The sequence below is a fragment of the Agelaius tricolor genome, unplaced genomic scaffold, assembly GCF_023055355.1.
Source record: "Agelaius tricolor isolate 1412-34295 unplaced genomic scaffold, bAgeTri1.0.p SCAF_27, whole genome shotgun sequence".
Lineage (NCBI taxonomy): Eukaryota > Metazoa > Chordata > Aves > Passeriformes > Icteridae > Agelaius > Agelaius tricolor.
Window position 1 is genome coordinate 3,737,205 of NW_027269287.1, and position 265,404 is coordinate 4,002,608.

General features: G+C 36.8%; 3 protein-coding genes and 2 long non-coding RNA genes across 38 annotated transcripts; 3 read left to right on the top strand and 2 right to left on the bottom strand.

Annotated features, from left to right (window-relative positions):
• Positions 1 to 3,093: 3,093 nt before the first annotated feature.
• On the bottom strand, positions 3,094 to 53,289 carry PPIP5K2 (diphosphoinositol pentakisphosphate kinase 2). 23 transcript variants are annotated; one of them, XM_071448616.1, is made up of 32 exons: positions 53,159 to 53,289; positions 40,971 to 41,336; positions 39,234 to 39,429; positions 38,804 to 38,894; positions 37,762 to 37,847; positions 36,302 to 36,456; positions 35,842 to 35,943; positions 33,877 to 34,038; positions 32,620 to 32,741; positions 30,880 to 30,981; positions 30,238 to 30,324; positions 29,184 to 29,259; positions 28,989 to 29,098; positions 27,844 to 27,929; positions 27,094 to 27,219; positions 26,858 to 26,979; positions 25,250 to 25,432; positions 23,214 to 23,355; positions 22,437 to 22,660; positions 20,768 to 20,895; positions 20,469 to 20,583; positions 19,101 to 19,208; positions 18,902 to 19,018; positions 18,161 to 18,334; positions 15,601 to 15,774; positions 14,680 to 14,703; positions 14,314 to 14,383; positions 12,159 to 12,278; positions 11,231 to 11,293; positions 7,304 to 7,435; positions 5,644 to 5,772; positions 3,094 to 5,028 (listed from the first exon to the last, which is right to left on the bottom strand). In XM_071448616.1, the coding sequence occupies exons 2-32, from the start codon at positions 41,112 to 41,114 to the stop codon at positions 4,925 to 4,927; spliced, it is 3,774 nt and encodes a 1,257-aa protein (XP_071304717.1). In that variant the 5' UTR covers positions 41,115 to 41,336; positions 53,159 to 53,289; the 3' UTR covers positions 3,094 to 4,924. The 23 variants fall into 23 exon arrangements, 22 of the variants coding, with proteins under 22 accessions (XP_071304717.1, XP_071304718.1, XP_071304714.1 ...); XM_071448617.1 differs by having other exon boundaries at positions 40,971 to 41,331; positions 53,159 to 53,280; XM_071448613.1 differs by lacking the exon at positions 53,159 to 53,289 and adding an exon at positions 52,984 to 53,120 and having other exon boundaries at positions 40,971 to 41,331.
• Positions 53,046 to 63,672, top strand: GIN1 (gypsy retrotransposon integrase 1). 6 transcript variants are annotated; one of them, XM_071448632.1, is made up of 9 exons: positions 53,046 to 53,172; positions 55,205 to 55,249; positions 56,613 to 56,758; positions 57,665 to 57,858; positions 58,935 to 59,240; positions 59,899 to 60,087; positions 60,183 to 60,350; positions 60,772 to 61,060; positions 62,852 to 63,672. In XM_071448632.1, exons 3-9 carry the CDS (start codon positions 56,620 to 56,622, stop codon positions 63,148 to 63,150), a joined length of 1,584 nt encoding a protein of 527 aa, XP_071304733.1. In that variant the 5' UTR covers positions 53,046 to 53,172; positions 55,205 to 55,249; positions 56,613 to 56,619; the 3' UTR covers positions 63,151 to 63,672. The 6 variants fall into 6 exon arrangements, with proteins under 6 accessions (XP_071304733.1, XP_071304736.1, XP_071304739.1 ...); XM_071448635.1 differs by having other exon boundaries at positions 59,959 to 60,087; XM_071448638.1 differs by having other exon boundaries at positions 60,772 to 61,038; positions 62,852 to 63,026.
• Positions 63,673 to 71,062: 7,390 nt separating this feature from the next.
• PAM (peptidylglycine alpha-amidating monooxygenase) lies at positions 71,063 to 179,201 on the bottom strand. 7 transcript variants are annotated; one of them, XM_071448679.1, is made up of 27 exons: positions 179,057 to 179,201; positions 131,355 to 131,867; positions 130,105 to 130,225; positions 127,790 to 127,847; positions 120,268 to 120,355; positions 113,686 to 113,771; positions 111,922 to 112,005; positions 105,798 to 105,846; positions 105,297 to 105,364; positions 103,610 to 103,690; positions 103,427 to 103,503; positions 103,042 to 103,145; positions 100,054 to 100,241; positions 99,335 to 99,400; positions 99,026 to 99,097; positions 92,402 to 92,707; positions 87,523 to 87,652; positions 84,261 to 84,377; positions 83,685 to 83,757; positions 82,151 to 82,358; positions 81,306 to 81,506; positions 78,518 to 78,636; positions 77,442 to 77,541; positions 76,029 to 76,082; positions 73,508 to 73,714; positions 72,399 to 72,455; positions 71,063 to 71,872 (listed from the first exon to the last, which is right to left on the bottom strand). In XM_071448679.1, exons 2-27 carry the CDS (start codon positions 131,444 to 131,446, stop codon positions 71,691 to 71,693), a joined length of 2,988 nt encoding a protein of 995 aa, XP_071304780.1. In that variant the 5' UTR covers positions 131,447 to 131,867; positions 179,057 to 179,201; the 3' UTR covers positions 71,063 to 71,690. The 7 variants fall into 7 exon arrangements, with proteins under 7 accessions (XP_071304780.1, XP_071304778.1, XP_071304779.1 ...); XM_071448677.1 differs by having other exon boundaries at positions 73,502 to 73,714; XM_071448678.1 differs by lacking the exon at positions 179,057 to 179,201 and adding an exon at positions 158,632 to 158,647 and having other exon boundaries at positions 73,502 to 73,714.
• A 29-nt stretch (positions 179,202 to 179,230) lies between these two features.
• Positions 179,231 to 195,323, top strand: LOC139600485 (uncharacterized). The gene is made up of 2 exons (XR_011682565.1): positions 179,231 to 179,305; positions 194,257 to 195,323. It is a non-coding gene; the product is annotated as an uncharacterized lncRNA (long non-coding RNA).
• Positions 195,324 to 223,675: 28,352 nt separating this feature from the next.
• On the top strand, positions 223,676 to 240,692 carry LOC139600437 (uncharacterized). Its single transcript, XR_011682536.1, has 3 exons — positions 223,676 to 223,770; positions 228,376 to 228,455; positions 236,791 to 240,692. It is a non-coding gene; the product is annotated as an uncharacterized lncRNA (long non-coding RNA).
• Positions 240,693 to 265,404: the final 24,712 nt, after the last annotated feature.

The following is a 265,404-nucleotide window of genomic DNA, read 5'->3' on the forward strand; positions in this document are numbered from 1 at the left end:
TCCTTGCTTCCCCTCCTCTGGCAGCTGAACACAGCAGTGATGTTGCCCCTCAGCCTCCTTCTCTCCAAACCCCACCACTCCTTGCAGGACAGGCCTTCCAACCCTTCTACCTGCTTGGGTGTCTTCTTCTGGATGTATTCAGGTGCCTTAGCATTGTTCTTAATTTTTGTGACCTAAAACAGCACATAGTTTTAGTCCATGTTTACTTACTCATAACTATGTGAGAAATGCATGTATTTTATTATTGGCTTTTCACAAATATTAAAATGGATATTATATGTGTTGTCTTAGAAAGTAATGCTGTATTAATTCTCTTAAGTAGTGTGTTAAATATAGTTTTAGGTTATAAAAAGTGTTGAAATAGAAACCATGCTATGTAGGATACTTTTTTTAAAGAAAGGACTTGCAGCAAGATGGCAGTCACAGGATGCCTGAATCTTTCAGAGCAAAAGAATTTATGGCCCTCTTATCAGAAGAAACGAACTTCTTCCCGCCTCAAAGGTGCTGTTCGGAATCAGAGGAAGAAGTTGACGATGACCAGACAGAATCCTGTGTTTGAATGGAATTTATGCATCATGTATGAAGTGTATGAATATGCAACAGGCTATTGTTTGTAAGGGTTAATCCTTTGTTAACGGGTGTCCTTTTTCGGGCTCGTGCTGCCCAGAAAAAGGTAGCCAGACGTCCATAACTCTTTGTCACTATTGTCTCATATTGTTCTAATTCAAATTGTCCAAATTATTACTACTCTAATTGTACTAGTATTTTTATAACAATTTTATTACTATTAAACTTTTAAAAATTTACAAACAAGTGATTGGCGTTTTTCACAACTAATATCGAAGCTAGAAAAGACAGGAACTTCCAGGGTTTTTTTTCATTCTATTCTGTTTCAAATCCAATGTCACTTTAGTCTTTTGAATTCTCTTGGTTGGATTTTCTAATTTATTTTCATTTCTCCTTTTCAGGATTTGTAACTCTATATGTTCCGTGTGAGTGCCCTTTAAAAACGTCTACAGATGTAGTTTAAATTCATAGAGTTCAAAATGCTTTCCAGAGTAGCCTTTTAAAATAATTTATGGAAGTTTTACATATAAAAGTGTAAGTCTAAGCATATTCCCAGCCTTCACCCAAAAGAAAAATAAAAAAGCTATCTAGAGTCTGAAAACAAATAAGACAGTAAGTCTGAATGGACTTATACTCAGATTTTAAAAGATTCACAAATTTTCAGTACTTATATTAGTAAACAAATAACAATTTTATTAAATAAAGGAACATTTATTCGTCTTCTGGAGAGATGAAATAGGAGATCTGGTAAGACAGGTGCACTCAGACCAAACAAGCTTTGTTGGAAGCAAAGATACCGCCATTATATTAGAAGTATTCTGGATCTGTTGCAAAATGTATGTCACCCAATTATCTTGTTTTCTCTTGTCAGTGACTTACCTCTTTGACTGAACAGGATGGAGATCTGTGAATTCAAATTTTCAGAACTTGCGATTAGAAGTCTATTTCTATATACTATATTCATCCATTGTGTGGTACAGCGACAATTATTCAGTCAAGTCTGGTTTTATTTTTTTTAAAGCAAGTCCACTTTAGAACTGGTTTTGTATCAATGCAGAATTTAAGCTTCCTTTGTAAAGTCTTTTCTACACTAGCTTCTACCTTTTATGCTGCGGATGTTCTCTGTATTTAGTGCATTCTCCTCCTCCTAGGCCCACATTTGATGCCATTTACACACACATTCTCTTTTTTATAGATAAAATATTTGCCCTATTTTTTATTCAACATTTGTTTTTCACAATAATACACTCTGGACTGCTTTGGTGTTAATCAGTTTCTGTATTTCAGAGCACAAGACAGTTGTTTTTAAGGCTAAGTGAGGGAATAAAAAATTAGCATTTAAAAATACTCAATGAAATTTGTCCTCACAAAAGCAAGTACAATGAAAACCATTATTTAGAAAGAAAAATAAAAGAAATCTGAACTACTACTAGAAAGTACACTTCTTTTCTTATACTGCTTCTTGCAGAATTGACTTTCTGGAAAAGTTTTTGCTATTTTTTCTTCAAGTTACATATGGAACTGTCAAAAATACATTTGCTGTAAATTGATTAGGAAAAAATGCAAGAAAAATAAAGGAGCATTATGCTTCTCTCTGTGTTAGATGACAGAAAGTAGTCTTAAATCCCTACATTCTGCCACTTATCTATTGCATTGAACTGGCTTTTAAAAATCTTTGTTACATGTCTTCTGCCATTATCCTTTGAACTGTTTTTGATGCTGTTGTTCCAGGTATGATCATTATTTTTGAAATATGATAATATGTATAATTATTTCTTGTATGCATACTTCCCTAGGCTTGTTTATATGGATTTCTCCAAAACTGAACTTTGGAAGCACATCTGCTTTCCCTTAACAGCCTCTGTGTGCTTGGATAATTACATAACTGAAATTTATTGATTATAATAAAGAAACATAAAACAGGATTTAAATTAATTTTAGGAGTTTTCACACATATTTTTGTGGTTTGGTCTGTTTTGCAATGATGCTTCATTTTTGAAGAAATGCTAAGCTAAATAATTACTTAAACTACATTGCAGGGTGATAATATTTTAGGAGTCACAGTCATATTTTGACCACTGATTTTCTGTAAACATATTTTTTGACCTCTCCAAATCTGGTTGGAATAGGATGTATAGTTCAAAAAAGTTTAATGTGAGAGAGAGTGATATTGCATAAAAAAAAGGAATTAAAAATAGGTTCAAACCTGTACAGTCCACATTGTGTCCTATTGTCAGTCTCAACAGCAAGTAGAAGAGCACTCACAGTGGTCCTGTATTTGATATTATCATTCTGGAGAATGACAAAGCACTGCAGAATGTGTGACTGCTGCTTACCTTTTTGAGGAGTGATTTCAGTATAAAATGATACCAGCATTTCTTTTATGCCACATCCTTACCACCAAGAGTAATTCTGGCTTATTTGTAAATTATTGGCATATATGTAGATTGTTTTCCACTGAGATGACTTTGTCAGCTACTCACTATACTTCACGGTGCTTTTAAAAGAAAATACAATAGAGAGAAGTTGCCAGTGACCTTGATTTTATTTAGAAGCACATAAAAAAAGTTATGCCACAGCTTTGGTTGACTGGAATGATACATATACTTAAATTTTTAGGTTTTCCTTTTAAATGGTAAACAAGGGTACATTCAGTTGTATGCAAGACCAACATTGTAAATAACAAAATTACACTATGGAAAATGAAATGTTTGAAGTATATAGCTGTGAAATCCTTAATATTTTTGGTATTGAATTAGCATTATTAGAAATCATCTGCTGAAGCCATTTCATATATGGTAAACACTGAAAAAAGACCCTGTGATGAAGTGAATGTAAATAGTAAATAGTGAATGTAACTAGTGCAGCTTGCACTGGCTCTGGAGACAAGTAAGAGCCCTACTTAAACATTTTACTCATAAGCTGTCTTCTGCAGCTTAAACATGAAAGGAATTACCTAACTTGTAGTTATGAAGTCCATTCTTACTACTCAGCCACTTGAACTTAAAGAAGTGGTCTATATTTTCATACATGTGGGGTACTGATAACCCAGTAATTTTTCATGCCTCAGAAAAAAACTACAAAAATTGTTTAGATTGGATAATTATTCTAAATAACACCATAACTCCATGTTCCACCAATTTAGAAATTGCTTCTTACATCTCATAAAATGTTTATTTTTTTCTTATTTTTGTTTTGTGGGTTTTTTCTGGGTTTTTTTTTTTTTGTTTGTTTGGTTTTTGGTGTTTTTTGTTTGGTTGGTTGGTTTTTTGTTTGTTTGTTGGTGGTTTTTTGCTTTGTTTGTTTGGTTTTTTTGTTTGTGGGGGGTTTTTTTGAGAGTTGCTGTCAACCAGTACCTTAGAAGGAGGGAGGTATGAAAATTCCCAGGCCATGACGAATCCTGAGTATTTTGCAACAGTATGCACCGAGTTCTGGTAGTCCACAGTCTCTCTCTGTGCTGAAAGGATGACAATAAATCATAGGAGGAATATTTACAATTTTCAGAATAAACCTAGTAGCAGACCAGCTGTAACATTTCTCATTCTACAAAACCTGCTTTTCAGTATCACCTTTTTCTAGAAACACATGGCAAGGAAAATAAAACTGTCTTTTTTTAGTAAGCAAAAGAAGATTTTGATAAAAGATAGTTTATAGATATAAAAGACAGTTTTATGTCTGGATGATATACAGATATCTGTATACAAGCATGTGTACTAAACAATAAACAAGAAGGTAGATTTGAATGTTACAGGTCTGATGTAAAAGGAAAAAGAAAAAGAGTAGTCAAAAGTGCTGATACGCAAACTCACTCCATCATGCCTAATTATTGCAGCATATATAATATAATATAATTAAAATGCAGAAAATATCTGCTTATCTCCAAACCAGGGAAAAGACATCTCTTTGGAAATGTAGTTAAATTAAAAAAAAAAAAAAGCCAAGATGCGTGTTCTGTTTCAGCACACAGAAGAAATTCACAGGGAGATTATAAACTCCTGAAAATAGAAGTTTCTAATGACAACAGACAATGCTTTCATTACAGTGACAACAACAAAGCCACTGTACTATATACCATCTTGTTTTTGTACATGTTTACAGTAGATACTTGAAGACACAGAAAAGGTTCATGTGCAGCTTTTCCATTAAAAGCTGTGACATTCATCAAACTGATAAGTATGTTTAGAAAATGAGAAAAGATGCTTGATGTAAATACTGTGCACATTAGTTAACCATGTATAAAGATTTTTAAGTGCACTATGAATTGGAGATGCAAACATGAATGGCTTTTGACAGCTCCATAACTTGCTTGAATGCACACTAAAGAACCGTTTAAGAAGTTGTTTCCAGTTTTGTCTGATCATTTCTTCTCAGAAGGAGTTTCACCACAAAGTTCTGCATCTACTGAGGCCTCTTCAAGAGATGGTTTAATAGTAGATACATTAACAGGACATCCAAGGGTAGCTGTACAGATAGAGAGAAAAGATGTATTAGATTTTACACTTAATATCCATGCTAAAAAGCAGAAAGGCAAGAAAAATGCATGTTATCTAGCACAGAAACAAATAAGCTACACTATCTAATGAAATCAGAAATCCAAGTGAAATTTGGTCTCTAAACAGCACAACCATCCAAGGGCAGACAGTGTAGTGGGCCAACAGTTCAGACTGAACATACTAATGATTGAATGCATCATCATGTTATCGGCAGCTTTAGTCAGAACAGAGTCACAGAGCTCTACATTAGGTGTTCAGAAAACATCTTAGAAATTTAGCCATTTAAATAAATAAATTTGTCTTACTTGGAGATAGCTGTCATACTTCAAAACCAAAGCTCATGAACTTCAGGCCATAGAAAATGAAACAATTCAGAGGATAAGAGAAAGTAACTATTAACACAGTTTTACTGTTGAAGTTATTTGTGCAATGCTACTGAGTTCTCAATGACTGACAAAATAATTCTACTAATGTAGGGAATGTTAAGAAAATCTGTCCTATGAAATTGTGTAATATGTAAGGAAGAATTATACTGCTGGAAATAATCAAGTTAGTCACTCTGCCTTTGACAGAATTTACTTACATAAGGTTAGTTTCTCCACCACTAGCCTTTCAGGCAAAGTTTCAAGTGGAGTTGGTTGAATTTTTGCAGGGGTAAATGTATTTAAAGAAATTTTCCTTCCTGAAAGGGGCATCATGTAAGTTGGAGTAGCTGAAATGATGGGGGGAAAAAGAAATCATTAATAATAAAAATATTCTGACCTAAACCAGATGTCAAAAACTGTAGCCACAGGACTGTGTATCCATCCAGCAAAATAGATACCACATTTATACAACCAGCTACCAATTTTTTATTCAAGTATCAAACCCTTACAATATGAAAGACAAATCTTAAAATCTCTTTTTTACAACAGAAAGGAACACAAAAAGTTCATGCTGTTAAGGCAGAATTTCAGTAATAGGTGCCTTGCCAGAAGAAGGCAAAAAGCCTTCATGCTATTTCTCATAAGTTAGGAAGGTTGCACCTGAATAAGTTTAAGTCCAATATGTCTATAAAAAGTGCACACAATGCTTTAATCTCTAGACAACCTCCAAACAGTACAGGAAAGCAGGAGAACTAAACATCTATGACTTTAATTGTCTCAGGTCTATTTTCCAATCACTCCTTGGTAGAAAGGTGACAACCATATGCTAGAAGTATGACACATTTTGTTTTTCAATATTTCTTCATATTGAAGACACACAAAATTCCTAACCAGTATAAAAAGACATTTTAAGTAGCTGAGAATTTTCATATACTTACAAACCTCTCTGAGCTCTTTTTCAGTTACATCAATTTTCTTAAAATTGCTTATACTCCTTCTCAAATATAGGAGGCCTACCCTATCAAATAAGCTGCTGATTAAAATCTAAACTGTATAAAATAATGGGGGAAAATTGAAAAATCCTGTAGTAGAAAAAAGGGTTAAGTCCAAACAGGTAGAATACTGTTGTATCAGTACTTTGATAGGAAACAGTACAAGTTTCTTTTTAATCAAAGCATAAGTCTTTAGACACTTCCTTAGGAAGAATGATTTTCAATCACCTGACACATCCTATTATGTGGTAAATCTGACCTAACTTAAACCATTTCCAAAGACACAGCACTAGAATCACAATGGGAAATCATTTCCCAGACACATGCACGTGGATAGAATTCAGCTGTATTTCCTTTCAAGATCACCTAAACTTTAAACATGCAGCACAAACTGCTAAAAAGCTAAGTAACTGTAAAGCACTCTACAGGTGAAACCCCAAGTAATACTGAAAGAAACAGGAAATAATGAAGTTTTAAGTGTTAATGCAACACTATTCTGCTGAGGTTACTGATAGTGCAACATTACAGTATAAAGCTGGGAATGCTGCATGCTCCCTGAAAAGCATTACCTGTAATCCAGCTGACTGTGGACAGTACAGAGAAGTCAATATAATAATAAAGGAAATAAACTAACTATGATTTCATTAAATCCTTAATTTACTACCTCAGCCAACAGAGATGCTACTTCAATGAATTATATATGTCCATACCCACAAAAGGATACTGCAAAATGTAAAATTATGGTTTATGTACATTTTCATTTTCTTCAAAAGCAGTATCCTTTTTTTTTTAAACAAATTTACTTGCTAGCTGCAAACACTGCAAAGATTAACTAAACAACAGTTAAGAATTTAAAATTAACATAATTACAAATTATAACCAGTACATGTCTCCTGTAGATTTTCCCTTGATGGTGCAGCAACAGAAGCAAGAAATTCATCCACCTGCTTCAGAGACAAGGAATTGTGTAGAGTTTCCAAAGGACAAATAGAAGGCACCATCGAATACAGTTCAAAACCTAAAATAAAAAAATAATAAAAAAAGAGATTTCCAAACATAAGACAGGATTTAACGTACTGCATTAATGCATGATAAAAAATGCTTAGTTTACATGAGCACGTGCAAGCATAAGCTTCTTGAAATCTTGGAAATTAAATATTACAGGAGTTGGAACAAGATGAGCCAGTTTCCAGCTAAAGATACAATACATGGGATACAAGTCCCGTGTACACGTGAAGTACCCATGTACACATAAATTATTCCAACATGAGAACTGTGCCCTACTCCCAAATCAGTTCATGAAAGATAATCTCCCTTTAAGACAAATTTAGCAGATCACTAAAAAAAAAAAAGGCAGGAAAAGATAGTTATTTATCCTAATCATTCTAGTACCTGGCACAAGACTAAATAGGTAATTCATTCATGCAAGAAAGGAGGATAGCTATTTTGTTAGCAGACAAGAGCTAAAAATGCTGTATCTTCCAAGAAATAAATTTGCAGAACTCATGTTCTGTCATCTTCAGTATTCTGTGAAAATAAACTGTTGCCTTTAATATCAAAGGAAAACCACTGTTAGCATTTTTATATCTTGAGGTTACACACTTTCCCTTTCTGAGACAGATGTACACCTACCTTTATGCATTTAAAAGCAGTATTGAAAGACTAGAAGTTTCATATATTGGAACAGGTAAGTAAAGCAACCCAAAAATCTAAAAATTTATTGGACTTTGCTTTTCTATGTTAGTCTTGATCATACACTAACCATGCATATCCATATTACTAACAGACTAAAAAGTGTTTAAACACTTTGGCTAAAAAAAATTTGCAGTCCTCTAAAGTGATTCAAGTTTGGTAACTCAATAAACAGCGTTTCATCCAGTTGAATTTCAGAAGAGGAAAACATGTCCATTAGTGTTTTCAACATACAGCTGTGTAACATTACAACTTTGCAATTCAATACTGTAAATTTCTTCGAAGACAATTAAATGAAGAAGCAATAGTGAATGAAATAATGTTTAGAATTTCAGTTCAAGGTACATTTATTAGAGATAACATGACTGGGAACTGTTCTTTCCCATAAAATAATAAGCAACAATGTTCCTGTGATATCCAGTGTTGTCCATTCACTCTCCATCAGTACTATGCATAAAGAAGAAAGATTTCAACCCCCAAATGTCTATACTTATATTTAGACCCACCTTGGCCATATTCAAATTTTTGGGGCCATTGCTACAGATATTCAACCAACTGAGGTAGACTTATGTCAGCTTCACTTAAATTATAAACAAAATATTCCATTTCATGAAAATAGGAGTTTTGTGTACAAAAGAAACACCACCATACAATTAATTTCAATTCTCTTATAAAGTCATTAGCTAGCCTTCAGTGTAAGCACTAAGATGCTTACCATACATATTAATATCCTAAATAGCTATATGCATGCATGTAAAGCGCAAACCCTTTCGTTGCCTTACAGTAAAATGTAAGATTTCTCTTTTCCCTGACAGAAAAGTTCCTATCACTTGAATGAAAATTATTTCTTTCTAATTTTGCAATTAATGAAGTGCGACAATGTCAGGTTAACTTTTTAATAACTATTATTGTTATACTGCATGTTATAGAGAACCAGAGAGGAATTCCAAAATGCACTTTAAAAGAAAAAAGAAATAAAATTTTCTTGTTTTAGAAATTTCCCCTCCAAATTTTTTTGTTAAGTTTTGACAATTCTGCTGTCACTTAGTCATATCCCAGAATGTCACTGTAGTATCTTTATTTCTAAGGGATATGGCTTAAAACATAATCAGGAATTCTACGTGTCGTGTTTTATTTGAATGTTTTCTGACAAATATTATCTGATGGTATAAGAAAAAAGTTTTAAATTTCATGATGAAAAAGCCCAACAGTATCCCTTTAAGAAGGCAATTTCCTGTACACTAACAGCCTTTGATTTTTGCCTGTATTTATTCTTAAAACATCAAAAGGCAAGCCAATGAAAGGGTTAACGCAGCATCTCAAAAAGCCATCCCTGCTGTCTTAAGATTCAAAAACTGTAGAGACATACCACTGGAGCCTAGAAATTCCACAGAGGAAATGGACCAGCACCTAAAGAGGTGTCGGTGTTCTGCAGAGGCCCAGAAAATAAGGTATAGCACTTTCAGAAGATACTTGTTTCACCATGTTCCTTGAACTAAAGATGGGGTGGGGGGAGTGGGGGTAGTCTGAAATGAGTTAAGAGGGTGTGATAACAACATAAAAGTAAGAAAAAAACAGAGTGAAAGGGACAAGGATAATTAAAATGATAGTCCAAAGGACAGACGAAACAACATCAATAGGGCGTTATGTTAGTAGAGAACCCCTGGAAACTGCAATATACTTAGGGTTCATAGGAGCTCGTACTGCATGCATTAATCTTGTCAAAGATGTGTAGCAAAACTGCTGCATTACATGAATCAGAACAGTAAGTGTGATCGATAAAAGCTATTTAGATCCTTTTTTTTAAAAGAATAGAATCACAAAAAGTGACTTAATGGAACAAAAGGTAATTCTATTATTAGCCACAGATTCTGAAATGCAGTTCTTACTCTCTGATCTTGTATGTTTTGGGAGTATTGTTTGGTTTGAGTTCTAACATAAAAAATGGACTTCTGACTTTTCTATTTGAGATAAAACATTAGATTTGTCATTTTAGATCAAACACAGTCTTAAAAAGAAATTTAGCCTTACTACAGTTTTCCTTTATAAAGCACTGCAGTGCAAAAAAGCCACTATAGATTTAAAATGAATGTAACAAAATACAAGTCTGCTTCTAAGCAAGGCTAAACAAAAACTCAAGTCTTTTTTTTTTTAACTTTTTTCCTAAGCAAATATATTTTGAATCTAACATGAAAATACTGATGATTTCCACTGCAATTTCAATATCACTATCACTGAACTTAGCCAGCAGTCATGCACATTTTAAAACTGCAGTGAAGAAATTTGGAAAAGCTACATTCAGGTCCAGTTGGTCCTGAATATATCTGGGGCCTATTCAGTCATGTAGAAAGGGAGGCGCAAAATATTTTGCTGAGGAAGAAAAAGACATACCTCTGTCCTGTGTGTTAAACGAGAAATTTTGCAAACTGAAGACAGTTAACTCTCACTCTTGAAGCTCAAGAGGTCAGTGCTGCTCAAGAAGTCACAGCTCTCTTGCTGTGATTTTTAGTGCAATATTTAAGTAATTTGCACATCTGATGAACAGAGAAGTACGATAAGGTAAAATAAATTTTTGTCCCATAAAAAATATAGCAATTTAGCAGGAACAGAACCAAAGCTTCTGCTTTAGTTTTTGTAATTTAGCATCACTTCAAGAAGATAGTCATAAACTCCAGCTGTCAATTCAGTGACTTATTTTAGAATGGGCAGGCTCAGAGAATCAGCTCAGCAGGAGAAAGACAAAGAAGAAACAGCAGCTATCAAGAAGTGTATGTTTAATAAGATCAGATTTCATTGTCTGTATCTTGTACCATACAGTCTGATCACACAAGAACTTCAGGAGAATAATTTATTAGAGAGATCATGATTAACAGTAGTACCTAATTTTTTTTTGCAGATTTTTCTAAGTAATGAATTTTGATGTTGTATTTATACTAATGAATGGTAAAGAAAGTATTTAGGATATCTAATGATTACAAATATATTTGGAATTGTGCTTGAAGTTAGGAACAACAGACGGCTGGATGATACTGTACACCCCGTATTTGAAATAAAAATAAAAGGGATGAAGCAAGAAACCTTTTGTTTTTGATTTTGTTTTTAAAATAAAAGCAAAACGTACCATTGGTTGGGTGTCGAGCAAATGAGATAGAAAACCTTTTAACAGCAGAACCGCGTGTGGTGTCTGAGAAAGAGAAAAACAGGTACCTGAAATTTGTAACAGCTACCAAAAGTGAGAGATTTTAAAATAGAAAAGGAAGAAGAAAGGAAAATAGAAAAGATGAGACGGTATTAGAAGTGAGTGGCATGCAGAAGGGACCCAAGAAAAGGGCTAAAATCTAAGTAGATGTTAAAAAGAAGAAAATTTGGATTGTTGGTAACTACCAGATGTGTAATGATGTATATGAAAACAAGCAGAATGAGCTCGTGATTCTGGCATACAAGGTTATGCAGGTTAGAGTTGAATACTGAGAAGTGAAGTGGGGGGGAAAACAGCATGAATACTGTTTCACCTCAGAGTTATGAAGGTGTGCTTTGGTATCTTTACATTGTGAAATCTAGTGAGTGAGTTTCTTCTCTATGCCAGATTATCCAAAACTGAGAATCTCCTGCTCCTTTGTAATCCAAACCCCACGAAAAAAAAGTCAGGAATCCTAAAATTTTCACCATCAGTATTTAACTTATTAGTTTATAATTTCATTCCTTGTATATGCTCCAAATAATTTAAATTCAAGATCAATTAGCAGTGATAAAAAACAGAGTTTAAAATTATTAAAGAATTTAAAAACAAAACTTTCAGTTTACTTAAAAAATGCACTTCCTGGAATCTCCTGGCGCACATTACAAGTCTATGATCTGGTGTTCAATTCAAGACAAACAAGAATTAACTATGCTATTAAGTTAAACATAAGCAAGCTATGGGCAATAAAGAAGCAATAGAAACTCATAAAATTAATACTAAGGCCAAAGATTCTAGGATTCCATTAAAATCTTTAGAAGTTCAATGTGGCACATGGGTAGTGCGTGCATGTGCTAGAGTGTGCACATACCATCTATGAAGCCAGAAGAAGTCAGCTTTTTACGATGCGTACGAGCATAATCCTGTAGGTTAGGTGCACTTGAAGAACCCCCGAGCACTGAGGTGCTAAACAGGCCCGCACAGTGAGACCCTGATGGGAGTTAGAGAAAATACATACAACAACCAGGTGTTCGTCCATTCACATTGGGGATGCATGCAGCATGCAAGCACATGGCTCTTACCACACAAAAGGCAGCTTTTGGCAGTGCCTTGGACAGGTTCACAATATGCTTGTAATGTCAGAGTGGGACTTGTAGGCTGAAACTATCATAATTTATTGTGCTTCTACTCATGAAACAGCACACTCTGATATATGAGCAAAGAGAGGACTGGCTTTAACAAAATGAGTTCTTGTCCTGTTTTCACTTTTGGTAAAAAAAAGTTACCAGTTAGCATCAATGTAAACATAAACAAAACAACAAAACAAAATGAAGATGATGATGATAATGATTGATGATGATGATGATGATGTGAAAGTTGTGTATTTGAATACCTGTATTCCTGAAACAAATATAAACTGGAAAAATGCTGCTCATTGCTTTCATCCAAATCAACCTTTGAGATGACAGGCTGCTATGAAGTACTCATGCAGTTCCACAGACTTAGTATGTGGAAATAATTCTAACCTCAACAAAATCCTAAATTGGAAATACTCTATTCATATTTCAGCTACCATTATTAACAATGCTAAAAACTGAAAAAACCTGAAAGTTTCATCAAGTTTAACTTGACTTTCTTTCCCGAGAAGACTTTTGCACAGCTCCATGCAAGTGACAGTACTTCGTTACAATCATGCATTCCTGCCACTAGAATGGGAATTTAAACAAATCACTGACAGCCACAGATAAAAATATAAAAATAACTTTTGTAATCATCAACCATTAATGAAACTTACATACAACAATGAACAAAATGGGAAAAAAAGTTGCAAGTTTTTTCCTTTATATTTTACTACTAGTTGAAAGGAGAAACATTTTTTCACTCAGAACTTATCTTTTACATTTTAGATAAGTAATGACAGGTTTTTTTTTTTTGTTCCTTTCATTACTTTTAACAGTCCAATGAGGGGAAACATTACTAGCACATGTGACCAATCAGCCAAAATACACTGGTGCCTGGTCTGTGGCAAAAGCCTTTCACAACAAATATAATACCTTAATCTACATGGAAATCCATCAACTTCCACAAGCCATATTGTGTCACACAAAAGAATATTCATTTAACTTAAACAAGCACATAATAAAGTCCAGGACTTCAATAAACAAAAGCACCTGATTGTATGCATTTTGCTATGGGAAAATATAATGGGAAGAAAAGTACCACAGAAAGATTAGACATACAAAAACCCCATATCTTTGCAAATAAAGGAAAAGCTACTTCTAAGTTTATGCATCTAGGTGATGCAGTTATTTATACTTATTATTTCCCATGAAAAGACACAGAAAAAAAAGCAATATTGATTTACAGCAGTGCATGATTTCATTTTTTTGGCATGTGGATCATGTGTACACCTATTTTAATAAAGCAATAGAAAAGCACCACTTGAATTAAGAGAATTTTAAAGAAGCCTTTGAATTAAAGCATGATTCATACCAATGCTGAAAAGAAGAAATTAATTTTAGGAGAGGAGTATGTGCAAAACCCCTGATATTATCAAGAAACTTTATGTTTGTTCCCTATGACCCTCCCCTCAGAAAAGTATCTTCACTTTCATCAATTGCCAACAATAGGAAACAGAAATTTTAAAGAAAAGTGTTTTAATGGTTTCCAGAGCAGGACGTTTTAATCTATAATATTCTTGCAAAATCCAAAAGCTCAATCAGAAACATTATCCTAAAATTCTGCTTTATGTTAAAAACAATCCTGTGTAACTGTTGTGAGCAGTACAAAATCAGTAGTATGAAGGGTGTCAAACAATTTGTTCTTTTCAGTTACAACTTATTTTAAAATTTCATTGCAAAAAATATTGTCCAGTCTGTAGGCCGACACTCAGCATATGTTATTAATAACAAGTACTATTGGGTCCTGTTAACAAAAAAGCTATTCAAAGAATATACAACTATAGAGAACAGCAGGCAGATGAAAAGCTGATAACATCAAAGAAAGTTTCAACTGTAGGCACATACCTAAACCACTCTGCTTTTGTTCCAGAATAGTTCTTGGTGTTCGTAAGTTAGTATTGCTTTCTGATAGGACCTGGATGTAAGAAAAAGAAAAATAAGGAAAAGTAGAACAGCAGCATGAAACATCCATTTAACTTGATACAGCAGCCTGTTTCAGACAGACAGGTGTTAATAAGCTGTATGATAAGTGTTAGTAAAAATATGTAAAGGAAACATGAGAGATCATGCAATATCCCCTTCTGAAGGGAGTCCATTTCACATATGAGTTCCTTGCAATGAAGTGGTGCAAAGCAAGCATTCAGAATGAGAAAGGACACAGACCAAGACTAATATGAGAACAAACATTTGTGACATTTTATTTCATTTTACCAAATGCACTTTCCTAAACTGCGCCTGTATTGAAAAAAGGAGGGGAGGGAAGGAAAGACAGACAAGCTATTGAGGACACCATACGATCACTGACCATGCACAGGCTCAATCAGTATAATCTTCAGATGCTCACAGCCTTTGCTGATATAAACTTTTCCAGTGTATATAATTTCAGAATTTTCTACAATAAATCATGAAAATTTTCAAACTAATAGAATATGGTTACAGAACACCATCCATTGTCCTACATGTAAACAATATCTTGACATTCTGAATATCTTTAGATCTTCACGGGTACTTCCAAAACATTTACTGTTTCTTTTTTTCCCTGCTTTTCCCTCACCCCCCATTACAATGAGCAATCTTCAAAATATTGTATGAGTCAATGGATGATGTACTGTGTTGGGAGTTTCAGATACCTTCAGATATAGATGGCAAGAATTATTAGTGCTAGAGATTTTTCCCCGCAATAGTTAATACCAGGCCACTGAAAATATGATATATGCAAAACAAGTCTTGAATAGCAACATGAAGTACCAAATAAATTATTTTAAATTGAATCGGTTGCAATTATTATATTTTTTTAATTTACCTACCACCAAATTAAGCAATGCTGGTTTTAAAGTCTTAAAGGACAACTAAACCAAAGCATAATTCTCTTTCATTAGGAAGTACACTAAGTCTTTTTTACTGTGGTAACATTTGCAATTCCTATAAAGAAACCAAATGTTTATGAAAGCGTGTAACACATTCAGTGGAAAAACATGCACTTGGTCTTTTCCCCCCAAACATTCTTGGCACGTAATTTTAAAAAGTGTAAGGTATTGCTTGAAACATAATCCGTAACAAGGGATTAGATGTCCTTAAAGACAGTTGTTGCTTGGAATGCATAAAATGTTTAATGAAGTAAAGTTTAAAAACCTGTTGCCATGAGCCAAAAATACTGGATGTGAAAGCCAGTGATTTAGGGGAGACAGGGGAAGAAGTGATTTGTTCCCCTGATCTGCGTCTTCGACGCCCAGTACCCACACCACTGGTGTAATGCAGCCAGGTACCAATACACTCTGGGCTAGACACACTCAGGGGGCTCTCTTCCTGGAAGTGAGAAAGGGGGCAAAAAACAGCAAAGCATGCAAAGTTAGATTCAACAGAGCCAAATGAACAGAAAAGAAAAAAAACCCAATCTGCTTGCACCCTTTTACATACTACCTTTAAAACTACCAAACAGCGAAGAGCAAAGAGTAATAATCCTATATTAGAAAATTATCAGTTTCACTCTTGTATCTTCGTAACTTTACCCTTTACTACAACACTTCAATCAAATTTCTAATAGACTAATATTAGATATGAGAGAAAACATTTGTTATCAATAATTGATTCATAATTTTAAGAATTTTTCATATGTTGGAAGCAGAACTTCTGTTACCCTTGACATACTGTTTAATAATTTTTCCCCTCCTAAGTACATTAAACTTTCCTATTTATTACTTAATAGTTTCCATTTCTAGTCTAAAAGCTTATCTGAATGCTTAAATTTAAATTTAAGAATTTCTTTTGAGACTTTACAGCTGACTTACTGATAGTAGCACCAAATTGACTGGTAGTAGTTTTCCAAACTTAAAAATGTCTTAAAAGTTATCTGATGCTGGACACCTTATCAGGACTTCAAGGGAGTGTCAGGCTAAGCACCCCCCCCTCCCCCCCATATCTACATCATTACGTCTCATTAGCAATAACATTCTTTGTAATACAGTTTGCTTCCCAATGTCAATGAGTTTTACATTCCTGTTTTACCACTATAACTCATCTTTTTTTCTTTTCATGACTCAGTCACAGTTGCATTCCTTCTGTAAATATTGCTGACTATAACCCAGATTAAAATTTACATATAATCTCACACCTGACAGTGTCCTTTCAAATTAACGGACATAGGTGAAAACAGAATTGCCTTACAGGAGGAAAAAAAAAAGGGGGGAGAGGGGGCAGGGGAAAAGAAAAAAAAGGAAAAAAAAAAGAAAAAAGTTCAAGGCAGTTGCAGTTTAAGTTGCAGTGACTTTTTAAAATAGCTCCAAAATACTGTTTAGTTTAAATATTCCAAATACTAGTTTTGCAGATTTCAGTAGGCCAGATGGAACTTTCTATATTACTTATAAGAAGTATAAGGTCTACACTGTATGTTTTCTCTAAATTGGCTATTTCCTTCCAGGAAATAAGCAAGCTCTGAATGCTGAAACACATCCCATTTTAACATATATTATTTGCACAGTCAAAATTTGGCAGTTTGTGCTTCTGATATCTTGCGAAAGTTAACTTACATATAGTTTATGAAAATGGTTGAAAGTCTGAAGCTATAGACTTTTAAGCTATAAGTGCATAAGTGAACTCATAGCTAGGAGGGGAGTTTGCATGATCATTGCAAAAAACAGCTTTTAAAAATCAAAAATATTGATGTTGTGAGCATTTGTTTATGAAAAAACTTGGAAATAGAAAATGTAAGACATTAACATTTATTATGTCTGTTAATTTATGGAAGCCACGTGAAGTTATACAGATATCCTTAGAGAAGGGAATCATGCAACTTTTTCTCTCCATACTGTCAATAACCAAGTGATTTCCAAATCTGTAATACTTTTACTGCATACAGACAATTCATTCCCACCACAAACATGAAAGAAAAAGCTTTTGGTATGAATCTTCATTTCTGATGGTTTTAAGCAACTGAAAATGAGGCAATAAGATGCTGTTAGTCTGCTTCTAGCATTAATATCACAGAAGTGCTTCTATGTACCATCTGAATTTCCACTCAACCATCCCAATGGTATCAGTGATACAGCTGTGCATACCCCCCACCTCTGTGACATTAAGCCATATCTGTGAAGCACACCTAGATGTCATAGCTTACAGCACAGCAAACTATATTGTTCAAGATGTTACCTACAGAATTCATGAACAAATGCCAGCCACTTAAAAAGAAAGTTTCCACTTTATCCTTCTTACCTTCAAAAGCTTGACAAGTGGAGTCACTTTCACTCCACATGACAGCAAATACAGCAGAAGAGGTCTCATGTTCTGCACCTCCCCATCCACCCTAATACCTCTGCTGCCTTTCAGCACAATCACCCTGAAAGTTTGCTCAATTCCCAGTAGTAGCTCTCTTGTAAGGATGAATAGAAAAGCAACGTTTGTTAGTTTGTAGATGTAGGTTTAGACTGAAAGACTCTTCATTTCAAATATCAACTTTTCTAAAATAGCTTAAAAAAAAAGGAAGTAAGTCTTATCACAATAATAATTAAAAAAAAGCATCCCTTCAGAGGAATTATTGCCATGGAGGATTTCCCACTGAGTAAGGGCAAACCTTCTGTGAGATGTATCATGCTGGTTCTGTATAATCAAAAGCAGAATGACATTTGGTTTTGTTTTTTTAAAAAGCAAACAAAAGTTATTATCTTTGACAGAAATTATCTGGAACACAAACACTTACTTCAACAGAACCAATCTTCCTGGATCTTGGAAGGGGTGACTTTCTGTGTATGTGAATTGGGTCTGATACCATTGGCTTGAACATCACCACTGATCGATCCGTTTCATCTCGTTTAGGAGCATGTACTTCCTCATCACTATCATTTCTAAGAGATGTTTTCTTTGAGCCTTCATTCTACAGAAAATACATAATTCATTCTTAATTTTTCTGCATACCTTCAAACATGTAGACAGAAGTGGCTCTTAAATAAATGTGCCACATAAAGGTAAAACAGGCTGATTTTAAAAATACAAGATGTAAATCACATATTTTGCTTTGCTCACATTCCTTTCTCGAAAAGCAGTTATAACTCCACTTCCCTGACCATGTATCTTGGAAAATATCAATCCTTCCTCAACAATATGTATTCATAAACATGCCAAACTACTTTCTTAAATATATCTTCCAGTTCCCAGAATATTATTCATGTGACACTCTGATGTTGATATCACTTAGAGTATTTTGTATTTATAGTAAAAATTCTGGCAAAACTTTATAACATTCAAATTGTCTGTGTCCTTCACCTCAGTGCCCATTCAAAATAGAAAATATTGGGACTACTTATCTTTTACTGTATGTTTTTCTACCAAAAGAAAAACCCACACTTGTATTTTTTACATAACAATTTTAAAGTGTTTATTTTAGGTATGTCCATATCCAAAAAAATCTAAGTTTTGCTTTGTAGAAAAGCATAATTATTACCTCTCTGGAGGCAGGTCTGTATCCATATCCAGATGGTAAATTTTTATCTTCCTCACAGCCTTTTGCTCCTGGACTGAAATGCAGCTCTACATGAAAACGTTCTTCCGAAGAAAGTTCCTGAAGTAAAATAATAGGCTTATACTTTAATAAATAGCTCAGCACTACTACTTTCTGAAGATATTTATCCATTTTTAAATACCTTGTTTGGATCCTCATAGAGCATGATAACAATCTGTGTCATGTAATTGAGTTCATTGACCACATTTAAGTAATCCATAGCTCGTTTCCATTGTTCATCTTTTGATTCCTTATTGAGAAAAAAAAATCAAGAAGTAAAACTCAGCTATTTTCTTTAAAAATGATTTTTTTTAAAACTGATGATTTCACTTTTCCCCCATTTACACAGATTTTCATAGCAGAAGTGCAAATCTCATCATAGTTAAGGAAAATGCAGAGGTACAACGAAAAAAACTAATTATGAACCTCCATGAGTGACTTAAAATTGCTGATCAAATGACTGAAAAGTGAAGAGCAAACTTTTCATGCTATTTCAGTGTGTTTTTCATGCTTTTTCGCCAATTATGATATGTAGACAGAGGCACTGTTTTCAATTCTTCTGATGAGAACTGCTAATATTGCAATAAATTCATTTCAGCTAATATATTGTGAAAAATGTTTTTAGATATTACACTAACAGAGATATCAGCCAAACAGAGTAAACGAAGCTTTCTAGTATATAGAAGAGGTGCAACTGTCACATCACAAACTACTTAGATGAACAGTCACCTTTCTCATGCTGTAGCAAAGAAACCATTTAGTAACCCCACCTTAAGAGTTCATCAGACTTAAAATTGGAGTCCACCTGTTGTAGCATGTCACAGAGATTTATAAATGCTTTTGCCATCACTGAGTTTAGTCATCTATTACCAGAAGCAAGTATGTCAATATGACAATTTGAAAAGCAGTGTATAAGTCAAAAGATATCTTACAAGCAGATGTGGTGCTGTATGTATCTACTCCAAGAGCTTAGTTTAAGTAATTTCTGAATCTGGAAACCTTGTCTTTTTCAGTGTGAAAGACTATCAGATGGAGATAATGCACCACCTTTGTAGTACTCTATAACAGTACAGGAAAGTAAGAAAATTCACTGTACACGAGAAACTTTGTACTCTGTGAGCAGTCTTGAAATTAGGTAGGGATGTTTTGACAATACGTCAATGGACAAAAACAGTAAGCTAGTGCAAAAGTAAATTCAAGAGAACCCTTAATCATAACTTGAGAATAAAAGTTGAAAGAATTATTGGTGACAACAGACGACAAAAAAGAAGTATCTGGCCTTTCCACATCTATTTCTGATTCTAACACCTACAGCCAACGGAACACAGCATTACTTTGATGGAAATTAACATGCTAATTAATGTGCAATTTGCAGTATGTTTCTGCATAAGTAATAGAAAATAAAGTGTTTAAAAACATGATAAATTTCAAAGACACTTAACGTTTCAAAACAATCAGAGGAAGATTCAGGTTCCTCTCAAAATATCAGGGCTTCAACAGAGAAACTTACATCACATAAGGCACCATAACGAAGGGTGGATAACAGAGAGTGGACGTGACTCTCACTGGTGAAATACAGCCGGGTACGAACATGGCGTTCTGGGGACATAACACCCCTGGAGTAGCTTAAAAAGAAGAAAATGTTATTAGACTATGATAAGATGTGCCCTTATTTTTAAAATAGCTGTTAAAAAAATATATATTTTCTAATTTCTGTGAGCTAAGAAGATTCTTCAAATTTGAAACCTACAGAATAGCTCTAATTTTTATGGTAATTAATGTAACCACGTAAAGAAGTAACTGGCTTACAGAGGGTGAAGCTTATTTACAGTGTCATCATCTTGAGTTCTCTGAAGGTCAGAACGAATTTTCCTGACTAGAGGAGTGCAGTAACCTTTGGCAATCTCCAATTTCTCAGCTTTAGAAATACCATATTCCTGTGTAAAAACAAACTGACTTTTAAAATTCAGTTAAAGATTAATATGACTTCTAATTCAAAGCTTCTATATTAAAGCAAATTAGTCATCTATTAGTTTGCTCTGGCTACAAACCATTTTTTAAACATTTTTACTACTTATGATTAGTGATGTAGCTTCAACTAACAAGCACTTTGCCTTTTTGCTGTTTGACTTGATATAGACAAAAAGTTTTCCTTCATTAGTTAAATCAAAGAAGTGGATTTACCTTCTGGTATGATAAAGCTCTTCTTCTTAACCATAATATCTATGGAAGCATTCTGCCTTCTTGTCACCATCTCCATCTCCTATCCTGTCCCCAAAATGTTGTGTTTTGTAATTTCTTTTTTTTTTCCTTTCTTTTTAACAGTCACTAAAGAGACATATTTCGTATGTCTACCTTAGTTTGGAGTAAGCCACCCCAGAGACTTCCATTCATGTCAAATAATCACAGAAATGATATTTATGTACAACTGAGAAATTACTGGTGATATTAAATGTTGTTATATCATCAATATTTAAAAGTATGTTCATCCAGGAGCTTCATACTCTGTGCTGCCCATGGTATGAAAGTTAGAATGGATCTTCTTGTTACACTAGAGAGTAACACAAGCACTGTTCCTTTGCATTATGTAGGCTATAAAGTTTTCTTTGTTTTTCTTCCTTCAGTATGTGTCCTCATTTTTACCTGCTCTTCTCTAATTTTCTATTCAAAATTTCAGCTTAATAGACCACACACAACAATGCATTCTAAGCATCACTACTATTTTTGTCTTTCATGTCAAGGAGTTTGAGAGATGGGGGAGGAAGAACTTCCTTCAAATGCTGCATACAATATGGGTAAGCACCTCTGTTACAACACTGTTCTGTAACTGCAGGGACACTTGGGGAAAGCTTTAGTCTGTTCTGTCCTGTTATCACAAATCAATTTCATGACCTGCCACCTCCAAGATTTTAGAGCTAAACAAAGTTTAACAGCTTACAGAGCATGTAAGTTTAACATGTCTATTTCTGGCCTGAAAGTCTATGAAATTTAATGTGTACATTCACATCATGGACTCTTACAATTATGAAAAAGCAGAAAGATCTTTTTAAATTAAAATTGTTTGAAATTAGTTAAATTGCATAGATTAGGATTAACATCGCCATTTGGAAAGAGCCCAAAAATGAAATGAAATTAAAAGCAATTTAAGAAAACATAGTTATTCACAAAGGCAACTGTTAAATCTATGATGAATGGTGAAGATGAACCCTTTTAATTTAATACACTGCTGTAAGGAAGGAGGCATGTTCACACCCTAAATTTCTAGAAAAATTCACCCTGAACACAGATTAATTATGAATCAAAATTTTCCAAAAAATCCCAGTCAGCTTGCTGCTGAAAAATACAAGATAATGTTAAAGGCTTCTATTATTGCAAAATGTGGGAGTTTCAAAAGAAAATACGAAGTAGACATTTTCACGAAAATTTAAAAAAGCATTTATTCTACACTTTCTTCTAATTAATAACTGAAAATGCTTACCTGAGGAATCACAATGTCAGCTAAAGCCTTTGAAAGTCTATATAATTCCATTGTGTTTTCTAATTTTAAGGATCCATTGTGTTGTACATCATATTTTATACAGTCATAAATATCAGGAATTTTGCTAATATCATATCTTCCATTTTTTGTTTTGAAGTCTTTTTCCAGCTTGGCCCACCTGCGCAGCATCAGTTCTAGAGTTTCACTGTGGTACAGCTGAATATCTGGATAGATGTATATCTTTTATAAGTAATTAAGGCCATCCAAGTAACAAAAGGACATTTTAATTACATAGTAGTAACAACTGAATTACAGAGGGATCAAAATTAAGTTACTATTAAGAAGAAAGGACAGCAGGGCATAAAATCAATTTTAGTGCTGAAAGCATCACAATTACATAGCTCCACTATGATAGTAAAACACATTGCTGCAGAAATGCACCACTGGCCCTTAAATATAAGATGTACCTATATAAATTAGCTTTAGTACCATCAATTTTTCTTATTACTTTTGCGGAATGCTGAGTTTCAAATAACTAAAATTTCTGCAAACTTTGGAATTTCTGAACACCAAAGAGCCCTTACCTGCAATACAACCACATGTTCCTCATGCTTTTTATTTCACAACTAAGCATATGAAATCAGACAGTGAAAAAACTTAATCATTGGTTGACTGATGTTCTGCTAAAAGTAAGTTTAGTGTAGAAATTACATTACAATTCTCCTTCATGTATGTTAACTAGAGAAACTAAATACAAGCACAAAAATGTTTCAGTACCTGCAGACTTTGGGTCTTCCATTCTCTGCCTGATCTGAGAAGTCAAACTCTGTATTAAATAATAGACCTTGTCACATGTCTTTACAGGATTTTTAATAACCTGCATTGATTTTATCAGTGAGATGCTTCCAGATGGAGTGAGCTGCAATTTGAGATAAACACAAAATTAAATGAACAGACTAGATTTGATGGTGAGATAAGATGAAACATGTCAAAGATAGCAAATACTGCAGAAAAAGAACTCAAGCAATGAGTTCATAGCAACTCAATGTTGCTATGAACATTTTTAATAATTTATCAACTATCTATTATCTTTGAGGTATTAAGAAGATTCACCAAAACATTGTACCATTTACTAGAGATTCAAAGGTAATAAGAAATTCACAGAGCAACTAATTCTATGCAGTAAATGTGAGTAACTGCAAGAATTTGTAAAACCATTTCTTTTATTCCACGACAGGAAAATTGGGAAGATGTTTAAAACTTCGTATATACTTAGCAAGCTTCCATATCTTCCTTTCAAGTAACTTCTGTATTCAAAAGCTTACAAAAGTAAATTCTGTTAGAAATGTTGTCATTAAGCTACATGCCTCAAAAAATATTTTTTTGCTCTATAGGAACCAGATTCACAATACTAACTGGTAACTTAAAAAAAAGTTTGGCTGTTCCTGTCATAGGTTTTTGTTTCTACAGGACTGCAGGACCCAAACACAAAAAGAAAGCCTTTAAATGCACATATAGCAACAACATATGAGATATTCTTCAGAACTGAATGAATTATAGAAATGGTAAAAGCTACAAACTATCACCAATGAGGTGTCACTAAAACAATACAATCAATGTACATGTGAGGCTTAGCCTCATTTATTCAGAAAAGTCTGAAGAATTCAAAGTGACCAATGATATGAAACAGTAATTTATACACAAAACACACACTTATCTGAACTTTCCTCAATTTCCTGAAATGGATAGAGTAATTTGGATGTGGAAAACTTCTGCTCTCTACCTAACACTAAGCAGTTCCTATCTCCCTATTATGAAGCAAATAAAAAAATTGATTACTTATACATAATAGGGAGGAAGGCACAGGAATAAACCCCATACAATTTTCCCAAATCACAAGTAAATTAAAAAACCTCCCCCAAGTGAATGAACCCCCCCCCAAGTTTTTATTGCCTTAAAATCCCAAAAGTTAGTAACTCAGTGACCGAAAAGGCACTCTATTAGTTCTAGCCAATTTTAAACCTTTTATCTATATAACAGACACCAATAAATCCTTGCATTTTCCAATTACTGTTGAATCCACTGCTAGGAGTGGTTTGCATGATACTTCATGTATTTAAATGAATCCACAGGGTATATACATGCAGGGTATATTATTCTTAATTAATTTGCTCTCAATAATTTTTCAAAAATAGCAGTTTAAACTTAAACCTCATTTGAGGACTTGTATTTATGTGTTATATGAGACAGAGTATAGACATGAGCAATTGAAAGATAAAGAAGTTCTTTACTATAACAAACAATACATTTAAAACCAGAAACAATGACATGGTCTGTACTAAGTCAACATAAACTATATTACTACGTGCTAATTTAGCATGTTAATGAGATATTTCATTTCACTGAAAGTATTCTACTGGTTTTCAGTATCTTAATATTCTAAGTAAAAAAAAAGACCTTGCCATGGATCAATGATTGAAACAACTGCAGCAGTGTTACACCACACACTGTCAAAGTAAAGATTAGAAAAAACACAAACAATATAATGTCATTCCTTCAATAATTAAAATATTTTAATGGAAAAGTGAAAAAGGTTTACAAGCGAGATCCCTGTTCACTTCTACTTCAAAGTTTGTAGCTATTCTGATTACCAAAATTGCAGGATGAAATATCTACAGCCACCTTTGCACTTCAAACTATTTGCAAGCATGCAAAAAATTTTGCAAAACAGATACATAAAATCACTGCCTAGTACTTTTGCACAGGAATTTTCATAGTTATTTTATTTAATGGGAAACTAATAATACACTAACCTTATCATAGTCATCAGCAGTAAATTCTCTGTCTCTCTGGAGAATTTCATGGAGCCTTGCTTTAACACGATGTTGACAGCTGCTTAAAGAATCACTGTCACTGTCCAACAGACCATTCATATTAGCACTTTTTACCATCTGGACAAGAATAGGAGTCAGCTCTCCTTCTAAGGCCAGTAATCCCTGAAACAAACAATACCATTATTCAGGCAAATAGATGAAAAAATAAATATCTTTAAAAGAATGCCCAAAACAAATTTAAATTCAAGATGGTCTCACCTGGCTATAGGTTAGATAAACAAGGGCACAATGCCTATACTTACAGAGAAATGGGTCCCTATATACTGCTAGTCTGCATGATTGATACAGATGGTGCAACAGTGATGGTGACACGCCACAGACAATGTTCCCCAACACCAGCTGTTCAGGTCTTGGATTGTAGGGAGTGCCCTCTCCCTGACACTGGAAACAAGAGCTACCTGACTAGTGGGTGACATCCTTTGCTCAAGGACTTGTGTTACCAGAGAGGAGCTACGGGAAGGGTTTGCAAACCAAATAGCATCTGGCAGGATAAACAGCAGATAGGTAGGGTCTTACAGAGACGCTACAGAGGCAAATCCCCAAGCCATGTGAGTCACAGGACAATCAAAGGCCTTGAACAAGAGGGGAATGGAGAATTCCAAAATGAAGAAGGCTGGAAACTTTTGTGACTTTTCTGGCAATGGAAGGGCTCTGGAATAAAGAAGGGAAATGGTGTGGTGTCTCTTCAAGCCTGCTGACCAAGGGAAAGCAGGTCAGATGGTTGAAATATTTCTGTACAAACACATGCAGCATAGAAACAAATAGAAGACAAGCTCTACAAGTCTTCAGACTTCCTTTTAAGTTAATTCACATTAGAGAGATACTGTAGAATAGGTGACATGAATGGACTTTTGCTGTAACTCTAGGACCTTTTGGAAGCTTTTAGGTATCACAGTATCATGGTAGGCCTCTATTACAGATCCCCCAATTTAAAAGGGGAAATGGATGAAACCTTCTTAACACAAGTGGAGAAAGCCACCTAATTGCAGGCCTTTTTTCCAAGAATACTCTCAGCACTGGTACCTCTGTGGCAATATTGCAGGGGACAAGCAAGCAAGATTTCTAGAAAACGCCTAGGACAATTCTTTCACAGAGGTCACTGATGAGCTATTAAGCACAGGCATTGCCCTGGACCTGATACTCACAAGTGTCAGGAAAGTAAAGGTAGATGGTAGTCTTGGTAATTGAAATCTGATGTTATAACAGATCCATGGAGAAATAAAGAAGACAAATACTTGCATTAGAGCCCAGGATTTCAAGTGAGCAGACAGTTCACTTGTGAGAGCAGCTTGTTCACAGAATCTTATGGAGAAGAGGACAAAAGTGCCTCAGACAGGGCTTTTTAATTAAAAACTGTCTTCATCTGCTCAAAGAACTTCAAATGTTTGGCATATTATTTGACACTTTTTCACACTATTTGAAAATACCTTTTTCTAATAAACTGTAAATCTCTCCCAGACTTCAAAAGAAAACACAAACCTGAGAATATCAGAATTTTAGAAATTAAAATACCACTTCACATTGTACCTTTGCAAAAGCTGCTGCAGTCATCTGAACTCGTCCCTCATCAGAAGCATAGATTTTGAGATCATGTCGGTAAGTGCTATGTAATCTAAGTAATCCACATCCAGGAAATCCAGCATAATCTCCTACCAAATAAACATTTTGCTCAAACTCTCATCTTGCACTTGATTATCTTCAAAAGTGATTTACGTCACTCAATTGATTTTTTTTGAAAATTATGATGATAATTTTCTTTTTACCTTGTCCGCCTGGATACATACACCTGAAAGCTCTTCCAAGCTCCTCTGCTTGAACCCTGCCTGCAGGGGTCAACTCTCCTCCCCATTTTAGAACCAGAAGCAGGGATGGCTCATTTCTTCTATTATCTAATTTTACACAGGGAGAAAAGCTTAGTATTTAAGTATATTGTTAATTTTTTTTTTCCTAATTAACAAAAAGTTTTTGGTCTAAGAGAAGCGTCATCAAAGGACCTCTTCAACATTATGAATCTCTAGTAGTATTCTAACATTAAGGACATATTGACCTGGTGAACTAAATGGGCACTTCAAATAGAGAAAACTGAAATAATAAAACTATAAAGAGAATATATGTGAAAAATATTTATCATGAATCTGAAGCAAAAAGTAAATCAAGACAGAAAAATTAAAACAAATTGGATGCTAAACACCCTACAATTTGTAAATGTTTTACAGATAGTAATTGTTGAGTGAGATTTTCTTATACTGGCTCAAAAACCATTTTGGTGAATCACTGAAGTTTCTTTTCATGTTATTCTTCTGCTGCACAAGAGCAGGGTTAGAAGAGAAGTTTACTACAGAGTTTTAGGTGCACAATTCAGCAGATTAAAATACTGTGAATATCTGCTAACTATACATTCTTTCAAAACACAATATTCCCTCTTTTTCACATCAAGACATGTTATACCAGTAGTCCATGACTATTTATATACACATAATATTAAGTGGTTAGGTACAAAAGTAATACAATACCTTCCTCTTCACTGGAAGTCTTAGGGCAGCCATGAGGAAGATATGTTAACTGAACTTTGCGATTTATGCCTGAAAAATGCCCATACCTTAAGCAGGAACAGGGAAAAATGAGAAGGGAAGAGGAAGAGAAACATTTTAATTATCTTCCTCCAAAACTGCTAAAATCCTATAAGAGGATATAATAATTCTCTGTTGGTCAATGATTTGTGCATTTGACCAACATTTATTGAAGCAGTCCTTAGAATAAACATTAATTCAACAAGCACAGGATTAGCAGAAGTAACAACTATGCTATCTTAAAATACCATTTAATTCTACCTTTTACAACACTGAACATAAAACTGGAACCCCCCTCCCCCCTCCCGCCAACAACAAGCAGTATTGGACATGGCACAAGTAATTTATCTATTCAGATCCAAAACTACAGTGGCTATCAGTATCTAGAAACTGGTCTCACAGTGTAGATGGCTACTGGTTTTATAGTCCCATTAAGTTCTCAAGCAAAATTCAGTATTTAAAACAATTATTATAAATTTCAATAATTATTGTCTGTTCCCTGATATTTTTTAAATTAAAAATTCCTATTACCATTTCACAGTCTAATATGCCAGATCTTTAATAAACCTTGAAGCCTTTTGTTTCTGTTGTTTTCTTTATTTTGTTGGGGTTTTAAAGGTTTTTTGTTGTTGTTGTTACTAAGTATTTCAGACTTAGTATACAAAGACTTATTTATCTTCAATCCTCAGAGTTTGCTGTAAATAGACAAGTAAGCATGGTGACAGTTCTTACTGGCTTTATCAGATGTCATTATGACATACTACAAGATGCAGACCCTGCTTACAAGTATTTTCAGTTTAAAAACAGGCAAGACAAAATCAACATCAACAAAAATAACCTTGTCTTTTTGAATGTACACTGAGACGCTAGATACAGCAATAAGGTAAATAAAGTCAAGAAGAAAAAAGCCAGAGTGATGAAAAAACATGTTTGAAAAACATGACATCCCTTCTCTTCAAAAACATTGTGCTTGAATTATTATATTATTATGTGTTTGATAGCACTGCAATCCACACAGTAACTGGTGGAACAAGTCAAAACAGCAGATATAACTTCATTGCTATGAAGCCTGAAAATTAGATACTTACATTTCTAACACAGTCTTTAGCTGTTCAAGTTTTGCTTTACTTTCTTCAATTTCAGAATCATTGTTTTGCCCAAGTTCTACTAGGAGCTGCCTTGCTATATCAAGTACTTCCTAAAGGAAGGAAACTTAAGATTTAATTAAATAAATAGATTTCTACTTACAAAATATTACAGTAAAAAAAAAAAAAGAAACTTGCCTGCAACTGTTTTGGTTTTTTCAGTTTCAGTTTTCCAGATTTATATCCATCACATTTTTCAAAGAGATCAAAAAATCTTTAAGATAAAGAAAAATAACTTAAAAATTCCATTAATAAAATAAATTACTACTGCTTGAACAAGAGACTCTTGAAGTGATCTAAAATTAGTACCTTTACAGTATTTGAAAATTAGGTTAAAACCTGTAGTACAGAGGTCTAACCAAGTTTTATTCAAATGCCATCTTCCCAGAAAGTTTTCAATGTATTAGGGAAACAAGAGCACCAGAAGTGACTTAGTCAAAAGCTGACTCACTGACTTGCTAAGTATTAAAAAAAAAAAAAAAAAAATTATATTCTATATATTTGAATGATATATTATTTGAATATGTAGCTATATCAATTCCAATCTTCAAGAATGATCCTGAACAGAAGTAGGGACCAAAACCAGCAAATGAGCAGTCCTACTCTTCTTCAGCATGCTCTGAATGCAAGAATCTAGTCCCAAAAGAAATAATTCCTTTTTACTGAAACTCCACCTAGTTCCAGGTCAATTATGTAAGTTGTCTTATGAATGCCACATAAAGATGGTATCTACCAGAAATTTAGAGTCATTAAACTTTGCCAAAAATGACTAGAAAAAGTAATATCACATTGCATACCAGAATAGTTATGATAAAAAGCAGAAGGCAGAAACCATAGTCTAATGCAGAACCAGAAATATTCTCTTCTGCATTATTTTTAATAAAATAATGCAGCAGAGAATATTTAATGAAGACATTTATAGACACAAATGCATTTTCCATAAAATCAAACAGGACACAAGGCACAGCATGTGTTGAAGGAAATCTGCACAAGTAAGTTGACAGCCCCGTCAGAAAGAGAGGTGCATACTTGCAATTATTTGTAGTATCTAAAACTGTTAGATTTAGAGGATAACAAAAACAAAAAACAACTTGCAATTGTGCAATTCCTGGTCAATTCACTGCTTCCTTAGCCCCAAAATCCTATACTCTAAAATATGGGAAATAACTTTTTTAACCAAGATTCTCTTTACCTCTGATGTTTTACTTCCATTTTCATTTTTTGCTTTGGTGTTCGATCCCCATGGCGTATTACAGCTATAACACATCTAAGCTCCATCCTGAAATTTCAAGGGTTGTATTTCACAAGTCTGTACACAAGGGTCTTTTATTTAATATTAAACCAACTACAATCAAGACAATTGAAAAAGTTGTAGTCATTTGACATTAACTACAGAAGTGATGGAAATATATGCAAAAAATATAAGGTTAACTGAAAATGATGTCAGGTATAAAATATAAAAACTGATTTTAAGACTTTAGTAACTATAGAATATCTATTTGAAGTAGTTTTTAAAACAAAAATTTTGAGGATCATTAAATGAGAGAGTATGTTTATTAGAAGCACATATTAAGTTGGTGCTGGAACAATGATTAGCAGTGGAAGCTATGTATAAAAGACACTAAACTATAAAATCTGCTGTTCTGTACTCAGCTTGACTAAGGGTGAGAAACTCTGACTGCTGATATAGCAGTTGTGATTCCTTCCTTGTTTTCAGCACACAAAACAAGCATTCACAGACCAACGTGGGCACACCTTGCAAAGAGAAAAAAAGATTCACACAAAAGTTACATAGGGAGTTTGCACAATTTAGGTGTAGCTACTATTTTCTTACATTGTTCCAGAGGTGGTTGGCACAATAGGAATGTCTTCAGCTTCCAAAGGAATTGACCATGGTATTTGAAATTGGGGAGCAAGTTCTCTCATTATGATATTTCTAAAATAGGAAGTTAAAAATAATAAAAAAAAACCAAGTAAGTTTAAAGCACAGCTTATACAACGCATACAAACTCCAAACAGATTATATATATGCATTTTTATTCATGTAGTTTTAGAATACTAGCAGCCATGAATGTATAACTGTACATATTTTTCTTTTAATTGCATAACAAACACCACTTAATTTTGAGCTATTACAACTGCTACAGGAGCATTAGACTACTGGCCCTGTATTTGTAACAAACTTCAGCTTTTGAGCTCCAGTTCCTAAAAGAGTTCCTCGGATAGGAATTACTCTTGTCTATTTATATATGCAGACAATTGGCTTTGCTGCCTAACTAAAAGTGCCTAATAATCACCAAACCATTCTCATCGAAGAGTTAACTGCTATTTTCTACCAGTAGTTTCTGTGACAAAACTGGAAAAATAGGTACAGTCTCTCATTGTAACTATAAAATGACAATGCAGTCTCCACCTCAAGAAGGATGGTACATATAATGTTCTGTTTCATAAATGTTTCATCAAGCTACACTGAACTTCAGACTAATAGCTACGTAAGAAGCAGTAACACATACAGGAAAAAAAAGTCTTAAAGTAGAATAAGCCAAAATGTAATTGCTAAAAACCTTGAAAAAATTTGCAAATTCCTTAACATAACAAAATTCCAGACCATTAGATCATGCAAAATTCATGCCGTATCTCATCAGTGCAATCTTACTATAAAGCCAGTCACAATGTGCTTAGCCTACTTTGAAGACAACATTTCCTTGGCATAGAGTTCCATATCCAATTCTATATGATCCCTCATTATACTTTTTTTTGCCTTCAGTGGGAGAGACAAGATGGTATGATAGAAGACGCCATGATTCTATTTTAGTCTGGTTTTACAACATTTCCTTGGCATAGAGTTCCATATCCAATTCTATATGATCCCTCATTATACTTTTTTTTGCCTTCAGTGGGAGAGACAAGATGGTATGATAGAAGACGCCATGATTCTATTTTAGTCTGGTTTTACAACATTTCCTTGGCATAGAGTTCCATATCCAATTCTATATGATCCCTCATTATACTTTTTTTTGCCTTCAGTGGGAGAGACAAGATGGTATGATAGAAGACGCCATGATTCTATTTTAGTCTGGTTTTACAAGTATGAAATCCACAAACATACAAGTACACACCAGCTTCAGATTAAGGACAATGTACAGCAATTTGGACACATTAAATACCAGCAGTCACAACCATCCAGCAGCACTTCACTACTTGAAAAGATCTCAGCTACCTTTAAGAACTTAATCTTGATTTCAAAATACTTATTCAGTTAGTTGTAAGCACTTTTAAAAACTCAGGTGTTTGGAATAATTTTAGGAATAAGGAATTTAGTTAGTATTTTTTTATTGACTTAGGATTCTCTTTAAGGATTTTTTAATTGTTTAAGTTAGTGACTTTTAATGTGATATTTAATTTTAAATAAATAATTCATAATTAATAGTAATGAGAAATAATATTAATAGTAATAAGAAATAATTCATAGTAATAAGTAAACAAAAATAATAAGAAATTTGACAGTACGTAAACTACAATAATATGCAAGGAGGTTAATAAGCAAATCTGAAATAAATCAGGAAACTCTTACCCCAGTATTTTAGCACAATCATCATAGTATTTCATGGAGTTTTTCACAAAACTGAAGCCATTCACATCACAGACATAGGACTGTCCATTAGCACGTAGCAAATCAAAACCACAAACTGTTTGCTGTTTTAAAGAATAAAAGTTCAAGTGATTTAGGATTGCTTATTCTACACAAATTTTATATTTTAACCAGGTATTCATCTGAAAACATGACCAAAACATGTCGTCACACTTTACACTTACTACCTTATGTGAGTTCCATGTTAGGTTCACCCACATCATGCAAACATCTTCCTGTTTTTAACTTTTTATCTCCAACTTGATTTTATCCTTCCTGCATATTCCTAGTAGTATTAGTATTGAAGGTCAAGTATACAGGAGCACAAACTTCAAGACTCACAGCAACCATGGGCCCACAAGTCCCCCTTTCTGACAGTGGTTTCCCACTACATATGGTTTTTAAGGAGGGTAGGCAAGAAATTATAAAAAAAAATTGAAAAACCATTTTTGTTAAAATTTCACAAGATAGTTTTGACATTAACAACATTAACATACGATTGACATCATTAGTAGAGAATACTAGAAGCTATTTCAACAGATTACTTTTTAAGATCTCAAAGCCCACTTCGCTGATAGAGGTCCACACCCTACAGAATGCCATCACAGGCACATTCAGCTAAAGGAGACAGACTGAAAGCCTTCTTATAAAACAGGTGAAAGAAGGCTAAGACACTAAATGATGTTTTGAATGAAAGAATCCTTGTAACTATACAGCAACCTTAAAGTGATATAAAAATCAAAACTATCAAATTAATACCAATTTATTCAAGTAAGCTTACTTACTTAACCATGTAAGTACCAAATTAACAATGAATCTGTACCCGATGAAAATACTATGCAACAGAAGTTACAAAAACATTATTGGAAGTGTGTTTTGCTAACTTAGAAACTAGTATCAAAACATGTGAAAATATTATACACAAACACTGTGGGCTAGCAAAACACAATAGCAACATGTAAATTCAGGGAACTAATGCAACACGAGCAACTTATCCAGAACTTTTCAATACATTCATTAAAGGAAAAATCCTTCTTGATTAAAAAAAGATGTCATATAGAAGTTTAACTTTCCACCTTCCTAGGAGTTCTGCACTAATTACCACTGCTGGCTCACGCACTAAACCCCTACAGAAGTTTCATGTAACAAGCAATTAATTAACACTAAATGTTTGATCAGATAGGAAAGCAATCAGCTTACTTTAAAGGCAAGGCATACTTTCCAAGCAATTAACTTCTCTCTTGCATTCAGGATGACTGGGTATCTCACTTCTTTTCCTTCGCTATCTCGTTCTACTTTGCCATCCAGAGCTGGAGACTTCCGGGCCTCAGCATGAGCATAGTCTGGACCTACTGTGTACACCTGTATTGAAAAACAGGAGCTCTTGATCCAGTGTATTGAAATGATGTTGCATAAATTTGCAAAATGTATGCAAATAACTCAAACGTGACAACAACATCAAAAGATACTAGCTGCTTCCATCATTGAAAAGGTCACACTAAAGTATCTTCCTCAGTGGCATTCTCTGCCTTCAGAGAGCACACATCATTTACTGACAGCCTGGGATAAAACAAGAAAAAGAGTAATTATAAAAACTCAATTAATAAAAATTAATTTCTCAGTTATGTTGGTACAAAGATGTAAATGGTTTCTTCTCCAAAACATCTGCAGAACCTGGAGAACAGGTTAATTTGAAAATTATTTCAGTTTACTTTCAGAAATCTGGCCGCAGGATTAAGTTATTATCTTAATTTAAAAAGTATATTTACATTTTAGATAGGACAAAACAAAGCAAGGATCTGCCCAGCTTTAAGATGACAGTCTTAAGATGACAATCTTAAAAGCTGGGCAGATCCTTGCTTTGTTCCATCCTGTCTAAAATGTAAACATACTTTTTAAATTAAGAGAATAACTCCAGCCAAGAGCTTGACAGAAAAATTGTATTATCTTTCTACTGCAGTTTTGATGCTCACTGAAGGGTTTGGGGCATATGTTGGAAGAGATTTGTCAGCAGCTCTCAAAAATAGGCTACAGTTTTTTTAATTAAAAAACAAACTCCAAGCATTGATTAAAAAAGTATTCAGCTAAAGCAGATGAGTGCCAATACTGCTAATTCAGTGAATTCAGGCAAGAGGGTAAATTAAGTGAAACTGCCTAATATAATATTGATAGTCTTGTTAAAAAATCCATTACTTATTTGGAGTATTAAAAGAGCACTGCTGCTTGATGACTACACTTCAACTAGCCAAAATAGTCCCTAATCCTCAAGCCATTTGCATCACTTCTTGTTGCAAGAATCTTTGTGGAAAGTTTGTAAAGCTCTTACACAAACATCTGTAAACACATATAAACTTCTGTGCAAAGTGTTGCACAGAATAACCTTCAGAAGAGTACACCAGGGCATTTTTCTGAGAACATGGAAAGAGTATTCCCCTCATGCACCACCAAGTGATACCAAGAAGCTGACTGCAGTTAATAAAAGGACTTTTTGGATTAGACCTCCCACTCTCTACACTTGCAATTTTTTGTTTAAATATGGAGATCTCTTATGTATATTGTAAAACATTGGTTTCACATGTTTTGAAATGGGCTTAAAATAGCCAAAATTAACACAAAGGGAAAGGAAGTAATCTTCACAGATGGCTGGTTTAACACCTACTTTGTTATTGCTCGGTTTTAGCATTCTCTCATGGTACCTAATACCTCTGTTAAGAACCTAAATGAAAGAGTGAAAATTATTATAGATAAGATCCACAAAGGTTATTTTCTTTGACTCCATAAAATTTTAGCATGTAACTTTTGCTTATTAATTAGCATTCTAAGATCTACTTCAGTCAGATTTCTTTGTAACCTTAAAACTTCAGATAAATTATCTAGGCAGAACCTGTTAGCATGGGAAAGAAGATGCTGCTCTGGCACTAATACAACACAAAAAAAGAAAGACAATATATCGGGTAGCAAGCCTCCAGCACTTGATTCTAACAATGCAAACATAGCTACTCTACATTACAAGTACCATGTTTAGCTAGAATCAGAATTGCGTTTTTTACTTATGAACTGTAGTAAAACTCAATTAAAATTAATCTTTGACCAAGATTTAAAACTGACAAGCTCTTTGAGCACTTGATTGTTCCAAATATAAATAAGAATGCACCGTTGTCATACCTTCACATCAGTTCCATCTGTAGGCATGAATTCCTCATAAATATAGGAGCCTGTTTTCCTCACACTGCTTTCAGGAGAATAAACACTGCTTCTGCTGCCAATCTGAAAGGTGTATTTTTCCATTAAAAAACTCAAAGAATACTGCTTGAGAAACTTTGAAACCACCTAAAATAACACACTTGTACTAAGAAAACACTTCATGTACCAAATGAAGCAAACTTTTGACCATTGCCAAAAGATTTTTATAAGAGTCTAGAAGTACATTATTAATGGTGTGTGCTAAGAATCTGCAGTAGTTAACCATCTACTGCAAGAAACATATGTCTTCATTCAATCTATATGTTCTCCTGAAATTTCTCTGATCCGCCACCATTCCTAAGCAAGTAGGACATGACAGAATTACTCTGCAATCCTGTTAGACACTTAAAACTTTTCAATAGCTTTAGTACCATAATTTCACCTTTCGAAAGAGCCTCTGGCTTCCACCCCCAGCAGATGTTGGATAATAAATGTAAACATTGTGGTCCTCAGCACTAACTGGCTTTTCTACAAAGGGCTTCTGGAAAATTTCTCCATTCACTTCCACATGATCTTCTCCTTCAATCAAGTTGCATTCTGAAGAACAGTGCAAAGAATAGAGCTGTAACAGTATACTAATGGCATACAATTATTAAGAGATCTACATTAATTTGCAGTTTGAAAAAATAATATTCTATTATATCTTTGTTTCTCTGATTTTTACTGACTGCACAATGAGTGATGATCACATGCAGTATATTTTTGCTGTACCATGTCTATATTATGTTATTTAAATACTATGTTCCGGAATTACTGTTGATTTCCTCAGTGTCAGATAGGAACTTGTCTCCTGCAGGTGCATAAGGTGCATAAGATGGTATATTTGAAGTGTTTTGAAGAGAGGGAAGTGCTATTTGTCTTCTTTTTTCCAGTGCCCTTTCCTGAAATATCAGGGAGCTGGCAGGTGAATTATATACACAGCGTGGTGTCAGATGCCACAGCCATCTTCCATAGAGTTAGAACTGTCTCACACTGTGTGATAAATGCACCCTGAACATAAAATTAGGTCCACTGGTATCAGCAATCAGGAATCGGTATTCAATATTGGTTCACTGCAAGCAGCAGCTTTAATTTCCCTTTTGAAGCATAAATGCATCCTTTTTTCCATAGATCACACGGAAAAATAACATTTTAATGCAAAATTCTCTTGACCTGTCATTGCAATCTCTTACTGTTGCTTAAAGTTTTCATTTTAGTAGAAAATGTTCAGTTTTTTTTGCAGGTACACAAAAAATAGATTCCAATTTATATTCATAGTACAGCATCTGCAGATATATGTAGAACAGATTTCAAATACATGGCTGCTTATACTCAGAAGGGGAAGAATTCAATAGACTGACTTGTTTCTGTCAATATTACTTTCCAAAGGAAAATTAATAATAATTGTGGTTAATATAATATCCTGAATGCTGCTCTGTTCAGGGACATATTAGAAGCTCAGTTTGAATAAGGAGGCCCTATATTCTAGTTATTCTATGATGTCTGTAAGATGTATGGTGTCAGAATCATACTTCTCAGTTGCATATTTGTAATGCCTTTGGCTGGGATGGAGTTAATTTTCTTGACAGCAGCTGGTATGGTGCTATGTCTTGAACTTGTGACAAAAGTCTTGATGTTTTTGTTAATGCTGAGCAGTGCTGACACAGTCTCAACCTCTTTTTTTTTTTCACATACTGCACCCCACAGCCAGTAAGGTCAGTCCACAACAACACTTTAAATGCTGGTGTGGAAATCAAACCACAAAAATGAATTGTCTAGGCAGTAGAGATTTAGCTTTCCACTATGTCCATACTGTTCTTCAGTGGAAACAGTGAGATGCTAATTTTTCTCTGCTCTTTTTACCTTGAGGATTGTTTGGATCACGGTTCAGGACTGCATAGCGAGGAAGTAAAATTCCTTCAGCTTTAAGAATACCATAGACTTCTCTTCTAAAGAAAAGAACATGAAGAAATGAGCCAGCAAATCCTGCAAATATTTGCATTTTACAATCAAGGAGGAGAAAAAAAAACCCACTTTTTTTTTTTTTTCAAATCACACAGGGTAAGGTTACATATATAATACTCTATTTACCAATATAATGCTTTAAAGGTCACTGACACAGCTGTACCTTTGCAGTGATCTCTTCAACATCAATAAAAATGCACTTTGCAATGCCATTCCTTTTCTATCTGGCAGTGCAACAGACATTTGCACAAAACAATTTTCTTGTTAAAGGAAATTTTCAACTGTTCAACTTTATACAGAACAGTAACTGAAGGCATCCGAAATAGCATGTCTGCTCACTGTTCAGAAGGTTTCAGTGTTCATGTATTTTGCTTACTATTTTTTTATTAATGTTTGCTAGGCATGACATTAGCTCCAAAAGAAAATTTGTTTTCAATAACCACATGACCTTTGAGTACCAACAACTTCTATTAAGTATCATCTTTACAGAAAAAAAAAATACTGTAAATCACATGAATTCTACAATTATCTGAGCTTGTACAGCTGCTATATATATCTATCCCTATATGTATTTTAAGAGTTTAAACTTTTTTTATTTGCTAAGCTTTAGAAAATTGTACCAGCAAATTTCTAACTTGGTAAATCTTCAGATACATCAATGTAAAAACAGCAAAAGAAAGAAACACACCTGAAGACACATTCCAGGAAACTATGCATACGTTAATAAAGTGTAACATTAGCTGTAATTTTATTTAAACTACTATACAATCATGGAATCATGGGATGGTTTGAATTAGAAGAGATGTTAAAAATCACCTGATTCCAAACCCTCCACCATGGGCAGGGACAATACATTGGAACTGTTGCTATGCAATAACGATAAATTGTTATAGTCTCTGACAAAAATGACTTGCTTTAAAAGGTGATTAGTAATATTTACCTGTCTTGTATGTGATACTGCATATTCAAGTCATTGATTATGAACGGATTCCTGAGTTTTGCATAAGCTACTGCTTTGTCCAGTGGAAACCCTAAAATGTTTATTAAGAAAACAAATTAAAATTACAAGACACAGTAATTTAGTTTACTAGTAAAGAGTTTGAGCCTTTGCATTACATCACTGTTTCCACTGGCTTCAAATATATTTACCAGTGGGACAGCTATTCTTATATTGTGTCAGACAAGCAATGTAAACAGTATCATTTAATAAACTCAGACTTTAGAAGTCAGTTGTATTATAGTAAAGAAGAAAAAAGAATCACTTCCTAGGAAATCCAATAAAACTGCCAGACAAAAAACCTAAAAGGACTTTCAAAGAGCTTAAATAATTTAGATGGCACAAGTATTTATGGTATTATTACAAGATTTACCTTTAGAGTGAAAAGAAATGAGACAGTCGCATAAAGGCCAATTTTCTACTGGCTCATTCAAAATAACATCCTCTTCAAATATCACCACAGTTATATACTTAAACATGGAGAGGCGTTCAAGAATTTCTTTCATTGGTTTGGACTTTGATTTCTTAGCCATTGAACAAATCCCAACTGCAATTTGTCTTTCTGGTGGCTGGAAAGGAGGCAGGGGCAAGGGAAAAGTAATTTTTATGGGTTCTAAATTTTAGAAACACAACAGGGTTTTAGTAGCACAATACTAGAGCAGGTATTTTCTCTTAAAATTCATATGCTATCATTAATTTAGTTTTTAATCAGGTAAATTGCTAGCAAATAACAAAATGCAGCGTAACAGCATATCACAGTAAATCCTAAAAAAATGCCTCAAGAGTGAAACTGTTTAACAGCTCTATATTCCTTTTTTTGAGTATTGTTACCAGGAACAAACATGATCAAAGGCTAAGTCTAGAGTGTCGGATCTGAACAAAATCATATTTATGGCTTACTCTGAAATTAACTAGTAATTGATTTTTCAATTTTGTCATTTTTTAATGTCTAATTAACAGTCACAAAGCCTCTCATTACCTAATATTACAAGTGAATTATGAAAAGGAATATTAGAAAACAAGAAACTACTTTTCTAGATTTCTGAACTATTTAGTGTGTAAACAGTTTCACTTTTTTTGCATACTCTATAGTTACTTTCACATTAAACTTTCAATAATTTTTTTCTGTCAGTGATATTTCTAAGGGCAACCTACAGCCAACCTATTCTGCTCTATAAAGGAAACAAACAAAAAAACCCACAGAGCAATCCTTTAAATCAACTTACTGCTTTTTGTAAAACTAGCCAGCTACCTTCCCTTGCCAAAATAGGCTCACTGAATTGAGATACCTGAGCTGCTAATTTTGCATTGCTACTCTGCATTTCCAAGTTACTTTTAATAATGGGAAGTGCTTTAGCAATGCTGTCTTGCGTTTAAACCTTTTAGACAAATTCACAATTAGTGAAAATGTCATCTATTCCATAAAATGCAATGTTGCAAAAGGAACAAACAACAAAGAGTTAAAAAATGACATGATGACTAATGCGTAATACCATTAAGAGTTTGTCTTAAGCAAGCTAAAAATCGGTGAGCACAGTGCTCAAAATACAATTCAGAACACTTTATAGATAAAATAAACTAAGTATAATTAAGATGAACTTAGCATGCACTTTCAATATAGCAAGACAAGGAAAGAAAAACAAAAACAAAACAAAACTTAACTCTGAAGCAGTTGACAGCACACAGAAAAATTCCCAATAATTCTTTTGCTTCCAGCTATCCAAATAAATACAACAGAGGCTTATGCCATCATGAAGTTCATTCCCAGAATCCAAATCAAGTTTCCAAATGATGCACATCAACCTCAGTTGCCCTGAAATTCTCTAAAATTAAGCACATCTACTACACAGTTCAAGGTATACATAATTTTCTGATATTCTTCTTTTCCAAACATTATGGACATATCATTATCTGAATATGAACAATTTCTCAATTTAGAACACCATTTTAGTACTAGATTTATGTGAGCTAATGCCATTTTTGAAAAATAATTAAATATTGAAAAATATTTTGAAAAAAAATTTTAGAAACCCTTTTTGAAAAAAAATTGGAAATCAAAAATAATGCTTGAGAACAAAGAATAGTGAACAAGTGCTCCTACAGTACTTACAGAGTCATACTCTTCCTCCTCTTCTTCCCCATGGTCATAGAAGTGTTCATAATCTGTAGATCTGGCTGAATCCAATAATCCTTCTCCATCTTCTCCACCCACAAAGAATCTGGGAGGATCATTCTCTGTTGCATTAACAGACATGGTTACAAGACCTATAGAAAAATCTATGTAAAAATTGCAGGCACTCTGGCAGCTGAGATCCTGGGCATGTTTCCTACTGACACGGGGACACCAAAGTCCCCTGCTCTTTGATGTTGCTTGTGCACTGTTGCCACTGTGATTGCGTTGTTTACCAGGCACTGTTTAACTTGTTATCATCTGCTCATTACTGATCAGAGTTGCTGCTCCAAGAAACCTACTGTGCTAGATAAAAAAAAAAAAAAAAAAAAAAAAAAAAAGACACTTGATAAAGGGATCTAAAACAAAATCTTTTTACTTAGAAAAAATGTTTAGACAATTATGTACCTCTGAGAAAAGCATCAGAAATAAAACAGGTGCACCACACAGTCTACACTTTTAGATGTATGTTTAGCGCATTGGAAACAGTTTCAAAATTACTCTCAAACTACTGATGCATAAATTTTAGAAACAGAAAATATAACTCACAGAAGTAAAAGCTATGCAAATGCATTTTTTTTCCTAACTTCAGAAGGCTTAAATGGAGAGTATTTTTACACCAAATGTACAACAAAAATATTCTCCAATATTTACAATATTTAACTCACTATCCATGGCATTGGCTGTTTATTCCACAGAAATTTCTGATCAAATGACAATTGCAAACAGACTACTGTCTGTTTGTTACTGTCTCTGCTAGTGAAAAACATAAAGCCACCATTAGGGCTATTAAAAAAACCCTAGTCTTAAAACTCAAGTGAATCTTTTCTATGAAAACAGAATGTGACAGCTTACAACAAAATGTTGCCTTATTTTCACTGAGAAAAAATAAAAATTACAGAGATGGACGCTACCACTGCCTTCTGACAAAAGGACTTCTAACCACTAATGTAGCAGTGAAGTGAACACATATTATACCCTTTTAACCTGTCATGTGAAAATAAAATATTGGCAAAATAACTTGTATACAGAAACAAACCCACAGATTAGGCATCTGTTATTTTAACAAGGTAACTGATGCTGTGAGATGTATATGGCTTTATAAGATTATAAATAATGTATCACTACTGCTTACAAAATTAATAAGCAGTTACTTTACAAGCAGTTTAGAAGTTCATCTGATCCAAAGGGTTGGGTTGTTCACTTGTATGTCATTACGCAAGTGCCATTCAACAGTGATGGCTCAGCAGAACTGAATTTGTTTTTAAATATCAGTGAAAATTACTTTGGCTGTCCTATGAACTAAGTGAAGCAATAGTAAATTCCCACTAGTGGTCAACCATGAAGGGGGATGGCAAGAAAAGCAAAAGTTGCCCAGAAAGAATCTGTCCTAATTCAGAGGCTAGGTGTGGATAAACAATGCTGTCTCTGTTTTGGATAATCAGTTTCAGGAGAAAATGCCCTGGAATGAGCACTTCCTCTAAAGAGAAAAGGCCCTTCAATAACGTCTTTTTCTTCTGCCAATGAGAGAAATTGATACCAGCAAGTGAAAGTGAAAAAACCTCAAAAGATCTGCTTATTAATAACAACAACAACAAACCAAAATAAAAAACAAACAAACAAACAAAAATGCATTGGGGTGCCCTAAGGCATAGAAAAGGATTGAATAAATGCTAGATATGAATTCCCAGAAACCTACCCTCCACACACCCAGACACCCACCAAACAGCTTAGCAAAAAAAGCTCAAAAAAATGCCCAGGGAAAAAAATACAGAGGCTGATGGCATGCCCCAGAGTAAAATGGCAGTTGGTCCCTTTTGTCTCTGGAAAGGAGAAGAGGAGATCACACAGCAGCCCAGAACAGAGCAGATGGGAAAGCTGCTGAATTTCTGGCATGGGTCTCCTCCTTGCAGCGGCCAAAGTTGGTGGATTTTAATGTCCTTTCTCATTTTGGTTCAGCTCCCCCAAGCTTTTGTGTTCAGGGTGGTCCTGCTGGCTTCCCAGACAGGCCAAAAGGAAAAATAAGACAAGCCAAAAACAGTCCAAGGAAACAAAAAACCAAAAAGCCGCTGAGAGGATTCGTGGTACAGCCTCCAGGCTATGGGAAGGGAAGTTCCAGGAAGGGAAGGGAAGTTCTGGGAAGTTCCGGGAAGGGAAGGACCTTCTTGCTTCAAGTTAGCAAAAAAACCTGAAAACCTAATCCAACAAAAGAACAATCAGAAAAGCAACATCCCTGTCCACACTGTCCAGAACACACTGGACAGAGAGACTGAACTGAGCCCATGCCCAGTGTTTCCAGGCTCTGGTCCTGCCCACTGCCTCATCTTAAAGATAGTGCAGACATTTCTGGGCATAAAGCAGATGATCAGGGAATAAAGTATTATTGTAAAATCACCCCAAGAGAATTACAAAACCTTCAGACCCAGAAGTTGAAACTGAGCATAAGAAACCTGGGCTCACAGAAGAGGATTAAAAGATTTATTTCTTAAATGCATTTTCTATGTATCTGTTATTCATCAATTCTGCTAACAAAAAAATTTCTTCCCCTTAGAATGTGGAACTGTAGCTGTTTGCCTTTCAAGCAATAAGAACAAGAAGAATTTCAAACCCCTAATTCATCTGACTGTCACAAGAGTTAAAAATTGGGTGTTCAGGTAAATTAATCCTGTTTATGAGATGGTGAAGAAAGAGAGATTTCCAAATCCTAATTCTGGCAAGCTTCAGAAAGGTAGAGGTAAATGCCAACATGTACTGGCAACTAACACAGAATTTTATAAAGGTATTTGTCACAGACATATTTTCTGAAAAATCCTTTCCTTAGGATTTTTTCTCCTGAGAAGCTGAGAGGCCTCAGGAACAAAATGTAAACAATGATTATCTGCTGCTGTGGAATGCAACAGGTGGATCTGTGATTGGTCTCATGTGGTTGTTGCTAATTAATAGCCAATCACAGTCAGCTGGCTCGGACAGAGAGTCCGAGCCACGAGCCTTTGTTATCATTCTTTCTTTTTCTTTTCTTAGCTAGCCTTCTGATGAAATCCTTTCTTCTATTCTTTTAGTGTAGTTTTAATATAATATATATAATAATAAATCAGCCTTCTGAAACACGGAGTCAACATTCTCATCTCTTCCCTCATCATAAGACCCCTGCAAACTTCATCACAGGTATTAAACCAAAAAAGACACCCCCAAAAAAACACTGATGAAGCCAAAAAATGAAGTTCCTCTTGTATCACCTTCCATCCTACTACCCAAAATCTGTAGACTGGTTATCAGTTTCTTAACAGCTTTCTAAAACATAGGAAAAAGACGAAAGAACAATGACTTGAAACAAATAAGTTGAAAGTCTTAAGATTTTTACGCCTTCTTTCCCCTACCTATTCCTATAGTACACTTTGTGAGAGCAGCAGAAGTTAAGAAGTTCGCATACAATTGGTGACTGGTTATTTCACGGGACTATCTGACACTAACCAAGTCTTTCTAGCCCAAAAGGATTACTTTTCAAAGCAAGTAAAACCGACACAAATAGACTGAAGGGAGAGCAACATATTTGTCTACAAAGATACCACCTGAAACACTTCCCCAACAGTCCTATCTCAAAACTCATTGTTCTGTTACCTTCCTCATTCAAGAATCTGGAGACTGTCGGTTTTATGACTGGAAAGTACATTGTAGTAGGGCTTCATGTGCAGAAAACAGACTTTGAACAGCCACTTAGTTCGCTTGGAATTAACAGATTATTTTCTCCAACATTAACATTGTTCACCCATTTGAAGGCAAATGAATAACTAGATTGCCACTCCATGCTACTGTCACTAGGCCCCAGAGTTTTCATGCTGTTTGTAAAAGTAACACTGAAGGCTACGGATCAGAAAAGGATACTGACATTTTTCAGGCTTATAAACTATTGCATGAACTCACTGAATTGCATATAAACTGGCATTCTGACTGCTGATAGTTGCCAGTTTAGCTCCCTGACAGCAGATGCTGTAAGCTACTGTCATTACCATAAATTTGTGTCAGGATATATTTAATAAATTATCTATTTTTTAAAATTAATGCTTTCAGAGATGGGGATTAAAATTCTTTCCCCTCATATCCTACAATAAAAATTGGACAAGCAAAGAGAACTACTAAGTGACTGCAACTACAGTGAACAACTTATACAAGTCTCCCAAACACCATCTACAGTTATGTGACATCAAAAATGCAGTAAGATTACGCTTGAATGGTTCTCTAGCTGTATGCCAAAAGAAATAATAAATGGCAAAGCAAGAAGATGGAGCTCTCTTCCTGCTTCAGAAATACTATTAGTGCTGACCAAAGAAGCTTCAAGTACATGGTGCCCTATGCAGAATTCCATCTTGCTGCCCCTTGAGCATGTAAGAGTCTCCCCAGCACCATTTTTCTGTATTAAGTGAGCAGCAGCAGAAATATAAGGGGCAGATTTACTTTATGTTAGATTTTCATTAGCCTCATTAGACAGTGAATATTATGTACTTATCTTAGCCATTTACAATTGCACTGTAAGCAAGACAAAACCCAAAGATTTGTGTTGGAACATACACTGATCTATTTCCAAAGAGATAGCATCAATACATCCAGGCAACCATCTCCCACTGTGCTATGATATCTCCAGGTAAAATTAACTACACTGTGTTCTGTTTAAACCTCACCTGTTACATAAGGTTTCTCTTTCACAGCTTATAGATTAAAAAAAGTTCTTTTTTTTGCAAAATGTACTGGTGTTCTTAAAAAGACTTTCAACCAAATGTGTGGCCTGTCTGCAACATGATGTGTCTTGGCCAAAAGCACAAAAAAAACCCCAAAAAAATAAAATCTCAAAAAGGGATAAAATTCAGAGATAAATAAAATCAGAGATTTTGACAGTCTGTGCCCTACATTCCAAGTTCTGTGTTTACTCCAGTGGTGCTCTACAAATTTTTCTTCTAATGGAACATCTCTCAATTTCCATAAGAATATTATTGTTGAAGGAATTCCACAGAATATTCTGAAGGAATAAGCCAAAACCTAGTCCTCACTGGGTTAAAAGATACATCCACAATTTTCCTGACCCCATTCCACATGTTTCAGGAGCTCAGGAATTGAGCCCTGATGTTTCTCATATTTACTTAGACCATAATAAATATTACTATTGCAATAACTTGCAGCAACAAATCAGCTCAATGCAGCAGCAGTGGTCTGAGCAGTCATGAAAAAGGGGCTCAAAGTTTTAACACTCACATTTTGAATACTAATAAGAACATATAAAAATCCTGTACAAACAGAAGCATTTCACCAGATTGTCTTCTGTGTCTCTGCAGCCATCAGAAGAGCAAACATACACTTTCTATACTTCACACTAATTGAACAGTACTATAGTAAAAGTGCTTCTTATCTGTTATCTCAAGAAAAAAAGACAACACATCATGCAATAGCTACAAAATATCTTTAAATTACCAACCACTTGGGAAGATAACTTTTAAAAATGCCATTATATCAAAACAGTTTACATTGTGGAATTTACAAACAAGTAACAAAGAATCATAAGTAGTGCTCATCTGTTACATGACTCTGCACATATATATTCATAATAGCAACAAAACAGACCACTGCCCTGTCTTCTACTGCCATACTGCTCCTTTTTGTCCTGGTTTGGGGCAAATTTGGCAGAAAACCTCCAAAGGGGTTCCTCTAGAAAACAAACTCAAGTGGCCCTTCGCTGAACTGGTTCAGGAAAAGATTTCTTTGGAGAAAAGTAGAAAAAAATGTTTATTTAACAGGCAAAGCATTCACCAGCACAAAAAAAGAGATAACAATATTAAACAATAAAACCTCTCACCGCTCTGAAGAGAAGACAAACTCAGAAAGTTCCCTTGGTGGGCTGTAGCTCAGCTCACTCAGTTTCTTATCAGCCCCTCCAGTGCTGGAAATGCCACAGACCAGGCCCATCCTGTTGGCCACAGGTGGGAGTTCCTGGTGCTCTTCTGGGTTTTCAGTCCAGAGCAGGTTTAAACAGGTCCAAAAAAAGAAAAACCACAGTCCAGGGAACTTCCCCCTAAGCTTCTTTTAGCTAGCTAAAAACTAAAAAGCAAAAGAGAGCTCTGTCCCGCTGTCTGTCCATCCACAAACAACAACAGCCCAGGAGCAGGAATGTGGAGGAGTGAGTGCAGTGTCTGAAAACAAACTGCACACTTCTACTCTCCCCCACTTCGCTCTTAGAACCAATCTTAAAGGTGCAAAACTTATTTCTGGGCTAAACAGACAAATGGGGATCCAAGCATCATAAAGTCATCCCAGGACACTTTTAAATAAATTTCACTTTTTTCATGCTGTAGTCATATTCCAACTGCATCCCTTTTCAGCTTCCAGCAATTTAAATACATCATTAAAACACAAATAATGTTAATAGCAATTTTTCAGATAGTCTCAAGTTGACAAAAGGTTTTCAATATCTTCCTACTAGAACCACTATAGCTAATATTTTCATTAACAGTACATTTAACAGTGAAAATGTTTGCCTGACTCCTGCCAAGGCATTTTACGATTTATGGTGCAAGAAACGACCGCAGACAAACAGTTTGTTGGGTTGCTGGTGATGCAAGAAAGAAAGCATGAGGAAGAAAAAAGGTGAAAGCAGAGGACAGACAGGAAGAAGACAGGACCAGTGGAGTCTGACAGCTGAAAGCACTGAGCACTGCAAGCCCAAGAGCTCTCCATGCATGTGTGATACCTTTCTACAGAGGATTCAAAAAAAGCCGATAATACTTCAAACTTAAATGTGAGACTTTAGAACTACTAACAAGAACCCATACTCAACAACACCATTTTTCAGGTCTAACAAACAACCAGGAAGAGAGAAGAGACAGGAGAGTCAAAAAGCAGAAAAAGAGGGAAAGGATGCCAAACACAGAAGCTGCTGAAGACAATGCTGGCAGTAAATATATGACTGGTTTATTGCTGTACCTTACAGAGCAAGAGATACATATTCTCTCCAATTTAAAACTGGACAGAATTCAAACACAAAATTTCTCCTGTGTTATGTAATCAATAATAAAAAAATTAATATTTACATACAGATGTTGCTCTGTTCCCCACACGTATCCTCTGTTCCCCACACGCATCCTCTGAGGTGCTGAGCAGGAGCTGTCAGCACATTACTGAGATGGACTAAATTTGAAAAAGACTTATTGAGCAGCTCTATCCCAGTATCTCTTAAACACAAAGAATGTTATAGTTACTGCCTGATAATTTTTACACAAGAATAAAACCACAAACCTAAACAACCTAAACAAATCAACAACCAAACCCCAACAAAGAAAAAAAACCACAAAGAAACAAATCAAACAATAAATGATCAAACAATAATCACGAAAATTCAAGGGGATATAAGGGTTTTAAATGAGTACTGGAATTTATAAGGTCCAAGTATAGTATATGAAGCTGAGAAAAACCTCTGTCTCCCTTCAGCAAATACTAACTTCAATAGCCTTATGAAGTTTATCATCATCTTCAGTAACTCAGCTCTGCGTCTCAGTAACATTAGGCAAGAAACTCCATTGATGTGTAAAATAACAGACAAGAAACAAGCTAAAAAGAGGTAACAAAGAAGAGTATTATAAAGACTACATCACACCATCGCACAGCTTTACAAAAACTAAGTCACCTGCTCCAATCTTGAATCAAACAAACATTGAGCTCTAGATTTCACAATATGTTAACATATTCCCTAATCACGACAAGAATCTTGAGAAAAGATGAAAAGTAGCCTTCATGTGTTGCTTTTAGCCAGATGCTGATACTGCCTACAAGCCAAGCACAGCTCTCAGACTGTCACATGAAAAGATCTATGCAATGACAAGATAAAAAGATAGATCTATGCAAATGATGACTGTAAACATGTTAAATTCTTTCTGTCTGTGGGAGCACTGCAGATATTTTTTACAATGTTCCAGAAGCATTATTACCATATAGCAGTTTATGCATTACTCCACCAGAAAAACTACAGCAGTTCCCATACCAAAAGAGACTACCCACCTTCCAGTTTCACTATACTGAAACCTGAAAAAACCTTCTCAAGAATAAAAGGAGTCTTCCTTGCCAGGTAAGTGCCTGCATTGGGATTTCCTGGTAAGGTTCTGGTGGTGAGTGGGCTGCAGGGGTGAAAGACACCAGAAGCTGTCCCCATGTCAGGCAGAGCCAGTTCCAGTCAGCTCCAAGATGGACCTGCTGCTGCCCAAAGCTGAGCCCCTTGGCCATGCTGGTGATGCCTCTGCTACAAGGTATTTAGGAAAACACTGCACAACAGCTGAGAGGGGTGACAATAACTGAGAGAAACAACTCTGCAGACCCCAAAGTCATTCAGAAAGGACATGTAGGAAGTACTCCAGGCACTTAGAGATTTCCCGACAGCCCACTGTAAAGCAGGCTGTGCCCCTGTAGGCCCACAGAGGTCCACAGTGAAGCAGAGATCCACCTGCAGCCCATAGGGAACCCCACACTGGAGGTAGTGGATACACCCTGAAAGAAGATGTAGCCCACAGAGAGTCTATGCACCTTGCAGGAGCTGTAGCCCATGGAGCAGACACATGGGCAGGAATGCTATTCCAGGATGGAGCCCTCTTTTACTTTGGAGATCATATTAAGTGCTCAAGTGGTTCTTTATGGATGAATAAATTAATATATTAGAAAATATATGTAAAAAATGCGTCATTGTACATTAAAGAATCAGAGAATGGTTTTGGTTCAAAGGGTTCCAAACCCCTACCATGGGCAGGGAACATTCCACTAGACCAAATTGCTCCAAGCTTGATCCAACCTGGCCTTGAAGATATCCAGGGATGGGGCATCCACTTCTCTGGATAACCTGTGCCAGTACCTCACCATTCCCTCAGCAAAGAATTTCTAAATATTTTACCTACATCTCTCATTCCTCATCCTGAAAGTCATTTTCCCTGGTCCTATCACTATAGACCTTTGTAAATAGTCCCTCTCCAGCTTTCTTGTAGTCAGTCTCCTTTTACTTCCTGGAAGGTGCTCATAGAAGGCCACTAAATTTGTCAAATTTGCCTTAGTGAAGTCACATTGGCTGTCATCCATCACCTTCTTATCTTCCAAGTGCACCAGAGGATCTGCTCCATGATTCTGCTTAGTAAGCACCTGGTGGCCAATGAATGTGTCTTCTGGGGGAAAAAAACTATGCACTGTTACTCATACTCCATCTTCAGCAGTAATGTATACATGTAGATGTTTTTACCCACACACTTTTCAGCTTGGTGGTTAGGACACACTTCTGATTAACAGAAAACAGGGAGCTGAAACCTCTGATACAGGAGAGAACAGAGACAGTATTTGTCCTGTTTCATTAAACTGTTCTAACCACTAGGCTATTATAATCCTTTCACTTTCTCTCTTCACCACTAAGTGGGATTTTGTGTTTTGTGCCATTGGTTTTGGTTTTTTTCTTCTTTTTTTTAAGGTGGCCTCCGGATTGCTTTTTACAGGAGACAGGATCAGTATTGCTGATTCAGTAATCCAAGCAGAAGACAGGTCCTTAGTCTGCCAAATCTTACCAATGAAACCCTTCCAAGCACCCACTCTCAAGCATCAGGAATCTAGAAATACCCACCTTACTGACATTTCCTACTGGAACTCTGCTCAGGAGTACCTAACATTTCTCAAAACTCCGTATAGATAGGCTAGCTAATAGTCTTCAGTTGGCTAAGTCTTTTTCTGGGGATCGTTATTATTTTCCAAGAGTATTTGTACCAAAAAATATTTGTACCCAAAGTAATATTCAGTCTGATCCTCTGTATTACAGTATCTTAGCAATAGAAAACCGAGAAGAGCCATGTAAGCCCGGAGTCTGTTAAGAGGCCAGCTTTGCAGCAAGGAAATACATGCCTTCTAGGTTGTTCAAAAATAAGATTTCCAATCTTAAAGCACAACTGTTCCAGTTTCCAAACTACTTGGCTGATTTCCCCATGTCTACCTTTTCTTCCAATTATATAGTTAGTTAGGCAAAGTATTTTCAGTAATTTTGAATTACCAAACCTAAAGTGAAATAACTTTTCAATGGGTCTTTTCCTGACCAAGTTCTTTGCTTGCAGAACTTATTTTTCCCTAGCAGTTCACCAGCAGAAGAGCAACTTTTCAGCACAAGTAAAACTGAGTTTTATCTTCAAGTATTGCAGTATCACAGGCATATTTCAACTCTCTGGTTGAAACTCCAAAATAAACAATGACTATCCCTTAACAGAAGTGTTAAAACAGCCTTAGAAGTCTAGAAAAACCCATCTAGTAAATATCTCTTATCTTCCACACAGGAAGGTAGTGTTATTTTAAACTGGCAAACTACACAAACTGGTATCTGGCATGTGTTTTAAGCGTCTCATGCATAGCCACAGAACAGATAATCTTCACATTCATTAAACTCCAAGTTCTTTTCTAAATCCTTTCTATGATACTCTGTCAAACATATCACATAAAGTCATTTATATTTGAGACAAGTTTGAATATTTCAGGAAGGCCGGCTTCCAAAATTTTTAAAATCCTACTCACAGACGTCAAAACAGCTTCTCCAGATTCTCACAAAGAACTTTAATTCAGCTTTGTAGAGATGACAGGTAAAATCTGTACCCAAGTTCATTTGCCTCAGCCTTTGGAGGCCTCGATCTGTTTTAATCATAACTGCCAGAAGGGTGAAACTTTTTTCCATAGAGAGAATTAGACAACCAAGCCAGTAAGTATAAAAATTGTAATTTCTCACATATTGAACCACAACAGACAAGAAATAGGCTAAAAAAGGTAACAAAGGCCACCATATACCATAAAAAAGTGTTTCATATCAAGAATAGTTTTGTTACTGATTGAATCAAACCTTGTTCACCAAGACAAAGATGGATTCCACAAGAATTTTGATACTCCAAGGAAAAAAACAGCCTAGGCTTGCTACTTTGAGTACAAAGAAGATTCAGAAGGGATGCAGAAAAGTTGGAAAGATACAGACTAAACAGATCAGACGGAAACACCACTTAAAAAGACCAATACAACAATCCAAAAACACTGTAACAAACAGCTGTAAAGGTACACCAGTACCAGAAGAAGTTTGTGTGAGAAAGAAAACTACTCATTTCCTTGTGGTTATGATACAGATATCCCCCAATCTTCCCGTTCGTGACTGACTACAGGGAAACAATCGCAGTGCCAACCCCCCAGCATTTTCAAAGCTTACCAATACTCTATAAAGTTCCCACGTTCTGGAAAACACCACGAAAACAAAGATAAATTTAACACAGGACATACAGTCTTTACATCTCTCTCATCTCTGCTCTTGATATGTAATCTATTCTCACTTTCGGGGCTCCTGCTGGTCCTTCCCCCCCCCCCATTTTGATTACAGATAGCCATCTCCCTTGCTACAACTTATTTTATACTGAATTTATCACCAGTTTTTGGATGTTAACAGAGTGCTCCAAACGCAGAGCTCCAAGAGGTGGTCTCTCACTTCCCTCCCCATCCCCGTTTAGGCATACACCACCTTTCACCCCGTTGTCATCTGTACCAAAACGCTTCACCTGATAATGACAGCACCGCACACTGCAACCCCACAGACCCGGCGCGCGGCACCACCGCGCTGACGAAACCCCGTCCGAGAGCAGAACGACCCAGAGACAAAGCGCTGAGCGCACACATGGGCCGTGCCCGCCGCAGCAGCCTTGGGCGTGCCCGAGGAACAGGCGGAGGAGCCCGCGGGGCTCTGCCCACCGCACGCTCCGGTGCGGGGCCGCCGCCCGCCGCACCGCCTGCACTGCCCGCCCACTGCGACACCGCTTCTCAGGGGAACTCCCGCTCGCCTCAGCCACTGCGCTGCCTACCTGCGTCCCGGTCGGGCCAGGAATGGGAAGAAAGAAAAGGCGGGAAAGGCAGGAAACGAAGGGAACAGCCGCCTCACCTGTCCGCGGCAGCCCCGCGGTTCCCCCAGGAGGCGGCACCGCCGCTGCCCCGCCCCCTCCTCTCCCTCCCGCCACTTCCGGGGGCGCCACAAAAGTCTCGGGGCGCCGCTGGGGCTGTGGCTGTGGTTGGTCTGGCCAGGAAACTGTGGCCCCCGCAACGGGCCTTGCCGGTACCTCTGCCGGAGCAGGTGCGTGCCCGCGGCAAGGCGGATGTTCACGGGTGTGCCCGCCGGGCGGAGAGGGCGACGGGGGGCGGTGGCGGGAAGCAAAGAGTTCGCGTTGGCGTCGCTCCGTGCATGCGCGGGGTGCGAGGCCCAGGGGATGATCACTCCCTACCGCCGCTCCCGGCATGCCCTGCGCGGGCGCGATGCACGCTAGGATGTGTAGTGCTGTGGGCAGGAGGGATGCAGAGGCGCCTTCCCGAGAGGAGTCTGTGGAATTCTAGATGGCGGCTGACGCTACCGCGGGCGGCAAGACACGACTTCGCGTGCCTACCCACTCATCCTCATAGGCGCCCTTCCCAGCCCTCTGTCGCACCTTGCAAAACCAGGGAGGAATGTAAGCGAGTCTGTCAGTCTGGTTTACACATTTTTTGAAGCACCTGGGTTAGAAAAGCGGTGTTTTGAAGCTGTGTACTGGTGACAGACTTTAGGGGAACAGGAGGGGGACTTCTTACATGAGCATAATACTGATACAACTAGCGAGGATGCATTTAAAGAAAGAGAACAAGTTTAGAGCAGATATTAGGAAAAAAATCTTTACTGAGAGGATGGTGAGGCACTAGAACTGGTTGCCCAGAAAAGCTATGCCTGTCCCATTCCTGGAAGTGTTCAAACCCAAGTGGGTTCGGGGCTCTGAGGGATCTCATCTAGTGTAAGGTGTCCCTGAACCTGGCAACAGTTTGGAAGTTGATCTTTAAAGTCCATCTCAACCCAAATCATTCTGTGACTGTGATTCAGTGCTCCACAGGCAATTCCTGTTTCTTATAAGAACAGCAGTCAGAAGTAGGGGAATTGGTCAACATCTGGACTGCAAGAGTAGTTTTGCAGTTAGGATTGTGTTTGTCTGTAGGAGAAAATGGGCATTAAAGCATGAAATAGCTTAGTTTTAGCAGGTGTGACTATTTTGGCTAAGCCGCTAAAGCTAAAAGACCACTGGTTATATGGAAGTTTCATTCTCTTTGCTAAAATACTTTCTAGTGTATACTTTTTGAGCTTCTAAGGTACTAAAAATGGATAGCTGATTTTATGTCTTTGATTTTTAGACTACCAGATGCATTATGAGTATTGAAATTTAGCATATTAATTATATGAATAAACAAGAAAACCAGACGATTTTATAAATTGTTCTTTTCAGGGCTGTTTTATTTGGCATTTTTTAGGAGTAGCCAAACAAAGTAAATTAGGTAGTGGGGGAAAAGTTTAGCAGGGGCACAAGAAATTAAATATTCAGGAAGGAAGCTCATATTAGGCAACAGTCCAGCAGACTTAAGTGCTTAAGAGTTTGCTGGATCAGGATCCTACTAAATTAATGTATGTGGGTGCTACATAGCACATTCTTCTGTCATTTGCTTACCTAAGCTCTTCAAAATGCTTATAAGAAAAACTGCCATTGCAGAAATGTGGATAGCATGTCTGCTTAGCAGAAGTGTATGCTGTGGTCCTGGTTAGAAGTATGTTGTTCCTGTGCAACTTCATTTTATTAAAATGGGCAATTTTGGGATCCATGGAGAATATTTGCTACTTCAGGCAAGTTTCAAAAGTATTTGAAAAGTAAAGATTGTGCTGTAAGATCTTTTCTTCCCATGTGTGAAAGTCTGTGTCAAGCCAAAAGAATCCATCATCCCTGTGGTTGAGTAACAGGTCATACTGGGCTAGTTTTGACTTCAGGGAACTTAAGTGCAGGACTGGCCTTGAGGAAGCCCCTGAGTAAAACTTGAATGTGTGCCCCTGGCAGGTAGGATATTTTAATTGCCCTTCACCAATATTCTTTTACTGTCAGAAATACTAGTTAATTGACTTCTTTTAAACAACAGAAACATGAATTTACTTCATGGCAGCCTCACCTCCTTTGCTGCTGTTAGTTATCCAATTTACCGGTTTGGTGGGTTGGTTTAGCATGTGTTGTCAGATACAAATTTACAGGAAACTGCAGTGTCGGAACAGTCCTGTGTTCTGGCTCCTCTCCTTCCCTGTTCTTAAACACTGTCTTTTTTCACAGGTGAGATTGTGGTGTTGGGAAGTACATCTGTGTTAGTTCTGTCAGGTATGAAAATTTTACTTCAAAGCACTAATGCTGTATGACAAGAGACTTGGCTTGTTTTGGTAAACCAGCTCTTGCTTGTATAAAATGAAGTGTTCAGTGAGGCAAAAGCCTTGTCACATTTTGAATGGGAAGTTCCTGTCATGCATTTGCCATTGCTAACAGCAGTGCTTAGCTCGGGGTGCAGGTTCCAAAAATGACATATAGCATTTTCTTTTCTGGGAGGAAAGGATGAAATGAAAGGCATAATCACTCTTAAGAGGTCTTTACCTCCTTTCCACCACCAGCATAGTAAAGGTAGGTCAGAATCTGTAAATTGAAAAATAGACATCTTGTCCTGCACGTTTTGTTTTCAAATACATCACCACATAATGAGATGGTGTTCATTCCAGAGTGACGGGATACTGTCACTTCCCCATAATTATAAGCGACTTATCACATATGGCAGACAAACTAATTACTCTTTTTAGCAGGCTACATAATGTCACAGTCTGGCATTGGAACAGTGGCAGGATAAGAAATGAATTTACTTAATGCTGTGGATAACCAGTATTCACTATGAAATTATGACATGGCTGACCCCAAGTTTGGTCCTGCTCCTGTAGACATTGATGAAAGACAGATTAAACTGCTGCCTTGTCTATGCTGCTGGAAAAGATTTGGGGAAAAAAGCAAACCACAAATGATGTAGAGGCTGCATCAATTGTCCTATCTGTGAATATTTCAATTTTCATCATTACATACTTATTTTGATGTTATTCTTGCTAAACCCACACAGGTTCTGTATCAGTGGCCCAGCTTGCTAATGACATTATTGCTTATTAATGTTATCAGGGAAGTCAGCTTGTGTCAAGGCACAAATTGTTACCTCACATGCAGAGTCTGGTTTGAAATTTCAAAATCTAATTGTCTGATTAATTAGTAAAAAAATAAATTTCCATTCATTTTTCTCTGGGAAGTTGTTTTTTTTCCTATTTGACTATGTACATTTTTCTCAGCTAAGATGAATCTTTGGACTATCTCAAGCACAACCAAATTTGAGACGTATCCAAGAATGAGAAGAACAGTTTCTTTCTCTCTGATACCATTTCCTTTGCCTGTCCAATGAATGTAGTAGAAGCCTCCATTGTGTAGAAATTTTAAAATATAGTTTGACAAAATCAGCTCTGCTTAGAACAAAATTAGTGTTTCAAGCAGTGCTCCTTGTTGCTAAAGTTAACAGTGGATGTGTATAGTGGATGGTGTAATCTCTTCTTAGAGGCTACATAACCAGGATATGTAGCTCTGAGCTACAAAGAAGTAAGTAAAAGCTTGACAATGTCCTTCTCTGACAATTTATCTAATAAATTCTGTCCATTTGGTTCAGATTGGCAATGGTTCGTAGTGGAAAAAGTGGTGGGCTTCACTTGAAGCAGATTGCATACTACAAGCGAACAGGGGAATATCATCCCACAACATTATCAAGTGAAAGAAGTGGAATCAGGAGAGCTGCCAAAAAATTTGTTTTCAATGGTAAAACTTTTCTCTCAAATTATGCTAAAAATAGACATTAAGGTGAAGATTTGCTAATATTAAAAAAAAAGTGAGATCTTGCTTTGTGTGATTTTTGTGTGATTCTGTGATTTTAATAAGCATTCTTTATGAGACAAATGCTCTGCAAATCCCTGGTTAATATGTAACAGGATGTTTGTAGAAATGGAAGCTCAATCTGCTTTAGTCCATTCCAGGACAGGTTTATTTATCTATATAAAAGCCAAACCTCATGTTTTATCTTTTTTATACTGTAGAAATATGTAGTCACTGCAATCCATAATGGAAAGGATTACAGAAGAGGAAATAGATCTGCAGCTAGAGGCAAGGAATGCTCCATCCAGTGTGGGGGATGACTGGCAGAAGTACAAGGACAATTTTGCCATCAGTCACCTGAGAGCCTGCAGGCCCTTCCTGACTTTATTTCAGCCCTGGGAGATACATGAGCCTCTATGAGCAATTGTAGTCTGCTGTACTGTCTCAAGCCCATCAAAACTGCTAGTGTTGTGTAGAGAGAAGGCAGGGAGGAGTTAAATCTTTGACTATCAATGCCAGGTTGCTGGCAGGCACTCAACAGCTTCACAAACAACAGTTTCAACACTCCTACCTCCCCTTTCCAGCCCCAGTGTTAGTTTGTGTTTCAGTCAGATTTCATGTGGGAATGCTGTTTGCATTCTGACTTGCACTTGTAACTCCTTGTGTCCAGATAATAAACATGGCTGAACTAATGGGTGTTTGGAGGACATAATTGAAATGTTTATAAACAAAAAGCTTTGTTTACAAAAGTGAACTTATTGTAATAAATGCTATTCTGAGTCATGCTCAGTAGTTTAGTAAACCAAACAGAAGACAAAGCACTTGCTTATAATTTGCTGGTACTTCTTTCAGAAAACAAGTTGTTCTATGTTGGAAAAGACAGAAAACAAATGCGCCTGGTAATTGTTTCAGATGAAGAGAAGAAAAAAGTCCTCGAGAAATGCCACAAAAATGCTGCTGGCACTCATCATGGTATATCAAGAACACTGACTTTAGTGGAGTCTAATTACTACTGGACCTCTGTAACAAATGATGTCAAGCAGTGGGTATGGCTTCATAGCTACAGGATACTTTCAGTAGTCTGTTACAAATGTTTGGTAATCCTATGAATTTGGGTACAGCAAGTGCCCAGCCTGTTTCACAAGAAGGAAATGTAAGCTTGCAATCACACTGCAGCTGGTCATCTTGGCAATGCATGGTGTTTCTTTTTGCTCTTTTACTACTGGCTTGCGCACTACTATGGTGTGGTGGGGAGCCATAATCTCTTTTGGCAGGCAGGGCACATCCAGTCCCTGAGAGAGATTTCTTGTGCAAGGACTCTCATGTATTTTTGTTAGGATGCAATGGCCATCACAAGGATGTGTAACCAGGGTAGCTACTAGCAGATAAGAATGTGAAAATGGTGTCTCTGCTTTACAATGAGTTGTGTTCAGGAAATAGTTAAATGTGTCAAAGCTTGGGAAAGTTTCTTCTCCTCCACCCAAAGATACCGGCACAAGAACCCCTAGCACAATTTGACTGTTCAGGAAACTATGTAAATAGTTTAAGGCCAAATTACTGTTGCTATCGGCTTGCTGCAACATGTGAATACTTTGAGTTCATGTGTAACTGTTACATGACATGAAAATAAGTCTTTCCTTTCAATTTAGATTGGACAAGGGTTCTCTTTCCCATAGATTAAGTTGTTGTGCATGGGAGATAATGTATACTTCCAGTGTTTTTCAGTCACAGCATACATAGATGAGCCAAAAGGGGAATGACTGGGACTTCCTTTCACTCCCAGTTGCTTCCTACTGCCTTTACTATTTACAGATAATAATGGATTTTAAAATTTGTAGTGTGGACTTGAAAGAGCACAGTGCTTTCAGAATGGAGAGAATTCAGCTATGAGTTCTTTTACATGTCCCTTTCCTGGACTTCAGTATTGTTTGGTTTTATTTTGGTTTTTTGCTGTTTCTGAAAAATCTAAGGGTAAAAAATTGTAAGAAAAGTGATAAATTTGTTTTGCATTGCCTACTCTGACCTGATTTACAGAGATATAGTGGAGATCTATGATTCTGATGGTTGTCATCACCTCAACATCACTTTTCATTGATAATACCTTCCCTGATGTCTTCTCTAGGTGCATGCTTGCCAGCATTGCCAGGTGGCAAAGAACATAGCCACCAGAGTACCCAAAATACACCCTATCAAAGCAGAGGACCCATGGACAGCAGTCACTATAGAACTAATGGGACCTTTCAGTGTTACCAACAGAAGTAACAAATACATCACAATTATGACAGATTTGTTTACAAGATGGACTGTTATCTTACCACTGCATGACACTTCAGCAGCTGAAATTGCTAAGGCAATCATAAATGTGTTTTTCTTATATGGGCCACCTCAAAAGATGCCTATTGATCAGGGGAAGGAGCTTGTTTATCAGGTAATTATTTACATGGCTAGTTAATCAGTTTTTTGTTGTTGTTTTTTTCCCCTCAAGAAAAATACATTTTCCCTTATATTAGATTTGAATTTTAGAATTTTTTTCAGAAATACTTTAGTATAAAAATGTCAAACCAATTATTTGCAATTGTAATGCTATGCAATGTTTTCTAGGACTTTATTCTTTGTAAAAAGACCACAGTAAAATTATCTTCTGGCAGTCATAGTGCAGGTTTTGTCACTTACTTGAATTGGCATAAATTTGTACACTATATTCTGATGTATGTCTTTCATCCATTTTGCCCAGGATAGCAATAGCTAAGGGTATTTTTGAAGTTGGCTTATAGTGATTATGAAGGATTTACCACACTTTGTTCCTCTAAGAGATGAAGTCATCAGATTGTGACATGGAGGTAATGACAGTTCAAGTTAAGTGGCAAAAATGTGGTTAGGAACCATCAATCACTGGCTCCTAAGCCCTACTTAATGCTTTAGCTCTCATTCACAGTCCTGGTGTGTTCTGTGCCAATATGTATGCAAGATTTTTCCCCGTCACCATCATATCAACCAAAAAGGTGGAAATCTGAGGGTTATTTTTACTTGAAATGGGATACAAAACAGGAGAAATGTTCACTAATTGTGTTCTTCTTATTTTGAAGATAAATGAAGAACTGTTTGCACTGTTTGGAATGAAGCAAATTGTATTGTCTTATCCTCAGACACATGATGTAAATGAAAAAATTTCCAAGACAATCAAAACTTTCCTTAACAAGTATTGCATAGACCATCCAAATGATTGGGATGAACATTTATCTGCTATAGCCTATGCTTTCAATTTGACAAATTTGGTATGTGAAGATTCTTCTTCTTTTGACTGAAGTCCTCCAAAATGTTGGCAAAGCTGTATGCTAAATTTCCTTGCTTTTGGTTCCCATACAAATAGGAGCCAGATCAAAACACTCCATATTTCCAAATGTTCAACCGCAATCCACGTGTTGTTGAGCCCATGAATATGTGTGTGGAAGGAGAATACAGTAGTTTTGCCAAAATATTTGAAGCAGCTAAAAAATTCAGTCAAGCACTGGAAGAAGACAAAACCTCAGGTTGCCAGGTAAATGTTATATATTTGAATTTTACTAGTAAGAATATTGAAGATAAAGATGAAAAGTTCTGAGGTATAAAGTATAACTAACCTTTTAAAATAATGTGGGGGGTTGAGTGGTGGTTTTTAGTTTGTTTTCCTTCCCCTGTGATCCCTTCATTTCGGTGTAACATGTATGTATTTGGAGGGAGTAACCTTAAAAGAGACCTATTGACTTGGAGGGTGGAATAGAGAAGTAGAAAACTGTTGCCTATGGAGTAGTGATTTATGAAGATAAAAGCAATTTCTTCATCACTTGTCAGTCCCACATAATTACAAACTACACACATCTAAAACCACTCAATGTCATACTTAAGTGCTGTTAACCAATGCTACAAAATTGCATTATTACTTTTAGAAAAAAAAGTAACTCACATTTATCTTTCTGTAGGCAGATAAAAAAACTCCAGATGAACAAAAAATCAGAACCAAAATCACAGTCAAGAGGAAGTCAAAACAATTAAATACTCTTCAACTTAAAGTTGGTCATGAAGTCCTCAGGCAAAGAAAAAACTGGTGGAAAGATGGTCGTTTCCAGTCAGAATGGATTGGTCCTTGTATCATAGATTACATCACAGAAAATGGCTGTGCAATATTAAGAGATTCTGCAGGATCCAGGCTGAAAAGACCCATCAAGATGTCTCACCTCAAGCCATATGTAAGAGGGTCCAGTGAAAAAGGTGTATATAATAAATTTTAAGTTTGTATTTTTATATATGTAAAAAGGGTTGAGTTTTTTGTTTTGTGTTTTTTAACTGCTCTCTTGTGGTGTTAGGTTATTAGAATGAAAAAGTATCATTCAGTAACCAGTGAGAGTTATATTTGCAGACACAGTTGTGTAATAGGTAAGTAAGCTAGTGAGTGTGTGTGACGTCAAACTACGCAGAGCATGGAACAGAGCTCATGAATAATATTCAAAGTCTTATTAAAAATAGCCTCTATTAAAGTTGCTTCTACTCATTGGCTTGGATCTATTTGTGCTGGCTGACAAAAGTATAAGAATATGCTAGACGTAGAAGCAGGCTGACCTGTTTTCAAGGAGCATTTTCTTACTCTATTTTGGTGTAGGCAGGAGTCACATTAATTTTGCTTATGCAATGGAAACTTTTTTTTTTTTTTACAACATTGGAGTGTCTTCTAAAGCCTTAAAACAGAAAGACTACATCAGGGAACTGATTTTGGAATAGTTTATTTTAAATTGTCCTATTAAAGAAGTCAGCATTCCTCTTACAAGAGTAAATAGAATTGTCATGCTCTGTGGTAGGATGGCTAGAAATTTCCAAAGATTTTGATAATCAACTTCTGCTCTTGGTCTTAAATTTTCAGCGTGCTGCTTTGCAAATCAAACAGTGGCAGCTGTTTCTTTTCTGCTCATGCTGTCTTTGAGTCACCAGAGGCATTTTCAAAAAAATTAAATACTTGGTATACTGAAGTCTGTCACAGACTTCTGTCACAGAACAAGCTGCTTTGTACTTCAGAGTTCTTGAAGAGCAAAATAATTCCCACACTATTGGCACATGTGGTCAAACTTTGGTTCTAGTAAATAGATAAACTACATTGAGATGGTAATTTCTTCCATCACCTCTTAAAGCTGAGAGATTCGCAGTGCTGAAACTAATTCTGGAATTTCATGTAACAAGCTGAAATATTTTTGTCAGTCATGAGTTATAGATTTAGTAACTAAGATACAGATTTCATGTCATGTCACGAGGTCTCTACTTTTTTTGAATGATCACTCTGTGCCTTCTGGTTCCTCATTAAATTGCTGATGCATGAGGAGGAAGTCACATGCATATCAATCATATAGATAATGAACAGCTATTACAATAATTTTTGGTAAATTGTGTCACTGTATGAAAAGCTGAAAGTAGTGGTCTTTGTAGTATTAGAGCCTAATATGTTTACTGCTGAGTACTGCAGAAGCAGTGTGTAAACGTAGAATTCCTTTTTTCAGGAAGTGACTATATTGTTCTTGGCTGGGATAGATTTTAGGGTTTTTTGCTTTGTTTTTTTTTTTTTTTTTTACTTACCTACTTTATTTACTTTTTAAACTTTTTATGGTTTAAGGAAGCCTGTTGTGTGTTGAACTAAGATTTTCCAGTGAGAGCATGAAGAAACCACATTTATCCATGTGCATGCACAAAATGAAAGAATCTACATGTCCATTTATTCAAGTTAGTAGTTGTATTAAAGCATTAGTTCAGTAGGCGACTAAGATAGACATCAAGCTAATCATTGACTTAGCTAAGAAAAGCTCTAAATGTGGATCATCCCAGGGATTATTTTGTGGATGTAATGAGATGCCAAACATTTGATCCTCAGTGAAATTGGGAAATTCACATAATCAGTTTACTGTCACTCAAACATTCTTGTCCTCTTTTGGAAATTGTTCTGAAAAGTAAGTTAGCACCTCACTAACATTTCAGGTATGGCTTCAGAGATCTGAACTAATGGCTACTTTCCTTTTACAGGCAACCATTACATTCTACAAGGTGCAGTAGTTTTTGACCATGACTATATTGGCTTATCTGAAAGATCTAATAATTCAAGCCAAGCAGACTCTTTTGCTGAAAAAGAAATAAATGCCTTCAAAAGAGATATCGTGTCTGCTGTACAGATTCCACCTGCAGCCTGCAAAGACCAAGAATCAGCAGATGGTAAACTTGAGTCTGAGCTGAGAGAAGATCATTGCATTGAAGCAAACATTACAAAGCCAGAGCAATGGCCATCACCTTGTTGGACACTTCAGACAAAGACAGAGGATACTTAAGCGTAGTCTTCTATCACATTTCATTGCTGAGCAGTTTGGAACTACTGTGGCAAACTGAAAAAAAAAATTAATAGCTCCAACCTCCTTAGCCCAGTCCACTTTACTCCTTTATGAATCTCAGAGTGCTTTAGGTATCTAATTTGTCCGGGTGTTAAGAAAAAGCACTAGTAAAAGCACATATTCTGATCATGCATTTCAATTCCAGATTTTGTTGGTAGAATGGCAATATGGCCATGCCTTACTGTTATCCTCTCAGAACACAATACATCATTTCACTGTAACGACCTTTTCCATTTAATCCTTGGATGACTTATTCCTAATGTCCACTGTGAGATGAATTAAAACCTAAGCAAGTTGGTGTAAATTTTTCCTCCACTACAGAGAAGCTCATGTCTTCCTTTTCCTGTTATATCACAGTTTTCTATACATTTTGAGAAGCTGCAGCATCTGACTTGTACAACTTTTAATTTCTAATCTAATCCATTTAAGATCTCCCAAAACAATAAAACTGCCAAAATCAAATACATGTAGTGTTCTATGCATGAAACAATGAGGGCTTCAGCTGTTCCCTGCTCATCAAAAGTCTACTAGTGTAGGCAGTTTTAATATTTCAGGCATGTGAAAAACCCTTAAGAGCATTTAATATTAATATATGGTTTTTCCACAAACATTTGGTTTCTCCATTACAGTTACGTCTTCACTGAACCTGTGCATGTTGGGAGATTTTCCATGGACAGTGGGCTATGAAACATGAAGCAGTGGTATTAACTTATTCTCTGATTTCCTTGAGTAAGTTGTTGCTGGTCTGGACTTCCTGCTGAGATGACTGTTTCTCAAAGTCAGCAGCACAGCAATTTTTTCACATGGAAAACTGATGAGTGGAAGTCAATTTTTGGTGTTGTTTTGGTTTTGATGTTTTTTTGGGGGGGGTTGTTTGTTTTGTTTTGGTTTTTTTTGGTAGGGAATTGACATGAAGAAAATTAGCAGAAAACTGAATGAAAAATTCAACAACTTATGGATGATGCTGTGGAAGATTTAACTTATCTTGCTCTCTGAATTTTTATGATCCCTCTCATTTCTGCTCTGGAATGTCATTTGACTTAACACAAGTGGAGGAAAGTACTATTTATTAGGAGTTTTCAGTTAATTTTTGGGGAATTCGATGTGGTCATCAAGGCTGAGTAGGTACCTACCTCCTACAGAAACTTAAATGTACACTACAGTATGTCTTTAATATGGGCAGCATCTATGTGAGAAAAGAGGTCAGCACCATGTCAGAATCCTATCTTAAACTTCAAATGAAAAATAATTAATACTCTAACTATTTTGTGTCTTCTGAAAATGCAGTCCTACAGATACAGTTTTTCTCCACCAAGACTTCAGAAAGAGTCTTTTTGAGTACATTGTGTGTATGCACACATGGAATAAATATTTATTTTTATATATCATCCTTTTGAAGAAAATATTACTGTCAGGGATAAAACTGGAGAGTAAGGCATTGTTTGTAAGATTCATTTCTGCTTTAGTAGCTGCAAAAGAGAACCAGCCTCACTTTTTTTTTTTCTTACTCCAAGTGATCAGTTGCTGAACTGTGTGCAGTACAGCAGAGCTGTTTTCTGCAGTAGCCCTGGGCTAACCCAAGTGCTGTAGAGTTGTTAGAGCTACACTGAAAAGAAAGAAAATGCTGCAGTGAGAGAGTAATGGGGAAAACACAGAAACAATTAACATACTGTGTACACTCAACATATTGCTGATTGCTCAGCCTTCCTGGTAATTTTGATCTACTGTATTAAGAAGCAGGCATTAGTGACTTACCAGTGCACTGAAATGTGGCCTCCTGTGGATGGGGGAGGTTCATTGAAATAAAATACGGGGTTTTCAAACTATTGACATGAAAAACATCACTGGAAAATGGAAAAGAAACAGTTTGGCCAAAACTGACACAAGGAAGCAAGATTTAGCAGTGTCTTCAAGAAATGGGTACTATATTCTTCTGCACCTATTAGAAGACCTGCCGGCTTGCTGTCTATATCTTGGTAACAAAACTTTGTAGAAATTTTGAATGAAAAGCAGCACACCAAAAGCTTTAGTTTGAAGGAGAAGGCTCTTCCAGATAAAAGTAACCAGACAGTAAACTGAATCCTAAAGCATTTGATTCTGGAGCGGCTAATCCTGAGAGATGCATTCACTGGTCAGTTCTTGCAGCTTGTGTGTAGATGAAGGGATCTGCAGCAAACTTGCTGCACTGGTAAAACAAGCAGGGGTGCCAGTGAACAATAACTGTTGTAGGAAATACAGCATGTCCCCACTGCCAGGCAGTGCTGCCCTGTTAAAGATTACTAGTGCTGTAATGAGCAGATCACTTGGATACAAGTTTCTATAATTCTGTATTACCACATACTAATCGTTACTCACAAAGGTGAGCCCTTTTTTGGGTGCTTGAGAAGCATTTCAAAACTCATCCACAGAACTGGAGCATTCAGAGATGCAACTGGTGGCAAGAAGTGGTGCCTTGAATATGTAAAGTGATATCTGAGTAAGTGGGTAAAAAGGGAATCAATCAGATTTCATGAATTCAGTACCTAAAATTAGTTGATTATTCTTGGCAATTGATGCCTTTAATTTCCTTATGCCTCACTTCCCCCTTCTGTACAGAATGAGTAACACCATATCAGATTCCTGACAAACTGCAAAAAATACTCATTACTCTTCACAAAGCTGGCAGACATAGTGATAAAAGCCCACAGAAAAGCCCTTAAGCAAATGAATCCTGTTTAGTGCAGCGTTTCAGTGATATGCAGTAAATAATACTTGTGCTTCCCCACCAGATTGATTCTGAGTCTTTACCTAGTCAGAAACATCATCCACTCTCCCATAGAATAAAGACCAAGAAGAAGGAAAGCAGAGCGCATAGTTAGGCTGCATACCGCAAACAATTTGTTTAGAGTCTTAGCTTTCGTGTGTTTGCCTCCAGCGGGAGACGTTCCGGATTTCTGTTGGAGTTCCGGTCGCATGGTGGCAGCCTGGATCCGCGGGAGCCGCAGGCCACGGGGTGCGCCGGGCTCGCAGGAAATGCTGCCCGCCTTGCTCTTCCGAGGACTTCTTTCCGAAACGACGTTCGCAGCAGAATTTTCGGTAATTTTCACATCGAATTGTCGATAATCACGGGAGCATGAATACATTTCTGAGAGCAACATGATCCGCACTGAGTGAAGGCTGCGTGACTGACCTGTAATGTGAACCAGAGTACAAAAATACTCTACTTGTGTTTTAGGTGGTTTTATACCACAACTACCAACTGTGGTAAACTTTCAGTACAGCTTTACAGCTTCCAAGCACCTTTCAGTACTCATTACACCTTGTTTGCTGTGGGCAGGATCTCCCAGGCAAGTGTCTGGAATAACGCCATGCCTCCACTTCGTTATGTGCGGCACAGCGTGTGTGACCCGAGAGCAGACCTGAGGAAACATGCCAGAATTGTGGAATTCAGTCCTTTTTACTGAAAGTAATTTTCTCTTGAGCAGCTGTTTTAGGATGTGTCATGGTTGAAGGAACAATAACAGAGGGGACAGGGTACTCAGAGTACTGAGTGGCCAGGGCAGGGTTCTGCCCTGAAACCCTAAATAACATGTAGCACCAACTTTAGCCACTTTGGTAGTTGCCTAATCTCCATTCTGAAAAAAATTCTTCAATTCTAATTAAAAAAGAGTAGAAAATATAGGTTTCTCATATGTCTCAGAAGAATAACTATAGTCTGTAATTAATAATTTCCCTAGTTTGCTGAACTGTTACCACTGACTATTTTCTAGGGAAAAAATTACTGCATCTTTAAACCAGTACTTTGGCACAGTGCCCTACAAGAATACTGCCCATACATCATCTGTATATTTTCTAAAAGCTATACAGTGAAATCAGACAGTGCTTCACTCACAGGATGTCATGCTTCACATTCAACCTATTAATAAGAAATATGAGTGGAATGGAGATGACGAAACAGTAAAATAAAGTGCCTTCATGACCTGTAGTATTTAGAAAAAAATATAGTGCAGCTTCCAGACTGACTACCACACAGTATCTCTCCAAAACATGTGTCTAACAATGCCAGCTGAATATTCTTTTAGGTTTTTTAGCCACCATGTCCAGAAACAGCAAGAAGTTTGCAGGTTTTGCTTGGATAAGCAGCTATCACTATAGATCTTAAATTCTCTACACTGTCAGCTCCCCTCTTTTCTTCTGCCAGTAATGCTTAGCTATACAGACAAATCTATTTTTTCCCCCATTACTGGAGAAGAGCCTAAAGAGCAGTTACAGTGTAAATTTTACTATCAAGTTTTGATAATTCACATAAAAATATTTTCACATTTAAGAATTAAAAAATCCCAACAGGTAAAGGCAAATCAGGGTGCTAAAACTGTGGTGTACTAGCATCTGTTTTACACAGAAAATACAGTGGCTTAATTTCAGCTCTTATTTTTAATTTACTTGAATATTTGATTCTGGTTTTGCATTTTTTTTACTGGACAATACAGGAATCCACACAAACTGTAAAGTATACAATGACATAGTCTTTAAAATTTTTAAAGGATGTCCTCATGAGAAATTAAGTAATTAAAGTTGCTCTTGAATTGCTCAGCAGTGATAGTCCCCACAACTTTTACTGCTAATACATATGAAGTCTTTCAAACAAGTTTTCACATATGCATTGAATGGCAACCTAAAAATCACCAAGCCCCCTCTCTGTAGCATGACACTTGCTTATTCCTAATCTATTGTAGCGTGACAGCTATTACTGACCTAAAAATTCTAATAAAACTTAAATTTAGTTTTGGCAAGGAAGAAGCTTTTGCAATTCACCACAATGATCTATAAATCCTCATTAACTCTACAGTGCACTCCTTGATTAGAAATCAACTTAATCAAGATGCTTCCCAAGGAATCAATTTATACCTAATGATACTTGGTGGCAAGGATAGCTGTTTAATTGGGATTGTAATTTCAGTTCACTGGGACACCTTCAGGTGACGTGGGTGGCACCCTGTGTGTTACAAGTGCATCCTCCTCATGGCACCTTGCAGTTGCCTCAGTCTGCCCTCACTTACCTCAGGTTCACAAAAAGGTACCAAAAATTACCTGACGCCACTTGCCAGTGGATCACAACCACCTTCCCATAACTCTGTAAGACTTCCCATGGGTCAGACTATTTAAAACAGGGAGATACTTAATACAGTACAGAAAGGTGCTGAGCTACTTGGTCAGCCTAATTTTAACGAAAATATTTAGCCCCTACAATAGCCAAGATTCTTCCTTCTTAAAAAGGCTTAAGAAAAGATTAATAGACAATGTATGGAAGGTAGCACCACATCTTTTTAAATCTTAAACTGTGCAATTACATGGTGTTCATTAAAGCATAGTCTTATCTGGAGCAACTACTGAAAACTAATTTAAACATGCTCTCTAAAGTTCAGACTGAATAACCAGAATTCAACATTTAATACAATAAATAATATTAGCACACAGAACCTCTTAGGATGGAGGATGGACTGCTGGCTTACTAAAATAGGAACTGATTCAGAAAGCTTGTAGCTTCTTTTTTACATTAATTTTTCTATTGCAGTATGGAATATCTGGTACATTGTTTTCAAAAGATGCAGCTTTAATAAGAGACTAAGAACATTCAGTGCCTTCAAGCAGGTTCAGATGTTCCAATTCTGCATTGCACCTGACCAAAATTAGGAGCATGAAACCTGAGGTGCTGAAATTTGATTGGTGCTGGAAAGTAGCTGGTGGCCTGTCCGTGCAGTTATTAAAAATGACAGAATGGCTTGGGTTGAAAGTGACCTTAACCACCTAATCCAACCCCTTTGCTATGGGCATGGACACTTCCTGCTGGACCAGGATCCTGTGAGCCCCATCTAACCTGGCACTGAACACTTCCAGGGATGAGGCATCTACAGCTTCTCTGGGCAATTTGTGCCAATGCCTCACCATGCTCAGAATAAAGAATTTCTTTCTAATATCCAATCTAAATCTCCATCTTTCAGTTTAAAACCACTGCCCCCTTGTCCTATCACTATAGTCCTTGGTAAAACAGTTCTTTCTTATAAACCCACTTTAAACACTCAAAGGCCAAAATGAGATCTACGGGGAGCCTTCTCTTGTCCAGACCGAAAAACTCCAAGAGAGGTACTTCAGCCCTCTGACTATGCTTGTGGCCCTCTCTCAACCCAACTCCAACAGGTCCTCATCCTCCTTATTTTGGGGATCCCAGGGCTGGATGCAGCACTGCAGGTGGGGTCTCACCAGATCAGAGTAGAATCTCCTCCCTCATGCTGCTTCTCTTTAGGCAGCCCAGGATTATTGTGGAGACCAATGTCTGAATTTCAGAGAGCTGAGATTATGATTAAAGCTCAAATCATCTATTTTAGCCTGTACTTGCAATTAACTCTTTGGCTGATTCCTCCTCAACAAAGCATTATCGAGAATTGGAGATACAGCTCAAATAAAGGAAAGGACAAAGAGGGAAGCTGCATATTACTTCCACTGAGCTCTGCTAATGGAAGCAGAGAACACCCAACATCACTTGGACATAAAGTGAGCTAACCAAATGTTAGAAAAATATACCCTTATTGACTGCTTTGGAGAAAATCTGTGATCTTTTACAACTGATAGCTTATATGCCACCTATGACAGCAGTATCACCACAGCTTTCTTAACAGCTGTCACTGGAAACTTCCTATAAACTAGTGACTGAGCATTTTTGCAGACAGCTTCTGATGATTCTTCCGAACTGATTTATTTTTATTCATATATATGAGGATCAAGGCCACTGCCAAAAATAATACTGCCTTGCTTTCAAAGGTGAGAAGGAAACACGCTGTTTTCTTTGTAACATTAGGAAAACAAAAATTTGCAGGAGAGGAAGCAACTTAAGAGTATGCACTAAATACATTTCACATGAAACTGTGCCTGTACTCCAGCATTTCAGATGGCTATCCTGGAGATTTTGCTGTATGTGAGAAAAGAAACCAGCTTATAATGCATTTTAAGTTTGGGGGTTTTTGTTTTTTTGGGTTTTTTTCCCCAGAAAAAGGGGATTTATAAAATCTTCCTGGGAGAAGAAACCTTACCTTTTTCTCCACTATCATTACCCTTATTCCCCCACAGACCTTGCAAAACCACCACAAGGAACTTAAAGCCTATTTTCCAATCTCAATGCCAGCAGTAGCCTATTACAACACCTGCAATGATGATGATGAAAATTGTTCCATAAAACCCTGTGGCAATTACAGCTGTGTACACTGCTCATAATAGCAGTTTTAAAAGAACATTAATTATGCTCTGATCCTCAAACTGGACTGATTAGTCATAATGATGTTACACAATGATTCACACTCTAGATGACTCATACAGAGAGGGTAATTATCCAGCAGGATTTCTGTAAGTCTGCTGTTAAATGAGAGAGCTCATTACAGGACTGAGGGTTCCTGTTGAATGAATGAAAAAGAAAATGTGGAGGAAAAAAGAAAATCAGTGCTTCTAATGAGGTAGTATTAGATGCCTACCCTGACTAATTTGCATATTTAATTTGAGACACAGGCCTCCTCTTAGCTGTGACCATGTGTTTTATTAAGGAAATACCTTGGAGCTTTATTATATAAGTAAAATCCCTCTTTAGATGTTTAAGTTTGACTTTGTACATGAGATGAAGATTATTAGTCTTAAAAAAAAACAACAAACAAACAACCCTGTGACATAACAAAATATTTTCCAGCTTCCATATAAAATAGCATTTTTTTATCAGCTGGTAGAACACATTAAATTTTTTACTGTGTTAAGTGCCCCCTGTAACTTTTACAAAAGTTGTATACAAAAAAGTGCAAGCAAAAAATCCAAAGTACACTCTGACAGCCAATGCTCTGCGAATACTTTATTACACAAATTACATTCAGCTTCTGAAAATAGTGTTCTAACAGTGATACCATCTAAAAATAAGACATTCCCGAAACACATCAAGTTAGGAAGAAGAAAAAAATTAAATAGAGACTTTTTTCTTTCCTTCAATGCAATATCATGTTACTGATTTAAAAAAATAGAAGACTTAGCAGCTTCATTTTCTTGTGGCACTGTATATTCTCTCTAATGCAACAGGTTAAGGACATTGAAGAGGAAAGGCACAAAACAGAAATTGGCAACTCAATAATTATGGAAAAAATATTCTGATGAAGCAGATAGTAAGACTTATTTACAAGATCCCCATATTTGATGATAAAATACTACTGCTTTAAATCAGTCCTGCAATTAAAAGACTTTGCTTTATTAAGATGTTCACATAAAAACCAACGGCACCGATATGGAATTTCCATATACTTCTTCACTTAAAAACATAACTAAAACCAAACAAAAATTAAAGGAACTAGTGTACAGCCCCACACAGACTAGAACAGTTTACAATTAAATATACAAGATCTTAAACGTGCTTAAGGGAAAAGAAATCTGACATTCTGGGTTGAACCATATCATGGAGAACTCAAAGGTTAGTTTCAAGATGATGAAGGTGCTGGTGGCAGGGGAGACGCTGAACACTCTTCCTCGGAATCAGTGCCATCTTCTTCATCTTTTTCTTGGTCACTTCCTTCAGTACTCAGCCGGTCAAACCCTTTTCGGCTGTAGCCTTTGTGACTTGCAAAGAAGTTCCCAAGGTTAATTCCACCACCACCTTTCCCTATGGAAAGGAAAGGATTTTCATAAGGTTTGCTTTAACTGTAAGGGGAGAATAAAAATCTTTCTACTAATTAATCAGTACAGTGGTGATTCTTTTAAGTGTCCTTCCAGAAACTGTTTTTAAAGGTTCAGCATAGGAGCCACAAAAGCTAGGTGTATATAATAGGAAAGAAGAAGGAAATTAATCTTACAAGTAGAAGTTCCAGACAATGCTTTTTTAGCATCCATTTTTTCATTAATTCTACACAGATTATTGGCATTCCTACCCATTTGCCCTTAGTTTCAAAGTGCTTCATTTCATTCACCAGATCTACAATAACTCATTATAGCTCCTGCTCTCACTGGTAGTGACTCATCCTCTTTAGTGAGCAGATAATGACAAAGTTGTAAAATAAATTTTCAAAACCCCCTGATCATTGACCCCAATCCTTCCTTTAAGAAAGTTCCATCAAATCTGTTAGTCAACATGAATACAGAAAAAAAGCCTCCAGTTACTGCATTTGAAAATATAATCAGTGACTACTTACCTCTAAGTCTGCCTAAAATTCTGCCTGAACTAGAATCAAGTTTGCGTTCCCCATCAGCTGAAAAATAAATTTCAAAAATAAGCTAAACCCTGAGTGCTCTGTGATCAAATAAGTATCTGTATTTTCTGATAAATATCACAGACATTCAACAAACTAATCAGCAGCTCTAAGAAGCCATTTATGCCAGTACTGCAATAGACTAGAGTGTTAGCATATTTGATATGCTATCTAGCATATTTGGTATGCTAACACATTTGAATACAAAAGTCAGGAAGCTGTAGGCTGAAATCTTCAAATACAATACATCCAATTCAGTCCTGCAGCCATATTAGACTGCTGAATGGCCAACTCTGTCAGAGTAGGTCCTGACCAGTGGCAGAACTATGTTGTGTAGTCCATGTACATTTTCTTCTCTGGATGAAGGTATCTTGATAAAACAATTTTGTGATATAAAATAACAAGTCTAGTGATCAAATGCCTATCACAGTCTGCCAATTTATGAAAAATAATGTTATTATACAATACAAATTTAGAATTGTTTACATAACTTCTAAGTACCAATTAAAGCTTTCAGAACTATGGATTAAGGTGCACCATGGAAGCATGTCTGACTCACAGAATTGACTAGGTGGGAGAGAGCAATAATACAAAATCTCTTGTAATGGTATCTGCTTTCATTTTGCCTGTATCTCTGTAATACCCATATGGAGTCTTTTGTTTTAGCAGCTTAAAGATCCCCTACTTAAAAAATCAAACTAAAAAATCAACCTTCTTTCTTTGCTTGCAGTATTAAATTTTCTGAATTCTAGACAATACAACATGAATTTATTCTAGTAATTTCCGAGATACCAGTTTTTGCCTTGACACCAAATAAAATTTTTGATACATGTTCTGAAGAGGTGCTAGCTTGAGGGTAGTTTAAAGGCTCAGGGGGCTGCAGGTGCTGTGTCCCTGCCAAGCTGTAAGTTTGCGTGCAGCACCACTGCAACTGTTCCAGAGGGCAAAGGCACAGAGAGCTGCTTTCTTCATACCCTCACCCCCCTGTTTTCAGTGATATTTGGAACTGGAATAATAAGAGCCTGTTTTCTAGGGCAGTTACTCACAGTTACCTCCATAGACAGTTGGCTTCTTCCACCGAATAAATACTAAAATTACCAGCAGGATAACAACAGGGATAATAAGAAGAGTTGTAATAAGAACAAAGGAAACTCCAGTGCTGCTGGCCTGTTGGACCAAGTGTTGCTTATCCATATTCTTTAGAGGGTCTCTTGATTCTGGCTTGTTTTTCAATCTGGCTTCAGCAATTGTTTCTGATTCTTTAAAAAGAAAACAATTTCCATATGTAATCCATATACATCAAGCTGTTGCTTGAACAGCTGTTGCAGAACATGGTGTTTCAGGAAACAACAAGCTAGGATACCTTAAGTGCTTTGTAACAAGAAAACAAAGGCAAACTCTTACGGAGACATTTTTGGCTTTTGCTGATGTTATCCCAAATAAAAGGAAGAGCAAGTCTGAATGATACCACTCATTAGCAAAGATTCCCTCCCCTTTTCTCAAATAAGGAAACGAGATGTGTCAAACAATTTTGTCCTAAAAAGTATCAACTATTTAAAATATAGGAAATTACCCCAATGGTAATTACATCACATGGTTCTTTTTGTAAATAACCATGTGGTGTAACATCAATTAAACATCTCGTTTTGACAAAAACATTTCCACAAAAAATACAGAAAGCCAGTATACATCACATTGTCATAAACACAAAGAAAAAGTTTAAAGATCTTTATAACAAAACTGTGGCAAAGGGTTAAATTTTCAGAACTGTTACATTCCATGAAGGAATTTTGGTTCTACAAATCTGGAGAGCTTTTGAAAACTGCATTCAGTCTTGCTGAGTAATTTGTTAACTCTATACCCACAAGGAGAAAAACTATTTCAGAAAAACCTTTATGATGCTGCAAATGCTTTGTGATAACTTTTAGTAAGTAAAACTGTCTAGCTATGTACTTTGAATTCAGGCTGAACAGCATGTCTTTACAAGTAGCTGCATCACAAATACTTTCAACCAGCACTGTTTTGACTCTGTATCAAAATTAAAATGATGTTCTACTCTGACGAAGTAGCAAAAGGTTCAGTTGATAAATGATAAATATTATGATATAAAGATAAATAATATGATAACAATGATAAATAATATCATTGTTATCACAAGCACAAGGATAACAATGACACAATGAAAACATCCTGTCTATTAAGTAGTTACTGCTAAGGAAGATTTTCCTCCCCCGTCTTTCCCACCACCTCTGGGCAAAGTTACAGTTCTCTATATATTTTCCCCCATGTCACAGTAGTACAAGCACTAGTAACAGTCACCAGGAGCATGAGAATGCAAGCTACTCCTCTCCATTTAGTAAGCATTATGACACAAAGTCCATTGGCTCTTTTCTCCCAGGGGGGCTGAAAGATGTTAATTTCAGCCTACCTACTCTAAACAGTTTTAGACATTGTTACTTAAAACCTTTTTCTTACCCTGGTGTTACTATTGCATTTTTTCTCTATGACATTAGAAGTGTCAGCTAAAGAAAGCCAAAAGGCATTTACAATTTACATATCCCTAGATATACAGCATGCTGTAATGTCAACACTTCCCTTTTGAGTGCTTCAGGCAGGCTGGTGTACCAATGAAGATAAAGTAAAATGATAACAGTGATGGCAATAAGCATTTCATTGTTTCATTAGCCTTCCTTATTCTACTTTATTCTATATGCTTTCAATTGGCAGTTGGGATTTTTTTGACTTTTCTCTGTCTGCGTATATATGGCTAAAGAAAACTACATAAGCTCTGAATTTAAGCAAAAAAAAACCAGTTAAGAACATTTGAACATTTTTAATACCTTTATAAATAGTACCATAATGTGGTACTGGTTTTCTGAAAGGGAAATGAGCTACATAATGGAATACAAATGGTTAAAATTACTTTTCATCTACCTTAATTGGTATTTTACTCCTTTGAATCTCCTCTGTGTACTGTCTCCTTAAATTGTTCCTACATGCTTTCATTTTCTTTTTCCTTTATTTTTCCATTTTCATGCAGATTAAATAAACAAAAAATCTAGTAAATCTATAGGAGGAAATGTAAATAGAAAAAAATAGTATTTCTTCCCATATGGTGTGACTGACAAGGCTGTGTACTAAAAGACTACACAGGAATATAAACCAACTGTCATTTCAAATAACCCTTTTTTGGTGGTGGACGGATGTAGAGTGGGGGAGGGTGCTGGGGAGTAACTGTTGCTGTTGTATTTTAGAGCTATTTCTGCATCTAAGGGAGCTGCCACAGATACCAATCTGGAACATACGAGATGGTAGAATGGAATTAACCTACTAGTGAATTTTTTATTCTGTGACAGTGGAGCACTTGTCATCACTGGAAATGAAATGTTTAGATTGGCTGTGAAATAGCATCTACCAGGTAACGGTGTTACAAGCTTCCTTCCAGTGCTTCCAATAGGAATGCACAAAAACCAGGTCAAACTAGTCAGCATTTTGTCTCTTCAGCTTGGTAGAAGCAGCCCTAGTCTACGTGAACATACTGATCCCTTCATTTTCATTATGAATCAGACTAACCTTTTGTCTCCTGTACCTCAATACCAGCCTTTTTAACTGACCGATGTTCCATTTCTGTAAAACAAAATCATTCTTCAGGACAACTGATATTTCAGAAAGGCACTCAGTGACATCTTCCTGCTAGCTTTCTCAAATGTACAGTACAATCCTACAGTAAACATTCCCATCAACATCTGAATTTCACCACGGAGAGTCAATATAAACTATTCAGTAGCTCACAAAGCCAGAGGAAAAAAAGGAAGAGCTCAGTTCATGTAAGTTGCTTGCAATAATCACCTTTTATATGAAACAGAAAGATTTTATGTGTGTGCCTAAAGGTTCATAGATTCCTGCAAAAATAAAACTGTTTATTTTTTTATTATCAAAATCATAGTGAATTAAAGGCTGGTTGAATCAGGGTTTCTTAGCTACTGCTCTTTTATACTTCAGCAAAAACTAAAAATAAAATTTTATACAAGGACGTCCCTCGTCTAACCTGTATAAATTCCATTACTTTTTTATTCTCATATTTCTTTGAATAACAGATGAGAATTGTTTATGTTCAGTTCATTAGATGCAGATAAAAACATATCCAATCAGAATTACAATTTATTTGGTCCAGCCTCCTGTTATTAAGAGCAGCTGATACCAAATGCTCCAAAGGAAAATCCATTAATTATAAACAAGACAAATAAGGAATAACTAGCTTAGTCATTTATAGCAGTGGACTCTTACTGGATGACTAACATCCTGAAGCCTAAGACATCATGTCTGTCATACATTTTTTTATCCTATATAAAGGAGCAGTGAATTATATTTTTATTCCTGTAAAACATGTAACCTCTCTCTGAATCCTACTAAATTGAAGTCTGACTAAGCAGGTTTCTCTCCCTGAACTGAAGCTGCTTGCCTTGGGGCTTACTAGATTAGAACAGGCAAGTGTTTCCTCTGTATGAAAAGAGGACTTCAAATTATACTAGATTAATTTTCTAGTGATGAAAGCTCCCAATAAAATGAATATAATTTTTACGTTGACCAAAGTTTTTATTTTATACCTTGGGAGTTTTCTGCATGATAACCTCACAGGAAGCAGTTGAGTTCTCAGCAAATGATACACTAAAATTACTAAAATACTAGAGTAACACTTTTGTTTAAGCAAGTACTAACAATGGATATGTAAGGCAAATGCATGTTGATTCCTTCTGTGATAAACTCATGTGCCAGGACTCTTCTTTGATAGAGCACACAACAATGCTGAAGAACAGTCTTCTAATGAAAACTGAGCAGCAGCACACAACTGCTGCAGGTGAAGCTTGTAGTGCACTTAAAACCTTCATTATGCCACTAGGCTCTTGGCCAAGGGCACCAGATATGTGATACTGACCTGAAAGTACAAAATATGAAATTAGGACATTAAGAACAAAAAGAACATACTTTCTACAGATGCAAACTTCCACACTGCTTTGGCATGAACATCTCCAACAAATACTGTTCTGTCTTCTGAAGCAACAATATCATGTGGCATCTCAAAGCTCTGTGAAGATAAGCAGTAACATATTACCCCTAAGTGTCTATGCTTTCATAAGGCCTCCTTAACACCTAACTTGAGCCTGGTCATATTCAATCCTGCTTTAGACTGGAAAATGTAGCAGGTGCTGGTGTGAAACCCAAATGTGTGAAAGGAAAGGAATTCCATTTCTCTTAATTTGCCTTCTCCAGGGGTAATGACATAGAGATTACTGCATATATTAATGCTAAAAAAAGTTATATTAATATTATTTCTATTCATATTATTACATTCCACTTTACCCACTGAAATACATATTTTCAAAAATAATCTTGGTTTGAAACCCACACATTTAATTTTCGTTAAAGTTCATATGCAAAACAGCTATTTGCTATACTCAGAAAAAATAACTCTCAATATAATTTAAAGTTGGACTGCAAATAAAGAGTGTATGTGTACCAAGAAGTGGGAATATTAACATTTATTCTTTAATCTAAGACAATATATAGAGACTGTTAAAAACTCCACAATTTCAATGTACAATACTGCAAGAAGAACATTTGGCCTTAACTTATCACTAGTATTCTATAAAGAGGGATATAACCATACAGTTATTATATACCATATTATTTCTGCTTAGGAATAAGGTCTATTTTTTGTCAAATTACTAGCATCTAAATATATAAATCTTTCAATTCCTTCATTATTCTCTTAAATGAACTTTTAAGAACTGTAATGGTAGTAGTAAAGTAGGCTTATCCTGCCTGAAGGTATTATCTGTAGGAATCATCTAGAAGTTAGTATAATTTCCAAATGTGTACCACATGTAGAAGCTAATACCCAAAATTCTAGTTTTTTTATTTACTATTATAAATAATTCCTTTTGAATACCTTACATTATAATAAAAAATTTTCCACTTCTTACGAAGTTGGAAAAGTAGAATGCTAGCAATGTTCTCATATATATGATTATACGTAACAGGTACTTTGTGCAGTACTCTACCTTTCTAAGTGGAATGAAAGTTTCAATTATTTCTCCAGTAGAGAAGTTCATCACAAATCCTTTCACTGGTTCTGCCTCTCCAGGATAGGGCATTCCATTAACTGCAAAGAGGAGACCACCTGCAACAACATTAGACTTGCCTTAAGAACCCACACATAGCAAACTGCAGTGAAGATGGAACTGTAATAGTTTAGATAAAAAAAGGCTGTCTGAGAAACAGAAAGACAGAAAGATAACTCAACAAGAAGCTAAACTACAAGAGGAAAGTTAAGTGAGGTATAACTCACTGAAACTTTGTCATTTAAGATATGCATACTTAGTTCAAATAAGAAGAACCAGCAACATTTTACATATAGTTTAAATGTAAAAGGAATGTGAAGGTGTTAAAAAATAACCTCAAGAATGCTGTGCTATGGTGGTTGACCTGACAGCAGAAAGTTCTTTCAATGCATCAAAAGCAGAAAGTCAGCTGCGGAGTAAGTGGGACCACAAAAGGAAAAGATGTGAAGGGGGACTCAGGGGTCAGAGGCCTATGGCAAAGAAATGGGTTTTGTCAGTTTTTTCTGTTTAATATGCTGGGAAGTTTCTAACACTCAATTTTTTTTCTTGGTAAAGAGATCAGAGGAGACAACTCAACAGGAAGCACAAGGTATAAGACAAGTTGGAGGTTATTAATTTATGAGGTTTAGATGGCATTCACTCAAATTCAGAAGGAAACCAAATGTGAAATGAGACTTCAGGCCAAATTAAGTAACCCAGCACTGCAAACAGCCACTTGTCCACCAGGATGCTGAAGTAGTGCCCACCTACAAAATGGTGCCTGTGAACACACATTACCAATTCTGGTATCCATCTCCAGTAAGATGGTAGAATCCATAATGAAGACTGACACATGGGTAAGTGTGAACTCTCAGAACATGTTGGTGTGGCTTCTCTAAGTGTTGTGCCTCAGCTCTGAACAGGGAGAAAAAGCACACAGGCAAGCAGATTCTATAGACAAATTGGTGCTTTCAGAAAACCCTTGACAAGGAAGTGCATCAGAGGTTATTGAACCTGAGTTTTCAAAGGGGTGAACGAAATATCCATTAATGAACAGGAAGCAAAGAGCTTAGCTTATGGGCAGAGCTAAAAATTCTTCAGGACAGAGAAGTCTGAATAGTGTGATATTGAAGTCATCAGAGTCAGAAATTTTATTGAATAGTTTTCATCAATGACTGAAAAATGGGGCAAACAATAACACCTAGCAGTCTGAGGAAAGTAACTGAGTTCTGTGGAGAAGTGAAAAGCTTCATGATACTAAGGAAGTCCAGAAAGACTTTTCATACAAGTAAGTTGTTAAACAGATGACAAAACAGCTTCTGCAAAGACAAATGTAAAGTGACATTTCTTCCAAAAAAATAATCTGGATCATGCCTATATGATGTTTGAACTTGGAGCTGGTACCTTCAGCTCAGGAAAGACATCTCTAAGCCATCCCTAAAAGATTCCTGAAATCTCCACTTCCATGTACGGTGTCAAACAAAATTTCAGTAGAATGTCTGACATCATGAGGAGGAGAATTAGGAAAGAGGAGGGGACGGTTCTATACTATGCAAAAACAGCATGCACACATATTGTGTACTGAGTGCTCTTTTACTCTCTGCATCTCAAAAAGGTTCCAGTGAAACTAAAGATGTTGGAAAAGAAAGGCAAATACACTACTCAAGGGGCTGAAGCAATTAAATATCTTATGGGGAGAGGCTAAGGTAGCTGGGGTTCTTTGGTTTGAAGAGGATAAGGCAAGATGAAGGGGCACCAGATTGGGGGGAGTGTGGAACTGTTATTCAGCTCCCAAAATTCTGAGATTGAGTAGCACTCAATAAAACTACGTCACTTTTTATATTAAAAAAAATAAATAAAGTGGATAATGAACTTCTGGACCCTGCAATGGTGGAAGGCCAATGAACCAGACAACACAAGTCAATTTGAAATGGGATTAGAACTTGTGGGCAACATGTTTGTAAAAAGACACTGTGAAGATCAGACCATAGGTTACCTCCTAAAACTGCTAAATAAAGAGTTTGTGGATGCATAGTGAATAGGAGAGGAATTACTACAAAATGCATCCAAGCTTATACACACTCTCAGAATGCCTCTTTCCACTGTCAGAGACACATAGATACCAAGCCTCTCATCTAGCACAGCATTTTTTTACATTCTTGCAGATGCAAAAGAGAGAAACATGATATTAAATTTGGTATTAAGGAGTCAGGAGCCCAACATGCCAAAGATCCTCATCCAGTTCTTAACATTTACCTTATCTTCAGTATCGGTATTTAAAATCGAATCCCAAAACTTAATATAGTAATTGTTAACCAGACTGTGATATTGAAAACCGCAATGTTTTCTGCTTGTTTTCAGTTCTCTGGTTTCATGAAACCAAAAACTCTTCATTTGGTCTTAATTTTGCTCTCTTCAATGGAGTCCAAAATGCATATTTAGAAACATTATTATTAATAATGTCATTATTTACTGATTAACTTTGCAGTCACCAGAAAGCAGCAGGATTGTCTACTTGTTGATATCACATTTAGGCAGTAATCAGTCATTTTCTAGAAACAGAGATTAGATGCAAGCTTCCTTCACCTGCAAGCAGGAAAACAGGTAGTTCTCAAATTTTCCATTGCATCAGGACTACTCTCGAAGATAAGTAATATTCATCCCAAGATAACACAATAGCACTTCAGGAAATGTGACATCCTGGCACAAAGCAACTACTTGAAATATGAAGAACAAGAAAAAAGATTACCTGGAACGTAGGAAACTGCAAATAACTGTCTTCCAAATGCTTTGTGTTTGATCTCTCTTGTGAACTCCCCAGTCTCCAGCCTAAAGCACTGAATTCGACCATTTTCTCTGTCTGCAACACACAGCTGACTTAAGTCAGGGATCAGGGCTAAGCTGTGAGGGATACAAAACTGTCCAGGCCCGGATCTGCCTAGAGAAGTCTCTGCAATAAAAAAACCCCAAATTTGTGTTAAAGTACACACTGAAACTATCAGTTTTACTTAGAAACAGCAGTATACCACATAATGCAATGTAACCCTGGGAAAAGATTAAGGTTAGCTTGCTTTCTTCCTAGCATTTAGGTAGGTAACTCAAAGTAGCCTATTTTATTTTCTTTATAAATCCCAAATTTAGAATTTGCAATTTCCTGAGAATATTCAGCACAGTTACAGCAACACATAAATCTGAGTCAGCCAGAAATATAATTATTCAGAAAACTTAAAATAGATGAATTCACAGCATAAATCTGGCAAAAAATTATTCCTTTCTTGTATGTTTAAGAAAAAAATTTGCTTTATGAAAGTCAGAATATCTTCTTGACAAAATAGGGCATGACAATATTTATTCTGAAAGCAAGATGACAAACCCCCATTTTTTATTTTTAGTAAATATATAACCAGTACACGTAGCCGTAAAAAAAGCCAAGAGAAAATTTGGATGCAAGGCCAAGGCTGAAATTTATATAGGGAAGGTATTTCAGTTATAGAAATTAATAAAAAAATTAATAGCAACATCAGCAATTTTGTGGTTCATGATGAGCTCATGGTAACAGCAGTATGAGTAAAGTACCAAGAGCCCTGACTGTACCTTCTCCCCACTGCATCACATATAGTCCATTTGGAGAGAACTGAATAATCCGACTGTTGCAGTAGCCATCAGAGACGTAAATGCTGCCAGTAATTGGGTCCACGGCCACATCAGTTGGTTGACAGAAATGATTTTTGTCACTGCCTGGTTGCAAAGGTACTCCTAAGGTCAGTAATGGCTCTTTGTCTTTGGCTCCTAGTTTGAAAACCTTTTTTTCAGTCAAAATGAAAAGAAAAGAGGTTTTAGTTTTATGGAAGGTGAAACCAAAGACCCGGCCTAGGGAAGAACTCCTATCACTGTGTATAAAATAAATTTACATACCAAATATAATCTTAATATATTGACCATAATATTTATTATTAGCTTTTCAATATTCCTGATTCTAGGAAACTTCTGCTTAAAATACAAATTCCCTGTCATTACAAAGCAAACAATTTAGTTTCACTTTCCAGACTTAACTTCATCGATAAGCAAAAGACATAGCAGAAAATTACAGAAGTATCTTGAAAGGCTGGAGAGAGGCTCCACGAGAACCTTGTGAAATTCAACAAGGCCAAGTGCAAGGTCTTGGGATTGCCCCTGGGTTGGGGCAATCCTAAGCACAAACACAGGCTGGGAGGAAAAGGGATTGAGAGCAGCCATGAGAAGAAGGTGTTGGTTAATGAGAAGTTCAACATAAGCTGGTTATGTGTGCTCACAGCCAGAGGTTAACCATGTCCTGGGCTGCATCCAAAGCCCTGTGGGCAGCAGGGCAGGGAGGGGATTCTGCCCCTCTGCCCCACTCTGGTGAGACCCCACTTGCAGAGCTGCCTCCAGCTCTGGGGTCCCAGCACAGGAAGGACATGGAGCTGTTGGAGAGAGTCCAGAGGAGGCACCAAGGTGATCAGAGGGATGAAGAACCTCTGCTGTGAGGAAAGGCTGAGAGAACGGTTCAGCCTGGAGAATAAAAGGCTTCTGGGTGACCTAATTGTGGCCTCCCAGCTCCTGAAGGGAGCCCACAAGAAAGTCAAAAATGAACTTTTTACAGATCTACGTAGTGATAGAATTCCCCATTCAAGTGGGAATGACTTCAAACAGGGAGTAGGTTTAGATTAGATATTAGGAGGAAGTTCTTTACCACAAGGTTGGTGATGCCACTGGTGAGGCTGCCCAGAGAAGCTGTGGCTGTCTCACCTCTGAAAGTGTTCCAGGCCATGTTGGATAGGGCTCTGAGCAACCTGGCCTAGTGGAAGGTGTCCCTGCCCATGGCAGGGCAGCTGGAACGAGATAATCTTTAAGGTCCCTTCCAACTCAGACCATGATTCTATGGTCTGAGTCTATGATACAATTATTTCTACTTCTATGCTATGTCCTTGTAGCAAATTATTCAACACAGCTATATTCCATGAAGTGCACAGGGTTGAATTTCTGTAGGCACATTCTTAATGTTATTCTAAACAGGCCTATATAAACAATATATGTCAAATCTCTAGGAAAATAAAAATACTTTTTAGCAAAATGTTATGGTCCTCATACTAAAGCTTCAGAAACGTACCTGATGAAGAGCTACATCAGTGACCCAATAGTTACCATTTTTATCTACACTCAAGCCATGTGGCAAATAAAATCTGCAAGCACAAATGTAGAAGAATGAAGTTAAAATAATTTTCCTGGAAGAATGATATAGATGTGAAGATTTCATTTTTTATCTACAGATCAAAAACAAATGCTGTACATACTAACTACATGTAGCATTTAATGAAAAATACAGCTTTACAGCTTAGAATTTTCTTGACAATAGTGTCTCAGGTGTGAAATTCAGTTGATCTCAGATATCTCACTCAGGCTGCCTTAGCATTTTTAAGTACAATGTACAATATTCACTTCTATTAATCTCGCTGGTAGAAGCAATTATATGAAATGTTAGAAAATAGACGTAATAGAGATAGCAAATTAATTTTATTATCTGTTGACTTTGTTTATTTATTTACCTGAAAATAGGCTACAATTACACAATTGAATATAAATGCACAAACATAATATAAACAAAAAAAAATAGTTTAGGGACTCTTTGGCATAAAATATATGGAAATATTAGTTCAATTAGTAAGAGAAAAAAACCCCAACTTACAGACTTTTGCCTGTGGAATGAAGCAGTTTTGCATTACTTGGATTCAAGACAATAATTGTGTTCTGTTCAATTGGTCCAAGGCCTCTTTGCTGATAGACAAATTTGCTGTCAAAAGAACTGTACAAAAAGAGTGGAATAGAAAGCCAGTATTACAAGGTTCTACCGATGAACAATATACACACAACTTAAAGCCAAGTTTTGTAGTTCAGTTCCAGTGTGGGGTTATTGGCTTTTTCTTTCTTTAAATATAAACCTTATAACATCACTGTACAGTTGTAAGAGTTAATAGTGTTGTATGTCTGCATTTCCTACTGAGGTTATGACTTCTAAACTAAAGGAGCACTAAATCAACACAGCAACAATTAAAGATAGTCCTAAAGCAAGTAAGTAAAAACCCCTTTTCAAATTATTTTGTTTAATAATTTCATTGTCATGGCAACACAGAAATTAGAAATTCAACAATATAGCCTAAGAAAAAAATATAGGCAATCACCAGGGCATACCTGCCAGTAAGACCAGGTATACTTTGTACCATCTAAGGCAGTTTATGCATGTTTGTGGCTTCTGCTTTTTCTTTTTTCATATGCATTTCAGTATTTTGCTAGAGCTTACTACGATAAGATTCAGTTCTTACGGTTCTTATTCTTTTCACAGTGTGCTTACACAAGACTATAGGATATTATGTGCATTCCTCCTCATCCCACAAAATTGCACTCAATTTTCAAGGTACATGGAATATATTCATAAAAAACATTTGTACATGTCACTATTTCATACATTAAGAATCAGGATAAACTTTCTAGAGGACATTTACTAGGCATGAAATTATCATAAACTTCCAAAAAATAAAAATATAGTTGTCTAACCTGTTAAAATATATGTTCAGTTTTTAGTGAAGGTAAACAGAGTGTAAAATATTTTGAACAACATTTCAGGCTAAATGTTAGAGCATAGTGTTTGATGTGAATGAAAAATGCTTGAATACAAGACCCATTCCCTGCTGCCACTTTGTATTTTTAAATCCATTTGTTGATCCCAAGAGAAATCCAGCCATGATTGATGCTACTTGGTAAACAAGAATATACTTTGTAGTCACAGAGAAGGCTTTGAATAAAGCCATTAAAACTATGTATCGTACAGCTCCAACAGTCTCACATCTCCATTATATTAAATATTTATATGTCTAGAATTTTTAATGTGGAAAAGCAGTATTGGCTTTATACATAACTAGAAAAATCAATACAGAATGTGTCTAGGTTTCTGCATATGCTATGATTAGAAAATAGTATTTAGATACTGTCATTGCATATAGTAACTATCTATAACTATTGAATTTCTGGTAGAAATATTATCTAATGCCAAAATAATCCTTTTGGCTATGAATGGTTAAACCAAAGGTGAAAGGTACTAAAACTCTCCCCAGAGTTCTGCCATCATGTAGAGGAAGACAATGGATAAATAGTAATGACACACAAAGGCCTATACTGGTGTTGTACCTTCTTGTTTGAGTATGCGACAAGATGTGAAACAAGAGCTTAACAACAGGCATGTTTTCAAAATACATTTTAAAATCATCATACTCTATATGAAAGGCCTATAGAGTTCTAGTTCAACTGACTTAAGGGTCCCTATCAACACTAGATTTCCTATACATTGATTAACTATGCTCCACAAAAAGAAGAAGAAAAAAAGTAAGACTTAGGAATAAAACCCCTCAAGAACTAGGATTTAATGATTAGTTATGTTTATGGAAGGCCATGTGTTACTGAGCACTGGTGGTACATACATGGATTTCTAGACTACATATCACAACTCCTATCTTCTTCTGCAGCCACAGCATGATGAAGCTGAAGTTCTATCTGTCTCTCAACATGGTTGATTCATCATGCACACCTGTTGTTTTAGGGAATTTGTTTTGTTTTGTTTAAAACCTGTAGGCTTTCCCAACACTGCTGGATCTTGAATTCAAGTTTTGTGCTCTGGATTGTTGGTATACTTCAATTGCCAGACACTCAAAAATATGTATGTTACAAGGACCAGCCTATTTTCAAATATTTTTACAATTCGTTATTCAACAACACAAAGAACAGCACTTATGTTCCTGAGTAGGAGGATAAAAAAACAGCTTTTACACAATACTTGAAGTCTGAGTAATACAAGTTGTATAATGCATCATTTAGTCTGTATTTATATACACTTGTGCTGGAGATATCACTGACGCATATGAGAAACAAATGATCGCTTTATCTGCTGCATTATGTTATTTACCTTAAAACCGCAATAACTTATTTTCTTCTATGAAACACTAGTCTAAGCATAATTTGTTATCATAATGTTCAGAATACTGTCCTATTTTTCAGACATGATGTTATCTTTAAATGAATTATTCAGGATTTGAAAACAGCCATACCCTTTAGTGTTATAGCTATATATATATACACACATATATATATATATGGAGAACAGGTGCTTAAAAAGAGGACAAAATAAAAGGAAGACATTTTTTAAAGGATATATTTGAAATGGTACCACACAACATGTTACAGGCTTGTACTACTTTCTCCCAGTATTTCTTGCAATTTCAAAAGTATCCATATAAACACATATACAATTTAAAAAATCAAATACATAAGAACACCGTAAAAATAAAGATAGTACTCTTTATTGGAATGTTCTGTCCTTAAAATAATATACCTCTGACTATATAATTTTACAAACACTAGAAGGACCACCATTCTAGAGTTCAGACATTTTTTTGTTTGAGTGATGCTAAGCAAATTTTATCAAATGAGTAGAATGAAGTTTGTTTTGAGAGAGTACTTTGTAACAATCCCTTTTTTTAGTATATAAACACAAAGAAGAATGGACATAGCTTTGCATGCCTTAAACCCAAGTACTAATTGTAGAATACCATACTAAAACATTATTCACCCAGGCTAATTATTCCTGCTAAGAGACATGGAAAAGTAAGGATAATTAATCTCAGTGAATATCATACTAACGTGGTCATACAGTTTAAGGACCTAATGTACTATGCTCTTTTCCCTGGAGACACATTCTTACTCTCTAAAGACTTAATAACTCATCATCTTGAATTGTCAGTCACCATTTCTATTCTGAGTCTCTGAAAGGCACTTTCAGCCAAAGAACTGAATTTTTAAATGGAAAAAGAACTTCAAGCTGTCTTTTCTTGAGAAGGTATATAAATAGCACACAGGAATTCAACTTTCTAACTCACCATTCGGGAAGGGCCTCTACTTACTTTTCATCCCAAACGTGATCACCTCTGTGGAAGACAACTAGGTTATTTTCAGGGTCCAGTGCCAACCCAGAAACTTGGCCTAGTTTGAGGTCTAACCCAGTCCACTCCACAACCTCTTCTATGTGGAAATCTGACCAAATAAATAAATAAATAAATATGAAAAACCAAAAAATATAATAATGTAGCAAATTTATTTTAAAAATCCAAATATGGTTAACTGGCATTTGGTGCAGACTATTGGGAATTACATGGACATTTTCTTACATGCAGTATTTCCATTCAATGCATTGCAATTCAATTCCAAGCATAGTTTTAACATAATAAAGCATGCACAAGCACTGGCAACCTGCTATGTATAGATGACAGAAATGTCAAAACTGCTTTTGATTCCATTCTTTTCTCCAACTTATAAGGATACATGGATACATACTCTAGAAGTTTTAGAAGCTCTGTAAATACTTTCTACACTGAAAGATTACAAAAATATACAATTGAAATCAGCAGGAAAATTTAAATATTAACTATCAGTGTTTGATTAAAAAATGCATATATAAATATAAATACCATTAATCATATACATAAATACCATGAATCACTAAATGAAATGTGGAAGGTGAATCATGCCTTTTTTTCCTATTAAAGCTTTTAACACTAAGAAAAGAAGACTTCTTGTACTTGTCTTAAACTGTAAAACTCAACTAAGGGAGAGAAATTTAGTTTTAGAGATTAACATTAAAAAGATAAAAGTATGGTCTCTTCAATCCCTCTTACATAAAAGCAGACTGAGAAGGATAAAAGGTGCAAACTGTTAAATATTTAAAAAGTGGTGGAAAGTTGACTGCAAAGATTAATTTTTCACAGATCACCTACTTAAATACTATTTGCAAGAGATTGCTCTTGTGTGGCTCTGGCAGTGTATTAAGAGACAAATGAACTAGATTATCAAAAAATAAAAAATGTAACAGTGAAAGAGATCTCACTAATTCTGATAAAATAGAAAGAAATAAAAACCAAAAAATTCTAAGATTTTTTCTACATGTTAGGAAATCTACCACTGCTTCCTTTCAGAAATTGATTTGTTGAGCATAATTCAGGTATTTCTACAATGCATAATTAGCATGTAGGCTTATAGAGCCAAACTGATGGCAAATAAGAAGCAATTTCTTTGAAGTTATGTGAAACTGGAGCCACTTCACTAACAGTCAGTGTTTGAAGGTAACCACACTTTACTTTGTAATTTTCAGTTCATGTAAAGTTTGTGAGTTCTGCTCTGATCCTAAACACCAGTCACTGGGAGTACCATCTAGGCAGGTAAAAAAGATTTCCAAATTCACAAAGTGTCAGGGCATCCTGCTTTGAAAGAAGGCAGATCACAGACCTTAGAACACAGCAACCAAGGAGTCTGAGAGGGTTCACCTTCACCTGGAAGTGATTTTCCAATGAAAGGCAAAATTAATGGGAAACCATTTATAAAATCTTTAAGCCACCTGTGCAGCCCATCTGTCCTGATAATACCCTCCCCTTGCATTTCACTTGGAAGAGCTGTCGTCTGAGGAGGAACAACAGGAATGAAGTGGAGGGAAAATCATTCTCTACAACCTATCCAAGAGAAATATGAAAGCAGTGCTGAAAAGCTACTGCAAACTAGGAGATGTTTTACCTGTTTAGACTGCGATATCATAAGTTAGAGTAGGTTTCCTAAAAGAATCCTACAAGCTATCAGCAACTGCAGTGTATCCAGGACAGTAATCAGAAACTTCCAAAACAAGAAATCCTGCCCTGTAGAAATTTTAGCTGAACAAAAGCTGCAAGCTAAAGAAAAAGCTGTTACAAAAAATTATACATATTCATACTTCTGTAGAGTTGAGTTGATCACAGCAGGTGTAGTGCCAGGTATATTCACAGAAGTTTGGATTTTGGAAGGAGTAAGAGAATGGAAATTGAGTGTTTGCTTCCTCACTTGCTCATCCAACATCCCTTTATGGTAAACTCCAAAAAGCTTGTCTATGTTTCATGTTACAGAGGCCTCTGAGCCTTTTTTTAAAAAAGCTATAAAAAATAAAAGGCAAAACATAGGACCTCTATTTTGGCCTCTATTTAGTCTCTCTGAAGACACATACTCTAAAATAGAAAATGTTTCTACTTAAAGGAATAAAAGATTTCTGATAGGTCGAAACAATAAAATGAATGTACAGTGACATACAGTCTAATCACAAGAGCTCTAGCCTCAATACAATCTTTAGATTTTATCACATTTTTCCAAAATTTGTTTATTAGTATTGTATTTTCTTTTTCCTTTCAGTCCATTCTGAAAGTCCTTTATACAAGTTTATCTCAAGGCAACTAGCTTTTTACAAAAACTCACTAAATTTAGACTTCCTTATCTAAGACTTATAACTTATTTCCCTACAAGAATAAGTGGTCCATGGAAGAGTTTCATATGAGGCTAATGAAAATTACTTTCCCCATTGAAGTAATTTATGATTACTTAGAAAAAACAAGATCACTAGTTTTCTTGTGAATGAGATCTCTAAACTAGGTACTAGATCTTCTAGTTTTCAACTTGGAGTAGTTCCTTTCTTTAAAAAAAAAGAAAACAAGGAAGAATTACCTAGATTTAGAACATGCAATTAAGTCTCTAAAGAAGTTAAAGATTAAAGCCGTATTTACTGACATAATTGTAATTTAATATCTAGAATTTTGTGGAAGATCATTCTAGCTTTTAACTTTGCAAACTTTAAGTCATGTAGCACTCCCTGCCATCAGAACACTCATTTAAGTCTGGACAAATTTAATTACGCGATGCACAAAGGAGTTTTGAAAATTGGAGAATTACACTCTTTGACATATTTAGAAGGTATTTAATATCACTGTACTAGTTGCAGTGATATTAAATAACGTGACAGGTTATTGACTGGTCTAGGTTAACAAGCTCATCACAGTGCAGGAAGAGCAGTAGTATAAAGTTTGAACATTTATAACAACTTTACTTACTGTATTAGCCACTTGGTATTTCAGGTACTTGGTACTTCAGGGCAATTACACGTTAAAAACTGGAGTATTTGCAAGACTAAAAATATTAAACTATTTTAATACTGGTGATTTTTAAACAGTTAAATGAAATTAATTTAATAGCAGAGTCTTGCCCTAAGACAATTGAGAATTTTTTCAATTCAATTCAATTCAGTAAATGTTTTACAAAGGGGATAAATTTTTCATTAAATCAAGACAACTTTACTTCTTCCCCTGAGGAGGAAAATTTTCTTACAGAAGATTTTGTTTTAAGTATGTAAATAGTTATCTAAAGAGAAACAAAATATATGCTTAAATACTTTATTGCTACAAAGTTCTTTTACCAAAAGATGGTATTGACAGCTTCTGCAGGTCAGGAATTCTGCAATTAAAAGTATTACAATCATAAAAAAAACACCCCAAAAATGCTTATTAGGAAAATGTCAGTTTCCTTTTTTCCTATACCTCAAAATTGCATAATTTGAAAGTTCATTTATTAATTAGTCCCCCACCAACAAATTACCCCTAAATGAATATATGGCTACTGACATATCCAAGAAAATACTTTCTGTAGTTAGAATTCATGCTATAAAAGCTATGTCAAACTGAGCCATGTATTCAGCTCACTGACATTCCCTCTTCTGGATCAGTGAAAATAGAAAGGAATTTTCTTCTTTGTTTGTATGCACCACATGTTATTAGTCTAAACTGAACTATCCACATGAAGGAAATGCTATCCAAATTACTTTTCCAAATATTAATTCCAGTCGGGTTTATGGAATTATTTATGATTTATACATATGTCAGGCATAAAGTAACATTCCACCTGTTTTTTTCTTCCTCTGCCAATAATTTGATAGGCTCTTATTTAACTGGATCGCACAATGTAACATTGACAAGTCCTCATCTTTGGTTTTCTTTTAAATACAAACACAGGACTTATAAGCAGAGACAATACATGTTAACATTATGAACTGAAATAAAAATCACAGGGTTGATGGATGATACATATATGTATACAAAAGTACTTGGAATCATCAATCAAGGTGGTTACAACATAAAAGCTGGAATGTTTGGCTACAGCTTATGGATACAGATGGCTTTCATGCACACATATCAGCTTATTTTATGAGATACTTATCACATGCGCATTATCTGGCTTTCCACATTAGCAAGTAAGGTTAAGAACAGTCAATATCACAGAGACCAAAATGCAAGTAAAACAAACACAGTAATTCCATGGTTTCTGCTGTCATAGAAACCTGAAGGGAATAAATTATATTTCTAGCACAATAAAACTGCCTGTGCAAGAATATTTGGAGAGTCAAGCCCAATTTGAAATCAATATGCAGAAAATGTTACTTCTGAAGAATTTTTCAGGATTACCTACCACTCTTTCTGAATGAGAGAAAAATATCTAATAGAATTACAGCAATAAATTTTATAAAATTGTGTATCTGACAGATCAAGGTAGTCAGCAAACCCATAAAATGTATTGATTATTCCAGTGACCATTTTACAGTAGTTACTTGCATTAAATTCTTCACTTCCTGCGACTACTATATCCTATGTGTACCTTGTTTTAGCATAAACAATATAAAATCATTAAGTAAAAGTCGTCAGAGTAGAAAATAATACTGTACTGAAGTACTAGTGTTATGCCATCAGCACACATTATTTCTTCACACATGGAGGGGGAAAGGAAGCCAGTGGAATACCTTTAAATTAGAGGGAGAACATTTCAGTAATTAGGAAGAACGTCATGTAAAATACTTCCAAGCCTCCACTGAAATTCCCTTCAGATTTTGCTAATGTGGATCACAGCTCTTGCATTGCATTTTATTGTATAAAATTAACCCAAACCCACCTCCTTTATGTTCTTTATCCCAGCCTCCCTCACCATGTTTAGACTGTTGTAAAGAGAAATGTCTGTTCTCTGGTGGCCTCAAGGTAGACTCTAGTCTGTGGAATTTCTGAGTTCTGTCTCTCACAAGAACAGTATTGTCCCTTTCATCATGATTTGTGATCTCTCTGGCAAGATCCTTCTTTTGGACTACATTAGCAATCTCTGCTACAAGATCTGATTCTGCTTTTTCTGTAGGGTTATGCTTATGCACATGTACAACCTCTTTCCTTCCTCCTAGCAGCTTAGAAAGGAGTGAATAGAAATCACCTGTACAGAAAAGAGAAAAGATAAGAGTAAAAGAGAAAATAAACCAATTATAACAGATCGAGTAGTTTTAGAAGGCTTCAGCAAGGTATAATGTAACAAAGTTATTCAAACAGTTGTTGACAAAAGCAGCAAAGAGGAACTGTTTTAGCCTTAGGAACTGAACGAGCCAGGTTTCTAGTATGAAAAGATACAGTCAAATCCTTACTGACTTTAAATTACATGCAGATGCTCACTTTTACCTGACACTCTAGCAAGGAATCATCACCTCTGGAGATATGTTCTTGGGAACAAGGAACAAGAGAAAAAGAGGAAGGGAAAATGAAAGCAAAAGGGAAAGGAAAAAGTGTGCACATCTCAGTAAAAGAATACTTATGATGGAATTATGTGGATTTGCCAGGCTACTGCAGAGTTATAAATCAAAGAGGGAAAAATTCTACAGTTTTATCAAATTTTTCACTTACAAAGACAGTAATAGACAATCATGAAACTTTTAAAAACATATTTCTTTGAAGTCTGTCATTGTATAAGAAGCTTAAGCTGTAAGAATACTGAATTTCCCATTTACAAGCAGATTCCGTAACACCCACAGTAAAAAAAAAGACATGATCCATTAAATTTGCTTTTATTTATTCAGTCTGGGTTATACTCCTTCTTTTTCTCCAAATAGTAACACTCCTTATTAATGATATCATCTGGCAGTGGAGGAAAAACTGTCTTCTCGATGTGCTTGTTAGCAATAAAGTTATGACTGTAACTTAGGTATTCAAGAAACATTTCAGTACATTCCAGACCAATAGCTCACAGCAAAATACCATGAAAACAGAACTTAAAAAAATGTTGGGGAATACTTAATACTTAACCAAGTATCTTGGCTGCCTGAAACTATTATCAGTTCTATTAAATACCACTACATCATTTGAGTGGAAAGAGACATTCAATGTACTTTAAGAATTACTGAAAGTAGATATCCTTTTATTTCAAACACAAATCACTTGTAATTTTAAAATTGTATTATTTTATGACAGGCTATCTAGAACATTTTTAGAAAGGTGAAACTATAAATAATGAAGCTTCCACACAAACCAAAGAAATAAACAAGGAAACAAACACTACCCCACCGCCGCAACAAACAAAAATCAAAACCCAAAAAAGCCCATTCAGAACCAGAAATCATCATTTACAGCCTGGGACAGAGAAAATTAAGTCTTTGAAAATGATCCTTAGAGGATCTGTCATGTTGTTAAATAGTCCCTGTTCAATGATTTTGAGTAGAATTGCCTTCCTTGCCCTTGGAAATTAAATATCCCAGATGACACAGTCCGTCAGAAAATAATTACTGAAGTAACAGGGCCAATTTCAATGATATTAACAAAGCAAATTAGAGAAGAGACAAAATCATCAAGATATACAACAAATAGGAGTTACTTGCTTCCAATGCAATTCTTAAAGCTAGAGCATTCCATTATCTTAATACTGTCATTTAACAAGTCCAAGTACTGATTCAAAACAAATCCAAACATTTCAAAAGTATATCACAGGAATTTTGGATACAAACCATATCTGAGAAAGATTTTTAATTACTAAAGCAACCATCAACTGATGCTGAAGCAGAAACCTAGCTGAAATTTCCTTTACTAAGGAAACATTTAGTATTAAAATACTCTACACTGGCTTTTTCTTCCCCAACATTTTAAAAATTAAATGAATGCCATACAAAACAAATGTTTTGGTTTTGTCTGTGGCTGGAGACCTATAGGTGACCTATAAGCAATCATTTCCAACGAGAGGTCTGAGTGGTAAAAGCACTGCTCTCCCTAATGTAACTATGAGAAGTCTTCTTAAACAAACAAGCCTGATGCTATTTTGAACTGCAGACCTTTTAAAAGCAAGTTTAATGATCCTTGCACAGTTTACCTTCTCCTAGTTCAACTGTCTAATCAACTGCCTTGTAATTATTGGCTGCAAAAGGACAACAACATACTACAGTTGTTACAAAGGTTTCAGAACTCTTAACAGTTTATATGTTCACTTTACTTGAGTGAAGAAGTTTGACAGCTTCATGCTCCAGCCAAAAGTGCTGCATTTTATCTCTGGTGTTGTCGAGTGTTGTCACAGAATAATTAACTCAGTTTCTAAAATATATATTGCTTGTTGATTGAAAAAATAAAAAGAAGACAAAACAGTTCTTTTGTTTACCTGTCTGATATTAGCTGCTTCAAAAGAAGCTGTTAAAAGATAGAGCTCAATAGAGGACAAGAAGAAAAGAGAGCAGGAGAATTCAACTTAAAAACACTAAATGCCCAGGGAATAATTTTTTAAGACAGGATGCTTTAATGAAAAGTTAGTGGTCTTTATGGAAGCTATTAATCGGGGATTCAAGTTGGTGATCTGTTTTGGTTTTCTCCAAGAGCTGAGCCATTGACAATAAAATATATGATAAACCTTTGAACACTGGTGTATAGAGTAGGGCAGTTTGAGTACTATAGCCACTATCCATGGGCATACATGAGGGATGAGCTTGTCCTGTTAGAGCTTTCATTAAGCAGGGGTTTTGTAACCACAGCAGTTAAAATATTTAGGAACTATCTGAATGAATGGAAAAGGGTGTGCATCAGACACAGAAGTGGTCAGAAGTGCAGGTGCCCTGAAACTGTGATCCTTTCCTTAAATGAATGTGTTTGAGAAAATCAATATGGAATCTCGACATACACTAAAAGATCAAAAAAACATCCAGGAAGTCTACATATGTGACCAGTATCTCTAAACTTCTGGCACAAACATTAGGCTGAAGTGTCCTGTCCATGTCCTGGCATTTTGACAGAACTCAAGAGTATTCAGAAGGCACAAAATATGAAGAATTTAATTTTGCTGATTACCCAGTGTCTGCAACCCTACCCTAAATTCTACACTCCAAATGCGCATCTAACTTTTTTTTCAGCTTTGCTTGTGATGTCCAGGCACATTCCATTAATTGTAAGCAGTGTAATTTTAAGAAATAGTTCATAATTTACTAGACATAACTAGCAAAGAGCAGACTTATTGATTCTGAATAAAAGCTCCTCTGTGTAAAGCAATATCCAGCCAACATCAAAGCATGATCTTGTGCTACTACTTTGCAGTGGTCTTGTACCAGCTGGAACAGTTGGAGGTGTTGTTTGCTTATAAAGAAGATACTCAGTAGGAAAGGAACATTGGTCAATGCTTGGTCTTGTTTGTGATGAGACAGCCTGGCCTTTAGAATGCCTGAATATAACTAGACAAAGACATGGGTGAATCAACAATTTGATCTTACTGAAGAAACTGAAATCTAGCAGTGCAATCTCTGGGAAGCTGCCTGATTAGGTCACTTTCAGAGAAGATACTTGTATTTCTTAGGTGCAAGCTATCAGCAGTTTCCTCGATGGGAAAGATAATTGGCTACAAACACCTGCAGCTTATTCTTTCTGGAAGAAGTGATAGCTGTCAAGACCAACATCTCAAGAGTAAAACAATCCACAAGCATATTCCAGTAAATTTAAACTTCCTGTGGTGGCTCTACACTATCAAAACTCTGTGACAGAACAATGTTTTGGTTTACAGTCAAACAAACAAAATCGTAACACTGGCAGAGAACATAAATCAAGAGTCAGACAGTGAAGACCAAAACATTCAATTTAAAATGGCTTCTTTCCATGCTTGTTGTACACTTTTCCTGCTTAGATATGCAATTTATACCAATTGCCTTTTTTTTTTTTTGTTTAGATCTGATGGTCCTTTTTTACTACTGTATTGTGCTGAAGATGCTTTTGTAACGATAATGAATAACCTTATCCTAACCAAATCAAAGGCTCATCTTTTATTTTTGAAAGGATCATTCAGTGTTGAGAGAGCAAGCAAATCCTCTGCTATTCTCAATCTCCCTAATTATAATTTCCTAGCAGTATATATCTAGTATAGATACTCCTAGTATCTAATACTAGGAGTACTAAAAGATACTCCTAGCATCTTTTAGTAGTGTTTTCCTCCAAAGTTTGATTCAGTCACTTTTATCTCACTTTTGTACTCTCTTTAAGAGATCTCATACAATCTGAGCCCTCAACATGTTGTCAAAGCCTGAAAACATGTGAAGATTTTGTTGTATGTCTGGCCTTAATCTAAAAATGTCTCAAACACTTCATTCTACACATCCCACATCAAAACTGGAAAACAAATTTGTCTTTTGTTTCAAGCTTCTCCTAAGGATTTTCAATCACCTACCAAATCAAATTCCTCTCTTTTCTCACAGTCATATACAAACTAGCAAAGGTAGATTATATAAAACATTTATTTTAGAAAGAAATGTAACCCATGCTGAAATAAAAGTACATCACCTTCTTGGTTGATGCTGCTTCCATGGTTTTGCCATGTAACATTATCACAAAAACACACTATTGAAAAACTAAGGACCTGCCTGCATGCTGATTCTCCTTTCCTCTTCCTTTCAACACCTGCCCCACAAGATATTGCAAGCCTCCTTTCATATTTCCCCTCCCCTTTTTTTTTCCCCAAACAAAAGAGAGATGGGCAGAGAGCAGAGAAGCTGTATCTCCTTCTTTCACTTAAACCAGAGATTTTTATCCCAGATGCAAAAAGACGTCATTCAATGCATTTTTATTGTAACCAGCTTTTCTAAGAAATGCAGAACTTTACAGAAAATATGCAACTCAACACAGACATTTCAGTTTCCCAACTCACAGATTCAGCTACAACTGAGCAAAATATTCCCAGCTGTCTACCAAATACCATGTGCAAAATACTTCTCTGTATGCGTCTGCAGTCATATGCAAGTATACCATACAAAATAAATAAAATTATGAAAAATAATTAAATAATAATTAATATAATTTTAAAATATAAAAATAATTAAAAGATGGGATAGGCATCCAACAGGTAATAAATAGGAGATTTATGTGTAACCTTTATTCAGATCCCATTTTGTACAGACAATGGGCCATCAAAATATATGTATATTTAACTTTATTCAAAGACTCTCTTTCCAAAAACTCCTGAAAAAATATTTTAACTGAACAGGAAGATTTCTCCTAACATTTTTATTCCATCATGTCTGTTTATGAAACACATGCTTGGATTAAAGTACTTCAGACTGCACTCCAAAATTAAGGTGCATGATTACTGTTACTTTGCTAGACAAACAGAACGGTGATTTATTTTGCATGTCCACCTAGAAACATCTCAGAGTATGAATTTACTTTGTATCATATTTAAAACCTCAGATTCAAGCCACACTTCCAGTCAGTTTCAGCAGCATCTCTGTATATGCAGACTTAGCTTCAGTTCTTTGCTTTGTACATCCTAAAAGACTGGGAAAACAGATCTCAACATCAGACTACCCAGCTACCTAGAACCACTCTGCAACTCTTTTAAGCGTCTAGAGAAAAACACACTGTAATCAGAGAGCATCAAATTGCCTTAGACTACAGAGCCATATTATTTTCTTTCTGTTGTGCACTACTTCTCTCACTATATATCGCCAGCTGGGGGCTATGTACAAATCACAAATGGGACAGGGCTGCTGTGGAACGTGCCTTGAGCTGTTTTATTTCTCAGCGTCAGTCTCATTACATGGTTATGTCAATGGGAAGATGCCAGCAGCTCAGATCTCAGGCAGCAGACCAAGAACTTCATGTTACAACTTACTTTATAAGTTTCTTTACCAATCACACTAAGCAAAAGCATATTGACAGTAGTTCTATCCAACCACTATAAGCACACGTACCTTTGGTTAAAACAATGTTTGCTTATTTCAAATACAATACCTAATTGTAAGCCTTAAAACACAATGCACAAAGCTCCATTATTAAGCTTTAACCTTCCTAATATCTTGCTAGATAAACTTTCCTGTAGCTTAGGGAGTTATTCTAGACAAGCGTTAATACACAGACCATTGTTCTATTTGTCCTTGCTTTTCTACACTCTAAATAATTTTTCTGCTGACCTATCTCAAGGCTACTGCCTAGCTCTAATCACAGTTCTGCTGTCTCTGAGGCCTGCTTTTTGCAGCTTTCCCAAAACCCTCTGATTTTGTGGATTCCAACAATTCCCCCTCTCTGTTCACCTAAAAAGAAACCTTCATGATCATGTAGTTTATTACTTGCGTTTCATAGCCTTACTCTAATATTTCTGCTTATTACCTACTTAAAGCATTTTCTTGCTTGCACTAAGCATTGCTATATCACAACACAGCAATTTAATGCTGTCAAAGTCTAGTCAGTTCAAAGTGCACAAGTTATGACTGACAATAGTTACAAGTCACTGGCATAGAAATAAATAAGTACATACCCTGATCCAAAATCTCTGCCTCTTCTTTTTTGGCCTGCTGCAGCAAATAACTTGCATCACTATCCTTGGTTTCTAAAAAATGGATTTAGGATATGATGTTAGCCTTTGCATGTGCATGAAATTGAGTACCCCCCTACTGTGGAAAAACACCCTTTGGAAATGAACATTTGACATTTTTATATATAAACAGTAGTAATATCGAACAACACAGCACTAAAACAATCAGAAAAAAAAAGATTTATATTAGAAGATAGAAGTAGAAATAAATATAGAAATAAAAAATGTACATAGGAATAAGCAAGTGCATACCCTGATCCAAAATCTCTTCTTTTTTGTCCTGCTGCAGCAAAGAACTTGTATCACTATCCTTGGTTTCTGAAAAATGGGTTTAGAGTATGATGTTAACTTCTGCATGTGAAGGGAATTACGATCCTACTGAGTAAAAATCACCCTTCTGAGACAAATACGTGGTATTTTCATCATAGTAGTCATACCACACATTACAACAGTAAAAACGTGAAATAAAAAACTACTACTTGTACTTGATACACAGACACATCAGTCAGACTACCTCTGGATAATACTGTTGCTGCAATTTATATGCCTATAACTGTTCAATGTAAAAATTTGATTCCTCCCATAACACGGCAGTGGGATCTAGAAAACTAGGGCAATGTTATGATTCAATTTTGCAGGAAATAGACAGAAGATATGACAAACATTAAGAAACTATTAATATAAAGTTTGGCATAGAAAAAGAAGCCAGTCTTTAGAGCACACAGACCACACAACTGTAAAAATATGTTAGAAACTGGGACAACATGAGAAAGAGACAGACAAAAGACTATAGCAGACATTTCCACCAAAACCAACAGCAGAATCCCATGATGCTTTATTATTTAGCAATTTGAATTTCATGCAGACCTGCATTACCTCTTCATGAAAATTTTGCATACCAACACAACACAGAGAAATACATCGGTGAGCATAAGATGGCATGAATAAAAAGGATTACAAGTGTTTTTCACCTTCATGATGTCCATGCATCATCTTCATCACATCAGACTTGACTGGAAGAGGAATATTTGCCTCCTGTGGAATATTTCTGAACATTTCAGGGTTTGTGTTCTGTGTGCACGTCATATATGAGACAGCATGCTTGGCTTCCATGTAGTACATAATGTAAAAGTTGCACATTTCATCATTGGCAGTACCCCTGCACAGTACAGAAAAGATGTGGCACTTAGAAAATAATGAGCTGAATAGCTATTATTAAATTCATCCAACTTGTTTAACAGGATACTAAAATATTGCAATCAAATATTTAGATGTCCCAAACTAAAGCATGCAATACCTGCATTGCAGTGAATATCAGAAATTTATATTGGAGAAAAGTAGTGTCGACAAATGCAGCAGGATAATCACAACCACATCTGCTTCAGATAAAAGCTCCACATATCTCAGAACTTCCTAGCAATTTGCTTTTGATTTCACAGAAAATTGCATCGCCTATTTAAACTGCTCTTCCTTCTAATTTGTCCAGCATACTCCACACAGTTCCCATTGTTTTATCAACTGGGCACATGTTCTGATTAAATATGACACAGCTGTGCCATTACATTACTAATCACTTACTTTTCTACAAATCTTCGATGAATGTAATTTGAAATTGTTGCAAATAACATACATGCTTCGTTTCAGCAACTGTTTGACAAATCTTCCCCCTTTCCTCATCAGGTGCATTCATTTACAGTCCAATCACACTGGTTCTAATACTGAAAAATTTATTTTTGTTTCATATTAAGCTACCATAAGTATCTCCTAAAGAGAAAAGAGCACTGTCACCTTGAGAATAACTTGTTTGTAAGCTTCTGTAACAAAAACATGAGTGCAAGGGGAATGATAAAACATTAGCAAAATTCAGCTCTTTGACAAATGTTGTGAAAGTACTTGAAACAGAAGTGGCCCTTCTCTACTGCTACATAACCCTGTCTTCAATAGAAAAAAACAGCTGGCACGAGTAAGGGTTTTTTTTTCTGAAAAATATTACTTTGTGAAGCAGAGTATATATGGCCTCTTTATAACTGTGGTATTATTCTTCCTCTTTCATATAGCTTCATACCTTTTGTTTAGAGCTACAATCCTGAAAATTAGTAAGCTAGGACTTAATAGAAGTTCATGTAATATAGGGGTTTACATCAAGATTTTCAATTAGCTTTCATAATTAAACAGTGAGCCTACACTCATTAAAAAAATACAGACGTGTTCTATTAGCTGTTTGCAAAAGACATCAGTGCTGACTTTTCCACCAGCATTCTGCAGTGTTCATTTATTCACTATAGCAACAATAATAACACAAGCCAAAGGCGAGAAAAGGAAACATGGGAGAAGAGACTGTTTCAAAAGGAGAACTGGTTATTTTTCCATGCACTGGAAGTTTGGTATCCCTTGGAGACTACAAAACTGGGCAAGCTCTGCTTAAGCTTTTAGAAAGCATTAACTTCACTGTTGGACCTCCAATATCCTTTACTGTGATTGTTTCCTCTTTAAAACTCCAGTAGAAAATGGGATGTGGAATTACACAAACTGTGGCTCACCTGACATGCTACTGTGTCTAAGCATTTGTAGTAGTTTAATTTCAGGTGGCAGTTAAGTATGGCCGCTCACTGCCCCCACTTCTGCCCTCCCCAGAATGGGACAAAGCAAAACTTGTGGTAAAATATAATAATAATAAATATTAATTATTAATAAATAAATAATAGTAATACTAAAAATAATAATGATAATACTAATAAGCAATATGGCATGATTCATACCATATACATTCATATATTATAGTGCAAACAAATAATAGTAAATATAGTAAAATAATAATTATAATAATAACAATTACTGTAATGTAAAGGACAGAGAGAGAGTTTCCCCACTGAAAGCATACTAGTACATTGAAAGAAAATACCATAATTTTCCTAAGACTGTTTCTTAAACTGTAAGGATTATTCAACAAATAAGAACTGCTCTCAGGAAAGTTACAGAAACATGACAGAAACGTTTTGAACTTGTGACAAAAGGTCAGCAGTTAAATTAAGGTTTTATGTTTTTAGTGTCATGATATCTGTAAAAACCTCTTCTCAACTCATTTTTTCCAACTGCTACACATCACTATCTTAACTGCTCACTGGAAGGTGAAAAATCCATGTTGAATCCTTAACCCTCCACTGAGATGCCACCTTAGGGTGCTCAATGCACAAAAATCTCTTTTCCTTGGAACGCCGCAGCGCACACTCCCAGAATGGAGAGATTTCCACAGGTTATTTTTGTTTCTCGACAATTATAGTTCAAAGAACCACAGCCAACCAAGAGAGTATTAATATTATATTACAGCTGGATTTGTCCACTTGATCTTACAGGGCAGTGTCTGTCACCTGCAGCTGAGTTGCGTCAGTGACTAACAAGCAGATCAGATTTTCCTATTTTTTATTATAAGTGATTTCTGGTTTGAGTGTTTTTCATAAAAGCCTTTACATTTTTATACTGAAAAAAGGTAATTTCAGTATTGGTCCAGATTTTTTAAGGCTAGATTTTTCAATAGGTCAAAATATCAAAATTTTACAAGCTTATATACATTTTCATTTTGAAATAGTGTAGCGAATTGTTAAGTTTTATTATTTCACCATAAACTGTTAATATTGTCAGCTGATTAAAAAAAATATTTTCTAGAATTGATATTCTGAATCCTTCTCTAAGAACAGATCAGCCCAACATCTGACTAAGTTGTCTGGCAGTATAGCTTCACTTCAGAAGTGTTCTGAACACTTCAGCAAAGCGAATATTCACATAAGTAACGTCAGTGAACATTGTGTGGAGTTAAATAGATCAAACAGCATAACAAACATTCTGGCAGAAGTTGTTTCTTAGAATTACCGTGGAAGAAGACATGAAACAAATACTTTTCTACATATAACCAACACTCTGGTAAAACAGGTTCTGAAATGAAGCAAATAGATAAAATTTACCCTATATGTGTTTCTGTAGTTCTCCCTTCCCCACTGAACACACATCTGGCTGCTAGGATATCATCATAGCTAATGTCTACCGGATACTTCACAGGGTAGAATGCCTGAAAAAGAGGATGATTCACCACAATCAGTAAAAGTACTTCATATTCTCTCTGTTAATAGACACTGATGAGAAGGATGGTGCTAATATCTGAAATGACTTTTGCATCATAATCTAATTGTAATAATACTTGGCGATATTCACTTCCAGGAGCAGAACAGCACATAACCACTGGAAACACCATAATGCAAATCTGTGGACACATGATTTCCACTTCAGTTTCTCAGTTTGAAACAAAGATAATTAAAATTTACATTCAGAACTAAAAAGAACCCTACCAACCTGTGGTAGTTGTGGACTCTGCCTACCAATCAATGTCCATTGACCATTTCTCACTCTGTATCCACTCACTACTTTACCTGTAAGATATCAATATACATGAGAAGTGAGATATACTTAAAAAAAAATATGTTGCAAAGTCAACAATTTTTTGTTCGGCATTTGATATTCCTATGTTACTCTTACCTAGTCTGTGTGTGTGAACTCTGTAGGCAAAAAGGTGCATTGGAGACCTTTTGTAATGGCAGGCAATGTCTGCATCAACCACTGTGAAAATATGACAGCAATAAACAATGACAAACAGATCATTTATCAAACAGAGAAAAGTTGCATTACTGTATTTCATTCAGCATGGTTTACAAAAAGCATGTGTACAATGGACAACAGATAATTTCAAAAGATAATAGATAGTATCTTATATTTCTGCAGTGCCCATCTCAAGATATCTACAAAGAAAAACTAATAAAATATAGTCCAGGTTACTTGAAAATTACTTAATCTGATGACATATATATAAAATAAAAACTTCTTTCAGTCTACCCTAACCACTATTTTACAAAATTAAGTAATACATTTACTTACAGACTATGTTGAGGGTTGCTTAAAATAAATATAGCTATGGTAAATAATCTAATCAGGGGAAAATTAAAATAAACTGATGTAATTCTAAACTGACACAATTTACAATGAAGTCTTGATTATAAAGGCCCAGACCTAATTTAGATTTAGACAAGAGATTTTGTCACCAAAGTGGTCTACAATGTTTACAGGGTAGTACTTGTGTTAGGTGCAGTAACAGTAATTAAGGAAGAGCCTACAGAAAAATCGTGATGCCTTTCTGAGAGATAGCACCACACTTCCTGTTTTAACAAATTTCATGCTCCACTTAAGAGCTGTAAATTTGATTGAACATGAGAAGGAAGTTACCAGCAACTACAGAACTGTTTGTTTGTCCTTTTCCCTCACCTTTCCAGTTGAAAAATTAAATTCCTACACTGATCAAATATTCTTGGTGATAGTGGAGGATTAATTTCGTGGGTCTTCATATTGGAGAGCAAAGTATTTTTAATTTCAGTTCAAATGTAAAAATGTTTCAAGTTGCTGAATTCACTAAACAGTTGGAGTCAGCTGAGCATTTGAACACCTCATAGTATTTAGGCAGCTAACTGTGAATGGAACAAATGGCGCTCTTGGTGAGTGCTCTTGCTCTCCCTAAAAATTTGGTAGAGCAGAGTACAGTCAGCATCCAACTTCCTTAAAACAGTACATCCCATGCTAGCCAAAGAAAGGATCTGGGGAGCTTCCAAGCTGAGGTTTAGATAAAATTCAGGATTCTGAACAGAAACAGTTTGGAAACCTTTTATTACAGTTTTGGTTTGGGTTTTTTGTAGCATTTTGAGCTTTTAACCAACCAGGACCTTTACTCCCAACAAGGGAACAAAATTCTTAAATAGCAGCTCCTTACTGGTAGAAATTAATTTTTAAAAACTGAATTCTTAGTAGAAACACAAAAGTCATGAATGACACATGAAGAAGAGTACAAAGCAGTTTATGGCTTTTTAGAGGGGAGAGGAGGAATTAAAAAAGAGGTAGGGCATTTTTTATAAAATATAAGATGAAAATAAATTGAAGAAATACTCATTATTACTTGCACACATTGTGTTCATACAGTATTGACTGTCTTTACTGATGTAGTCATAGGCAAACAGAATATAATCTAAAACATAACTATTCTTTTCTTCATTTGTTCAAACAGTCAAATAAATAATTTGTCCACCTACATATCATCAAGCCTCTGTCAAATTTTCTTCCACAATAAGCAACAATAATAGATCAGATGTTGAAATCATCACTTTGTAAAATGATAACTCACCTTTCTTGCCTGGTGGTATGACCGTGTTCACAGACATCATAAGATACATTCCTGCAATCAAGGGTTGTCTGCAATGGAAAATCCAAGCTCTGATTGGATTTATGTTTTACAGAGGACTGATACACAAGTCCTCTGTAAAACATAACTGCAAATGACTTGATATCCAATACCATTTGATACCACTAATTTCTAAACATTGGATTACATCTGAAACAGGTCTCTTAAAAATGAAGCTGTTTCAAAGCAGTTTCCCTCTCTTTCTCTTGTTTGCTACCATTTCTAAAGCATTTTCTGCAAAGTATGTGAAATAGGACAAAGCTATCATCTGCATAATTTCTGTTCTCATCCCAGATTTCTAAATATGAAACTCTTAAACTGTATTAAGCCAGTACTCACAGCACAGCTGTGTCAAGTTCCTTAGCAGAAATGAATTTTTTTGCCAACGGATGACATGACTTCTACTGCAATAAAAAATAGGTAAGCATTTTTAAAAATACTCACTTTTGATGTGTCAGATGTAAAGTTACACCAGAGCAGTCCTTGTGTTTATCTGTACAAATTGTGAAAGTTTCATCATTAGCAATTGAATCCCTGCAAATTACTACATATTGATAAGATTTTTCTGCTACGTAAAAAAATAACAGAAAACTTAGAAGTTCTAATCTTACTGTGTAAAATTGTTATACTGTGGAAATACTACTGAAATTTGCACAAACCTGATCATCTCACTTGTAGAAATCCTAATACAAGGAAAAACTTCGGTGGATGAAAGTTACTGTACTAGAAAATTTAGATCTTTATGAAGTAGCATCTGGGAAATGAAACAGTATCATGTTTACACTAGTAGAAAAAGTTGTTTTATTTCAAACAAATTATATTTTGATCAAAATTAGAAAAATGAAAGGTTAGTGAAAAGCAGTAATTTCAGACATTAATAATGCAGCTGCCAGAAATCCTTGTAATGAAAGTCAGCTGGTGAACCTGATATACCAATACAGACAGCAATTCTATTTAAATTGGATATCCTGGAAGGTGAGAAAAAATAGCTAATTCATTTGTCAGTGCACTGTATCATCATAAGCTGATATATTTGCAGGCATTTTAATTTATAGACCCAGTCATCTTGACAGTTACTAAATTATAGTTGGCCATCTGGGTGTTCAATCTTTGCTTCTTTTTAAGCAAGTTTCTTTTTCTAATGTTTATACAATACTACCTATAGTTAAAAGATGGATTTAACCCCAAAGTAAGTAATCAGAGCATTCTGAAAAAATATTATCCAACAGTATATGTTTCAGATAAGAAAGAGATCAGAGTACCTATAGTAACAAGCAGTAATTTCTGAGAGTTTTTCTTCCCATAAATAGTCAGATTACAAACTGAAAAAGTAGTGCATTTCAACAGAAAAAAGGATAATGGCCAATGTGGGACAACACATGGAAACTTGACAGAAAATTTGAAACTTGACTTAAAAACTGTCAGTTCAGTTTTTCACACATTAGCTCTTTCAGTCACCCCCCATGTCACTAATAAAGGACAATTAATACTCAGTTTGCTTTTCACCATCACTGATAGTAGAATTTACAAGAATTTGTTTTCACTATGTTCACAAAGTAGATCTGTAAATTAATGTATGTGCTATTCAATTGAAATAGCTCCTAACACAATTTCACCATGTTCTCATAATGCTCATTATCACGGCTTCTACAAATTCTTAGTTACTCCAGCTCTGTGCATCCCAAAAAACACTTTTGGATTTAAAAATCTGAATCACTATACCACAGTTGCACCTTTTCAAATAGCAACAAAAAATCTAAGTCTTCATTGTACAGAGAAAAGAAAAATAAGAACAGTAGCTCTTTCATCAAAATTACTTGCAAGAATCAAGACTACCAAATCAAGAATCCAGAAGTGCCAAAAGGACTAAGTTATTAGGACAAAAGAAGGGGGATGGTAAGAAAACAGTCAAGAGAAAGAGAAACTAAACTCCTTTTCAATGATTTTAGAAAAAGTTCAATATATGTATATACTGTTCATCCTCTTCCGTGCAGGCAGCTTCACTTAGAATCACAATACCTCAGTGTTTGCTACAAAGGTCTTTGCAAAGTCTCTTCTGCCCCACTCTCCTCATTTTATACTAATTTTTTCTTATTTATGTAGCACAGGTGATGCTCCAGAACTCAATTTAATATTGTTAGAACTCTGCACTACATGAATTTCAATGGAAATTGGAAAATGCTTGCTTCCTCTCTGAACATTATTACTTAAAGTAATAATATTTAAAATTTTAAAATGCAATCAGTCATTTTGTGTCTCTCAGTTTTGGAACTTTAATTGAAAACACCACCATTCTATCTTTTGAAAACAGCTCAAAATTATTCCCAACCGACCAAACTAATTTCATATTTGAAAAATTTAGCACTTACTAGGTCATAGTCATAAAAGTAGCACATAGGAGGAGGGGGAAAAACCTTCAAATATTATTTCTGTTTGGCAATATTAAAGTATTTTGATACAATTTTAATTTTCAGAATATGGAAATAATGCTGACTGCATTTTCATCTAAAAAGAGCAATTTCAAAATGAACTGAAGATAGCTGGAAAGTTGCTACTAATAATTACAATTGTTATATATAAGGCAATCATCTAAATCAGTATCAGGAGAAGCACAAATGAACTTCAAGATCATTTGTAAAGTATTTGATCTGCAGTGCTGTGTTAAGAATAAAATAATGGATGGATACATTAGTCTAAAACTTTCAGGAATTCCTACAGTGCTTTATAATTCTGTTTCAGTTATATTTGGCCATAACTGAACTAAACGTCTTTCTAACAAGTACAGAGGGATGCTGGAACTGACGTTTCCCTGCTTCTTCTTCCTTCAGTTCACCTCTTTGAAACACTCAGAGCTTTGAACACTTCACCGAATAATGCTGACAAGTTGTGCTCTGCCTTTTGTGTTCCATGCAAGTATTAACACAATCATATTAAATATTCCCTGCCTTTATTTACCTGTGTCAAACAAAGCCAATGATGCATGTTACTTAAAATTCTATGGGTTTTTCACTCATAAAAACAAACATTCTTCAAAACCTACTTTCTTTGCACTCTGTGTATGGGGACTATAAATTACTGAGCACTCTGATCAAACTATTTATTCAACTTCACTGCTCTGTTTCTAGTATTTCATAGGAATAGTATAGCACTCAATCATGGTGACTAGAATACTTACAAGCTCCCACTGCAACAGAGTGGCACTTTTTATGAAGCTCCAAACCCCTTGTTATTTCAAAGTCAGCCCTTGATTTGTACCAGAATCTCCAAAGCTGTCTCAGAATTAGCTTTGCTTCATTAAAGGTAAGAAGTAGCCTCAAAGGTGAGCACAACTCCTGAGCAACGCAATTCCAAAGCTAATGCCCATGGGGAAGTAACTTTGTACAAGTTATATTTATTGAGCAAAGACATGCAGCACAAGACATGAACTTGAGGTACTAGTAAAGAATGAAACAAATAATACTGCATTTAATATTGGTATCTAATATTGGATACATAAAACTACCTTAATTTTTTTTATGTAAGTCAAGGTGCTTGTACTTGCCGATCTGTTCACTCATCCAGTATCAATTCAATAAAATTTATTTTTAAAAGTCTAGTATGAAATCTGGAATGAAACTGTACCTTTACTCAACTTGTGAAAACCAAAATTCAAACACATACTCCCTAGTGACATTTTCACAACTTACTTTCCAGACAGAAAGGAGACAATTGTTGATTCTGGTTCAATATAATTTTTTTAACAGATGAAGACCTCATAAAGGTCACAGATGACTGATTTGCTAAAGGATATTAAAATATACCATAGCCATGAATCTCTGTGAATATGAAAAGCTAATTCTATTCAAGACACTGGCTTATTCAAGAGAATGTCAAAGAGAAATCTAATGTTCAGAATAATATTCAGAGTAATGTTCAAATGACAATATACAACTCACATTCTCATGAGGAAACAGATCTTTTTAAGACATCTACTGGCTTGGTGACCAAAAGTAATTACTCTCCCAGCCAAAAAAACCAAACCCTAAAACAACACTAAGAACTCTACACCCCACTGAGAAATTATATGTTATTATATGCAATATGGGTAACATAACTCTTGCAGATCGTGATAGCAGGGAGAAATAAGTCTACTCTCAGTGAAAAGCTGGGGGTTAAAAGAAAAAGCTGAGAATGCAAGAATGCATTGTTCATTGTGCAAAAAAAGAGAGAGAACAAGAATGGAAATGAAAAAACAGCCAAAGCTGAACAAAGGTGAAAGACTTCCTCATAAATTTGCTCCAAACATATTGACAAAAACTTATAAATTGCTTCAAACAATGCAACAGACGCGCACATACAAAATGACAGAATGTGAAAACCTTCCATTTCAGAATAGCTAAAAGACCTTATAATTGATAACTTCAAAACACTTTGATTCTTGGGGTAACAATTATATTCTTACATGTGCTGGAAAGGACTAAGATAATAATATGGCAGATTAGAAACAACATTAGTCTTTGTTACGCAAAGGGAAGGGGAAAAAAACCCGACATTCTAGGCATTAGAAAAATACAGTATTTTTTAAAATTCAGATTCAAAGGTGCTTACATAGACTAATAAAATAAAACCAGGATTACAACTGCACTGTATATCCCTACAGCCCAATTTCAAAGCTGACTGGGTCCCTTTACAGACCTAAAAATGGGTAGATTTACTTTAATTTGAATCTGAACTCGAAACACTTATGACTATATAAAAAGGCAGATAAATTTCTGACAATTTTTTACTTGTTTACTTGTATCTACTATAAGGCATAACTCCACAATAATTTTTGCTTTTACAGTAGAAAAGGTAAAAAAATGAAATAGACAAATCAATATTTTTCTAAGATGGCTCTTCACACATTTTTTGTAGAATATAATTTTGGTTCTCCAGAATAAATTTTAATCTGTTGCCTTTAGACAAGGTATAATACATTTTATTTTGGCATCTGAGAGTAAAGCACATACCTAAATACGAATTCTTAGCTCAGGATTATAGGTAAGAAGGGATGGAAAGCAGAATTATTCTAATCTAATAAAATGTCCTAAACCTTCATAGTAGTGTTCAAAGATATTTAATGCATAATTTTCAATAGTTTCACAAGTGTTTTTAAATTTCAGGAATAGCCTAAAGGGATTTTTCTTACCTTATTGAATTACCTTTCTAATTTTACCTTACCTTAATTAATTACCTTTCTAATTTTTCTTACCTTATTTAATTACTTTTCTAATTACCCAGAGGGTAATTGGATGTCTGTTGATAATGACAGGCATAAGAATAGAGTCAAGGCATAAGAATACAGTCACTGAAGATTGTATGTAAGCCCATGCAGTTGTTGCAATTCAGAAGAGAGGATAAATGATGAAAGATGCTCAGTTAACTTGTTATGCTTTCAGTAGTATGTCAAGGATTCCAAAGCATTGTTCAGAGTTTACTGTTCTGACTTACAAGTAATTACAAATATAAAATATTTGACTTTATGTAGTAGTTATTTATGTATTAGCATCCAATTTTACTTCCTATCAGTTTTGGAGGGAAAAAATGCTGTAGATAAAATCATCAACTCCCATGTTCAACTCTTCTAAAAAGAGAATTTTTCATTTCATTAACCAGGTATTAAATTAATTCTGTCCAGCAAAGGGCCACAAAGATTATGAAGGAATTGGAGCATCTCTCCTGTGAGGAAAGGCTGAGAGAGCCTGTTCAGAGAGAGATGGATCTGAAGGGAGGGTGCAAAGAAGAAGGAGCCAGACTCTTCGCAGTGCTCAGCGACAGGATCAGAGGTGATGGGCACACACTGAAAGACAGGGTCTTCCGCTGAACATAAGTAAACTCTTTCACTGTATGGGTGACTAAGCACTGGGAGAGGTTGCCCTCGAGTGCTTCTACCCCTGAATGTACCTGGACACAGGCCTGGACAAGATGCTGTAGGTGGCCCTACTTGAGCAGGGAGGGCATGGGTCAGATGACTTCTAAAGGTTTGTTTCAATCTCAACCATTATGTGATTCTGTGAAACACTCAATGACAAGAATAACCATATTGCTATGCTTGAAATGAGCATTTCATCTTAAAAAAGAAAATCAAAACCCAAGCCAAACAAACAAAAAAAAGGACACTGTCTCCACAAGTTACATTTTTTCCAAACACAAATACTGTGACTGATTGGCTAGTGAATATTATCTACTAGCAATCTACTCAAGTGAGATGACAGGTTAACTGTGTTCATACCTGTTACAACTTCATCAAACAAAACACTGAATTATATATGGAAACCCCAAGTTTCTCCCTAAACATAAAATTAATAATCTGCTTTTTGATTACTTTAAGTCATTTGCTCCACAGTTTTTAAAGAAAAAAATAGTGTTCACTGTTCAAATATTTATACAGTTAAATTAAGTTTATGAAGTCAAGTTAATACAAAAACTATATTCCAAATATGCCCATTGATCTTTGCAAATGGCACTAACAGAAAAATTATTTTCTACAGGTAAATATTTTGATGATGTAGATGATACAACTTACAGAGCAAGTTTCCAAAATGCATACCTCGAAATGCACTAACATCTCCATAATGTACCTGGAGAACAAAGTATCTGCTACCCGTTTCTCCTCCAACTCTGAATCCAACACCTAAGAGAAGGAAAATGTATTGTTTTCAGAAAAAATAAAATGTAAGATGATTCACCACCACTAACAATATAAAAAAATACAAATCACTTCAGTGGCTAAGAGTGAAAGGGGTAGAAAATTTCAGACACCACTGAAGAAAACTTTGTCCTGAAACCCAGGAAAACCATCACCACACTGATTCCAAACAGACTGTGAAGCTAGGACCACAACTTAATTATGAATAAGTAGCTGCTTTATGCAGAGAACTCTCTGAATCAAAGAACATTAATACAGATCTTTTCAAAATCCAAAATAAAAATGAAGTCTTATTATGAAGTCATATCATTATTATGTAGGATTTGGTGGACCTCCATTTATTTCTCATACAACCTCTGCATGATATAAACTAATTAACACTAACTTACTAAGAAGACATTGAGAATGAGAAGAGAAAAAGGTCTACAGTAAAATATTTTTAGATTTAAATTAATATTATATGCAGAAAAAAATCTTGAGGAAATTATGCACCTATGTTACTTGATGAGAGAATCAAGTACAGGCACAAAACACAACAGAGAAGCTTGAAATAATCTGAAATAATGAAATTGCAAATCATCACCATCACGAAAAGGGATTTCTCTACATCAATTCTACAATGAACATTTTTCAGAAGAGCAGAAAAACAATTTCTTCGTATTTGGTCACAGTAAAATGCAAAGCCACCTTATAAATGGGACTACAGCCTCTCTGTGCAGAAATGAGGAATCTTTATGAATACTCCCCACAAACCTTGTATTTTTGCACAGCTTATCAACAAGAAAAGTATCAATAGCTGGGGTTTAAAAGCAAAACTTCTACATAATCTTTTAAGTACAAAACATCTATAGAATCCTCCATGTGACAATGTTTTTTAAACTTGACATTCTGATAACCAAATCAAATAACATTCATGTTGGTAAGCGTGTAAATGAATTATTTAAAAAAAGCATTTTCATGATATTGCCCCTGGCTATGAAAATGGGAAGTAAACTATGAAAGAAAAAAATACTTAGAATTCAAGATACTTTCAGATCAAGGCTATAAGATGGTAGGTATTTCTAAGACTCTCAGTGGTTATTACAAAGAAGTACTTCACCCTTTTTCCAGACATACCCCTCCAAGTAGCTTAAAATTCAGTAGGGTTGTCTATTATAGAAGAAAATGGGTATGCAAGCATGCTGCCCAACTGCAGCAAAGCATTAAAAATGAAAAACACATTAAATTGTCAACATATACTTTAAACAGGAAAAATCCAATGTTTCAATTGAATTTGTTTGTGCTTTCCCAAACAAACAAAAATATTTCAATGTACTTTGTGTGCTACTGAAAGATACATAAATGGTAACTTTCTAGTAAGATATAGTAGGAAATGCAAGACTAATGCTATATAAAAATAATCAGTACATTATGATACTTATCTCTGTCTTTTTTACCCCTGTAGAAATCCATAATGGTATAGCAAACAGAATGACAAAAACCCACAAATATATTAGCTAGCATAACATATTTCATAGTTAATTAGGCTGATATTTATACAGTTTCTATCAATTAGTCACAATAAAAATATTACAGGATGTTCTCAGATATGCCAGGTTCTTACTTCCATGTCCTCCTTCTTCCCCTGCACCTGCACACAAGAACTGCATATTAAACGGCCAATACCTTTGGGCAGCCTGGTGGGTGGAGCATTTCTTGCCCAAGCATACAAAATGTTAGATTTATCTTTGCATGTTCCTTCATCACAGTCCCTAAAAATATGAGGAAAGAAAAGGGAATATAGTTTTTAAAGTTTTGAAATCAGAAAACAGCAGGTGAGTTACAGGCAAAATTACTAATTTTAAGATCTATCAGGATGTTTTTTTGAATGTATGCTGATTAAACACAGTTATTGGTATATGTTCCACTTTCTTTTATTTCCCTCCCTGTCCATTAAGGCAGTGTTAGACAGTTCTGATGGGCCCTGTCAGCCTATTCATCAGTGATGGAAAAAGTGAAGGAACATTTTATGGTGATGAACTGTATGAAAATCTCTAGCATTATTAACTCAAGTGATGCAAAATGACAATGGCTGCTCCATTTACACAGAGGAATAGGACTCATGCACAAAGCAGAAAAGAACCCCCACAAAACATAAAACTGATTATTTAAAATTAATTTAAAAATCATTGTCAAAAAAAGTGACAGAAAACTGTATATGAACCCAAAGATTGAAGGCACTCATGCCCTGTACTTAATGTGAGCTCATTGCTTTAAGTTAATTCTCATTCCACTGCACAATTTGTTTTTCAAAATAGAAAAATCACACACATACACACACACAAAAGAAACAATCACCAAAAAAATCCCAAACAAACAATCACCAAAAAAATGCAAAACAAAAAGAAAAGGGAAACCAAAAAGAAAAAAGAAGGGTTTGCCAAGTTAACAGGCCACAAACAGGTCACAAATATTTACAGTAACAGAGAGCTTGAGTTGTTCCTAGCCTCTGCAGCTAGCACCATGCAGGTGACACTGAAGGTAAAGAATGAAAGACTCTCAAAACCCAGTAATTCTAGATACCTTAAATCTGCAAGAACTGGTAAACCTGAGGCGGAGACATCACCAAGGCTCAATTGACAGACACAGTCGTACAGACAGCACAATGTACCTGGACCACATCCAAGAAGGCACTAACTGCTATGTGTGGTTGTAGGCTGCACGATGATACACACAGATAATCAAACAAGGGACCCTAAGGAACTTTCCGAACACCCACCTAGAATAGACTTCTCCCTCTATCCTGAATTAGGGAAAAGGTTTATTTACAGGGTATATTTGTACCTTCTTCAAATGGCAAAGCATCCATGGCCCTGAGCACAGAGTGTAGAAGGTGTGCAGCACACACAGGTATGACTTTAAGAAAGCTTAACCCTGAAACTATTCAGATTACATCAACAGACTCAAGCCAGATGCAATGAAGGCTGGCATCTATGCCAGTGTTTCATTCCAAACCAAAATGGTACAGGCTCTGCTCTGTTTATCACCGCCTGTAAAATGATACTTGGGAAAACATTTGCATATGCAAGACATGGTTTCAATCACCTGAAATTGTGGGGAAAAAAGAGTGCCACATAGTGTGAGGAAGAGTATAAACACAAAAAAGACCAGGACATCTAGCAGATGCAGCTCATTTATGTTTCTGCTGAGAATGGCTAAGCCATTTGTGCAAATGATGATGATGCTTTCCAAGTATCTCTCAGAGATAACCAGCCCTTCCGGCATGTGTTTTAAACCACATCAGCAGGATATCATGCATTTCTTTCATCCCAGCAAGCTTTATTGCAGCCCAGCTACTGTATTTAATTCTGACTGAAAGCTCTGCCATAATCATGAGAGTCTCAAGAGAAAAGGGAACACACCACTTCTTTTTTAGTAGTTATACTCACAACATGTATTGCTAGACCTTCCTAACTAACAGTTTGGTCACGTTCCCCTTCAAACATGCCCATGTCCCAAAGGACAATCAAAACTTACTTCAATATAAGTGAAATGTTTTGATGTGTGAATTAAGTTTCAGCTTCTTCATAACATTTCATAAGTGAAATGTTTCAGCTGCAACTGAAAATTAGGCAGCTTCCCGCTGCTATAATTTGTTACTATACAAAAAACCCAAAAGACTTCATGGATCTAACCTAGTATTGAGCTGCACAACTTGGGAATGTGTTGAAGAGATTGTTTAGGAGGAATGCCAGAAGGAACTACAAGCACAGTCACAGCTTTAACACCACACTTTGGGCAAAACTGTCTTTAATTTATACCACAGTATTTCTAAGAACACATTAATTAGGAAAAAGCCCGTGCATGATGCTTCAAACTTTCTTCCAAGAGGCTACTAGAATGGAGGCACAAGACTGCAGGGGATGAAGATAAACTACAGGTACTGGTATTTCATTTCATTTAAAAAATGGTTAACCATCTCATTTTGCCATCAATGACAATCTTGAAACATTAAGTTTTCAGAAAACATAAACCTAGAGGAGATTGCAAAGAAGAGGTAATAAGATAAACAGATTGAAAAAAAGGGAGCTAGTAAAAAGTATAAATTTAACAAACAAAAAAATCACTGAAATTCATAGTAGCTTTGCATAAAATGAGATTAAAACTGAATGAGTGACACAGAATACTTTAAAAATGGACTATAGCTGCATTTTATACACTACTGTTCTAAAAATTGATTTTGACTTAAAATTTGGAAATGAGTGGGGTAGGAGAGAGCTTAGTGACTGCTTCTTGGATCTTTGTTTTCTTGCAAACTCTCCTGGGCTTCCCAAAGGCATTCTCCCCAGTCTTGGGTAAGCTCAAGAGCTGTTTTCATTAATGGCACTGGGGTTTTGACTGATTACCTAGACTGAAACTAAAATATTTCACTATGTCAGCAAGACCAGTATTTGGCTATCCCTTTAGCACATTTGCATTGGTTATGGTAACAAATAACTTCTTTTATTTCTTTCTTTATTACACTGCACTCCTGAATACTAATCAATACTTTAAAAAAGGGTAATTGAGGTGATTGAGTAAGACAAATAACCATTTTTAGCTCTTGAATGTTGCAGAACATTCTGGGGCAGTGTCAATGGTAAGAAACTACACCTAAAAATACAATTCTTTCTACTGTTGTAGAAAGAACTCTCCCTCATGCAGTGAAATAAAAGTCCTTCACTGAACTAGTCATGACATCTTTTGCAACCTCTACTGAACACCTCTATTGAACTATTGATGTCAAGGACATTTAAACCCATTCTTTCCTGCCAACAGAAACAACTGTCTGATAGAGGAATCACCAGGTGGCCATCTATGACCCGCACTTATACATTTGTTTACATAAGTAATTAAAGCTGCCCTGCCTGATCTCAAAATAATGGCTTTATCTGTGAATCAGCTCATTCACAAGAGATTATTTCAGTGTTAGGTTTGATGCAGCACAAGACTTGTCTTGCCAGGAGACTCACAAGTTCTGAATAATTCAACACTTTCTTTTAAAGCATTCAAGTGCTTTCCTAATTATCTACAGAGAATCTGAACTTTTATCAATCAGTTCAGGCATGTTACATCAATTTCAACACAGTTTGCCAGCTCAGGCAAAACTTATCATTGTGGCTGAACTGTTTTTAGATCAATTATGATCCAGGAATAGATGCAGCTATGCCATTTTTTTAATGCACTGAGCAACACCTGAGGCAATGAGCCCTGGGAAACGATTTTTTTTTCCCGTGGAAAGGCCTGTGTATTTCAAGAAGGCAGAACAACCTTTAGCATTTGTTCAGATAAAGATTCTACCACACTGCAGTGAATGTTGAAACCAGCACAGGTTCCGTACAACTTGAAAGCCTTTTGAAAGGCCAGGGACATTTGCAAGAATAGTGTCAAATCACCAGAAAAGGCAGCAGGCCCGATGGGCGTCACAAATTTTGGCTTAGTACTGCTATGGGCAGCTAGTACTGCCATAGATGGGCGTCACAAATTTTGGCTTAGTACTGGCCATAGGGCAGCTAATCCCAACAGAGTCATCTGGATGCTTCTCATTCCTCTCCACTCAAAGTTGGCCTGAATGAAACTTCACATCTCAAGAAAACCAATTTGGTCTTCCATTCTGAATATTTCTAACAGCCTATTTTTCCATAATACAACTAATCCACATCCTTATGGTAGATAAAATTTTGACTTGAAAAACCATATGTAACTAATATTGCCAGAACTTTGAAAAAGAAACTAGAAGAAAAAAATCTATGTGGCATGCTTAATTGAATCAAAGCTGGCTCTGTAAAAATGTTGAGCATGTAACAAGTAAGGAAGATCCCTGCTAAACAAGTCTTACAGTGATCTGCTCAGACTATACAATACTCCTTCCCTACTAGATGGAAGAGCAAGGGAAGTCATCATTTACTAGCCTTCTGGTAATTAAAGGAATAGCAAATAACCATACAAAATAAACAACAATGAAGACCAGTAACACACAGTCACCAGAATTACTTTAATAAAATTAGGTTAGAAATTTCTAGCACTCTTTAGTCTATTTTATGTAGAAAACACATGATCATCTTTTTAGCCTAGCAAATAACTGCGGGTAGAGCAAGATAAAAAGCTGCAAAAACAGGGATATGAAATTATGAGAGAGTGAATGAAGGGCTTTCATTTTGAAAATGCAAAGCAAACACCAACCCTCAGAAAATACACATAAAGAATAGAAAAATCTAATCAAAACTTGCATATGAAAAATTGAAAATAGCAGATTTAAACACAACACTAACATATTTGGCCTGGCTACGATGGAGTTAATTTTCCCCACAGCAACCCTCATGGTGCTGCGATTTGAGTGAGGAGCTAGAGAGGTGTTGATAACACATCAGTGTTTGGGAAAGATCTTAGGAGAGGTCACAGCCAGGCTGGCTCACCCAAACTGACCAAAGAAATGTTCCATACCGTATTATACCCATTCAACAATCAAAGCTAATAGAAAGGAAGACAAGGAGGGTAGGGAGACACAGACACTAACACACATTAGTTATTTATGACATTTGTCTTTCAGAGCAACCATTACTTGTGCTTGGAAGTGGCTTGGTGATGAAAAGAAGAGAATAAAATATTTTGTTTTCCTCCACTTCTGCACAACATTTGCTTTTGCTTTATTAAACTGCCTTTGCTTTGATTCATGAGTTTTTTTCCATCCTGAGGAGTGGAGGGATAGAGCAGCTTGGTGGGAATCTGATGTCCAGCAAAGCTCAATCCATCCTAACTAAATAAGTATCTTGTCATTTGACAGGTAAATCAATCAAGAACAAAAACATTAGCTGCCACACCACAAAGGCTGTCATTGGTGAGTCTTCTGCTGGGAGAGTGAAAGTACAACTAGGGAGCTCAAACTACCTGAACTCTAGACTCAAAACAGGGATTTCAGTCGGATTCAGTTTTGAAAAACTTTGGGTTTTGGCTTTGGATCTCTTCTACAACCTCAGAACATCAGTTAGTTGCAAATAGGCATTGTCTCATAACTTCATCTCAACACAAGCTCCTGATCAATCTGTAACAACATAATTCTATCATTTACAAATTATTCCAAATCTCTATTAAAACTACTTCCAGAAATATGAAAACAGCACTAGCTCCAAGTACAATCTACACAGTTTTAAATAGGATACTTACCTGTTTTTAAAAGGTCAGAATGTAAAAGTTTTATGTTGGCATATTGCTCACATTAAAGTATTCAAGTATATTCTATCATTTGAGATACAATAAAAAAGAGCATAGAAAAGCTGTGGGGTAAAGAAATTTCAAGCATTTTCTGCAGGGAACAGAAAATAATAGAAATTCTATGCTTTAATTTCGTTTTGGTCTAAACTTCTTAAGCATCTGGTCTTCTTGCACAACTGTGCAAGATTACATTTTCAATATTACAACTATTGGTTGCTAAGTAAACAGAGATAAGACTTTTGAGGAAAATTTGTTGTGTATGTTTAAAATACTAATCAAATCATCTCCCCAAAAACAGGCATTCAGAATGTTTTGGGGTATTTTTCCTGAAATTTTATTATACTATACTGTTAGTTCTAAATTCCGGGTCTAGTTACCTTTTTGGTAAATACTTAAAAGATAAATTACGATTACACAACTCTATCAGAACATCTATATTAAAATTGCTCTACAGTTCAGAATAATCAGCAAAAATCCTCATTTGCTCTCTCATGAAAACTTACAGAAACTTTGCAAAATTACTGGATAGATGATTAATTTCCACCCACCTTCATGTTCTCTTCACATTACCTCCACACACCTATTTTACTGGCATTGGGTGTTTCCCTCTGCTCTCATTCCTTAGGCATTTTGAAGTGCAAGTCAACTACCAAATCACTTGATAATCAATTTCAGTTTATCCTTCACTCAGTTTCATTCTCATCAACCTGCTAAATGACTTCATACAGAGAAAAGCAGCCAATTATAGTTTAGAGATTAGATTTCTTGGTATTCAATGACACTCTCTTTACTATAGCTTCTGCCCTCCTCCTTGAAGACAGTCAATTAGTCATGAAGAATATGGAGGAGTTATTTAAAAAAAACAAACACTTTAAGTGTGGAAAGCGTAGATTGTTATTAATTTCTTCTTAATTTCAAATTTTCTTACTTTCCAAGAGATTCTGACACTGGAAGAGGTTTAAGCAATTAACACTGAAAAAGAATTGGTTAATAACAAAAGCGAGATGCAGCTCTTACCAGTAATTTTCAGTAGAGGAAGGTTCATTACATCCAAAGAGTAACATGTGATGCACTGTGTCCATGCTGGCATGAGGCTTAAAGTCAACTGAAAAAACAATAAAGCAAAACAAGTAAGCTGCCACCATAAGTTACATAACCAAGAGAATCTTGTGCCATTTTTCCCTGTAATAATACATATAAGGCAGGTACACCCCCACCCATTTATTTGCCTTCTGCATTCCACTTACACACATCCCTTAAATTTTCATTCAATAGCCTTCCTTCTAAGCTAAAATACTGTATGTACCTCATTTATTTATTAAGAAAAAGAAACAAAGTTCCTAATGAAAACCACTGTATTTCCCACAGAAGTTAAATATGATATTAAGTTAATATATCACTGTATCTCAAACCACAAAATTTTACTGTCACCAGTCCAATTGCAATCTACCTTTGAAATCTGCACTTGTGACTTAATAATACTCTTCTAATTCTTTTGTACTTCATAAAAAATACAAACAAGCGGTAAGTTACAGTTAAGAGCAACTAAATCTTATGCATTACTAATATCTTCTTCCAGTATTCTACCTCGCTTACATTTTCCCTGCATCTTTCTTGGGACAACAGTTCCAAGAAGGGATTGAGTCTCACTAATATGTCAAATCCTTTGGAATGAAAACCAAAATTTGTTTAAAGTCAGCATGATCTCACTGCCCAAATATTTCTCATTATTAGAAACTTAGATGTGAAAGTTCACCTCTTGTTCACCTCTAAAATGTCTCTTCTTTAAACTATGCCACAGATAAAACACTGGTTTGGTTTCTCAAGTACCTGTGATCCTGTTTAGCAAAGTAAAAATTTTATCAACATCATGGGAGTAATATTGACCATGAATGTATAATGATGGCATTTCTAAAAGCATTCTACATTCTTTTATTACTACAGAAAAAGTATGCCATTGCAGGGAATGCAATGGTTTTTAACCTTGGAGTACAGCAGAAATTCAGAAGACAAGTTACTCCAGCCCCTACATGCACACAGACAGTGAGAAGTCTCTAATTAACTGTCTTTTAGCTATTAACAGGGAACATAGTGAAACTGTAAACCAGTTAAACAATATTCTGCTCCTGAGGTTTCTGGCACTACCTGCACTCAGAAACCAGTATTTTAACACAGAGCTGTGGCAGAGTTCCTGAAATGAGTGATGATGTGGGTTATCGTCCCAGTTTCACAGGGGAAAAATATCAAATAGCTTCTAACCCAATTTCTAGAGCTGAGCTCTGTCCTGGAAAGTAAGGGAAACCAGCCAACAGTTAAAGCACGTAAGTCAAGTTTTAGCTTGAAGAGAGGTGGTCAGACTGTAAGGAAATGAGCATGCCACAGCTGAGGGCTTGGTTTGGGAAATAAGAGAGGAAATATACCCTGAGAAGGTACTTTGAGTGACATATGAATTAAGAACTACTAAAGTAGCCAGCATGAAGAAAGTCCAGAGACAACCCAACATCTTTATTTTTCTACAAGAAAATTCTACTTGTTTCATAGATAAAAATCTAATCTGTGTTATGGAGACAATTCTTGTTTTGACGTTTTTATCAGTAATGATTAGTAGTGAAATTATGGTTTATGCTTGCATGACAGAGGCAACGTGTCATTCTGTGGAATTCCTACCTTTTCAGATGTTTTGGATGTTTTAAGCTGCTGTTATCAATCGAGAGATTAAATTTCTGAAGGGGTTTATGAGCAGTTCGCACATGTGAAATTTCATTAACTTTATTGTCAAAGTTAATACCTGTAAAAATGTGCTGTAAGAACTACTTATAAAGGCAGTCTTCAATAAAGGTAAAATTGAAGGTTAGGCCTGCTAGCTGCTAAAACCACCACCTGTCCTGCTGCTTAATACTGTCTCTGTTTCTTTTTATTTTTCTGCCACTCTCTTATTGCAAGCATTTATTCTAATGAGTCAGAAGTCTTTTATTCAGGAAGTCTTTTATTTGCTCCACATAGTGCCTATTACAATGATGTCCTAGAGCACAGACAGAACCTTCAAGCCCTTTAGAAAACTTACTACAAATACCTGACTAAATACTATTCCTACCAAGAGAAAATGATGCACCAGAGCTAACAAAGCAAAATCAGACTTCTGGCTTACACTATTTTAGCTGATATACCGCATCATTGCTTAAGGAAGCATTGAAAAACCTCACAGTCAGTCAATGAGCTTAAGACAGCTTTGTATGGGTGGTTACAGTATGGTTCCTGTACAGCTATTTTCTTAGCAGCACACCCAGGAATATAACTTTCCAAAGAGAAGGTTAAAAGAAACAAACAAAAAATCCAACTAAAAAATCCTGTGTTGCAAAAGTCATACAAATTAATGTGTTAACCTGTCACAGAATGAGAAAGTGGCCAGGATTTGAAAGGACCTTAAAGATCATCTCGTTTCAACCACCCTGCCATGAGACGCACACCTTCCACTATGCCAGGTTTCTAAGATCTCCATCCAACATGGCCTCCATCCCCGTCCCCCCAGTGATGGGGCAACAAAAGCTTCTCTGGGCAACCTCTGCCTGGGTCTCACCACTCTCACAGTAAACAATTTTCTTCTAATAGCTAATTGGAACGTACTTTCTTTGCTTTCCTCTTTGTCTTGTCACTCCATGTTCTTTTAAAAAGTCTCTCCTCATCTTTCTTGTGGGCTGAAGGCCACAATTAGGTCACCCAGAAGTCTTCTCCTGAACAACTTCAATTGTCTCAGCCTTTCCCCATTGCAGAGGTGCTCCATCTTTCTGATCATCTTTGTGTCCCTGCTCTGGACTTGCTGCAATGTTCCAGCGCTCCCTGTGCTGGGAACTGTCACTACCAAAGGCTTAAGAAATATTGGCCAGCAGTCCTATTTTCCTAGTTGACAGCCTCCACGTTTTACAGAAATGAACAGAATATTACTCAATAGTAATTTTTTTAATGCATGGAGAAGTGATATATATGATTACTAAAATAACAGCAGCAGCTTTCATATACATACTAAATTGAAGTCTGACCTAATGTCTTGATCAAGTACTACTTCGAACTACAAACTCAAAGAGAAACAGGAATGAACAGAACATGACATCAGTTTAATCTTAACAGTGTGTACTTAAGCTATGTGTTAAAAAAACTAACTTCTAATAAGTTAATCTTTACAAACAACAATTCCATTAAATAAAGGTGATAGTTTTTTTTTAATATTAGTGTCTTCTCTATCATAGAATTAACTTGAAAGTAATTTATCAAGAATTCAGTGTCTGGAGTTTGGCAAATTAGAGAGACATCAGAGGCCTCCAATACAGTGACAACATCATTGCTTGGCAATAGAGAAGTTTATACATCCCATAACAGAGTAACAAACCTAGAGCTTCTCAGAGTCCTTTGTGGATGAAAGTAACAAATCCTCTAATTACTCAATGTGTGTTGCTGAATATAGAAGGCTCAATTTCATTTCTACAGCCCAATTTGATAAGGACCTATCATGAGTCAGTAAGAAAAAGACATTTATTTACTGGTCACTCATGTAAATAAATATAAGCAGGCGAAGGTGACAGTCAAGTTTTTTGGTTGAGAGGTCAGACTAAACTTTTGTGAGTGTCTGTAGAGCATTTAGCTCTCTCTACAGTTTAGTTATGAAAAACTGATTTTTACCAATGTCCACACCAATAAAGATTCACCTGAGTTTCTGGTTTAGCTATTTATTAGTAAACATTATTCAAACAGGATGCAGAAGAAGAAAACAACAATGATATGTTTTAAAAATAAAACTGGAGTAATACTATCTTGGAAAATCACATATTAATCTCACTCACTAATAACAACATATTTATCTCACAGCCATTTCACTTCCCAGGAGCAAAGGGCATGTTCCTAACATAAACCTAAATGTACACCAACCCACCTCACAAAAAAATATTCTCCTTAATCAAATTTGTCAGTATTTATGGCCATTTGGGACAGAGAAACAACTGGTTCAAACAGAAATTTCAGCCTTGATAGTCCGATCCTTCACTAAAGAACCTAATATAGAAAACAGCATCAGCAAAATTATACAGATGCATGCCTGAAAAAGATCCATAGGGCAAAACGTGCTCTAATTCTCCTTCCAGCTGGCAACATTTCATTAAGTAAGTGCGATCAATTTCTTCCTCTGATAATGTCTGAGAAGTGACTCTGAAAAAGTTTCTGAATTCTGGTACAGCATCCCTCCAGTTTTGAAGTACAAAATTATACCCACTGTCCCCGTGCAAGCATGAATGTTTACTGGTTTCCTTTAGGGAAATAGCAAAGTTGAAGTCTGAATTCAAAGTCCTTATATAAAAATTTAATAAAAATACTGAAAAAACATGTTACAAAAAATTTTTCAACTTAATAACAAAATTAGTACTGCCCACATACAACAGTAAAAAAAAGGCTCTCTATGCCAGGTGTCTTATATTTCACCAATATGCAACAAAAATATCTTGCCACAGGTTCCATTATAGAACCTTCTCTTCCAAAATGTCTTGGAGGAAGGACGAAACAAGAGTAAAAATAGGAAGGCAAAGGTAAAAAAATAAATGAATTAACAAGTGCTGATGAAACTGTAAAGACAATTGGTCTTAAAAATGTCACTTTAAAACATAAAATGAAACAAAGCACAAGGCATTTACTCAGCAAATAAATTTAACTGCAGGCAGAATATATAGCTTTGCCATCAAAATGTCTTAGGAATCCAGTTTATTGTTTCAGTTATGTGTATTCACGCATCCTCATGTTGAAGCTCTACAGAATGCAATCTTCTCAAAATCACTAAACAGCAACGCAGTTACAGCTCATATGCTAGTTTTCCATTGTTTTTGTATGCTTTAAGGAAAGTTAATTACACCATTTATTGGCAATGCAATGAAGGCAGATCCAACTTAAACCATAAAAATATAGATTCTGTCCTTTAAAAAAGATTAAACATTGTCTCTGTGTCAATCTTCTGTGCTTATTTAAGCAACACAAAATACATGTATGCAAGTTAACAGTTTTCTACGTAAATATTTTATAAGGTAGGTCATTCTACATTCTTTCTACTCTCTACAGCTTGATATGATTGAGTCTACTCTTTCTAATGATCATGTAACTTCCATGGATTATGAAGACACCAATCTGAGCCTTCTCCATGAGGAACACCTTCCAGTGAAGCAAAATGGAATGATCACATACTTCAGACTGACCATATGTCTATTCATTTCCACCACATGTGAAGTGACAAAAGTGGGAAAAACGAAAAATTTTCTTTTAATTTTAAAGCATACAAAAATCAATCATATATATATATATATACATACATACATGTATATACATAATTGTTTGTTTGTAAGGAATGCTATCATGGGAATACTTTAAATTCACACAAGTTTTTTTTTACAGATTGCTCATCAAGTTCCTCCTGCTCTTCAAAGCTCTACAAGACAACCAGAATGGTTTCTCTGTCCAGAGACCTTATTCTACTTTGTAATGAAGGGTACTCAGGAACAGTGATCACTGGAAAGGTGACCAAATCCTGTAAAAATCAGATGAAGAATATATAAAATTTTAGATCTGCAGAAAAAAATAAATTGGGTTGCATTGCATGATTGCACTGAGACTTTGCATAACTTTTAAGCAAATCCTTTCAGTAGGTCCTTTTAAGCATCAAAAGAAGTTTATGTTCCTTTAACACAAGCAAGAGAACTAGATGTGCAGCAACCTAACAATGAATTAAACTATGGAATTTTTCAACTCAGTAACACACTAAATAAAAGCTGCTTAAGGAGGAAGTTAGTAGTATTGCCTTTCTATGGATCAACAAAAGCAGAAGAGTCTATTGCCCACAGCACAGCAAGCAAAATTTGAGAGTGAACACTCACTCCCTTCCTTCTATGTTCATTTCTCCTTCTGGGGTCATACTCACAAAAAAAATGTGAAGTCAGATTCCTACCTCTTTAGAAAACAGATATATAGAGAAAGCACTGAAAAAATATTAATCATTTTTCTTAGTTACTGTAATACAACATGAAAATCAAAACACAGTATTCTATCTTCTGAGGCATTTCCACAAGAAAATCCACATGGAACAATAATCTCATCATATCGTACATCAAAAACTACATGGGATTCCCATCATGCTTTTATTAAGCACAGGTATCCTAAAATGCAACAGAAGTGTTGTATTGTGTTCGGTTAAAGTTGGATTGTTCTGTTCCCCCTTTGTTCGACAATGGTTCTGTCCCGGTTCTCCCTCCCATTTCTGTAATGTCTGTCACCCTGACTCCACCCCAGTTAGTAATGTATCCCTTTCTCAACCCCTCCCCAGTGCCCTGCCAGTCACTCTCCATCCCCACCTTTATTGCTAGAAGTTTCTAGCTGGAGGGTTGGATGATTGGTCCAGGGATCGGGGGCCCCTCCTCTGTATTGTCCCCATTGGTGTTCTCCCTGTGTCAGTCCTTCGGATCTACTGTGTTCCTATTGGTCCTAGGTCTGGCCTTACATTCTCCACCCCTTAAAAACCGATGTAATCCCCTCCTCCATGTCTTCTCCTGCTGATTCCCCTGGAGTCATTAAACCCTGGATAAAACCACAGTCGGAGTCTGCCCTCTCATTCCGCTGGCCGCAGCTTCTATCTGATCTCGTCCTGCACAAGGCAACGCTTACAAACGTAAGCTGGGCGTTGGCCTTAGGCGCTGTCCTGAAGCCTGCTATTGGGACAAGTGCCCCCTGTGCTGCTAGCGGTGCTGGTCGGCTAGCTGGATGTCTCACTTTCAACCGCATTGCTGCACAGAAGTGTAAAGAAAGACAAATATTGTTTCCTTTTCAATAGTTTATAGCATGTTCCGAAAGCACAACTATCTTCAGCCAAACCAATAAGCTTTCTCTCTATCTGAACAACTGTATGTTCATGGCAAAGCACAATAAAATTTTAACTACCGCAAAGATTTTCTGAACAGATGGTGTTCATCTGCTGATTTATATGATGACAGCATTTGTAACACATTACAGTATTTCCTTCTACTTGTCAGCCATCTTATTCATGCCATGCCATTTAAAAAAAAAAAAAAAAAAAAAAAAAAAAAAAAAAAAAAAAAAAAAAAAGAGGGAGATATTTTACTTTCTCCTCCAAGTAAAATCTTTCCGCAGCCAACACTGACTCTAAGTACATAGGATTTAGAGCCTAAAGGAGGTAAACAAACTGTCTGCTCAGCAGTGCAGAATCAAGTGTCCAGACAGAGACATAAAGCCAATACTTTGCAGATGGACTGTTTGGTCCTGACTGCCAGAGGCATCCGCATGCAGCTCCTTAACTGCTATTACTCCTGAATCTCCTCAGGTACAGTTTTATCTTGACTCTAAGTAACTCCCTCTAGTTTGTTTCTGCATTAAAAATGGCAAATGCATTTTGGAAACTCTGACATCCAAAGATTAAGTTAATATGGGTCAAAGAAAAAAAAGAAATATTGAGGTTCTTCAAAATGGCTTGCTTAAGTTCTTTCAATCAACCAATACTCACCTACATAGGCTTCATCATCCACTGGCAGGGGTACTGACATGCAGAGGTAGGTATCAGACTGTTAAAAGAAAAGAGAACAGAAATTACCTTTAAATTGGGAAAATTTAGAATTTAAAGAATAGAAACAAAGCATTAAAGTTCCCTCCACTTTCTGAAAATGAATGTGGGAATACTGAACAAATGAATATATATAATAGGACCATCTAGAAAAAATATCATGTACTTTACTGAGATACTTGGGCAAATACAATGTATGTTATCTGGTTTACTATTGTAAGAAATAAATTCATTGCCACAATTTATTTACATGTAACAAATATCAGTTTATAAGCTTATCAAAGCGGCTATTACATTGGTAGGTACACTATTAGCTATTTTAAACCTCTTTTTTCTAAATTTTTTTTCCAACTTCTAAGGCTGTTTAGGAAAGGAAATGTATCATCTACTGGAATTTCACTACACCCATGAATTCGAAATCTGACAGGCCTTCACTTTCATAAGGACATCTAAACAGATAAAGATAAAATTCCTGCTATGAATAACTTCAAACTTAATTTAAAAGAAGACTGTGTGGACAGGTGTAAACAATTAAATGCAACTGAGAAGGAAGGTAAAATGGTGATAACAGTATGTGATTACACAGAGCAGTGATTTGCATAGATAAGAAACCATTTTTGGTGTTTTTGCTAGAAAATGGGAAGGATGAACAGAGGTTAACTGATACGATTGATATGAATGCCTTTGTGTACCGTGTTACATGCATTTACACTGTTGAAATACTAAAGCCTTCTAGAACTAGACAAGGAAATATTCTGTGTTTTTTATTTAACTTGGGCTAATAAGATTTTTCTTTAAAAAAACCACAACCTAATTTAGGACCTTATATTCAAACTTTGAAAGCCAACGGCAGCAATGCTTCACAGTGCAGTAGAAATTAAGCAGTTTTCAATTAATGTTCATGTGCAGTACCCGTGCCAAAAAAATGCACAACTCATATGGTATACACAGAACACTCCTAAGTCATATAAGGGCTTGGTTGACATTCATGCACCCATAGAACAACTGCAGTTATGAACTGTAAGACAAATCCTGGCCCTCCCACCCCTTCAACATGCCTAGTAACTCATTTCAAAAAATGCAGAGTTTTTGGCAACCTTTCCCCTAGACTTGACATTACAACACACAAAGAGAAGTTTTTTTTAATAGGAATCTGAACTCACTGATCTCTTTGTATGTGCTTCCTAGCTGTTCAACTGATGGCTCCTTAGGTAAAATCAATAACTCATAATTTTAAATGCGCACCTGGATGAACTAAGAGTACTTTTCACTCTTTTTGATGGAGAAGTTTACTTTACTGCAATAATACAGAATATTTTACTGCAAAGAAGATCCAATAGAAACCATATTTTTGTTTTGCACAGCAGAAATAACATCTCTTGCTTTAAATTACATGTTCCAGAGGGGTTTTCCCCAATAACTTGAAAACCTCATTTTCTCTTCACTCCTTTAAAAACCGCTATCTGCAACAATGAGTCATCAACTACTGCACCGCAACATACTTCTCTTTTCAAGCATCTGCAGCCCTTTAAAAGAGATGTAGACCTCCTAATGATATATATATATATATATATATATAATCCTCTGCAATGGCTTACTACAAAAAGAAAAAAAAATCATTCTTTAATGATTCTCGCTTAATGAAATTAGATATGAACATGACAGTGGAATCTCAATATTTTATGTGTATCTTAATGTTAAGTTTAAAAATCTTAACTGTCTTCACTTTTACTCACTTGGTTCAGCAGAATATAATATACTTCATACCTTAAAGAGTATAAAATTGTAACTTTTTTGTAATAGCTTTCATGCAGTATTTTGAGAGTAAAAAATACTGGGTCAGAAGTACTACCCCTTTTAAAATGCTTTTTGGTTGTTTTCTCTCAGCTTGCTAAACTGCAGCAACATACAGTTTAATGTAATTAGATTCACTAATGCATCATCTGAGATTTGGTGTAAACTGCAACTGCATATCTTACTAGCACAGCTAGAAATATTTCACATTATAAAACTTCAAAAATTCAGTTTATGAAACAAAATTTCATTTTACAATTAAAATTAATTCAATGAAGAGATTTTTCTCTCGTTTGAAGCTACTTGTTTGTTGCCTACTTTTCTCTGAGAAGCACATATGGATATGTATTCATAAAAGCTACCCTGATTTTTTTGTTCATTTTACTGAGTGATATTATTGGGAAGGCTTTGTTGTCCTAGCTTATTGAAAGAAGAGAAAGAGGCAAAACCTGCAATTCTCTCACCTGCTTAGGTGTCACTGCAGGCATGCGAATGTCCAGTGCAAAATCTGACAGACCAAAGGAAATCACTGGCTGGTCACTTCCAAGACATTCATTGGGAAGAGATGTGCTAATATCTTTGTATCTGAAAAAGAAGGAAGAAGGATTTTTTTTTCAAGTACTGATTTCTGTTATGTCTTTCTTAAAAGAAGGGTCTTTACATAACTAGTAAAGAAGTTAGACAATGCTGAGCAGTTCCAGGAGTGATCTGAAAATTTCACTCCATCACAGACTGAGGAAAACATCTTAGTTATGCAGTACTTACTGAAGTAGTTACTGATCTGAGTAATAAGATAATTAGTTTGGAAAATGTTAGATGAAAACGTAACCTATTATCTCATCCTAAAATTGTCAGAGGCACATGGATGTGCAGAAAATTAGTTCACTACATTATGTTGAGTACTATTCATAATTCACAACAGTTTTGGGGGGAGATTTTTGAGACTATGATTTATAATTCTATACAGATTAAACTTAAATTACATGCAAAGGGGCAACTTTTAATTCAAACACTATGGCATTAATAACAATTTCTGTGCTACTACAAAGAGCAAAGTAAAACAGAAAACTTGGCAACAATCAAGCAAATAGCAAATTCTGTACTGAACGCAACGTATAAATTAATTGTAAAAAAAATGTAGATCACTATAAAGAACTGAATGGTAAGACAAGAGAAACATTGATGCAACCCTGGCGCAAGTTTTGGCTAAGTATATACATCTATACAGTGACATGGTACCCAACCTCAATAACAGTAAAATTTTTTTCAGTAGCTAAGAGGCTACTTCTCTTGTCCACACTACATTAAAGTTTACCTATGCAATTTTGAATTCATACCACCCCTAAATTTCTCAGGACTGTTCAACTCATTTAATGTTTTCTTGTTAAAACATGGTCTTATCCTGCAAGCTAATCCAGCATCTGAAATACATTTATTCTCTGTGTAGCCTCAAATATAGCTGTAGAGTTAACTAAAAAAGTTGTATTAATTGCCATTGTATCCTTCTATCTAATGAGCAACCCTATAGATAAAACATGAATCCTGTTTTCAGTATGACAACAGTGCCATTTCAAATTGCAGAAAGAAAATTCTGTGCAATGATCAACACTGAACAAATACCAGAACACATTTTTAACTAAGACATGCTTTTTCACACTTCTGTAATATTTTGACTGCATGCATTTAACACATAGTATTTTCTTGCATAACCCACCTCTTGAAGACTGAAAGTGGGCTTCTGAAACCCAAACAGATGTTTTGAAACAGAAGAAGCAGTATTAGCAGGTTGCTAACAAAGCCAGCCATGTCTAGCCTATTTCTGGCTTGATTAGGCAAGCAGAAAAAGGGCAGTGCAGTTTTATCAGCTGTGATCTCGACAATCAGGTAGCAGCAGCAGAAGTATCATTTCACTACTTCATTATTATGTTCTCTGCAGGCATCCTCCAGCTTCTGACAGACCATCTGTCTTGGAAGGCAATGCACTGAAAATCAGGAAGGTGGATGCTACTATGTTGTCTGTTTTATTAGTTATAAAATGTTGTTGCAGAATCTTCCCTTGCAGATAGATGACACTGAACTTCTGTCCACTTAAGGAGCTGAAAAGGACTAGCACTCCTGTTGCTTTCTGCTCAGGTTGTGCAGTTAAATCTGCATGTTACTTATCAATCCACAGCACTGGAGACTTCAAGTGGCATCACAGAATCCAGCATCAGTCATCCTTCAGAATCTGTAAAAATAGAAGGAGCTTAAGCATGACTAACACATTAGAGCATTAGTTCTCAGCAAATCACTGTTGAGGCATTTTAATACATTAATAGGTTTTTTCATGAGCTTTAGCCCAACCCAGTAAAGATTGCATTGGTTCTGTTCAGTCCTTCTTTTCCTACCCTTCCCTGCATAAAGGATCAGAAAGAGACACATTTCATTTTGATATACAAAATGTACTTTCAAACATATTTTACATGATGGGAAGAAATATAAAAACCTCCTCAACATATAAAATGCAAACTGTGGAGTATTTTACATATGCAAACACTAGTATAATGTGTTCTAAAAGCAGGGGAAAAAAAAGCATCAACTTGACATAGCAAGAATCCATGCTGGTAAATTTTATTAACTATCACCAAATGTTTCTCCACATATTGCAGACTGGGAGAATATTTTACTTTTAATTCAACCTGTAAGAAACCATTATGTCATTAATAAGTAACTGTTTCTTATGTACTTCAGCTGCTTTTATACCCACTTCAGGAAAAAGATACTTAAAAATTATTTTTGGAAATACAGTAACCAGAACTGTTGACATCAGACTGCTTTATATTAGTTGAGTAGTTTTCTATCCTTTCATACACTGAGGGTATGTCAGCATAAACCATTAGTCTCCCCCCTGTTTAATTTCAACTGTTCTTATTTCCCCATTTTAATATACATGGTATTTAATTTCAAAATTTTTGTACTCTTTAATAATTATGCTAAAAAATTACACCATGTTTTACTGAAGCCATATATATTAGCATTCTTTTATTTTTTGAGAATTCAAGTTTTGGTAGAAGGAAAGTTTCCAGTCATAATCATATACAACTATGTACTAATTCTTCTAAATTAGTATAAATATAGACTATACTAAATAGTGTATTCTAGATTAGTATAAATACTAATAAGAAAAAAACCACCCAAATTAAAATACCTTCCAGCCTCTGGAAGACAGTCAAAATACTTTCATAAGGATGAAATAGAAAATAAGGATTCTGACATGAAATCAATGAAAATCCATGTATTAAAAAAAAAACCCAAACACTCCCATTTCAGGGTACATGTACCAAAAAGGCTTCTTATACATCAAAAGTGCTTAAGCATAAATTAAGAAGCCATACTGGCTAAACAGTTAATGCCTGTTGGTAGACAGCTACACTAGATTTGCATTGGACTATTAGCAAAATTTAAAAATCTGATAATGGTAATCAACATTAAACTTGCTAATTTTATTCACTGACGGATGGCAAAAAAGATTTAGTCACAAACAACTGAAAATAAACACATATAGTTTTCAGCTTGCTGAAAATATGCCAAGACTGTCCAAAACCATTCATGCAAGTAATGATACAATCTTGATTCCTTTTTTTATGTAAATTTTCATGTCCCACTTCTTTATTTGAAGAAGTTATCTTAATTGTTTTCATTGGTGAACTACACAAATCTGCAACACATTTAAAGGACTGTGCTGTGATGAAGACCAAAAATCATTTAAAAACAAACAAAAAAGACAAGCGTGACATGCTGATATGCTTCACATAAGTTAACTCAATAATATAAGGCTTCACTACGTTCACTCTTAAAGGAATAACTACACAACAGTAACTGTTCAGTATCTTTGTAAACTACCTGACCAGAAGGTCTACTACCTTTCTTTAGTTCTATTACCCAAGAAATTCTTTTTTTTCCCCATACCATTATGGAAATGCACCTGACAAGCATGAAGTCTGAAGAACAGGGACAGGAAGCATACAATGAGTTGTAACATACACAGAATTACAATATTCTATTTTTTTTAATATATGAAAATATATTTTCCAATAACTAGAAATAAGAACAAATGCTTAGCTTATGTCAGCTTCACTAAGTCTGAGATCTATTAAATCAAATCTGTTACAAACATCTACATGGTATAGAATTTAATAAAGTAGATTTATTTAATTGAAAAGAAATAAAAGAAAGGAACAAAGAAACCAGACTCATAGTCCCTCCCCATCTGAAATACAAGAGCTTCTTTATAGCAGTTTTCAATTCTCACTAGAAGTTAACTATAGTAATAGCAAAAATCACCAGAACACATGTTAATGTTAACAGAATATGCAACAATTTGTGGCTGACCACAGGAGGTGGGCATAAACCAATGATTTGGAATAGTCTAAAAAAACCAAAGAAATTAAGCTGTAGTAAGATAAATACACATCTGTATATTCTCCTTAAGAATGGTCCAATTTCATCTCCAAGTGCTTTTTTAGGTTTATCAGCTGGATGAATATGAAATATGAGGTTTAATGTATGCATATGAAATATGAGGTTTAATGTGCCAAATAATTCATATTACATCCCTGCCCAATGAAATTTTATATTTGGAAGGAAATGAGAGGGGAAAATTTAAGAAGGCAGCACTATCCTGAAGTTATTCCAATGTAATTTTAGGTATGATGCAATACAGAAAAATATTAGATGAGGGAAAAAAGCAAGGCTGAGAGATTCAGTAATAAGATTAAAAAATTAAGGTTCATTATGTGGACATCTAGATACCACTGTTATGCTTTCAATTTGGGGTAAGAGATCCCAAGGGAACAGAAGTAATAAAGTAAAAGGCATAATTAATGACAAAGACTACAGTGAAAGCAGAAAAAGGGAGATGAAAATTAGATTGGGCAATGTAAACATGCTATTTTATCCAACATGCTCCACCCAAACAAAGAAAAAAACAAGGGAGTAAAGAAGAAGAAAACAGCCTAAAGCAACTAGCACAAAGACTGAATGGGGGCGGGGAGGGGAAAGGCAGGCAAGAAGCTGGAATTCAAAACAGAATGCAAAGCAGAGTAACAATATATCAACGTGACATTATACAAATTCCTTTTAAAAGAATAGCAATTCATTTCCAAAAATCAGCTACATAAAGAAGTTCTGTATTAATCACAAGTTTATAAAGCATATTATAGTATTTCCTTATTTTCTGTTTAGTCACTGGAACATTTTATATACAGTAGCAATAGAACAAACTAGAAGCAGAAACCACACCCTCCACCACCACCACCTCCACAAAAAAGAGAAATTAGAAGATTATCGTAATTCATGGGGATTAATATCTAAGTCTATCACAGATGGCAATTTATCATAAAGTGAATCTCTGGTTTTGTTTCTTAGGCAATGAAGTAATGGAAATGAGCAAGGATTCCTTGTGTTCTGTCTTCAGCTAGAGCCAAGTTCACATTTTGTCTTAGGCAAAATTTTAAGCTTAGACAATAACTGGATATACAAAAATAACCAGTTCAACAAATGAACTGCAGCTAGGCCTCTAGGTTAGAACACTTTGCTTCTAATTACACTGGATAATATGTTGTGGAATCTGCTTAGGGATTAAGTAATGTACTAAATGCAGCCACCTGGGACACAGATTCATAGGAAAAAACATTTCATAAGAAGCCATCAAATCATACAACCTTTTGATACTCAACATCAATAAAAAATATCTCACAAAACATATCTAGGGGTTAGGAGATGTATAATGCAGATAACACTGGATTGGGACAAGTGACATCAGAGCTTGGTACATCAGAGCTTTGTGCTGCTATGCAGAAGGATCTTGACAGGCGGGAGAAATATCCTTATCTTGACCCATGAGCCTCTCATTGTATTTTGTCTTCCTTGCCCACTCAGCGAGGGAGTGACTGAGCAGTTTGGGATGGGCACCTGGTGCTTAGCCAAGGCTAACCCACCACTGTGTCCTGTGCTGGGCTCCCTCGTGTGAGAAAGACATGGACATACTGGAGAGAGTCCAATCAAGTACCATGAAGATGCTGAAGACACTAGAGTATCTCTCCTACCATGGCTGAGAGAGCGGGGACTGTTCAACCCCAAGAGAGAAGGCTCAAGGAGATCTCATCAAGATATAGAAATGTATGAAGGAAGGGTACAAAGAGGATGAAGACAGGTGCAAACTTATTCAACATCTTTATCAGTGATCTGGGCCAGGGGATCAAGTGCCACTAAGACAGTTCATACATGACACTAAGCTGGGTGGGAGTGTTGATCTGGAGAGCAGGAAGATTCTGGGCAGGTTTAATCAATGGGGTGAAGCCAGGTGGATGAGGTTCAACTAGGCCAAGTGCTGGGTCCTGCCCTTGGGTCACAACAGCCCTCTGTAGTACAAGATTGCCCCATGGAAAAGCACCTCCAATCACCCATTTTAATTGTTGGTTGCCTTGTATTTTTCTCTTCTTGCTCTGTGTTTATTCAGGAAGAAGATGCCCTCCCTCCCTGCCCACCCCAGCAGTATATTAATTTTCTATCAGATGAATTGGTCAGTGTGCCAGCAGGCAACTGCTGGCCTTAAATCACAACAAAAAAACTGTGAGCGTACAGCTGGGACTGCCCCCTGCTTGGGAAGCAACTTATACTGGATTGGATTTGGTGTAGTATTAAACATATTTTTAAAAAATGAAAATGGTAACTTTTCAAATACAGCTTGCCTTTTGCTTTAATTTATATTGTGCAAATTCCTATCTTCTGGTACCTTCAGATATGAATACCAAAGGGATAATAAAAAAAGAGAAACATGATTGCTCCTAATGTTTAAATTAACCTTCTCCAAAATCCGTTCTGCTGAGAATAAGTATGATGCCTATTTTTAAAAGAAATATTATATAGAAACATATTGCCTAGTCCATCACAGGAAGAACAATATTAATACATTAAATAAACGACTGTGATTTGAATTTTCTTTTATGCATTACAGCAGTGAAACTGGATTCATTCTAACAGGATTTATTCTTTGAATGATTTCCAAATACGTTGAAATTAGAAAATATGCATTTCTTTCCTGTTTAACTAGAAGAATAAAATGGTAATTAATATTAAGCTCTCCTTAAAAGGATTGTTTATAAGGGCAACACAACATATGAAACAAGTTCAATTAAATATCTGAATCTAAGCTTATTTTGAGATATTCTGATGATACATAAAGCATTTTAATGGGTTTCCTACTGGGAAACTAAGTTCTACTTACTATCTTAAGATAGACTATGTGTACCAAGAAAAATAGAGTAAAATCCTTTAAATACTCTGTCAATTCAGTAAGTATGGTAAGTTTTACCCACTAGACAGATTTTTTTGTTGTTTTTAAAATCAACTGAAGTTTTATACATCAAAGAAATGGAGGATGAAGAACTCTAAATACTCTTCCGTTTTGGAGACCAACATGTTCACAACACAACTTGCAGTTTCCTAACTGCTGTAACAAGAGAAAATCATAAACCCTATGGCCCCAAACCCTAAGCAAACCCTATTAATAAAGAAATCATTCAGTTGTATTTAGTAGGCAAGTCATACAGCAATAGTAGTTATGGAAATCACAAACAGAAGGATGCAAAGAAACAGATTATTTTATAGATATATGTTTATTCAAAGAAAAAGCAAGGATATTATTCCATGGGTGACTGGGCAAAAATTTATAGAATATATAGAAACTAAAATGAGCCTCAGATTTTTTTTTTTGTGAGCATCGGGATATACATGAGAAAACGCAGAAAAACCGAGGGAAGCAAACAAACCACAACTCAAGGTGTCAGAATTGCTGTCACCAACCTCTGCACCCAGTGTCATTCTCAGCATCTCCCAGATTTGGGACAGAAGGGACAAACTTAAAAGATTAAGAATCTAGTCTAGAATTGTTAATTTTTTAATACTGTGTGATGACTCTGTGGAAACAGAAGAAAATGTGTAAGAAAAAAAAGATGCAGAAAAGATTTAACTACTACTTTATAATGTGATCTTATTGAACAGCCTCTTCTTAGGACTTGGTTATTTGCCAACAAGTAAAGCTGTCCTAGGACTACCTTCCCAGTCACATTTTCCTCCCATTTCTAAAGTAAATACAACAAATGCCTCTCCTCAACACAATGCACATTCAGGTGCGAGACAAAGAAATACCTGAAAAATAATTTTAATATTGTACAATCTAGAGACACTTGCCAGTGTGTTTCAAATCAAAATAAAATTATTGTTCTTGGAAATTATGGAAACTTACATCAATTTCTGAATCCTAAGCTAAGATTTTTCTTAGCTTTGTCTTAAAATTTACATAAAACATGATAGAGAGTTCAAGGTAAGATTTTTTACTCATTCTCTCCATCACCATACTGTAAACTATTTGGCATAAACTTGTTTAAGAACAAGGAATTGTACTTTGGTTGACAGAACAGAAATATATAAGCAAACCAGCAAAATAAATTTCTTCCTCTTTATATAATACAGTTGAGCCTGCATTAGTAAAACAGGAGACTTCAAGCAGAAATTCACTTTTACAGCCTCAAACTGCTTTAAACACTCCTGGTCTTCTCTTGGGAATCACAGATATGTTTCAGAAGTCTGAAGACAAGACAGCACGTGTTGGTTCTCCTACTCTGCATTTTAATAGCATTTGAAAAGCATTTTATTCCCAATAAATCACCTTCTAATGCTTCTACTTTGACCAGGTATCAAAATTCTCTTGTCAAGAAAGATCAACAATTTTTATAGAAAGACAACATAGCAAACTGCTAATTTCATATAATTAAAAAGTGAACAAGCTGGATGATACTAAGTGCTTGCTTAAAAGGGAAAACACATAAGATGCCTCTGCTTTCATTTAATATCCAGATCACTATCAGTAGCACAATGTAAGATTAAAAGTTTACTGAAATGCCCTTTGTTTTCCCTTTGTTACGTAAAAATAGAAAATATTAAAGGGAGAACGTTTTATAGAGTTAGGATTAGCCTCCAAGAATAAAGCAGATGAGAGATCATTTCAAGTGCTTAAGTTCAATTATGCATTACATGTGAAGTATGAATTCAATTCACTGCACGTTCCTTCGCTAAGAAGGACATTGAATTAGGTTGGGCTCACCTGCAGGGATCTTTGAGAGACAACAGAAGCTTGCCCCCATGACAGACAGAGCCAGTTCCAGTCAGCTCCAAGATGGACCTGCTGCTGCCCAAAGCTGAGCCCCTTGGCCATGCTTGGTGATGCCTCTGCTATAAGGTAGTTAGGAAAGGGTAAAGAACACTGCACAACAGCTGAGAGGGGTGACAATAACTGAGAGAAACAACTCTGCAGACCCCAAAGTCATTGAAGAAGGAGGAGAAGGAGATGCCAGAAGGAGATGCCAGGAGATGCCAGGCACTAGAGATCCACCTGCAGCCCACAGAGCCCACGCCAGAGAAGGTGGATATACCCTGAAGGAAGCTGAAGTTGCTGAAAAGCCCATGCTGGAGAAGGCTCCTGGCAGGAGCTGCAGGCGATGGGGGATCTACACTAGAGGAGTCAGTTCTCACCAACTGAACCTATGAAGACAAACCATGCTGGAAAAGTTCAAGGAGGACTGTCTCACACAGGAGAGATCCCATTCTGGAGCAGGAAGAAAGCATTATAAACTAACTGCAACTCCCATTCCCTATTCCCCTGCACAGCTCAGGAAATGAGAGGAATAGAGAGTGAAGTTGAGGCTGAGGGAAGCTGGTTATAAATGTGTTCTTATTTCTCAGTATCCCACTCTGTTTAATTGGTAATAAATAAAAAAAATAGAATATCCTGAGCTGGAAAGGGGCCCACAAGGATCACCTAGTCCAATTCCTAGCCCTGCACAGTACAAGAGCCAAGAGTCACACCATGGGCCTGAGAGCATTGTCCAAAGGTTTCTTGAACTTCCCACTGCAGGGACAGTTTTTTGTCATATTACTTGAGTTGGAGCAGTTGTCAAAGGTACTACATGAAACTAAGCACTGGAAAAAAAATAAGAAACAGCAGCGTGTAGCTAGGAGTCAGGACAGCAGCAGGGACAGGAATACTGCTAATGCTAGCAAGCTTCTTGCTCTCCTTGGACATGCCATTGTAATGCACCTTTATGCCTCTTGTTCGGCAAATGGTGATTCCTAGTTCAGTACAACATTCTTAGAAGAATGCTGGAGTGATTACTTCCACAGATTCTATTTGCTCAGAAGGATGCTAGAATGACCTGTTGATCCAAATACTATTCATGACAACACCCCCCAACTCCAGACACATCCCCTGCAAAAACATGCCTCAATAAGCCTTCTTTAGATTACAAATATATGGCTACTAGAAATAAAATTAAAAAAAAAAAAAAGAAAAATTAAGAACTTTTTCCTGACCCCTTAAATTGTATGCCTCTTTTAAGTAATTCCAGATAAAAATATGGAACATATTCCTATATATCCAGTCTAGGTCATGCAGTTAAACTGAAGCATTGTAGCTTCATAGAAGTTACGAGCAATTTCATTTAATGAAAATAAATCAACAGAAATTTCTTAGAGTTCATTACAAAAGTAATGTAGTCTTTCCTTGCCTCACATGGCACAGATAACAACACCTCTCAATTAAGGAAAAAGATAATGAGGAAAGTGGAAGATGAAAATCAAGTCAATGAATCCAATTCCATTTAATATTCACTAACATTGAGCAACATAAGATCCACGCTAAGAGCAGATAAATGAATCCTCAACTATTATAGGCCTTTTTATGACACAGTTTTTAATAGTTAAATGCATTGTCTTCAAAACTAGTATCCATAAAAGAAAGAATTCTGTAAACATCAAAATAATGCTAGAAATCTAGCACCTTTAGAGATACAGATTTTTAGTATCACAAAATATAAAAATGCTAATACTAAGGTAACTGAACACAATGAAATAGAACAGTATTTCATTAACATTAACATTATGTGGAATTTTTTAAAAGTGTAAGGGTAAGTGCAACACAATTGCCTGTGATTATACTAGCACTCGGTGTTCTATGCAGTGCCTAAATATAGCTACAGTAATAGTATATACTAGGACATAAATGGATAATCAAGAAGGAGCCCAAGTTTCTTTGCTAGAAGGCACCATTACACATGGGAAGACAAGAGTTCACAAGAAACTGGAAGAAAAACTAAGCACATCAGAAGGGAAGAGTAAGGGAAAGAAAACCAGAAATGAAAATCAGTGCAAGAAAGAAGTGCTGAGAACATACTATGCTCCATTGCTATGTACAAAACATCCAACACCGTAGCAGAAGTCAGGAAAAGGGACTCCACACTAGTGAATGTGCTCTAAAGGAAGCTTCAGCCTATGGAAACCCCATACCAGAGCCAGCTCTTGGCAGGTGCTGTGGCCTGTGGACAGGTACCCATTGTGACAGATGCACGTGTCCCCTTAGCCAAACAGTACAGGTTCGAGGGAAGATAAAGATCTGAGCCATTAATGGGCCAAGAACTCCAGTCTTATCTGTTCTCTGAAAACCCACAAAGGAGCAGACTGACCCAGTGAGCATCCATGCTCACGAGCTTGGAACATTGATCATGCGATTAAAAAATGAATAGCAAGTTGCTTTTCCAAGGATCATTTGTCACAGAACAAAGGAAGTTAAGGGCACAAGGAGTCTCATGCATACTTGTCCCAGTGTACACAATTTGACTATGAGAAAACCACATTATTCCATAAACATGACAGCCTAAGTGAGCCTTCTTTGAGTTCTGCTTGCCAGGCAGCCTGGAAGTGATCTCCCTTGGGTGGCCTCTCAAGGTTGCTCCTTGAAGTAAAGAGGCCATTTTCCCAAAGATAGGTCTTTTTTAAGTGATTGATATTGCATATAGCCTTGGAAGAATGGTAACTTTGATTTGTGCCTGGTAATTTTGAATCGTTGTTCAAATGATTGGGCCACACAGTAATAGAGTGAACTCTGGCACCAAGCTGTACTTCACAGTTTTACAACATCTTATTAATAACGCTTTTGCTAAAACCCTTTGACAGTGGTTCATTAAACGATCTAAATCACCAATTCATGACACCCATTAGGAGCAGTGCCCCTACAGGGGGCTCACACTAGAGAAGTTTCATCTGGAAAGACTGTAGCTAAGGAGAGGACTCACATTTTACCAATTCTTGAAGAATTATATCCCATACCCTACAGGAGGGACCTCACATGGGAGCAGTGGTAAGGGGAGGATGTTAGATTGTATGGCCTGCTCCAAAGGGGCAAGGGTTGGAGACTTAATGGAAAGACCTTTAATTTGTTGTAATCCATGATTTGCATTTTATGTTACAGGAATTCCTATAAAAGGACCTACCTCAACGAGCAGCAAGACGTGCCCCACACAAGGCAGCAGAAGCGCAGCTGTGACCTGACCTGACTTCTGTGCCCAGTAACTCCCCACAACACACGACCTCTCTGTCCTGAGCAATCACCAAAACAGATGAAGCTCCTAGACATGGACTGAATGAACTCAGTGAACATCTGTGGCATTTTACAAGGGCGGTCCATACATGAAAAGACAGGAAGTGGTGTGTAGGTGGTGAGGATAATAAGGATGTATTGGATAACATGGGACCTGAGCACAATATGAACAGTATGGAATTGGGGATGGAGTGTGGGTTTGTGGGCATAATTTGTACTGATTTTGTCTTGGACTATTTCTTTCAAGGAGCTTATATGGACTTATGCCTTGGATTTGTAAGCAAATCAGCACTGAAAACAGATGGATGTTTTGTTGCTGAGCGGTGCTTACACAGAGCCAAGGCCCTCCCTGCTTGTAATACTACTGTATCAGTGAGAAGGTTGGGAAGGGACAGAGTCAGGACAGCTGACCCTAACTGGCCAAAGAGATATTCCAAACCACATAAAGTAGGACTGCAGGCACATTTGGAGTGATGGCATTTGTCTTCCCAAGAAACCACTACAGGTGAAGGAGCCCTACTTCTTGCAGGCGATGAACACCTGCTAATGGCAAGGAGGATATGAATTCCTTATTCTCCTTTGCTTGTGCATGCAGCTTTTGCTCTTTTCATCTGTCTTCATCCTGCCTTCATCTCAACCCATTGAGCTTTCTCATTTTCTTGCGACTGTCTTACCCAGCTCACTGGGGGCCAGGGAGAGAGGATCTATGTGGTGCTGACATGCTCACCAGCCTTAAATCACAACTGGTTTTGTTTATTTGCTATCTCCATAACACAAAACGAGCCAAAAAAAAATAACCATGAAGGGGGAAACAAATAATCAGCATGAGTGTCTAAACTCCCGTGAATATGTTCCCTGCTCTCTACAACCACTTGTTAAAATTTCCTTGTAGTAACGTGTTTTAGTCTGGTTCTTGGAGCATGAAGGAGGATTGTCAAGCTTGCTCATCTCCAGAGTAAAGTCAACCAAGTGTCCTTCCCTGGAAAATGCTATTCAGCTATACATCACTAGGACTGAAAAGATGATGCAAAGAAAAATAGTAGGATACCCCTCCCAACATCTAAATTTTAGACTCAATCACCAAATAAATGGTTTTAGTGTGACAAATACAATACTTGTAGAAAAAAGGTATATGAAATTGAAACTAGGCAAAATTGGGCAGGACAGCTTATTCCTTCTGGACACTGGAATTAAGAAAAAAAGTATTTACAGAAATACTTGTTTTCAAAACATAGGTGATTCAAATTATGTTTCATCCCCTGTTCAACAAATGGCAGGGGCAGAAAAATCTTTAAATCTAAGACCTTCCAGTAACTCTGTCTGCTTTGTCGCATGCAACATCAGGATTTGACTTATGAGGAAGAACATCCTCCCATTTCTTTTACCTCCTTTAATTGTTCAGTCAAAAGTATGTATGAGAGACAAGAAAATGTATGTAAAATTTACAGTACCTTCTCCCTCATAACAAAAACTATTAAAATGATAAAACTATTTATGCAATTAATTTCCACATGTGAGAGCAATGGAAAGTGCAATTTTAAAAGCTTACTGACATACTGGTAATTCCTGTTTCTCAGTAACACTGGACTTAACTCACTCTGAAAATCTTGCCTGTTTAAAAAAACAAAAATTGTCAACAGCCATGAGTCATATATGTATTTTCTCTCTCCCAGGGCGTGTTCAGTAATTTCAGAAATTTCAAGTTTCAAATTTTAATTTTCCTTAGCTAAAGGAAATACATTACTGCCAGTGTTACTCACAGCACAGTTTAAAAGCAGACCTATCCTTGAATGAAAGGAAATCAGATACCTTTGAACACAAAAGGAAGAAAGGACACTACTGAAGGAAATCTTTCATACTACATGAGGAGGTTCTCACAATTGCCAAAAATTAAAGATATACTTTACATTTTAAAGATCCAACACCTATTAGACAGAAAAACTGTAGAAGATTTCTGCAAGTAAGTACTCCAAACTTTAAAATAGTACTAGTTTCCTTATAGCAAAAATAAAGAAAAAATTTTTATGACAAATCTGTTGATAGATACACATTCATTCACTTGAACTATGAACCACAAAAAATTATTAATTATTTCAAATCAATGCATAAATGTTTAGAAACAAGATCTTTTTCTGTGACAGACAACTGCACAGAGACAGCTGCACTTTGAGAGTGAAGAACTGCACAAAGAACAAAACCACATCACACACACAGAGGAATGCAATTCTCATTCAACAATGTTAAAAACTAACTAGATTTCACATGCCTACAATTTAGTTTCTATATATATACACACACACACAAGTTCAGTCTATCAATAAAAGCAATGAAACAGGAAGAAAGTTTTTAGAAGTTTTGCTGTAGACAAAAGTTCCTCAGAACCAGGTAGAGCTAGATTTCATGTCAGCATGACTTGGTTTTGATGTTTATAATGTAATTTAAAGCTACGTAAAAATCATGCAACTTGTATGAGGCTGCCAGCTCAGATCAGAAAGATTTGCAAGATCATCTGTTCTCATTCTTAGAAGATCAGTACGCTTCACCCACTTTTTCCAATGATTTGTGACCAGTAAGCCTCTTTTTAGTTTTTAAATAGAATCTTGCACAGAACTGGTTAAAATCAGAATACATGAAGCAATGTCTTTGCTTGATACTGATTTATTACTGTTTTCCACAAAGCCCTGACAGATGTGGGTATAAGATTAATCATCATACTGCCCTTCCTACACCACTCTGCAAAACCCTCAAGCTTTATGTTTTCTGACTCCTGCATAATGACCATGATTTCAGGTTAAAGAAGAATGTTAAGACTTAGCTTGTACTTAGCTAATTTGTTGAAATTAATTCCGATGAAAAGCATTTCTGCAACACACAGTTTGAACAGACCCTAAGAAGACTGGTTTATTGATTTCTGGACTTCAGAAAGCAAAAACCTTAAGCTCTACATTTTACTACAGAGATTGCCTTGCTGATATTGGCAAGAAAAACTGGAACATGCTAGAACCCAATCTGGATTTTTTTGCTTTCATTGCATAACCACTGTTCACTGAAAATTAAAATTAATTTTAAGATGTAGCAGAAACGTCCAATAGCAAACAGAAAAAAAAAAGTTTCTTTTTCCTAACCTGAGTACCTGTGACTGGACTCTTGAATTCCACTGTAGGTAAAGAAATGGAAGATAATTCAACAGCTATAATGAAATTTCTTCATATTGTTATGGTTTAATCCTGACTGGCAAAAGACTCAGTTCTTTGAATCAGTATTTGTCCTACTGCTTATGACCACTATTACAGACTCTATATTGGTGCTGCAAGTGAGTTACCCCTCACATACAACAATGGTAAATATGTAGGGAGATATATTAAGTTTCTTTTTTTTGTTTTTTATTTTAATTTGGAAAATTAAAAAAAATTAGGTAATTATTTTATGTATTTTGCCTTTTGGTTCAGAATGCAGTCTCTTTCCTGTGCTATTCCATCTGTCAAGTGATTATTTTGATTAGTTGAAAAAACAGCAACTAAAACCACTGTTTTCCTTGGTGATTTGTCTGTCATTAAGCACCTTGTGCATGCCAGCATGGCAGTATACTTCTCTAGGAAGTGTTTGTTAAGTAACACTTCCTATGAAAGAGTGAGCCAGAAAGTATTTGAAAATACAGAATTTATTGGGAATCGATCTGCTATTGGAGGAGGGAATGGGGCAGTTTCATAGACAACAGCAAAAAACTGAACATCACAGGAAGAAATCTTTCAAAGATAATTTTAACCACAGGCCAGGTCAGAACCCCTACCACTTTACTCCTAATACTATTTTTTCTATTTATAGATTACATATTATGGAACAGAGCTAAAAACCACCTAAACAAAGCAGCTTAGAAGGTGCAGTTAACTTTTGTGATGCACCTTCATATGTCTATTTCACCTTCCTCCAGAATAGCCCACTCTTCTAACTGGACATAAATGACTGTCCCTTATCACTAGGAATATAGAATACAAGTAGCAAAGAGAGAAACCTATACTTACAGGATCTTTTACTAATTTTTCTGCTAGCTTGCTTAACAATATTCAACTACTTATTTAACAATAACAATACAGACAAACCATAAACCAACATCCCACAGAGAAAGAGAAAAAGGTGCTTTTTCAAAGATTGGCCTTTGCTGGAACTGGACAAAGGGAAACACTCAGAACACGTGGCACAATGCTCACCCAGCAGGGCGGGGCAGGCAGGGGGCCGGGGAAGTGCAGGACTGTCTGCGGGGATTAAAACAGCCCTGGAAAGCAACCACGAGGACCAGGGCTGGCAAACAGGGATCAAGCTTGTTCAGCCTTGAAAAAAGAATGTTTCCAGGAATTCTTATTACTGGGGCCTACAAAGAAGAAGACTCCCCTTTCACAAGGAAAAGACAATCAGTAGTGGATATAAATTACTCCTGGGAAGATTCTGTTGGACAGCAAAAGAACATTTATCATAATGAGAACATTCAGCCCTTGAAATATCACCCCTCAGACGTGGTGTGTTATGAGTAGAAAAGCTGCCCATTATTTTAAAAGGTTGCAGAGTTAACAGGTTGGGCCAGTTGCTGCCAGGGTGGAGTTCTGTTTGTTATTGTAATCACCTGTCGTTTTCATTAACTACCTGTGGTTGATGGTTAAGAATTCCACCTTTTGTCGAGTGACACCCTGCTGCTTCCGGGAGGATGGCACCCGGACGGTGAAGAGGAGACCTCGGAGTTATCACGCAAATGACCTCGGAACCAGCATGCAACGGGAAGGACCCCTCACCAAACCTAGCCAAAAACCGCTAAAAACAACGAGCCAATACAAAATTGACGAATCAAAGTCAATTTTGACTAGACGTGAGGAACAGAATCTGCTAAGACCCTTTTTACCCCTCACCCTAAACAAAAGATGTCGGCTAGACAGAGGACCTCTAATGTTGAACCAAAATGCAGGGAATTTTACGAATCCCTTGTGAGGACGGAATCCCCAGCTCTGCCCACAGACCAGTGGACAAAGCTGCACGCTTCCTCCTCCTCTGAGTCACTCCTGGGAGCAGCGGCGGTGTGAGTGTGGACCCATCGGTTCTCCCCGCCAGAGCTGATCACTTTTAATAAAGGCATTAAAAAGGAGAAAGGTCTCCTGCCCGTGTTTATTTCAGGGTGGATTTTCCATGTTGGGCTCTTATAATATGCCTCTGGAGAAGGTGCTGGTGGTCTTGACTGGACCATGCTTTTGTCAGGAAGGCTGGATCAGATGATCCTTAAGGTCCCCTTCCAACCTGATATTCTGTAACTCTTGCAAGAATAGCAATGATGAAAACTAAAACACAAAATACCCACCTTGAGTCCCAGATTTTAAAATTTAAAAAAAAATTTATTGTACCCCGTGTCACAATATTTTGCTACTCCAACAAATTCTGTAAGTAGTAACATAAAACTTGTTAGTACTCAGCCAGTACATGAATTCCTAGCCAAAACAGGGAACAAAACAAACACTTCTACAGAAGAACAAATGAGATCCACCATGTTTCTGGGCTTGTCAAAAGATGACAGGAACATATCTTATAAAGACAACAGCATGATTAATGGTTTTAAAACAATGAAAGTAAAATCATTATGACAAACTATGAAAGGATATCATAGTTACTGCAAGCCCATGGACAAATCCCTTTGACATACCAAAAAATATGATGCATGACATAAATATTTCTTATTCATAGATAAAATGAAGTTTTGGAGCAAGATTTTAATTTATCTGAGAAAGGAGATGTGTAAAATCAACAGTCAGCTATCCAAACTAAATAGCATGTGGAAGGAAATCCAAGCCCCCTGCAAAATACCAGCAAGCCACGCTTCAGAAATGGTTGCAATTCTTTTATGTCAGATTCACCAAAGCAACCATAACACTGAATAATGAATAGTCTTAAAAATATAGCCTATCAGAAGACATGGGATTTGTTCACATGAGTGCAAGTCAAATCTCATGAACTCAGTTGCAACATATGTGAAAAGACTCATCCATGAACATATGAATTGGAAACCTGGTTGTGAGCCAAATTACATAACCACCAACTCATAAGCACACAGGTATGTTTGTAAGAAAATGTGGCAATGACTTCTATTTGTAGTATAACATACACTTTTTTGCTTGTTTTTATTTTAATAAGCAAGTTCCCATACAGAAAAACTATTGTGACATTAGTCCAGTTACAAGCTAAGAAAACTACTTGGCTATCAAAAATTTGTACAAAATTGTCATTCTTAATTAATATTAAGAATACATTTTAATATTGCTCCTTAATGCAGTAGCATGAAACATCTACAAACTAGAGATGAGACTGTCCTTCCAGAATCAGATTTGTGAAGAAACTCTTTTATACGAGTTCATATTTTGTCAAGTTCAACTACAAACATCTCACATTAGTGAACTTTATAAACCTGCAGAAAAATGAAGCTTTAGACTAGTACAAGGATATATTTTTAAATTAACACACTAATAGCAACAAATTTTTGATAATGTACAAACAGTAGATTTAAAGATTTCTTATGCATTACAGTGGTTATTAGAAATTTTTCCAAATACAACACCCACTCACCTACTTGCATGCAATAACTTGTCAGAGTAGCATTTTAGCTCCTCCTAGATCACATCATCAGTTTCTTTAGCAAGAAGGCCCAAATCCCCCATTCCCAGTTCCCCATTCAACAGGACTGATTTTTCTGACATAAGGTGAAAGCTATCAGGAGGTGAGAGGTGTGGGTTGAGGAGAGAAAATACAAAAGTCACACTATATAGAAATAGCAGACAACATTTTGAATAGGACTTTTGGATGCAATACTTTGGACACAATTTTTTAATATGTCTATTACTCTGTAAATTATAAATACACTATTTTGTTTTCCTAAATTTTCTTCTTTCTGGATCAAAAATATGCTTTTTTGCAAGAAAAGAAGAAAGATCAGCAGAGAATTCTCCAAAACGCTCAATTTGAAGTGGTATATAAAATATTACATAGACTTAGCTTACATTACTTTTTGTTTCAGACACATTTTTACTCACAAGTAAATTATTCAACTTGAGGCCCAAACACTGAATCTCAACCAATTCCAGAGATGCAGCAGTTAAAGTATTCAGGAAGACATCTGAGACTAAAGTAAAAAAAACTCCAAAGATAAATATTTTTTTCAGGTCAGCACTAAAAATTGTTCACAAAAATGTTTATCACATTATAAGTCCTCCTTAGCCATTGATGAAATACAGAAAGAAAGCAGACTTTTAAATGCGTTTTGGTGTAAAATACAAGAAGAAATTGGTACAAAAAATTTTCCCAGTTTATGATAATGAAGAAGCAGGTCAGCTATCAGCAGACTAAACACACTATCACAAAGTCAGTACCATCTTCTGTTGTTGAGAACAGTTGGAAGTTTTTAACTCTATTATGATCTCAAGTGGGGAAATGCTTGAGATCAATGGATTACATTGACAGTTTAGTATAAGACAGGTTATTTCACTAGCCAACAATACAAATCAATGTAAAATAAAAATAAGGTAGTACTACAATAAAGGGGATCTAAAAAATCCAACCATGATGGAAATGGGAGAAAGAGTTTATAGTGTTACACATCAGTTCCAATTCTGATACTCTTTTAAGTGTGTATGAAAGCATTAGGGTATGATCCCTTGGCAGGAAACATAATACATACTCCAAACTCACCTTGGAGATTACCTGCATTAACTCTCAAATTAAGTGTGTAAGTTCCAAAAACACACCATAAATCCATTGTTTTTACCCAAGCTGCCTTCCAGGAATTCAAGCTTGAAATCAATCTACTAAAGAACATGGCACAGGGAAGTGGAGATCAAGGCTAAAGTCAAAGATGGAAGCCAGGTGACCAAATGATAAAGAATGACAGTAATTCTGCATGAAACAGTATAATTGTCACAGCATTTTTCAGCTACAATCAAGACATTTTAAGTGTTAGTGTAAGTAGTTGATACTACTTACATAACAGAACCTCCACACCAGCAAGAAGAAATTAGTCTTTTTCTTAGGTCCAAATCACAACCCATGCTTCCCTTCCCCTTTTCTATTAAAGGGGTACCCTCAAACCCTTCCACAAGATAGGGCTGCATGTCTGGTGACATGCAGCTCTTTTCCAAACATAGCTGTTTGCTCTTACCAAAGGTGGCAGCCTCACTGACTCAGCTTACTTAGATTTCTTCTTTTATCCTCCAGAAGTAGACATCCAACTTTTGAATCAGACTTTAGCAGCAGGAGGGGATAGTATCAATACGTGTGTTACCCAACCTCACTTTTGGTGGGGTTTGGGTAGCCTCTGTAAAGCTCTCACGTTTTATAAATTGCATCAAGAGCAGAATAATTTCTGCTAGTTTTTAAGCAAAACCCATAAAATCCTACTGTCGTAAAAATCCAGATGAGAAACCTGGCTTTGATATCTCCTTTCAAATTATCTGCTCAGCAAAATTTTTTGTACTGACATCTTTACACGAAGACACAATCTGGTACAGCAATCCATAGACGTGCCAGTGCTTGCTGGCAGCATGCCTGCTGAAGAGAGTGGCAGGTACAGCAATATAGGAATTGAGGGTCAGCATTCTTGTCTTCTGAATAAAGGACTCACTAATGCCCCAGCAAATTTAAATTTGGATCTTTTAAGGCAAGAAAAAGAAAGTTGGAATTGCTCTGTGATGATGAAATACAAACTCAAGGGGTTACTAGAGAGGAAGCTGGAAACTGGGATATGGTGGGGGAAAACTTCAGGGCTGAAACTCCATGGTATAAACTCTACTTTGTATCCAATGATTAGGACACTGCAAAGTGTTAGCCAACAGTTTGCTTATTTTAGAGTATAGATTTTAGGTATATGTGTTCTTCTGAAAATAAGGCTTGAAAACTTATTGCCAATTTTCTCTCCTCAAAGCTGGATTATTCATACAACAGCTACTCATATCAGTCTAGTAAGCACTTCCAGGTTCTTTTGATAACACATTTTTACAATCACCTTTGTGACTATGACTATGTAATGATTTACTTTAAGTCACAGTGTTTGTGAGGAAAACAAAGACCAGGAATACAGTTAATAAATGCCATCTCTAGCTAAAGCCTTCAAGGAAGAAATGGTGTCGTGTATCATGGGTAAAGATTCCACATCTACCACGTGATATAGAAATTAACCACACCTTTCATTAGCTCATTTCCTCTTGTCCTATCACTTGTTACTTGGGAGAAAAGCCTGACAGGCACCTGACTATAACCTGTCTTCAGGTAGTCGTAGAGAGCCATCAAAGCACACCTAGCAGTTTAACTCCCACCTTAGGGCTGTATGCACCACTTGCCTCCTCTACATAAGCAACCTGAAGCAACAGGATTGAATTTTTTTGTGTTACTGCAAGGCAGCAGGCACAGAAATTCCCCAAGCACTGCAAGACAAGCTGGGCCAGGATGCCAGGAGCCAGAGCTGCACACTTGCACTGTAGTTGCATGGGATTTCAATCATAAAGGCTCTATCTATTAGCACTGTAACTGTACAAAATACATCAACAAAAACCCCCATGTGTCACATGGCTTTTGTTTCCTATAGGGAGCCTGATGAAGGATAGCAAACTACATGGAACAAGTAGAAAGAAGCAATTTTGAAGCAGCAGGCATCAGTGTCACTATTACGAGATGGCTCAGAAACACCACAGACTCTTTTATTCCTCATTCTGACTCTATGATCCTTTTAAAGGCGCTCAAGTAGGGAGACAGCTCCATACATAGGTCTAGTTTACAGAAGCAAAGGAGAATGGCTGTGCGAGGAAGCATAAAATTAGTAGAGAAAAAAACCCTAATGCTGTTTAATTGCATGAACTCTTCACATGTTTTTAACATAGATAGATGGAAGGTGATCTTCATTTCCTTGTCACATGCTCACCACACAAGAACTTTACCCAAAACCTCACGGCTAGTTACTGTGCCATCTCAAATTTGTTGCTAAACAAATTTGTCAAAACAAACATTTGTCAAAACAAAGTTTTGACAGATGTTAATACTTTATATGAAATTACCATTAAGGTTTTTAAAGGGGAAGACAGGAACAGAGGATGCAACAAGCATTTTCTAGTAAATTTAGAATTTATTCTACAATCTGTTGCTTTCCCCCATGTTCAAATTTTCCTATTCATCCCTTTCTCAAAACAGACAATTCTATATAATCTCTCATTACTTATACTGTACTTTCACAAGTGTTTTGTATCAGATGACAAAACTCCTCTATCATTTATCAGTCTTGGCACTGTACTTCAGCTAAAGAGAATTAAGTCTGATTTGGCATTAAACTGCAAAGAAAAACTCTTTCACTTTCTTTAAGTTATTTAGAAATCAGAGAGGGCTGATAGAACTTGATGATAATTGTGCTGCTTTTGGAGAATGACAAAAAAGTGACGAACACCACCAAAAAATAGATCTGTGTTAAAATAAGCTCTACTTAGCACTACATGACCAAAAACCAGTACTTCTCTCCTTCATCATGACACTGACAAGTATGAAACAGAATGCCTGACAGCTTTCCAGGGGGCTTTAGCAGCTACTGCTGATGCATTGCAGAAAACAGATTTACCAAAAGGCCTATTTGCACTATGCGCTTTCCTACCCACCCAGTTAAAGACATTTAAGCAAACAGACATCAGTCACAACTGCTCTTTTGAGATGCTGTTTGAAAATACATGCAGCATGTATCTGAAGTTTGCTTTCCTGATAAGCACTGGTTGACTTTAAACAACAAAGTAATACTAAAGATCCATTTGCAAATACAGTGGGGAACCAAGTATTCGGTGGCAGCCCTATCTTCAGTTTTGTCAGTCAAAATGTTGTACAAACTAATAATTAGAACATAAATAATAGTGCCCATAAAAGAAATCAACAAGTTAAAATCTGACAACTTGCTTTTGAAAAAAAGGTTTTATAATGCAAATCTGCCAGCAGAACACAAACATTTATCTATTTATATATGAGATGCAAAACCAACTTTTAAATACAGAAAGAAAAGGTTGTTTTCTTGTTCAAAACAATCTTACTAGAATATTCCCAAAAATGCATTTCATTGATAGCTATAACTAATCATACTAAAAGTGAGAAATCACTTATTTTTTTCCCATGCCCTCTTCTGCATCCCACACAAAAATTGTAATGCTTATCTGTGTATGGTACCTCTGAGATAACAGACATATCTTCATCTTTCTGGCAGCTACCTGACTTCACTGAAGAGTTGGAGTACTTCACAGAGGTTCAGATTTAGTCCAGATTTTCTAGGAAAACCTCAAGGAAATTCGTACTGTGACATTCCTTCTGGTGGACTGTACAGACTTCTTTAAACTGCAGAATGTGGCAACACTGCAGTTCTACAGTCCTTTTCTGAAAAACTTGCTCCTTTTTTCCCTTAAAATACACATACCACTTCTTCAAAGATTTCTCTAAGAAAGCACTATGGAATAAACTACAACCTTCAAATTGTGTTAATTTTTTAGTTAAAGAAAAAACAAGCAAACAAACAAACAAAGAAAACACCCTAGAAATAGTACAGTGGTTGTAACAGTTCTGTTTTCTTGTAGGAGTCTTACCTTTCTTCACAAGTGATGGATCCATGTTGCTTCTCACACACTAAAGGTTCTTTCAGTTGTATTGTATGGAGAAAAGTTGGTAAGACTCCTTACACCAAATAACAGGATTCACCAGCCAACTTCTACCACTCGGCTCTAAAGTAAGACAAACACTTCTAGACTGTCTCAGCAAGTAATGGAAGTCATACATTGAAACCTTGCAGGAAGGTCCAAGACTTTCAGTCCTGTAGAAAACCAGATGGACTGGCTTAGTTCTAGACTTAAAGCTCCCTTTTGACTCCTAGCCTCTCCCACCACAAAGAGCTTACAGATCTATGTGCAGAAAACTGAAAATAAGATTCAGGTCCAGTGTAATGTGCAGCTTTCACTGAAGTAGGTATGTTGTTTTCAGCCAAGACTCCAGCAACACCTCCAACTGATGTAATTTACTTCAATACTAATTCTAGTGCATATAAATTAATATAAAAATAGCACTGTTAAAAAAACCCAAACCAACCAGACAAACCCTCACCTACAGCCTGAGGTAAAACATGAAGTAACTTAGGAACAAAACTTAAAAAGTACATATTACATGACAGGCTCTTCGCAGATACTATATGTGCTATGTTGTATTAATTAGTATTACTGTATTTTTAAAGTAGTGTGGTAAATATAGTTTTAGGTTATAACATAATGTTAAAATAGAAACTATGTGATATAAGATACTTTTTTAACTAGCTCAAGAAAGGGATGAGATAATCAAGAAATTCTTCGCACAGAAAGAACAGCAACACACCTAAATCCCCACGAGAAGAATTATTGCATCCTTATCAGAAGAGACCAACTCCTTCCTGCCTTTGAGGAGCCAACAAGGGGGAAAAGTTGACAATAACCAGAGAATACCCTTTGTTTGAAAAGAATTTATGCATCATGTATGAGCTATATGAATATGCAACAGGCTATTGCTTTTAAGGGTTAATCTTTTGTTAGCATGTGTGCTTTTCAGGGCATAATTGCCCTAGGAAAGCACCCAGAAATCCGTATTCCTTTGCTTTTTATTGTCCTCTCTTGTCCTAACACTGATTGTCCAAATTCTTATTGCTCTAATTTTTATTACTATTTTTATAACCATTTTATTATTATTAAACTTCGAAAATTTTAAAACAAGTGACTGGCATTTTTCACAAACACTATTTTATTGAACCATAAATTAATGCTCTTCTAGATGCACAACACTGCTCCTATTCTTGAGATAAATACTCTAGAGATTGAAAATAAGAAGGCAAAACAATCATAAAGCTCCAAAATTTTGACATTTAATCAGGGAAAAAACCCAATATAACGTTAAAAAATCCTAAAACTTGGAGGGCATGGAATAGGGGGATTGAAAAACACAACAGAAACTATACATTTCTGCATGTACAAATGAAGATGCTCTAAATTAAATTCTAAGGAAAAAAGTACCAGTGAAACCCCATTTTCCCCACATGTAGAACACACTAAATACTATCAAGGGATTCTCTTGGTTTTTAAAAAATTCTCCAGAATTAGATGTTGTACAGAGACAGAGACAGACCAGCCAATTCAGACTAACAAGCTCTAGAGAATGCTAAAAAGTTTTTCTTAGAACGCTATTATTTTTGTTGTATATTTAGCTTTATAGTATTTTTCTCTTAAAGATCATCTAAGCCACTTGTCACTACAAAATATTCATATCACAGCATATGACAATATTCCCACCACCAGAAGGCAATATTTTCAGAACAGGAGAATATATTTTTGGAAATCAATATGCTAGTTACCAGTCAATATGGAATGGAAGTATTTATAAAAGCCTTGAACTTTGGAAATCCATTCAGAAGAATGTCAGCTCTTCCTATCTAACACTTCCACCTGATTTATAATTATTATTATTACAAAGATTTAAACAAACATGTGTATTTGGTTCCAGACAAAAAAAAAAAAAGCACTTAGAAAAAAACAGATACAAAATATTATGGAGATTTTTCTTCATTTTCATACAGCTACAGAGGAGGATCCCTGTATCTCTGGGGCACAGCTGAAGCATGATTTTTGGAATAATGTGGAGGGGAAAAAAAGACAAAAAGGACACAGCTGTTACACAGTTACTTATGGATTTTTCTATATTTTTAACACTCCTGATTAAATTATCCAATCTTACAGAAATACATGAATGCTTATCTACCAGTAATTACATTTTATCAGAACAAAAATATTAGGTACTTTTTTGTAAGCAAATTCTAGCAAGATTATGGCACATTTTTTCTCCTATTGACTGAAATACCAGGCTAAACACAGAGCCTTCATTGCCCCATTCCACATGCATGTGTACAAATAATGTCAGAAGAGATAGGATGCAATTGAGTAAATTTTATTGATTCTGAAAGACTATGCATTTCCTCCATTATTATTAACTTCTGTGCAAACAAAGATGAGCTGCATGCTTTAAATATTTAACTATGCAAAAATGATTAAAGCTTTGTGCTGGAAGCAAATCTGGCCAGATCATGCAGACCAAGAAAGGTAAGGTGGTCTCAGTTCCCACCTCCAACCACGGTAAGATTAAGCATAAAGCCCCACCATGCACACAAAACACATGTATCATTGTACACATGACCAGCCATGGGGCAAGGAGGGAGGTAGAGGGGGAGTACTTCACAGAGGTACTAATTTAAAACCAGCACATCACTAGTGTCAGGTCTTGAACTCAATTTCCTTGTTCAAACAAGTCAGAAATTTGTCTAGGATGTCTATCTGAATAGTAACTTCCGTAAATATCAGGGAAAATATTCAGAAACCGACCACAAAATCTCATGTGCCAACCAGCTATTTTTTCTCACAGTTGTATTTGAACAGGGAGATTTTAAACTCCATAAAAACCCACCACAATTTTAAGTACAGATTTTCAGCTGTACTTATGGCTAAGTTGATAAAGCAGAATGTGCTCAAGCTAAAGCTCTGCAGAGCAACTAAACCAGTCTTGTCTACTGTGACAGACTTTGTGAGTCCACAGATTCCAGTGGAATGGGCTTATCTTGCCATTGGAAAATCTCTCTGCTTTGCTACAGACTAGGTTTGTGTTGCATCAACCCACTAAACAAATGCATCCCATGCCTGCTGTAGAGAGAAAAGAGCACCAGGAGAGCAAGACTACTCTTTTCAGCACTGAATTAACTTAGCATCCTCAAAAACTGTTAGCTTTACCTTAGATAATGTTCTAATCTGTTCTCTTGTTAAATAAGAGAAACTGAAAGAATTCCCAATTAACCCTGTTCAAGTCTTTTTTTTCCTTCAAGAACTTCTCCTTCAGCCCATGTTTAAGGTAACTATCTCTCTCTTCATATTCATCTTTTTAATACTCTTTTTGCTCTAATTCTGTCATATCTTTCTATAGGTCAGTACCACAATATTATTTGAAAAAAACATGTTTCTTTCTTTAAAGTAATTCTTATCCTTTCCTGTCAGTCCTCCTGTAATCCTGCTTGTTTTCTGCTCAGAACAGAGAAAGCAGCAATGATTAATGATACCACTACAATGGAAGATCTTCAGAGTGCACCCAAACATGCACCCCTACAAATGACCTAACAGGATTATAGTGAAAAAACAAACAGAAACCCTGTTTCTGTAATGAACTCTTTGAATGTGAAACCCAAACATGGAGTCAAAAGACTTGGTGGGAGGAAGAAAAAATCAAACCCATTATTACACATGAAAAGAAGCACCCAACTCCAAACTACTACCACGTAGTAGTAGACATTTATTGAAGAAATATGGATAACATACTGGTTGATTGTGTCTAACATGCCAAACTGAAAACCAATCAAACAAAAAAACAGTGAACAAAAAAACAACAAAAGAATGAACAAAACTCCCCTAGTCTAACCTCTTAAGCTAAAACAGAAAAGCACAATTCCTAAAGCCATAAAGGAAGACACTGCGAACAATCAAAAATTGTATTAAATACATAAACAGACTTTATTTTTTTAAGCGTCAAATATTCAAAGTTAATAGGCATCAGAATCGGAAGGGGAGTTATCAGTTTATCTAAAGTATTATTATTTTTCTATTATTATCCAAACTAATAGCTAGACAGTCAAGAGAGAGAAAAAAAGATCACATATATCTCTATACTAGAAAGCAAGAAAAAAAATCCTCAGTCCAGAAGGAATTAAGGCTACTCAAAAGGCACAGTATTGTCACTAGACTGTCTTTCCTATTCTTCTAATGCATCACATCTGTTGCAATTAATAGCATTAAAACTGTCAAATGAATCGGTGCATATTAAGCATTTTCCTTAAGAGACGTCAATAGAGGCCCCCTTTCCCCAAAACAGACTTAAGTGTCTAAATAAGCCAAGGAATGTTATGATCAAAAGAGAGAAAACACGTACAGGTTAAGAAAAGTTACTTGCATACTGTATATGCAGGGGAGAAAGAGAGGTACAATGATGGACTTGTGCAATACATACCACCTTAATGTAGAATTTCCTGCAACATCAAAGCCCTTTTTTAATATGAGATGGGTGTTAATTGCTGAGTTCTTGTTATAATAATAAATTTTTTTAAGTGAACATTTTTCTCTAAGGTAATACTCCCCATGACATAATTTCAATCATCCTCTTAAGATTAAAAATAATTCTCTGCAAATTTTAATTTGTAAAAACCTTCTAACTATATAATAAATCAATTTGGTTTACTTCAGGGATTTTTTACCTTTTTTTTATATTTATGAAAGTTACCTTGACTTTGTCATTACATTTAAATTACACTAAGCTATGCAATTGGTTCATCTAAAACATACTTATGCATTTAGTGAACAATGGAATAAAGAAAAAAGCAACACAAACTTCAGTGTGAGGATACATAAAAACTATTCAATGTGAAGCAACAGTCACTTACCTTCCAGTCTCATTAATTACTAAAATAACACTGGATAACAGAATGTATGGAGAGATGCTTATGATCTTTAGTGAAGGCCAAATAATCATGTAGATGCTGTGAACAGCCCCTGTATGCATACTGACATCATCAGTAAAGGCTTTGAGGCAAAGGATACTATGGTAACCATGCGATGTGCTGAAAGAGAAGCCTTTAATTGCTTTAACAACTTCCTGAGGCTTGTGATACTAGGTTTCCATTTGCTCAGAAAGAAATGAAGGTTGTCACAGAGGCAGTGAGTGTGCTACTGCGCAGAAAAAAACCCTGCACTGAATCCTGATTCTATTAATTGTGATACAACTTTTTAAATTACAAGTATCATAGCTTGAATTCATTATTGAAATCTAACATCTGGAAGATCTGTCAGGAGTCAGATGTCAAGAAGCAATACTGTCAGGGGCAGCAATTTCATAAGCACTTCTGTTTTCTCTATTTGCATGCATTGACACCATCACATTGAGATATTATCTTCCACAAGTCACGGAAAAGCTTTAAGTGTAGAACGTTCTTTTGCACTAGAGGGTAAAACACTGTTCACAATGAAATCTAAAGTCCAGCTAATACTAAAGCTCAGGCGTAATATAAACTGACATGCTGTGAAAAAAAGTGTTTATCCTGGTATCATGTCTCTTTCAACTTCAATGACTATTAGTCAGTAGATTAGCTAGGAAGGACAAAACTCTGGGAAATATTACTAGCAGTGCCACGATATGGGCCAAAGACAGCTGAATAAGATTATTTTGGCTGTTTTCCAGAAAACTGAACTACCATCTCTTCATTTTGCACACAAATAGCTCAGCAGATATTTGTTTTCTCAAAACTCAAGAATAACCACGTGACTAACAATCAAATCAAAATTACAGAGCTAGCTGGGATTCCTTCAGTTTAGAGTATCTAGAAGGGCCACCATAAACAGATTTTTTTAATCAATGTCATTGTTTCAATTTTCACCCTTAGGTTGAAAGCTCTGATCATCAGATGCGTAGGTTAAGAACAGTACTGGGCCAACCACTTTTACAACTAGACATCATTTGGTCTTGTCAACCAAATTTTGCACTCTTATTTTAAAAAAGCACATTTCATGGCTCCCTTTTCAAGCTCAAGTGCAAATTTCCTCAGATCCTTCACACACCTGCTTTTCATAGGAAATTTTCTGTACACACATGGTTTCAAAACCATTGATCTAAGGAGCAATAGTGCATTGCCCTCCACCCCAGTATCTTCTTATATATAATGCTACATAAACTTCAGAGAAAGAACAGAAGTAAAAAACAGCTGGAGACTTGCCTTTATCACAAAAGCAACTCAAGTTTCTGCTATCTGCAGGAATGCAGAAAGCCATAATAATGTTGATCCTCTGTTGAGACCAGTATTATGTGTCCAATGGACACTAACAGCACTCACCCATGCATAAATACAGAGAAAGAGCAGCTGAAAACCATCTTTCAACAAAAGCAGAAGACTGTACCCTCCAACTCCCCCTTAGAAACTGATGTTACAATCAAGGTAGCTCCTGTTAAGAAACCTAAGTCAAAAGAGTTGACAGCAGTATGAACAGTTGAAACTTCTTCTAAAACCAAGATATACAAGATCTAAAGGTGCTTACCTTACCTCAAATTAATTTCCAAGTTAATAGCTTAAAAAAAAAGGAAAAAAACCCTACATCAGCCTGAAGCTGAATATAAAACTTGCTTTAAATTCAAAGCAATAAACTTCTGACTATTGAGTAGAAAATATAATTACAAAAAATAAAAATGAAAACACACACAATTTTAAATTGCTAGATGACACACTCAGCCTTTTTAAAGTGACATTTTTCCAAAACACAGTTCCTACAATCTCCGTCCTGTTTTGGGAAGGGGAGGATCAGACAGTAGCTGCAGATCTAGTAAATTACATCCAACCTCTCATAGGATGTAATAATAAATAAATCAAATAAATCCAACACCTCAGTTATTTGCATTTAGCAGCTAAATGACTGTCTCAGTTTTTTCCAACTAGAATCTCAGGTAGAAGTATTTCTCCGGGCCAATTCCACTACTTTCTGTTCATCTCTAGTTAACTCACTTGACTGCTTTAAAAACAAAATAAAATGAAAAGTTTCATCGTCCAGTTCTTGAAGAGTAACTTAATTTAGTATGGAATGCTAATACTGTCAGGATCTGGATATATACAACATCCCTCCTGCAACTGCTACAGAAAAAGAACCAATTTAGGTTAGATATCAAGTAGGGAACAGGTATTGGAGGCAGATTAAACATACCAGATGACAGTTTTTCATTCTTCCTAATATTTCTTTGAGCTGATTAGAGTCTGGTTTTAAGAGCACAAAAAAAAAAAAACCCACAATGAGCAGTAATTTTATTTTTGTATGTCTGTGAACAGGCACAAGCTTAGGATGTCAGCACAGAATAAGGCTGCAAATAATGATGCAATGGCATGCAGAAGAACCATCCTGACATAATTTTTGAGGCCACATGTAATGCTTTCCTCTTATACCTAAACTTCTAGGACCATTATACTAACACTTCAGAGTCATTCCAGATTCTCATTTCTACAGCAATATAAAGAATCAAAGAGTAGCTCAACCACAGCATATTATGAAGTCCTGCTTTTAGTAAGAGAGATTTCAATCTATTTACTGGCACTCTTCCACAAATTTCTTCCTTTACCCCAGAAGGCAATATAAGGGCTGGAGCATCTGTCCTCTGAAGCCAGGCTGAGAGAGTTTAGTATAAGCTGTTCAGTCTGGAGCAGGGAAGGTTACAGGGAGACCTTATAGCAGCATCCTCCTGTAACTAAAAGGGGTTTACAAAAAAGGTGGAAAGGGACATTTTTAGAAGGACATGTACCGTTAGTAACAAGGGGAAATTGTTTTGAACTGAAACAGAGTATATTCAGGTATCATATGGCAATGTTTAGATATGATATGAGGTTGGTGAGGCACTGGCACAGCTTGTCCAGACAGCGTGGATGCTCAATCCCTGGAAGTGTTTCAGACCAGGATGAGGCTCTCAGCAACCTGGCCTATTGCATGTGTCCCGGTCACAGGATTTCAAATAAGATGATCCTTAAGGTCCTTCCAACCCAAACAATCCTATGAGTTTCTATAAAATCTCCCCTCCACATGGAAATCTGGGCATATGCCCTTTAACTAAGGGCAGAGGTACCAGCTTACACAGTAATGAACATTTACCACATGGTTAAAAATTGCTGAAAATAATAATAATAATAAAATAATTAGATTATTATTTGTCAAAACAGGAAACACTAAATTGGTATTACACCTAAAAACCCATACTATTAGTATTATGGAATGTAAGGGATAACAAACACCAAGTTAAATTAGAAAATATTTTGAATTAGGAGACTTATTGTGTTTTTTTTCATATATGTACAGCTGCAACTAAATGAGGGAGATTTCTCTAATTTTCTATAGTGACATGTTCCCAAAACAGAGCCACAGTTCTTATCACAACCAACATCAGTGGCAAAAAGGAGGCAAAGAACTCTCCAGCAGCAAGTCCTTACTCTCTATCATTGCTCCCTGAACTTGGTCATATCATGGAGAAAAACACACTCACATAAATAATACAGAATTGTTTATTATAAATATAGAGAAATATACAATATTATACAGAAATTGTATACAGAAAAGTATTTTAATTACTTCATGTATTTCTACTATAAAATCTCTGCAAATCTCTTACTTAGCACCAGTTCCACTTCAAACATTTGGACTGGGCAATCTTAGAAGGCTTTCACAGAAAGAGCATTAATAGCAGAATGCTACCACAATTTTCTTTTTAGAGAAACTGTTTATTCCTGCACATATCTTCACAATAAATACATGTTTTCTGATACTGCAATGCTGGAGGAGGAGACCACTGCGCACAAACTTCTGGAACGGCCACGACCATCATCAATATCTTCAAGGAAAGGCAGAAGGGGGGAGCAAAGCAGCAGCACAATTGTGTTCTCAACAAGCCACCTTGTTTGTCTCAGCCACACAAACCTTCTCCCCTTACAGGCCTGGAATATATCCTATTTCTCTAAGTCTATGCATCCCTTTAATTAGCCTTCTTAAAAGAACATCTACTGCCTGGGTAAATTTGCTGTATGTAAAACAGAGGGATAAGCTACAAAAATGAACACCAGAAAGAGACAGGACTATACTCCTGAAATAGATACAATAAAGTAAAGTATTAACAAGTTGTACCTAGGCACTTTTATTGATATGTTCACATTTGGAAAAATCTAATTGCTTGAAGTGAAAAGAAGTAGGTTTTCTTTTCACTTCAAGTACAGCTGTGGAGATTGAGGTCTACAGACAACACTGAACCCCAACACCCACATGCAGTAAGTCCTTGTCACATGGATCCCTGAAATACACAAACAGGTTTTTTGTAGAAAACAAGACTTCTTGCAACTCTGATACATTTCTTCAAAAGGACTCTCAGTGTACACAAGAGGCATTTTTAAGTGCAAATATAAGAGGTCCTCTTAGATTAGTAGGGGTGGAACAGTACACATCACCATTTTTTGAGAGCAAAAAATGAGGCACTTGCTAAGACTGTAGTCTTTATTGTTCAAACCTCATTTCATTTTACATTTCTGCATTTCAAGCAAAAATTTCAAAGTAAATCCCAACTTTGCATAATCTAAAATTTTATTCATGCTCTGTCCAACTGTACCTCACAGAGACACTGAAAAATAATCAGATATTAACCTTCTTCCACCACCTTAACTTTATGCATGCTCAATGACCAAATGCCTTCTGCAGCTCTGCCAACAGAATGATAACAGAGGTTTTTATAAAAATCTAACAGGAAAATTTCCCAATTTGCCCTAAAATAGTGTTGGCCCTCAATCATTAAATGCCACCATTTCTTTATTGCTTTGCTGGTTTGAAGGCTGACTAAAAGTGCACCAAAGGTCAGCTAAATGCTTCAGAGAACCAAATAAAATATCCATGCTTCAAAATTCCTCATTCCACTCCACAGTCCTGCAGTAACTTCAACACTTTCATTCCAAGGAGCATGCTCAATTTACGCTGCCTCCAAATCTCAAAGACGTCTCAGTGACATGTCCATACCAAACTAATTCTGAAATCAGAAACTTATCTGAAGAAGAGCTTTTTCACAATAACCTCCTTTTCAGATGCCTGTAGCTTTTTTTTTAATAGCAAAATGAGTTATGAAAATACCTCAGCCTGCTTGTGGCACAAGAATTACTTCCCACTAATGTTCCCAACCTCAAACTCTACCGCTCCAAATTGAAGTTTGGGAGAGTGGACTTTTGTGAGTTACCTTTCCAGACAAACAACCCCTAAATGAAAAGAAAATGAGAGAATTTGACATGTGGCTACAGTCTCTCTCCTGTAACCACAAAATGTCTGACAGAGGGGTAGGTTAAAAGGATTAGAATGTTGGACCTAGTTTTCATTCTGAAGTGATTCATAACTAGGAAATTTCCATGCTAGGTGTTTTACAGATGAAGCATGTTATTTCTGTCTTCCAGCAGCTTCTCTCTAGTCACTACACAGAAATATAAAAGGTCAATTTTAATCAAGGAACTCTTAATATTTAATTAAAACACGTGAATGCCTTGCAGAACAACTGGAAGGCAAGCTCAGTAAGGCAAGACACATTCACTAATTTAGCTCATCTGCGACAGACTTCACAGCAAAATGAGCAACTTACTCTCTTTTTTTGATTCTGGTCCTGTAGGTGAGCAAATACAGTTTATGGTGGAAACTCTATTTTTATTTGAAGATGACTCATAATGGCCAAATTCATTACAAGACAACAGACATGCCTGATTTAGTCAATCAAAACAAAGGATTTGTACTGTGGATTGTGAAATAAAAGTTCTGGTAATGATCTCTGCAACAAAGAGCAATACATAAAGCTGTAGTATTTTCTCAAATCAGGTTTCACATATAAACAAGAAAGCACAGACATAAAAACCAGAACCAATGCCACTGCATCATGTCTTTGTTAATGATTTCTTTGTCCTACGCATAATAAACCTATGTAGGTCTAAAGAATGAAAATCAATATATCCTTGATGGAGTAAAAAACATACAGAAAATTGCTTTTGATGGGGATTTATTATTTAAATGGAGCTTGCTTTGTCAGTGTGCACAAAACAAAAAAAGGAAACAGAAGCAGAAAAAATATTTTCTTTATAGTATATTGGAAAGAAAGAGGTAGATGCTAAGAGAAGCAGAACTTGACCTGATTCAAACAAATCACCTTTGTGCTTATCTGCATGTAAATCTATTAAAAGATCCCTCTAGTATATTAGCTGTCTTTTAAATACAGCAACACAACCTACATACAGTTATAATCCTTGGCTGAAATACCACAATTTCATTAAAAGCATATTCTTTGCTTATATATAAACACTAAACTGACACAGAAAACAGTGCTTCAAGGCAGATAGATGACTGCAGCTGCTCTCTCATATATTAGAAACTAACCAGAGCAGGACATGAAACTGCCAACATCAGCAGCCATGACCACTGAAATAAACCAACTCCATAGAATTACTGCATAAAATACTTTACATGCATGTAAAGGCACACAAGGAACCTTATTTGAACCAATCTCTTGGTCTCCTTATATGCTAGAAAGTTAGAGGAAATGTCATACTAAACATCATGACCTTATCAAATCCCAGGGGAAGTCTACAGCAAGGAAGACGTACCCTTGATCATGGTCAGGGATACTTAAACCAGCTGAACAGATATAAGGTCACGGGTCCTGATGGGATGCACCCATGATTGCTACTCTTCATAATCTTTGATCAAACATGGCAATTAGGAAAGGTGCACAAGGACTGAGGGAATCATCTGTGAGGGTGAGTAGGACCCCAGTGAGGTTGTGGAGAGCATAACTTTGAAGATTTTCAAAATCCATCTGGACATGGTCTTGGGTAACCTGCTTTAGGTGGTCCTGCTTGAGCAAGGTGGGTGTCCACAGTGAGCTCCAGAGGTCCCTGCCAACCTTGACTGTTCTGTGATTCTGTAAGGAAAACTAATAGTTATTTTATCTGTCACTAGGTATTTTGAACTGGAAGAGACGTATGTGCAAACACAATGAGAAAACATTAACTAGTTCTATGTAATTTGTCCCGTATAACTATACATACATAACAAGAGTCCCCAGAATTATTCATATTATCTTAAACATCAAGTTTTGATTTTTCATTGATAGTTTTATTTGTTTTATATGCCCAAGTACTAGCAGTAAGGTGCCTGCAGGGGGGCTTCTGTGAGGAGAGAATGTGCCAAAAACACGTGGTACCAAATGACCAGAGCAGGGGACTAAGCCCTTCAGGCAGGAGGGTGGTACCTCTGCTGAAGTTACAAAAATGTTGCATAGTAGAGTGTGAAAACCACAAGTGAGGGACAACCCTGCAGACACCAGGGACAGTGAAGACAGGAGGAGGTACTCTGAGCAGCAAGACGTGCAGCCCCTGTAAAGCCTCACACCGAAGCAGATACCAAGCTTGCAACCCATGAAAGACCTCACTGCAAAGCAGCTGGAGATGCCCTGAAGGAAGCTGCAGCCCACTGGGAGTCCATTCTTTTGTATTTTCAATTGGCAATAAATCAAGTTCCTTTTCCTCAAGGTTAACCTCTTTGCTCATGATGGTAACTGATGAGTGATCTCCCAGTCTTTTTAGCTTGGGCTGTTCCACTTATACTTTCTAAGCTCATCCTGTTGAGGAGGGAGAGTGAAAGAGCAGCTGAGTGGGCATCTGGCGAGGCCAGCCAAGGCCAACCCATACCATATCCCATGAAGATTTTAAAATAAACAGGCCATACTCAGTAAGTGATTGACACAGCTGTTCAGGCTCTGATTTCACCAAAGTAGTAACGCAGCTGTGAAACAAGGCAATTCACTTTTATATGTGACTATGCCAATCTAACATCAACTGAAATTTCAACTTGCAGTGCAGAACACAGTCAGCAAGTGATAATTGCAACCCCTGACAACTACTATCCATTCATTAAAAAACAAACACAAAAAAAACCCCAAAAAATCCACAACTTCAAATAGAAGTAATAACCAGATATAACACTTGAAAAAGATCTTACCTCAAATAGCACCTCGTCTAAGCATCGGTTCCTTACTAATAAGTGAATATACGCTATTATAAATTGAAAAGAGATCTTATATTCAAATAATGTATACACACATACAATAACTCAGAAACTCTTCCTAAGCAAACGCCTGCAGGTTGTATGTAGGTCAAGTTGTCTTGACAGGGATGAGAAGATGAAATAAGACAAAATGTTGATCTACATGATTTGAATATCAACCAAAGAAAAGATTTAATGCTTGATGACAACTACAATAACTGTAAGACTGAGCCCTGTTGTGAATGTACAGGTACATTGACCAACAGAATGAACATCATGACGATACTATTAGTAAATACTATTAGAAAATAAATTCCATTCTTTGGAAACATTTGCTCCTCAAAAAATCTAGTAACGCAAATACAAAAGTTCAGGTGCAGTTTTCAACAGTGGCCTTCTGAATTCAATGTAACAATAACTCCATATTAATTTCCCCAATTCACTTCTCAAAAAAAAATACCACATGACAGAAGTAAATAAAATTTAGAGGAAGCAACAAAACTAATGAACTACAAAAAATTAGAAATACAAACCCCCATAATCTAGAGAAAACCTGACCAATTCAGAAAATCAAAAAATAGATAGAAAAATATTTTTAACACATATTTTGAAGACATAACTGAGGAAGCTGAGAGCTACTTTTAAAATCACCAAAAAATGAAAAGTAGAAATAAAAAAAAAGAAGGAAAACCAAAACACTCTCAGAAATGTGGGAAACAGATAAAATTACCTTTCAGTAATATTATTTTTTAATAAGCAACTATTATAAATGTGACTGACAGAAAAAATAAAAGGAACCAAGAAGACCACAAGCACCAAAAGGAACAGTGCTAACATTCTGATACATGTGAGGAGTATTGTCAAAATAACACTCCTTCTCCTCACAGACATAAAAGGTTTTGACAAGACAAGATCAGGTGATAGATACAGTTATCTGAAATAAAAGCAATAATGAATAAAGCTATCATTCCTTTAGTTTCTTCCCTCTCCCAGCTTCTTTGATATTCTAGAGAAGAAATGCACAAATTTCAAGTTGGAGACTGCCTGTCTAGAGCAAGGGAGAGAGAAATTAATGAGAACAACTTTGAGAAAAATTTAGTCTGCACTGAAAGTCTTTTTTCTTTTAAAAAGCTGGTTTAAGAAATAAAAAAATTGATACTGATAGTACAATAATAATAGAATAGTACAATAATAATCGAATAAAAGCCCAAGTAAGAACGAACAGAGAGGATGGAGACCTGGACTCCACCTTACTGGTGGAATAAATAACAGTGACAAAGGTGGCTTTAAGCCAAGGCTACTCCTTTTACTGTCTCATGTATTTGTCAAGATTACCAACAAACCTGAGTAAACTAACACTGTATCCTATACTTCACTGCCAACATAACAAGAAACATGAACCCTGAAAAAATTTCTTAGCATATTTCAGTGAACACAAATTCTTCAAAAAGCACTCACAACTAACAAGATTATAATTTACAGTCTATTTTTAAATTATATTGTGAACAAATATCCACTAAATGGATAGACAAAAGAGAATCTCAGGAGAAGAAATTATAGAGAATAGGGTAACTAATACTGAGATTATTTGTAGCAGCAAGACATTCAAATTACCCAAAGAAGACAGGAAACTGTACTTATACAAACAAATACAGCTGGGTTTGACATTAATTAAATCATTAAATCCTTTCTGTTTGCAAGTTAAGGCCTCAGGTGCTATGTCTTCCAAAACTGGTCAAATCAAGGGAACATGCTTGGCCAAGGTCAGGTCCTCTTGATTCACTGTTAGGCTCTAATAGAAGATACTACAGAACACTGGAAGTTCACACTGAGGTGCCATCATCATGCAATCACTCCTCTCTCTGGAGGAGTGATGTGGCAACTGGAAAACCCCCGGTGCAGACTTTCAAAGTTACCTAAGCAACAATATTGTCTTGAGAGCACTTTGTTACTATTGCTATACTAAGCTCAGGTTTTATTTTACTTTATCTAAGAGCTCTAAGACCAGTGCTGCTCACACTGGTAATGTATTTTTTTCCAAGTTTCACGTTATGCAATTTAAGTATCAGAGATGGCAATAAAGGAAGTACCTCAATGAAAATTGATTTCTCTAAACAGAGAGAGATACTATTCCACGCCTGTTAGATCCATTTCCTACCTAGCCAGAGTTCTGGATCTACAGCAAGACCATTTGAAAAGCAAATCAAACCAAGTATGAAGGAGACAGGAAAACATGTGACAAAGACAACAGCAAAACTAGTGAGACAACAATTCTGAAATATGAAAAAAGCAGCAAAGAAAAACCTAAATCTTTGAGTAGGATATGAAGGTTTAACTACTGTAATAAAATACATTTTAAACAGAACTCAGAGAATGACTGACACAGTTCTCTCCACCAATGGACTGCAGTGGAACGTTGGAACACTGTGCCAGTGGTCTTCTGTCAGCAGGCAGATCATGGGAGGAGACAGGGGGCATAAAAATAACTGAGGCACAAGCTCTGGGGCTTTTTTGACGCAGGGCTTTCTATGTTGGGGCATTTGCTCTCGTCTTTTTGCCCAGGCTTAAGGTCTGCATATTACTCTGGCCCTAGCCTGTTTCTGTCCTTTTTGCCCTGGCTCCAGCCTGCCTTTTGGCTCTTTCGCCCTTGCTGGCCCTTACTCTCCCGCAAGTACTCGCCCTCCCTCTCGCTGGGCATTTGGCTGCACTCTGGCTGACCTCCGAGCCTTGTGTGTAGCCTGTGTCCCGCCCCACCCCTCGCCTGTCCCAGCCGCCGCCTGTCCCGCCTCCCTGTGTTCTGACCGACGCCCTGCTTGCTTCGTTCCTGCGTTCCTGCCTGCCTCTAGCCCTGCTTCGCCGGTCCAGCCCGCCACCACGATCCCCACCGCCATCCTGTCCAGCGTTCCGGACGTCCCGCCCGAGCGCCCCCTCCCTCACTCCCCTGGTGTCCGGCTGCCCGTGGCCGGGGGAGCTGTGCCTATGGAGCCGTGCCTCTCCGAGGGCTGCGCAGGCTCCCCAGCAGCCAGCGGGCACACGCTCCCTGACACTGGACCGTCGGCGGCACTCCCTGACTTCGGGTGGTAATGCCCAATTTTTCTGTCTCCCCCCTCTTTCCCCTCATTATTTTTCATCTTCCTTCCTCCTTTTTCTGTCTTTTCTAGTTCTCTTTAGCAAGTCAACTCCCTCTTTTTTTGTTACCAATAAACAGTTCTCAGATACAATACTGTCTCGTTTGACTGATTTTCATCTTAGACCATCTGTTTTTCTAAGAACTCCCCAGTTCCCCACAGTGGAACATGACACACTACCAAGCTGTGAAACTTGTGACTTAAGGAAAATATGAGAGATAATTATTCTTCCTGAGAAAATGATATAGGAAATTCCTTATGGGAATTATAAGGTAATTTCACATAAATTAGTACATTTTACTTTAGCTTATTAACAATTTAAGCCTACTTTAGATTTTGAGATCACATCCTAAAGAAACACATTTTCAGGTGTGCAATGCCATCAGTAAAAACAGACTCAAGCCATTTCCAGAGGTGGACCCTTACCATGTAGCAGCAGGTAGACACAGCACACAGGTGGAGTCCAACTGTGTAAGAGACAGGGACATACAGCACAAGACTGTGGTGGTGTTCACAGGGGTCCCAGGATGAGGGAAGAGATGAGAATCTTGACTCCACATTTCAGAAGGCTGATTTATTATTTCATGGTATATATTATTTTAAAAGAAAATTATATATTAAAACTTACTAAAAGAATAGAAGAAAGGATTTCATCAGAAGACTTGAAAGGAAAGGAATGGAATGAATAATAAAATCCTGTGACTGACCAGAGAGTCTGAGACAGCTGACTGTGATTGGCCATTAATTAAAAACAACCACATGAGACCAATCAAAGATGCACCTGTTGCATTCCACAGCAGCATATAATTATTGTTTACATTTCGTTTCTGAGGCCTCTCAGCTTCTCAGGAGAAAAAGTCCTAACAAAAGGATTTTCATAAAATATGTCTATGACACAAGACCAAACACAGGATGCAAAGATGATTGAGGGACTACAGCATCTGTCATATGAGGAGAGGTGGGACTGTTTACAGCCTGAAGAGAAGGCCTGCTTAAGGTGGGCTAAAACCTTATCAATACACATAAACAAAAGATTGTTCAACATGGGATGAAAGCATGTCAGACTTTCCACAGCAGTGTACACTGACTAGAAAAGAGTCAACAGGGATAAATTGAAACAGAAGAAATTCTACATGCAAAAACAAATACACTTGTTCATTGTAAGAGTGGTCAAGCATGGGAAAAGGCTGCCAAGAGGAGTTGTGGAGTCACAGAACTACTCAAAACCTGAGTGAACACAGTCATATGAAACCTGATAGAGCTGGTCCTATTTAACTGAGGATGGAGTTACGCTACATCATCTCCAAAAGCTCCCTGGCACCTCAACCAGTCTGCGATCCTATATTAATCTCACATGCAGAAAGCTGAGTGAGACAGTCAAAGAAAAGACAAAAATACCTTTTTTTTGGTTGAAAATAAACAAAACTGGAAATCACTGTTTAATTAACATTCTAGTAACTGTCACGTGTAATAAAAACTATGTTATATATTAACAGCTTTTATAAGAACAGCTAGGTTCTCCAAAGTAGATACTACAGCATATTAACTTATGAAAGGACTACAGTAAATTAACGTTCATAAAATAGTGATTAAAATAAATTGACATTGTCTCAATACAAACAACAGTAAACAAGCAGAAAGCAGTAAGTATTTCAAGTCAGGATAAAATGGATGCTTTCAAATCCAGCATAAATCCTTAATCTCTTCCATAATGAGACTGGAATGCTTATTACCATAAAATCCATCTCCTTAATTTGAGGTCAGGGTACAACATGCTCACAAAAGGAATTAAAACCAACTGAATTTAACCAATCTGAATATAAATAATTAATGGAAAACTAAAGAATATAGCATAGAAGTCTGCAACAGAGCTAAGAATTAAAACAAACATTAGCTTTCCCACCTCCCTTTAAGTGGACTGCTGTAAGCAGGCAAGGCTGACTTTATCTGTTTTCAAATTCCTTTTCTTCACTCCTGCTTTAGGGCACATGAGTGAGGTTCAGGGAGAACTCTACTAAAGCAAGCTGACTTGTAAAGCAAAATAATCACTGACACCCTGGAACAGTCACAAAGCAATCAGCATTGTTGTTATTCTTGATAAAACACTCAACTACAACCACCTAGAGTACCTGAAAAGATGTAAAGGTGCAGTTTCACGAAGTGTTAACTCAGCTGGGAAGCGGTAGAGGGAGGAACCACAAATGACAGATGGGTATGTGCTTCTAAAAGAAAAGGCTATGGCTTCCTGAAAAGATGAGGATTAAGAAGGTAAGCATAATTGCATAGCAGTTATGCTGATGCATGTTAATGAATCTTACAGAACAAAGCATTTGAATATTCTCAATAATTACTAATGTAATCCTTTAAATATGTTAGACATGAGAAGTAATACATTTGCTGTGACATGGGCTAGTTGCATGACCCATTCCAGTCTTTGATTTTCTCCTCCACTTCACTTCACATTAGCCTGATTTTCAACCTTAGTCTTTCACTTCAGTTTTTCAGTCACTAGCTCATATAAGCTGATCTTCTATTCCAGTTTTCTTCCCTTGATCCAGATTCTTGTCAGCCCAGCCCAAGAGTTCATAGAGTTTCTCCCTCTCCTACCAGGTCATAGTCCCAATGGTATCTGCAGACATTTCTTTGCAGAGACTGAGCCCCATTTGCTCCCACAAACTGACCTTCAATGAAACTCTTCCCCTCCTTCCCAGTTCACCTACTTCTCTTTACATTCCCTTCTAGTCTCTGTTTGCACTCCTCTTGTTGTCTTCATAGCAAAACAACACCTTAACTTTCAACTCGAAGACTTGAAAACCAATATTCAGTAACTTGTCAATGTTACAGTCTGTAGACCACAGAAACTTACTGTGGGAACTATCAGACAGCCTTCTAAGATGTCAAGGCTGACCAGCATCCCATGGTTTAGAAACGTACCATAGACCTACTGTTACTTACAAGTACATTAATTCACCCTAGTTTCAATAAAGGTGCTTTATTTAAACTGAATCAAAGAGAAAAGAAAATTGAATAGATTCTGAGGTAAAAAATAATTAGAAACAGAGAGGAATTAGAGTGGCAGAAAAATATATACATACATTATCTTAGCAAATTACAATATCTTTCTTCAATTAAACAAAAGATCATTCCCCAAGACAAAAGAAAATGCAGTGGAGCTGATCAGAGGTGGGGAGATTAACTATTTTTTATCCATACTACCACATGGGGGATTATTAAATGTGAGAAAAGTGGATTAGAAGATGTAAAAAAACCACCAAAACAATTCAAAATGAATGGTTAAACAAAGACAATTGAAACAAGGTTTCAAATGCTAATTTCATTAACTGTTTCATAAATATAGCCCTATCTGAACTTGTATATCTGAACTTCCTCTGATTCAGCTTCATTCCTCTTCCTTGCATCTTATCACTGTTCCCCAGAGAGAGCAGATCTGTATCATCTGCTTCACTTTCTCCTTTGAGGAAGCTGCAGTCTGCAGTGAGGTCACATTCAGCCTTCTCTTTTCCAAGCTGAACCCAATAAGCTCTTAGTTTTCCCACTATGTAATGAAACAAAGACAATCCGGACTTTTCAGCCCAACAACATGAAGTCTAAAAGTAAACATGACTATTCTCTACACAGAAGTATATACAGAGAACAAAGTATGAATTAAGCTACTGAATGATACTAAACAAGAACAATAAATATATACAAAGACTGTGAATAATTTAGATTGAAAATTAGATTGACATTTTTGAAACAAGCCAGAAAGGGTATGCTGTAGGCCCTAATTTTTAAGATGAGTAATTGTATTATCAAATGGGTTGAAGGACATTACTTAGAGGTCTGCAACAGAAAGCAAACACAGCTAACACCCCCCGCCCCACACCCATTTTTATATGTGGGTGGAAGGAATAAGAGCAAAACAAATCTTCTGTAGTTTTGTAGTGGCCCTCTAGTGTTAACCTGGTCCTGTGCTCTGAAAAAAAAAAAAAAAAAACAAAAAAAAAAACCACAAACCTTAAGTTCAATATAAATTCATTTCCTCATAATCCCTTTTTGTTGCCAAGTATGAAAGACTAATCCCTTTTTTGTTGAAGTATGAAAACCTGAGGCATATACAACACGGAAGACTGAAAGCAAGTCACTTGCAACATATGACCATCAGAAGAAAACTTTTTTTTTTGCTTATTTAAGTCTGGATTAACCCTACACACTAGGGACTCTGACACAGAGATAGACAATTTTACAGAGAAAAACCTTTGAGATACCATTGTTTTGTAGGGATTTCTACAGAAAAGTACTTGTATTAGTACACTAGGACCACAAATGTATAACAGCACAGACTAAAATACTAGAATAGGACTGAGACAACCAAGTGGAACCATATGATCCAAAAAAGAATACTGGTAACTGTGGAGTGGAACTGGGAGGCAGTGATGGAGTATGTGACCATACCACATTCATGGATCAGCAAATAGGATATGATTCAACATCACCCTCAGCATTCTTTGTCCAAAGGGAAGATAAATGCAGCAAAGATCATGCAACATCATTATCAGGCAAGAATAAACCAAAATACACAGTGGGGATTTTGTAAACAGCATCCCTTTCTCCCTTGTCACTGCAAGTAATCATACTGATAAGATAGCCATCTGTCCTGGCCCTCAGAAATGTAGGGCTGCAAAAGCAAGAGTATGAAAGGATGCCAAAAATCTCATAGATTTCAAATACAAGTTGATGAAAATAATTTGTTCAAAAGTAGAGTCATGTTTCCACCTATGCAGTGATCCATTGAGAGTTGCTGCACTTAAACTCTCTTCTCATATGATGACACACTCTGTTTGGCTATTGCAGAACCTTGGTATCTTAAACCAGAGCACTTGCTAAGTTACATCTGTTGCCTAAAATGCAGGAACTTGATCATTGCACTATGAACAGCTGAGGTTATTATTTATTGCTTTTCATTGCAAAACACACTTTGTTTTTTGGATAAAATGGTGGGTTCTGCTAAGTATTTTCATTGTCAATAAAACATTGATGGGTGGTGGGAAAGCAAGAAAACCCCTTCCTCTACAACGCATAGAAAGTGCTCAGAGGGCTTGGAGTAGTGCTGCAACAGAGATCTTCCAACTAATGACTGCTAAGTGTCTTCTTTAGAAACAAACTGCCTGATCTTCACCTATTAAACAAATTGGAAAAGTATGCATTCTCCTAGCATCTCTTCATATATAATCTATATGTATCCGTTCAGAGGCTAGTATTAAATTTCATTCACATGGATTTGAAAGAGAATCTCTACCCAGCTTATGTTTCTCAACACTAGTAATAATAAACCCCAACATTTTAGATGTATACCTGAAAAACAGTGCTTCAAAAAACCACACTAATTAATTTTGCTCCCCATATATCCTACATGATTATTGTGAGTACTTGTTCTTTGCTCACATGGTCCCAAGTTATATCTCAAAATCCTACTTCAGTTTACTTTACGCTTCCAGAATATTGTCATAACAAAAGCGCTCCATACTTGCATTCCCACATACCTTTAATACAAATTCACCTTTAAATATTTGTTTCATATAAGTTATAAAGTAACCCATAAAATTTGAGATCTATTGAATAAAGTTTTTCAGATAAAACTTTTACATCTTTCTGCAGGAAAATGCTTTTAGTTGATTCAACATGCCTGAACAATTTATAAATAACACCCTCTCCTCCTTACCTTGGCCCACTGGAAGACACTGAATTTGAGTACAGGCAAGACTGGGAGAAAATGAAAGAGAGTCCTTCACTTATCACAGAGAAATTAAGGGGGTTATTCAATAAGGATTATGTTGTAAATTCTCACTGTCTTTCTGCTGCCCTATGCATTTCAATTTTTTATGTCCTGACTGCCTTAGAAAGGAGAAAAAACCAAAAAGGAGGAGAAAAAGAAGGGGGGTGAAAGTGTGGAAGGGGGAGAAAAAGGTGAAAAGTGGTGAGGAAAAGCAAAACAGAGGGGGGAAAGTTGAAAAGGGGAGAGGTGACAGAAGAGGGGGAAGGCAATGAAAAAGGTATTGGGGAAAGAAAGAGTAAACGAGAGGTAAAAGAAAAAAGAATACGGTAAAGAGGATAGAGGAAGAAGAGAACAAAAAAAATGAAGGGGAAGGAGAAAAAAGAGGGGAGTGGGACAGGAAAAAAGAGAGAAAAAAGGGAGGAAGAAGAGAGAAAAAAGCAGTAAAACACTTAGTTGTACCTTGAAAAACACCTTGCATTCATTTGATTGGCTCTGAAGCATTTTCTTCCTGCTCTGAAGCATGAAGAAAACGTTTCTCAGTAGTTAGAGAATGTCCAGTGTTTCTTTTGGCAACTTTAACATTAGATTGAACTTGAGGCCTTACATAGAGACATTTTTTTAATTATTCAGGATATTTTGACTATACAGATTGTCATACTAGACCAGGCTGGTAAACCAGTCTAACAACAATTTGCTCAGATCAGCCATCACTATATCTTGTTCGCAAGATGCAAGACAACTAACATGGTATAGCCTATTAGTACTGAACAGAATACGGTAGATATGGTACAATCTAATCTTTTAGATATTTAATCCTAATAGTTAGCAATTGTTTTAAAAGTATACACTACAATTACTTTCTCTAGCTTGTCTGGCTTCATTTGTGATACATTTCAAAACTCTGTCTGCAGTAGTTCTAACTTTGGATAGTAATACTATAAACATCCCGGGAGATGTATTAATCTTAAATATCACAAGCAATGGTAGATCCAATTAAATAGATTAAATGGAAACCTGGCAAGTTATGAAATTCCTTTAAAGTATAGTCTAAATTGCATTGTGCATTCCATCATTTTTGAGTGGGCAACATGAATACTTCTGTCAGGCTATAAAATGAGAACTTCAGAACAAATCCCAGCCTCTGGGCACCTTTTGAGCCATTACTACATGTAAAACAGAAGCAATGCAATAAGAATTGTCTTCAATAAGTATGCATTTTACAACAGAGTTCCTCTGGATTAACCTCTTGAGGAATCAAGAAAAAACATCCTGACCATTTTGTGGTATCAGCCACATGCAGGGAAATAACCTCCACAACAAGCAGATTCAATCCTATCTTGTATTATTTGACACTTGGGAGCCCTGAGACTCTCTCACTTGACAAGAAAGCAGATAAAGCATCAAAATAGTGAGTTTCTATGTTGAATTGGATCTTTGAGATTACTTTAAGCTTGTTTGCACATACACTTGTGCAGACCTCTGCCTCCATATGTCAAAGGAAGTATCTTCTTTTGTCTACTTGCTAGCCCTTACAGCCTAGATCTCTTCATTTTCACCTGTCCCAACAGTGAGATCACCACATCAAGGAAACTAACTGAGTGCCTAAGGTCTAAATTCAACCCACTTTCCATTTTTTCTGCATGCACTAGTCAGCAAATTAGTCAGCCTCAGTCTTCCAGCAAAGTTATTTCTGAAAACTAGCTCCTGAATTCAGATTTACAGTACAAGACAGACTCATGATTTCAGATCTACAGCACAGAACAGAAATATAAATAAGAATCCAACACATCTGTACTCAAAAAAATAAGTTCAGTAAAAATTCTGGAATTAAACTGCTATTTTCTGAAAGCTATGTATTTCTTTCCAATGTTTTTAATGTGAGAATCCCTGCAGAGACTGAAAAGGAGTGCCCCAAATCAAAAAGGAAACAAAACACCTGATTCCTATTAAGTGACAGATCACAGACATTTGTGATATTAAAAACACCTGTGGTGTTGTAAGAAGACTCAATTCCATGCCAAATATTTTTTCTTTAATAAGTAGCTTAAAAATTCTAATCAATGCTAGTGATATATATATTTTTTTACTCCAATGTATAAGAACACTCATCGCAATCATACAGCAGGCAATGTGACAACAGTCTACAGTAAAACCTACCAACCTGTCAATGACAGCACCTCTGTGTTTGCAATCCATAAGTCAACAGCAGAACTGCCCATGGCTTTACCATTGCTGAAGAACCCTGGGACCCCCCCCTTCACATAGCAGTTCCCACAGCAGAACCATGCTCTGGCATGGTTAAAAATATTTAAAAATATGTACGAAGTAATTTGTAAGAGACTGATATACAAAGCATATATATTTTGATAGTAATGCCTGGAATTAATACATGAGTTTTAAAGGAACAGAATGAGGAGTGAAGGCTTACCAAAAAAAAAAAAAAAAAATCAAACAAAAACACCGAAAAAAAAAACCCGGACAAAAATACAAACAAAAAAAGCCACTCCCAGGGACTACTGGGAACCATACGCTACTCTAAGCAGCTGGAAGTCGAAACTAACAAAACGGCAGCACTTGAATGCTTCCATGCCTCCCACGGTTGAACACCCAGAGGCGAAGAAATGACAGCGCCAGCGGGCCAGCGCCAAAGTCCGGAGGGGCTCTGCCTCTCCGCATTCAGCCATGTTCCTACCACCGGCATGCCGCCAGGCCCTTTAAGCCAGACCCGGTGACGGGCGGGAGGCACCGGCCCCGGGACGGCCCCGTTCGCTGCCCGCAGGGGCTCGTGCTGGCGGCGCCGGGCGTCGCGGGAAACTTTGGCGGCGGGGAGCGCGCCCGTGCCTCAGCCGCCCCGGGGAAGCTCGCACAGGACACGAAGTCCCGGCGGGGAGAGCGGAGGCTCCGCCCCATCAACCCCCTCAGGCGGCGGCAGCAGTGCTCAGCAGGGGACAGGGAGGACGGGATAGGGCAACCCCCGCCTCCTAGCGCCGCAGCCGCCGCAGTCTGCAGCCAACAAGGAAAGAGCTGCTCCTGGCACCCGCACGGCCGCGGCCCTCGGCGGTGCGAAGCGGCCCCCGGGCGTCCGGGAACCCGCCCCGAGGCATCCGCGGGAGGCGCCGCGGCTCTTGCAGCGCGTAGGGGAGCGGCGCCGCCGCCGCATGTGTGCCCAGGCAGAGGCAGCGCCGAGCGCGGCAGGGCGAGCGTCCGGCCAAGGCGCGGCACCGGCACTGCCGCGAGGCTCGGGAGAATCACTGCAACTCAAAGTACCCCCTGCTTCTCCCCTCCCCGCAGCCCTCGTGCCCGAGCAAACGCGGCACAGGTGGAACTCACGGGAGGAAGGCACGCCACACCGCTAACTCCCAGCCGCTGCCAGCAGCGATACCGACACCGGGGTCGGCCACCGCGATCCCCCTTCCTGCCCCGCCCCGGGACCGCCCTCCTTCGCGCCCCGCCCCGGCGCGGGGGACGCGGCGGCGCTCACGTCGGCCCAGTAGCTGCGCTGGGCTGCGCCGCTAGGAGGCGCTGTCCGAGCCCCGCTGGGCACTGATCCGCGCCAGGTCGGACTGGGAGCGGGTTCCGGTGGGTCTGCGGTCACAGGAGAGAGGCTGGGGTTTGCAGGGGAAGGCCCGAAGTCCTCAGGGGAGGGTTCGGTGTTCCCAGTAATGGGGCTGGGGTCCACAGGGGAGGGTCTGGAGTCCGCACGAAACGGGTTCAGTGTCCGCTTGGAGGGGTCCGAGCCTCGAGAGCCCGCAGGGAGGGAACAAAGCGCCCCGTGCCCTTTTGACTGCCCTCGGGCAGGAACGGGCTGATGTGCGATCAGTCCCGGCGGATGAGGGCTTTTAGTGCTGGGAGAGGAAAGGCTGTGGTTGCGGGGTCGCAAGCGGTGGTCAGCGAATTGAGGGGAAGGCTCTGCAGACTTCTCTGCGGGGTGTAGGGGTGGGTGGCAACACCAGCTCAGGACAGCGGGGAGCCACGGCATGTTATCCTCCGAGGGATGGGTGCTGGGCACGGCACAAGGCAGATCCTGGTAACAAAGGATCCAAGGCGAGGGTGCTGATTGTGGTTGTAAGCTTGTCGAGAGCTTCAGTGTACTTTAATGAAACCATGTTTTCAGTGAAATTCGTAACATAACGTAGCGAGCTGAAGCTTGGGCATGTGTTACAATGAGCTGTATCTCAACCACACATAGCCACCGCATGAGAGCCCTGTTCAACATCCCTTGCTGAGCAGATTTGTGCAGGAGACCTTCGAGAGGTTTATCTGCATAGGTAAAAGGGAAGAATTAGGGCCCAAATCTGTACTGTTTTTCAGGGGCATGTGATGAAGTATTCGTTTATCAAACAGGACTGTCCTAATGCTCCTTAAAAATATAAAAAAATATTTATGGTAAAACATAATTCTGCCACCCTCAGAATAAAATAATAGCTTTTTTTTCTGAGTAGATCTACCAACTTTGTTATGACAACAAATCTGGGTAACTGGATTTGTGATGGATGTTTCAGTATTTCTAAAAAGGCTAGATCTGTTATTAAGATGGAGCATTTGCCTCATTCATATAAAATGGAAAATGCAACACATTAATTCTTTGAAAGCTTATTAATATTTTTAAAGTGCATCTTTTAAAGTTAAAGTGCAAGAGTTCTGGCTTGGTCTTAATTGCCTGGTCCTTTTACTTCAGAAGGTGAAAATCTGCTTTTGTGGGTCTATAGGACATAGCAAGCAATTAGTGATTAATGTGTCCCAAAGATGCTTTCAGTATTTGATGACAAGAAATATTAAGCTCTTTGAACAGAAATGGTGACTTACTGGCTTCAACTGATTTGCAGAGTCACACCAGCATTTTTTTGTAGAGCTCTTTGTCACATCAAGCCATCATCAAAGTTTGTGCCTTACATTATTGACTGGTTCATGGAAATGCACACTGTAGGTGCAAAGGCCTGGTCTAAGGATTCCAAGACTTGCCCTGAGCAAAGCACATGGTGCTTTGTGAAATAACAAATCAATAAACACCTGTTGCTGAGGCAGGAGCAACCCAAAGGCTTACCCCCACCTTAAGCTCTATATGGCATTAATGAAGGGTGCAGCTTTGCAGTCTCTAACAAGAGGCTACATTCTGTTCTAGAAGTGTTTCCCATGCTAGCTGCTCTTATGTAAATTATTTAATTGGTGTAGATTAATATATTCTCAAAGTAATCTTTGCAAAGGAAAGCATGGACAAGAATTTGGAGGACCTCAAAATAGTCTTTAGCATGGGAATGTTCCATGAATTCGAGGGTCTTATTTTATGACAAAGCTAGGGGCCTATGTGTGGAATATTTTCTAAGTGTGGAATATTTGGCTTTGGTAGTAATAAAAGGAATCAAAGTATTTGGGAGGAAAAAAAGAAAAAGAGAAAAGCATTGAAAAGATATTTTAGCAACTCTTTGAAAAGAGACTGTGAAAGAGACCGACCTTGGGGCCTACTAAGAGGCTTTAAAGTTTTCTTTCTGAATTTTAAAAGTTTTTTCTTCAAAATTAGAAAAAATTAATTAAAATTTCAGCTTTTTATGACTACCTTTGTATCAAAGTCGTTAACTTGAATAGAACCTGTCAAATCTACTAGTTTTATTTATGGTTAACATAAGGCAGTCTACCTTAGACTTCATTTTTAATGGCTCTCTATATCATTCTACTGAATTTTCCTCAATCTGCTCATACTGCTTTCATTAGTTCAAGAGCTGTTTTCATATCGCTTCACAAAGGCAATAAAAATGAATACAATAAAGTGTGATGCTTAATTTTTGTCTCTTGATGAAATCTGAGACTTGGCTTACAGTGTCCTGTCCTTTGAATTTGAAAATTTCTGACGTAGAAATACAAAATAACTCTTAAACTTCATTCTGTGACTTATGCTGTTACCTCCTAGTGTGAAGCACTGAAAAATAAACAAAGCAAGCCTCACATCCTGTAAAGTAGTAGATTTCCTGTAAGACTGACTTCACTGAATTGAAAAACTATTTCTCATCTTGCATGACAGGATATCTACTTATTATAATAGCTTTGCGTGGGGAATAAAACTGTGGGGTTTTCTTTAGCTTGCCAGTCTTTTCATCTGCATTAGGTACAAATTCAGCAAGGACTTGAATTTTAAGATCAGGTACATGCTAAAGCAATTAATTTTAGACCTTTGACATAAATGTTACGTAAAAAGATAAGATTGGTCTGTGGTTGTAATCTCATGATAAAGTACTTGGGCTTTCTTGTATACAGGAATAGACTTAATATCCTAAGGTTTTGCATTGTGGCAAACTTATCTTGAAATTTTTCATTATCCATGCCTGAACCATGCTACTGAACCATCACTACTACTGCCATTTATATATCTGGGAGAAAATGTTCTTTCAGTTTGTGCAAAACCCTTTTGAGTCATACAGTCTTCCTGCTTATACTTCCATAACACAATGATATTGTTCCTGGCAAGCAACAATAGTAAATATTAAATTATAAAGGTCACTATCATATATCTTGATGAAGTATTTTAGACAGGTAAATTGATTCCAGGCTCTGAGCTCTTAGCTTTGAGCACAATTTACTCTATTTTTGCCACAGATACTTAATTTTCTTTTACCATGGTTTTTTGGATTTTGTTTTGGTTTGTTTTGGTTTTGTTTTGTTTTTAGGAAAAAGATACAAACTTTCTCTTTATTCTCTTGCATATGTGAAAGTACAGATTGCATCATACACTAGAGAGCTGCGTGGCGATTTTACTTTGTAAATGGAGCCACATGCTGGCAGCAAAAAGGATGAAAGCCTTTGAACAGCTCCTTTGATGATAGAAATCTGCCCATGATCTCCTTCAGGCTGCAATTTTACTCATCGCTATTTCCTAGGTTTTTTCTAGCACCAAGATAAATTTCAATGTAAAAAAAGAGTCCCAGTGAAAGAGAATATATTATAAAGATATGTAACACAGTTGTCATTAAAGTACTTTACATACCTTTGTATAAAGCAAAAATACACAAAACAAATACCTTTATATTGGAGGATTATTTTTTTCCAGGTGAATGGAAAAGTGCAATAAATCCAGTTATGCAAGCTTGCATCCTTAGCAAAACTTCAATTCTCGTGCAGTAAATGGTGTCTGCAGACTGCAGATGAGATAAGCTTTTGGGTCACTGATGTTTATTTGATGCCTTTCCCATGTGTAAAGGATGTTCATCTCTACCTCTGGTAGGACAGTGCTTAGTTAATAAAACAATAATGAATGTCAGTGTTTCGAAGACAAATTATTCATAACAACATCTTACCTAAAGTGGTGCCATATTTTGCCCACCACTGAAAATGGTTTCTAGTTGTTTCAGAACAGAAAATGTTTATTGTTGTATCTCTGTCTTCTATTTGTGTGCTGCTATCCTATGTACACGCTATCCTTTGAATCTCCATACAAGTGATCACTGGTGCCTCAATGCACGTAATCCAGTTGTCATTAATTTGAATGTGATACCTCAACTGTCCTGGGAAATTGTCTATATTTCTCTTATGGCTTTTTGTGTGTGTTTAAATAATCTTACTCTTGCCCTTTTGCCTCTGGGATATCTGCATAGGTATCACTGAAGGGTTGGGATTTGTCCTCTGCGTACCTTTTATTTGTTTGCTTGTTTGTTGTGAGAAAAAAAATGTCAGATGTCTGTGGTAATAACAAAAGACTTGCAAAAATGTTGAGTTGAACTAGAACTTGCATTCCATCTTTAGATTGTCTCCTAAGAATTTGGAGTAGAAAAACAGTGGATTTGCATTCTTTGTTCATACCTAATTGTATTAAGCAGAGACTGAGAGTAGGGTCCTACTAAATTAGAATGGTGCAAGTTGATCAGTAGAACAAATTGTTTGTGCTTAGGCAGGCCTTTTGGATCTTATGGAAGCAAGTAGTGGGGGGGAAAAACGCATATGGATGAATACTGCTACTATGCTATTTTTCTTACATTCAGAAGCTGATAGTGAAGTAGAGGTTCAGTAAAACACTTATGTAGTATCTGTCTTCTGATCAAAGTATGGTATATCTGAACTTTCTATTGATCTTCTATATCTGAAGTTTTCTAGTGATTTTATCCAGGTAGGAGGTCACTTGGAAAGTTGTTTAACACAGAATATGGCAACCTATAGCACATGGTTTTGATACAGACACTTTTGTCATGATCCCTTAATTAAAGAAAAGAAGGAAAGGAAGGAAATAAAAAGAAAAGGAAAGAAAGGAAGAAAAGGGGACAGAAGGAAGGGAAGTTCTGGGAAGGGAAGGGAATGGAAGTTCTGGGACGGGAAGGGAAGGGAAGGGAAGGGAAGGGAAGGGAAGGGAAGGGAAGGGAAGGGAAGGGAAGGGAAGGGAAGGGAAGGGAAGGGAAGGGAAGGGAAGGGAAGGGAAGGGAAGGGAAGGGAAGGGAAGGGAAGGGAAGGGAAGGGAAGGGAAAAAAGAGCACCATCCTTTTAAGAAGATACCACCTGTCTCTTTTTCACTACGTGTATGTATCGGTCTTTCACCTTTATTCTAGTACATCAGCCTTGGAAAGGTTCAAGATGCCTGTCTTCCTTTCCTCCTTTCCTTAAGCTCTAGTATTTCCTATGACTCAAATTTAGAGAATTTCGTGTTCAACATGAACATGCTCCAGCTCACTCTTTCACTTAAGGATTTTTAGGACATCCAGCTCTTTTCCCACATGGAGCCCAGGAGGCTAACCCTAAACCTCAGTTTGTAAATCCTCTAAAAGTAGTGCTGCACTTAACTGATAGATATGTGAAAAATAAGTATGTGAAATATTGCCTTTGTACAAGTTATAGTCAGCCAATCTTCCTTTACTTGAACCTTCCTTCACACCTCAAATACAATCACCATTTCAGGAAAGAAGGCATTAGTTCTATTAAACCACAATTTCTAGTAGTAGGCCTTTTGTTTGAGGTATTAGAAGAATAGAACACTAACACAGTCTGTCTCTTCTTGAACTTTATACTATAGATCATAAAACAGAGTAGCTACATTTCCATTAAAATCTATTAACAGTAGGGATGGGGTTGCATAATTCAGACAACCTCCCATTAAATTCTTCATTTAAACCATAGTGGAGAGGTCAGTGGGAAATAACAGTGTAGAAGGTTATTCTGTGCATTAATGTGAATTAGTGTGACTATTTACTGTAGCCTTCATGTAAGAAATAAAAGGGAAATGCTGCAAGAAAATTGCCGCCCTTGGTATACAATTAGCAGGCTTCACTGAATAAGAAGGCAAATACTAATTTTTTGAAGCAGCATTCCTATTGACAAAATTGCTGAATGATTTCTAAAAAACAAACCCAAAAGACACAACAAACCCAAAGAAGCCAAAGCCAGATGAAACCCTAGGGGAACTGAGAAATTCTTTAACATTTCCTCAATTACTCTGAAAATATATTTGAACACTTCTAAATGGTCCCTAATGACTGCTTAGTAATTTTTCCACTAGACTTCTGGAATAGAAATATTCCAGAATAACTTGGGTCTAGGTTTTCTGTTTTATTATAACAGATTTTCCTCAAGGTAAGATGAATACTTCTATTCACACAATACAAGGATTGAAGTAAGCCTGGTCTCACTCCCTGAAAACCCAAAAGCATTTTTCATGCTGTGTGAAATCAGATTTATTTCTACAAGCTTTTCTTGGTAAAGACTCTTAAAATAGAGAAAAAGATTTTGAAAATATAGCTGCTTAGCACTCTATGAATGCAAATGAATAGCAATGATTTTGCAGATAACTGTCCAGTCTTACATATCTTTGTCTCCCAGACTATGCTAAGGCTGAGAGTGCTAGCTTTTATTTATTTTTGAAAAAAATGTTGTATTTGCTTTTGTGAAATTAAAAGTTCTTTTAAATGTCTCATTTCAATGGCATTGCTGCTCCATGGAAGTTACCTCTTTAGCATGATAAGCCTTCTCTTGTTAAGGAGAAGTGGAATATCTCATATTTGCTCATATCCCATAGACATGTCTATTCATAATGTAATCTGAAAACTCTTTTACTTAACTAATTAAATTGTGATGTTGCGGATGCCCCATCCCTAGTAGTAAGCAAACTCAGGCTGAACGAGGCTTTGAGCCACATAATACAGTGAAAGTAGTCCCTACCCTTGGCAGGGGGATTGGAACTAGATGATCTTTAATGTCCTTCCCTGTGGCAGTCCATCCTGGAGAGAAAGGGCTGCGAAACAGCCACACCTCAGGGAACAGTATTGGCCTCTAGACACTAAGATGTGAGGATAGATAACATCCAGTCAGGTTATTGTGGGAGGTGGGTGAGGAGAAAAGAACAATGGGAACATTTATGTAAATTAAGTTATTCCTTATTAGGTTCTGTTCTGAACCTTGCCCTCTGATTGGTTCCATATACGGTATTGTTTCTATTTCTCTTTGTTCGCTGGTTCCCTCTCCTGAGCTAATGTATGTATAAGGTTGTGTTTCCTTCATTTTGTAGTCTTCTGGAATAGCTCTACATAGTGTACGGTTTATGTTTTATTTGCCCCCTTTTATTTTTCTTTATTTAACTGGTTTTCAGGCACTCCAGTTGTTCCCATCCCTATTTTGTTTTATTGCCATGCCCCTGGCTGATGTGGTCTCAGGGCTGCACACACTGACAGAAGTGAAGGGCTCATCCGCCACATGATGCAACACTTCCCAGCCCAAACATTCAGTGACTCTATTATTCTATTATAAATGGCATGAATAGACTAATAAACCGGCAAGATTAATGGGCAGGTTTCCCTAAAGTTCAGAAGGAGTGGAATTGTGACTGAGGCCAGCTCTTACTCCCATGAGTATCCACAAGGTTTGCTACACTCAGCTGAAATAAACTGCCCTGAAAACACATATTTCTGAAGCAAGGGGACTCAGTATTACAGGTCTTGGATCCAATTTGTAAGATTAAGAACATACCTAAAATATATGTGTCCAACCTCACTGAGCTTTTGCTACGTCTCCATAAGTATAATCCACAATGGAAAATTTAATTCCAGGTCCTATTAACAAATCCTGTGTGAATCTATGTGGTTATATTGCTGTTCTACATTGATTTTAAATTAAAATTTTCAACTTTTCTGGAAATCAGGTGGGCAGATTTCTTCAAGCATACATCTGATACCATGGGATGATCACAGTCAAAAGAAAGAAAATCCGTCAGGTTCCAGATATTTTTTTAAGTTGTTCTTTTCATATTTTTTTCTTTTTAATTGACATATTGAGCAAATAATCCTGATGTTATACAATCTGTACAGACACAAATATTCTGTCCACACAACTGTCACTACAACCCAATATCATTAACAGGAAGAGTAATTTCTCAGTAAAATCTTGATGTCTTAGTTATAAAACCTTTAGTCATGTAGAATCATGAAGTGAAACAGAGCCCAGAAAGCCACCTGTTACATTACACTGCCCTTCCATCATACTGCCACAGAGTGGGGGTCATGAGATTTAAAATGAATACTCTTTCATTTAAATAGTTATGAACATTATAAACAATACAGCTTCACAAGTAAATAGTGTTCAAATATTATTCTTTAATGCTCCAAAGTTCACCAATCCCTAAAACCAATAAGGAAAACTGGAGTGATTTAGGATAATTCTCACTAGGTAAAAGTTGGTGTAAGTTCACTGATCCTAACAGATATACATCATGATCTATCAGCCAATGATTTGATCAGCCATAGACAAAGAAAGGAGTATGAATATGAAATTTGAATGCTTGCAAGCAGCAGCTGACTGAGGCCAAGACAAATGAAAATATAACTTTGTTTTCATTATATTGGATTCTTTTCACTGAATGGTAAAGAAAGAAATGATAAGCTATTCCTTGAATAAATATTCATATCAAGAATTGTGCAGAACAGCAGTGTCCAGATGACCTGCTCGGAAGCCTTGGAATGCATCCCAAGGCTTCTGTGTGGTCACCTAGCCTGGAGACCTGTCTACAGTGTCACAGTTCCCAGTGGTGGGTAGTCTTAAATCTAAGCAAGGATAATACATGGACAGCTGTGCACACAGCTAAGTTCCTAGATGAAAAATCAAAGAACAATTTCAGACTGTGTGGATTGTAGAAACATACAGCAAAGGAAAGTTAAGATTAGAGAAAAGGTTTAATTATGTGATGAAATCCCTAGAAAAATGTCATAAGAGGTGATAAATCTCAAAATCACATGACTTTTCAAGTCATAAAAGTGTTCTTCCACTGTAGGAATTCAGTCTTGACAACCTGTAAAGAGGAAAAACTGAAATGATTTCTTGGTTGCAAGTGACAGGGACAGAAATGGTCAATAACTTTACTTAGGGAAAAGAAATGAGCTACAGCAGATCTGCATTTCCTTTCTGCCTCAGCCAGAGCTTGTTCTAAAGGCTCTAAAGATTGTCCCTATTAGCTAAAATATGAAAGCAACATTAGTGATAAATACCACTGCACAAAGAAAGATCTCGATTTCCAATTTAGTTTGTATGGCTAGAAATTATTAAATTGTTATCTAGTATCTTTCCTTTTTTGGGGAGGGGGGCAGTGGGGATGGGAGGAAGGGAGGGGAGAGCAAGTTTGCTAGAAAGGAGGAATTCAAAAGAAGACCAAATCATTGAAATGAGCCTGGCCAAATCTTTGATTAGATTCACTAGGCATTTAAGAAAAGGACTCTGCCTTGATTAAAGCAATATATTCAACATGCAAGACTAGAATTCAGACTAGTTAGGAATATGAATTACTTTACTTGAGAACTATGAATGTTTCTGCATTTGGGGCTCTGCCAGTTTCAAAGAAATAGAATAGCTCTCTTAGTCAAGAAGTAACTCCTCCTCTGCAGGGTTTTATTGGATGAGTAACTGTACAAGAGCTTAAGTAGTTTTGTAATGATTTTCATTTCACAGCAGTTGTGCTGGAGTATGTATACCTATTAGGGACCTTGCACAGTAGTTTTTGAAAGGCATATATTTATCTCCTGTTACTACATCTATCAATGATCAGAATATCAGAGTATAATCTTCCTTCAAAGTAAGTGATTTAGGTTAGGAGCAAACAACTTTTGGTAAATTGCCATGGAGACCCTGGGGGGCATCCCCTGGGTTGGGGAGTCAAGAAGCTTCCTGCAAAAACCTGTTAAGATCCCATTGCCCCCTTCCCCTGTTCCTATGTCCCCATGTCCCTGAGACACTCCTTCCTTAATCCCCAATTGGCCCTTATCTTTGTACTGCCCCGAGACCAGGGTCAGCCCCTGTCGCTTGTGAAGGAGAAACCTTGAATCTCCCCATAAGTATGCCTGGAGACTCGGAACATCTCACCTCACGGCTGAATTAAACATCGGTGAATACCATGCAAAGGCCCTTTTTGCTTCCTTGGACTTTACTAGCAGCTATTCAGGCAGCAACAAATTACCATGGCTGTAATACAAATTAACTCATTATTAATTAACCTTTTTCACTTGAGAGTATATCAACATGCAATACTAAAAAGTGTTCCATTTATTTCAATTTTATTTTTCAAACATCTCAGAGGATAGAAGAATACTGCTCTATTGTATATTGGGGTAGAACTGCAGCATGGGAGCCTAATATTATATATACTAGTAGTTATATACTTTCCTCTTTTTTTCAGTCATAGGAGATAGCAAATGAGGCACTTAAGACAGCCTTTTTACACATTTTTAACCTCTGCTAGGACACAGTGAAAATCAAATTCCATGTTTCTAAAAGCCAGCTGTCTGAATTCAATTACCAGGAAATAGAGACCCTGTGTTTACCTCTGATGTTTGATATAGTAGGTTCCTGCTCCTGATCCAGGTGGGAGGGTTACTATTACATTTGGCCTCTACTTCAGCAAAGGGAGTTTAGCTGAAATTAGTGCTTGCTGATAGTGCAATCAACAGTAGTGATTTTCCCTTAGTGAAAAATCTTCATTGGAAGTACAGTTCTGCTGGAAATACAGTACTCTGTCATGCTCACAAACACGGAATGGTGTTCTTCCTTCATAAATTAAGGCAGAACAGTGAGACGTGTTTGATGTTGTATAAAACAACTTAATGGAACAGGTATCTGACCACTGTACTTGAAATACATTACCTCTCTGTGAGCTTCATAAACTGAATCACAAACACTCTCTTGCAAGGGTCTTATTTGTGTCTGCAGACTAAGAAAACAAAAATACAACCTAAGAAAATAATTGACTTTTCATCACATTTCATGCTAAAATACCTCACAAATTTTTGAAAAATATTTAGACATATCTAGAAAATTCAAGGGTCTTAGTATTTCCAAAGAAACCCTATGCTAACACTGGTACCACTACAGTGCTTGTAAAAATCCTGGTTTTTCTTTCTCAGTTAAAACTGAGGGAAGAAGGTTACCTGATTTACGATGTTTCCAAAGTTTCCAAAAAAAGCTGATAAAAAAGCTGTATTCTGTTTCTACTCATTCTGTGAGTGTTCATAGCTTGTTTCAAGAGGTGGTTAGGCATGCTGCCTCAAATAAAAAGAAATTTTCCATAGCTACTTATGCCAGTGATGGATTTTATTTCTCAGTTATTATAATAATATGCAATCATCAACTCAGAAGACATTAGCAGTGCAGGAGCAACAGTGATGCCATTGGTCTCTGTTGCTGATGTGTGTTCCATGGGCTTCCTATTGATGCAAGAAGAGAACATGAGGATGAGATTAAAATTGACACTGGCATAGTAATGTGATTATTGATGCTTTGGAAATCTATAGTGCAACTTAACAAAAAATCTGTTAACAGCAATTTAAAGGGCAACGTATTCTCAAATTTAATGACACAATCACAAAGTTATTTGCCTTGGAGTATATAAATACCTCGTAGTTCTTCTCATGTAGGATTTTGGTTCATTTGAGAGGTTAGGTAGCAATTTAGTAATTAAATTACATAATTTACTATATGGGACTTCCAGTTATGTAAAAATTTAATTCAGTTTTATTTCCTACTTGTCTAAGACACTTTTGTCATGGGAATATGACTATAATAATTTAGAGATGTGTCTTCTGTTGCTAAAATTTCTTAGGTAGTTATGTCTCTCTTACACTGATGGCACACTTGTGAAAACCAAACACATCAGACTCTCTTTATCTTTTTGATTGTGAGCTAAATTCAACATTGTCATCAAAATTACCCTGGGAAGGTTGATATTGAAGAGCAAATTAATTGTTCAAATAGATTTTCTCTTGGAGAAGCACAGGCCATGATGGCAACCAAGCCAGAGCTTGTGGCCAAAATGAGAAAGCTTGCCCTCAAGAGCATTGCAAATCTCCCCACTGAATAATCAGGCATCTTTCTTCCTTTTTGGAAACTGTCAAAGAGACTCATACTGGTGCATTCTTCCAGGCATCAGGCTTAACCACATGGTGTTAGGAACAGGTCACTCAAAAGGGAAGAAGGGAAGAGAGGTAAAGGACATGAAACAGAGAATGAAAATTAAGTTTTGATAAAAGGAATGGGAAGTAGGTAGGAGTGCTAACAGAACAGAGATGAAATGTAGAAATCTTTGTCAGCTGGTAGGCATGTCATGAGTTTATTCTCAAGGTTGTGAAGTTGGTGCTGTTTTGTTTTTCTCCACCCCATGCACATAAATGTGTAACACTGTAGTGTGGCTGATGCTGCAGTGCAGAGCTGTGTCACCCCTGGTGGAGGCTGAGGAAAAGGTGTCACTGACACCCTTGGGAGATGTGGCCAGGGTGGTGAGCCTGCCTAATCATGGGGGACAGGGGAAAACTGGATCATACCCTGAGGATTTGGACTTGCAGAACTGCTTCCAGAAGAGAAGAAAAATGTTCTAGGGAGATCACATATATTATCTCTTTCTTTCCCTTTCCCCTCAATCTATTACAAAATAAATTGCCTAAAATAAGAAAGCATTCTAAAACTAATTTTTTTAAAGTGCATTGGATGTATGAAAGCTAGTTTTATATGGTTTAGATGCTGGATGGGATGATGTTGGCATGTTGAGAATCTTCCAGAATAACTGTTATTTCTTCTGTTGGACATAGAAAATCAGGTGGACAAGATTTTCCATGGAGAAGTTTCTGGTGCTCTGCATCTCATTGTGTATCTGTGTTTGTGTGTTGTGTGAATAAGCTGTACCAAAAGAAAAACTAAAAACTAAAAAAAAAAAAGCTATATAGTTGTCTCAGTCATGCCAGGGTTGAAGCTTTTCTTAACAGCCTTCAACTGTGAGTGCAGATGAGTGTAGCAAGCAAAATATACATTCAGAGAATGAATTGTATTCCTATGTGTAGGTGGAGCATAAACTCTAAAACTAGCTAGCAGGTGAACAGAATATGGCAATAGTAGATTTCACTGTCTCAAAAAAGAGATGCTTTGTTAAAACATTTCGTAAATATCTATCTGCAGGCTTCCTAAATTGACATCAAAAACTTCTTTTTTGGCCAAACAATGTATGTAACTATCCTCCCTAATAATGCCCATGTGCCTAGCCAATAGTGCAATCATGTATTGCTGAGGATTTTTTTTTTACATTACCCATCCAAGCTGTTTGGGGCAGAAGAAGTTTATGCCATAACAACAGAGAAAAGGAAGAGGATTTTCTTTGTACAGAGAGTACAAACATTATTTGACATCTTTACTCTTTTTTAGCCTATGGAGTAATCTTTAAGCTTTCTTTTTCTTTTGATTGCAGTTCATGATATGTTAGAAATCTAACTGATAGATATCTAGAAAATTCAAAGGTTTTAGTATTTAGTATTTAGTATTTCATAGACTGTTAGAAATCTATTACTTTAAACAGAAAAAGAGGAACAAAATCTTAGGCAGAAAAGACAGAAAACTACGGAAATGAGAGGTCAAATGTCTTTCTAAAGGTAATGCAGCTTCTAGTACTACTGGTAGCATCCATATTTCTTGAATCTTTTAAATCTCACAATAGTAGCTTTGTCCCAGGGCTTCTTACTTGCTGTTTTGCTATTTTTCTAAGATTTGTTATTTGTCTATTGAGTTCCATGCCAGGCAAATCTAGCATCTTCATTTTCTAGCCTTGTATTCCATCCTGTCCTCTCCAAACTGATTCAGCCATCCCTTGAAATTACAACTGTGAAACTGCTAAATTAACCGTACAGTTGCTCCCTCATTTTAATAATCATAATAATAGTAATTGCAATAGTAATAATAACAATAAAAATAATAATAGGAAAATATTGATTTCTTTGAAAAATTGAAGTACATTTAACTATTCTCAGCTAGGAATAGATTAGATCATCAACTACTACTTCTGAAAAATATTCAAGGAGAATATAGTTGGACATGATGCATTATAGATAGAAATGTGTTTTCATTACAAATAATGTGCTCTAACATCAGAAATAAGACTGATTATTACCTTTTTATGTCCTAGGATATTTCTAGAATATTATAGGACACTATTTGGCTCAGGCTCCAGCTACTTTCTTTCTCTTTCCCTGAGATGATGTAAGCACCATACCTATTCCCATATCCATATTTTAAATGAACAATTTTCTGAGAAAGTAAGATGAACTATTACAGAGGAAGCAGAAAGACTGTGCCACCATGGTTGAACTAAAGTATTTTAGCAGGAGGCCAGCACTACAAAAGAAAAGTCTCCCCAGAGGTTCTTGCTTTATTCACAGCTAGAATGACCTAAAAATAACATATTGCTATATAGAATCACAGCTATATTATTCCCCTTGCAGTGTTACCAACACTTCAAGCTAAATTAAAGAAGCCATTCTAAATTTAATTTTCAGAAGCGTACCTTTCCTCTTCTCTGACTTCTGCTTTATAATCTACTATTACTTTCTTCTGGTTAATTAAAGAAATACTATTTAATTCCCTACATGTCTGTCTTGATGATGACATATATTTGAAAAGGTACTTTTTGATCCACACTCTCTCCTGTAGTTCTATTTCATAAAGAAATTCACAAGGTTTTTCTAGGATCCAGGTAGAAGCTCAGCAGTTTCCTAGTTTCTGAACAGTCGATAGAGAGAGTAGCATGGAGGTTAATTATAGCATAAACTAGGATTTTCCGGCAGGATATATTTTCTCCTTTTTTGATTCATGGGATTCACTTACTTAAAAACACATCATGGTACACCCACTTGTTAAAGGTCAAAATTATTTCACAGTAAATCAATGTCACATAGGTTTTTGTGTTAGGCAATTATTTTTAGCATCTTATTTACTGCTACAATGCTAATGGTAGCTAAAAAGAAGGATATGTATGTTAATTAATGTTCACTAGATTTTTTTTTTCAATGTAGCCTCTTGTTTCTGATTTGCATTGTATAACGCTCATCAGACAGTGCTAAGAACATTATGTGTATCAGCAGCATCTTCTGGAACATCAGTGGCCATATTCAGTTGCTGTACAGTGTATGTCGAATAATCATCCTCTGCTAGGAAATTATAAAACTGTGTCATTTGATTGCAATTACATCCTCACTCATGCTAAGGTGCTGGCTTTAAAGAGTTCTTATCAACACATCTAACCAATAATTTTTGGTTGGGTTTTTTTTCAGGAGACGAGTTGAGAGGCAATAAGTAAGAGCTCAAGTCTCTGCAGGACACACAGCTTTGCAATGGTTTTTTTGTATGTGCATTTACTTCCTCTATAAAAACTTTGTGAGAGATTTAACAAGACCCTGGAGAGGAAGAATATAAAGTTTTCCTCAAGACAGCAAAAAAACCCTCATCATTTCCTGTCAAAAAGTGAACCATACTTCCACAGAAGAAACAGATACACTTTTGGCCAAGACTGGTGGTGAAGGTGTAGAACTTTCTTGTTACATGAAGTCATTGGCTGGAGACAGGGACAACACAAACTCTCAGAGATCCATGCCACAACAGCGATCGTTTGTTATGGAAGATTCCTTATATAGGGGGTTTGAAACTCCAGGGTTTAAACAGCTGATTGATTGGGGTCTCTCTCCACCCAGATCTCTGGCCAGTGGTGCTTTTTCATCTAGGCTTGAGCAGGGTTGGCTGAGGGTCCCCGTATAGGTTTAAATCCAACCTATCCAGGGACTTATCTGTTTTCTGGAATGAACCAGTCTAGCTGAATTGGATTTATGTTATGGCTAGATTTACCTTGTCCAGCTACAGACCAGCTGTGTACAGTACACAGCTGGTCTGTAGTACTGTGTCACTTTCTCAGTACTGTGACACTTTCTCAGTTTCTGTACAGTAATCTCTGAACAGGTTGCCAAAAATAAGAAAATGCTTGGAGGACATAGTGCAGCTATAGCTGTTTGGGTACTATGGACATTGTCAAAGTACTATGGCCTATAGTATATCAGCTCTCTTTTCAGGTATATTATATCAACTCTCTATTCCTTCAAATTATTTTCATTCCTATTTAAAGTGTTCCAAAGTGCATCTGTTTGGATAGGGGGTGGAAACATCATTACACTTCCCCCCAAAGTCAGCTATGCTTCTTGCACCAGAAGAGTGAGGCATCTACTGGAAGAAGAAAACCCCTACACTGCAATAACTACTAATGTCAGTGTTTAAATAATCATCTCTAAGCATGTACATTAATTCCTCATGGACATAAATGAAGTATATAAACCCATTTCATTCTAACGTTTCATATTTGTTCTTTATTTGGTCTTATTTCCAATCCAGACTGCTGCAACTTGGGGAGAGAGAGGGGGAGAAGAGAATGAAGGTGGGAATGGCACACTAATTTCTTATGAAAAGTATGTCTAGCGTGTATTAACTCTATCAAAACTCAGACTATTACAAGGCTGAAATATGAGCTGAGCCCCTGTATGGCTGAGATGCTATTAAGCTTGACATTTCTAGGGCTGCCTGGAGCTGGGATTAATCTCTGAATTGACACTTTTGTGGGTTAAAGGAGAAGAAGAACAGGTAAAAAGAAATGGAAGTGGTGGTTTGTACTCAGTTACAGCAAATCAAATTGATCAACTTTTTCTTCAAGTGCTAAATTTGCAGAAATTTCCTAGAACAAGCTCATTGCATTGATGTATGTGGAAATGAGGGCAGTATTGAATGACTTTTCAGAGGCAGTCTTGAAGTCATGTGAAATTATCTCTAACGACTCCACTCTAGTTTACATTTATCCTTTACTCTGTGTTACTACTCCAGATAGAGCTGTAGCTTTTCTTTGCTGAAATGAGAATCCACTATCACCTTCATCATACCCCTGCTATTTATTTAACTTACTGCACTTCAAGTGTTTCCATGACTTTTTGGGCAATGAAAAGGGATGTTAGGGCTTTGAGGTGATTGGCTGAAGGATCAGGATCACAGATAGTGTTTTCTTCATTCCTTTCAACAACAGTAAAGAATATTGAAAGGAATGAGCAGAGTCAATAGATTAACATGCTGCTCCAAGGCTGGTGTCACTGACAGAATTTGGAGGTTTTTTGATCATAGGATGACCTATACAATGCCAGGTTGGCTGACACCTGATGAGGTGCACCTTTCTCAGAGGGGAAAAAAGGGTTTTGCACAGGAGTTAGAAGGGCTTATCAACAGAACTTTAAACTAGTCTGGAATGGAGAAAGGAAAAAGAGCAGACTTGCCACTCATGAGTAATGGGGAGGGACATGAAAGTTTGAGGGACTATGTGTTAGTGAGATCCTTCAGTCTTCTCCATGGGGTGTTAGCTGCAATGAGATGCACTTGACTAACACATGCAGCATGAGTCCCTGAGATACTTCAGTGTCATCCCTGGTGGAATGAGTCCTCTGACAGAAGTCTGTTTTTGGATGGTTACAGGCTGTTCAGGAGGGATAAGCAGGGCAGAAGAGGCAGTGGAGGTCATGGTGGCAGGGTGTCATTGTGTGTAATGGAAGGGCTGGAATGTGTGGAGCTCACTTTTGGCAATGGTCCAGTTGAGAGCCTCTGGATAAGTATTAAGGGACAGGCAAGTAGTGCAGATTTCCTCATGGGAGTCTGCTATGGACCACTGAGACAGGTTGAAAGCACTGATGAATTATTTTCTAAGGAACTAAGAGACACCTAATTCAGCCACCCTTGATCATATGGGACAATCCATCTTGCCAGATATTAACCATATTATTAGTATAGGAATTATTGCCATATTATTAGTATGGGAATAACACACAGGTGGTACAAGAAGGTCCAAAACACCCCTAAAATACTTGTGTTATAACTTAACTGGAAGGACACAGACCTGTTAAAATGAGTCCAGAGGAGGGTCATGAGGATGGTTATAGGATAGAGCATCTTCCCTCTGAGAAAATGCTTAGATAATTGGCATTGTTCATCCTAGAGAAGAGAAGACTCCAGAGAGTCCTTATAGCAGCCTTCTAGTGGGGGCCAACTAGAAAGCTGGTAGAGGGACTTTTTGCATGGGCATGTAGTGATAAGATGGCTTTGAAGTGAAAGATAATTGGTTTAGATTAGACATTAGGAAGAAAGTCTTTACTTTGAGGGTGGCAAGGCACTGCCACAGGCTGGCCAAAGAAGCAGTGGATGTATCAGAGAAAGTCCATATCATAGAAGAGTTCAAGGCCAGGCTGGATGGATCTTTGAGCCACCTGGTGAAGGGGAAGCCACCTGGTATTCATCATCCCCCATGGGCAGGGGGATTGGAATGACATGATCTTAAAGGTCTCTTCTAATCCTAAACATTGTATGAGTCTGTGATTCATGGTACAGGTACTAAAGGAGGCAACTATGACAGGTGCCCTTCTTGGTTTGTTTCTTTCTAAAAGAGAGATTCTAATGAGTGAAGTACTGACTGGTGGCTATCTTAGCCACAGTAACCATGAAGGAATCAAGTCTGAAATCTCTGACAACAGAGGAAAAGTGCCAGCAAAATGTCAGCCCTGGACAAGAGGAGAGCAGACTGCTCAGGAAACTAATTAGAGCAGTCCCTGAGAAAAGGCTTTAGAGGGTACTGGGGTACATCAATGCTGGTCACTTTTTAAGCACCGCTTCCCAAGAGCACAGGAATGGGCAATTCCAAAATGTTAGAAGTCAAGTAGGGGAGGCAAAAGGCTGGCTTGGCTAAGCAGGCACCTTCTGGAACTGAGGTAAAAACAAGAAAGTGTATGGCCAATGGAGGAAAGCTCATGTGACATGAAGGGCATACAGAGATACTGGTCACCACTGTAGGGAGAAAATTTGTGTGTCTGAAAGTCTGTTGCAGCTGAAGAAGACCAGAACTGTGGGGGACAGTAAAATGTGTTTTTTAGACGTGTTAATAACAAAATAGCTATAGGCAGAAATAACATTGTCCCAAAGATCTGGCTGATGTTATCATGAGGCCTTTCTTTTTCATTTTTGGATGATCTTGGGCTTCTGGAAATGTCCTGGTCAACTGGTCAACTGGCAAATTTCCAAATTCCAGCTCAGGTCATTCTATGATTTACAATTCACTTCCAGGACCCTGCACACAGGTTCAGAATTCTCTTGAACTGAGTGTTATGTAAGATGTGGGCAGATATAAAGAATTTTTGTCTTTTCCTACCCTCAAATATTCAAATATCAATCCTAAGTGTGTGATTTTTTGACTGAAGGGAATCTGAATCCTTAAAAGCTGATTATCTTATACTGTTCTCACTGTTGCCGTATTTTAGTATGTTATAACCCTGTAAAGAACCTGGAGGACATTGCAGAAATATGATGCAAGCTGTGAATCATAGGAATCTTATTGTAGATGCTAGTAGAAGTTGTTTCAGTGAAGTCACAGAGGGCTGTAAGACTGTATTAAATACTGCCCACTCTACTAAACTGTAATACAGTTAAATATTTTGACACATGATTTAGAGAGGAACATGGCATATGGCACAGAAACAAAATATAGAACTCACCTTTACAATATGTGAAAAGCAAATGTGGAATATATTAGAAGTTATATATATCAAAATACAGAAAACAGCAGAAATACAGAACTTACACATTGAATTAGTCATAGTAGTCACATAAAGCTGGTGAGTAGCAAGAAATTTGGCAGGATGTGCTTGATTCTGCCTTAGGAAAAATTATTGTAACAGAAATATTCCAGTATTTGCTTCTCAATGGCAGACAATCCCAGAAACCTCTGAGACACTGAAGCCCCAGTAGGCACAAAAAGGATGATGAAGAGAAAAAAGAACATGTCCTTTTTAAGAACAATCACAAAAGTATTCTATATAGCAACTGGAATTAACAACAAGCAATTTTTGAAATTGATTCATAACTATGTTCAGGGAGAGGACTTAGAGATTTGGAGTCTTTGCAGCAGATATTTTTTATTGAAAACTCATACATGCTCACTTTAGTTCAAAAGAAACTTCCAAACAGAGAAGAGAAACATTTGATCCATTTTGCTCCATTTTAAAGGTAGCGAGTGAAGAAAATAAGCCTCTATCACAAGCATATAAATCAGTGAAAATGCAGTGTCTAAAGCAACTTGTTCCTCTTGTTTACTCAGTGTGTCTTGTCCTGTCCATACCATTTATTTGTTAACTTTTTCATATCTTGTTGTTTGGTTTGGGATTTAAACTCAGAGAAAATTCATGTTCTTTTGCTTAAAAAAGCATTAAAAAGTGAGATATTCCAAATTTTATTTCCCAAGATGCATCAATTCTTATCTAGAGTGATTAGATCTGGTAGATCCTTGCTTTGTTCTTTCAAAGCTCTGTTTACAATCACTGTGAATTTCTTTACAAGATAACCAAGACTGTTTTTGTAAGTCAAAACAGTAACCCGTCCTATGAAAAACACAGGCATCAGTCTGAGTCTCTTCTCCCTATCATGTTTGTAATCAAGAGGGATTTAAGAACAAGGTATTTTCCCAAGGTACTAATGTTTTCTTTTTTCTGCCCTGCCTCCTCATGTGCAATATGTGTACCTGATTATGTGTCAGCAGAGTAGGTGTGAAGCCTCTGTCATTTCTGTAAGACAATTCTGTATGACAAGTACAAAATATTTTACCTTGTTTAAATTTTAACTTTGAATCAATTTCAATTTTAACTTTGAATCTAATATTTGTTTTAAAAGAATTCCTTGATTTATACATACAACAAAAAGAATAGTTTTTAGTAAGCAGAAGTTTTTAGAAAGTGATGTTGCCTATTGTAGCTCTCAGATGCTCTCAGAATATTACAAAATGGATGTCTAAGACTTATACAGCAGTAAAATCAATGTGCAGGAGGAGAGCAATCAATTCCTTCAGTGGAACAAAATAATTTGCATGCACCTGCTTGTTCATGAGGCTGCCTGCTTTTCATTTTGGGCTGGAGTGAGAACAGTGAGTGCACAGCCCATGCACCTGTATATTAATGACATGACCTTTGCTACCTTTTGAAATGTTATCTGGAAATACTTAATCACAGGATTAAAGAAACCACTGGGCCACTTCAAATTGATACTGGACAGTTTATAAGGAGGAGATACTCTAACACTGGCAGCATTGTTAAACACTTACTTTGCATCTCTCCTTACAGAGAAACATAGAAAAAATCAGTTCAAACCTGAGATCAGTTTACAAGTTATGACAGAGTGATATAGATATGTATAGATTGGAGAATTGCTTCCTAAGAGCTTAAATCCACTTACTGCATACAAAGAATATTGTCTTGATAAAATGAATCTGTTAGTCTTAGAGGTTGCAAATGAGGAAATATGCAAAGGGGTAGTTGTCTGTTTCTCCTGCTTTGGGATTTGGTTTAAGGGATTTGAAACTAGAGAAACAAATATCCCTATTTTAATTGCTTGAGATAAAAGCAAAACATACCAGTCTGAATTAACTTAAGAGGGATTTGTTTAATTCTGGGGGAGTCCAGGCTACCTTAAGAAAAACAGGAGGTAGCAAGGGGAGAAAAATATCAAAAATAATGGAGAAAAATTTAACTTCAAAACCTTCTACACTACTTTGAATGCAGTAAAATACCTGCCAAGTATCTGGACATCCATGAGTATGATTCACTGCAGATCAAAGTAAATAAAATCTGAATTTTCAAAGTTCCTAGTTGCTCTGTGTAAGTAGTTATCCACCATCTGTATGGCCCATCAAGCATGGCCCATTGCTTGATGTGCCAGCTCCTGGCCCTTTTATGGGTGATCATCCTGGTATTCATCATATAAGATCAAGTGTTTATAACATTAGGCTGGTAGTAGTGGAGAAGTTTTAGGGGGCAGGATATACACAATGAAAAATTAAGAATTTTACTGTTGACTTTGCATCAGAAATGAGCAGATGTTTAGATTCATGGGTGAAGAGGTCTGCTGCAGGCATAGGCCCCATCTCTCCGCAATCACAACAGATTTGCAGCTGGCCTGACAGTCCCCCTGGAGGTGTGGTACAGAGCAGAGAGCTAACTAGCCCATCCGTTTTAAAGGCATTTGGAGGCATAGGTGAATGAATCATGAAGGAAACCACATTTCCCACTAAATGGCCAGATTTTTCATGTGTGCATTCATACTTGCTATTATTATCTTCTCAATTTAATGTTATTGTCAATCGCATTATCAGTGTTTTGTTGTGATGCCTTGATGCTCTACCAAAATGGAAGGTGAAATGACTTAGGAATCTAAGTTGGTTTGTTTCTATCCAGTACTTGATTCACTTCCAGGTTGTTCTGTTCATATTCAGAACAGCAGAGGAAAAAGCAATGCTATAATTATTAATTTTTCAAGACCTGCAACTTACTCAACATAGTTTTCTTCTGAAGTTGTAACATTACCAGGAGAAATTATAAGAGAGATGGTAAACTCTTCTGCATACACAAAAAACAAATAGATTTAAAAGCAAATATATTTCATTGAGGTGAAAAAAGTATGCAGGAATATGAAGAATTCAGTAATGGTCTTAAACACACTCTAGTTAATGTGAGTTTCACTCACCTCCAAAATCTCTTTGGTTTAAACTATCCAGGTAAGTATCAAAGGCTGTATCTTTGGGTTAAAAAATAAATCAAAAGTAAATAAAAGGATAAATCTCTCTATTTGGCAGGGGGCTTCTTATTTTGTACTTTTTATGTTGTTACTAACATGAGAAGCATTCTCTTCCACTGGTTCTTCATTTTTTTAAGTCCTTATCAAATACATAGGAATTTGTAGTACTTGAAAGCTACATCATGGGAGACAGGTTAATTTTCCCCCTTTTCTGTAAGAACAGGAGAACGGACTACTCATGTTAAGACACACTTTAGCTTTGAACAGTAATTGAGTATCACCCGGTCTTACAAACTAGAGATGAATAAAAATTCTCTTGGTAACCTTTGTACAATGTATGATTTTTAAATATGAAATCTAGGTCTTATGCCACAAGTAGAAAACACTAAAGCATAGTAGAAAACACTACAGAAAATATATGAAAATATATTTTCTAGAACACTGGAAAAAAACTTAGAAAATGTGATGTTGACACCTACAGTCCATAATTTATATAGTAATCAGAAAAAAAAAGTCAGATGTACTGTTACACAATTCACTCAACTGCAGTTTTCATCTGAGCGAATAATATGACAGCTGGCTTTGTGCCTTAGTACAATAAATGGAAGGCTAAAATTGCATACACAGGAGAAAAGGCATGGGGGCCAGTCATATGTGTGTGTGTGTGTACATGGACAGATATATATGCACATGTCTTATTAGATGTAGTACATTATCATCTGAAGGAATGAGACAAAATTGCAAAGCTGTCTTGAAGAGCAGCTTCTAACTGGGTTATTACAGTTTTTATCATGAGGTAACATGGATAAAGACCTGTTAAATCACCAACTCCTGGCTTAATGAGATCTGTGCTCTAGGAGAAAGCCAAAACCCCATCTGGCTGGCTCTCAGCAGTGTAGAAAAAGTCAACTACTCTACCAGAGGAAATGGAGAATTGAATTTAAAGAGTTGAGACAGAGGAAAAAGAAGGAAAAGACAATGAGCATGCAAAAAAAAAATTGCTGTCAGTGTCCTACTGATATATTCAAGCATTCTACCCAGTGCTTTAAAAGAAATAATGAAAAATTAAATAATAATACCACCTCAGACAGACACCACAGTTACATTTCTATAAGAGTGAAATGAATATTTTTAAAGAAATCCTTGAAAACAACCCTCAGCAGCTCAGGGTTGCAGCTAGTATGAAAACAACTGGGTATTTTGCTATTCCTGGCAGTTTCTGGCAGGTCAGTGCAGACAGTGCTGAGTTTTGGTTGCCCTCCATGGAACCTTATTTTCCAGCTCACATTCCACTGATAAATGTTTCCATGTTGAAATTAAAGCCATTACATGGAAGTTAAGACCTCAGTGGGGGCTTAAAGCCACAGCTTTTCTTCTGCCCAGGAAAAGTGATTATAGAGTGTCAATAGTCATGTAATAAAAAACAGAACTTCTGTTAATAAAACTAGACAAAATAGAATAAAAAACTATTGCTATACACTGAGGTGGAGATAAGGGAGAAAAAGTGGGGTTCTGTAGAACTACTGCATGGGTTTTTGGTTTTGTGGAGTTTGGAACAAATGTTGCTGCAAGACTGTGCTACTCTTCAATGGCGCTCAAACCAGCCACAGCAGCCCAGCTCTCCTAGGAGATGGGAGAGGCCCAGGTTCAAAGGGACTCATATCCCTGCACCAGAATGTCCTAACAAACAAACAGCCCAGGCTTGCTCAGACAATGGTATGAGTGGATTTGTGTCTTTTTAGGCAAAAAGCCATAAGAATGAGCCACACTGGAGTGCAGAATTAATGAAAGTGTGGGAAATGATGATGTTTTCACTTCTGTAGAAATTAAACTTCCACAATCCCTTAAATACTTTTTTTCTTGGCGACCAATGCAGCAATTTGTAATGTGGTACACTTAGCCAATACGTTTGAGGAAGGAAATGTGTTGTGGTAAAGGCATTTGACTAACTTTCCATTTCTAGCTCTACTAAAAAATGTCTGTGTGACCCTGAGAAAGAATTTAACTCCTCCAGCAAGACTTGTCCTGCATCTTCCAGGTATACAATTAATTTGGAATACCAGAAGCAGAGCTTTGTGAATGTTATGATCACTACACAGATCAGCAATTTTTATTAATTCAGACTTTTAGGGGGTAGATGATTTTATGGAAAACCGCAAAAACCTCTGCCTATCCTAACAAACCTACTCCAGAAAAAAGAAAAAAAAAAGGCAAAGGAAAACAACTTCCTCCTCCTGCCCCCCCCACCAAACCTCCAAAAATAATATCCCAAAACCAAACCAACCAGCTAAAAAAAAACAACAAACCCATAAGTCAAATGGGCATGAGGGGGGAATAAACCCCTATTTTTCTTGTTTGAAATTAGGAAACTTTTGAAAATATCTTCTTTCCAAAGTCACACAATTGTTTCTTTGTCTTCCATTTGCCTTTTTCTTTTTTTATTTTCACCTGTGCCCTAAGAAAAGAGAAGCTGCTTTCTCCCATGGTCTGCACTCAACAAACCTATCTAGTTTAGTTCCTAAAATCACCTTGGTAGCAAGAGGTGGAGAAAAACAGCAATTATTTCTTTCAGTTAAATGTGAAAATATCAAACTGCTGTTACCTGAGTTACTGCTCACGTTACTGTTACATGTTTGAACTCATTAAGCCATATGAAGCAAATTTTTAAAATGTCAAATCTGTTCTACCAGCCTGTCCATGGAGACTGAGGGGGTGATATCTGTGCTGTTGTGCTAGTGTTATCTGCCTAGGAAGAGGAATATAACCAACATCATGTTTAAACTGATAAATATGACAATAACGGGATAAAACACTCCTTAAGCACTGATAGCATGTACTTGCTACTCTAGGCCCATCTTGGCTGTCACATCAAATAAAGGAAGCCAAGACAGAATAGTTACAAGGAATAGACTATGTAAGAGGATTAGACAAAGGAAAGACTGGCATTCAAATATGTCCTTCTGGAATACAAGTTTTCTCCTTAGATACAGGATGCTTCTCCCCCCGCTAAATACATTCTGTAACACCTACAGGTTCTGTAAAAGCCCCCTGTATAGAAGGATAAAGCACAGCAGTCCTAGCAGCAGTGGAGCTGCAGTCTGCAGCACAAATCACAGTGGATTTCCTGAGGTAAATCTGCAAATAAAAGAGAGCTGTGCTCCTGTTTCCTCTTCCTAGCATTTACAAAACCCAATAGCACAAATATAAGCATCTAATATTTGAAACAGAAAATCACTCAGCTGACAGAAGGATCAGGAGCTACTGAAGCAGGGAAACTACTAAGTGCAAATGTGTAGCATTTCACTGGTATTTGATAATTTTACCCAACAGAGGTTATTACAAAGATATCTCATAAGAGATCTCTGCTTAGAGGGCTATGCAGTTTCAGGAAGAGATTCAGTTGTGATATTTTCAGTTTGGGGGAGTATTTTTGTTACTCAAAAGTTAAAAATCATCTTTGCCAACATCTGGCTCAAAAAACCAAACAATCAAACTCAGTTCAAATCCTGTGCCGGTCTTGATAGCATTATGTGCTTTGACAGTAATTTCTTCTTCTCCAAATTATGGATGTATTCCACAAAGATTAAAAACAACATTTCCCAAAGTTTATCTGATGGTAAATAATAAGGGAGCTGGCCAGATGGGAACACAGAGATTTCAAAGAAGGTGAATTGGTACACTTTTATTGCACATTTTCTTGTGCTTGGGTGTTCAATCTCTTGTTATGTGATGTTGTTGGTTGGAGACAGGGACAACATGAACTCACTGAAAGTCCTGGACAAATAATGTGTTTTATTGTTCAGAACTTCTTTTTATAGGGAGTTTGAATTTCTCTGGCTCAGATAGTTGATTGGCTGGGATCTCTTCCTGCCTACATCTTTGGACAATGGTGTTTCTGCATCGAGGGTTGAACAGGGTTGGCTGAAGGGGCCCTGTATAGGTTTGAAACCAACCTAGCTGGGAACTTGTTTATCTGTTTTCTGGAATGAACTAGGCTAGCCTAATTGGGTTTGTGTTTACCTTGTCTAGCTACAGACTGGCTGTACTGTGACAGTACTGTGATAATTTCTAATTAGGATGAGATTATATATGAAGCATAGAGGCAGATTAATTTTTTCATATCTGTTCACCTAATAGTGATCAAAGGTATGATGCACAAGCTTAGTTAAAACATTTCTTTTTGTTTGGTTGGGGTTTTTTTGTTTGATTTGTTTTGATTTTTGTTTTGGTTTTTTGTTTGCTCTTTGTTTTGTTGGTGGTGGTTTTGGTTTTGATTTTGGTTTGATTTGGTCTTGTTTTGTTTTGTTTTGTTTGTGGGGTTTTTTGTTTTGTTTTTCCTGAATGACAGAGCATTCTGAGTAAAGGAAAGTTGAGGGGTTTGTCTCCTTTTTCCTCTTATAACTGATAATTCACCTGTATGGTGATTTGTATGGTGATTTGTAGAGACAAGTTTATAGTTTTCTCAGTCAGCTCCACTGAGCCCATTGGAGTCCTGAAGCTGTGGCTGGGCAGTTTACTTCCCTTGTCTTGAGCTGAAATAGGTTTAGCAACAGACAGCTCTCTTTGCCACCCCAGAAGAAATACAATGCTTAGTTCGCCTATTGTCTCTTCTCCATTTTTATAACTGCCAAAAGAAAAAAAATGGCTGGGTGTAGGAAAATTTAGTGGAGAGTGCTTTATGTACTGAGTCACAGACACCAGTGAAAGTATTTTACCTGTTTGGAGGCTACACATTCAGGCAGTAACAATGTAGGTCAATCTGAATGAAATGTGTTTTTACCAGAAGAGGAAATCTTAGAAGACATAATTTAAACTGTTTTCTTCCTACAACTAGCATTTCTTTTCAGGAATGATACAAGTTTTGATGGTAGTTATCCAAGGTGAAAACATATAGACTAGTCAACTGTTCAAGAAAAACCTTGTGATGTCAGCTGAAATGCATATACCTCCCCAAATACTCATACTTAACACACCCCTATATGCTCCAGATTTTAAAACTATCAAAATATTATGGGACCTTTTGTGTTTTGAGAAACTCAAGTTTATACTCTATGATTAAGGAGATACCTTTAAAACATGGTTATCAATTATACTTTGCAATAGTTTTCTAATGGTGGAAAAAAATATTATTGCATTATATCTACACCTGACCAAAAAAGGCTGGCTACATTTCTGAGGAGAGCTGTGCTGAGAAGTGTGACACAATGGTAACTGCAACCACAATTGCATTGTTCCCCAGGCCAGCAAATGGAATAAGTGAGCATTTAAATGTAATACCTAATGAATGCTTTTCAGGAGATTAAAACCACTCTGCAGGCTAGCATGGCTGCTAATCCATTCCAAGCCTAGGGAAGCAATGAGCATAAATCATCCATAAGATGCTTTGGCAAACATTTGCTAGACAGCTGAAAGATCATGTGTAATACCAGCTTCAGCTAAACTCATTGCCTTCTTTCCTTAATCCAATACAAAAAAAAAAATTCTAAGTTAACATTTAGAGTATAATCAATTCTTAAATTTAAATTAGAAATGGAAAAACACTGATTTCAGAATTTGTTTTACAAATTAAAATAATATTCATCCTTTGTTTATAACTCAATGCAGATCTTTTTAGACCTTTATGCAGCAAATTGGTTGTTATGTGGAATTTTAAGGCAAATTCAATGCCTAAAGGTTTTGCAGGGCTAAATACTGATAATTTATTATTTTAATTAAATTTGTAATCTCATTTTTCCAAACACACTTGAATTTGAGTGCTATGCATATATAGTACACTTGATAAATTTTTCACATCCCTGTCTTTTTTTAGCACAGCAGATCTCCTTCATAAACTGTGTATGTTGCATTAGATATCTAATCTGATAGGAGTTTAATTGCTTGGATAAGGACAATTTTGTCCTTGCTTACAACTGTGTAACTCTAAAGTGGTTTTGTGTATTTTTATAGTCTTTAAATGCTAATTTCAAAATCTTTTTCCTCAGCATAATTGTTGACTTGAGAAATACAGTAGCGTGGGTAATCTATGTATAAAATCTCCTAGTTTAATTGAGCTTTTGCTCTATTAAAAATGTTAAAGAGAGCTGAGCAAGATTTTCAAACATCAGTTCTGGACCAAATTTAATTAATTTCCGTGAAATATATAGGCCTAGAAAGCTAGCTTATTAATTGGAAACTTTCCCCAAGTGTCATGTTAGGAAAAATACATAAATGAGTCTCCTACACTCTCCTAGCTTCCATCAGAAATACATTACAGGAGCATGCCAAGCTTTTATGACAGGGTGAATTCGTGCAAGTACTCATCCAGCTCTGGCTGCTCTGAGTCTTGCCTTGGGTAGAATTTTCTTTTGGTAAATTAAACTTTAAATAATGCAGACCTATATGTAAACCCAATATTTGAAATGTCTTTGTCCCTATGCCTTGCTCAATATCAGCCTCAATCTTGATGAAAAGGTAACTACAGGTAAGATAGGTAAAAGCACATGTTACTTTACACAGAACTAAAAGCTAAATGCTTTTTCTTTAAACTTCCTTCTATCCAATATTTTTATGCTTTAACACAATAGGGTTGTAAGGAGAAAGACCCTATCCATACTAAATAAGAGAATGCAAATGCATAGCATTCTTCCACACTGAGCAGCAAAGTGCCAACTGATATAACATTTCGCTTGCACAGCTGTGTTACAGTGAGCAAATAAGAAATATATGCATTTTCATGAAGCCCTTGGCTGAAACTTCATCCAGAAGGGCAAGCCTTAAAGTAAATAGACAAAGACAAATAAAACAGAAGGCAAAAAATACATTTCTTTGGCACAAAATCAAATTCATGCAAAAGCCAAGGAGAGCTCGAGAGCCAATTTCACGCTAATAAGCAAATGCAATTGAAGCATGATGTTTTGTAAAAGATTTTCAGAGAGATACTTCCATATATCTCAATGGATTTGGAAGATAAGTATTATTTATCTCCATATCACAGACAATGCAAATGGATGTCATGAAACTGCTTGTCCCAGGACATGTATGACTAAAATAGTGTTGTTTAATCCTTTCTCTTCAATGCTGCCATATACTACCCCTCTGTATGCTCTAGCTTGAAAAATTCTGGTCAAAAAAAAATTTTTTTTCTCTTTGGCATTTTTGAAAATTTAATAAGTTTCTGTGCTGAAGTCTCTGCTTTTTTATTAAAAGCAATCCATGTCAGGAGACTATCACCATGCCAGCTACTCCAGGCAGCTGTAAACCATCCACGTGGTGTATGAGAATTATGATCCTGGTACATATTCAGTGTGTTTCATTGAGTACTCTGGAAATCAGATGCACTTCAGGAGTAAATTAGGAGGCAAGAGCAATCTGGGAACAAATCTATCTGAGGCAGTAACATGCCTTAAGTCTTCCCAGGAGCACTGGAGCTTGAAGGAGATAATGAAAAGTTATCTCATTATCACTAGTAAATTCAGCATGACCTTTCCCTCCTTTGACCAGGTCCACTCCTGAGGAAAAATGCAACTTGGCCTCTCTATTAGCCAAGATAAGTATATTTGAAAGTTTGGTTATTTCATGAAGGAACAGTTGAAAGGTTTCTGGCCGTTGTATCTCTTAAACTCATTCTTCCTTCCCTTTTCCCATCGATTTTAATACAAAAGAGGAAGTATTTTCTAATGTGCTCTTTCATCTTTTCCCCTGGCCTGAACATTGATCTCCTGTTGAGACATAACTGCCACATTCCTCTTTTGCAATGCTAACAGAAGAACAGTTACTCAACTAGAAGCTCTCTGGAAAAATGCTGAAGGTGGTATGAAGTGAGGTCTTACACTCTGAAGCCACAGAATAGATTACATATGAAAAAAATGTGAAAAATAATAATTTCTTCTCATGCAGTTCTTTATTCATAGCAGTCTAGCCTGCTGTTGCCCTAGTGACGTCCTCAAGGGTTCTTGACTTAGAAATACAGCAGATGGCAAGAAGATGCCCACCTGCTCTGTCCAATCAGTTAGAAACATAACATTTTTTCCATAAGGACTCCTTTTCAAACAGAGATAAACAATTTATAGTAATTTGTCAATCCTTTCTGAGCTCCTGCTCTATGTCTTTCAGTAGCTGCAAATTGCTGCCACTCAAATTATTTCCTTCCCTTTTCGTACTAAGGTTACAACAGGCAAGGTGATCAAAGAACAGGAATACTTTTCAGCCAATGTCATAACTTTAGAGTGTACCTTTGATTCATAAACCTTGTGTTATGCTATGCAGAGACATTTGCTATAGTTTTTTTGCTGGGAAAGAATTTTGAAGTTGAGAATAAACTTTGCAGGGAATCAAAACTGGTCCTAGGAGCTAGTCAGTACATTTTTAAATATAAGAACATTTATTGTGCTTTGATCCCAGCTGACAACTAAGCAGGTACTCACTCACTCACTCCTCCACAAGCAGGACTGGGGAAAGAATGAGAAAAATAAAAGTAAAAAACTCATGGGTTGAGATACAGACAGATTAAGAGGTAAAGCAAAAGCTGCACACACAAATAAAGGAAAGCAATTCATTCATTCCCCCCTTTCCAGGGACAAGCAGGTGTTCAGCTATCCCAGAGAAGGGAGGGCCTCATCATGGGTAACAGCGACTTGGGAAAACAAATGGCATCACTCCAAATGGTTCCCTCTTACTTCTTTTTCCTCCAGTTTCATGTACTGAGCATGACTCCACATGACCTGGGATATACTTGTAAGCGTCAGCTTTCCTGGCTGTTTTTCTCCCAATTCCTTGTGCACACCCAGCCCATTCACTTGTGGGGTGGGGTGAGAAGCAGAAATGGTCTTCACACTCTGCAAATGTTGCTCAACAATACCTAAAACATGTCTATATTATCAGCACTGTTTTCAGCACAAATACAAAAGAGACCCCTACACTAGGCACAGTAAAGAAAATTAACTCTACTCCATAAGTATCTAAACCAGCTCAATATTTAAAATGCTAAGACCTGTTGTACTAAATAGCTCTATACTACATCCAGTATAAAAAAAGATGATTCAATTAGCAGGAACGACCTTTTACTAGAATCACTGGAATTGTAGGAAATACTACAATTAGAGTGTTTTTGTATATTCACTGTGATATTGTCTTCATTGGCATGACCAGTTCTACTTATGCACATGGAAAAATGTTGGAAAGCAGCAAAGTTGTTTATTTAGAGAGGTAGGAACATGGGCACTTACATGGATCTTTCTTTTCTTTGAAAAGTAGAAGAGTTCTTAGAATCATAAACAACAGAATAACTTGGGTTGGAAGGGGCTTGTGAGGAGCATGAAACTCCTGACTTCACACAGAGGAAACTAAAGTTTAAACTGTTGTCTAAAGTTGTCTTGAATACTTGGCTTGGGGCCAGGACTATTTTCCTGGGAATCTCACTCAATTGCTTGACCAATCCCTCTCTGAAGAACCTTTCCTAATACTCAATCTGAACTTCCCCTGCTACAGTTCTAAGTCATTGCCACGGGTTCTTTCAAGGGACAGCAGAGAAGAGATCAGCATCTCCCTTCCATTCATGTGGAAGGTTATATTGGTTTGGCATGGCCTGGTTTGTGGTAGCAGGGGGACAACAAGATGTCTCCTGTGGGAAGCTGTCAGAAGCTTCCCACCATGTCCAGCAGTGCCAATCCCTAATGGCTCTGAAAATGGACATGCTGCGGGCCAGGGCTAGGCCAATGAGAGAGGCTGGTAACACCTCTGTGATGACATATTTAAGAAGTAAATCAACACAAAGTCACAGGGTTTTTTGCTTGTAGCCAGAGAAGAGGAGGAGGTGAGAACAAGGTGAAAACAACACGGAGACACCAAAGTCAGTGGAGAAGGAGGGGGAGGAAGTGCTCCAGGCATTGGAGCCGAGATTCCTCTGCCGGCTGTAGTGAAGACCATGGTGAAGCAGCTGTGCCCCTGCAGCCCATGGGTACACAGGGAATGCAGAGATCCACCTGCAGCCCATGGGGGAGGTGCCCATGCTGGAGCTGATGGATGCCTGGAGGAGGCTGTGATCTGGTGAGAGATCCAGTGGAGAGAGGGCCCTTGCTTCCAGGCTGGAGCAGCCTGGCCTTGGAGGACTGCAACCCCTGGAGTGATCCATGCCACAGCAGTTTTGGGAGGATTTTCTGCCCATGGTGGGAGTTCATACTGCAGCAGGTGCAGTATGGCTGTTTGTGAGAGTGGACCCACACTGAAGAAGTTCATGGAGAGCTGTCTCCTGTGGGACGGACCCTATGGCCTCACAGGGGAAGAACTCCTCTCCCTGAGCAGCGGAAGAAAATCTCGATGATGAACGGACCAAAAACCCCCACGCCCTGTCTCCCTGCACTTTTGGTGGGAAGGAGAGAGGGGCAGGGGGGAAGAAGTGTTTTAAGGGCTTATTTTACTTCTCATACTTACTCATTATCCTCTTCTTACTTGGTTAGTAATAAATTTATTTTGCAACTTAAGCTCCCAGTCCTTATCTCACTCATGAAGCATTTGTTAATTTTTTTCCCTCTCTGCTGCTCTGCTGTAGGAGGAGAGGGTGAGCAAGTGACTAATGGGTGCCTTGCACTGGGCCAGTGTCAAACCATGACAAGAGTATAAATAGAAATTAGGCCATCCTTCAGACTCCTCTAAGCAGAAGAAACCTAATATCCTCAGCTGCTCCTCACAAGCCATGCCATATAGGCCTTTCAGCACCTTTGTTGCTCTCCTTTAGACACATTCTGATATTTTTATCTCCTTCTTACATTGTGGAGAGGAAAACTCTGCGCAATGTTTGAGGCGAGGACACAGTAACAGTGTATGTAGTGGGGCAATGGACTTTGGTCAGCTATGTTGTACTTAATGCACCTCAGGGTACAGCTAACCTTTTTCTGAAAATACTGTTTTTATCTCTTGTCCCCATTCACCTCAGAAATGGTTGCTTCTCTTTGGGGCATAAACCAAAAATCTGACAAGATACCACAGCAGAAAATACCAATGATTGTACTCCACTTCTATTTCTGCAGGCATTGTCCTTCACATATATTCATAAATTAGTCTGAAAATATCTTACAGTATATTTACAAGTCAGATCTACAGTGCTTCAGGCCAAATTTTTTGTAATGTCCAGAGACAAAATATAAAACCACCAGGAACCTGTTTGAGTGATTCTCTAATCAGTGCCATCCTTTATAATAAGTCCAACCTTTGCAAGAGCTCAGAGGTTGCTGTAAATGTATGAGCAATGTGTTGCTACAAAGAGACCATTTGGTACCTGAGAGGCGGGAAAATGCTGAATTTGAAGATTACATCCTGCTTACATTCTAGTCCATGTGACTTAGCTGAACACATTAAATTTAGCTAGCTCCAACACTAGCCAAAGAAACTTCTTACTCTTTTCTCTCTCTTTCACAAAGAATTAGGAGGAGGGATTTTTGAAGCTAGAAATCTGACTTTGTTTTTGGGGCTTCCTAATACAATTTTCTTGGTTGTTCATGAAGCTTGTTTCCCCTTTACCTCCACATACTATCAGCATCTCCCACCTCCAAACTGTTGATTTCAGACTGCAAGGCAGGAAAATGGATGCTTATAAGCAGGGCCTTTTCCATTACTGGTGAGGGGGAGATGGGGTTTGAGAAGGTTGAACACAATATTTTTTCTCTGACATTACTAATAGCAGGACTGACTGAGACCTACTTGAGGTAGTGGAAATTTTGTCAGATCCTGTTTAAGTTAGAACAGTGTAAGGAAAGCTATAATTTTATGTCTAGTGGTCTAGAAAAATTAGCTAAAGTCTCCAGGCAGTGATAAAAATCTCTGAGATACAACTTGTATGAAAAAATTCTCCTCACATGATGACAAATTTTTATCTGACCTATTTGATGACCAGCCTTTCCACTGTTTGGGCCGTATTGAGCTATTTAGTAACAAAAAGGGGGAATTTACAAGAACCTTTCAATAATATAGGATCATAATCTGTATACATAGGGCTCATTTTCTTCTACTGTTGCAGGAATATAATAAATTCTGTGTAACCGTGTGAGCTGATGTGTAAACTGCTGCCATTATAACAGTCTTTTAGGTAATTTTTTTTTATGAAACCCAAAATAATAATTAGTATACTACACCTACTAATTAGTTTAAATTTATGATTTATCATAAGTGATTTCTCACTTTCTTTGTTGAGAATTCATTGTGATTTATATATATGCTTCTATATTTAGTTTAGTTATTGAAATAATGAAATCTGCATGTAAGCAGATTTGGGCCACTTGGGTTTAGTAGGAAAGGTCACTCTATACTGACAAAATGTAATCTGTTCTTATAGATCTTCCTTTAAGTGCTCCAAAAAAGTTACATTATTGTCTGTTGAATATACGGTCCATAACTTCTGACTTTCTTGGTGAATACCACCTGAAACCCCTTTTCCCTAGTGATCAGTATTCTCCAAATATTTCTGAAGCCTTTCCAAAGCCTTCAAAGTGTCTCTGTGGTTCTGTCCAATAAACATGACCTGGTCCTATTGGTTTTCTTCATTCACATCCTAAAATTTGCCCCACTAGGTTAGTGGAGGTTACTCTTACTGAGACGAGCTAATTTTCCTGTTTTTCTTTAGGAGTTAATTCATTCATTAGAAATCCAAGGCATCAACTGAAGAAAGTAGGTGTTCTGGAAAAGTAATGTTGGATTATGGCTTGGATACCTTATTAAAATGTAGTTAAATGATTGACTGGAAATAAAATATTGGAATAATATTGTTTCAAACTTGAAATAGCCCTAGTGATCTTGAAGACTAAAATAATATGCTTATGTATTACATGCAGAATAAGTTTATTTCTACACATGGTGCCATAAAAAAAAATCCCGCTAAAAGTAACAATCAAAGAATGTGAGGTGTGACTCTATATAGTAAACAGTGATTGAGAAAAGAAGAGAAAACAGCAGGAAGCAAATTAATTCATGCTAGATTTTCATTCTTGTAGAGAAATTAAATTATCCACTTCTTAAACAGCACAGCTCCCTGCCATGTAAATTCTTCAATTTGTATTTAATCTTCCATTTTTAGAATAATTTGTTCTATTTGGAAGTCCAAATTTAAAATTCTATGTGTTCTAAATTCTCTTTTTTTCAATTGTTCTACAAAAGCATTTTTCTTTGTTTTACTTTGAGGAAAGCACCATGCAACTATCATAATTCCTTTCTCTTGCTCTTGAGAATATAATTTACTCCTGTCCCCTGCTTTATTTTTTTTCTGCTTGTTTTCCATAGAAGTGATGCTTGAGACAATGCAACTAGTGCATCTATAAAACATAATAATACTTCATCTCTTTTGTGGGATACACTACTTGAAGAGTAAATCAAAATCACAAGCTTTTAAACAATATATAAAACTAAAATTCAATCAAGGACAAATCTTCAAGACTAAAGACACAAATAGATAATGAACTAATTTAAACATCAGTTCTAACATTCGTTGTTTTTTATTAAGTTTGGAAGTGAAAAATATATTCCATATCTTAAACTAGCACTTCCACAGATCATTAATACATCAAGATTGTGCCTGGAGCAATGGACTGTTATTTTCCCACATCCAGCTGAGTCTTTAAATATAACAGCATGAATTCCATCCATTCTTGTGAAATGATAGCCACAAATGTAGACAAAATATAAGTACCCATTATATGCTCTAAAGGAAGTCTGGGATAAAACAAAGCACTTTGGAAATGGCATCATTATTATAGTACAAGCTAAAATACAAGCTTTCTGCTGTACACATTTCTTTAAGTTTTCTTTGTTATAAGATGTTCTTAACATATTATACATGCAGTTAATGTCATAGCATAAATTGTTATGATAATTATTTGTAATTCATAATCTATGACCTCTAAAGGTTATAGATCTAAAGCAATGTAATATTTCAGCTGACTGACAGGTAGAAAGCCAGTGAGGTGATTTTGTCAGAACCTCATTCCCAGAATCAGGTCATGGTTAAGACGTATGTTCTTGGTATGTTTTGCTGAGTTGGAGCCAAAGTTCTGTCCATGAGCTTTTAATTTTGGCACTGTTACGAGTGTAGGAATACAATGCAGCAGAATTGGCAGATACTATGACGTTTTCATTGTTTCAAATGGTTATAATTTTTAATTGATTCCTTCTGAGAAGTACTCATCAGATTTATATCTCTGAATATGAACACTAGCACAATTTGGCCTTGAGCCAGGACATTAAGCTCCTTATTCATATCTAACTCTGAACACCTCAGTTCCTTGTTGATAATACAGCATGGAAAGCGAATTATCTTGCAGCCTGGAGAGATGGTTCATCAATACAAGGATGATATATGTTGTGGGGTATCTTTGGAATGTCTAATATGGAAAAAAGTCTTTGAGACTTCTATGTCTGTATCTATCTTCACCACCACATTTCTGGCATTTTGTATTTCTGTTTTAAGACTCAATATTGTCATTCTGACACGTAACTGAGAAGATGTGAACCTACCAGTGGAATTTGATTCTAATGTCTGGTTGTAGCTGAAGCTTCTAGAGATCGATCCAAATTAGCATTAATACATATAACTTGCTAAAGGCTTCCATAGTGTTTGGAGTTAAGTTTTCACCTTAACCACCTCAAGCCTTCTTTCTGGGTAGGCTATTAAAAAAATTTAGCTTAGCTAAAAGAACTGCCTTCACCATTTTTTACCTCTTCTCTGTGGAGGTGAAATGAAAAATTTGTGTTCTAGACGTTATTTTCTACTTAATTCTTCTTTTGACAAGTTAAGATGTGGACAGCTCAAAATCACTGCATTCCCATTACTCATGGCTTGCTGAGGGTATGTTCAACTAGTATCTCCTTCCATTATGACAAGTAAAAATCAAAAAAATCCAGATGATAAAGTTGGTATTTAATACAGTCACAATAAATTAACGGTGATTTTGGAAGATTTCTTGTCTCAGTTCTGTTTTATTCACTCATTCTTGCACATACAAAACTTGCATTTAGTATTTTCTATCTCATGAACAAATTTTTTCACTATGTCTCTAAAACACAGACCCTGTCCACTCTATAAGGATCACTATTATGTTACTATCTCATATTAGCTTAAATGGTAGAAGCCTTAATGCCTTTTAAATATGCTTCTGATGTCCTCTCCATCAAAAAACACTTTGGGCTCTATTAAGTATACTTCTCTAGTATATACTCTAGTATACTTCTCTAGTATATCAGCCCAAACTCTTTCCTCTGGAATGCATTACCTCTGTATAAACTAATAAAATTGACAAACCTTTTATGCTAGTGACATTTATAGTGATAAATCACTGTAGCAGAGAACTTCAAGATCTGTACTTGAAATGCTGCCACTCTCTGATAAAGCAATAGATGTTGGTTTAGTTTGTTTTGTTTGACACTGTTTTTCTGCCTGCTCTGTTGTACATACATGCATGCCTAAGTAGAGAAACAGAGCGGATGAATATTCATTGTCAGGTGCATATTGGACAAGTCAGGAATTTTTTGAGGACTGACTACCACTGCTTACTCATTTAATTTAATGTCTGTTGATTTGTTCATACCATTTATTTCAGTCTTAGCACCCTATCAAAGTTTATAGTAGAACAGAAATACATTTTAGAAAATCAGAAGGGGCCCTAAATTTTCACAAAGAGACAAGCTTCCAAAATGACAAGGACATACTACAAAGATCTTGTAATATGTTCTTGTCATTTTCGAAGCCTAGATCAACAGTATGAGTGTTAAGTTCTGCATGGTTCCCTATAGTAAATGCTCATCACCATTTCAGTAGTGACATGCATTCTTCATCTTAGTGATCCAAAAATTCAGTTGAACATTTTAATGCCATCAGTCTCTGCACTTAGACATCAGCATCCTGACATTCAACAAACACTGCTCAGAAGTACTTTGAATTATCCCGTGGCAACAGTCTATGCCACTTGCTGGTTTTAACAATATCCTAAAAAAAAATATGCCACCTGCAGGCACTGGGAATGCCTCAGATGCTGTGAATAAAGCCTTGGGAAAAGTGGGGAAGGGAGTATCATTCTTGCCTTAATTGCAAGCTTTCAGGCTGATTAAGAAATGCTGTTATCCTAGGCATTTGCTCTTAGCCATAGGTTAAATTGCAGCTCTGTATATAGTGTAAAAAAAATTTGAAAAGGAATTTTGGATGCTATCTTCCATGTCTTAATAAAATAATTTCAGAATTCTGTCTCAGATTCTTCTATAGATGTCTGCAGTGTTGCCAGGGTAGCATCAAGCAAAACAGTAAAATAAAGAAATATGATCTTCGATTGTCTGTAAAAATAGAATTGCTTCTCCAAAATCTTCCTTACTGTAGTTTACATTTGATTTTGAGAAAATACATCACCTTACTCTCAGAAAAACACACCATCTATTAAACAAATTTCAAAATATTGTGAAAGTATATTTTTGTATTCTAAAGCTATTGCAATCTTTTGTACTATTTGCTTTTCATTCCACTGAAAATGCCTTTACTTCTCAAAATATTGCAAAAGACATAATTACAGGTATGTCCCTGAAGTGGCTGCATTTCTGTAGAGAAGAAGCAATTCATAAATAATGCACATTACTTTCAGTCATAGCAAAGGGGAAAAAATAGGCAGTGCTATTATTATTTGATGCAGGCCTGCCTTGAGTGGTATACTTCTTTTGCTGTTAAGTAGATCTCCAAATCTGTACTGAGTAAATACTTTTTTTATTATGTTTGTACATGCTCATTCTTGAACTAGGATGAATCACCAAAGCTGTTTCATCCCTTAGTCATCCCAAGGACTTGTTTCTTTGTTATATGGCAGAAAATATGAAACTCTCAGGATGTCAGAAGAAAAAAATGCATTCCACTTAAAAGTGATAGAGCTAATTTTATAATGACTTGAATTCATGCGCTTGGGCTGATTTATGCTGAAGAATCTTAAATATATAACACCATTACCACCACCCTATCCACTTCCCAGTTTTATCAATATAAAATTTGTGGTTTACTCAGCAATTCCAGCAGAATTTGAACAGGAAGTATTAAAAAAATTTGGTGATTAAAACAGCCGGAAGGGCCCCAAAATCTCTTAAAGTCTTAAAAGTTAATGAACTTATTATAAGAGAGGACTTATTTGCTTTACTGTTCCTAAATAAGCCTTGAAAACATACAGCAAGAACAGCTGATAGATGTTTGGGTGTTTAATTTCTGAGATGCAATTTTTATTACCACATAACTCACCCCTTTATCTCATTAAAAATTCATTCCTGCTGTTCTCTGTGTGCCATCTAATGTTATTGTGAGATATTTCATGTCATAAGTTACTCTCATGGCAAAAGGCAGTCTTGTTCATAATCTGAAAGTAAAAGAAGAATTTCTATGTTAATTTATTGACCTAGCTTATTTTTTTAAGACATAGAAAGGTGTGAGCTTGTTAGAGAAAATTGAATCCCCTACACTATCTAGAAAGTTATATAGCAATGTTTGTAATGTAATTAAAAAATAGAAAGCATTTAGAGCCTAGATTTTTGGCACAGCAAATCCTGAAAGAAATTTCAGTCATGACCTATATGAAAACAAAACTTCATATTTATCAGCTGTTATACCTCTAGAGAAGGAAAAGCAGGATTTTTTATTTTTTTTTTCTTTCCTGAGGACATTATAACTTGAATTACAAAAATTTTCCTCAAGAATATTTGAAAGGGTAATGAGAAAACAGTTCTATTTAAATATAAGCAAAAAACTGGTGTAAAATTAATTGACCAGCCTTGATTTTCCTTGCAAGAAGGCAACAGCAATGATATTGGCTGCACATTTTCTCTGGTATGACAGGCTATGTGAGTCACTTATGCCACTGATGCCTCAGAATGCCTGAGTGCTACCTAGAACAGAGGCTAAACGGAGTTAAAAGAAAAAAGAAGATATTTATTAAAGGCCTTCAATAGATATACCTTGGGCAGTGCAAAAGCCTCACAGAGGATGGATGGCATCCTCTGTCATCCAGATGGATGACTATTGTGAGCTTCTCAGACAGATATAAGTTTGGTCTCTTTGCATATCAGAGGTTAATTGTCCAATTATAGCTTCAGGTAATGAAGTCACATTCTCCCGGTTTGCTTTTCATCCGATAAACTTTGGTTTATACTTTCCAGGGCCTGAGGCAGAAGGTGTCATTGGTTCTCAGGCCTGTATGGATTGTTATGTCTGACTAAAATGAAGAGAGCTTACTAATACTCTAGATGGAGTTCAGAGTTGTACACTAATGCAATACAGGATCTGAAAAAACATAAAAGCTAAAAACTTAAGGCATCACCATGGGCACTGAAAACCCTGACTGTCCCGGCCTGGCCCCCCTGAGGCTCTTGTCACCTTTCCTCAGCCCAGGCTCCACCTCAGTCTCAGAACTGACAAGCTCTGCCCCAGCAATGCTGCCTCAAGGACCTTGTCTGGCTTCCCACAGCCCTGCCCTGCTGGTCAATGGGCCCCACTGACCTGGGCCTCTCCACAGGTGTCCCCATTCCTGGGGGGGTGCCCAAAGCCCAGGGCTGCCCATGGTGCCCTTTGCTCCTAGTTAGGGCTGTAAGAGCACTCAGCTCCAGCCAAGCCACTCATCCATGACCTGGGCAAAACAGATGCATCAATGGTTTCTAAAGTTAATCTTTCATTTTTGTGAGAAACAAGACAATTGTTTGGTAAAATTAAACTGGAATATTCTGTGCTGTTAATTTTTTCTCTGCAGCATGTTAGAGATGATGAAGATGTGTCCTTATCTGGAGGCTTCTCAGTGGTGCCAAAGATAGCATTTTGTTTCTGGAGATGGGTCATAGCAGACAGAGATCAACTACAGTGGTCATGGAAGGAAGATAGAAGACAAAGGAGAAGAAACTGGTGAATAGAATGGTAGGAAATGGAGGGTATTTCCTGCTGTTTCTGGTCTATTTCCTAGAACACAATTAGACCATCTATTTCTGTGAAGGGTTGCTCTACTTTGCCTTGACCTCCCCTTCAGCGGGCGCACTGAAGGATGCCAGATGTTTTTCTACTCCAGGCAATTTGCTGCCTTACTTTTGGCATCTGCCCAGAGCTGCCCTGTTTTTCTGGCAAAATGTTCCCATTTTCTCTTCTTTTCAATGCATTCACAAAAGGTCACTGCAAATACACAATGCTTCTCTCTGTGAGAAGCTCTCTTTAAGGGGCTGTCTACTGAAAACCCTGAAAAGAGGTAAGCAGTTACTCATTCATCCTGGATGCATAAGTAAGGACTAATCATTGAAAAACTCCCACCATATTGTATCAACAGTAGCATGGTAAAGTAAAAGAAAAGGCCTTGCCTCAAAAATGTTCTCTACATTGTGCAGGGAAGAAGATAAATATTTGACTGATCAGTGAAAGAGGTTGCAAGCTCCAAATCTCTGTTACAGCTGGGAAGGCCGATTATTCTGGGTTTGTAATTTTGGAGGTGTGGGTGTAGCTGTGCTGTTACTGGGCACAGCACCTGGAGTCCTTCATGGGCATTAGGAAGGCACTTGGGCTAAGAATGTCCTGGCATGTACATGATGCAGCTGGATAACTGGATCTAGTAACTGTGCAAAGGTTTTGTTCATGTTTCATTTCTTCCTTATGCAGCTACAAAATCCTGTGTAAATAAACAATAGTGTTTCCTGCTTTAAACAGGGCAGGAAACTTCCTCAGTAAGAACTCAGATCAGCAGTTCAGCAAGTGAGACAGGAGGAAGTACCAGGAGGGTGCTGTTGGAGCTGGGGGTGGCAGTGGAGCAGGCAGGAAGACAGGATGCAGCCCCACAGTGTTGGGGGGATAGGGGACAGCAGGGAGCAGTGGCAGCAGCCAGGGGCACCCAGCAGGACCACTACACAAGGATAATGATGCCAGTCCAGGATGGGTCACAGCTGAGTGCAGGGACATGCATGACCAGACACAAGAGCAGAGGGTTACCTGCAGGAGAGCTCAAGCCAGACTTTATTCAGAACATGATGCAGTTCCAGGAGAAGCTGGGACAGTGTCCTGTGGGGCTTCTCACACTTTCTGCTCTGCAGCTGTGCACCCAGCAACTCGGAAGCACAACTGTGCTTTGTCAGAGCAGTCATGAGCACACATGCACATACCTAGAGAGGGGATGGATGTGTGGAAGGAGGTTGCAGAATCTGGTACTGCACTGGGAGTCAACAGTGACTGCCAGTGTTCATGCAGACATTGTGCTTTAGCAATGACTAAGGTGGCATGCAAGGGGTCCATTTGTGAACATATTAACAAGCCGATATTGACAAAGATAATATAATTATTTTTGTAAATGTTTGGAATTCTCCAGGATGGATTTTTCAATGGTCTGAACTTCCTGTGCAGTCTCACAGACGGTAGAAGACTGGCAGTGTCAGGAGATAAAAAGAGTAATTTGAGGAATACTAAGAAGGAAACTAAACTTAGAAATAAACCTTGACAATGGTTTTCATGTCGTCAATGTATAAATTAAATACACCATGAATTAGGAATAGTTAATTAAATCCTCTTAGAATTATTGCCAATTAGTTCTTTTTTAAAAACTGATGACAGCCATTAAAGTATGTTGTTGTGAAAGAAATTCTGCTCAACAGATCTAAAGCAGTGTTTTCTGCTCCATGTAGAGGCAAATTGTGATTTTTCGGAGTATAAATCATAGGGGGGTGGTAGTTTCACTCCTTGTCTACATCTTCTGTATCCTTTTTTGGATAGTTTGGCCAGTTGACAATAAAATGCTTTTCTCACGACTTGATTTATGTCTATGACTTGAAACATTTGTCCTACGTGCAACAAATTCTTCTGCATTTACAATACATGACACTGGTTTATAAAAAATTTGCTGAGTGCCAGCACAACATATTCATTCTCAAATCCAGTAATTCTGTACGTTGTTAAAGAACTTTCTGAGAAATATTTATGCATTATGAGGCTTTCAAATGCTTTCTTGTAAAGAATATGCAAATAACAACCTTCAGGCTTAATTTTGTGTGGAGGGATGATATATTTGCAGAGGGAATTTAATCAAATATATATGATAGATAATGCAATTGCATTCCTAAAAAAAATAAAAAGGAATCTTCTTTCAAGAGTCCCTCTTTATTGGCTACTTCGTCTTTTTACTTACTGGTCTTCAGGTTGTTCTTTAAATCTCAGAGAAATTTAAACTGAGATACTAAGCTTAGTGCCTGAATAGTTATGTTCTTTAAAAGCTATAATCAACTTGTCTGCTTAACATAAATAGATTGTATGTAGATCTGTTTAATGTTTTACTAGTATATCATTTTTATGCAGAGTAGCTTCTTTACAGGGAATTCAGCCTGTCACTGGATGTTTAAATTTTCAGTGTCTGTTGTCATGGCAACATGAATTGACTCTGGTACCCACTGTGCTCAACATAAATTAATTTAAAGTCATAGTATCTTTCTTTTCCTTGGATATATTGTGGTAAAAATAGCTGTACTGGAAAGACAATTAAAAATGCAATAATTCTCAGCTAATTATTAGTCTTACTTGCAGTATTTATTAAATTGATCTTAATAAATAATGTATATATGGAAAAATTTTCCTCCAGTTCTTTCTTCTTTCTTTCCTCCATGAGTGGAACCGTACTTTTCAAATATTAAAATTGACACATTTTAACCATTATTTACATTTGAATTCTCATGTTTTTAGTTATAGCTCCAGTGCTTTCATATTTTTTGAACTGACAAGTAAATTTTTAGAATATAGGATTTTCTGTAATTTCCAGATTTTGATTATTTCTGCAGTACTGTCATGCTTCACAAAAACTGCTAACTAATGTTTTATGTTTAAATTTATCCTAATATGCTCTATCAGAAAAATCTGTAAAATGGAGCTATGTATATATAAATAAGAATTGGAGAGAGTCATGTCTTGATCCCTTGTGATTCTCATGGTTCTTAAGAGGATTAAGAAAATATATTAAATATATGTGGTATACTGTTCCAGCCAGCATAACAAAATTATTTTTTCCTCTTGATATTTGTAAAGTTAGTCATAGTCTAATCTATCCCTAGATAAAAAAAAAAGCTCTTGATGTATAGTATCATGTAGTGTTCCTCAGTGCAGGAGACTCTCTATGACTGTTTTGCATGACATTGACATTTTAAGAAAATTCTGTGGCTTAACCTTCCTGATAGAGGTAAGTGTTATATGTTTCATTCCATATATTTTCTACATATGTCCACTTCTCAGAGGATGCTAAAACCATTCTTTGAAAGAGTAGTGTTTCAGTTTTATTTGATGTTGAGAAGATTATTTAATGATTTATAAATTGTGTGAACAAAATGCCATCCTTTCTGAAAATGCAGACATCTCAAAGAAAGTTCAGTTTGAGTAAAGTGAATGTTTTGTGGGCAATCACAACATATTTTTTTTAATATTCATCCTGGAGTCACTAAAAAATGGACATGGTTCTGTTTGAACAATCATCTTCTGGATATTGAGTTTTACATAATGAAACATTTTACATTGCAATAAAACATGTTTTTCAGTTTCTGTTTAATTTCTGTGTGGAAAATACTGATTAACCTTTAGAGATGTAAAAGTTACTGCTGAAATTCAGATGTTACTGTCTGCTTATGTCTCTATTGCCTAGCAGTTGCAACATTGCCATATTGACACATACTGTAATGAGACATTTAAGAAAAAAGAAATCTACTGCAGCTCGCATGACTCATTTGCACCAGCCTCATACATTTGTTAATAACCCAGCAGAGAGAGCAAATCTCAATATAAGGTTTCTCTGGGGATTCGGGTTGCTGCACTTTCTACAAAAATCGTAATGGCTGCAAACTCTTCTCATTTGGATTAAATCTGCCAAACTCCGCTGTTTCTTAATGAGTATGCTGTCATTCACTGTGTTAAATCTTCTGTAATGAACTTGAAAGGACAAATACTAAGATCGCTACTTTCATCTGTCACTGACAGGACAATTACAGTTTTATAACTGACTTCATTTGTAGTCTGCTTGAATCAAATTGGGAGTGAAATACAATATTCTCATTCCTGAATTACTGAGAGAGGTTTTCTTCCCAGTTCAGTAAGTATCATAGAGTTCACAATAAAGATATAGAATCACATGGGTGTGTTCTTACACAAATGTGGATTTCAGTATCATATCAACAAATGTATTGCATAGCACAGAGCTTTATTTTCAAGTTCACCACTGACACCTGGTTGCTCAGTTAAAGAACTCAGTTTGTCTGGTCTCTCCTTTCCTGGGTGAGAGTTCCAGTTTTTTAGTGTCAGCCAGGTCTGGCAGTAGGGATTTACAAGCTCCCTCAAAACACCATATAAACCATATTTCATATTATGTTGCATTACTTTTTAAAGTACCTGTCTGATCAGGGAAGTTTCTGGTGATTAAGGTGATATTTTTCTTTAAAGTGCTTATTAACCTTAAGTAATCTTTCTGTTACAAGTGTATGTAAAGGTAGTATTTCTATAAGATAAGAAATTGTAATACTGAAACACTCTTTTTATTACAGGTCTTATTTTACTAAATTACTATTTTCATACAGCCAAATTTCATTTTCAACTGCAAGGATGATTTATGTAACTCCTGGCAAATAATGTGTAGCTTATCACATACTTAACTTCACCAAGGAGATGATAAAAACAAATTAGAAATAAAATTTGTTGCCTGTTGGAAAAGCATACCATAAGCCTCCAGAAGAATTCTTTCTATAATTTCTTTTCACAAGCAGAGAGCAGAGTCCAAGGCTTTTCCAGAAATACCAAATGCTATTGTTAGGAAGATATTTTACATTTACTTTTTTAAATGGTTTGCATTTTTTCCTAAATAATCCATTCTGAATGTCTGTGCTATGACTCTAGATAAACCTCCCGTCAACCACATGTGCATTTGAATATAAGCAGCTAAATCACATAGCAGAAATCAAACTTCCATTAACAATTTTCACTTATCTGAAAAGCCAAGACTTGCCAAACCATAGTTCAGCAAGGCTTTTCTCTCTGTTTCCAGGGACTTTATAGATGTTGATGTTATATTTTCATGCTCTTAGAAAAAAAACTAAGCCAAAACAAACCAAGCATGGTAATAAATACTGATTGTTTTGACTTATGTCAAGATTACTGAGTTTTGTAGTATTCCTAGTTTCTCCAGCAGTTATTGATAATATTTAATTACTGCCTAATATTACTTCCTTCTAATATTTGAAACATATCAGCTAAAGTGAAAAGGACAATTCAAATTCAGATGTAAGACAGCTGACTTTATTTGCAACAAATAAAGTCATTTGCCTGACTATAATAGTTTCCCAAGAAATTCCTGAAATTTGTGCTTGTTTTCACACGGATCTTTCTTGGACACTTGCTGATTAATCTTTAGTCTCTCGACAAAGTTCATGATACATTCTTCTTAATCCTGAACTGCATTTTTAATCCAAAAGTCAGTAAATACAGAGACAAATAATAACACTTGCTTCTTGCTTTATGGTCTGACTTTCCATAGAAAGAAAAAGAAGTCATCTTGAATTTACTATGAGTTTCCTTGGTTAGTTTGTCTGGTATGCTACAGTTACATGAGCAGCACAGTCAGGAATGCATTCAATGCCTCAATGAGTTGAATACTCTTAGGATGGCAGTTCAAGTTCTTCCAGACTTAATTTAGAAAAAGATTTTGATCTTCTGTGAAATGAAAAATCACTGTATAAAGTATGGAACAAAAAAACCCCAAAAACAACAACAACAAAAAAACACCCCAACCCCCCCTCCCCCCAAAACAAACAAACAAACAAAAAACCCACAACAAACAAAAAATAATACAAAAAACAACAACAAAAAAGTCTGCAGCTGTAAAATCAATAGATGTGGGCAGGAACCAGGGAAGTCCTCATCTGTTTTAGAGTTACATGTGCAGCAATAGGTTTCCCGTGTTTGTGTTTGACTCTCTGTGCATTGAGATTCAGGGTCTCATTTGAACTTTCTCTCCACTATGTAATTAGCATTTATTTCAGGAGAATGCATTTTAATTTCTTCACTACAGGATTAATTTTCCTCAGCGTTCTTTCTACTAACTGAACCCAATTTTCATTTACATCAAGAACTTCTTCAGCCAGTGGGTTATTTAAATTTTAAAGGGTTTTTGTACTGTCAGTATGATGGAAGAGGTCAGAGTCCAAGTGAAAAATCAAGGCTAGTGGATTTCTGGAAATCTTGTTTGTGTCTTTTAAGGTTATCATCAATAAGAACAGAAAATATTACCTCCATTTATTTTGTTTTTTCCCTCCAAATACTGAAATTTTCTAAATTTATAAGACTTCTAAAAGAAGAAGACTGCAAAGTTATTTTGAAAGCTATTAGAAACGGTTTCAGTACTTTCAAATTGAATGACATGCATTAATAAGCATAAGTTTATTTGAAGTAAAAATTTAAAAATGAAGCTTTGCTCATGTTACACATGAATTTCTGGCAGTAGGAACAGTTAATACAATGCAAATGAGTAAAAACCAGGAAAGTCCCATTTTCAGTTTCTATGATTTACTGTTTACCATTAAAATTGTGATAGGTATGTCTTATATACTAAAGATGTGAACCTAGGCCCACCACAGAATGCAGAACTCACACTGAATTAATAACTAAATGGCAAGCACATTTTCCAAAAAGCTAGTTTCACACAGATATTTTTATCAGAGATCATATGAAGTAAATAATGCAAGATCATTTCCATAGGGAGATTGTTCCACATTCGTGCAAACCCTCTTCTCAGATTTTTCCTAGTGAGGCAGCGTGTGTTTCCCTTACAACCATATTAAAGTCTTTCTGTTTAAGTCCTTTTAAAGGATTGTTTAATGCCAAAAAGCTATTGTCACTGACATTTAAAGAAAATATGACGATTCAGTGATTTTTGTAGAAAGCCTATGAGAGGTAGATACCCATTTTTTTAATTCATATACTTTAGGAGAATAATTTGATTGGTAGGAACAGATCAGCAGACCAAACTACTTCTGTCTTCTTTATCCCAGTTCTTTGTATGCCTATAAAGAGCTATCTCTTATGGCAGTTATAAAACTTAATAATCCAAACAAGACAATTAGTAATATTATCTATAGCTAATGCCCAGATTCTTGAATACCAGGCTTATCTATGAATAAAATGAAGATATTGGTTTCAGTAGAGATATTGCAATACAAACAGCTATAAATCATATGGAAACACACAAATATTTAGCAAACTGTTGAATTCCGTAGAGAACAGGCTCTGGAATCTTAATAGGATGTATCTGTAACGCAATTGGGTCCATGTTTATGTTGAAGCCACTTAAGCATTAGTCCTCCATAAATAATAAAGCAGATCCATGTGAATAATTTTAAATAGTTAAAGCAGATGGGAAGAACCTGTGTGCAGCTATGCTGCAAAGCTGTAGATCGGAGCTGATAACACTAGAAAAATTACATCTGTGACACAGAAAGGTAGCATTCAGGCTATCTTCAGGTCAAGTGTCAGAACCTTTTACTGCTATTTTAAGCAGAAAAGCCTCTCTTTGCAGCAAATAGTACATGGAGGTACTTCCTTCCTGTAGGCATAGTTTGGTTAGCAGTAAAAAATTGTCACTGTGATGTAGCTATGTTCAATGATTGATTTCATTTTCTAACTACCTTCTCTGACAGAAACAATTGAAATGAAATTATATCCCAAGGACAAGTGTCCACTCTTTGGAAACATTTGCATCTCAGTGTTTATATTCATTAACTGTTTGTCTTTCATGGCTTTCATCCAACAGCTCAGAAGACTGTTATCCTGGGACAGGAAAGTATGATAATTACATTATCCCTAAACTAAAATATTGCATGGACTCCAAAGGTAAATGTTGTGTCTGTCCTATTTTCAAGCCCAACTGCATGAGTGATCCTGTAATTCAAAGCAGCAGCCTCTGTACATCAAAATTACTATGTATGTCACACTTCAGTATTACTGTGGACCCAATCCTTGTTCTACCAAACACATTGGAAATACTTTTGCCAACTTCAGAAGGACAAGAACAAAATCCAACAAGAATTTTTATCCAACAGAATAGCAAATTCTCACTCTCACTCACCTATACAGAACAAAAGCATTGCATTCTGCCAAGGATATGATTAAAAGTTGTATTATTATCTTTCCTGTTTCCACTGGGACTGAAACTGACTGTTATGTTGTCCTTGTCATGTTAAATAAACCAGCTAACACAATATTCATTGCAGATTTGGTGGTATGGAACACCACATGATCTAAGTAACAATAAATTGTTCTGACCCACTAGTCAAAAATAGTCTTTATTTGTATTATAAATTATCCTACTTATTCTAAATCTTATGCTAGTCATAAAATGCTGTACCATTAAAGATCAAGGAAAAATATTTCTAAACAGAAAAACCAGTTACACAATCTTTAACACTGATTTATTTCAGAACAGATGCACAGCTGAAGGAGGTGTTTTCCATTCAAAAATTAGGTATAAATGTCTGTTGTGGTTTAAGCCCAGCTGGCAGCTAAGCAGCACACAGTGGAATGGGGAGGAAAATTGAGATAACAAGGGTTTAAAAATTGAAATAAAGTGAAATATAAGAGTAATGCTAATTAAAAACCAACCAAACAAACAAAAAACCACCAGAAAAAACAAACACCAAGCAATGCACAATACAATTGCATGTCACCCACTGATGTCCAGCCCATCTCTCAATCTCCATCAGTGTGTTAAAAAAGGATTAGTGAAAGATGCCTCTACATGAATTAAGGAGAAAATGAGACCATGTGCTGAAGTCAATAATGCAGTCTTAATTAACAGTGAATTTGAGTTAGAGAGATTGAGGAAATAAAAAAAAAAAAACTGGTGCAGGGAAGAGAGAGTGAGATCAGCAAAAGATAATCACCACCCATGGGTCCAGCTGCATGCTGTTTGTTCCTTTTCACCCAGGGTTTTTGGTGTTGGGGGTCTCAGAGCTGTTCTTCTGAGGGTACCACCTTTATACAGTACATGTTATGGGAATCCATGGGGTAGTGGTACATGCTGTTCCCACAATTTGAGCTAATATATATATATGAGCAGTTGCTTCCTTTCCCACAGCTTGCCAGAGTGGGAATATTTGTCTGGATGCATTAACCAGGATGTGCTAACCAGACCTCACCTCTGCCAGGCCTGGAATTAGCACCTTCCTCTTGCAAATTCCTTATCGTAAATTTCTTCTGGTGGCTTATCTTATGCAAAGTTCCTTCTGTGGACTTTTGAGACAGGGAACTGCCCTCTTCAAGTCCTTACATGGCCTCCCTTCTGGGTAACTCCCCCATTTTGTATACTGGGCACGCCATTTTATGACTGGAATATCCCTTTGGCCAGTTCAGGTCACCTGTCCTAGCTGTTCTCCCTGGCTCCATGTGCAGCTAGCTCCTCACTGGCAGATAATGAGATACTGACAAGTCCTTAGCACTACTTAAACACAGCCAAAACATCAGTATGTAATTAACATTATTGTCATACTGAATCTAAAACACCAGCTACTAAGAAGAAACTAACTCTCTCCCAGATGAATCCAGGACATCATCAGCCATCAATTTCCATCTCTTGTTCTAGCTCTGATTCTCACTAAGAATCCCTTTTCACTTGCTGAAAGAAACATAAATTCCAGTGGTGAAATGCTGTAGTTATATGTTTGCAAAGATATAAACAATTGTAACAGATACACTTGCTTACTCATGCAGAGATATTTGTAAGCGCCTGAATACTCAGGCACTTACAAATGTTAAAAAATGTAATTCTGTATAGACATTTAGTATATAAGATTGTCTTAATATAGAAGGTATCCATTAGTTCATCTGAAAATTTCACAGTTATGTTAGTTACTGGCATCAAAAACCTTCTGAATCTTCTGTCAATCTCCTAGGTTTTGTTCTTTTCTCCTGCTTCTCATGCTGAGCCTTTTTTTCCTCAGTAGATATCCAAAGAATCAGCCATAAATATTCCCCTTTTGCAGCATGAGCTATTTTATCCTCTTATCCAGGATGCTGATTTTGAGGGCTTCTTCTGAGATACTGTGCAGCAGATATATCTATTATTTGAAGTCTTTCCTGTGTTTAATCTGTAATATTCAATGCAAGGGGTGGTGCTGGAGCTCAAAACTACAGGTTTCTTAAACTGGAGCCAGCTTGCAGTCATTAATGCTGTTTTAGGCTTAACCTGAGATTAAACAAAGGCATACAATAATTTTAGCAATAACTGATAACCACAACAATTACAATGATGATGATAATAATGATGAAAAATTATACCTGTAAACAATGAAAACATCTATAAGGAGCATGGCGCAATTCTTGGTAATTCCTAGTTTTGTCTAAGAAGATGTAAGACAATTAAGAGCTCTCCGATATTTGGTAACAGTCCAAGAGAGCCGTTCAGTTCTATTCCACCAAAGAAATACTGGCTATTATATGAGATATGCTCAGTCTTCATTAGTGCAGCTGACAGAAAGAAAAAGCCAGAGTCACTGTCCCACACAGATAAGGAGAAGAGAAGCAGAGCATCCCAAAATTATGTCATTGTAAAAGCTCTAGCAATTTTAAAGGATATTCATGAGATGGCATAGACTGTTCTGAAAACAGTCATCGGATGTCTGCTTTCATTATTAGCAATAACAATCCTTCCCATCCCCCAAAATATGCTCCTTGAAGTTTATAAAGATATTTCTAGAGGATTCCCTTTTAGACTTGGAGTAATGATTCTGCATCTTACTTCTCAGTTACAGATTATAGTTTCTCTGTTATATATTTGTAGGCTGAATAAAGACCTGCCATTGATGGTCAGTTCCTGGCCATGTTTTGCAACAGTTTGGAAAGTACAATTTGGGTGTTATGAGAGTGAAATCCCAAGTCCCAAGGTTTGGATAAACTCTGAAATATCAATACAATTATTTAAATCAATTGAAACTGTTTCTGTTCCTCCAAGACTTCTTTCACTTTTTTTGTTTGCATTTACTTCCTTCTTCTTTAGCTTTTAACAGTTTTCTTGCTATTTCTTACTTACATGCTTACAGCATGATTCCTGCTTATACCTGCATGATTCTTAATATACCCTTTAGAGAAATGGCCTTTGGGACAGATGTTATTTTCAAAAGCTTTCCTTTATATCTATTGCTCCTGGTCTTTGAAAGCCTAAGAAAGACCCATTTAAAGAAATTGTGAAGGAAGAATACGGTTAAGATAAACCAGAGAAACTTTTTTTAATACAAAGTTTAGAGTTCCAAACACACAGCTTTAGAAAATCTGGAACCAAATTCAAACTCCTTAGTTGAAACCACATTTTGAAAACTGTGATGGACTTTCTGTGGAGCAAAATAGTATGTTATGATGATCCTTTCTGCTCCACATTTCCCTTTGAATGTTTAGCCATATCTAGTAACTTATCTGCTAGGGCAGTACATGTTAGTGAATCAGTATAAGTCTGATAAATCTCAACATCAGGTTCCTCTGCTCACATTTTGAGAATCAGTTTACATACAGAGCTCTCCAAATATTTTATTTAACTAAAATTTTTCTTCCCAATAGATTTGTAAATATAGATTGTATTTTGAGAGCTTTTGCATTTTCTTAGGAAAAAACATCCAACTTCTGCCTTTTAGCACTTTTCCCAAACCCATGGACTACAAAAGTAGATCTTTAGCCGACAGTCTCTGTCCATTAAAAATTAAATGTTGCCATCTTGTGGCACATAAAGAAATTGCGAAAACAATCAACCCACATTCTTTGCCACAACTTGTGTAATTTTGCACCACATTTTTGTGCACCTCCTTTTTTTGCCTTTTGTCTACCACGATGTGCATGCCATTTTGTTACAGCTCAAAGTCTAACCCAGTTCTACAGTTGAAAAATGTTACTTTAAAACCATAATTTAAGAAATCTTCTAAAAAAGTTTGTAATTTGTAGTTTGTAATACCTATTATGATCAAATTAAACCAGGAAATATAAAGAAATTGTTAATCTTATGGAACTAAGTTTAGTCTTTGACAATTTTAAGTTACAAGAAATATTATGGAAAGGCTGTGTTTGGTGTTGGCATGACTGTGATAACACAAACCTTGCAGAGACATAGATTCAATACTCAGTGGAACTAATTGTTTTTGCTATTAACTGGAATTTCTAGTGCTCTTTGATTTCCAGTTTTGTATCAGAATTAACTTGATCATTTTTTTCCTCAGAAAGTTTCATGTCAGATTGGCCATCTCATCTATGGCATGATTTGACCACTGCAATTTGCAGTGCTACCTAATTGCTACCATGAAATTATTTGAAACATTTCTAGTACGTAATGAAATTGACTTTCTAGCTGTAATTTACAGACATCCCAAAATGATATGTATGTCCCACTGTGTCATAAAATTGCCAATATTTCCACCTTATACTTTTATTGTCAATTATTTTAGTCATATTCCTGCAATAATAAGGTACTTAGCAAAAGAGTAGGCAGTCAAATAATTCATGTTTCCTTAAAGGAGTGTCTGGGAACCAATGAGACTCAGACATACCTTATCCTAGACTAGAATATTTTTTTCAATAGTAAATTTATGGAAGAATATCATGTGGAGGATTACCTATGGAATAGTTGCAAGAGGAGTACAGAAAGCCTGGCCCTTCTGGGGACAGACTTGTGACACTCTTTGTCTATGCATTTCCATCTTTTTAATCTTGTAGAACAGATAAGCTCTGCATAATGTTCAATCTTTCAAAAAATCTTGAGGGAATGTTGAGACATGGGGGTAATAAATAGTCCCTCTGAGCCCTATCAATATTTTGCTATTACCAGGAACTTCCAAAAGAAAATCAGTGGAAACATTAATTCAGCCCCATGTAGGGGGAAAGTGGGGACAACATTTTCATATTTCCTTCAGTCAAATCACACTTCCCTGACAAGATCAATACATTTTATATCTCTTTCACAAGGCTCCATAAGGCTCAAGGACTCCTTTCTGTAATTTCATGGACCACTCCATCTTTGTGAAAGGCAATGGTGTTCTTGGTTTTCCTTCTCTGCAGAAACAAGCAGCAAGTTTGAATTAACCGTTGTGTGTTTCATGATCTGAACATGAAACATACAATGGTTAATTCAAGGATTATTTCAGGTCTTTGTTTTCACAATAACTGAACTGCATAAATGCTTCCTGGTACAATGACATAGATACTTATATGTCATTATACAATGAAGAATGTCAATAGGTGTCACCGTGATATTTTCTGAAAAATCCCTTCACCAGGATTTCTTCTAGGAAGCTTTAGCTTCTCCCTGTTTTGCTGCTTTGGAATGTGATTTAGAGAATTGTTCACCCAGCATGTGAATTGTTTTAATTTAATGACCAATCCCAGCCAGCTGTGTCAGACTCTCTGAGTCTGTCATGAGTTTTTATTATCATTCTTGTTTAGCCTTCTGATGGATCCTATGGGTCTGAACACCCAGTGTTCCTTTTGTTTCTAGAATATGAATACTCTACTCAAAATGTACATGTTAGTCTCAATACCTAAACTGTGCAAATGGAAACTGAATAATGAAAACTTAATAGCTGGAGTATCTGCCTTGTGGTACTACAGTCACCATGGGGAAGGAAAGAATATGTTTGTCAGGATATTTTTCAAATTCAGGGTCCAATATGCAGCCATACTGAATAGTTTTGCCTTCTTTTGTTTATGCTGAAAAGAAAAATCCCATGCCTAAGAGGGTGGAAAATAGTCATGAAATGATAATCGGTGTATCATGTGGTTGAAGGAAAAAATAGGGATAATTATGAAGATGTGAAGATTATTTGTTCTGAAAGTTTCTTTGTAAAATCCTTCAATTTTTAATTCCAAGCAATGCTTTTCATTACAAATTAGTCATTTTTTCAAAGAACCATAAAGCCGTGTAATCACCTTGAGTAACATGTCATCTGAGCTTATGCTGTGCTTAAAGCCATGTTAATCACATCTTCAATATGTCTAACAAAGGTTCGTTTAACTTAATCCTAAGGACCTCCAGTGAAGGAAACACTACAACAGTACCAGGAAATCTGTTCTGGTTCCTTACTGTCATCATTGTTCACCCATTTATCCCAGTGTTTAACCTAAATCTTTCCTGCAGCAAATGTGCTATTCACAGAACAGCTGTGAATAGTTAGAACAGTTTTTCAATTTCCTGTTAAGAAAAGTGTTTACAAATTTTATCCCCCTTTTTTTTCTTTTCCTGCAGCTGCTCAAGCTTCCCCTGTAGATCACACTGTCTTGACCTTCTAACATCTCTGAATCTTTCATCCTTATTAATCCATATCTAAACTGAGGCACGGTGCAAAAAATAGCCTCTAAATGCCCAAATACCTCACTACTGAAGTATAGAAGGAAAATACCATTTATTGTTCTCAATAAATGGTATTTATATATAATAAAAGGTATTTCTTTTTGTTGAACCTGTGGGGTTTTAAGTTTGCTTTTTAAATTATATTGCATGGTTTTGTTTTTCTTTTTTTTTTAAATTATCTTGCATGACTCACAGCTTTGCAAACCACTGTGAACTCACATGGTGTTCTAGGAAACTCCTACCCGCATGATTGGCTCACATTCTACATTGCGCAGCTGCCAATTTGAGCCTATACATGGGGTAGTAAATTTGGCACAACAGGATTTATAGCTGCTTTGAAATTTCATCCCTTTTTTCCTCCAAATTTCTTCAAGTATATAAGATTAGTCCATTTTCTGCTATGGTTATGAAGAATCCAGACTTTCTAGTACACCAGAAAGTGTACTAGAAAGTCTAGATTCTAGTTCTGTTACATATAATTAAAAGAAAAGAGAGACCAGAGTGTTGTCAGAAAGTTAGGAGAAACCTGAGATATATTGTCTTTGAGAATGAACAATTTTTTCCCAGTATTATTGGTGCTGAAAAGGAATGAAAATTTAGAGGAGCCTCCCTATACTAATTTACAAAGCTTCCTTCCTTCCTTTCCTACTCATAACTAAACCTGCTTTTTAGCATGAGCAAGTAGAGACTCTAAGCTCTCTTTGGTTCCCACAAATGGAGTTTTCTTTGCACTTCCAGGTTTCACTCTAATGATACTGTGAATCTCTGAATTTGTTCCCTATGAATTGAAAATGTGATACTGTACTGTTAATGGGGTAGAGGGAGCAGGAACTTTGCAGTGTGTTACAAGTATATTTGCAAGAGACCAGTTGCATTATTTCCTCATGTTTGCTACATCACGATTCAGGGTTACAAAACTGGATACCCCTAAAAAATTTAAGTGTGGGGTACAACTTTCAATTTTGCCAAAGAAAACTGATATGTCAAAATCAATGCATCAGCCTTGTTCTAGTAACCTTTGTATTCAAAGGAGGTTGCACGAGGAAAAATTAGCTTTAAAATAGCAAATATTCTCTAAGTACACAACCAATCTGAGGACACCCTGAAAACTTCTTAGAGGTTTTTCAATAATAGCAGATATCTACTGTGATATTTTTATAAATAAAGCATTAGATAACACATATCTAAAGGTATTGTATTAAACAAAACCCAAACAAAATAAAAATTCTGGAATACTGCATTAACTTGCTGAAAATGAGTCAGGAAACAATGAATTTTGGATGATACCAATTGATGATTGATGATACCTATTGTTCCTGTAAGACAAAAGATCTCTCTCAGCAGAAAAGTGGATACATTTGTTCTGCATCTGCAGGCAATGAGATATCATATGGAAGAGTAAATCACTTCAATCTCCATAATGTGTTAGTATTCAATAGGAAAATATCATTACCTTCCATTTTACAAACATGTTTTTTTCATCATTCTAACTTTGCAAACATAGTCTACACTCAATAAAGACAGTAAATAATGTTCATTAGTGATCCCCTTTTTGTCCTGGTCTTCACAGTACCTTGTGGGACAAAAGCAGGTGATTAGTCGGTGGAATGATGGCTGACACAAACATTCTTGGTAGATTATGTAAAATGTGATTATTATCAAATGTTAAAAGAGTGGTTTTGTGAGTATTAGGAAATCTTATAACTGATAGTGTAAAATAAGCAATAAGACACATGAAATTGGCATGGATTATGTACTGTAGTTGATAGTTTCAGTATGAAATAGAAACATTCAATTTAATAACAACTTTTCCTATTTATGCTATCATCTTTTTGTTTTCTGTTGCAGTGTGTCACCATTTCCTGTCTCACCTACCCCATCCCCCTCAGGTATGCCAACCTTTCCCCCTCCCCCTTTGCCCTCCTGCCTGGAAGCTGCTCATTAATCTAAACCTTCCAGCAAGGTGTCGTGTGATGATGCCCCCCAGGCCTGGGCTCATTGGTTTGTCCTAGCGTCCACATCCCCTGAGCCTTCCCCTGCTCCCACCTGGTTGGCCCTCACCTGTCCCTCCCCTCCCCCTGTCCCCAGGGCTTAAAAGGACACGAGACCATGTAGCCAGGTCGTCTGTCGGTCTGGAGCTGTTGCCACATTCAGAAGTCCACCATGCTACAATAAAACTCTGGATCTAAGCTCCTCGGCAGAACCTGCTCCTTTTCTCTTCACTGCTGTCTGAACCTTTTCCACCAAAGGTAAACTGAGTTCCTATTTTGCCTGGACTTGTTCTGAGCGCCCAGCTGCAGCACCCAGCCAGCCAAAGGCATCTCTGGGGTGAAAAACGCCATAGCTGCTGCCTTTGGTCCAGCAGCGAGGCCAGACGAAGCCAGGCAGGACACACCCCAGAAACATTCGGGGTCAAATATTTAATAGTTGTCTACTTTAAAGCATATGCATACAGATAGAATAAAAAGCAGTTGTGAAGTAAAAAAAATCCCCATTGAAGTCAGTAGTGAATTAGACATAGTAGACAACTAGCTATGTTTTTCTACCAAAATTCTTCTAACAGAAATACGAAACTGTGATTTGTTTTGTTTTTTGAAAGAAACACTATTTTTTTGTAAAATATCTTTAAATGAATTTTGTCCTGCAAATTTCTATAAGGGATTTTTCTTTTTTTCTTCCCTAGAATCTGACAGAAATGTAGATTGAAACTAAAGCAAAGAGGAAAGACTAACTTTTAAAAGCAACTCCAGAAATGTAATGTGATCTGGTTTTTTTACTTCACAAAAAACTCCTAAATTTTTTCTTCATGTGGTGGTTTAACCTCAGCCAGAAGATATGCACCTGCACAGCTACTCACTCATTCCTTCTCTTGCCTACTGAAACAGGTAAGGGAATAGGAAGAAAAGCAAGAAAACTTGATGGATCAAGATAAAAATTATTTAACAGGTGAAGGGAAGATAAAGATAAAACAGATGTGACAGAATAGCAATCCCTCATCACCTCCCACAAGCAGACCAATGCTCATTGCCACTCTTTGAGTGATGGACACCCCAGAAACCAAAAGCATCCCCTTCTTTCTTCTGACTCTAGTGTTCTTTGCTGAGCCTGACTGTGGATGTAACAGCCTGGTCAGAGAGTGAGAAAACTAGGTAAGTTTTCCCACAATTGGCCTGGGAGACTTTAGGGAGTAGAAGACAAACAATGATAGCTTGTTATTATAAACAACCTGGCAGGTGTTGTTTCCTGGTCTCTGTTTTCTTGTTTTTCTCAAAGAGTATTCATAAAAAGGGTGTCTTGTTAATTAGCCAATCAGGTGAAATGTATTAACTGAATGACCAATCAAGTCCACCTGGATTGGAAACAGTATATAAAAAGGAGCACTCCAAAATAAATGGTGCATTATGCCAGTCAGTCTTCTGGTGAGTCTGTGTATTTTTTTATTCAACAGTGACACCTGATATATTAATGAGGTATTAAATATTCTTTTGGCCAGCTGGCATCAACTATCCTAGCTGTGTCCCCTCCCAGTCTCTTGCCCATTCCCAGCCTGCTCACTGAGTGAGGGGAGTGCAGAATAGAAAAAAGGTAAATCCTTGCCACTCTTCACTGTTTAAAAATGGCCAAAGCATTGGTTGTAATTAACTCTGTTTTAATGACGAGTCCAGAACAACAGATCTGAACAATCATATGCTAAAAGAAGATAATTGTTTTTAATAACATATTCCAGAATTTTGCATGTATCATCTGCAATGTATCATTGGATGTATGATATAATTGCATGTATCGTTTAATTTTTAACTTAGATATTCATGACATTGACAACTTCAGCAATTTTTTCCCTAAAGTAAGGAAAAAACATCTTTTCCCACCATATTTTCCTGTCTGTGACAGCTATCTTCAAATAATTTTCCTATGTGACAAGAGCTATAAACAAACACGAAAAATAACTTCTGTGTATTCTTCCTCAGTAAAGACGGTGCCATTTCTGCTATGATTCAACTCACTTACTTTTGGTAATCACATATCCTCTGAACAGAGAGAGACATATATACATAATTCTCTCCCAGGATTTTCCTGGGAAGCTGTGGCAAAGCTCAGACAAAATGAGAAACAATTCTTATCTCCACTTGCTGACCCTGTTGTGGTGCACATATGGAATGTGTTATGGAGATTGTTTACCAAAGGGTGGTTTCTTAACTGGACTCTGGTAATGGTTTTTTGGATTCATTGACCAAGTGTGTATCGGACTATCTGGCAAGGGCGATGGGTTTTTCTTAATAGGAGAGTATAGTAATAAAGCAATTGATCAGCCTTCTGCAATCATGGAGTCAATGCTCGTTATTCCCCATTCAGGGGCTTGCTGCTACAATACTTACTCACTACCTGTATGTATAAGGTCTTCAAACACTAGTCTTTGCTAGAAAATGCTGAGGGGAAAGAGCTGATACATAATGATGTAGAGTTGAACATTGTCACCCAAGAGTATCAAAATGTCTGCTCAAATGGCCTTTAACAAATTAATGTTATAAAAAGATAAGAATGTTATAATAAGATAAGATGGAGCCTTGTGGAATACTGAAGGTATAACTGCCTACAAATACTCTTTGTCAGTGCTCTTGGAAAACGATCATATTCTTCCAGGATTACATAGGGCACTAAAATCTCATGATAACTCCTAAATAGCCAACAGATAGCTGTAAATTAGTGTGATACGAGACTTTACCTCTACACACAGATCAAGGCACCCAGGCAAGGAAACTAGAGTAAATGTGTAGATAAAGATCTCTAGCCTGACGTCATCACATTGCCATCAAATGAATAAAGTGGGAGATTTCAAGTAGATAGACAGGTGGGAAAGATGTCTAGGGAAAGAAAGAGGTAGTTCTGCTGCTTGTGATACCACCCTTCCGTGTGCTCATCTTGACAAGGCAGACAATCAGTTCCTGAACTCTGCAGAAGGTCAAACTGCAATGTACACAGACCTTGCCAAGATTATATTTGCGTTTTCTAAATGTATTACTTAGAATTTATTCCTAGCATTAATGTCTGTCTCTTTATAGCATAGTCATGTTCCAAAGGAATGAGTGATTCTTAGTCCTTCAGTTATTGAATTCAGTTATACTCCCTCTAAGAACAGATCATCATAGCTGCTTCAGTAACATGCCATCATTTTGTACTTAATGATTCACTGTTCTCTCTAAGCTTATCTTAAATCTTGAAAATATGTTATTTAACTGTAAAAATTAAAATATTTAATTTTTTGGGAGTTATAAATCTTAGGTTAGCTTCTGTTAAAATACTGCAAGGTGTATATTGTGAAATACTCACCTTATTATTCTTTTCAAAATGACCCTGGTTTTGGGTACTTTCTAGTGGGACCTCTTCTTCTGTTTCTATTTGCAGGAGTTAATTCACATAAAAGGAAGAACAGAATTAACATGAATGTATAAGTAAATATATGGCATCCTGTATTTTGCATTTTAGTTCTAAAATAAAGAAATACAAGTTGACAACAGAGATTCCTTTTTTCAAAAATTAGTATTTTTAGCAACTCAGTATTTGCTGTTTCCAAGAAAGAATATTATAAATATAAACCTGGTACTTACACTGTGTTTTACCTGGTATATTTTTATCAGCTCACAAATATTCAAGGTATATTTGCAATCTTCTGAGATCTCAAATCTAGATGTATGGAACACAAGCAGAATTCTCTGTATCTGTTTAAGCAGACTATTCAAGCCTTTTTTTTTTTACTCTGTTACCAAATTCTACCACTTATTTATGTGAGGACTGAGAAAAATGCATAGGCATTGCTTTAGAACTTTCACATACTGATTGAAAAATTTACTAATGGCCTACTTTCCTTAAGACAGAAAGAATATACACTATTTATCTACTTAAAAATAATAATTACTTTAAAAATGAATAATTTTTTCCATTTGATTGGGAAGAGAAGAAGAATTAAGTGTAGCTGTTCAAATAAAGATGACAATCTGACAGACCACAAAATTATCATGTTAACAACAGTTCCTTTTGACCACAGTCAAGAGACATGAACATAAGGATAGAAGATGAATAAATGAGACTTTCCTCGCAGTTTCAGATGAAAGCGAGAATGATAGCATAACTTGGAATGGGAGCAGAGAGGGGATTTTATAGAAAAGATATGGAATTTGGTTTTGTCCATGCAATGCAGACGTACAGGAGGTTGATGCTGAAGTAACAAAATGAAGTGCAAGAATATGGTTGCCTAGTTCTGGACTGAAACACTGTTTATAGTGCAAGCAATTTAGCAATACATCATTTACAGTTTCCTTTTATCCAAAAACTAACTTGTCTTCCAGTGACTTAAGTAACTTCTCTTCTAATCCTGCCAGCAACCAGAAGCAATTTACATTGGTAGTAAAGGCTCCTCAATGAGTTATTGCTTAATTAAAACATGGATATCTTATTTTGCTGGAAGATTGGTAAGAAAACATAACAGCTGTGTTATATATGATAGAGATAATTCATGCTGTAGAAATAGATATATGTATGTATAAAATATTAGGAGAAAATCAAACTTATGTTTGTAACCATTCTGGCTGGGAACAGCATTCTATTCACACTATAACCAATTCCCAGAAGGCGTTAAGATAATATCAAACCTGTTACTGTATGAATGGGGAAGCCCTGGGCCATGAGCTAGGTTTGCAGTTGCTCTGACTGGGAACGGGAATTATGCACATTGTAAACGATTCCCGGACAACGAAGAGACAATACCAGATCTGAATAGGACAGACTGGAGCTATCAGAGGGGGTTTTCTCTGGCACCAGCGTTTGGAAGATATCATCTGGACCTTCCTGGAGATGATTAATGGAATGTCTCGAAGTTCACAAGACCATACACCTGGACGGATTAAATCTACGGTACTCAAGGAGCCCGGCATCACCTACTCCATGTGAATATATCTTCTGCCTGGGTACTCAGACACTTGTCTGGGTCTTGGGCACTGTCTTTGTCTGTTCCTGCACATGTATGCATTCAACTTTACATGCAAGGAGACACAAAGAAATATGTGGTCATCTCTGCCTCAGGCAGAATAAATGGTATGTAAGCTGGCTGCAAAGAGCACTCGGGGTGAACCTTAGGGGGAACGCTGTCACTCTGTCAGCAGGAACCCAAGGTCACCCAGTGGCTGTACCCGGGGCTGACGCTGTCTTGGCTGTCGTGGGATTTTGAAATTCTCTATTTTTTTTGTTATTTGATCTAATAAATCTCTGTTAAATTTTTTATAAATTTGGCTACAGATTTGATCATTTATAACAACTGAGTGAAAGACTCCAGATTGTGAAATTTGGAAAACTTTTATAACACATCTAGTATTTGTGTTCTCCATTTTCATATTTTTTCCTCAATTTTTACTGAAATGATTGAGTATAGAAATTCTGTTTGTGAATAGACATTATTCTACTGACAAAATTAATTTCCATCAATGAAAATGCCAACATAAGAAAGTAAAGTTTCCCTTGCCACTAGGCCACCTGAAATCAGATGTCTATATGTTTGCAAAATATATGTTAATAGCAAAGTAACACCTGTCAATTGAAACAATAGATGCAAAATATCAAATGAAATAATGCCAATAGAAAATGTAAAATATTTGTTTTGCTGAATATTTTTTATCAAACATCTGATCAAAACTTTCTACAAGTTTAATTTGCCATGGAGTGTGGCATCGTGTGTTTTAAAAGTATTTATAGAAGTTCAGTTGTAAAGTTACCCCTTTTTTAAGTTTAAGATATGGTTTTGTCCTCTGTTCCCCCCATTTACTCCCCTCACTATGGTTTCTCCCTAAGTTGTTTACCCCTTGTTTTCCTGCCAATGGCTTGTCCCTCAAGATGACTGATCCCTTGATCCTTCCCTTTATGCCCTTATAAGTTTATTTCCTCCCTCCTGGGGCCCACTTCCCCTGTCTATCATTGTAACCACCCCCCTTTATTTCAAGAATTTTCTGTGTCAATCATCCCTAACTCAATGTATGATTTCCCTCCAGAGCCTCTTCCCTCCCCTATGTGATCCTCTTTGGTCCAGCTGTGTCTCACACTCCTTCCCTGATCTTCATTTATTGGTTACCTTATGTCCCCTCCTATCACGCCCACTCCCTTTATCAGTGCCTCCCCAAGCCCTTCCCCTCTGACACCCATCGCTGGTTCCGTCTGGGAAATAAAGTTCCTTGGCATCTACACAAGTGTCCACTTTCTCCTTCCTTTGTCTCGGGACTTCATAGCTACGCTCTGGCCTGCGCCACCCACACCGCAGACGGCACCACTACCCAGGGTTTTCTGAGGAGAACCTGGTAGTGGCAGATCTTGTGGTGCCCTCTGGTCACACACCGGGAGCGGCTAGCCAGCATTTGTCCAGCTCCCGTGGCTGCAGAGCAGATTTTCTACAAGCTTAATTTGCCATGGAGCAGCAGAAAAGTCTTTTAATAATTACGTTGCCTGGGTACTGAGGAGAAAATTATTGCTGGTCTCATGGCCTGTCCTGGGAACTATAAAGTTGAATAGGAATCTTCTCCAAAGATAGTATTTCTGTAGGTAATCTTTCAATTCTGTTAGGTAAACATAATGCTTGAAGCACACTGGATTTGACAATGAGTTCTAATTGATCTACTTTAGGATCCAAAAGAGAAATTACTTCAGAAATTTAGCCAAATTCTGACTTCATGTGTGTTTATTTAGAACCTTATCTTTGCTAATGATGAATTCTTGGTAATACAAACAAAGTTTCACTATGTTTTTTGAACTCAGAGTATAAGTAACTTAAACTCACTAACAAACGACATAGCAACAGTCCAGAAATTATAGCTTATCCTAAAATAATACATTAAATATGTAAGTTATATGCCTACACTACACTAATTATACACCTATTTTGAACTTCAGTCAGCTTATTATCTGTCTTGAAGATGCCATTGGCCAGAGAGTCAACTGATATAAATTAAGATAGTGATATTGATACACTCCATTGATTTATTTTACTATGGTTTATTGCCTTGAATCTTCAGGATTTTTTTAACTGATCTCAAACATAATAACATACTTCTAAAACAATATTTCAAGCAGTGGTATTGGTCTTTTTATATTTACATTCTCCACTTCTGTTGGTTGCCCAAAGAACTCTTGTGAAATTGCACTGACTTATTTGGAAAAAAACTACTCAGTCTGTTGTGGTGAAGGAAACTTGGACGCTCAATATGAGTGTTTAGCAAGCTTCATTTATTGAAGAGAGTATCAGACTTTTATGCACAACAAGTAATAAGTAATAATACATATTCTGCGAGCTAAGCAATCTATTGGCTATACTACAATATCAGCTCTTCCTCATACCTTAGGGGTTACATCTTTCTTTTCTCACGTATCTCTCTCACTACATGTTATTGTACCACAGCTGTGCTCAAGGACACAGTGTTTTGCAGGTTCGGGGACCCAGATTAGCTGCATCCTCCCGATTCTTGGTCCAGAACATGGCCCCTGTCACATAGCCATTCTTCCACAATTCCCCTGTTTTCTTTTTGCACAAGCAATGTTTGATTAAATGCAGCAGATATCATTCTTTGCACCATATTTTGTAAGCATATGCAAAAGCAAGGCAAAACTAATACTACCAACAAAACTATAATGCCTACTATTATGCCAGCCTTAACAATAGAGCGTAGCCACGATCCCAGGCCTAAAGATTTGAGCCATCCATCAATACCAAAGCCTGATTCTACCTGTAGGTTTCCGGTTAACCTCCGCAGCTCAGGGAGCTGGGAGTGGATGGACTGAGAATGGTCAGAAAGGTTCATGCAACACATGCCTTCAAATTCTTCACAACCATGGCTTTGTGCAAGCAAAAGAAAATCAATTGCAGCTCTATTTTGAAGTGTTGCATGGCAAATAGAATCAACATCAAGCAAAAGGCTAAAAAGCGCCATAGAAGTGGCATTGGTTTGCTTCACAAGCCAGCATCCCAACTTATTTAAGGTGGCATGGGTGCCTGCTGCTGCCACCCCTGGAGCCAGAAAGCTACCGACTGAGCTATCCGGGCTGCAGGGCTCCCATACTATGCATCTGATCATTGACAGCACGTAGATCATGCAGGAGCTGATATTTGCCAGATTTCTTTTTGATCACAAAAATAGGAGTATTCCAAGGACTAACAGATAGCCGGAGATGTCCTTGGTCAAACTGCTCCTGTACCAGCTTGTGTGCCTGAATGAGACTTTCCCCTTTTAAAGGCCATTGCTCAACCCACACCGGGTCCTCTGTTTTCCATCTGAGTGGGATCGGGAAAGTCCATGCAATGACCATCCCTATAAAGGGAGATCTGCGGTAAGGACCATTCCCAACTGTGCCAACACATCGCGGCCCAGCAAGGTGTGGACACCCTCAGGGAGTGGTATTACAGAAACCGCACAGGTGACAGTCTTTCCCACTATAATAATTTTCAGCAGAGGGGATTTCCGTGCAAGCATGAGTCCTCCTACTCCTGTGACTGTGGCATTTGCCGCATGGGTGGGCCACTGGGGTGGCCATTTCTGTGTCCCTGTGATGCTGACGTCTGCACCGGTGTCTAGGAGCGCAACCAGGGTGATGGTTTGACCCTGATACTGGACGTCAATATGATTTTTAGGATGATGCTTTAAGTCCACTGTTAACAATGCCATTGTTCCTGTGGAACCAAAACTACCTTCACCATGTCGCTGCTTGCCAAGTGGTACAGTCCCTCCGGTTAATTGAGGCAAGGGGATTAATTGAGCAATTCACGATCCGGCCGGAATAAACAATGGTGGGAGTAGTGTTTGTGCCATTATTTGTATTTCACCTGTATAATCAGCATCAATTAGTCCAACAAGAATAGTAAGTCCCAACCTGCTGGCAGACAAGCGTCCAATCAACAAAGCTCCCACGGTTTGTCTGCCGGCTGTAACAGGGCCCTTAATCCCCGTTGGGATACGCTGCGGTTTGCAGTCTATTAAGGTGCAGTCTATTGAGGTTGCCAGATCCAAACTGAGGCTTCTGCTGGTTGTGGGGCGGAGGGAGGAGGCGCTTGTGCTGGGAAGGCGCTTGGGCTCTGGGCTGCCACTTGTGTCGGAGCGGGACGACCCCTCCTGCTGGGCTTCCTGTTTCCCGAGACGTGCCGGCAGGCTGACTCGTTGTGTGTGTCGGACTTGCAGCGCCGGCACCACACAGCTCCCATTGTACAATCCCGTCACATATGGCCAGCAGTTCCCCAGCGGAAGCATCGGAAACGTGATGGTCCTTGTCTTTGAAGCCAATTTACCGATGCTTGCAAGGGGGCAAGGGCAGCCAACACCCGACTCTGCGTCGCCTGCGCCTGCTCCCTGAAACTACTTCCCAAATCTCTTACTGCTTCCACTAACATAGCCTGTGGCCCCACCGGCACCTGAGCCATTCGTTCTAAAGCCTCCTCAACAGTCCAGGTACCAGGGAGTGTGACAAGTATACCCCTAGTGGTGGGATTGCAATTTTGTAGGGCACATTGCTTTGGTAGTGCTCCGTACATATATTCAGGGACCCCTGCTGTCTGAATAGCATTCACCCCTCTGTCAATAAACAAGCCAAATGGCTCTTCTCTTCCTTGTTTAATTCCCGTGTATGAGGGAATACTCCCTGGGGATTTCACCCTATCGGGCCCCACCCGGGCTAATCTCATAGCTTCCCTCAGCTTCTCGGGCCCAATTAGTGCTTGTGCCTCCGTCGTCCTTAGGTATGCCCCTATCCCCGTAAGTTCCTCTAAACTCCATATAGCGGATGTCCTGGCTGTCTCAGGGTAGCCACAGACTCTTGGCACGCAGCCTGCCAGTGAGCATTAAACAACAACTGTTGATGCTGGGTAAGCACTAGCCTCATGAGGCTTTTAATATCCAATGGCAACAGTAGGTTTCCTCCCCACAAATAATTGAGCATCTGACGAGTTGGTTCTCCGTGGATACCACACTCACAGTGGCACGGTGCTGTGCCAGCCATTTCCAATCTAAGGTAGTGATAGTTGCTTGCAAGCCTCTGGCAGGATTTGGTGCATAAACCACCACACAAGCCACCTCAAGCAAGGCATCAGCAGCCGGCTTAGTCGCCTGCAACTATCGCCTCTCCTGCAATCTCTCGCCATGCCTTACACCTTTCATTAGCAATTCGCACCGCCTCGGGGTCAAGAATTTCCTTTGTTCTTTCCCCGCCATCCTCTCCAGCCGGAGGTGGGGGCAATCCCTCGCTGCCAGCGGAGGCACAGAAGGAGCAGCTCGGGCGGTTGCTGCGGAGGCTGTCCCCGCCGGCAGATACACCATGGTAGTTGCTGGGGGCAGAGGATAAGAGGACGTAGACGCTGAGGCCCCACTATTCTCACTAGGAACAGGCATTCCCAATCGGGCGGAGGCTGCCTGAGCAGCCTTCTGCTCTGCCTGGTACTGTTTTAGTGCATTAGCAACTATCCGCCAAGTTTTAGACAACTTTTTTGCAGTTTTACCCTCATCTAACACAGCTTCCCACAACTTATCCCCAAACCTACGCCACTCTAACTCCTCAAAGACCTGATTGGGATCTGCAAAGCACCCTTTTGCAACTCCATATGCAAGCAATCCCGGCAGTTCTTTTCCCAGGTCGATACCCTGTAATCCCCACTTTTGTAAAAAGCATTTAAAAAGATCATACGCCGCTTGTCTCTCCATTACTTTCCAATTTAGTCGTCAGCGCTGTTGCAGCCCTTGCAAGACATCGGCCACGCTTAGTTGGCCGAGACCCTTCTCTAAGGTCACTCGGGGCACAGAGCCCGCTCTTTCGCTGGCCGAGACTCTTCTCTAAGGTCGCTTGGGGCACAGAGCCCGCTCTTTCGCTGGCCGAGACTCTTCTCTAAGATTGCTTGGGGACGCGGAGCCTGCTCTTTCGCCTCCTGTGCTGCGTCGGGACCGACATGGAATACTGCACCGGACCGTGGCTCACAGGTTCAAGCCCTCTGTAGGGTCCCTGTTCAGGGGCCATTTGTTGCGGTGAGGGAAACTTGGACGCTCAATATGAGTGTTTAGCAAGCTTCATTTATTGAAGAGAGTATCAGACTTTTATGCACAACAAGTAATAAGCTCATACATATTCTGCGAGCTAAGCAATCTATTGGCTATACTACAATATCAGCTCTTCCTCATATCTTAGGGGTTACATCTTTCTTTTCTCATGTCTCTCTCACTACTTGTTATTGTACCACAGCTGTGCTCAAGGACACAGTGTTTTGCAGGTTCGGGGACCCAGATTAGCTGCATCCTCCCGATTCTTGGTCCAGAACATGGCCCCTGTCACGTAGCCGTTCTTCCACATCAGTCTCACCTCCAGTTTCAAGCCAAGTGAAAACTGAAGAGATTTCTGAAAGCAGAACATAGAATGTTGAAAGAGGAGAAAATTGTTGTGGCTAAATATTTAGCTGACCCAATACTGCTATGAAGGAAGAAAATAAGCTAAATGAAGCTCTATTCATAATTTGGGAAATCCAAAGACAGAGGCAAGAGTACTTTGAAGACTTTGTAAAAACATGTAATGAACTGGTTTTTAGTACTGGTGAAAAAAAATTTCTATTCACGTAAAAACATAAGGTATGTTTTCTACCATATTTTAATGATTTTATTGCTTGTACACAATTAAAAAGAGAATCCAACAAAAGGAATAAAACCAGTATTTCTGTAAGTGTTAGCAAGGGTTGACGCGATTGTGCTCAAAACTTTTCTGATGCTAAAATTAGAATAGGACAGAGTTAGGGCGGAGCAGAGATGAGAAACCTTGAAGGGTCAGGGTGGTAGACAGGTGTGGGTCATGATGCCATGTCTGCTGTTGATGAGAGGATTTGGTGCTCATTAAATAGTTGCCATGCTTTACATCGCAGTTTCCTTCTCGGCAGCAAAAACTGCAACCAGCCTGCCATTGAGGACTTTGCTTTGATAAAGTAGTCATGGACAGTGTACTGATTAACACATCTTTTCCTGCATTTTACACTTTTATTAGCTGTTAAAGATATTTTCAGAGATAAAGATTCTGCTAAGCTCTGGAAGAAGAAATGAGAGATAGCAGAGACTAGAAGGAAAGAGGTGTTAATGGACTTGCCCAATGAGACCCTGGCTGATGTATCACTGGTTGAAGCTCTTAAAACACCATGCAATGACAGCTAAAGAACTGGTCTCTCCTTTTCCATACCAAAAGCACAAAACTGGCTTTTAAATATTTGTGCAGTGTCCAAAGAGACAGTGCAATAGTTTATTCATGGTAATAGCTCAACCCTGGGCAAACAAATGGGCTAGTTTAATATGTATAAATAATTGTAAAATAAACAGCAGCAGAGGTGACTCAGAGTCTCACAGCTTTGTGTTTGCAGCAGCAAATCAGATCATCCACTTCAAGAAGTATCACCACCAGTGGATGTCTGCTTTTCCTGCAGCATGAATTCTGTCATAGAGGTGTGGAGAGCTTTGTGGACAGTTGGCTAGCTGAGAAAGGTCACGTCGACATAATACTGTTGGTTAAGTTAGAAGGAGGCAAGTCTAGGATTCAGCAGTCAGTGTCCAATCACTGACAAGGACATTGTGCCCTTGGTGCAACAACTGGATAGAGGAGAGGATCTTTTGCCAAAAATATGAGGACAGTTTCAGCAGAATAACCACAAGAATGTAGAAGTAGTAACAAAATAACCATAAGAATATAGAAGTAGGCGTGGTTGACCGATAAGTAATTAACCAGTAATGAGATCAGCTTTGCAATATGTATAAGCTTCATTAACACCAATGTGTGAACTATCAATAAAGTTTGAGACTTGCTGATCACTCATATTGAGTGCCGCATTTCTTCCGCTGATCCAACATAGAGGCACATTTAGCCCTCTGAATAAAACATTAACAGAAAGAGATAATGCTAGAAAGACATAGTTCAGAAGAACACTCTTTCTTGTCAAGGAATTCCTTTGTGTTTCTTGTTAAAGAGTTCCTCTGTGCTCTCCCAAAATGCAGCTGAGGGTGAGGACCTACTAGTTTCATTTGAACAAGATGAATATAGCAATTTTGAAGGTATTCTGTTAAGCAAGAGGTTTCACACTACTGATTTCAAACTCCAGAAATAATAAATTTTAAGTGGTATTCTTATAGCCAGTGGAAATATCATTCGGATCTATCACAAAAAAACTGCAAACCCAAACCCCAAATCAATAATGAATAACGCTGAACTTTTAGCATTAAGGTATTAGGGCAGAAAAATATTATTTCATTGTAGACACCAATTATGAAACATAGTTATAAAAAAATTACCATAAAAGAGATTTTCACTATGTAAAGCAGACCTTGATGTTCCAAAGATGAGTGGCAATGCTCGCTGAAGCAGACTATTATTGGAACTTCTAGCCACTGTGTAGATTGCTTTATATTGAATATTAGACCCCGATGTTTCCGGGTGTGGGGTGGCCTGGCTTCTTCTGGCCCTTGCAACAGCTTTAAAAACTGAGATAGAAAAATTTCATTTCTTTATGTCCTAATAAAAGTATTGGCTACATCTAAAGCCCTGTGGGCAGCAGGGGAGAGAGGGGATTCTGCCCCTCTGCCCCACTCTGGTGAGACCCCACCTGCAGAGCTGCCTCCAGCTCTGGGGTCCCAGCACAGGAAGGACACGGAGCTGTTGGAGAGAGTCCAGAGGAGACCACCAGGATGATCAGAGGGATGAGTCCCTCTCCTGTGAGGGAAGACTGGGACAAGTGGGATTGTTCAGCCTGGAGGAGAGAGGGCTTCTGGGTGACCTAACTGAAGCCTTCGGTGCCTGAAGGGAGCCCACTAGAAAGATAGAAATGGACTTTTTACAGGTGTTTGTAGTGATAGGACAAGGGGGAATGGCTTACTGAAACAGGTTTAAAATAGAATTAGTTTAGACCAGATACTAGGGAAAATTTTTTTATTGTGAGGGTGATGAGGCCTTGGCACAGGTTGCCCAGAGAAGCTGCGCATGCCCAGTCCCTGGAAGTGTTCAAGGCCAGATTGGATGGAGCTCTGAGCAACCTGGTCTAGTGAAATATGTCCCTGCGCAGAGCAAGGGGGTTGGAACTAGATGATCTTTTAAGGTCCCTTCTACTTTTAACCAGTCTTTGATTCTGTGATTTCATGAGAATGCAATATGCAGTTCCCTCTTCAGTTATATGGCCACAGTTAAATTTTCTCACATTTTCTCACATTGTTTGTTACATTACTGTGGTGGTTTGACAGGAAATATGTTTTCTAGGATGGTGTGATTAGGCCAATGGATGTTCAGATTTTAATATGGCACCTAATGTGGCCATTGGGACATTGGGTCCGCCTCTGAGAACACAGGGTTAAAAGCAGGGCTCTCCCCCTGGGAGGTTTTCTTGGGTTTCCGGCAGGAAAGAGTTCGGGTCTCTCCCCCAGCCCAGCGCAGCACGGCTGAGAAGGAGAAGAAGTGGGGGGTGCAGCCGGGCACTTGTAGGAGCTTTTAACCCCTTTTCGGACAATGAAAACTTTACAGAACAATAATCTTTCCTAGAAGAGAGATAGAGTGGAAAATGAAGAAGGAAACGGGCAAGTGTGAGAGAGGTCTGGGCAAGTGAGAGATGTTGGAAGAATAGAGAAGAATCTTAGTGGGAAGAGATGATTGGAGTGGCTTTTGCTGGACTCTTTTTGTATAGCCATGGACACTACCATGTTCCTTGTGATACAGGGACGGCATTCTAGGGGGAGGCAATGCCTCAGGACCAAGAGGGTTTGGTGTGGGTACCCCTCGGCCCCAGGGGGTGAAAATACGGGGGGGACAGGTGTCCCAAAGTTGAGACTGTGCCTTTTTGGAGTGGGACGAATCATCCTTAAATGTCGACCCTAGAAGCAGCTCTGGTCCGTGTTCAGTGATGAGAGCGCTGCACATGAAAGGAAGAGGTCACCATTGGCACAAGAAGGACTCCTTCTCCTCTTGATGAACTGAGGATTGAGTATTCTGAAGAGTGGTGCTGGACCGAGAGTACAATGGGGGATGTATTGTATTGAGAATTTGGTGGGGAGGAGGAGGAGATGTATTCTTGAAGTTTTCATTTTCCTTGTGTGTTTCTTTTTTTTTTTTTTTTCTTTCCCTTGTAGTTTAGTTAATAAACTTTTTTTCCTAAGTGGGAGCCTGCTTTGCTTATCCCTGGTCACATCTCACAGCAGAAACCAGGGAGAGGGTTTTCTCATGGGGGGCACTGGCATTGTGTCACTGTCAAACCATGACAATTACTTTTTCTTTTTTAATTTATGATGAAAGGTATGTTCTAATGCCATTAACAGCAATTTAATTTTTTTTTAACAGATTTTGGATTTAATATGTATACTAATATGCAAACAACCAAACTGTCTTCCCACAGTGACATGATACAGCAGCATGGTCAAACCTTTCCTCAGTGTGTGCATTAGAACAGATCCTCCCAGACTGCTGTCACTGCCATGTACTAGACAACTTACCCATTGTTGCTATCTCTTCTTGCTGCAGCAAACTTTTTGAAGCTGTAGTGAAATTGTCTTCAGAGACATGCACTAAAAAAAGCTGGTTTCTCCTGTTGATCATATCACTCAGATTTCTGGGTCACAGGTAAGTTCTTAACAAACCACTGCAGATATAACAGGGCAGTTGTTTTCCAGTTCCCTGAAACACAGATATTGACCTAAGCCCTATTGACTCATAGCACAGATGAGACCTGACACTTGTGCTTTCAAATTATGATGAAATCATGGGCTCATAATCACTGCTCTAATGGAATGCACCATTCACCTTCAGCCATTAGGTGTTCTTAGGCCTTTAAAAGCTAGAAATCACATTCTAATAGATAACTGAAAGGCATCTTATTCACTGCACAACTTTCTTTTATAAGGTAAACACATGTTTCCAGTTTTGTTTTGTTTAAAAAAATGCTCCCAAATAAACAAAATTGGAAAAAGAGAAACATAGGTTCTAAGGTATTTGTTTTATTAAATAAATAAACATTTTCCTAAATACATTATTAAGAAACAGGTTGAGGTCTAACTCTACTTAAACTGGCTAATCAAGTAGTGGCTTCCAAGCAGATGAAGGCCATAGAAGTAGCAGCAAGTTAGATATTTCCAGAGTGAACCAATGTTTGTAAACAACAACGCTAAACAAAATACTACTGAAATCAACAAATTACTTCAAAATGTGCACTCATACTATCACACAGAATACGGAAATGACAATAAACTCTTGTTTTGTTTCTTTCAGTAGTCCGATTTGAAGCCCTCTCCTGGTACTTCTAAATATAAGGCCAAGTGAAATGTCATTCAACTTTGTACATTTGAAACCTTAAGCAGCCACTTCTACCTCACAGAATAAGTCTGTTTTTTAGATTTTTTTCATTTGATGCAATTCACACTATTTTTATCAGCTCTTCTATCTCAAAAAGTTAGACATACAATGGTTGTATTGCTTTGGCAGGTTAAGACATTCTACTAAGTAATATTTCTTAAAGTATTTTTCTATAAGATTAATATGAATTTATTTTTTGAACAAAACTTTATTTTTTTTTTAACAAAAAGGAGACTATGGAAAACCAGCAGATTGTTTTCGCACACTTACAAATATTTTATAGATGTCACATTGTATTGAGGTGTTTATTAATGGAAGATAAAATCTTATTGCTACAACATTTGAATTGAAGTTTATATTTGCAACATGGACTCCAAGTGTACGTAGATTTGAAATAAAAATTATTTTATAAATTTTATGTAAGAAGTAAAGTAAAAGTGAATTAAAGAGAATCTGAAATATTACACAGAAAAGTGTTATGTGAATTTTGTCAATAACACATATTTTAAGACATTATTTAACAGATAAAGGTGGCTGGCCCAGCCTTCAACATAAAAGATGAATTAAGAAAGTTAAGAGTAGTACAAATATATGAGAAGGATATGAATAATCTCTTCCTTTAAAACAGCTGGGTTTTTTTTTCTCCTGCCTGCTTCTTCAACCTCCCCTCATATTTACAGCAGAGTGTGTCTCACAGACTCAACAGATCGGATTATTTCTGAAGGTCAAGGCCAGAATTTTGGAATGCTTTATCTGGTTTGAAAGAGAGCCTGAGTCCTTGTAGAATGATTTTGGCATAGGGATAATGCATGGGTGACCACTGCCTTTAAATCTTATCAAGACTAGATGTTAGTATTAAACCCATGGGATGACTGAGTGGGTAATTTTTTTTTCCTCAACTGCCAATTATTTAATTCATGTTGCCTCACAAACATTTCAAACATTCACTGTATTGATGGATTTAGTGTTGGAGATTTAGCTTAAAGATTACGGCTTAAACAATTAAATGTGTAAGATTACAATTTATATATTGCCACATAACTTACAAAATGGGCAGACTGTATTTATGAATTGAATTTTAAAATATTTCCTATGTAATACATTTTAATGTAATGCTGCCCCTGAAAATTAAATGCCATAATAAGTTTCAAAAAATATCCAGAATCCATTTTATGTTTAATCTCATACAAACAGGAGTCTATTTAATGTACTTAATTCTATGTTAATTTAAATAATTTTGTATTACTTTCTATTTTTTCATAGTTTATACTTACATTTTTTCTATTATATTACATTATATTTTATTGTATTTTACTTGGCTTAAACTTAAATCCTGAAAACTACCAACTTTTATGTTTCCATTTAAAGAATTCATTCATCATCTACTACAAGAGGCACATGGGTCTTTTATCAGTTTCAGCAGGTAGTGACCCTTTACATCTTCTAAAAATATTTCCTTGGCAGTTAAATCTATATTTATGGAAGAATATTGCAGTTATTGAGAGTTCATACAGTCTTGATAGTGAATACACATTGTAGTGTTCCTACTCACACAAATGATTACTTGCTGGTCTTCATTTATTTAGAATGCTATCCAATCTGTTCAATTCCTTCTCAAAGTCTTCATCAGATGACTAACATTCTTCCAAAGAGAATATATTCTAAGTAGAATAAATTGTACACTTTCTTCTTGGTTGTAATCTAGTAATCTGAAAATTTTCTAAAGCCAGAATGAATTTTAAGAACTACTTAAGCCTTCTGCATCTTCATGGATGTGAGCTGCATGCTTGGAACAAGAAAAAGACTATCTAAGGTTCAAATAAGACTACTAATACCTTCTTTTTGGAGGTAAAATAATAGGATATTGACACAACAAAAAAATTTTGTGTGTCCCCAGCTGCCATTACCATCTAAACAAGGGCATGGAACAAAAGAAAAACACATGATAGCAATTAAAGAAAGACGCACAGCTGGTGCTATTTGAAGTGAAGTAGTTCAAGAAAATTAGAACAAATATGCATAATATGAGTTCTTTAACCAGGTCAACCAGGATGTCCAGCGTTCCAGACTCCTTACTTCCATCTATCTCTTCTTCAAGGTGTCCATGGATGTGCTCACACAAGCTTTGATGGTGCAGCTGTGCTACCCTAGTGTCTAGGCTCCTGCCTTCCTTGAAATGGAAGATGCAAACCCCCTCCCTCTGAATTATTATAATTTTGAAATTAAGGGACTCTCAGTCAAAGATATGGGAACTGATACAGGAAAAGATGTAGGAATAACAGTTCTTTATTAGGAAAATTAAAAAGCACAAATGCAATAGTACAAAATAAAAAAAACAAACCCAGAAAACAAACCACTCTCAGAGTCAGAATATGACCTGACACCGGTGTTGTTAACTGTCCAATTACATGGTGGCTGCAATCTTCCTGGAGTAACAGATGGGGTTCTGTTGAAGCAGTGATCCTATAGAAGAGTGTTGTCTTCCTCTGAAGGCCCGGTGGTAGTGTAGATGGGCCTGGTCTTCCTCTGAACATCCAGTGGAGAAGCAAGCTGCTCCTCCAGGAATCCAGAGGGAAAAGGCTGTGTCTGTTGTTCCAAATCTCAGATTACATCTAGGTAGGAATGCTTGGCTCCTCCTTCTGGGTGGAGCCCATAATTTTATCAGTTATGCAGTGAGACTCAATGGACCATTAACAGAAGATATCTCCCCAGAGGGAGGATTGGTTGTGGAAGAGATGAAGAAAACTGCCCCAATTAACAGAAGAGAACTGCCCCACCTCTAACAGATGGCTAATAGAATGCACACATATATTACAACCCAGGGGCTGTCTCTGCTTCCCCTGGGAGCTGCATCATGCCCAGGTCTCCTTACCTGTGGTGTTGATGCTCTCAGTGCCTGGCTCCCCAGAAACTGCACAGCAGCAAGTGCTGCTGCTTGACAAAACCAGTCATGAACATACTTTCATCATGCTCACAGGTCTAACAGTGATGGAGCTGTACCGCCTCCAAAACTCAACCACTGCTCACTTGTTTGCCCTCTGTAACAGCTTCTATTACCTTCAATACCCTTTTTCTAACAACAAGTTGCAAATGTCCACCCTGTGTTTCTGATTGCCAAGTGGAAAACACTATGGATTGCTCTTTCACTTTTATATTACCCACAATTATTCCTGAGATTTTGATTTTCCTCTGGTGACACACTCTAAGACACTTTGAGTCTGAGGCCTTGAGAGCCTCACATGGAGTCTGCACCCACACTTTTGCTTTCCTGCCTGCAGCCTGGGGCTTCAAGGGAGAACAGGGGAGAGGCCCCTGCCCTGCCTTCCTGGCTGTGTTTTTGTAGTTTCATTTTAGCTCCTAGTCCCTGGCACACCCACTGGCCCTTTTTGTTCCCTGACCTCAGGTTAGGGGTTATGCTACCTGGTGTCTCAAACAACTGCTACTCCTTACACAGTAATTTGTTGTCATTATAGTGCAAGAGTTTTATTGTCATTACATTGCAAGGTTTCTATATTGCTAGAGTTTCATACCTCCTTGATGTTTCTTGTAAGCAGCTCCTCTAAGCATTGACTCTTTCTTGTCCTTGCAGTAGCCAACTGACTCCAGTTCCCCTCAACTAACCAATCTACGCTTTTATAACACTCTTCTTATTCGCTACAGCTACAGCCTGTTAACATCAGGCCTGCTCCTAATCCTTAATAATTGGATCAGTTGCAACTCTTTAGGGAGGTAAGATTACTTTCTGTACTACCTTTATTTACTTATGTTCTATCCCCCTACAGTCATTGATTACTTCTGTGAGGCTGGAGGTGATTTTTGCTCCCTCAGGTCTCCTGAAATTTCACAGTCTCAGTGTGCCAGTGCTGAAATTGCCACTTGGAGAATTCAGGGTGTTTATGGAGAAATTTGACTAAGCCACTCTTCAGCTGATCCTTAGCTATTGAGAGATGATGACTAGTAGCAGAAGATTCATGGGCTGTTTTCCTGCCTACCTTTATAATGTCCTTTTGCAAGTTACATAAGTGAAAAAATGATAGCAGCCTCTCACCCATCGCCCAAACTGAAGCCTCAAGCCATCTTTGGAAACACAAGAAGTTTCTGCATGTCATTTTAGCTATCCACAACTTAGACTCTTAATGTTAAAAGCATGGTCATTGGACTATCAATAATTCCTTGATTAGAGGTCTAAGTGTGTTTCACCTAGAAATATGAGCTTAACAAACTATTCAAAATTCAAGGAAGCTATTCCAACTTGGATCCCATAACCTGGTGATAGTAAGAAGGACCTGTAGATCTGTCAAAATCTTCCCATGCCTTTCTGTTGGTGCCATGTCTCCTGACACTCCTGGTGGGTATGTTATGCCCTCTCCTGTTGCATTTAGTGGGAAATCCTCTAATCCTTTTTCACCCTATACCTCTTTTGTTACTCTTGAGACTGTTAAATAGATTGACTGTAAGGGTTTGGTTATTTAATCTTGTGTTGAATACAGCCCTTTCTTTTTGCAAGGTACTTTAACATCACCTACTTTATTAACTGTACATGATACAAAAATGTGAATATGATTTATTTGATAGAAGGCCATCAGTTTAGCTTATTTCTGTTTTCTCAGAGCTTCAGCTTCCTAATCGCATAATCTTCAGCGAATCAGGTAGCTCTGACCCAGATATTTTACTTATACGATCTGAAACAGAAATCTTGTTATTCCATTGCATTAGTCACTATAAAAGTAAAAAAAAAAATCTAGTACAAAATTAGACTGTATATGAAGCAAATTTTAAATCTGGTATATACAATCTCTCAATCAAAAATAAAAAAATAGAAATGTATTATTATGTTTTCTTGTGACCAACACCTATCATATGATTTTATGTATAAATTAATTGCAATTTTAATTATTGTGTTATGGACCTCTCAAGTGGTACTTGAAAATAAACCACTGAATGAAGAACAATACTCTTTTCCAGTCAAATAAGTCACTTGAGCATCTTTGCAAAAAATAAAAAAGTCTTCTCATTATTTAACTTCATAATTTGGCTACTGCCTTTGTTAAGAGCTAACATACAAAGGGTTTGAAGTTTTTCTTCACTTACATTTGTTTGATATACTCCATAAATTATATCTACCTGCTGAATGTGGTATTCAGTGGGCTGCTGAGTCAGTTAATTGCTTAATTTGTAGCTAAAATTATTTGAACTCCAGTGCAGTTTTTCAATTGACTTTGAATTGTCAAGTTCTCTCTTTTTTTCTTTTCATTTAGAGCTTTTAATTTATATATTTGCTTCTTAATGTTATTTTCAGTATTTTGTTGTTTTCTTGTTTAAACGACATAAAAAAGGTAATTAATATGTGCAAAGCTCAAATTTTCTGTTAAAAAGAGTATTTTTCTGTTCAAGTGTTCTGGTTTGAAAGCAAAACCAGTGAGAGACTCCAAGTAAGAAATACAATTTATTAAGAAAAGGAAAAAAAGCTCTAAAATACATGCAATACAAAAGAGAAACCACTGACAGAGTCAGAATACAACCTGACACCCATTTGGTCAGGGTGTTGGTAGCAGTCCAATTGGAATGATGGCTGCAGTCCTCCTGGAGCAGCAGATATGGTTCCATTGGAACAGTGATCCTATAGAAGGGCGTAGTCTTCCTCTGAAGATTCAGTGGAAAAAGGCAGCTGTTCCTCTGGGAATCCAGTGGAAAGGCTGTTCTGGTGTCCCAAAAACTCAGATTATATCCAGTTAGGAAGGCATGGCTCCTCTCTCTGGGCAGACCATCTCACAATGGGATGATGTAATTTTTATCAGTCATGCAGTGACATTCAACAGCCCAGTAACAGCAGGTATCTCCCTGGAGGGAGGGTTGGTTTGTGGAACAGATAAAGAAAACTGCCCAATTAACAGAAGAGAACTGCCACACCTCTAATAGATGGCAAATAGACTACATATTGCCTTGCAAGCTAGGACATCAAGGAAACTTTTGAAGGCTTAATTTGTTAATAGATTTTTGTGATAGAGATATTTTATGGTGTTCTTCAGATCAATAATTTTCTTGCACAGATTTTTCATTTTGTAATATATATTAATACTGTTCACCTTTTATATTCCACATATACAATTATCATGACTAAGCACATATAAAAATAAACCTGGAAACATTTTTAGCCAGGAGGATATGTGAATGAAATCATACTAAAAATCTCCTAGAAAAACAGAAGCTTTATAAATTCAGAAAAATGGGAAAATCCCTGAAAAACCCAGGCAGGTTTATGCTGCATCAATAAAATCATGGGGCAAAATCATGTAATTTTAGTTTTATTATACTTAATGTTAAAATTTTCCGGTAAAAGGCTAGAACCGTTGGAAATATTTGACATTCTGAAAATCAAAGCAACAAATTCAGAATTTGTATATTTATCTGGATATACTCCTGGCATCTAGACAGAAATATCTGCTAGTAAGATGTTTTCACACAATGTGTGGTTATAATTTGCAAGACTGCTACAACATATAATCTTGATGACTTGAATTACAAAGAATGTCATATTGATTGACCCATCCCTTAAAAAAATGGGTTTTCCAAAACTGAAACCATAAATTTCTTAGAAAAATGTGAGATTCAGGAAAGAGAAATAGATATGAGACTTTAAGACCAAAGTCTCAAGTCTCTGCCAATTCAATTTAGAACTCAAATCTTATAAAAAACTGATTTTATAATCTATTTTTAAAGGTTAACTATATGGGCTGTACTTAGTACTGACTGGACTTCTTTTGTAGCACTATCTCTAAGATATTAGCAAGTTTCTTTTTTATACATTTCTTTCAGGGAACTTTTTTAACAGCTGAAATGTAGATATTGATAATTTCTCTTTCTACATGCACATTTAGAGGAGTGTTCTCAGTTAATAAAGAGGAAAAGTCAACTAGACTACTTCCTAGATTAATAACTAGAACTCTGACAGAAGAGAATTATTCCATGCCACTCCAAAATATGCACATTTGTTTTCTGCTGTTGAAATATGTGTTTATGCAACAGAGTACAGAATCACAGAGTGATCAAACATGGCAGGGACCTCTGGAACTAGTCTGGTCCAACAGCCTGCTCAAGCATCACCTACAACCAGGTGCCAAAACCATATCCAGTCATCATTTTAACATGTGTAAGCACAGATATTTCCCCAACCTCTCTGAGAAACCTGCAGTAGTGCTTGAGCATCCTCACAATGGACAGTTAACTGATGCTCCGATTACATCCTGTGTCTCAGTTAGTGTCCATTGCCTTTGATCCTGTCACAGGGCACCACTGAAGAGTCTGGCCCTGATTTCTCTGCTTCCTCCCTTTAGGTACATTAAGATCCCTGTCCAGAGCCTACTCTTCTCCTGGCTGAAGGGTCCTGTCTATTTCAGCCTTTCCACATAAGAGAGATTCTCCAGTTCCTTCAACATTGCAGTGGGTCTTCACTGCAAATTTCTCTCTTGCTGTGGCACAAACTGGACAGCTTCAGGTGTGGTCTACCCAAAGTTCTACCCATGAGTAGAACTTACCTGGGAATGAAACCAGTGAAGCAGATTTAATATAGAGGGGCTGTGTATTTTCACCTGCAATATGAACATTATATTTAGAGCAAATTCACTGCTAAAAAAACAAACTGCCATTATTGTAAGCATAGTATGTAAGACAGAAACGTTGTGAATTTTCCTGCTCTGGATATGCAGAATTTACTGTATATCATAAAGCTTTACTAGCTGCCTGCCACTAGAGGCCATCTATTTGCTGATGAAACAAACAATGAAGCAGATCCAATTTAATTTCATTTTGTTCAATCTGTGAACCAGGCAAAAAGAAAAGAGAAGAGAATTCCCAGTTTTAGAAAATACTGAAACTAGTGTTTCTGAAAAGAAATAATTCATTCTTCTCTGTTGATCTACTCATTAAATTTCAAGGGTAGGAAAATTCCAAGGATGAAACTTACTATCTGAAAAATCAATCACTCTGGTAGTGATAGTAGTATCGTATTAGGTACTGGCCCTGAGTATGTTTACAGCTCAAACAACATGAAGGTTACAGAAAGCGGGTGAGGTTTGGCTGAAACAAAAAGATTATGGCATTGAGACAAAAACAGGAGAAGTCTTAAGTTTCCATATTGAGGCATATTAGTTAGGCAGCTTAATAAATTATGGGAATAACTATAGGTATTAATTGTAGGATATCCCTTTAACCCTCCTAGTATCACTAACATAGTAATCAAACAAGCACAGATTTAAATGTGTTTCACTTCAGGATATGTTGGTTGGACTTCCCAAGAATTAAAATGGGATGCCTTAAAAAAGATTCAAGAAAACATCTCATTTGTCATATATTCAAAATAGGAAAGTTGATATTGCTTCCTTTGGCCGATACTAGTGTCAAAATTAGGTACAGTCCAAACTAAAAGCTACACTGCTGTAATTTATGTAGATACAAGACTCTAAATAAATACTACTGTGGTGACAGAGGAATATGATTTCCCTGAGGCACAATAGGATTTGGAGATACAGACAGCTGCTTAGATCCTATAGAAGTGTACATAGCTCTAGGTTTTCTTTTTTCACTTAAAAAGATATTAGGGTTTCCAAAAAGAGACCAAAGCAGATAATTTTTACATAAATAAGTAGAAAACTACACAGAGGCAATAAAAATGCATTTTTTAAACATTATTTTGAGAACAAACACACCACCAGGACTGGAAAAGGATTAAGATCTTACAAAAGAATGAAGATAGTCTAGAAAAAATAATTAATATATAAAATTCTTAGTTATACAAGTCAATCAAGCAGACTAATTTCTATTTCATTCTGACTCTGTCTGGTTACTAAAATTCCTCTTAAAAACAGGAAATATACTTGGTAAAAGTGCTAGCTGCATTTTTAAATAGCAAAAAGTATGTAAAAATTCAAGACTAATTTTCATAACTGGAAAAAATGTAAAAAGAAGATACAAGAGGAGATTCTTCGTTAAAAAAAAATAAAGGTAATATTGTTTTTTCATAGTATTCTTTGCATGAATTCTGACCCAGCCCAAATAGTAGAAAATTATGCAGAAAGAGCTAGTAGAGACAAAAGAACTAAAAGAGGAGGATTTTTGTCAGTGGCAAGGTATGAGAAATAAAGTTGTGCAAGCATTTGAAGTCTGAAACATTCAGCAAATACTCAAAAGCTGCCTGGAAACTTTGTTCTAAGGACCCTAGGTAATCTACTTTGCATCTTATTTTATAGCTGGCTGACTCAAAGGAAATATTGTATTGACAAAATGTTTTACTGAGTTTCTGGGAGATAATCTTGCAATATGAGAGTGGGTCTGTGCTCCACTTGGCCTTTATATGAGAGGGGATGGCTTTGAGATCCTTGAAAAAAATATTTTGAATATGCATTTTCCCCTATCTGCATTATCTGATTGCAAAATCTCAATTACTTGACAGAGAATGGCAGTTCTGAGACTTCATAATGCAATTAATATTTCTTAAACATAACCACAGGTATTATCTGGCATTCCCATGACTACAAGAAATGTGACATGGCATGATAACATGCAACTGGACAACCATGACTTGTGAGGATGCAGACTCAGTAGCTGATCAAACACAATACTGTGAAGTTCAAAGGGCCACAATTTTATAATTCTTCTACAAATTTAGCAATTTTTTTCTTTAAAATAGTTGTTTTCTTTAAAACATGTTCTCTGCAAAGTATTCCAGTATAAATTTTATTATATTTTTCTGTAATAAACGTCTTTCCCTAGAATATGGTTTTCTATACCTCCTTTACACTTAGGGACTGAAAGGGACTTCCTAGATAATCAGTTCTCATTTCTTTATCCTGGTTATAACTTGATACATCTCCATTTGGAATTTTAAAATTCTGTAAATTCATTACTATTTTGTTCCAAAACCTCACCTCTACTGAAGATTAAAAGGCTTCTAATGTCAAAGAAAAAATTAATTAGTTGGAAAAGAGAAAATTAATTGTAGTCAGTTTGCTTATTTGTTCTGAAAGTGTCTGTTGCATTTTATCTTTTTTCTTATGGTTGCATATTTCATTAAACACTTCAACTTTTTAGATTGAACGAGCTTGTTTTTTTCACCTTTGGTAAAAAACAAACTTCTCTGTAATATTTCTGCCCATTTAATCCTGCAAAATTTATTCCATCTGAAGTTGAGGATACAAGTAGTACACTATATAGATAACATAGAAAAGAATTTTAGCAGATACCTCTGACTTCAATACACACATAAACTGTTGGTCATATTTGCCCTTTTGATGAGCATCTTTGGTCTAGGCGAATACCTCACCAAATTCACCTCACAGTCTTTTTTTTTTTTTATCTGAGCAGTCTAGATACTATCAAAGAAACCACTTATATTTTGCCATTTTCAGGTAGGTTTTGTGTCCAGTCTTAAATGCCACGAACTTAAATGTCTGTTATGGCTTTTGATACTGTCTCAGAGTAAAGCAATTTATAACAGCTGGTTAAAGCTTCCGCATTTCTCTGTAAATTGCTTTTGGGGACATAACCAGCACAAAGACACATATTTTATTCTCTGTCTGTCTTTTCCTGTCCCTGTAGGTTTCTCCTAAAATCTGTACTCTTCTAAGTTCAACCCAATTTAATTTCCTTGATTATTCAATTCCCTATTTAATTTTCAGATTAGACTTACACTGGACACCACAATGCTACCCTCCTCCCCAGTTTTCTTAAAAATGTTGTTTGCTTCATCTGAACACACTTTTTTTTCATACCAAGCTCCATTAGCTTCTCTTTTTGCCTTCCGTTCTGTCACCTTCCTGTGGTGATAAAACAATGCCACCAATTGGCAGAGTGACAACTAGATGAAGGTAACAACAAACCTAGCTGATCTGGCAGATCAAGGGAGGTTTTCATGTCTTATTAGCAGTATAATAATTAAGCAATTTCATGGGTTACTCTTACTATACAAGCATGTAGGAACTCTATCAAAGATCAGGATGTTATTTCAAATGGCATGTCTTACTTTACTATAATTAGGAGGATATAAAAGAAAACAAAACAAAAAAACCCGGAAACACAAAAAGAAGTTCCTTTAAACAGACTGGTGTGCCAGCTGGTTTAGGTATATTCTTAGACCTCTCATGAAACTGTTAACTGGAATATATCTTGATAGCCACTTAAGGAAACAACATGCTGGATTAAAGCCTGAAATTACAATAAATTTCAGGGCTTGGGATCATCAGTGACCAGCAGAGGAATGCTTCACTGGGAAGCAGCTTTCTGCACTCCTGTTGGCTTGGGAAGGTGAATTCTGGCTGTGGGTGTGGGACAGCACCTTGGAGGGACCCTGAGGTGCCAAGGAGGAGGGTGGAGAAGACTCAGGGAAGTCCATGCCCTTCCAGCTCTAGCCACCACACACTGTCCCTACAAGATGCTGCAGAAACATCAATAACAGCTGATTTTCCATTTTCAACCTATTTGAATAAATAGAAACATATTCTCTCATCTAACTTACTTGTTTTCATTTTACAGAAGAATGTCTCCATTAAGTTTCTGTGTTGTTATGTAAATACTGGAAAATGTGTGCCTGCATCTAAGAACAGTTGGGAATTCAAGATGATGCCCTGGCTTTCTCTCTGAAACCAAAGTCACTGCTGATGCCTCTGGTTTCAATCTTCTTTCTCTTGATTCTGAAATGTCTTGGATTCTTTAAAAGGGAAGAACTTTTCAGGACTGTCTTGTACTGCCCAGAGATGAACCTCCGTGGTGAAAGCTCTCAGTCTGGATCCCCAGACTCTCTCCCAGTTATGGTTGTGAAGATGAGTCTATTTATACTAAATGCAAACAAACTCAGACTTTCTTATGCCCTTGACAAATTCTCATGATTGATGTCTGTAACTAAGTCAATGTGTTTAATGACTTGGAACTCCGGCATGTGGAAACTTTCTGAGGTACAGGAAGAGAATAATATTTCAAAAGGATAGCATCTGTGAGTGTCCAGAATTTTTGTTGTGGGCAAATCATGTTGCCTCAAGTGGGAAAGTACTGTATCTGGTACATTTTGCAACTTTTCCCTTTTTTGCAACAGTTACACAGAACATTTTAATG

What these genes read in the sequence shown, in the direction of transcription:
- PPIP5K2 (XM_071448616.1), bottom strand. Translation starts at nt 41,114, where the DNA reads ATGTCTGTTAATGCAACAGAGAATGATCCTCCCAGATTCTTTGTGGGT. An exon ending in CAGTATCACATACAAGACAG is followed by an intron (nt 37,848 to 38,803) that starts GTAAATATTACT and finishes TCTTTTCTTTAG; the next exon opens with AAGAGAAGTCTATGGTATTC. An exon ending in GGTGGAGAAACTAACCTTAT is followed by an intron (nt 5,029 to 5,643) that starts GTAAGTAAATTC and finishes CTATCTGTACAG; the next exon opens with CTACCCTTGGATGTCCTGTT.
- GIN1 (XM_071448632.1), top strand. Translation starts at nt 56,620, where the DNA reads ATGGTTCGTAGTGGAAAAAGTGGTGGGCTTCACTTGAAGCAGATTGCA. An exon ending in ACAAAACCTCAGGTTGCCAG is followed by an intron (nt 60,351 to 60,771) that starts GTAAATGTTATA and finishes ATCTTTCTGTAG; the next exon opens with GCAGATAAAAAAACTCCAGA. An exon ending in AAGAGGGTCCAGTGAAAAAG is followed by an intron (nt 61,061 to 62,851) that starts GTGTATATAATA and finishes TTCCTTTTACAG; the next exon opens with GCAACCATTACATTCTACAA.
- PAM (XM_071448677.1), bottom strand. Translation starts at nt 131,446, where the DNA reads ATGGCTGGCTTTGTTAGCAACCTGCTAATACTGCTTCTTCTGTTTCAA. An exon ending in GATGCATGGACATCATGAAG is followed by an intron (nt 99,401 to 100,053) that starts GTGAAAAACACT and finishes CCCATTTTTCAG; the next exon opens with AAACCAAGGATAGTGATACA. An exon ending in CTGATGTAGCTCTTCATCAG is followed by an intron (nt 82,359 to 83,684) that starts GTACGTTTCTGA and finishes ACTGAAAAAAAG; the next exon opens with GTTTTCAAACTAGGAGCCAA.